The following is a 255,715-nucleotide window of genomic DNA, read 5'->3' as shown; positions in this document are numbered from 1 at the left end:
ACCTTCTTGGTCTAAACTTTACATTAGCAATATCACAGACATTGATAATGCTAAATTTACAGTCTATGCAGATGACATGTGCTTATTTTTTGGGGGGAGATTCAGGTACAAACTTAGTAAAAAGAGCTAATCAGGCACTAAATACTGTAAATTATCGGGTTAGTTAAGGCCACTTAAAAAGTTGTAATAAGACTATGGTGGTAATGTTTCAATTATAAAACAACACTTCTGAGATTGTGTAAGTGAAGCTAAATGATGTTGAAATAGAGCTAGTACCAGCGGGAACACAGTGCATGAGTGACCACATAGAGCATATAATTCCTGAGCTCAATGACTGCTATTTTTGGCAATATTTCTTGGATTGTCCTGCATCTATGAGCAAGCTTTTCTTTCCAATACACATTTGTTGCCAGTTATAAATAGTGAATTGCTCTTGGGGTACAAGATACCAATAAAAATATTTACAAGCTTGTGTATTGCAAAAATGCACAGTTCCTGTAATATGTAAAGTATTTTCACACTAGTGATCTTTCTACAATACTATCAAGTTAGCTCCACATATACTCACAATTTTGGACAGAAGTACAAACTTAAAAGATGGGCTAGTTTATAATAATAATGACATGCAAGAAACACTTCCAGACTGCAGGCTCACAACATATGATACTATATGTTGCAGCTACCAAAAATTGCAAGTAAAAAGTGTCAAATGAATGCTATTCTTTGTGTCGCCTACATTACTACTTTTTCATCTCAAATATATTTCAAGTTAAGTCAAGTTTATTGAAACAGTTCTGTTGAGTTACATAGCATATTACAGCAGGAGGTCCCAGAGTTTTGGAGAAAGTGATGAGAAACCTTTTATGATTTTATGAATGTAGTAATTACAAAATGCAAAGGTATATGGATGTGTGAACAGTAATGCGTTAAGTTGATTAACAATAACAATAAAATCGGTACATAACTTAATGGTAATATTCACTATTGAAAAAAAAAGACATGAATGTATACAAAAGCAAATGAAAAAACAGGTATAATAAATAGCACAGTGAACGATCTGTACAATGTGACAAGTGTAACCCGTTTCATTATCAAGGATATCGGTTATACAAAAGTAAATCGTGAATCTGAATTGAGATGTTTTGTTCGGGAAATAAATATTGAAGAAATGTTGAAAGAGTATATTGTTGAGGAATTAATAAATTCCTGAACAAGACATTTCTTGACATGTGCAGTGAACGTATGAAAGCTGTGTGATGATTTTAATTCTAAAGGCAATGAATTCCAAATGGCTATGCTAGAAAATAGGGTTCTGAACTTGCTGTAGTTCATCCTTACGGCAGGCAAGGGAAGATTACTGCTGTGGGAAAAGTCGGTAATATTGCTATTAGTTAAGTGTTAATGATCAATACATGCAATGAAAATGTCATACGTTATGAGCCTATAGGCGACTCTGGACAGTCTATGATGGAATAATTGAAGTGGAAGTATCTTAAGTTTAGGAAACAACGAGCTACAGGACAAAGTAAATGGGCTAAAGGTCATTAGTCTAATTTCTTGTTTCTGAAGTTGCTGCAAATGTCCAATGTGCGCGAAATACATGTTGGCCCAAGTTGATGCACAATAAATAATGGCTATGAATATAGGCTAAGTACAAAGAACATATGATGTGAGATGGAAAATAAGTTTGTGTCTTAATGATAATGCGTGAATTCCAGATGCAATCTTTTTTGACGAGTGATCGGGCACAATCCATGAAGTTTCAGGTCGGTATCTAAGATGACACCTACTGCACTTCATTGGAAACTTTTATGACGTAATAGCCGATATGAAGGAAGGTGGGACGTCAAGTGAAATTCTTGGGGAACACCACAAAGAGCGTTTCAGTGGCGTTAATTTGCAGTTGATTATTTTGGCACCATAAAGCCATGTTATTTAAATCGGTGCGAAGGTTAGACTGGAATATAGAAACTGATTTTGTTGATGTAAAAATGGTCGTGTCGTGTCATCATAAAGTATACACCTGGTCTTAGTAAGAATAGTAGGGAGGTCATTAATAAATATAAAAAGTAATAGTGGGCCTAAAGTTGATCACCATGGGACAGCTGCATTAATTAATTTGGGTGATGAGAGATGGCAGTTAACTTGTACCATTTGAGACCAGTTACTCAGGTAGCATTCTAATAATGTTTAGTGGAGTACCAGACATGCCAAATGATTAGAGTTTAGCAAGTAGTACACGATGGTTTACAGTGTAAAAGGCCGTCGTCAAATCGATAAATGCAGATCCCACAACTAGATCTCGGTCAACAGCTTGTTTAATTTTCTCGGTGAACGTAAGAAGCGCCAGCTGAGTTGAATATCCTTGGCGAAATCCATATTGCTGGGGAGACGAAAGGCTGAACTTTTTCGAATAGCACATTAATCTAATGTGGAATAGTTTTTCAGTCACTTTACCAAAGAAAGGTAGGATACAGATCAGCCTATAGCTCCCTACAGAAGTCTGATTGCCCTTCTTGAAAATAGGAACTATTCTACCAGCTTTAAGGCAGCTGGGAACCACCTACGGAAAACAATTTGTACTGAATAGTTTACAAAAAAACTGGAAAAGAATTTAAAGTGCCCTGTAACTTTGTTGTTCTCCTTTTCCTATTGACCAATACTGCCAGTAAATTGTTATCCTGCCATGTATGTTGTCAGGATTTTGTCGTGGGGGGTGTAAACTCATGTTGCACGTGGCTGGGGGAGTGGGCAAGTGCTGGTGGTGGCTTGGAGGGGGCAAGTGCCCCTTTTGCAACCCCCTGCCATCACCCATGCATCCTGCCTCCAATGCGTGAGGTACTGGGTTCGATCACCGGTGCAGACATGCAACCGTTGGTTTTTTTGTAATGGAGACAGAGGTAGCCCGGCGTGGCACTGGGGTTTATGGGTAGTATTTTTTGAGAAGGTGGCCTCTCCTTTCTGCTCTTTATTTGCGCCGTGCTTCCTTGTGTGTTGCAGAAATAGGCGTCTCTCCTCTCCTCGAATGACTACTACTACTGGTGGTGGTAGTGGTTGTGGAAGAGAATAGACGCTGCGCATTGCCTGATATGCGAACGGCTGAACTGTATGAAGATGTGGAGAGTCTCGTGTGGTTGTCTAGGAGGACACATGGGCGCGTTGCTGTGTCTCTTAGTACGAGCTTCGCTGAAGCATGTCGTCATTGACGTGGCATGCATTCAGCGTCATTGTTGACTTGACTGAGGGATTTAAGCATTTATCTTATAACAGCTGATGCCATGGAGATGCTAATGATTGATTGAATAAATACAATGATAATTTGTTTCCTATATCCGCCATGGTGGTCTAGTGGGTAAGGTGCTCGAATACTGACCCAAAGGTCGTGGGATCAAATCCTGGCTGTGGCAGCACATTTCGATGGAGGCTAAATGCTAAACACCCGAGTACATAGATCAAGGTGCATGTTAACGAACGCCAGGTGGTCAAAATTTCTGGAGCCCTCCACTACGTAAGGCGTCCCTCATAATCACATCATGGTTTTGGGACGTAAAACACCAGTAATTCTGCTATGCGGTGAAACACATTTGCTGTGCTGTGAAGCACATCAAGATCAGGAAGGGTGACCGTGTATTTGAAATTTTGGTTGAAGCGCACCGAAAAACACAGACTAGAAGAAGCAGACAGGGCAGCACTTGCACTTCCGTGGGAACACAGCACTTCCATGTGAACTGTTTCAACCCTTGAAGGACACGGTAAAAAAAATTGACTTTTTTTCTGACAGCTACCTTCGATCTCTCAATTGCGCGGTCCGTAACTGTTATACCATTCAACACCTTCGTCCCCTACCCTTTCTCTTCACATGACACGACGCACGCTGCAACAATACTGTGCAGGAGTGCGGGAAAAAACGTTGACATCTTATTAAAACGCTAGCCCATTGTACCCGTATGCTCACAATATCGTTAATAAATGTAGATTATTGCTGCTGGGGCCAAAAGCACCAGGGCTGCGCGGAGCACGCAGCACAATTACAGCGAAAGCTGAAAGAGCGGCCTTGATAAAGCCCGTTTAAACTCTCTTGGGGAAACTAATACAAGTACACGTGCAAGGTATCCACTATGCCATTATTCGTCTTTCTGCGGACAAGCGAGGTACCCGCTACAGATCTGTAAGGCATCGTGGGCACTTTGTTGATCCTGCGTGTGGCTGATGACGATGAAAAATTATGATTGAGCACTTTATAGTGGGTGGGAAGCTGTAGAAACCACACACTCGTCGCGCAGTTATCATTGTGTGATGCCTGGTTGTTATTTCACTCTTCTGCCACGCTATATTATGCATGTTAATGCGATTCCTTGCCTGACGACACCTGCGTAGGGTCTTTTTGCGAAGGCGTTTCAAGCACCAGTGTGGCTCTGTGATAGAATACTCGACTGCCACGCAGAGGGCCTGGGTTCAAATCCCATCTGATCCTGGATGTATTTATTTATTTCATTTTTTCTTATTTCGCGCGATATTGGTTATGGACACCGGTGGCGGACAACTACCCCACTGCTATTGTGATCTGTAGCAGCTTTCACTGTAAAAGTTCCGCGAAAACGGTAAAAGCGTTTGAGAAACAAAAAATTCGGCAGATCCCACGCGTTGTGGGAATCGGTTTCATCTGAAGCAGTCAGCGAGTACTTCTATGCTGTATTTTATGGCTTTGAGCCAAGTGTTACGAGGTGGATCGACGTGTTTTTGTAAGTGCAGTAGCCTGTGTGCACATCGTGGGCTTACCAGGCACGTTGACAACACTGCTGTTTAAAGGGTAAGTCATGGTGCAACTAAACGTCAACCCTCATGTTAGAGTACATACGTCAGTATTATCGAAACTAACTGCACTTTATGGTGCAACCATGTGAATATCATACATAACTTTAGTTAATGTATTCCTCCGGGGTCAAGCAATGCTTCAATGTAGCTTGCTGAGCCATAGGAATACAAATGTAATGTTTATTAGACTGCTATAAAAGCGGATCCAACACTGGAACGACAGATGTTAATCTGATATGACACCTGTATCGTAGGAGTACATATGTAGTGTTTACTGCTTTCTTGTAAAATTAGCCAGCACCACAACCACAATCGACATTGCACAAACATTACGCCTGCATAGGCTGTTTTTGCAAACCAGTCTATATATAGACCTGGTGTGGCTCTGTGGTAGTACAGCTGGTTGCGACGCAGAATGCTTGGGTTCTATTCCTGCTGGGATCCTAATTTTCATTCTTTCCATTCGTCAGGTCAATGCTGCCGATGTTGGTTTTTCTTCACGCTCTCGCATATAAATTACCAATGTCTGTTCTCGTCATTCCTGTGTAGATAAAACTGTCAATCACCTGTGATGCATACCCGTACACCGTGGGCCGTGGTAAACGGGTATGTGCCACATGTGTCTGGACGAAAGGGTTTGGTGACGTGCGTGACAGGATTTTCACATTATTGATGTCATGACCCGGCAGTCATAGTCATCAAATCCTCTTACCCTCCCATGCCAATTTTGGCCTACACCAAGTTAAGGAGGCGATCATGAGAGCACCCAGACATAGGCGGCTCGATAGATAGATAGATAGATAGATAGATAGATAGATAGATAGATAGATAGATAGATAGATAGATAGATAGATAGATAGATAGATAGATGGATAGATGGATGGATGGATAGATAGATAGATAGATAGATAGATAGATAGATAGATAGATAGATAGATAGATAGACAGACAGACAGACAGACAGACAGACAGACAGACAGACAGACAGACAGACTCAAAGTGCCAAAGGTTCGCTAAGAAATACTTCGCATTTAAAACCAAGAACTTGCAGCGTTGCTGGCATCGCCATCGCCAATGTTCGTGCTCAAAAGAGAGAAGAAGAGTACACAAGACAAGCGACGCTTGCCGTGAGTGATGCCAACCCTACGGATTTGTCCCTAGATCTAGAGTTTTTAGATGTGAAGCATCTTATAGCGGAGTTCAATCCGGTGGTGGTGGTGTATGGCGTGACCACCCTTACTGTGCATGCGCAAACCTTCTCCATTCCCCCTCCACATCACCTCTCCCCTTCCCTTTCCCCCTCGCCTTTCCCATCCCCTCTCCTTTCCCCCTCACCACTCCACCTCTGAAACGCGGGCTCTACATGCCGAAACACTGCTTCGCATCGCCTCATGGTCCCCTTTAGCGGGAGATGGTGTGATTTTTTTATTTCAGAGATTTGGCGTCTCTTTTTTGAATCTAGGGATTTTTGTAAGTCTGGAGATGTCACATTACGCGGCCATGGAAGAAGTAACCTCGAGCGATTGCTGCTCCGTGAAACAAAGAGCAATTTTGTCTTATTGTAGTGCACAGGAAAACTTGTCACGTTCAAGCTCGCCGTGTGCCCTCACCGTGCAAGGTTGCTACATGTCAAATAACTTCTGAGCCAGGAAACTTCGACAGAAAGGGGGCGGAAAACGGCGCGGCGGATAGAGTGTTCGTGTGTTTTCAGTAAGTCTTTTCGTAGCGCCGTTTGGCCAAATGGAGAGCGAATTAGTACACGGCACGGTACACAGAATGGCAATCAGTCAGTAAAGAAAGTCCGGCCCCTGAATTTCTACTGCAGATCACGTAACGCTGATTGTTAATGTGAAAAATAAGAAATTTACCGTCACCTCGCAAGCTGCAATCATAGGCCCTACAGACTTGCAATCGACCTAGACGATTAACCATATCTATGCCCTACGACCACACGCACAGGAGCCGACTGAACTAATTGAACTAATGCCGCCTGGTCTATGCCTCCAATGAACGGGCAACTTCTATGTTAACTTGACAAATCGGTCTGTCCCTTTAGTAACTGGCACCATCTGCAAGCCCTTCATGTGAAATACTCCACAGAAAATGTAGAAAAAGAGCCGTCAGTGGCTGCTAATATGCAGCTTTTTACTTGCCCGAGTCCAAATTTTCGGAGGTCAATCTGGGGATAAAACGTTGACCTAGGTTGGCATCACTGAGCGGTTTGGGCGGGAGAATAAAAGGAGGGGAAACGAAGGATGCGACGAAGGGAGGATAAGACGAGCGCTGTCGTGTTGTCCTCCTTCTACTCGTCCTTTGTTTTCTTTTACTCTGAACCGCTTTAAACATTAAGAACGTCTCGTGAAGAAGACTTCTTCCATGATGCAACGGTCGCGCATTTTCACCCGTTGCCAGTTTGCTTGAGTGCGTTTTCATTTGTTAGTTTTACCATTCACAGGAACTATGCGTCGCTGAAATGTTTGAAGTTCTCAAGAAATGGTGAGCGATTGTCGATCACATTTGTCTGCCTGCTTAGGTGAGTGCATCTTCAAAAGCTGGGCAAGCAAAGTTCTGCCTAGTTACAGCCTGGTGGCGCGTAAGTCTGTTGTCGGACATGGGGTTAATTTGCTTTTAGACAATAATTACGTTTGTGTCAGCGGCCCGTCGCCGTTGGCCCTGACTTTGGCGGTAGTGGGAATGGTGGGAAAACTTTCGTGGTGCTGGCAAAGTCCATAGTTAAAGACAGCGCGATGTAGACACGGACAAGAAAGTACACAGGACTGTGGCGTAAATCCAGAAAAATCACAAGGGGAACGCATATCTTGTCATGGCGGCCTTTTTGTTAAATTAAAATCATGCTTTGAAATCAAATTAAAAAAGGAGTACAGTTTCCCAGCACGCGTAATTGCATTATTCTACTGAGTCTTCTCTGCAAGCAATGGAGTGGCAGTTGCCATTCTCTCACACAGCTGAAGGGTATTGAACGCAAGCACACACTACAAGATAAACAGGCAATAAAAAAAAAAGTTGAATACGCTATACTTAACTGTCCAGCAATTAAAATATATGATGTTTGAAAGATGAGCCTTAAGGGGGGGGGACACTTGCAAGAGATGCCCCCCCCCCCCAGCATGATCATAAGGGGGTCAGGACCTCCTTGAACAACTTGTCGAACATGGTAGTGCCTTCTACAGACTGATCATCTGCAACAGTTTGCAGCACAATGCAGTTAAATGAGCGATCACTGAGGAAAGGTGTACAAATGTGCACGTCGCATTTCCAGTCAGTTGAAGCAACGTGCGGTGCATGACACATGTATAGTTGGATGTGTGCAAATTGTACACATCGTTGCTGAAGGGTATAAAATATATTTGCTTCGATTGCTCAGGTTTAGTGTACATGGACGTTTTAGCTAACAATTCCACTGTGGTAAATGAACAATCTTTCATGTATTTGACGTGTATTTTGACTGTACCAAGCTGCTTCAAAATTCAATCCTTCATCTCCAAAGCTGCTGCACAGTTGCAATTTTGGTGCAGCTGCTTCAAAACATTTTGGGCTGGTTCCATCACTGCTAATGGGCAGAACTGATTGTGCCGGTTTACTTGAGAGGCACCATCAGTGTTTGGCCTCAGAGGAGACATGTGAAAGAGACAAGAGTGGCTGAAATTTGAGGAGAAAGGTCAGAAGAAAAAATAATGCAGATCTTATGGCCAGATATCTCTGTAAAGCAAAGATTTTTTGAAGCAGCCAATAAATGTAAAGCTGTCCTTTTATGCTCGCTTTTTTGCTGCAGAGCAATTACATGCATTCCAGGCAAAACACCAAGGTGATTGTGCACACACTGCATCATCTAAGTCACGGAGAAAGAAGTATTTGAGGAGGCGAAACTGCTTGGCTGCAGCGCGCAAGGGCGGCGCAGTAGCGTTACGCAGCAAATGCGGTTTTCGCCACAGCACGACAGATGACGCTTCTGGCGTGTTGCCATCGTTTACATGCTCTTCTGTGGATGCAACGTATAAAAATCGTGATACCGCCTCGTACACTGTAAAATTTCTCAGATTTCTGTCTGTGACGTCAATCGATAGATGTGACAGATATTGTAGCTGCAATCAATAATAGATACTTCCCGAATTATAGGCCAACGAGCTCCTAGTTATGGCCCCTGAGCGGACGTCTGCCGCATGCATGGGCCCCTCGCTTTCCTTGCTCGCATGTTGTGCGCACGCTTGCGTAGATGGCCTTGGAAAGGAAATTTCCAAATTCGCGCGGGCAAGCTGTCGCGCATTTTTTCGCGATTAGCAGGCTTTCTGTCTCTTTAGCGCGTGCAGTGGCTTCTGCGTTGTGCCGGCGCCACTGACTTCTCGAACTTTGCGCTCGATTTTTACGCCGCAACAAAGGCACGTAGAAAGAAGTGTTGCTCCTTTAGGATGGGGCGGAAATGTGTCTGCAACAGTGGGTATGCATCGTGCATGGAGTGCGTACGCAACCTTTGAAGTTCCTAGCGACCTGGTGAGGTTGGAAGCATGGGCTCGTACCATACCAAGGAAAGCTCGAGAGTTCACGCCTGATGACTACGTTTGCGAGAAGCACTTCTCGAAGAGTAAGTCTTATCATTCGTTGAATAAACTCACAGGGTCTCTTATGCATTAGACTAAGATGACTCGAAGGCGAAAGCCAATGTTCTTCTTCTTTTTCTTCAGTTGATGTGTCTATCCTGCCCCACCCCTGTGCAAAACCATTCTGCACCTCTTGAGGTTTCGCACCGCCTCAAGGATCGGAGGCATTGCAAGCTTTCTGCACCTCACTAGTTTTTTCACTGCCTCCGTGATCGGACCACCGATCACGGAGGCAATGCAAAGTGACGATGTCATGTGATGATGTCACGTCATCATGACGTCGCAAATTTTGTCAATCTGCAACGCAGTGGCGCACCGACGGGGGCGGGGGGTTCGGGGGTTGTAACCCCCCCCTGAGGCCGACCAACCCCCCTCCCCCCCCATAACTGCCCCGCTGTCCTTCACACCGGGAGTCCAAAGTTAATAATTAATATCCAGAGGTGCCCTGAGGTCGACTTTTCCTAACTGGCTCTAGAAATGTGTTGTATTCACTCATCTACTCCTAAATTGAAAGAACACAAACCGCATGCTCTATGGCTCTGCGTTCCTAAATTTCCAGGGAAGCAGCTTTCCAATAATAATATCTGGGGTTTGACGTCCCAAAACCACGATATGATTATGATGGACGCCGTAGTGGAGGGCTCCGGAAATTTCGACCACCTGGAGTTCTTTAACGTGCACCTAAATCTAAGTACACGGGCATCAAACATATTTTCGCCTCCATCGAAAATGCAGCCGCCGCGGCCGGGATTCTATCCCGTACCTTCGGGTCAGCAGTCGAGCGCCATAACCACTAGACCACCGTGGCGGGGTGCAGCTTTCCAAGAAAAAAGATGCTTTCACGGGTTGTCAGCTCTGGCCCCTTTTTTATTTTCTTGCCCCTTTGATTACTACAGTAGAGCATGCCACGGCAAATATAAGAATGGAATACATCGAGGGACGAGCTATCATTTCACTCAAGCCGCAAGCAGAAATCTTTCTCAGATACGTCTAAACGACTGTTTTTCGATCGTCAAGAGGTCCTACGTCATAATTTTTCTCTCTCATATAAATTTCATCGAATGAGAATTCAATTCGCCCTTGAAACATAACACTCTCGGCCGTGTTTGGATGTCCTCGTAGCCTGAAAATAAAACTCTGCAAAAACACCTACCTAAGTCAATATCTACAGTTTTCTTCGTTCCCCCCAAAAATGCGGACGATATTAGTCTTAGACATTAATGCGAAGAGCCGGAACATACTGCGCAGCGCACAACGTGAAAAAACAAAATAAAAACATATGATATATTCAAGAAACCCACCAAGAACGGCTACGGAAAGTCTTTTATTCAGAAAGCAGTTCACTTCCAAAAACACGACGCAAGCTGATAAATCCAGTAACACCCCCCCCCCCCCCCTTTCCAATCAACACCACCACAGAAATGCATCAGTCTCTACTATCCGAGTAGTGATCGAAACCACATCGCTCCCAACGACCGGCCGCCGAAAGAGAAAATTCAAGACGCCAGCTGAACTGAGAACCTGAAAGAAAGACGGGAACGACGTCCCCAATTTTGCAAGATATCGCAACCCCATAGCCGATGATTCCGAGGACGCAGACCGCCGAATCAATTTTCCTGAAACTACAGTTTTCGCAGTTGAAACCAACTACCGGAAATGAATCCTGACATAAAACCCGAAACAATGTGAACCGTGCTCATTGCAACCTTCCCCTTGTGTACAGCACACAAAAAAAAAAGAGAGAGAGAGAGAGACATCTGCGTGCCCAACACCAGTCTAGAGGGTGTCGGCGTACTGCCACTTCGACGCGTCCGTCTAAAAAGCTCCCCACCCCCTTCACTGTTCAACTCATGCCTTCTAGTCAATGGAACACAAGCCCTTGGACTCCTCTGTTCTGTTGCCGACAAGCGCCGCCTGAAGCACCCTGTCATACTCCCCTAACAAAAGAAGCCCTCTTCATGTGTTTCCCTTCCTCAAACTCCGAAGAGGGAACCGTATGGTTTCTGAAACGTCGGGGCAATGCTCACTCAAATTTTAAAGATTAGAAGTCGTCGGCGGCATCTGATCCATCCGCCATGCTTTGACGCACGTGTTTTCTATTTTCTTTGGAGCTGGTGGTGAATGGTACCGTCTGTCGCTTAATGGCTGCAGCGGAGTGGTTGCGCATTTTTTTTTTCTGAACCTCGTTGACAGCGGACGAACGAGACGTGTTAGTGCGGCGAGAAGAAAGGCCACCTCGCAAGCGGCTCGTTCATCGAAGCGACCGCGAACCCACGGAGGCTGCGTAGCACGAGCACACGACGCCAGCCATTGTCGCAGCATCGCACGCACACAGTGACTCCAAGCACGCCATGCGGAGTCCATACGTTGCAAGGATGGGAAGAGCAAGAAGCCATGGCAGAAGGAGTAAATGTTTTTAACGACGTCTGGTAAGAAAAAAAGAACCTTGGGAAAGTGCGGAAGGTCTGTTGGGGCGGCACGTTTTCTTTTCTTTTTCTCAGTAAACGTCTCTCACCCATTCTTTTTACCACTTCTTTTTTGCTGTACATCGGACGGAAACTACAAAGTTTGATGTGCACACATACGTGGCGTGCACGTTCATTTTGCTTGCTAGAACTTGTTGTTGTTGCTGTTCGTGGTTCTGGAAGGAAGGGAAAAAGGGGAGCACGGTGCTCCGTGTTTGTTTGCTGCGTGCCGTGTTTGCTGCGTGAATCTGCGTCGACAATGACCTACCTCGCCGGAAGCCCTCTCTCGAAGCGCCAGTCGAACACGATACTCACCTACTACCCAAAAAGGATTTCGTGTTCATATTCAAGTGACGCAGCAACGACACCGGAATGCCCGATTACGTCTATTGAGGAACCGGTGACTCAGCAGATATATCGTCTCCTGCGTCCATTGACCAGTCAATTTTTACTAAGGATGTTTCAGCCGCCGAACCTGTATGCGCCCGAGTGACCTGGGAATTTACGCTGGAAAGTCAGTAAGTGTGGCTATAATGCAGTTTATCCGTGAGCATTGTACTGTACGTGTGTTGCATTGAACTGTACATGCTGTTTATAATCAATACTATGTAGTTTATAAGTAATATTTATGGTGCGCCTTGGAATTTATAGTTTGGCGAGACTCCAACAAAGCATAGGAAATTATCAGCTGCAGAGTTTTTTAAGAGTTAAAGGTGCCATGCAATCGGGCTTGTTCGTATGGCATTTTCTTTTACAGTGGTAGTGCAAATACACGGGACACAAGGAACGCACACGAAAACACACACACGGCGCTGGGTGTCTTCATGTGCCTTTCTTGCGTCCCGTTTGTATGCGCTACCATCAGGGCTTAAAGTCAGGGGGGGCCCGGCCCCCCCCTCCATTTTTTAAGTAGCCCACCCCCCCCCTGGCAGTCGGACGGTGGCACTGCGGCACCTTGAATTTCTTGGCAGTAGTGCTTTGTGCGGGGAAATTATACTCTGCAATTTTCCGAATAATGATTTAATCGCGAATGTTTGGTTGACGGGGTGCCACCAAAACAGAATAAAACAGGTATCGTCGTACTGCTGAATGCAATTCACTGAGACACTGAACACCACAGGCAACGCCTCCTGAAACCACGGGTCACCACCCTGTTCGACAGAGCGTCTTGACACAGCATACTGTTTCACGAGGCACCTGTGTGTGAAGCTACCTGCTCGTGAATCAGTAATGGTTCACCTTGCTCTGTTTAGTTTGCCACTCAATTTTCATTCCTTTAGTTGTGCATCACAAGTCTGTAACTGCAAAGACACATGTATTTTGCCTATTTTATTAGGCAAGTGGAAGTGAAAATAAAATATAGCATTGTCGTGCCTGAGGTTCTGAATCCAGTCAGTCAACTAATGTTGCTTATTTTGAGCTCACATATCTTTAAGCCTTTACATCCCGAGTTATTTTTGAAAAATTGTTCCCAAAATTATTTCATTTAATGCTTGATTGGATTGACACGTTAAATAAATGCCCGAAATACATTCGGAATACTATTTGTATTTCTATAGCATTCATGAGCATTTGTTCAGTTCTAGAGACAGTTGGCTTCACTGCACTGTGATCATCGCGAACATCTCGCTTAGCGCTCAATCTATAGCATATATATATATATATATATATATATATATATATATATATATATATATATATATATATATATATATATACAGTGAAATCTCGTTGATACGATTCTGCATAATACGTTTTTCAGCCTAATACGTTTTTGTTTTTATTCCCGGCCAACATCCCTTGGAAAAAAATGCATTTTTTAAATACGATCACACTTTTGCCCAAAATTGGATAATACGACCGCGAAAGTGGATCTTGACCGATATATCTAGAAATCCTGCGTTTATTCTTCGGTATGCCAGCTCCCACCGCGTTCCAACAACCCACGATATGCGCGTAGCAGAGCCGCTGAGGCCACAACAGCATCGCTTTCGCGGCGACAAGAGCGCTACTAGGCTATCTTTTCTTGGAGAGTATATATATATATATAATGTATGTGTGTATTGCCACTTTATGAGGCCCCCCCCCCCCTCCAATGAAGGGAGACTAAGGCCTGGCTACCATAGTAATAAAATTTTAACATCATTGCGCGGCCGCCAGCCAGGCAACATGTCGGTTCAATTTGTAGTTTATTTTCTACGTGCACTGCTCCACTGAACGGTTATTTAGCCTCTTCAAGTTATTTCAAGACCTTTCTGTAAAACGCTGAATAATAATCATCATAATTCATGTTATTATTATTATTATTATTATTGTCCACCACAGATTGGTCACTGGTAACTGACAAACCCAATGTTGATGATCAAGTCGATCAGTTTACGGAACTTATCTTGACCAGCATGTGCAAGTTCATTCCCCAGTATACACCTAATCATCGTAAATATCCCTCCTGGTTCTCATCAGAACTTATAAGTGCACTGAAACATAAAGATCGTGCACACAGGAAGTATAAACGTTCTCCATCAACTCATTTGAAGGAAGAATTCTGTCGTTTTCGTACTCTTTGTAAACGCCTTTATAAACGGGATCACAGTCTATATATTTCATTTTTAGAAAAAAGCACGTCTGACAGGCCGGCTGAGTTTTGGAAGTATGTGCGCAAACGGTCGAGCAAAAGTGACGAGTCCTTCAGGATACTGGACCCAAATGGAGTAGAAGTTCAAGCCGTTGCTGACTGTTTTGCCATGCATTTTTCATCTGTTTATAAGTCTCCAGCCTCTGTAGCTAGTAACGGTCGACAGGTTAAGGCAGTTGGCACAGCTGATGCTGTGTCACTAGATGAAGATTCCATTTCAGAATGCATTAAGCGTTTGAAACCATCCTTTTCAGCTGGCCCAGATGGCATCCCCTCTGCCATACTAAAAGCCTATGGCAGTATACTTGTACCTGTATTGACTACCATATTTAATAAGTGTCTGCATGCTTCAACTTTTCCTAGCATGTGGAAAACTGCTCGTTTTCCCAGTGTTTAAATCTGGCTGTAAAAGTGACATCTCGAACTACCGCCCTATTTCCCTTCTTTGTGCCGCATCCAAAATCTTTGAGCTTGCTCTTCACAAAATATTGTCTTTTGATGTAAAAAATTCATTGATTGTGAATCAGCATGGGTTTCTCGCTGGCCGCTCAACTGTCACTAATCTTGCCAGTTTCATGATGCAAGTCTCCACGCCTATTTCGCAGAGAGGACAGGTTGACGCTATTTACTGTGACCTTAGCAAAGCTTTTGATGTTGTCAGCCATTCGCTGCTTGTGGATAAACTTGCGCACTTTGATGTTGATTCTTCAATTGTAAATCTCCTCCATAGCTATCTTCTTGATAGATCATGTTATGTTGCCGTTAATGGCCAAACGTCCTCTTTGTATAAAGCTACAAGTGGGGTTCCTCAAGGGTCGGTACTGGGCCCACTCCTCTTTTTAATTTATGTTAATGATGTTTCTTCGGTCATTCGGAATTCTTCTTTCCTTTTGTATGCCGATGACATAAAGATATTTAAGGAAATTCATTCAGTTATCGATTGTCGCTTGCTGCAATCTGATTTGTGTTCTTTTTCTGAATGGTGCAGGAGCAATAACCTCTCCCTAAATATTTCAAAAACCAAGGTAATGAGTTTCACTCGAAAAACATCTAGTGTGCCATTTTTATATTCTGTCAATTCTGTGTCGTTGTGTAAGGTATGTGAGATCAATGATCTAGGTGTTCTTTTTGATAGCACCTTACACTTTTCTGCTCACGCTAAGCGTGTTGCTTTGCGGGGTCTTCGCACCCTAGGCTGTGTTTGCAGAATGTCCAGAGAATTCCGTTCTCCTGTGCCCTTCCGAACATTGTACACCGTGCTGTGTCTTCCTCAACTTGAGTATGCATCTGTGATCTGGAATGGCATTCCTAATTCCAGCAGCAACGCCATTGAGCGAGTCCAGAGAAAATTCCTAAGCATTTACAACCATCGTTTCGCTAGAAATGACTCTGGATCTCGTTCTAACGCTGCTGGATTATTATCATTGCCATCACTTTGCTGCCGACGAAGTCGCGCTGATCTGTTATTTCTTTACAAGCTTGTGCATGGTATCATATCCTGCCCTGTACTGCTCAACTGTCTTAATTTCCGAATTCCACGTAAGCTGACCAGAGAGAATAGACCTTTTCATGTAACCGCCTGCCTCTGTAAGCATTCGACCATTGGCAGGATACGTCTTTACAATGCTTACTTTTTGGAGCTCGATGTTTTTCACAGCTCCCAGTCGTTGCTCTGCTCCGAGCTTTGCACTGTACTTACATAGCCTCGTACACTGTTGACATTTTTTTTTCTGCCTGCGCATAGTTGTATATGTGTAATTTCGTAACGTTTTTTATCCCTGATATTTTATTATGAATGTTTGCCTTTGTTTTTGTTTTTTTTCCGTGCGCCAGTACAAAGACCTCACGGTTGTTCCTGGGCACATTAAATAAACGTTTGATTGATTGATTGATTATTATTATTATATTATTATTATTATTATTATTATTTGGTATTTTATTTGTTGTCGCATTACTACAGCTGAAGCAAGGAAATGGCATATTATGCAATGTGCTTGCCCCCCCCCCACGCACTCCTGTAATCTTGTCAGAAGTTCAACCCCCCTCTGAGAGAAATCCTGGGTGCGCTAATGCTGCAACGTCATGATAACGTCATTTGGTGATGTCATTGGAGTACGATGATTTCTTGCATCACTCATGTTGACGCCGTCGAAGCAGGACGTCGACGCCGATAGTCAATTTTTGCGTTTGATGAGGCATCTAAGGCTTTCGCCTTAAAAATTGTACCTAACCTATCTATCCCGTTCACGTTACCAAAAAATATAGATGTCGCGTTCTACAAGATATCCTACTCGGGAAATTTTCCTGTATGTGACGCCATTTTTCCTGTTAATTTACCAAAAAAATATGCAGCTGGCGGGAACGCACAAGAAACCATACCTGCCAAGTCTCCCGGATTACCCGGGAGACTCCCGGATTTTGAACGTTTCTCCCGGTTGTACGGGTCATAGGAAAATCTCCCGGAAATGGCTGTTGTTTGATGTCGTGACGCGGTGGGACGTTTCGCGTACAGATGCGCTACACGCAATTTAAAAATTGATCCTAGATGTGTTATAGGTTATATCAGCCGTTTATATTTCATAGATGATGCGTTTGTGTACACACAGATCTATCCCACAAGCTATCTCGCCTTCAAAATTTTGTGTCACTACTGCTTTAAGTGGAGAGCCCAGCACTTAAAAGGGTAGCCGTTACCGATGTCTGTCGAGATGGCGCGTTCGCCAGCGCTCACGACCGTCCCCGTCTCAACGGCGCCCCTTATGGTCCCTTGCCCGACGAAATAACTGGTAAACAAGCGACGACAGGCCTTGCACGCGGAGCGATGTATTCGCACGTGCCTACAGTGTTCTACTGTACATGTGCCCTTCGCGCGGCGGTGACGGCCGGGTACGTTTCATCTCTGCTTCAACCGCGTTCGTCCCTAGCGCTAGGGCGCTTTTACTCGCACGTGAAACAGGCGATGCGTAAGCGATGTTAACGGTTTGGACTCTGTACAGATCAGCGGCGACCGCAAAATCCCGCTGACAGTGTCCATATAAAAGCTATCGCAGTACCCCCCCCCCCTTCACCGTTGAGTAGATCTCCCGGAATCCGTTTCTCCAAACTTGGCAGGTATGAGAAACACACCCACTTGGGTGTAAAGCACGAACGGTGAATCAGCGCCGAATGGCCTTGAACTGGTGAACTTCGTCGGAGAGTGCGACGCGCGTTTTTCCCTCCGCTAGCAGACTCTGACGACAGAGGGCGCGTCAGTGCTGTGCCCAATTCCGTGACTTTATTAGGACGACCGAGTGAGTGCAGTTTCACCTCCTAAAGAATTCTTGCTCTGTGCTCTAAGCTTTTATTTTACAGCGAAAGCCGTTATGAGTTCACAACAACAGCCATTTTTGGTGCCGCAGCTGCCCGCCGCCGCCAGTGTTTGTAACTGCTATTGCGCAAAATGAGACAAAAAATCCACGATCGGATGGGATTTGAATCCAGGCCCTCTGTGTGACAGTTGAGTATTTTACCACAGAGCCACACTGGTGCTTGAAACTCCTTTGCAAAAAGACAGTATACAGGCGTCATGTCGGGCAAGGAATCGCATTATGTGTAATATAGCGTGGTATAAAGAGTAAAATAACAACCAGGTGTCACAGAAAATGTGAACTGTGCAACGAGTGTGTGGTTTAAAGCTTTGCACCCACTACAAAGTGCTCAGCCATAATTCTTCATTGTCATTAGCCACAGCATCAACAAAGTGCACATAATGCCTTACAGAGGTATAGCGAGTACCTCGCTTCTCCACAGAATGATGAATAATTGCATAATAAGTGCTTATGTACTTCACAAAAATTGATTTATGGTGTAGTGGATACTTTGTAGGTGCAGTTGTATTAGTTTAACCAAGAGAGTTTAGAACGGGTTCTAGAAAGGCCGCTCTTCCAGCTTTCCCTGTGGCTGTGCTGCATGTACCGTGCAGGCCTGGTGTTTTTTGTCAGATAGGCTGATTCTTGAAATAGAAACCAACTGAGTATGCTGTCTAAGTACCGGAACAGCATAGAAAGCTTTGCATTAAAAGAGAGATGGTGTAGGGAAGATGTCTTTGTTGTAGTGATAACATTTAGGCTGCATTTGTTATTTTATTTTCTAATTTCATAGAGAACACAGCAAATGGCAGGTTACTGGCATATCTAAAGCGGTGGTATAGACCGAGCTAACATTAACATAAACTGGACCTCCAAGAATTGTGTGCACCATCTTAAAGCGGTGGTATAGACCAAGCTAATATTAACATAAACTGGACCTCCAAGAATTGTGTGCACCATCTTGGATGTTTTGGATGTGGTGATGTGTAACTGGTGCGCGGTGCTGACAACCAGCCAAACCGGCTGCATGGCACACCTGCCGGCACTTGAGTGCCTCATGACCGTGAAGCATCACCTGTTCGTATCTGTAGCGCAGTGTACGTTCATATCAAAACGACGACTGTACTTTAGCATATTGCTGGTAATGAGCCTTTGCCTGGACCACAGAAAAATTTGTATGAGCCTGGACTATATCACCGAGATTCTGCTGTACTTGTGGTTGTGTCTAAATGAATGGTAGTTAGGCTCCCTTATGGAAATCAGCCTGTCAGTGTCAACTTTCGAACGATAGATGTGGTGAAAAAATTTTGAGTGAAGTCTGCATCATCGACAGTTGATTTTCTCCTATTGCAGTTACACTTTCGTGCGAGACTGAAGTTGCTTTCATAATATTCAGACAAAAATGGTAATTCTTCATGCTTTCAAGTTTTTCTGTATCACGCATGGTAAGGGTGTCCCAAACAACAACACATGCATAGTCGAGGACAGAACGCCATGTTTCATGAAGCGATTGTTTATCAACCGGTTAAAGTTCTATGCGTTATTGCAAAGGAACCATAATGTCTGCCCTACCTTATCTGTTATGTAGTGTACATGTCGCTGCCAGTATGAGTTAGATGTAAAGTTAGATTCCTAAATAATTGTAAAGCATCTTCTAGGGCTAGTTAATTGTTTGGAAACTAACAATGCACCACATTGTGTTAAAGGTTCCAAAGGTAGAACATAGCAAGTTATGGGTGTCAAAATTTCTAAATCATCATTTGTCTGGCATCATTTTGAGGTTGACAAGGACAACTTGGTCAACGTGACTGCCTGGAGAAGAAAAATAAATAAATTTTTGATATGTATGATTGGGGAAAATGGTTTTGCCGTAATAATAAACACACACAGTAGGTATGCAGGCATACTTTATTCGGTTAAATTCTTTGGCATGCTTATAATTGTGTAGGTGCGGTGCAATCAAGCTGAATCTGCGACTGACCACGTATGGATGAATTTGACAAGATGCAATGACTGTTCACTTTTATGCTTGCAGCATTTTCTACAGTGCAGAAGGTGACGAAAAGAAGCGAAGGTCACACGATGGGCGCTGTACTTTCATCTACCATTTATTTTTATGTGACCAATTGGTACTTTCCATGCACTCTTCATCAAACAGACAAATCATTGCAAAATCCTGGCATATACTGGTGTCTATGTTCCTCGGAATGTCTTATAAGATTTGCTCCTTGTTGTCATGCCATGTAACCAACAGCTGACGCACTTTGTAAAATAACCCGTCTTTGTGAAAAATGCTTTAAACATTTCCTTGCTTAACAAAATATTGTGTGAAACATGCATGGACTTGCGCTTCTCACATTGTTCAGCCAAGTCGCTGGCATATCCTTTATAAACACGATCATTGTGTTGTTGTTTTTTATTAGTCAAGAATTTGCATGTTGAAGGCAAAATATTTTGCAAGCCTTAAGTTCATTTACACACTTGTCTTTTTCACTATTCGAACATTGCAAACTAGGTGAATTTCTGGGATCAAAATACTATTGCCCCAGTTTTTATCATGCAACAGTGACATTTTCTGCTTATATTTATTTTGTGGGTGAAGGAGCACTGACACAAATATTAGAAATTTTCATATTGTTGCTCAAAAGAAAAACACTGGTGTCGACAATTCTAAAAGAGGTATCATGATGCTTCCCAACACACTGAATATATTTTTAATACCACTGCATAAAAAAGAAAAGTCACTTGGTTTCGATATCCAGGGCCTGTTCTCACTGTGATATCAACACAACCTGATGGAGGTTCAAGTGATGTGCAACTTGTGACGTACCAGCAGCAGCTCTCTTGTCTGGTTTCAGTTGCACATTGTGCACATAAACAATGATGAATGAATTGTAGTCCAGTGACTCTGACAGTGATTTCAGCTGCATGCAAAACGTGGCATTCACAAACCCAGCGAACTGTGTTGAGTCGTCATGATAATGTCTATTATGGTGGCGCTGGCTTGTGGATGCTGAGCAACAAGGACTTTAAAAATCGAACTAAAATATTTCATTTATGGAGTGTACATGGACTGCCTGGAGTGTGTAAGAAGCATTAACACTGCATGCCAAGGAAAAGAAAAATGCCCTTTTTGTGATGCCTTAATATTGTGCCTTCTAAAGCCAAGATTACTGGCAGGTTGCAAAGTGCTTTACTTGTTTCTATGAACTGGTTTTATTTTCAGCACCAAGAAGGTGGCCCCGCTGCGCTAGCTTAGCAGCTGAAGTGCTGTACTGCTAAGCACAAGACAAGGGTCCAATTTCCAATCACAATGGCTGCATATCAGTGCAGATAAGATGCAAAAACACCTGTTTGTTAGATTTAAGTACACATAAAAGAGCTGCAAGTAGTCATAATTACAAGGGTCCTGCAACACCTTTCTAAGTAATCACTGAATGACCTCACTGTAGGAGTTTATTTCCTCATAAATCTGTTGTTGCAAAATATTTCCAAATTTGTGCAATATAAATGGAGTTACGAGGATTTGGGTTGCAGATTTCCGAGTGCTTTCGTCCTTGACCCTACCAAAAGCACTGAAAGCTGCACCAGGGAGGGATGACATAGGGATGAGAAGCTATGTCGGTACATGTCATGGCCTTGAGCATTTTCTCAATATTTTTTTAACGTGTTCGCACACTTCTGGTTCATATGAATGTGGCACCGGCATGTGGTACGTACGAAGAATGTGTGGTGGCACCCCTCGTTTGGCTGCGGTGCTTACACAAGATGCACTACTGAAAAGCTAGCGCACGGCGCCATTGTCTTGACTGATGGAAAGAAGCTAAATCCATATAGCACATTTTGAAGCAGTTTCAATTGGCTAAACGCCAAGCGATGTCCATAAGCGTGCGTAGGGTTCCCCATCAGGGGGGGCAGAGGTTCATCGCAGCGCCCCTCCACCCTACTAAGTCAATGTACGGGGCAGATTTTGTGCCCCACCCCCTCTTAGGTGACTAGAAGGGTCAATGTACGGGGCAGATTTCGCGCCCCCCTCTTAGGTGATTAGGGGGGCGGCCGCCCCCCCTGCCCCCCCTGTGCGCACACCTGTGGCGATGTCTGCAAGTGTGTCTTGCTCACCAGGTGCATAGGAGAGAGCGCAAGGGTGCACTGGTGAACATATAGGTGGTTTTAGAAATGACGATGTGCATCGGCAAGTACTATCGTAGCGAGCTCAGTACAAGACAAGTGACCAACTCGGGCATAGTGTTTGAAATAGCATGGGTGTAGTACTGCCTCATGAAAACACAGGAGAAAACAAAATGTTAGGTTGATGACCATCAATTGAAAAAGGGTGTATGAAGATGAGATATCATTTTATTGTTTATGAAGATAGAAAAACATGTATTAGTCAGTTGTTGAGTTCAAAACAAAGAAATGTATTACTGAGGATGTTTCGCGATTATGAAATCAGCCAATGCAGGTGTCAGTCCCACCCGTTGCATAGTGGGTCCAGTTCCCACAAGGACAGCAAGCGATTTTGCACTGTCTTGGACATGAAATTCTAAATTTCCTCCTGCATTCAGGAAGATATTTGACTCAGATATTCACAGTAGCCTTCATGACAGATTTGTAGCATTTCCTCGCTATGTTCAAAAAGTGTTGCAACGCTCCTTTAATTCAGTCTCCCACTGTAGCATGCCTGATAACAATATCATGGTTCTGGCATCTGGCACATAAACACTTAGAATTGAATTTTTTGTTCAATGTAATGGATGTGTTGCCAAGTCATGACACACATGCATGCTCTGCTCCTGTAATCCTTACAGGCAGAAGAAATATGCACAGCAAACTTGTTCATTGTCTGTTTATATGAACACCGATTAATTTTTTTCCCCATTACATATATGTGTCTTTTTCTGAATTAAAAATCAATTGGAAGTCGGCGCTAATCCGTGTCTCCTCCCTTTTGTGCATTCGTGTTTTTCCACGCTGTCAAAATTTTTCTTGTCGATAAACACCTTTTTATTTAGCTTTATTACTGCAAGATGTCAGGAAATGTTGCTATATTGTGGCATCTCTAATTGTGGCATCTCTAATGTCTATCACCCCTAGACCAACTTTATAATTCCAACAAAATTACCTTATGATTTTCGTCCTTTACAATAATGCCATCGTTGTCAGATTGCATTGGTACACACTAAAGGATCCGTATGTTACGATTGGAGGAAACAATGCACCAGTCAAAGATGCCAGTAGTTTAGGTGTCCTAATGTTGTCGAAGGTGCCATTACGATTTGTCAGTCAATAATTTCATTTGACTGTTTGTAAGGAGCCTTCAAGTCAGAAAATGAGTGTTGGTTTTCTTTTACAAGACCTGAATTGTGGGGGCTATATCAAGAGAGTTTGAACAGGGCATGTCTCGGGGTGGTAGGCAATGCTTTATTTAACAAGGGGTCTTTTCTTTGGTAAACAGGCTCTATCGACAAATGTCGGCAGCCTGGTAGATCCTATGTTCAGCGACTATTGGTGATGTTAAGTTTCCTTGTTGTAAATCTTTCTTTTTTCTCACTTTTGTCTTTCAGGAACTACAGGCAAAGGAAGAAACACTTCCTGTCGACTCGTGCCTTGTTAGAAAGTTTAGTGAATGTAAAATTGGCAGTTATTTCACTTGTAAATTTTCTTAGTGACGTCCGAATATGTAAAAATGAATTTTTTTTTGTACAGTTGAATACAGCATCTGTCAATGTGCCACTGTAATGAATGAAATTGTGTTAATGGTGATCTTTTAGTGTCCATCATGCCTCCTTAATTGGCCTTTCTTTTTTTTTTTAAGTTCAGTTTAGCGCTTCTAAAAAAGTTTGTGATTGAGAAAGTGCTCACAGATAAACTGCCAAAGGCCTTTGTGTTGTATCAAGTGGTGCCCTCACATTTTTTTTGTCATTGATACGTACTGGTGGACCCAGATACTCCGCAAAACAGGCTGCATAGTGCATAGTGATCTCTCCCATCCATTTTTTTCGTTCATTTGATCTTTAGGGTCTTGACCCATGCGCTTCTGATGCCATTAGGCATCATAGGAGATATTGTTGGTCAGCTGCCAGATCAGTAAGTTCACGTCATGTGATGCCATCTGGTGAAAAGAACGTTCCACGTTCCCTGCCATGGCCACGAGTGACACTGACTAACTCTCTTAGGGTTATTGATAAGTACAGAAATACGCAAGAAAATTGGCCGGGGAGACTGCTGCTGCCATAGCACAACTGGTTGAGCATTGCACGCACACATCAAGCAGAGTTTGTGGGTTCGATTTTCGTCTATGGCAAGTTTTTTTTTATCCGCCTTTGGAATTCCATATTTTTTCAATTACTGCTTTTAAAGTAAAACTGCTAACAACACTTTCTATGTTTTCTTTAGTTCCATTATTTGTTGGCTTAAAATTTCCCCTTCCTCCTGTTGCATGCTTTTGTTATAGTCTATTACAGCCTAAGAAAAAATCTCAGCTCTGCTAAGAGCCACCACTGTGCCTTCCACAGATAATTTGCATAAATGCTCCATCAAATAGGGTTCCCTACCACCCAGCTACCCTTCAAAGGCTACTGTAGATCTACCCATGCAATTTGCTGTCGGCAGTAGGAGACCAGGAACTCCTAGGATACTTGGATTGTTGCAGTGTTTTCCTGGCCTCCTGTAGGGCAAGCACATTAGATTTGAGCACATTAGACAGAGGCTACAGGAACCAGGCAACAGCGCACCTAAATGCTCTTCAGAGTTTCTTGCTTTTCAAAGTTAACAAAGCTTATGCCAGCTACTTAAACAACTGGTACGATTGGAAGGAGCTGTCAGGAGTGTTGGGGGAAAATAATGAAGGCAGCAGAAATAAGATATGGGCTCTTTACCAACAATGAACTCTGCTGTCTTTTGCGTGTGCTGTACGTTGAAGTTCTTGGACATTGTGTAATTATCTGGTTATTTCAGTAAATTTTGTTGCAGAGTATCAAATTATGGTCCTAGTTTTTTTATGTGACCTAATATGAATCTATAGATTGTGCTCACTCGTCAGTGAAAAATGGGGAATGTTCCCCGTATGTTTGAGCTTTCGTGCCCTCCTAACTGGCTGCCTCGTAGGCTTGCCATAACACAAAGTGCTTGTACTCAGCTGCAGCTTAATTCAAATAATTTTTTTCTTGGCAGTGGTTGTTTTGTCATTAAAATTCTAATCCCAGGAGTTTGTAAGAGTAATTACAAAATGGAACAACAGTCCCCTAAGCCTTCATTTCAAATTGAACCTGTAACTGGAAAAGTGTAAAGCTCATTTGCTAATTTCAACATGTGCAGTTAACATTGTGGCTAATGAGTAGTTTTGTTTAGTTTGTCAGTATGCTTATTTGATGACATTTGAAACTATCTTTGTAAAAAAACAAAGTGTAAATGGTAACGCAATAATATTTTCGCCCTTTTCTTTTTTCCTCAAAAAGTGATGTGGTCTCAGAATTTGGGGCAATAGTAGATTTTCTGGAAGAAAAAGCTGGTATGAAACATAAGGCTGGCATGAGGCTATAAAAAAACTTAAAAACAGGTTTTATGGTAAGAAATCATTGTAATTTTGCTTGTTGATGACTGCTGATACTGTTATGATTAAAGAAAGCAGCACCAAATATCAATGATATGATTAAGAGTGTAAAAGGCTTATGGTGACAATTGATTAAAAGGTGTTATGTCGGTGTTAAAGGTAGGAGTCCACCTCGGCAGACACTTGCATTGCAGCAAAATGCTCAAGGATAAGTATAGATCATGTAATTGAGTTTTGCAGTAATTTAGAATAATCCATATGCTTTTTTTTGTAGTTTTCTTATGTACGCTTGTATGTGGTACTTCTACATATGGTGGTTGTGCCTCCACCTTGTGCATTATATAAGCCACTTGCACCCCCCCCCCTCCTAAAAAAATGATTTCTTGAAAAACCAGCTCTACATATTGCATTGATATTGCTTTGATGTTCACTTTCATTGAACCACAATGTAACTCTTGAAATTCTCAGTTGTGAGATCAAATGAATGCTTAAAGGAGTACTGACACGATTTTGAAGTGCAGCAAAACGGACGTTTTTGTTTTCCATGGCATGTAGTGTTAACGCTCTCCCCACACCGCATCCGGGAAACACGTATAAATATTTAAGTTTGATTTTAAAGTTTTCATCTCCCAGCATCTGCAAGGCAGCTTCACCGCACGGAGAGCCCTATGACGTTTCAAGTCAGCTCACTTGGTTTGCGAAATCTGGGTTCTGCATGCAGCCTAAATCACAGAAATCGCTGTCGGATGCACTGGACGACAGTTCACTCATCATGAACCACGTTCAACTGACAGCAAAGGACAGCAGGTGCATATTTCGTGGGTTGCAGTCTGCCCGTGACGTCACGGGCAGACTTGACACGTCACTATGAAGCCGCCCTCTCAAAAGCGAAACCGAAACTGCTGGTTGAAAGAAGCGGTATTAAAAATATATGCAATGCATCCCCAGGCACCACGACACTCTTTTTAGGGTTCTCGACACCCGTGCTTTCATTTAGAGCAACAAGCCGAAAATTTTTAAAATTCATGTCAGTACTCCTTTAACAATAATGAGCCACACTCGCAAATGTTAAATGTGGTTGAATTAATGGAAGGATTTGTAATAGCTGACATCACATTAATGAAAATCGGCTAGTTTTATTGAAGTTCTCTTATATGCTGTCTCCAATGAAGCTTAATTTTGTTTTTGTTCGTGTATGTTGGGTTTTGGTTTAACTGTGGGGTGCTGTTTTCTTTCTGTTGCAGATGCCAATGGTGCATTTGTTACCAATTGTAAGGTTGCATTGTCGAATCCTGGTCATGGCAGCTGTATTGTTATGGGAGCGGAGTGCAAGAAATTTGATGTGCTTTGATTTAGATGTACGGCACTGGATGTGACGAAGCAGTAGTTTAGAGCCTGCTGCTCAATATGTTTCTCATGGACCATTATGAAATTTTAGGTTGTCTTTTCAAAGCTCATCAACTATTAATGTGATGATGTGGCAAGCTGGCATCATCAGCGCGTTATGGCCTGGCCTCCAAAGTGTGTAAATAATATGTGTTTGAATGTCTCTTCTTTTTAGCATTCATCAGTTCATTCTTAGTCTGTCATTTTACAGGGTGCTTACTTATTAGTTTTGAGAATAATTAGGGCAAGCTGTTGCTGTTTCAGTTAGTCAGCTTCGACTGTTTTTTTGGCAAAAAGGTTTTTTCAGTGTGTCTTCTTTTGTACGTGCTGTTTTTGTGCAGCGACATGTTCAGAATTGCTGAAACTTGCTGATTGCAACAACCCTTGGTAAATATGTTGGGGAGGCACTGTGTGCATCATCATAGGTCCATTTAACAATCGTTGAATTTCACCCAAATTTTAGTCACTGTTATTTTGTATATAAAAAGACTAAACTCATGATAACATAATCGGCAGTGAAATTAGCATTAACACGTCTTTGTGCATGGAAGGATTGAATCTTCTACTTCTGCAGTTGCTTGAATCACATTATGAATAGAGTTGTTTATTTTAACATCTTTTTGTGTGTGCACATTCGTTTGTTCAAGTTGACATTCTTTTTTTGCAAAGTTAGGTTTGATCGGTTAAAATGCCAAAAGAGGCACATATTTTTGTGATATCTTTGTAGTGCAAATGAACAAAAATTTTAATATTACAGGTGCTTTAGAGGCACAACCAACTTTAAAGTAATTTTTGGTGGTACTTGCACATTTTAATGGCTTATAAGGCAATGTCATTCTTTTCTCATTGTGCACAAGGTGATTAAAAAGCTAGCAGTACATGTGAACAATTCAGAACTTTGTGCTATTTTTTTTTGCCTGTTTGCAGATAAGCTTTTGTTCAGCAGTAGTGTCGGTTGTGTAACCTGCAATTCTGAGAAGTAGCTTGTTGCCAGGGTAACTGGTAGATTACTTTTGAAAATGGAGTATTTATTGTTGCATGATAGGTGCCACTCATGTGCATCGTTAGTGAAAATTTTGCATGGAATGTGTGCTATATTGTAACAATGAGGTAAGAAGGCTAGATATATTTACGGGTAGTATTTTAAAGTAGAGGCAATATGGCAGAACTATGCACGAGAACCTCCATTTCTTCATTGTCTTAACTACATCGCATCCTTATGGTGCCTGCCCGTCTCTAAACTGTCTCGTAAAAATATGTTCTCTCTGCTGCTGAACACAAGGTTGTGGTTTCAGCTCCCAGCAGTTTCAGCTGCATTTTGATGGAGATCAATTCTGAAAGCTCACATATGTGGTGGATGCACAGCTATAAAATGTACAGAGGGCTAAAGTGAATTTGGAGCTTCACAATGCTGTGTTTGTCACAGCTCCAGTATGCACCGAGACTGTGAACTCCATTATTTGTGTCTTTTGTGTTGCTTTGTAATGTCTTTTCTATTTGTGCTGTAATACTGACTTTTTGAATATGACTCTTTCTCAAGATCTTGAACCCTTGCATTATTGGTGCATTTCATGGCTGTATTTTGTGTATTATATTTTTTTTCTTATGTGACAATGTACTTATTTGTTAGCCTCATCAGCTTCAGTCTTGTTCAGCCTTGTTGTTAATGACCACTTGCATGTGCCTGTGGCATGGCACTATTGTTTATTTTTTCAACTTGCTACAGGAGGTGTAGAAATGTTGCATTAAGTTATGTTCATGTTTAAAAATGAGCAAGTCATCAGTCTTTAAACTGAGCAATCAATCTATATATATATGCAATCCTGTCACACATTTAGCAGTCACTGCCGCAGTCTGCCTACAGAGCGCAGTGTTTTGCTAGTTCTCTCTTGCCTATAGTTCACATTTTAGCGAGTGCTGCATTTGTTCTTTTCTCATGCCTAAAGCAGTAACATCAGTTAACTGAAATTTTGCAATTAAGGCATAGACATCCTGGCTTTTGTGTGCCCTCCTTTATCATTATTTCTATGCTGAAATCATTCTTATCAATGCTAAATGTCTTCTTTCACTGCCATATTAGCTTGTGGCAGTTTCAAATTTCCAACTTGTTGACAATTTGCTTCGACAGCTTTGGTACTGTTGGACTAGCAAACCTCACTTACCGAGCTATATTTATGGTTCCTGTTTCGTTAATGCAGTGAAGGCTGAAAGTGAGCATGACATTGATGATGGCATCGAGGAATGTGACCTGGTAGAAATACACCTTATGGAGCCCGATTGTCCCGACAGCTGCCCCGTGAATTGTATGTTCTAATTCATTCATTCATTCATTCATTCATTCATTCATTCAGTGCTAGTGTTTGTGAACAGGAAAGGACCTTGGTAATGGGGCACTTTGACAAAACCACATACAGTGGAACCTCGTTAATGCGTACCTGCCGGGAACGCCGCATAACTACGCACTAAACGGTAGTACGCATTAACCACCAAGTAAAAATTTTCATCTCCACGCATACGCAATCGCCGCCAGCAAAGCAATAAATACAGTGCCACAGCAAATATTGCCTAAAGTGCCCACTGCAAGGCCTTTTCTTTGTTTGTGCCAAACTGGAGAAAAGATTCTCGTACTCTCGCACGACCGTCCGATAGTGCCGATAGCGCGCGGTGGCGATGCCAAGGAGCATTTCGGAACTATTACAGGGTCCGGTATGCGCAATGACCAACGTAGCGACAGAACGGACAGTGTCGGCTTTCCGCGATATATGTGTGTGCGTCTCTACCGCGATCTGCTACTATATGAAAACTGCAGTGAAACGCGGTACGGCTAAAGTGTTCTAGAAAGGGGTAGTGGGCCGACTGGAGGCTGTGCACTGACGCACTTTATGTCTCACCTGGTAGATGGCGCCACCACCACCTGCAATGTAAGCGACGCGTTGCTGCCCTCAGCGCGAAGGCTAGTTTGCCAGCGCTTCAAGCACAAACTACTCTTGTGCAACCCCTGTACATAGCCATTTTCGTTGCTTTTTTTTTCTTTTGCGTGAGCATATTCTTGCTTTGGCCGTTGTTCTGGCGCATGAAGTATCGCTAAACATGAGCGCGTCATCAGCGGGCGCCGGATGCAATATATGCTGTAAACCGCCAGTTTTGTATTGCAGTAGCGAGCTCTCGCTTAAAAAAAAAAGATCTCGCAGTTTTATTGCGTTTAGATAATTAATTAATTTATGGGGTTTTACGTGCCAGAACCACTTTCTGATTATGAAGCACGCCGTAGTGGAGGACTGCGGAAATTTCGTCCACCTGGGGTTCTTTAACGTGCACTGACATCGATTGCCTTTAGATAAAAGAGACTAATATTTTCATGCTAGCGTTTGTACTCGGTAGTCTCTTTAGTGAGGTCATACTCTCACTAAATAAAACAATATTACTACAAACTTAAGCACCTTACGCTCTCTCAGTTGATATATTCTCCTGAAAAGTGCAAGAAAATGTGTGGGAGTGCACAGCAGGAAAGACCTATCCTAATCATGCCCAAGAAATAAAAGACCGAAAGTAAGGGTAGACCATGCAATCAGATTTTGCTTCTTGAAGACCCCTCACATGCTGGAAATTATATTTGTGTAAGAAATTGCATGCAAACACCGCTATCAGTTGAGTGCAAAATTCAGTTAGCAATTCTGCTGACACTATATAACATGCCTAAAAGGTTCATATGCACTCTTTTCTACAGAACTATTTGTCCGCACTCCTGTATTTAGAAAAATGAATTTGTAATGAAGGTGTGGAAAAATGTAGACAACAATCGTTCGCGGAAATAAGTGAAAAGTTTATTTGGTGGGGCAGCGCAATGACCTTATATACTCCACAAAAGCCATGCGTATCAATCACTTTCATTTTTTTTTTTCAAAGTGAAAACAGATGGAAAAAAGCTGAAATAGCTTGAAGAGGGCCTTGCCCCATTTTGTACATATCAGCGTGTGCGGCAAAAAGCATGTCTCCTAAAACAGCCCAATAGATGCTAGAAAAATACTCACAAAGAGACGCTAAATATTTTCAATAGCATACTTAGCATAGCATAAATTTAAAAAGTTCACAAAAGCACATGAATACTCAACACATATTGTTCACACAATAAGTGAAGACACTGAATCAGAAGAAATACTAAAAAAATGACAAATAATAGACACATTTCCATTCAAACACATGCATTTTTATACAGATCTACTGACGTTCTGGTAGATCATATTAATCGCACTGTTGATGGTACGCCAAGGACCAAAGCCAGCATTCACAATTGAAATAAGGGTTTATTGCTATAGTATGCATGGCGAGTGGCAATTAACATACTATCTTGCTTGTTTTTCAAATCTGGCATTTTCTTGTATTTGGGTCAGTGAAACAGAAAAAGAATATTCAGAGAAGATTCATACTTCAAGTTTAACCTACACTTGTAAAATCTAAATGCAGGAACAATAATAAAATTTAAAACATCTTCTAAGCAAGGAAAAAAAATTTAAGTGCAGCGGCTTATCTTGAAGTGCTTTGCTTTTTGGCGTTTGCCTGCTCTGTCTGTGTTTAGCCCCTTAATGCAAAAATGAAGTCGCGTAACAACATAGAATTGGATTATTTTTTGAGAGAGCATTGAGGCATGGCTTCGGCACCCAACCTCTTGCCAAAGCCTTGCTTTCACAATGATCAGCACATCTAAAATGCTGTCTGCATGGAGTTCTTCACATGAAAGCAGCCCGTGAAGAAGCCTTGCTACCAATCTACATTATTCACAACTACAGGAACTGAAAAATGAAACGTATTGACGAAGCAATGCTCGGCCGAAAACCTGCAGCGACGACGAAACACAGCAGCAGCCCTACAGCAGCGGGGCGAAGGCTCCCATTGCTGACGATGGTAGCGCCGCCACGCGGGCACTCAGGAAAACGAAAACTCGTTTACATTTTTTGCGCCGCGGCAACGTACCCTCTCCCCGGAGAGTGGGCTCACTACCCAATATTCTAGAACACTATAGTACGGCTGCGTGGAGCCAATCGTCTCCTGGCTAGTTGCGTGCAGCGCGTCGCCTACTCGGCTCGCGCCGTCACTGCCGGGCCGCTTGCTGTACCACACGCGCGCATTTGTCGTGGGAGTATTCTTCGTACCCACTTCGCTCCAGACCGTGCACAGATGCGGCGATGAGCACAGATGAGCTTGTTCGGTTAACGCGGCGATGACGAACTTCCTGCAAGCGATGCGCACTCCGCGACGCTCTAGCGGTCCTGGCAGCGGACGGAAGCGCGTTTGGGTGGTCGCCCAATAAAGGCGTGCAGTATGGTTACAACAGCGCTACGCTTGCTGTACCGCCCCGCCACGGTGTTCTAGTGGTTATGGCGCTCGACTGCTGACCCGAAGGTCGCGGGATCGAATCCCGGCCGCGGCGGCTGCATTTTCGATGGAGGCGAAAATGCCTGAGGCCCGTGTGCTTAGATTTAGGTGCACGTTAAAGAACCCCAGGTGGTCGAAATTTCCGGAGCCCTCCACTACGGCGTCTCTCATAATCATATCGTGGTTTTGGGACGTTAAACCCCAGATATTAATTAATGAACGCTTGCTGTACCGTACGCGTGCGTTTAGCGTGATAGCGTCTATGCAAAGAGGTTTCTCGTCGCCCACGACCAGCAACGCTAAACTCCGCAACAGCGAGCTGCTTTCGTTTCTACAAAGCGGCGCGCGCTTGAACACGGCCCTGCACAACGAGGCGGCAGCGATCGGCGGCCCAGCGCGTTCAGGTTGTCGCCTATTAAAAGCGTGCACTAGGCTTAAAGCAGTGCTGCGCCGCACGCGTGCCCGAGCAGATATCTGAAGATACTTATTGTGATAAGGTTGTCGGCGATAAGTCATGTTGGCGCGTTCGTCGGTGGCCGCCACCTCACCTTCGTTCTTTCCCGATGCTTACCCGCAAAGGCATCGACGCAATCGCGCGGAAGTCGGAATCGGTGATCGACCGATCTACGCACTTCTCGAAAAGACTAAGAACCTTTGGCGGCACATTGTGGCGTTGGGAAGTTCAGCGGCGCAGTAACATTTTATGACACAAAACGTTATCGCGGTACGCAGGGTACGCGCTAACCGAGAGGCGTAGAGTGAAGCACTACGGCTTAAGCGGTCAGCGAATGCATTAGGCTCTATGAGACTCGGTCGGGGATTCGTCGCAACTACGTTTTAACCGTTAGTACGCTTAAAACGGGTACGTATTAACGAGGTTCGACTGTATTAGACTAAACATAAAATTTAAACGAAACAAAAAGTCAGTTAAAGGTTGTACACAAAGAAAAGATGATATCTAAATGTGGACTGTTCTTTGGGGTAAAGGATGAAAGATGGCAGCTTAGGCAGCTTGCATCGAGAATGTAAAAAGCACAGGAATTGGGCACTCCTGCTCATAATGCAGAAGACACAAGATCCACAGTTAAGCTGTCATGTGAAACTAGACTGTGTACAATTTTGAATGACAGTAACACGCCAAAGTTTGCGCTATGGCATTTATTGGCCAGTTATGTTGCTTATGTTGTCTCGCTGGCATTTTTATTATTTGCGCCTTAAGTAGAGTACTGCATTGTCCTCCACATGTGGTTATGCCAGCAGCATCCGAGGGGATTTCTTTGGGTCAGCGCTAATTGCATAATTTTGCAATGTGCTTTTGTCAACTAAGTGCATCTGTAGCATCATTGCTTTGGTTGTAACGAAAGCTAGTTTCGTGCAGGGAGTGGTTTGCGCCAGGGGTGTAGCCAAGGGCTGGGGTGTTTGAACATTCCCCCCCCCCCCACACACACACACCACTTTTTTTTACGACACCCTACTTTCCATCCTTGTCACCTTAAACAGTTACAGATGGGAGGCCATGAAGTGTAAACAAAAAAATAGGAAAGATGGTATTGAATTAAAGTTAATGTTAAGTGAAATGTGATCGTGTAAGAATAATTATTGAAGCTGCAAGCATAGTGCGTGATCACCTGTCGTGTGAGTAAACCCTCAGTTGCCCCTTCAGATAAGGAGCTTGTTTTTTTGGAAAGCAGCACATGCAGTAGGCGTTAACTATTTTCTGCAAGGCAATGCAGGCTCTGGTAAGGTGTGGCAGTTATTTTTATTTTTTTATTTGTATTTCTATTTTCGTTGTGTTCTCTTATCGCATATTCTTATGGAACATTTATCTGTCGGTAATATATGTCATTGCTTTCCGAATAAACTTTCAGTTGGTAGTATGCGCTTGTCCTTGTATTCTGAAGTCCTTGTTTAACTTACAAGCTTTTATTTCAAGTAGCCAAGCCAAAACTTTTTTTGTCAATTCCCCTTTAAGACCTCCAACATTGGGACATGCAGTGTATTAATCTCAAAAACTAAGGCTCACATAGGTAATGGGCAACACATGGCATATTTAGTTGAGACTGTCAGTCAAAGCTCTAGCATCAAATGGTGCTCTGTTGCGTAATGCTTGAGATAAAGGGGCAGAAAAGGCTTCAGTTGGCAGGTGTGCACCCCCTCTCTCTGCATCATTCTCCCTGCTGGTCTGAGCACTCAGGCCCCTCAAGATTTGAAACCTTTGCAGGTTAATTCTTCACACAAAGCAGATCCTGCTGCCGACAGGCTTCGAATATCCCATTATCAAAATGCAACTTCTTGAGATGAGGCCTTGTAACATTTTGATCAAAGGGATTCTAATAAAGCAACTTTGTTGTGATGAGTACTTACTGTACTTGTGTAGGTGTACATGATTAGCCCCAGGAGCATTAGCCAGCACCCCTTTGTGCCTATGGCAGCCAATGTGGAACATCTCTATAAGAAGTGTTGCGCAGTGCGTGAGCTTAAAAGCCAGGCAAATGGCCTATAAATCTTTATGCTATTGCACCATATCGATGCTTGCAAAGTCAAAGATCTTGCTCAGGTGTGAGGACTATTTGATGGTTGCCCAATTTCAAATGCCCACAAGTGGTTTACTAACATGCTTGCTTTCTAAGGAGAAATGGCTAGAACTGCATTCAGCTAGCTTTCCTGAATTAAATGACGAGCCTGTACGTTTAATTATTTATTTATTTACGTATACTGCAGCCCTTCATAGGGCTATAGCAGGAATGGGGGAATACAATATATCATATGTACGAAACAAAAAAAAAAGTAAGAACATGGTTAAAGTGCACACTCACTGGCAATTGCAAATTCTTTCTTTTTCGAACAATGGGTCGTACCAGGCATAGCATTCCAGGTTTCAATGTTTCAACATACTTACGAATGAGGTGGTCTAGTTGAAAAAGCACAGGCAATTCTTGGATGGAAAGCTTTCAAAAGGTGGCCAAATTGAAAAAAAAGCTTATCAGTCTTGTTTTTGTTATAGAGCAATAACATAAAACACAGTGTTCTAGCGCAGCTTTTGGTTTCCTCGGTTAAAAGTTTATTGTTTAGATTTGTTTTAGTTTATTGTTTAAAGTTTAGATAAGTATTGGTAGCTGTATTTAGAGCCTGCACACTCAGCATTATAACTGCTGTGTGTGAACCAGCACATGTCTAATTTTTACAGTCAAGATGGAACCTAACCAAGAGCCTGGTGGTGCAAAGCGTACTGGCCCCATTGAGACGTCACATTCAGGTGGGATTTCTGATGAGGCAGTGGCTGCGGTCACGGAATGGCCAAGGAACAGTAAGTACTTCTTAGGGCTATCGCGTTACTTCTGTACCAACATATTTTGTCATTTGCAACTTGTACCACAGAGTCCTATACAGATATTAAGGCTCTGTTATACTCCGACGTCCGACGCAAGCGCCCGCGAGGACGTTGCGTTTCGTCACGCCGAGCTGGCGACGCTACGCCAGGCGCAAATCGGTCTCCGCTACAGTCGAGCCGGCTCCAACGCGCCAGTGCGATCGCATCTAGAGCAGCGCATGCGCAGTAAAGCGAAGAATGCGCTGCGCCACCTGTCGGGAACCGACGAAACAGCGCGCGAAGCAGGTTCCTGTACATGCAAGTCCAGCGCGTCCCGCGCGAAATGCAACAGGATCTATTCGGAGCCGGGCGACGCCCGAGCGCGCCAGCAGCCGTCGGCTGCGTCGGCGGTCAGCGGACGCCGGACTATAGAGGGCTGTTTTTTGCTGACGTAACGTCGCTGCGACGCGCGCACGCGCGCGTCGACGTTACGCTGGAGTATATCAGAGCCTTTACTGTAGCAAGTTATGGTGCTATGCAATGGTTGAGCAGCTGCAGGAGTGATGGATGGTGCAAGTACTTTTCAAGAATTTGTCGTGAAGTTCCGAAAACACTTCTTTTTCAAGGTACAGTGAAAGTGGAATCGCAACAACCTACTGGAAGATTGGAAAAAGCTAGCAGCAATGAAATCGACCATGCCGAGATGGGGACTTCCGAAGATGTGGTGTCAGCTGACCGAGGATGGTTCAGTGAGTATATTTCGGAACTACCGCATTAGTTCTGTGCTGGCATACTTTGTCGTTTGCTTCTTGTTCGAATATCGGCACGCACACTTTCTTCTTTTTGCACATGACATAGTTTCACTGACCAGCTGTCACATTTTTCATCTTTTGTTCAATGCAAGTGGCGCCGGAATGTTTCAGAACTTTCTGGAATGTTGTCAGTTCTTATCAGATTGCATGCACGATGTGAACAGTGGAGCACTGGCTGGAACGTGATTGTTCTAGCATGTACCAGGACTCGTGCATAATTAGTCCGAGACTTTGGACTTGCAGTTCCGATCCTTGACATTTGTCGACTGTGCTTGTCACTATCATTGCGTTGTGAGTGTTTCGTTTTGTTGGGCACTGGTTCACCAAATATGCAGCATAATTTTTGCCAGCATAATTTTTCCGGTTGTCACAGCCACGTGACAATAATATATTAGATGTAGGCCTGTGAAAATGTTGGGCCACTGTGGGATTCATGCACAGCATGAATTCCACAGATACCTCCATGCAGATGCCTGCATTCCACATATGCCTCCTGCCTCCATCCAGAAAGACAACTTGGCATTTCGTGTTCTGTCAATGACAGTGAACCAATTTTTGAAATTATTGTGGCAAGAGATTTTCAGGTGGCATCATACAAATTTAAGCCTAGTGTATAAGCACGGCCGCTGGATGAAAAAGCGCACGGTACGGCCTGCCGCGTCGGGCGGCTTTCTATGGGAGAGCGCGTGTTGGCCCTAGTTGCAGTTGCGGCCGCTGCGGCGCGACGGGGCGGGGAAGGAAAACGGGTGCCGGCGGCTCTGTTGGGGCAGCAGCCGCAGCAAATTAGTTGGTGGTGGTCACAACAGCGATCTCACTCAGCTGTTCTAAGCAGTTTTTTTCTATCTCATCTATCGCAGTCATGACATATCATGCATTCAGTTGAGTCCGTTCGCGTAATCTGGTTAAATAGCCACTTAAATTTCCGTGTACGTGCCGAGCTCCTGGCATTTTTTTTCAGGACCCACTTTTTGCTTTGCGTCTGAAAGAATATTCCACAATGCGCGTAGCAACATTATATGGCGCTGAATGTGTGAAAAAGTGGTTGTTATATTTATGTGCGTGTAATGAATGCTTCGTTTGTTATTTTAACATATTGATTTCCGTGACATTTCTTCAGCACCTTTGAGTTTTCTTAGCTGAAAATGCTTGACAGGTATTTATTTTAAACATCTGACAATACACGTTCATGGTCTTTATACACAGGAAGTGCACGTAAAAACATATGTTGAATCTTTTTCATGATGTCTGATACATGATACTGTGCCGAGAAGTAATTCAGCTTCGGATGCTTGATACTAGCGAATTCTACAAATATAGTGACGCATTCCTCGTAACTTTGTTGAAAAGGCTGTGGAAATATATATTCATTAGAAGTGGCTTGCAAATTTCTCGACAGTTCTTAGCAGGGCAATATGTAATCAAATTGATGTATATATAAGGCCGCGGCCGATGATGGAGACTGCCAGAAGACAATCACGTTGGTGTGCAACGAAGATTCGCCAGTGCATGTACAGCGGTTAACATCAAAGGACCAAAACGAAAGGTTTTATGGCCTGCACAGACTGGAAGTAGACAGGGAAGCCAAAATTTGGGCTCACAAGCTGGAGGCATAACAAAACAATAATTAAAAATAAGAAGAAAACAGAGACGAGTATAAAGAAGCGTTTATTCCCCCCCCCCCCCCCAATCCCCCACTTTTTTTTTTTTGTTTACCGTATAGCTGTCAAAAGCGACCCATTAACTTTGTCCCTGTGAGTCGCTCGCATTGTGTGTGTTGGCTGCCACGTATATTTGTTTGAAATGAAATCTTGTCGTCGCCCAACAGCCGCTTTTCTGCACTTTTTTGTCTCCGCATGTTTTGCTGAGGTAAGTTTGAGTCCGTGCCCCGTACCGCTAATGACCACAGACAACCCAACTCTTTGAATAAAAGGAATACACGTGCTTTTCATGGCAACCAACATCAGTACCACATGGCATTGCGGGGCAACGCACGCCACCGCAACGCGACCGCGTTCGGAAACAACCGGAACCGATGGCAAAGGTGCCGCGGGCTGAAAGGTGGGAACTAGAAAAAAAAACGAGAGATAAGAGAAGACGGGAAGGTGGTGTTTGCAACAAGCCGCCGTTTGCAGCTAGCAGGGATTAACCCTGAATTCATAATAAGTAAACTAACTCCTCACATTTTGTCCAGATTTTATGTTCACTGTTGAATTCGTTACACGATCATGAAAACGGCGTAACGAGAAGAGGCAGAAATACTGAAAACCGCAGGAATGCAAGCAGTTGTGTTCGTGTGTTTTTCAGCCTTTTCATCACTCTTTCCGTCTGACTGTTTTCATATTAATTAATCCGTAACAGCTCGCCCAATTGTCAGTATTGAAGATGTAGTCATTGAAATTTCAAAGTGATTCGAATCTCCTTCTATGAGATGGTCACACAATAATTATGATAAGCATTATTTCATGGCAGCTGCATGCGATGCCGTATCGAATGTGTACTATAAACATGTTTGGAAGAAGGAAGAAGTTTATCTTATTTTGTGTCAAATAAACAGTGGCCGCTGCAGTTTCTGAGATCACTTTTTCGAAATGAAATGTTTAAATCTGAAGCAGCATACTCAGAGCCAAAATAAGGAATTTCGATGCATTAGGAAAGGTGCAGCGCCTCCAGATTGGTTAGTTGTGGTCTTCTAGGACACCAGAAAAATATGCCCACGCGATTACTTCCGCAAAAAGCGATCAGTGCGCGAAGTTGCATCTTGGGCAAGGCAAGAACAAAAATTCCCAAGCGCTGCAAGTATTACAAGAAATATCGGTAATTAACTGATGTGTACACGCTAGATGGATTTTAGGAGAAGATTTCGGGCGTCACATGAAGACGCACGCGCTCAAGCATAACTGCCGCAAGCGCGCCACGCATGTGATCCCGCGGGCGTCCGCGAAACCCGTCCCCCCCTGGTGGCGCCGCGGCGGTGGTCCGGGAAACTAGGCCCGTCACGCCGGTTTCGGAGCACGCGGCAGGCCGTACCCGTGCGCTTTTTATCCAGCGGCCGTGGTATAAGCATAATTTTCAATTGTTTTTGGTAAAGGTCCTGTAAAATACCGACACTTACTTCCCAATATGGATTCATCGAGATAAGTCCACTAAAAAAATTCGACAGATCCCATGCATTGTGAAGACCAATTTCATGTGAAGTAGTGGGTAGGTAGGTAGGTAGATAGGAAGGAAGGAAGGAAGGAAGAGGAAGGAAGGAAGGAAGGAAGGAAGGAAGGAAGGAAGGAAGGAAGGAAACGGTCAAAGCACCTTTGGTTTTCTAAGTGTTATTCACATTTAATAATGTGAAAAAGTGTATTAATGTGGTCTTGGGGGGTTGCTGCATACTGAAATACAAGAACGGTGCTAGAATTGGACACAGAATAGAGGTGACAAGACGAGGCGCTTACTACTAACTATAAGTTTATTTCGCCATAGCGGAATAGCATACTTTAAAAAAAAAAAAAAAGATTTTGCGTAGTTCACACATGCAGTAACTCATCCATCAGCGTGGCTTGCATAGATGTACTAATTACATGCTAATTTTTTCTGGCTTATAAAGAAAGCACGCGAAATATGAAAAATAACATGTGATTACACTCGCACCCGCAAAAGGTGGGAGCGTAGTCTTGACTTGCTACCTCACAGTGACCCTGCTCGAGGGCGCTGTATCCTGATACGCGCTGCAGTCTAGTCACGTGTAATTTTTTAGATTTCGCGGGCTTTCTTTATTAGCCAAAATTAGTGCGTACGCAATTAGTACGTTGTTGAAAATAGCGCAGTTAGATGTCATTTGAACATGCCTACATATGCCTCATTGACATTTTAATGATTGGGTGAGTATTTGTCGAGTTAGAAACATAATTAGGACTAATTAACTAAACGTCATTAACGAAAAAATTGGTAGTGGCTACTACAGTATACTGGGACCAATATCCTCTAGGTGTGCTTCGCGTAACGATGTTCCTCTTCTTTTAAATCGTTCTGCGTGATATTTGGGACACCCTGTATACAGTCGAACCCCTCAATAACGAAATTGCCGGGAAAGCAATTTTTGTTCATTCCTGTGAGAGTTTTGTTGTCGCGAAAATAGAAAAATGTGCACACCACTTACTTCACACAACATGCTGTGCCGCGCTTTGAATCGGCTTAGCCATCCGCCACTCACCTTGAAGTGGTTCTGCTCGAGAATGCACACGAATTCAATAGCTTTCTGCTGCAGAAGGCTTCCAGACAAGGGTATCATGTTGGCTCTTTTTTTGGCACTCTTTTTAATAGGAGACAGCATCTTTCCGAAAGGTCAAACAACACTGCACGTCCACAAAGTGCGAGAAATCTCGGCGAGCGCACAGATAGACGGAGGGGTGTGGGGGGGCAGAAAGCTGTAAGGCAGTCTACAGAATGTCTGTCGCCATGATGTCACTTTCGGGGGTGTCGTCACTTGAGATGTCATGGCCGACGTAGTTGCCAACAGAGGCGTTAGCTAAAAACTGTTTTCAGCGGAAAAAAGAAGTATTGTTGCTATCATCATCATCCGACCAAATGTAAACAGCGATGGTTGCACCAATGCTTGTTGGCCGAAATGTATGTGCTCGACTTGTCGAATGAGCGGTGCTGCAATTTTTGATCTTCTGGCTTCCCAACTAGCTAACGGCTTGAAAAAAATTTTGCGGACCGCTACCTGAAAGTTTCGCTGTTGCGGGAGTGCCTTCAAAATCTCTTCATTGTAGAGAGGGGACAAATGCATTGAACTCTATAGGTGTTCGCCGAGGATGCCAGATTTCTTCATTGCCGCGAGAATTTCGTTATTGAGGGGTTCGACTGTATTCCACTACAGTGAAATGAACTCGCTGTTAGTCAATGCCTTGTCTTGTTGTTTCTATTCTAATATCCCGTCCTAGTGCTCTTTTCGAATTTAAAAAGTAATGTGTCAAGCATTTTGGAGTTAAGCTGCTGAAACGGACATAGCTTGTGGAGAAGCAAGCACACCATCGCTGACAAAAGGTTGTTTCTGCCTATTCCCATGTTGTCTTTTAATTGCATGATGTCACCAGATAACCCAAATCTAGTCTTGTGAATTGTTTGTGATGCATTTTTTGTCCAGCCGAGGAGACAGATGATTCTGACGCAAGCGGTGAAGACACAACCACCAGATGCAGCGAAGTACTGCCAGTTAAGCGTGGGTCCAAGCGCCGCAAGCAACCTGCCAGATTTTGCTGCAAACTATGCCCGTTTGTCACTAGACGGAAAGCGGGCATGGCGCTGCACCTTAAGAAGCACAAGCGGGGTGAGCAGCTTTTCTGTCATCACGCTTTGTTGACAGTGAAGGGAGGTGATCTTCAGAAAGCTTCCTAGATGACATTTTGGAGAAACACAAACTTTCATTTCATATTTTACGGTATTATATCTGGTAGTACTTTTTTTAATACCCCCTTTTAACAAGCTGTATTGCTCTGTACAAACAAGTGTCCACAAAAGAGAGAACTGTTTTCCTTTAGCGCTCTTCCAGACAATAAATTTATCTTCGACTATTATCATCAAGAATATAGTAAGAATTCGAGCCAGAATGGCACTGATAAAATGTCATAATAATTTGAAAATGCGTGAATTTATTCTACAAGTGGCCGAAAAAAATTGCCGTAATTATAAACTGGCATTTTCAGGGGCAACGTAAAATGCACTCTGCTGGCGACACATCAGCATTTATCAGTGAAGCCATGCATGATAATGTGCCTTGTCTTATCACACTTCCAGAAACATCACCTATCGGTGTGTCTGGTGCTAGTAATGCAGAACATTGTGAAATGTAGAATTCTTGAAAAAGGACATCCGTATACAGTAAAAGCTCGTTAAAACGTACCTGCCGGGAACGCGGTGTAACTATGCACTCAACGGTAGTATGCAATAACCACCAAGTACAAATTTGCATCTCCTGACATGCGCCATCGCCGTCAACAAAGAAATAAACACAGTGCCGCAGCAAATATACTGCCTAAAGTGCCCACCTCAAAGACTTTTCTTGCTTTCTGCCATAGTGCAGAAAAGATTCTGGCATTCTCGCGTGACCGTCTGATAGCGCGCAGTGGCGACACCAAGATGCATTTCAGCACTATTACTGGGTTCGGGATACGCAGCAACTAACATAGCGACAGAACGGACAGTATCAGCTTTCCTCAACCTCAATACATGTGTACGCGTCTGTACTGCGATCTGCTACTAAGCAAAAACTGACAAAATTTCATTGAAACACGCTACATGGTACAGCTGTGTGGAGTCAATTGTCTCCCGGCTAGTCACGTGCAGCGCGTCGCCGACTTGGCTCACGCCGTCACTGCCGTGCCACTTGCTGTACTGTACATGCTCATTTGCCGTGGGAGTGTTCTTCATACCCACTCCGCTCCAGACCGTGCATGGATGCGGCGAGTAGCTTGTTGGGTTAACGCGGCAAGTGATGAGCTTCCTGCAAACTATGCGTACCCTGCGATTCTTTGGCGCTCTGGAAGCGAACTTAGGCGCGTGTGGGTCGCTTCTTAATAAAAGCGTGCAGTATGGTTACAGCAGTGCTATGCTTGCTGTACCGTACGCGTGCGTTTAGCGTGATATATCAGTGAAATGAGGTTTCTCGGTGCCCGCGATCCTCAATACTCAACTCTGCAACAGCGAGCTGCTTCACTTCCAGCAAAGCGGTGCACGCTTGAACACGGTCCCTCACAACAAGGCGTCAGTGGTCGGTGGGCCCAGCGCGTCCAGGTTGTCGCCATTTAAAAGCGTGCAGTAGGCTTAAAGTAGCGCTATGCTACATTCGTGCCCGAGCATATAGCTGTAGATACTTATTGCGGTAAGGTTATCAGCAATAAGTCATAATGGCGTGTTCGTCGGTGGCCGTTCCCTCACCTTTGTTCTTTCCCGATGCTTACCCGCAAAGGCATCTCCGCTCTTCTTGAAAAGACGGAAAACCTTTTGTGGCACATTGCGGCATCGGCAAGTTCAGTGGCGCAGTAAACTTTTATGGCACAAAAAATTATAGTGGTATGCACTAACCTATAGGCATGAGATGAAGCACTGCGGCTTAAGCGGTCAGTGAATGCACTAGACTCTATGAGACTCGGTCTGGAATTTGTCACAACTACACTTTAACCGTTAGTTTGTTTAAAGCGGGTACGTATTAACAAGGTTTCACTGTATATGGCCCAGCTTTGTCAATCCTTCACTGTGTGAACAAGCACTCACCTATGGCCAAATGGTCTGTGATGGAAAGTTGTAATGGCACATTTACTTATGTAATTTTTTTCAGGCTTTCACCATTTCAAAGGCAGTGCAAGTCTTTCAGAGGGAATTCGTGCATGTGACCTGACTTGTTTGAAGCATGGCTTCCTTGAGAGGAACAGCGTGCGAGTTTCTTTTTGTAACTTCAACTGCTTTCATGCCAAGCAGCCATTTTATGCTTTTTTGTTATGAATGGCCGTTTATTTCCATATTACAAATCCTGTTACAAACACTTGTCAGCACCTGTAGCCAAAGATTAGTTGACATTCCGATAAAACGAAAGCAAGTTCTAACATTGCGAAAAGAAAAAAAAAGTATTTAGATTAACGTAAATGGAGGATGAATTCAGTCTACAGCGATGGACTGCAACAATGGATGCCATAATGGTAATAAACAGAGTTAAATGCATGATTGTCAAGCTCCTTTACCCCGTGTGACCAATGTGTTCCCTGTCTGCGCAATAAACATTGTTGATCATAAAACAGTAAGGCATGCAAACAGCGGCTGCAAGAGCAGAGACCAAGAGAAACGCATTTGCAGTTGTCTTGTCTTTCCCTGTTGTCCATGTTTCATTCTTTACCTTTCATGATAAATCTCAACCAACTAGCTCAACTTCCTGTTGTAAAGATTGCTGTAAGTCTCTGCTCTTCACTGAGCCTTCTCTCATTAGTGGGAATTTTGAAAATTTTGAATACGAATCAAATACGAATAAGGCAGAATACTGTCTCCAAATAAGGAATGAAATATTGAACATGTGTTAAAAGTTGCGAACTACTCTTTTAACCCTTTGCGGTCTGAAACATTTACCCACCTTTTGTCCGTTCTGGTCTGAAACTGAAAAAAGCAAAGCTCAAGTAAAAGAAGTTTGCTCTTTTGGAGTTGAGGCATAATGCAGTGAGAAAACACACACGTGAATTAACCACTAAAGAGCATGTTCAGCAGTGCCCGACCACGGACTGCTGCAGCCGTGTTGCGTTGTCGGGAGGCGCCTGACAATGGGCAACAAATGGTTCAAATAAATGAATGAAGCTGCATTTTACTAGGCTGTAGCACATAGAAGTTTTCTGGTGACACATTCATTACAAGTTCTCACTCTCCACTCACTGTAACAACATATCTATTAGCGGGAAAGACCTTCTCACTTGAAATTGAAGTGGTAGATAATGTAATGCTTGCACAAAGGTATTTCTTTTGTGAAACATTTAAATATTCTTCAGGTAACATTCTTTATGGTTATTTTATTGTATCTATTTAAAGAATGCAAAAGTACAGCATATATAAAAGAGCCACAGAACAAAGCTTGGTGGAGAAAAATAAACGCCCTTGTCGCAAGGGCGTGTGAAGATGGCAGTAGTAAGGAATGCCAAGCTAGTTGGTATGGTCGCATTGTCGAATAGTGCAAAACAGGGCCGTAGACTAGGCAAGCGATACAGGTGCTAACTTTCAAATGAAGCTTGTTTGCAGAATGGCAACATATATATACATACGTAGATCTGGTTATGTACAGTGGCTTCCTTTTTAGAACAAACAATCTACAGTCCTTTTGCCACTCTTACAAACCTGAAACCAGTAAACCTGATTCCCCATCTGACAAGAATAAAGAGTGGTGGCTTGTGCTCTTATCTCCCCTGCTTTTTATAAGAAATGCTTCGACAACTTCTCTAGCTGTTCGGTCACCCAGCTGAAATAAAATTGTAGCATCACCAAAGGATGAGCTACAAGAAGCGCTGCAATAGGGGCCAGTTGGTTATACACTGTCTTCGATATTAGCACCTTTGACATGAACAAAACATGTACACACACAACACGAAGTGCCAGCTAATAGCAATTTATTTCAGGCTGTTTCGTCATGCATATACATATATAGTAGGGTAGCATCGCAGTTACAAAAACAAGATAAAACAACATCCACTGTGCACATGCACATCTTAACGTTCGTGCTTGCAACATTACTGTAAAGTATTTTGATTGTTACTCTTTTGCATGAAATAAATGTTTTTTGATGATGGGTTTATTGACTGCGCTACCACATCCTCCTGCACGTGCGTGCATAATTTCATGTGCTTCAGTGATGATCCTCTCCATTCCGTTATGCACATTTGCTAAAATGTTTCTTTTCCTGAATTGCGGTGTACATTTGCCCTGCAAAACGTGTGAAGCAAGATTGCCAGGGTGAGTAATCGGCCAAAAATTATTTTGATGCTCTCTTAGTCAAGTTTTTACACATATTTCCACCTGCCCATATTTTTTCCCCATAGGTCAACGGAATCTTGTCAACTACTTCGTTATTGCATTCTACAAATCTTTGGATATGGTTTATGCCACGGTTCCTTTTACGTTTTTTCTGTTACAGCTATTCACTCGTCTGCACATTCCTATGAGCTTGTCCGCCGTCGAAAACACTACTTCAACATTTTTTGCATTGTTATCTTTTTTAGCTTGTGTGATACAGTATGGATGTATGGCAAAATCATAAGTCTGTCTGTGTCTTTGCCTGATTCATTATCATAATGAGTATATTTCTGCAGAAAAAAATATGGTGGATGCGCAGAAAGATGTGTGAACACTGACTAAAAGAGCATCAAAATAATTGTCAGCAGATTATCCACTCTAGTAATCTTGCTTCAGTGTTTTGCAGTGCAGATGTACACCGCAATTAGAGAGATCAAGTATTTTAGGAAACGTGCATGATGAAATGGAAAGAATCATTGCAGAAGCACATGAAATGATGCACGCACATGCAGTAAGATGTGTTAGCACACCATCAATAAACGTATCGTCAAAGGAAATTCATTGCACACAAAGGAGTAACAATCAAAGTACCAATGAGTAATGCCGCGAGAACCATGCAGCGTTTTTCTTTTATTAACATGATAGCGCTAAAGAGCTCGTTTCGCAGAAATTCTGGCGTCAGTCTCTGTGTCATTGCTTGTGAGTGAAAAATCAGCGTTCTCCGTGACTGAAACATAGAGAAAGGTGCGAATAAAATAAATAATAAAAATCTAAGTTGCAAGTGAGAATGAAACCCAGGCCTTCTGCATGGCAAGCAGGTGTTCCACCACAGAGCCACACCTTCGCTTGAAACAGCTTCCAAAAAAAAACACTATGTGAATGTCTTGTAGTGGGGGGAATAGTGATGCAGAACTATCGATGGTACTGTCGATACTATCGATAGTTCAGTAGCTATTGAACTATCAATGATAAGTTTGATAGTACTACCCATAGTATAAAATCATCTGTGAGAACTCATTGCAGCGTAAACTTAGTTCCCCAAGCATGTGGTAGCAGGAGGAGCAGGCTGAAGGGCACGAAAGTTGATATGCTTGCACTCCTTCAGCAGAATTCTTGGCTGACACATGACAATTAAGTTGAATGGTTCAGGTGTACAAGAAACGAGATGGTTACATTTGACGGTACTGTACGGCTTGAAATTTATATTGCATTTGGCGATTTCAAAATAAAAATATCAAGAACTGGATTTGTTAATTGTAAGGTGTAAGTGGTTACTGTTGAATATGAATTTATTGATGTACATATTCCTGCATTTGCACTGTTGAAGTAATTTTTATTTTGCCAAAGAATTGCTCATAAATTAAGTAAACTGAGTATTGCTGATAGTAGGCTATCATAAACGCTTTTTGGCAATATCGTCTGCCAGCAACAGCATAATTATTCACGGAACTGTTGATACTATTGAAGAATCGCGCCAGGCATCAAAATGTGAATTGTGCAATGAGTGGGGGTTTTAAAGGCCCACACATTACAAAATACTCAGACATATTTAATCGTCATCAGTAAAAGCATCAACAAATTGTGCAGCTGTGTAAGTTCGCGTGTTGCCTTACGGATGCGTAGTGGGCCCTTTGCGATTCACAAATAGAAGAGTTATGGCATAGTGGGCACTTGCAGTAGGGTGATTCCACGTAAGATCGAACAAACGACGGCTGGTCGACCTCTCAAATTTATTTCAAAATTTTATATATTATTGCCTGATGAGGGGAAAGAAGAGATCCGCAATTTGTTTTGCCGCCAAAAATTTTTTCGAACCACAGGAAATCAATAATGACGAAGAGGTGGAGTGGAGCGCTCATCCGCTCTGCTGTTTCGGCCAACTTTCGTTATGAATTCCACAAAATATATTAAAGTTAGGTAGCTGAAATTTATTTACCTAAATATATGCATGTTTTTGCTTCTGCTCAGGTATTTTTAGTTTTTATGTGTAGTGTAGATGTTTTTATAAAAAACCTCAAAAATGGCCCAATCGGCAAAATTTTCTTTACTTTGAAGGTCTTTATCTCAAAAAAGCCTTGTAGCAGAGCGACAAAAATTCTGCATTACGTTCTTCGCATGCGTATCTACCAAACTGCCAAATCTTGTATTTATACAGTCGAACCCGTTTATAACGAACTCGAAAGTGTCGCGAAAAGTGGTCGTTATATCAGTAGTTCGTTGTATATGGACTCGCCCTTAAAAACGTGCACTTTGCGGCCAAGCCGTTTTTTTTTTTTTTTTTTTGCTTTGTGCACTTTTATTAAAGTGCTAACAACCCCTTCGGTGACAAGCTAAGCTTTTTCGCGTCGTGAAGCGACGCCCGCTGCGTGCTCACGAGTGAATTAACCGCCTTTGCAATGAGTTGACACAGTTCCACCGAAGCTCGGTACCGCGACGTGGAGCCGATCGTTCCTGGCTAGTTGCGTGCAGCGCGTTTGTACGTTCTTCGTGCTTGCTTCACTCCGGATCGTGCACGGATGCGGCGACTAGCCTCTTCGTTCAACGCGGCGAAAACAAGCATTTTCCAAGCAACGCGCACTACGTCTCCGCGATGCTTTCGCGGCCCTGCACGACGATGCACGGCGCACTTCATTTGTCACCCAGTCAAACACGCAGTATACGCTCGCTGTCAGTGCATCGACGTTTCTCGGTGCCCGCGCCGCTCAACAACAGCGAGCTACTTTCATTTCTACAAAGCGACGCGCACTTTAAAGCGGTCTCGCACGACGCGGAGGCGGCAAACTTGCGAACGGCAGCATGGCTAAGCATGGCGCGCTCGTACCGCCGTCGATCCGCAGTGTACGGTGTACGCCACACGCGCAGCCGAGCAGATATCTAAAGATGTCTGTGATAAGGTTGTCGGCTATAAGGCATAACGGCACGTTCATCGACGGCCGCCACTCGCCTTCGCTCTTTTCTGATGCTTATCCGCGAAGGCATCGCCGCTATCGCGCGGAAGTCGTAATCACCGATCGACCGGTCTCTGCCGTTACCGAAAAGACGGACGACTTTTTGCGGCACATTGTGGCGTCGGCGAGTTTAGGGACGCAGTGAACCTTTTTGCGATGGAAAGTTATCGCGGTTATCACTTCTTGCATTTATGCCTTCTTGCGTTCCAAGGCATTGTTTGGTTCATCGCAAACGGTCGCAGCTGCAGAGAATGGCGTCAGGAAAGGTTACCGTGCGAAAGCTGACCGCAAGGCTTCATGCTGCCTCCTTTTTTTTTTTTTTTCTCACTGCCATTCTGCCACTGAAGAAAAAGGCTGGAAAGTGAGCGACCTCGCTCGTAGCGTCCGAAATCTGCGTGCGGTGCTCGCCGATCAGGGATATCTTAGTCGCGAGTAAACTGGAGCGGCGCACGCGCGAGCGCGCGCCCCTCTCTCGCAATTTAGAAGGCCTGTTTTTAACTTTTTTCGCTTCGTATGCGCCATATTTTGACCGCGACCGCGTCTCAAGTGTTCGTTGTAAAAGTAGGAGGCTTTGAAAAATGTTCGCTATATCTGGACGCAGCTTCAAGGGTTAGCATAGGAAAATCGTAAGTGCACCCAAATATGGTCGTTATAGCCGATAGATCGTTATATGTGGGATCGTTATAAGTGGGTTCGACTGTATAACTTTTCAGTAAAGAGATATGATGGGGCTAAGTTCAAGAAAACACCGAACAATGAAAACTTCTGACGACAATTAAAAAAAAACCCCATTTTTTAAATTTCTTAAACTTTGTCCACTTATTCTCCTCCACATCAGCTTTCACAATAATTAAAAACATGTTGCATAATGTCGTTGCACTAATAGTTACGGCCCCTCCAAAGAGACCCTTAGGCAAGGATGGGCCAATCCGACTTCTTGCCCAGCAAGTGTATAAAATGCAGGCAGGATTGAATTTCTTTTTATTAAAAGGTCAGCAGGTACCTAAAAAGGTGTCGCCGGCACTGAAGACGTTAATTTTGAAATTATTTGGTCACTGCAGCGGCCACGAGCGCGGAGCTACCGAGTAGGCGTGCACCCGAGATGCTCGTTGTAAGAGACGGAGCAGTGAGAGCACGTTCTCGCGTCCTCAGACCAATTGAGTTCGAAACAGCAACACCTCTCGGGTGACTTGAACGCACGTGCACTGGAGCTTCGCTATTCTATCCGCCCTCTGTTCGCATCTCAGCTAGGCGCTGATAACACGGCGGAGATTGAAGCAAGATGAAAACTCTATAAGGGAGCTATGAGCGCTCGCTTCACGCACGCTGCTGCCACAGAAACTGCGCTGCGCCAGTTGCGATCAGTGGAAAGCATGAACGTGGCGCTCCTGTGGCAAAGCAAAATATGGATTGTCAAAGGAAAGAAAAGCAAAACTATCGGTGACCGGATGCGCTTGCCTATATCAGATGTCGGCAGCAGACGGCCTGAACTGGCCGCGTGTTCGGTGCGCTGTTCACACTTCATTCGGCACGGATAGTTCTTGTGCTTTGCTCTTACTCTGCTCCTCCTGTGCGTCTCATGGCGATAAAGTATAGCTCTGAATGAGTCTGTTGTGGAGACTACCTTTCGAAGCACAACAAGCTTAAAGGAGTAGTGACACGAATTTAAAAAATTTTCGGATTGTTGCTCTAAATAAAAATACTGGTGTCGAGAAACGTAAAACGACTATTGTGGTGCCTGGGAATGCATCCTATATATTTTAATTAGCGCCACCTTAAAAAGACTTTCGGTTTCGATATCTAGGGGGTGGCTTCTCAGTATCGTTTCATAGCAGTGTGACGTCACGGAGATACAGAAATTCGCGACGTACTAGCGGGAAATCCGTCATCTGCGCGTGGTGCAATAGACAACGATGAGTGAACTGTCGTCCAGTGACCCTGACAGTGATTTCTACGATTTAGGCTGCATGCAAGACGCAGAACTCACGAACTCGGAGGAACTGTCTTGACTTGTCGGGATAATGTCCTTGCAGTGTGGCTGGCTTGCAAATGCTCAGCGACGAAAACTTCAAAGTCAAATCAAAATATTTTATACGTGTTCTCCGACTCTAGTGTGTGGACAGCGTGGACACTGCATACCAACGAAGCAAAAAATGTCCCTTTTGCGATGTCTCAAAATCGTGTCAGTACGATCCTTTAATTATTGCAAAGAAGCCAAAATTTCGCAGAGTTACCGATCTAGACATAAATGCTTTGAAGGAACGTTTAACGCCCGAAAGATCAGTGACTGTCAGTGAGACGGACTACTTGTGCTACGCGTGCTTTTGCTACCACTGCAATGAAAGATCTTCACGGAACGCACTGTATAACGATGACATTCTTGTGCCCCCTGAAAAAGAAATCGTCGCAATTAACCAGATCACTGCGACTACCGGTGCACGTGCGTTCAAGTCACCCGAGAGGTGTTGCTGTTTCGAACTCAATCGGTCTGAGGACGCGAGAACGTGCTCTCACTGCTCCATCTCTTACAACGAGCATCTCGGGTGCACGCCTACTCGGTAGCCCCGCGCTCGTGGCCGCTGCAGTGACCAAATATTTTCAAAATTAACGTCTTCAGTGCCGGCGACACCTTTTTAGGTACCTGCTGACCTTTTAATAAAAAGAAATTCAGTCCTGCCTGCATTTTATACACTTGCTGGGCAAGAAGTCGGAATTGCCCATCCTTGCCTAAGGGTCTTATTGGAGGGGCCGTAACTATTAGTGCAACGACATTATGCCACATGTTTTTAATGATTGTGAAAGATGATGTGGAGGAGAATAAGTGGACAAAGTTTAAGAAATTTAAAAAATGGGTTTTTTTTTTAATTGTCGTCAGAAGTTTCCATTGTTCGGTGTTTTCTTGAACTTAGCCCAATCATATCTCTTTACTGAAAAGTTATATAAATACAAGATTTGGCAGTTTGGTAGATACGCATGCGAAGAACGTAATGCAGAATTTTTGTCGCTATGCTACAAGGCTTTTTTGAGATAAAGACCTTCAAAGTAAAGAAAATTTTGCCGATTGGGCCATTTTTGAGGTTTTTTATAAAAACATCTACACTACACATAAAAACTAAAAATACCTGAGCAGAAGCAAAAACATGCATACATTTAGGTAAATAAATTTCAGCTACCTAACTTTAATATATTTTGTGGAATTCATAACGAAAGTTGGCCGAAACAGCAGAGCGGATGAGCGCTCCACTCCACCTCTTCGTCATTATTGATTTCCTGTGGTTCGACAAAATTTTTGGTGGCAAAACAAATTGCGGATCTCTTCTTTCCACTCATCAGGCAATAATATATAAAATTTTGAAATAAATTTGAGAGGTCGACCAGCTATCGTTTGTTCGATCTTACGTGGAATCACCCAGTAGGCATTTTATGATAGTATGAAATGGCCAATGTTACCCTACAGACGTTCATTTTTTTGGCATGGTTGAGGCGTGCACTGAGAACAGGAGCCAGGCTAGTGTAGAGAATGCGATGCGCACGGGGCCCGATAACGCTAGCGCGTTCTACTTTTGAAGGCGAGGCTCAAGCGTCCTTCAAGTTTTTATCTTGCTTCTTTACCTAAATTTTATTTAACCCATTTGAATAACACCTTAGTTGAATTAATAGATAGTTCAGTTTTAAAAAAAAATCTCAGTTGGGTGTATTCGTATTTGTTGTGCTCTCTCGAGCCGTCTGTTGACAGCGCCTAGAAGATTGCACACATGCTCACGTTTTGAAGACGTGTGGATTGTGGAAAGGATAGCTGCAACCCTTACACAGATTTTTCTTTTTCGAATATGTTCTACGGACTAATGCAGTGATTCCACTCCTGCGCCAAAGTGTGCCAAATTGGATTTAATGCGCCATCCTGATAATATCGACAGAAATTGTGCCAAACAATGCCAGAGTCTTCGGTTTGGGGGCGTCTGTTACTGGCAGTCGCACCGGCGGCACGTCAAAACATGTGCAGCTTGATCTTGGGGCAGCCAAAGTCACAACCAAGAATTATTCTGCTGCATAAAAAGCACATTCGCATGCGTCCCGAGTAAGCCACAATGCCATGCACAGTTCCGACGCAGCTTCTGTTGTGCAAGTCAGCTTGACGGCGAAACACGCTCTCTGCGGAGGCTTGTGACACCTACTCCAATTGGTAGCGAGAAAGTGTGGCGGCGATTCATCGGCGGACGTTATGTGTTCCAAAAACGCTGCTGGTAGCTTGTTTGAAGTGTCGTACGGCACGTAATTAAAGCAGTGCTCAGTAATAACTACACACGTGCCGCTAAAATGTCTCCTTTCTGTTTATGTACATCGCGGAATGAAATCTGGGAACACCAGTATGTAATAGATGTATGCATAATGTCAATTTTTCTTACACCATAAATATATGGAATAATAACGAATTTCCATTGCTTCGTGTCCATGGAAGAGCATATGAACGGTGGGAACACATTGACACTTCTCGTAAAATATAATTCATCCATGGATCTTTATCCAGAAGAGCGTTTTCATAATTCCGTCCGCCACCACATCCGGGCTTGTAATCGCTCTTGCGGTAAATACTCCCTAAAAGACCCTGCCCTTTCGAGCTCGTGAGTCTAGGGTCCCAATTTGAATTTCTTGCTTGCTTTAAAAAAAAATGTCGTCTCATTAATAAAAGCATGCCTCTTGGTCTGAGCAGCCGCAATTCGGTTTTAATATGTGCCCTGGTGTCGGAAGGCCCACTGTGAAGCAGCTACGCCATGTTACTCGTCTGCCCCTCGCTTTCCAAGGTCCACAGCGGACGGTTAAAAAAAATCACAGAGCAATGAATGTGATACCAACAAATTGTATTGTTATACGAAGTAAGGATAGTAGCTACATCTTTTAGATCCGATTTCTCGTAACTCAACAAAACGCTGGTTTAAGGGAAATTGGCCGCTCCAGGGACCGAAGCGGTTTTCGTGCTGTCAGTTCTCTAAACACGAAGTAAGGCCCGTATTCTGAAACGCTCCTTACCTCAGACCATTTCCTTACCTTACGTGAGGAGCCCTTCATGCCTCCTTATCTTAAGGAGCTCCTTGAGGGAGCCAGCGTATTCTAAAAGGTTCCTTCAACCTTCCTTTCCCAAGGCCCGCCTCAGTAAGGTAAGGCGCGTGTTTCACAAGTCTGGGATCGAGAGTACGTGTGAAATACGGACTAAACGTCCGTTTTAAAGCAAGAATAAGGAATATTTTGTAGGCATAACGATGAATAATAACGTGCAAAGCTGCTTTACGTATGAACTACTGACTAAACGTCCGTTTTCAAGCAATGAAGGAATGTCTTTTGTGCATAACAATGAATAATAACGTGTACACTGATTTTTCGTGATGTGGGTGCACAACCTTTTCCGTTTACTTAACTTTCGCCTGTTGCAGCAGACAAAAACAGGATGGTCAAGCAACCTTGGAGCTCATTGCGTTCATTGATGCATTTCAACGACATGTTATGTGCGAGCGAGTAATAAAGATTATTTAAAGAATTGAAGACGTGGGTGAGATTGATTTTCATAACCGAGTAGTGTTAAACTTGTGAAATCTCCTCACTTTAGTGCAAATTTGACTCGAATGTACTTATGTCCAAGTAAATTATCATGTTTACATTCAAAACAAGGGCACGTCTATCAGGTCGTGCATCGCGCCTTCGTGGATTGAACTGTTTTTTCTTTATTTTGTTTTTTGCTAAACGAGGACATCTTACAGCAGTAGTTCCTAGGAACCCAAGTCCTGAAAGTATTCAGATATTTGTGCACGATTTCTTAGTAGTCTTACAGTGTGGTGCTTCGGAGTTGCATTCTGAGTTGTCACAAATGGTTGGAATATTTGAATAATGTATATCGCCCGTTGTCATAACACGTGACGACACGACACGACAGAATCCCTTCTAGGATTCTGTCGGGCTCCTTGATCTAAAGCCCGATTTCACCCGTGATCATGTTTGCTGGACGTATGAACCAGGCTCATACAAGCTCTACTCCGCACAGTAAGCTTGTCAAAAGGGTTATTGTTCGGGCTTGCTTCTACAACGCATTAAAATAGTCATGCTGTCACAGAGTAGGCGCCAGCTTTCAGGCACAGGTCACTCGCCTGTATCACGACGGATTGCTAATCTCAGTGGCTGAGGTAATTCGCAGAAAAGGAAAGAAGGGTTTCCTGGGCATACATTGTAGTGCATGCGGCTGAACCACTGAACCCCTGTGTTCGCTAAGACCAATGTGATTTTCTCTTAGCTGGACGACTGCACCTGCCCCATTGTGAAAACAGCCCGCATGTCATGTGAAAAATGCCATTGTTAGCCCAATCCAAAGAACTGTCATTCCTGGAAGACAGCAGCACGAACGGTGGGCGATGAGGGGGGCCTACCGTTTCGCATTCCTTGAGTCTGTTCTTTTTTTTCTCTATTCTTGTAAAATGCCTTGTCCTCTTCGCGCTGCGCAATCTTAACGAAAAATGTTGACAGCCGTTCGGCTGCACGCTCGAAAACACGCCTGGCGAGCAATTTTCCAACAACGACGACGATACAATTATAGCAAGCATGCGCAGAAGTGCAAGGCATCGATCGAAAATAAGAAATCAGACACACTGTCGCTGACAAAGTACTGCAGAGAAGCGCCCTTTCAGTGCAAGTAGCAAGGTAAGGAGGCCTTAAGGTAGCCCTAGAGCTACCTTAACTTGAGGGAGCACCAAGGAGGGCCTCAGTGAGGGAACCTTAGTAAGGAGCGTTCCAGAATACGTGATAAGGCGTTCTCAAGCAGTTAAGGCCCCCTCACTGAGGTAAGGAGCGTTTCAGAATACGGGCCTAAGCGTTGAGATAGCGCGTGCGACTGCGCCAGGGGTGGATCCAGGTGCCTACTTTGGGGTAGGGTGGAGGGGTCCTTCCTCCAATCGAGGGGAGGGGAGGGGGGGCGCAGGAGCACAAAGACTGACGTCACCGCCTCAGCAGCGCATTTTAGGCAGTCACGCATATTTACAACAGCCCAGGGGGGATTATGGGGGTGCCTAAAATGACTTCGTTGGAATGTGCATAGGGAAGCAGAAAAGGGCAGAATGATGAGAAGAGAGGTAGAAAGTGGGGACAAGGTTTTCCTTCCTTCCCCCTTTTGGGCAGTGGTAGCCGAGGCTACCTGACAAAGGAGGCGGGCTACGGGCACTGAAGAGAGGAGAAGGGGCTGACACAGGCTTTGGGAGGGGGGGGAGTGTGTCCCCCCCTCACTCTGGAACCGCTACTGGACTGTGCCCTGCGAGAGTCGCAGCCCCCCTCCCCTGGCGTCCCTTCATGCTCCTTATGAAAGACGGGCGGGACGTTTCCTAGCTCTCTCTTTAATGAGCAATTGGTGGCAGGCCTCGCACACGGGATGATGTTATCGCATCTACCCTCCGTGCGACAAAGATGGCCGGCTCGTTTTGCTTCAGCCGCATTCGTCGCCAGCGCTCGCGAGCTTTTAGTCACAGGTAGAACATACAATGTGCGAGGTGATGTTATCAATTTGAACCTTATACGGAAAATGAGGGCTACGGCAGAAACCCGCAGAGAGTGTCCATATAATTGCTAATGCAATAAAAAGAAGAAAAAAGTTGAGCTGTTCCACTCTGTGAGGTGGATGATCAGCGAAACTGCATAGCGCGCGGCACAGAGGTGACATGGTGGACGCCAGTTTGGTATGTAAGGCCAGGTTGTTAACGGCCAGGCTGCTAACGTTAGATATGCAATATTAATGCGAATGCCTCAGATGCCTCATCAAACACGAAAATTGACTGTCGGCATCGGCAGCGGCAACACGAGGGATGCAAAAAAATCATCACGTGATGACGTCACCATGGCGTCATATATCGCCAGAACTTGTGACGTCATCATGATGTCGTACACCGTGCCGTCACGTGATGACTCACGTCACATGCTTCTCCAGTGTGAGCCGAACAGTTCGGCTCACGGCAAGCATAAATAATGATGCCAAAAAGCAGTACTGAATGTACTCTTCACTGACCCGCTCAGGCATGAAAGGAGCGTTATTTGTTTTCATCCTCACAACAAATAACACTCACATCCTCACAAGGCAATGTGAACACAAGGTGTTCTTCAACTGCTGAACAATGTAATGTAATGCCTAATGTAACTGCATGGTCTCTTCAGATTGTTTACATTTTCCTGCCTTTATGTATGCAGTTAGTGAAGCGATTTCTGGTATTGCACGTTATCATGTATGTCTTTCAGCTGGATCTTTGTCGCAAGCTCCACCAAGCCAGCCACCCGAGGCTGAGGACAACATCACTGAAAATGAAAGGTCAAGCAAAGACTCTTGCACCGCTTCATCTGAGGCAGCTGCCCCACGCAAGACCCGAGAAAAGAGCAACAGCGGAAGTGAAAGAGACGCAAATTTGGAGGTTTTGAGAGAATCTGAATCGTCGACTTGCCAGAACAGAGAAGGGGCCAAGTCGGTCGAGTCTTCACAGTGCAACCGCACGACAGCGGAACCTCCTGCCATGAAAGAGCCGCTGATGCTTCGGTGCCACGCGTGCTCATTTGTAACAAAGTATCAAGCATCGCTATTTGTGCACATCAAGTCTCATGCAGGTAAGGCACTTTTTAGCTTTCTCGTTAGGTTCAGTTTGTTGTTTGAGCTCTAAGGTATGTAACAAGCATTGGTTACAGGTCACACACTAGTGGAGAGTGCAGCCTTTTCCATGGTGCTAGACAGTCTGTTCATTGTAGTCAACTAGCACACGGTGTCGGTCCACATGAATCTACTTTGTTTCCTTAAGGAAATTGAGCGTAATCGTAATTAAATTGAAGGGGGTGTTCAAATTACATTATTATATTTTCTATTTTGTTATGTTCATTACTGCCCTTTCCTGCATTGTAGGCCCAATGGGACGCACTACTTTAAAATCCTTTGTAGTGAAGTGGGCAATGTACTTTTGATCTGTCCTGTGTAAGCAATATTTTCGCTGCAGAACTATGCTGCAAATTTATGCAATCTTTCATAAAAGGAAGTGTTTTGCGCAAATTGATTGATATCACTTTTGATAGTGGAGCTGTTAAAGCTTTTCGTTGCACTGGGTAGTGCGAACAAAAATGAACCGGCATGCGCTCGCTTTGTCCATCTTCTGCTTCGCTCCCACAAGATGTGCGCCGTTTTTCCTGCCGTGGAATGCAATATCATGGGCGAGTATGCTATGTGACTAAAAACCACGTAACATCATTAACAACTAGTCACGTGACTAAAAATGTGTATCATCTAACAACTAGTCATGTGACTCAAAACACGTATCATGTAATATCTAGTCACGTGACTAAATCATGCAACTACATAATAACTAGTCACGTGACTAAAGATCACGTAAAATTATGTTACTACTGACGTGACTAAAAAAGCTTGCATCCAGTAACGTGACTAAAATCATGTAACATCGCGTAACTAGTCACGTGACTAAAATAACGTACTGGCTAGTCACGTGACATGTTCCCGCCAAAAACACATAACAGCTAGTCACGTGACATGTTGCCGCAGTAAACCACGTAACAACTAGTCACGTGGCTCAAAATCACTTAACTTCACGTAAAAGCTAGTCACGTGCCAAAAACAAGTAACAGCTAGTCATGTAACTAAAATCACGTAACATTTAGTCACGTGACTACAATCACGTAACATCTAGTCATTCCACTAAAATGACCTAACCTCACGTAACAACTACTCACGTGACTAAAGTCGCGCAACATCACGTGACAGAACACGTAACATCACGTGAGAGCTAGTCACTTGACATGTTGCCACCATGAACCACGTAACAACTAGTCACGTGGCTCAAAATCACGCAACTTCACGTAACATCTAGTCACATAACTAAAATCACCTATTCCCACGTAACTAAGAACACTTAACATCACGTAAAAGCTAGTCACTAATACTGCATTCTTCACAAAATGCTGAGCAAGCCTAAACACAAAAATAACGAAATTCACGTGCAAGTAAGCAGCATGGCAAATAAATGGATCGAAATTTCATTGAACTGATGTTTTCTTAACTCGTGATAACAAGCTGCAACACAGCTGTTTCAGTTCAGTGAACTTTCATTTTAACAAACATTTTCCTGAAGTCTCTTGATATTTAAGTGAAGTTTCACCGTCTTTGCATACCGAGTAATCCTTAATAAGTATTTAATATAGTTGGGCATTAGCCACACTCAATTGGGCTGATGACGAAATGAATGGTGCATATAGACATCAGCAAACGGAAGGTCTTTATTTGCAACAAATTAATTTTAATGCGAGGCTGCAGGTTTTCTGGTTTGGCTTTCTGTGTGGAATGACGTTTTGATACCTGTCGCTCGCAGAAGGTGCTGTGCTTGCCCTTGTTGCCAATGCTTCACCTCAGCACACGTCTCGTTTATCGCGGTAAAGCCAGCAATGACATATTTCGTGAGAAGAGCTTCATTGACGGCTGCTCTCCAACTGTTCGTCTTCTCTGTTTGTTTACATTAGAACAGCATTTCCTGTTCCCGCAGTAATGAGAATATGCACGAAATAGCCACACACTTACTGGTATATTGCTTCAAGTGACCTGAAACACCCTTTTTCTGTGGTGTAACGCTGCTCCAAGACACATTTTTTCTGCTCCAAAACTGCTCTAAAAAGTGTTTCTTCTGCTACAAAAATTGCTGTAAATATTAAACAGTCTGGAGCAGCAAACTGTGTTTGGCAGTTCTGGTTTCTGTGACATGTCAACATCCTTGTGTGCATCGTCAAGCCAGGATGTGTTGAGCTCAAAAGAAATCCCGAAATAATTAGAAATACATGTGCCCATCTGTAGCTTAATTGAAAGCTTCATGTCTCAAGACAGTTTCTTGAGATGTTAGGGCTGTGTCACTGACAAAATATAACATTTTTTTTTTCATTCATATTTTGTGGAACATGCATGTCAGACCAGGAAGTCTCCTGCATTGCTGAAGGAGTGGAGTAGTTCTCTGTGCTGTTTGTATTATTGATACAGCTGTTTTGCAGTGAAGCTTATTATCGGAAATTTATCATTCTGAGAAGCAAATATAATCCCTGCTGCAGATGCCATCCCTGTTTTGAGACATGTACCTTGCTTACTTTTCTAACTGACACTGCTGTTTAGATTAAGGCCCTGTTAGGCAGCATCTGCACAAACAGTCGTGTTTGGAACAATTTATCTGAGCATCATTAGAGTGTTGTGCTGCATTTGCAGGAGCAAAGTACAGCGCAGCATTCTAATAGAGAAATGTGGACATTACACTTTTGTACAAAATTTTCAAGGGAACGTTACATTCGTTCAAGTAACCAATAATTTGATATACCCTGGTTCGGTATATACAAGTTCAACTGTTCATTGGCAGGGCAATGTTACTTCATTAAATTTTTTGCATACATGGATTACATCTGGGATTTCAATGGAAATGTCCAGGGATGGTACAGCTGTGCCAAAGTGCTACATTCCCGACTTGCGCCAAGTTGCGCCTAAACCACAATATTTCCTGATGTTGCACCACGCTGCTCCAAAATGCAGAAACAGACAACCACCAGTTCGTTTTCTGTGGTGTAAACAACTACGATTCTGCTTCGTCCGCAATATCAATGTGATGTTCTGTATGAAACTGGAACTAGGAAAAGTAAACCTAACATCGGACTAAGATGCGGTGGCTTTTATAGCGCTATATAGCCCTGCATTATCGGCTTGCCAGGTAGCTGCCGGCTCCATGCAGATATGCCGCACCAACGAGGCCAGGAACATTGTGAATTGGCCCGGACGAGTTATTGTTATGTCTACGCGAGGAGCGCTGACTCCCTAAAGACTGCGTCCCTGACGGTGTTTGCTTCATCGTGCAATGTGACTTCCGTGCTCGCAAAATTTGCCTCATATTTGGACACTTGTTCAAGTAGCCTCGATTCCACTCTTAACTTTTAATTTTTTTCAACTTGCAACTTTACCATTTAAATTACTCTAACGGGGATCATTTGCCCTAGCTGTCATACAATAGTCAGGGGTGGAACAGCTGCGCCATTTAGCGCCAGACATATTTCCCTGCGCCATCCTGCGCTGAACCACTCGATACACCAAACTCGTTTATCAGTGCCGTACTGTGCCGCGGCACCAGAATTTAGCTGTGAGGTGCGACAGCTGTCAAGCCCCGTGCGCGAAAACGTGACTGAAACATCGTGTTTTTGGTTTCCATTTCATCAAGGCTGTGATCGGCTATGGAGGTTGGCTCAACAGGTGCTACGCGCCACGAAATAAAAAGAGGAAAAGGATGGAGGTTTCACAAGTGTTGAGACCAAGCTCTTGTTTTTTTTTGTGTGTGTTTTTAAGCTCATTACACCAAAGTGTCGCATGAAAAACTAAACTTTAATTGATAGAAATGGTCTTTTGTGTCCAGTATTGCATAGCACCAAAATAACAAAACGCCAAATTATTTTGCTGTTCTGGAAAAGTTTATAACCTAGAAGAAGACTTCCAGGATACAAGCATATTTCCCCAGACATTGTATTACCTAGCACGACTGTGTCTATTGGGAGGTGACCGTACAAACGGAATGAAAAGGACAACACCAATGTGTGTACATAGCTAAATGAGGATATTGCACAATTTAGCTTAGTGTTTGCCAAATGCAGCATTGGACAAATGCTGCTTCACAATTGCTGTGAAACGGTGCTACATCTGCTCTGAATGGTCTTTCTGACTGCTCAAAACTTGCTCTAAAAGGTCTTCCTGGCTGCTCCAAGCCTGCTCCAAAACGTCTCTCTGGATGCTCCATGCCTGCCGCAGAAGGCAGTTTTGCATGCACCTAACACTGCTCCCAAACCCATATACCCAGTTTCACCACAGAATAGTTCCTTAACAGTACTTTGGTTCTGTGATATTTCATAAACAAAAGGTTGATTTACTTTTGACCAGCTTCTCCAAAACACAGTACTCCTGCTCCAAAACGCTATTTTTTCTGCTCCAAAAGCTGTCTGAGCTGTCCCACCCCTGAATGTCATTTACAATGCAACACTTTCTTAGTCTACAACAGAAGTAAGCCATCTGTCTTACTAAGTTCAACTTTTAAAGTGTTCATGAATTTCTTCCATGAGAGGTGTTGGTTGCCTTGAAGCAGTCTATAGTGATGAGTTGTAACATCATAGTTTGCCAATGATTCCTGGGTGTGAGGTGTCTGAGGCAGGCCAATGTATAGCTTTTGAGCATTTGCATAGCGAACTGTATATTTGTCCTGCCAACATTTGAACTGTTGCGGGATAAATGGAGTTGCACTACCGTCAAAACTACAAATAATGTCCCCTATGGCTTCCTTGGACTAACCAAGTAACACAGAATGTTGTGTCAATGTTGCCTAAATGTCGCTGATCTCGTGCAACGTTAAACAGCGAAATTCAACGTTGCATCTATGTTACCATGGTGTATGATCGTCATGAGTGGACGTTGCACGTATATTGCTTATAGTAAGTTGCATGAATGTCGTGCATACATCACAACAATAAATAGCTTGAGTTGCACCGTTAGACATGGACATCCTATGAATGTTTCAAGTAACACTGACACATCATAATACGTAATCTGCAACATCCAATAACATTATTGGGAACCTTTTGGCCTTTTGTATATGCTTATATTTAGATAAAGTTTGACATTTCGGCTTGTTAGTATGGTTCTGTAAAAGATTCAAGGAGTGCAAACATGTGGACAAGAGTTAGACCGAGTCAAGCGCTGTGTCTCTGTGTTGTTCGCACTTCATTCTTTATTTGGATCACTCATGGCCGAAGATTATATATACATGATGCTTTTATGAATGAATTTACATTCAACTTTTTGGCAGTTAATGTGGTTGATATCTGTAACTAAATGTGTGTAACACCGTAGATTCACACACATGAAAAAGGGTAGTACCGCTGCATTCAGCATTTCATGACCTCGTCGGCTTCATTTCATAATGAGTAAAACTGAGAAATCATTGGTGTAAAAGCTCAAAATAGTGATGTGCATGGATGAAAAATAAAATCAATATTTATGCATGGCCAATTTTAAGTTATGTATGTAATTTCAACTGTAGATGTATACAGTTAAAACTCGATCTAACGAAGCCCAATTTTACGAAGTTCTTGATCTAATAAAGAATTTTCAATTCTCCTGCATAAAATACCCATTGGGATCTGTGCTATTGTCAACCCAAATTAACGAACAAACTTTGCCACCAAACCCGGTTTAACAAAGTTTTTCCTGAAAGAGGGGAGTAAAAAAATTAATGATTTCCTTCCAGTTTCGACAGAAACGGGTTTTTCGTGTGTGCACTCGAATGCTGTTGCTTTAAAACTTCCAGGCACCCTACTCTCGGCCCTAGCTTTAGTGTGATGAGGCTGCATGCTGCGCCCATGCATAGAAAAATGAACTCTGCAGTTGGTAGTGCTCTTATGGTGCTACGGGTGGTGGTGGGTGCTTACGTTGTTTCCTGGTTTATGCGAGAAATTGCACTGTTCGTCTCCTTGCAATTTTCTTGCTCGGCCTGCTCGCACAATCACTGCATTAGTACTCCGCATCTTCGCATATGGGTAGCCGATCATAACTTCACGTGACCATCCACCTGGCACGCATCACCCGGACATAGGTGGCACCTTGTCTGGGCGACATGGGACGCTCCATGTCCGGGCCGCCCTCACGGATTTCCACAGGCGCAATCATGGATTGGTGGCAAAAAAAGGATGTGGTAACTGTTGGGTTTCGCTACGTTACAATTTTACATTTCTGAGAGCTGAAAAATTTCTTTCACAATTTTACGAACTTCCCGATTTACTAAGTAAATTGAGCATGGTCATCACTTCATTAAATCGAGTTTCAACTGTATACAGGGTGCACACAGGTCCTTGAAATCCTTGAAAACCCTTGAAATTGAAAATTTCATTTTCAAGGCCTTGAAAGTCTTGGAATTTCGTTCCGGTCCTTGAAAACCCTTGAATATTGAGGATTTTCTCAGGGTCGGATTGCGCGACTTGCGATTTACGGCAGTTGAGCGTGGTGCCAGGCAAACTTCATTGCTTATCGCGTTCCGCGACACCGCGATTGCGAAGTCGAAGTCAGACACGGTCAAACTGCCTGTATTAGATTGGCGAGATCGAGGCATGCATGCACCCGCAGCGCCATTTTTTTTATCTGGCTTGGTTTGGTTTCAGTTGGCCAGAAGCCATAAGCTGATGGCCACAGTGAGGCATGGCACGCGTGCTTGTGACAGCGACCTGTCTCTTGCTTCTAAGAAGAAGAAACTCTCCAAGGACAGCATGTTTTCGCTGCACGACCAGGGGTCACCAGGCACGAGCCTGTCAAGTTAAGCTAACGTGCTCATCTTGCCATGGAAGGCATGCAGCAACCATGTGCGATCCATCGTAGCAAGCTACGGGTCGATGCAGATGCACCAGGAAGCTGTACAGCAGTATTCGTTTCCCCCGAAACAACAGTGTCAAATTCCACAGAGTTATCGTGCAGTGGGCAGCGAGTAAACAACAAGAATAACGAAGTATATCTGCAGATCTTTCGTGCTTTGATCATCCACAGTAACTAGCACCGCTGTGTCAGAGGTATTCTAGATGGTGGAAGTCAGAGGTCCTTCATCAAAGAAGAAGTAGCCATGAAGATGAATCTCAAGGTCATAGGGGAGACAAGGATATCGTTCAACACGTTCGGCAGCGCATCTCCTTCTCGAACTGAACATAGGAAAATAGTTGAAGTACCTTTACGCATTCAACAAGGCACCGGGCTTTACTGTATACAAGCTATTGTTGTTCTGGCAATATGCCACGACATCGCTGCGCCATCAGCTGACAGCCATTTCGTACAACAGCTGCGTTTGGAAAAGAAATTCCTGGCTGACGACCGTATGATCGTGCAAGTCGATGAAGAGCCAGAACTTAATGTTCTGATCGGATCTGACTATCTGTGGAACATTCTGACTGGTGAAGTCATTCGCAGTATGGAAGTTCAAGGGCTCACAGCCGTCAACACTTGCTTCGGATGGACGCTGCAAGGACCGGTTCGTCAGAGAAGCTTTCTCGATCACAGCACTAACTTGATGGTTTATGTTATGCGAGTGGACATCAGCGAAGTTGAAGATTAAAGGACTTCTCAAGTTTTACGATCTTTCTGGGAACTGGAAACAATGGATTTGAGGACGTTTATGAATCATCTACAAGAAAGTCCCTGGATCACTTCAGAAAGACCACCCGAAAGTCCAATGGCCGATACGCTGTTGCTTTGCCGTAGAAAGAGGAATGCAAGCACGTCATTGGTGATAATCACGACATTGCCATCAACCGTCTACACAGGCTGGTGAACAGACTATCGCGACAAGAAGGCTTGCTTGACCGCTACGATACAGTCATTCGACAGTATATGTTGCATGGTCACGCAGAAGTTGCACTCAAGGATGTTCGTGATCACCATCCGGTTTACTACATGCCACACCGGGAGGTCATCAGCAAAGAGTCACTGACCACCAAACTCCGGGTTGTGTTTGATGCATCATCCCATGCCCCAGGACTATTATCACTCAACGACTGTCTGGGAAAGGGAGCTAATCTAAATCCAGAGCTTCTGTGTGTGCTACTTCGTTTTCGATGGTTCTTAATCGCCCTGAACTCGGACATCGAAAAAGCATTCCTGCAGATTGAGATACAAGAGCCAGACAGAGACGCCTTTCGATTTCTTTGGTTCGCTAAGACACCCAACGAGAAGAACGCTAACGTTGTCGAATGGCGCATGACGCGCGTGCCTTTTGGGTCAACATCAAGCCCATTTCTTCTGATGGCTACTATCCATAACCACCTAGCTGGTCCTGAAGGCGAGAAGCTGGCGGCGAATCTGAAGAAGTCATTTTATGTTGATGACTTGCTCATTGGAGCAGATACGTTCAAAGAAGCCCTTGAAGTTTACGGAAGAACGAAGTTAATCATGAATGACGCTGGGATGAATCTTCGAAAATGGAGAACCAATGACGACACACTGCAAGAAGTGTTTCTGGCGAAAGAAAAGCCGATAGATGGAGGCATTAATACGGCTGTATTGGGCAATAAGGCTGTATTGGGTATGCAGTGTAATACAAACTGCGACAGTTTTGAATTTACTCTCAAGTCAGTAAAGAAATACTTAACGTCAACAAAGGCAAATACAAGGCGGCATCTACTAAAAACGGCATCCAGGATCTATGACCCTCTTGGAGTACTCTCACCCTTCACAGTAACAGCCAAGCTTCTTTTTCAGCAATTGTGGGTTCGAAACGTTGCGTGGGGCGAAGAGTTGCCCAAGGAAATCGGCACACCATGGAATAAATGATGCACGGACGTCCTGCAGCTTGGCTCGATTAGAATTCCGCGCTGCATAAGAAGCAGCTTCCAAGGAGTCACGGATACGGCGGAACTTCACATTTTTGTGGATGCTAGTTTGAAAGCATACGGCGCATGTGCTTATCTGAAGGCAACCAACCTGCAAGGCGAGTCTACTACTACGCTCACAGCAGCGAAGGGTAGAGTTGCACCGATGAAGTCGCTCACATTGCCGAAGTCGGAGTTGATGGGCGCAGTTATCGGAGCAAGACTACTGAAGTACATCCGATCCGCGTGGGATTTCCGGAAGTTTCCTTGCACCATGTGAACCGACTCCACTATTGTGCTCAGCTGGATCCGAGGAAGGGGGGACAAACTGAACCAGTTCGCCAAAAACAGGGTGAAAGAAATTTCAAGTGTAACGGTCACAGAAGAATGGCGTTACTGTCCGGGACAAGAGAATCCCGCAGACCTGATTACACGTGGCATGTCTGCAGTCTCTTTTGGAAAGCTTCGTCTGGTGGAGCAGTCCAGAATGGCTACCGCGAACGAGTTCGGAATGGCCTACAGAACCCATCATGATCTCACAGGAAAATGTGGACCTAGAACCTGAGCCTGTAGTGTTTAAGGTACTGATTCAGGCGAAAAGTAAAGATGACACATTCATCGATCTAACAAGATTCAGTGACTTACAGAAGTCACTACACGTCACTGCGCTGGTATTTCGCTTTGTTGAAAAGTGCCGACATGAGCAAAAAACCACTCAAGGCAAAATATCCGCAGCAGAAATGAAGAACGCTGAAGAATTATGCATTCTTCAAGTGCAGAAAGAGGTGTTCAAAGAAGACATTTGCCAGTTGTTGCGCGAAAAAGCCGCTAACAAGAATTCTGCGCTGAGAGATCTACATCCCTTCTTTGGTCCCAAAGGAGAACTTCGCCTTGGTGGAAGACAGCAAGAGTTTGACGGTACTTACCAAGAAAAGCATCCTGTCATTCTGCCACGTAAACATGAGTTCACGAGATTAATTGTGACAGAGGCGCACTGCCGTGTTTTACATGGTAATGGGTCAAGCACAATGATGTAAGTGTGACAACGATTTTGGGTGATACAAGCTAGCAAGAGGCCGAAAAAGTCATCAACGCCTGTTTTTTGCGCAAAAGATACTGTGGAAAACTTACTGATGTCAGGTATGCACCTATACCCGTACACAGAATCAGAATGTCTTGACCGTTTGAAGTCGTGGGCATAGATTTTGCAGGCCGCTTTATGTCAAGCAAAGGGAGCTGAAGTCTGGCACCGCGAAGACTTTCGTATTGCTTTTCACTTGTGCGAGTATCAGAGCGGTACACCTTGAACTGACAAGTGGCCTGTCATCAGCGGCTTTCCTCCTTGCGTTTCGCAGATTTCTATCACACAGACAAATTCCTCTTACTATTTTCTCTGACAACGCCCTGGCATTGAAGAGAGCATCGAGAGACTTGCAAAACATTTGGAGCGTCATGAATGGATCCCCCTTTTCCACTTTCATTGCTTCCTATCGCATCGAATGGAAGTTTATTGTACCTAGTGCACCATGGTGCTCGGGAGGATGGTGGGAGAGATTGATATGGTCAGTGAAGACGGCGCTTCGCAAGACACTCGGAAAACAAACGCTCGATAGCGAACAGCTGACAACACTACTGACGGAAGTAGAGGCCGTAATTAATTCGAGGCCACTGACTTACACGTATACGGACGCAAGAGAACCTGCTCCGATTTGTCCAGCCAATTTTTTAGTCGGAGAATCTCTATTGGCTGAACTGGTGGACAGCGGCGAGGAATACCAGAGGCGAATATTGCAGACAAACCAGGAAGACCTAATTAAAAAACTACGACATAGGAACAAGCTCCTCAAGCGCCTGTGGCTTCGATTAAAGAAAGAATTTTTATTGAGCTTCGTTCCCTTCATCACTACCCAACAGCGACAGATAAGGGCTTAAAGGTCGACGATATGGTGATCGTTGAGGAACCCAATGCCTCACGATGTGTTTGGCCACTCGGAAGAATAACAGGTATATCCTGGGATGTGACGAACTGGTGCGAGCATGCCGAGTTCAGACTAAAGGCGGGAAGATTACCAGGCCTGTGCAAAAACTGTACCCACTAGAAATACCATCAGTTTCGGCGGGCCGAGAGAATGTAGGAAAAGAAGTGGTTTAATAAAGGATGGGGGCTCGTAGAGAAAAGGAAAAGACGATGAGGTTCGAATGGGCCGTCTGTGTCTGTGTCAGTCTCTCACGTTTTCAATAGGGACTTTTAGCTTGTACGTATACTTCTTTAGGTTACCGTGTTACCAGATACTGGAAGGAATCTGCACATGCGTGGGCCTTTACGGTAGTGTACGGAACAAGTAGTTTTTATGAGTAGTTTATGGAACGTAAACTACTCGCCGGATAGGCTTTACGTTTACTGCCATATCTCGCAAATCCACCTTCGTTCGTGGCAACTCGCAATATCTGCTTTGTGGAGACTCCAGCCGCCGAGTCAAAATAAGCCGAAGTGCGAGCGCCAGTTGCAATCACCTTGTTTCAGCTGGATTACCACAGCTAGAGCGGCCTAGAATACCGAAGTCGTAAACGGGAGAGGCCTAAAGCTCCTGACAGGCTGGTTAGGTGGTGCCATCTAGCGGGGCCAAGATGAACCAGGCAAGCACAAAATTGTCATTGCAGAAACATTGTGCGTTCTACTTCCAGTGTAAATGCCTTGCAGTGGCATGATTATGAATGAGTTGCCTTTTTAGTCACTTTTCCCTCAAAAACACTAGGCGAAAACAAACGTGTCCATGACTGGTTGCACGAAGCGTCACAAGATGTCGACACCGTCGTCTGGTAACCCGGTATTCCTACACCCCTTTGCATATGCCAGGATACTGCACATGCTAAAAACCTCTCTGATGATTTTGCCGCAGCGGTAATTCAATGTTATCTGAATTAAGTACAGTTCAAATGCAGTTATCATCACCATTTAGTGGTTTGCACAAACGTAAAGGTATACGCTTGCATACAGACGGATCCACTGTTAAAGGGAACACTTGCGGGCAGGGCATGTTTGGATTTCGCTCTCTTGCAAAAACATAGTGGCTTAGATTTGCATGACTACTGGTGGTTGACAGTTCTGCCTATTCTTGACAGACTAGTGCAGTGCATGAGCAATGTTTCCCTGTCCGCTTGCTGTTAGAGGGCCTGCAAAATGAAAGGTGCTCATTGGAGTGTTCCCTTTAACAGTGGACCGTACTGTACGTACGTAAACGTTTACGTATGGGGAGCTGAAACTTTTCTAAAACATATGTTCCGGTAACACGGTAACGTTAAAAAGTATACATATAAATGTCCCTAATAGCAGCGGTGACGTCTTGCGCCAGGTATGCGGGGAGCCACACCGGTCTCGCGCGCACAGGAACCTGTTTCACGGATTCCCGACAAGCAACACAACAGGTTCTTGCTTTACTGTGCATGAACATCTCCCGCTGCGATGGTCTTGCTGCATCAGAACCAATTTGACTCTGGGGGAGTCCGACATGGGCCTGGTGCGGCATTGTCGACTTGACTTGCGTGTGCATGCTGTCCACGTTGGAGTATAACGGGGCTTTTACTGATAAGCCAGTAATGTTGACATGGAGGTTACACCGCTTGTGCGCTTTAGTGTTGGCGCATGCATGGGACTAATGTGAAAAGGTTATGTATCTGCAATTTTTTCCTGACGGAATTGGTGCGCCACTTCAGTTACTGGATCATTAAGAAAAGCTTGCTGAATTATCTCAGAAAAGAAATTAACTTTAGAGTAGACTGATGCGATATGTACACACCATTTTAGTTGCAGCATTAAAAAAATGCCCTGTGTACTGGTCTCCCCAGGGCGTTTCTGTACTGAACAAGTTCTGCTAGAGTGAGCAAATCTTCATGTAGGGCATGAAATGATGCTGTAGCCTTGAAAACTTATTGTGAAGCCTTGGTACATCTGAATGGCATACAAACGCAAGCCTGCTTGTTTGGAGAGTGCTACTGCCAAGCAAAAGAAAAAAGCCTTTCAATTAATGCATGCATTGTATCGGTGCACAATTTGCCATGCAAGATCGCAATATACTCAAAGCTTTAAAACATTGACATATTTGTAACTGAGGCTTTGAAATTGATTTCTTATACCTTAAAGGACTAATTTGGAAGCATAAAAAACAAAATACAATAGCTCCAAAAGAGAAATGCTGCTCCATGCTGTTCCAAAGTGTAATATTTGTTAGTAACTGCTCCGAACCTGCTCCGAAGGGACGTTGGGAAACTCAAAACAATGAACTTGAGCCGTGTGACTATCCGGCGAGCCTAAACAAAACGAAAAACAAGCTGTATACTATCATCCTAATATGCTAGTATGCAGCTTGCATACTAGCTGCTTACTAGCATATTGACAATGCCACAAGTACTGGCACTATATATATATGACTAACAGACTACTTTGGTGAAATGTATGTGAGATTGGTTCGACATCATACTGATTACTAACTTCTGCTGTGACGATTTTGATGTGTGACGGATTACATTTACCACTTTATCAGCTTTGACATCATTTGTGCCGCAAGAACTGGCATTTTAAGTGTATAGCTCATTTAGCTGTTTTTTTTAAATTTTCAGTGCTGGCTATTTTGGTGAAATATGAAAATAACAATTTTTTGATCTCATACCGATTATAAACTGCTGCTTTGGCAATAGTTACATGCGGCTGCTTTTATAATATGTGCACAGCTTTATCACTTTTATGTTATTTCTGTCACAAGTACTGGCATTTTAAATATATGTAGCTCATCTTATACTTAGTGTTCAGTGACCATCTAACTGCTTAATTACTTGCTTCTGGCAACTTGCAGTGATTATTCTATGTGCAATATGTTTAATAATAAATATTAATGTTGATGAGATGTTTAAATGATGTTTTAAACTCCAGGAGTCGTTTGGAATATTTTGCCATATGCTCCGAAAAGACTAATAGCTGCTCCAAACTAGCATTTTTTCTGCTCCAGAATCTGCTCCAAAAAGAAAAGTGTCGCTTCCATCACTGTGAATGTATTGCCTCAATTTTGCATGTAAATGAAAGCTTTATCAGTAAAAGGGGATAATAAAAAGCTACAAAAACTGCAGCTTGACAAAGCCCAGACCCCTGTAAAACAAAAGAGATTAGAAAGTTATTGAGTGAAGGATACTTGCGAAAGAAAAGTCGCAGATTTGTCGTGAGGGCAAAGCAATGAATGCGATAGCAACAAACCGGAATGATGTATGAAGCAAGGCTAGCACCTCCTTTAGCCTATTGTAACTGAAACAAATGCTGATGTAATGAAATGTGGCCGCTGCAGTGAGCGAAATGACCTTTATGCTATCGATGGCTTCAACGCAAAGTTCGCCATGAGAATACAACATATGGGAAATGTGCAGCACCTACAGGTGGCGCAACAGTCCACTGCACCAATGCGCCGCCAGTGCCATGAGTGGCCACTTGCGGCCAGTTCAGTTTCTACTGGCGTGCTACGAATGGTTGTCTCCCCGTCTGCTACGCCTGCTTTGCATGCAAGTGCGTGTGCGTGAAGGAGACATATTTGATAAAACGGGCAGGCTTTCAGAAAGTTGGCAGTGCGGGATTCTTTTATGGCCTCAAACGAAGAGAAAGGATATAAATTATATGGAATCAATCATGTTTTCGATGTGACAGAAAGCACGGACGTGCGACAGAGTGTTTTGAAAGGGCGATTCGTGCGTCCGACCAGCGTAAACCTCGAAGCATAGGCCGTCGCCAATGATGTTTTTATGCATTCATTCTTGTCATTTTTCCTGCTTATTGTTGAGTAAACGATGACATTTGTGTCTGACATGTGATGGGCACAAGTAAAACGTACGATCGCCGAATTGCACGTGTTGCATTTAGTAATGCGTGGCAGTTCCATGAAGCTTTCTGTGCTGTAGTTCAGCTCTGTTTGTGACGTTGCTCGGGCTGCATGAGTCCTTGAGTAACTTTATCACGTGCCAGCTTTGCATGTGATATCTTATCTGTCACGTAGTGCAATACTGTGGCGTGGCACGGCTTTGCTTGCACACATAATGCTGGTAAGGGCAACAGCAGTAAAAGGGGAATAAATTTTGAAAAATTCTCGCGGTCCGCGACGTATTTTACCAGGCATGCGGGGTCTTTTTCTTGCTGCGTCTGTTTACAAACTGCACAATCTGCCAACTGTGCCGCTAGACGAACTGCGCTACGGTGGAAAAACAGCAGCAGCATACAAGGAAGACTTGCTGAATCTCTCGATGGCGTTCCGCCAACAAAACGTAGACTGCAGAGTCGAGATCACTTTGCCGGCTGCTGCTCAGTTTCGTCAGCACTGTAAAAATATCAGTTAACTTGCGTGGGGCGTAAATTCACAGCGAACTAGCTACTGCATGTAATCCAGTGTTCCAGCCGGTTTCTGAACCATGGTCACGGCAGCAAAGTGAAAGACTCTGCTCCAGGTCCGTAGTTCTTATAGTTATTGGTACAGTTTACGACACAGCAATTCATACGCGACATTACGAAACATCGCTGGCAACCTGACACAGCTGCGCTCATGGGCTGGCTGCTGCACAGAGCACGCCAGTCGCTTTCGTTCACTCCCGCACCGCGGCGCCACCGGCTCAGTGCAGGTTTCCTATACAAAGGTGTGAGCCGTCTGCTGATTCCCTCTAAAGATACAATGCATGCAACCATGGGTAACCACACCCGATCGGTCAAAGTACATATTTTCTGCCGGACCCATGCAACCCTCCCTCCGGCTCCTATCTCCATGTGCCTTTTGTGTGATGGAGACGGCCGGCTCATTTCTTCTCTGCTTGAGCTGCATTGGTTGGCAACGCTCTCATGCTTTCACACGCATAGAGAACATACGATGTGTAGGGCGACGTTATTGATTTAGATTTTATACGAAACGTGATGGCAATGGCAAAAATATGCCTTAAAGGGATACTGAACAAAAATTTGAAAAAGCTACGAAAACACTTGCATTCGACTCGGACGACACGACTGTTCCTATAAACAGCGTTTATTTCACGTAATTTCGAGCAGTTGGCCGTATTTTTAGTGGATTGTGAGAGCGCGGCAGCTGCACGCCAGTGCGCTTGTTGACGGCCGTGACGTCGAATGCTCCAGCAAGAGGGGGGCAACCAGGGCAACCGGCACGCTCTCTCCTGCCCTGCCACTTCTCTTTCTCCACCTCTCCTCTCAAGAACACCTTCCTGACCGTGAGAACACGTTTTGAGAGAGACGCACGGCAGCGGGTGGCGGCTTGCGATGTCGATTGGTAAGCGATTTTGCAGCGAGCATGGTTGGTGAGTCAGTATCCGCCGAGTTTTGCGTCACTTCCTTTCTAGTTCGCGGCGCGGCCGCTAGACGCGCCAATTTGCGAAAAATGCATTAAGTTCATTATTTTCTGCTAGTCTCTGACTGAAATGAAGGTTATTTCAACTAGTTTCAGCACCGAATCTTTCAATTGGGCCATTTATCTCGGCGGCGAAAATTTTGTTCAGTATCCCTTTAAGTATCCATAGAATTGATATCGCAATAAAAACATGTACAGAAAGTAGGATCACTGTCCGACTTGGAATAAATCAATAAATACATTTAGACATGCTAAGCAACAGCGAGGCCCGCCCTTGTTGGAAACTTCTAAGCAGTCGTTTACCATAATGAAGCACCTGATTGGAACACTTGCTGATCGAAATGCGACAGTGCAGCTGTTCTACATGATCTAAGCCTGTTCCTCTGTGGGGGCTGATATCATCAAGAAAGCATTTTCTTTTTCCCATAGCTTTCTGTAAGTAGTCATTAGACAAAAATTACGCAATCATAAAAAAGCACGTTAGTCCGCTTGTGCCAAAGCCATCTCTCACAGCACACACGGGAGACACCAGGCCCATAGAACACACCGTGCTGTCTGCAAATAAACCTAAGCCACAAATTGCACAATCGTGAAAGGGCACACTAATCTGCACAAATGGTCGCTCACAGCATATACAGGAGGTACCAACGTAAAGGTACCAATCCACGCACAAAGCAATGCACAAACTATGCCCAACAACCACTACCCGTTTGTCCGAGGTCTGAGCAGTCTGGATTCACCTAAATAAAAATTCATATATTATTCTAAGAGCTGATACGGTTTGGACATAATATAGATACAATGAACTTACCGGAATGTAACAAGCCAAGTGATACATACACATAGCCTTCAGAATTACGAATTTCGGTGTTTTTGAATCTCTAAGGCTATATTTCACATCACACATATAAGGCCACAGCGGTTGCACCACAGGTTGTTTTAATCACGTGACAATTTGCATGCCAAATGTTCCAGAATGTGAAACTTTAGAATACGGATAAGAAACCGAGCGGCTCTACGTTTGTCAGTTTAGTGTTCTGCAGAGCCCTCATTTGTACGCGTGTACACCTTGGCAAGGCTTTTGGCGGTAGCATTTTCTAGCTGGTCACCTTCCATGCTTCTTCATCAGCAGGTAAGTGATGCTGAATTGAGTTGATTTGTATTGATTCATACTTATTACTGCACCAATTACGAAGATTGTTTTTCTGTTTCTTGCGTGTGGCCTCCGCAATTTGTGTTGTAGTAATTACGATGTAAGTAGCATTTAAGCCATACTATGCAGCCAACAGATAATGAAACCAAAGTCATAGGTCATATATTATTTCGTTTATTTCGTCTGCCTTCATTCTTTCCATTTACTAACCTGTAATTTCTACTTCACATGTACAAACATCACCTATGATTTTCTTGAATTTATTATCAGTTGGCTTAAATTTTATGTGATTGTGTCTGGACCTATTGAACGATTGCCCGTAGCTGCTTGTTCCTGAACAATTAATACAGTGCAGACCACTTATAACGTAACCGCATATAGTGCAGGACCGGTTATAATGCGGTCTTTTTCGACTCCCGTTTACCCTCCCATAGAACCGCATGTATACGCATACCGCTTATTGTGCAGTCCCCCAAGATGAAATACCGTTTATAATGCGGTTGCGGGAAAATATTTCCGACAAACGCGGTAGCGAGTGCGGTTCTCAAAGGAGGTACGCCGCTGGGGAGGGAGCGACGAGGTCGTTACAAAGGGCGAGGGCACGCACAGTGAACGAACGAGGGGCGGAGGGAGGAAAAAGACCGCGGCAGCGCTGTGCGGGCTCGCCGAGTGGGGAAGGATGGCGGTTGCCTCGTTGACGGAGTAGCCTTTGCACCGGCGGCGGCAACGCTCCGCGGCCGCTTGCCGGCAGTGCGTTCCGCGTGCAACGTACGATCGCGTCCTCATCAAGCGCGCTTTAAAGCAAGTTTCCTGTCGGGAAAAGCGTCGTCGTTATCACACTTGCTACAGATATCGCGTTTGCTACCTCGTCCGCAAATTGAAAAGTTTTGCGGCTTCATGACGCGGGCTTTCGCCTTTTCTGCCAGTGCGCGGACTTAAACCTTGGCGGTCTTTTGTCGCCGTTGATCTCCCGGCCGCGAACACTAACTTCGTATCACGCGCGCTGTTCTTGGGTTAGTGCTTGAGTGCCATCTTTTCGACCTCCGATCTTCTTGTCTCGGACAAACTTCCCGCGACTACATGCTGAACCGCAGGCTAGGCCTAATCAGCGTTGGTTGCTTTTCGGTAGCGGTCGCGGGCGATAAAAGTTGCGGTTTGGTGCGGAATCAACGAAACTTTTTGCGATGGCTGCACTTGAAGGGAAGGGGATCATATCGTTAATGAAAACGAGGGCATGGTTGGCACATGCAGCTCTCGAATGGTGGTTCCGGATTCGATTGCAATGTCTTGGACATCGCGTGCGCGCCCGTGAAATCGAACGATCGGTACCGCTCAGCACGTGAAATTTCGGTCGCGATTCGACATGGTTTCGGTGTAATGCGCATACCTCGAGGTAGTCGGCGAATTTCCGCGATGGCACTTTGTTTTGTTTGCTTTTTTTCCCCGTGTTCATTTCGTTGGCAATGCGGGTCTTTGGCGGTTAATTTTTGAACATTCGGAGATTTAAGTGGTTGCAAGCGCCCCAAATCGCATATGTCGATTATCGGACACGCGAGGCTACATGCTCAACACGTTTTGCGCAAGTGCAGACTTTGAAAAAGGTTGTTTTGGTTATAGTGCGGTACCGCTTATAGTGCGGATATTCGCGACTCCGGCGACTTACGTTATAAGCGGTCTATACTTATTGTGGTTTGACCATGTGTGTTTCTAGGCCAACAGTTTAGCTTTTCCCTCCTCATTGCTATTGCTGTTAAGTACTTTCTAAAGTGTTTGGTTCAAGTAATCAGCATTACAAATGTCATGCAAGCTTCCATCTGTTGTTCAATAGCATGAACCAGCTGTAATTTTTTCTTTAGCCTGTGGGGAAAATGAATAAGGTTTTATCGGGACAAAATATCACGGCCAGATCAGACTGGCCAGTGTGCTAACACTAAAAAGAGCATCGCCAATCACTTGGTAAACATTACTACTCACACCTGGCCATCCACTACAAAAGCTGTTGTGGACCTTTCCTTTGTGATACTGGATAAATATTTTTTGGTCATTACAACAAGCAAACAAGCAAAATAACGGAGGCCTTCCATATTAAGAAATGTGCATATACGTGTGTAAAGGGGGCAACTGTACTATTAGCTGACAAAAAAAAAAAATTCACCTTCTTGAGTGCCAAGCGACCTTGTTTGTTCATAATTTTATTCTGAACACTCGTGCTTGCAGACTTCAGTTAGCCTTGTGTGAATACAGGGTGTTTCATGTAACTAGAACAAACAATTAAAAATATGTGGTTAACCGCAACTGAACGAAACCAAGGAAATATGGTCTGTGGTCATGTGGCGCTCATTAGGATATTTTTATATTGTGCTTAATTAGTTAATGAACTAAAATCAGTTCTGCATAACTTTTGATATTCGCTTTGTTGTTAAGTGCATTTCGTTACGTTGTAGAGGGCATTCCAAAATGACCGATCCAGTTTTTTATGGCAGCGTACATGCTGCATGGTGATTCTTTTCGGGGGTTTAAAGAAAGCTTGCGAAATATGAAATAAAAGCACGCAACTGCGCCCATGTTCTACCGTACTGCAGCGCTTTCAATCATGTTTAGAGCGAAACAAACGGGCAGTTACCATCAATTTATCGCTTATCAGGTACGACGGTGCTTCCTTGGCATGTGCGGCCACCAAAAATGCTGACACATTGGGAAGCTGATGCCTAGAGCTGCGACTGCTCATTTCGCCACAGTCCATGTGCCGGTTGTCTCACTCGAAGCATGTTTGAGAGCGCTGCAGTATGGTAGCGTACGAGCACAGTTTAGAGATATACGTTCGGTGAAAATTGAGGAATTTTCAGTAAAAATAAAAACTCAACAATAATCAATTCCAGAAAAAATAAATGTTGATCCTTAGTTATGACTGAAGTGTTTTTGCAAATTTCATGGTGAAGTACCAAGAAACTTGCAAATAATTGTTTTCTTTTGGTGTAGTAGGTGAAATTTGTACTTTTCTTCAGATACGTATGCAGGGGCCGGAAAGAAAGAACGTGAAGCAGTATTAGACTCTGATAATGACACCAATGTGGCTAACGAAGAGAGTGGACAGCAAGAAACACCTGGGAGCTATGCTGCCAGTGCCATCTGTTCTGGTCAGTGCTACATTTTGCAGCAAAGTAAAACAGAAATTGTGTTTCCCTCTTTTTCCTTTGTTTTCTGAATGCTTTATGTCATACTGCTATGGGACGTAGGCACATTGAAATGGTCATATGTTTCCATTTTCGTTAGAGCTGTGCGAATAGAAAAATTTTGGGGTATGAAGCGAATTCGAATAATAAAGCTTGTGTGTGAATCGAATAGAATATTTTTCTAATATTTCTCGAATGTTTTTTGTATACTTTCAAGCGAAATTACAGAAAAAAGTTGCAGAAAATCCCTGAGCATATCCTTATGAAACGGGAACATGAAAGCGTTTTCTTTCTGTAGGTTGGTGTTATGGACAAGTGCTGCAAAGTGGTGTACCTGAGTTGTGTTATAAAGAGATAATGCAGAGGCCGAATTGTGTTTATTCACACGATTTGGTGAAACCAAAGTGGTACGACAACACTTTGCATGTCCTCTCATATTTCCTCATTGAGCCGATTCCTCTCATTTCCTCAAACGATGCTCCTATTTTTGCTGTGCATAGCTCTCTCTCTCTCTCTCTCTATATATATATATATATATATATATGTATATATATAGGGGGTAGGGCGCACTTACGAAGATTGCACTTATTTGCTGGTTTGTCTTATGCGTTGCATGGTGTATACACACCGGGCTTAGACCTTTCTCTTGAACTATATATACATATAGTGGCTCTCTTTAAAATTGACTTTCTCCTCATAGATCTTCTTCTTAAAGGGACACTAAAGGCAAATAACAATTTATGTCAGAGTGAAAGGTCAATGTGTGAGAACGTCTAAAATGTCAATAGTATCAACAGCAGTGCTCTACAAATTGAGAAATTAAGGTAAATGTAGGACACAATGTACACCTCGAGTGGGACATTTTGGAAATGATCCCGTTGATGTCAAAGAGTCCGGAGTACAATGAACCACTAATAATCAAACTGTAGTCTGATACAACTTAAGAAGTCAGGAGAGGCCCCGCCCATACGACTGAAGCCCGGCAGCTGATCGCCTCTGCGACTAAAGAAATAGTCCTGCTCATGCACGAGGCAATGTTCTCCGAAGGCGGAGCCACCGGCCGTATCGCTCATGACATCAGTCCCGAGTGCATGCCCACTGGTGCAGGCTTGTGTTCATCTGCCTTTGAGGAGGAAATACTGCTGACTTCTACAGTTGTATCCGACTATAGTCACGATAGAAATAGAACCTTCCGTGCATCACAAGGTGTAATAAAATGCTGCTTGTTTGTTTCTGTTTGATTCATGGAAAAGAGAACCTCTTGGCGTTGACATGGGGAACGGTGCGAGGGGCTCAAGAGTTCCATTTTCGCCGAGCTGTGCGTCTTATTGGTAGTTTCAGTATCGCATACTTCTGCGTGTGCTTGACTCTCGCTATTTTCGCACTGTTGAAACTCTACTACTGCTGCTGGCCAAGCTAAGCTCTGTTAAAATGAGTGGCCTGTGGCTGCGTCTTGGCAAAGTTGATGGCCGCTGTTGTGCAAGAAAGCGTAGCGTCGGCGGCTGGGCCGTAAAGGCGGGCAATGTTGGGCACGGCAACTGCTACATTCAGGCGGGTTATTTGAAGTGCGCTAACACCGTGCGGACCACTCAAACTTGATTTTCTTTCAAAATAATAATTTCCATGGCGCGAAACAAGCACTACAAGGTTTCTGGAATGCTATTTCAACAATCAACGTCGACCTAATATTTGCCTTTAGTGTCCCTTTAACAGGGCGGAATACAAAATTCAGCGCATCGGTGCTGAATGAAGTGGATTTCAACAATGACGTGATCAGCTGGTGGTGTAGGCCAGGTGTAAAGGACTTTGGTGCAATACCTTGGTGCAAATTCACCATGCACAAGGACTTACTGGTTTCCGCAGAATTCATTGGCTTTATTCAGCATGTTATGCGCTGAAAACGATTGTGGTGACATCGAAAGGTTTGCATATATTTTTTTGTTACTTTTCCAAAAGCAAACTTTGTGAAGCTGCTCCAAATTTTGAATTTTGTGCTCCAAAACGGAGTTTTTTTTCCCCGTTACCTGCTCCAAATTTGGATTTTCCTGCTCCAAAAATTGCTCCAAATTCTACTTTGGCTGTTGCACCCCTGTAAAAATCACAGTATTGACCAGTCTTCTGACGATGTCGACAATAAGCCTACAACATCGGCGTCAGACTTGCTGCAGCTATGTGTTGCAATGTATGTGCAGGCAGTGTTGCAGGCTGCTGCAACACTGCCTCCACAGAAGCTAAAGGCCAACTGATGTGGCAGACAAGGGCGCACTCCCTTCGAGTCGTGAGTTCCTCTTCTACTGCACCTCTCCTACTCCACGGTTGTGAGTGCTTTCTGCAGCAGTCATTGGCGCTGGCGTTGTTTCCTGTGGATGAAGTCACATGTCCTTTTCACACAGCTTTTGCGGACGCCAGACGATAGCGTGCTTTGTCAACCCGGCCAAGTAACGCTTTCACGTTAAAATGTAGTACAAAAAATGACCATAAACAAAACAAATCCTTTTGCACGGTAACCCATATACCTGGCGGCAGCACGTTGTCCGCCGCGTGAAAACAAAACTTTGCTGATAGCTGTTGCATAGTGACGCGGGTGATGTAATGTGCAGTATATGCATGAGCCTAGATAACTTGATATTTCACTGTTTCTAGGGTGATACTAACGAAGCAACGTGTGGGAGCTGGCTAGTTTTAAGGGGAGACGTGGCACTTTAAAGCATTTTTAAAAATTCTTGATCGATTTTGATGGAACTTGCAGAGTTTCAGAATGTTTGTGTGCTGATTTCAAATATGCAATTGGTTTTTTCCTATGATAAGTAGTTTCCAGGATATCACAAACACCCACTTCTTTGTTTAAGGCCTAATTAGCTATTTAACCACATCCTGCACACCAATGTACAATCCACAGAATACATTGAGAATGTTTGTAGTGTGTCGTAAAGTATAAATTATTTCTTTAGGACATTTCCAAGCAGAGTTGTGGGCTGTTGCACCCAGTCTAAAAAACGCTTCAACTAATACTCAAAACAAAACCTTGATTTAGAACATTTTCGTAAGAAAGTACTACAACAAAATTTGCCTTATGACACATTGCATCTATTTATCTTAGAAGCAAAAAAAATCTTAATGATAACCCAGACAGAACAAAAGATATTGCTCCTCCATTACAGGAAGAGCATGTAAAATTGTTTGCCATCTGCCCTCAATTTAAAGGGCAGGATGCACGGTTTTGGTTTTTTAAAGTAAAATGTGGATAGAAGACGACGGTATGCAGCAATGAAAATTTGCAACTAGGTGCACAATGATGCCAGGAACGTGAAGAGATGGCCAGCGAAAACTAGATTTTTTGGTTGATTTTCATTCCCTAAGTGCCACGTCAATAACGAATTTGTCAATATAACGATTCAATACTAACGAATTTTATATCGCAGGCTGCTTTTGAGACGCCAAGACATCATTCGGAAAACGCATTTCGCAAAATGAGTTGATCGAGTATGAAACTGAAACCATTTTTACGGCACTAGCTGCAACAGTCCGTCAGTGGCAGATCCAGTGACATCGCCATCACATAAGGCGACGGAATGCATTTTGCAGCTACTCCGTGCTGGCTCATTTCTTGTTCGACCACGGTCCGCCTGCGTCAAGTTTGTTCCCAGCGAAATGGGAATGGCGACGCGGGTGCCTTTCATTATGAACGCTCATATATCAAAGGAAATTAAGTTATTTCGCACGCCAAGGACAGCTACATCACGACTATTTGGCGTGCCCAAAACCTGTGTCCATGAGTGGTGCAAGCTAAGGAATGAGGTCCTCAGCTGTGCGTCGACAAGGAAAAGTTTCTACAGGCCGAAAATGGGAAAAAATAACTGTATCTCGATGACAAGCTTACAGATGTTCTGAAACAACTCCGTGTAGATCAAGCTCATCAAGGTAATGGCCCTTGAAGCGGCGCACGATAAAGGCATATCCAGAAGTGATTTTAACCCTTTCGCTGCTGAAAGCAAAGAAGAAAAATGGGCCAAAATTACCAAACAATTTTTTTCGCTCAATTTCTAGAGCTGCTTTTTCAGAATAAAACTACCATTTCTTCAATTCAGTGGGCTTCCTTTATTTCACTAATCGCGTAAAACAAGGTAACTTGAAAGGGGCTTCACCGCATGGCAATGCAATGAAAAATGGCAACAAAATGAAAGCCGAGACACAAATGGCCCAGCATCGACAAGTGTGGTGATTTAGCATCAAGAAACACAAGTATGATGAGTATAGTCTTCGTTAGGTCCGTGTGGAACCAGTTTTTGTTGATAATGAGTATTGTCATCATCAGTCGTTTTGTTACAAAATCTCATGACTACCTACTATACTCCTCAATGTTAATGACAGGGTTAAATGCCCCAAAATTGGATTATGCAAGGAAAGGAACTGCCAGCAGAATAAATTTCACTTTCCATGAGGGTGCATTGTGCTTACCTTTTTTTTTTTCATGTGATCGTCGTGGGAGCATGCTATAGTTTGAAAATATCATTTAAAAACACTGTGATTTGATTTTTAGCGAATGAAACCATTATATTAAATGCAGAGCATTTCTTAGCAAACCTTTGGCACTTCGGACGTTTCTATCTATCTGTCCGTCTGTCTGTCCGTCCGTCCGTCCGTCTGTCCATGTCTAAGTGCTCTCGTATGTCATCAAACCCTTTCCTCCAGACACGTGTGGCACATACCCGTTTACAATGGCATGGAGTGGCAGAAGTGGTTTCATATGTCACTGGAGGCTATCTAAACATAATGCTTAATGTAATGGGGCAGCATTGATTGGTTTAATGCATTAACTCACAGCGAGAGCAAACATTCGTTGTCTTTGTCAAGCAGCTGCATGCATTGTCCATGCAAGCAGATGCTATGGAAATGTAACAATACTATTCCGAGCTTTTGAGAGAATTTAGGCACTTGTGCAAACATGTTATATCACATTGAGCAAGTTTATTAATACATTCTCCCATAAGCTGCACAACATTTCACCTAGAACCTCTCAGGATTGAAGCTGCTCCCATTGAGACAAGAAACTATTATTTGAGCGTGTGGCTGCCAGTTCTAAAAGATGATGACATGCATCAGAACATGTGAAGATACAGAAGCCATGCAGTTTCCGGTATGCGCATGGGCTACGCTATCTTTACCTGATCAAGTGAAATTCTTTGAGCACTCTGAGCAGAAGCAACAGATGCTGTGCATACCATGTCACTAGTAAGGCAGAGCAATAATGCATATGTTTACTGTGAATTGCAGCTGTCCTCAACCTAGAGAAGCCCATGCCGCAGAAAAGGAGACGTGTGTATGTCAGCTCGGACAGTGAGAGTGACTGTCCAGCAAACGACAGTCACGAAGAGGGTAGTCCAGAATCTGACAGAGATGGAGCACTGCCATTTGTGAGCTGCCCACCTCCGAGTTTAGGGGCCCCTCCTTCACAAGCAGCATTGCAACAAAACCAAGGTGGACTACAAGGCATGCATGAATGCCTACATAAACCTGTACTTTGTTTTTTAATTTAGTTTCTGCTTTCACAAATGGCAGTCACTGTCTGTACACAACTCTTTAAATGCATGTCACTTATTTATGTGTAAGTTGTAAAAGATGGCCTGCCAATTGTGACAATTACCAAAATGGAAAATACGTTTTCTACACCTCCTTTGTCTTTGACCTGATTGGGTAAAATTCTTCAAAGCAGTCTGAGCAGAAGTAACAGATGCTATGTGTACATCACCAATAGTAAGGCAGAGCAGTAATGCTTATGTTTACTGTGAATTGCAGCTGTCCCCAAAATAACTCAGCAGGAGGACCCAGAAAGCTCCATGCCACAGAAATGGCGCCGTGTGTTTGTCAGCTCGGACAGTGAGAGTGACTGTCCAGCAAACGACAGTCACGAAGAGGGTAGTCCAGAATCTGACAGAGATGGAGCACTGCCATTTGTGAGCTGCCCACCTCCGAGTTTAGGGGCCCCTCCTTCACAAGCAGCATTGCAACAAAACCAAGGTGGACTACAAGGCATGCATGAATGCCTACATAAACCTGTACTTTGTTTTTTAATTTAGTTTCTGCTTTCACAAATGGCAGTCACTGTCTGTACACAACTCTTTAAATGCATGTCACTTATTTATGTGTAAGTTGTAAAAGATGGCCTGCCAATTGTGACAATTACCAAAATGGAAAATACGTTTTCTACACCTCCTTTGTCTTTGACCTGATTGGGTAAAATTCTTCAAAGCAGTCTGAGCAGAAGTAACAGATGCTATGTGTACATCACCAATAGTAAGGCAGAGCAGTAATGCTTATGTTTACTGTGAATTGCAGCTGTCCCCAAAATAACTCAGCAGGAGGACCCAGAAAGCTCCATGCCACAGAAATGGCGCCGTGTGTTTGTCAGCTCGGACAGTGAGAGTGACTGTCCAGCAAACGACAGTCACGAACAGGGTAGTCCAGAATCTGATAGAGATGGAGCACCGCCATTTGTGAGCTGCCCACCTCTGAGCTCAGTGGCCCCTCCACCACAAGTAGCAGTGGACCAAAACCGAGGTGGACTACAAGGTATGCGTGAATGGCTACACTTAGCCTTGATTTTTAATTAAGCTTCTGCCTTGACAAATGACTTCCAGTCTCTGTACACAACAATTAAATGCAGTTCAGTCTTTTATGTGTAAAACCCCTCTCATACAGCACACGTAATGCCATTTACAGCAAACGTGATTAGCTGTTAATCCCATTTCTTTGCAATAGCAATTATATAGACACTCTTGGCAGGTTTTAGCCATCGCTGTCATAATCCGCATAAAGTCTAAATCGATAACATTGCCCCATGTTCTATGCATGGGTAAAAGCATGCGAGTGCTGGGAACAAATGTGGCTAAAGCAGAGAGGAAATAAGCCTGCCATGTTCGTCTCACGAAGGGCGTGTGTGATAACATCTCCCTGCGTGTGAGGCCTACCATCGATGGCTCCTCAAGCAGAGAAGAAATGCCTTGTGCGATGAAAGACAGGCATAGGAGCATGAATGTGCCGAGGATCGAGGGGGGGGGGCTGAGTCTCTCAAGCAGCAACTGCGTACTTTGATCAAATGGGCACGGTTGTGAGCGCTGTCTTGACGGATGTCAGTGGACGGCTCGTGTATCCTTGTACCTGCTGTACTCTCGCCGCTTACTTCACGTGGATGGGTTGACAAATGGCATGAAAACTGCTTCGCTCCCTGTAGCGGCCGAAAGAGTTCGCTGCTAGCCTTACTTCGTATAACATTCCAATTTGTTGCTATTGCAATCATTGCTTTGCACTTGTGGTGAAACTGATTTTTTTTCGTAGCTGTTACATGGACGAAGCGAATGACATTCACAGCTAATGGCATTCGCCCATTGAATGCATTTTCTGAACTCATGTACATGCGACACATGTAATCTCGATGACAGGGGCTTGGCAAAAAATTACGAAATTGGGGACTTCGAAGAAAATGTAATAAAAGTTAAGGTTCTTATCAATTGCTATTAACTTGTCGACGTACAGCGTGATACTTGAAGTAATTTGTGCAACTATATTCTTTTACCCAGTATTGGGCTAGACGCCAATGCCCCCTGTCTGCTACCTTTAGAAATGTTCCTCTGTTCTTCCATTTCAATTCCTCCACCGTTGTTTTGGTGAAGTGGTGCCATGGTAGCAAGGTAAAAATTTCGCACACGATATCTGTTCAACAGCCGTGGATGCAAACTGTGCATTTTCGTCAGCAGAGAATAATAAGAAGCAAGAAGCGCACTGGACTGACAACAAAGAGGCCTATACACCAGATCACGCCTGTCTCGTACCCAGGCTGCTGGCGAACCGAGCGGATACTCTCGCACCCAGATGCCGGGCTGGCTAGACTGCCAAGGCGCGCGCGGGTTGCACCAAGTAAACAGGGCAAGCTGCAGTTCTAAGGCTTTAAAGTGCAAAAAAGTACCCGTTCACGCCGCTTCAGCGTATAAGAGCTCGTCTGGGCACTACTGCGTCGTCTTTGGATGCCAAAATAAGCAGCGCAACAGGAGGATATATTACTTAGCGTTGTCTGCGACGATCCCGACGCTCCACGGGAATAGTGCCAGTGTGGTGTTGTGAGCTTTGCTGCGAGTGGATAACTGTGATTCAAGCAGAAAAAATAGGAGCCGAGTGAAAATGCGCGAGTAAGTACACTAACTGCGTGTATTCTGCAGTGTGATGCCCACCTATTTCATTTTACGAACCTAATTTGCGTGACACGCAGCTGGGCTAAAGGCAAGCGCGAGCTTTGTGTGGGGGTGCACTTCATACCTTTAAGCGTTTCTTTGACGAAAATGTAGTGCAAGGTAGTGCTTTCAAGCACAAGCAATCAGCATGATTTGCGACTTTCAACGCAGTATTCAGCTTTAGTGTTTTTGATGGCATCCACGCCTTCAGGTTTGTCTTCGAAAGTTAATAAATGGTAGGGTGTTCCTCAACAGCTGGCCAGAATTTCGGGCTTTTATTTCAGTGTTTGATGTCCCCAAATTTATTTAGACACAATATATGTATTTGGATACATACCTTGACACGTAAGTAAACAGTACTCGCGCCAGTGTCCTTTACGTCACAGGCGTAGCGCTAGCTCAAGCAGCTAAATTTTTAGCGTATTTACACAGCACACACTTAATAAAAGGCAGCAGGATTCCGCCCATTTCAGTATCGGCTTAACTAAGAGTAGCACAGTTTCGCTTGTAAAGCATCATTGTTACAAGATTAAAATCGCGCAGATAGCTTCCAAAAGGGATCGATCAACGATACTGCAGGTGATGCTCTCTGACAGCATGCTTTTGTGAGCAAGACGCATTATTGTAAGAGCGCTCGTGAAACAAAAGTTAAGTTCCGTGAAAGTACCCATAAAGCGTACTCTAATTGTTACGCGATGCATGTTGAAATGATGAGCTTTCACAAAACTTTGTTGTGCACAACTTGTAATACGGGACAGCAAAATGTTTCACTCTTTCGCGAGCTGCACTGCAATTACGATTCAAGCGTACTACAGCGAGGATGTTTTTTTTACAAATGTAACAGCATAAGTACCTGACGAGTTTGCTTCCGCAGCCTGCTCAGCGCGCACTGTATACATTGTGGACTTGCGTGAGAAAGGTGTTCTTGATGTTCCAATAAAAGCAGCGAAAATGTCCAGGGTAGAAAAGACGCGAAACACTCTCTCTGACGGGCTGAGTTTCGGGAGTTTCGCGTTTGCTCTATGTAGCGTCTGCTGGCATGGCAGCTCGCTTATGTTTTGTCGCGTGTTCGATGATGGCGCGACGCAAATATGGTGCTGCGTATGGAATTTGCTGTGTTCTGGTCTATAGACTGCTTTCACGAAGAGGAGGAGCGTAGCTTCAAACCAGTGCATTTTCTTCACTCTCTCTCGCCCTAACGCGTATCGGGCCATCCGGCCACTGCCGCTGGTGTGTGGGGATTCTCTCGTTTTGCAATGCGTGGCACGTAAGAGGTCAATGTGTTTCGATTCTTCGATGCGCTAAAGCAGTTGTGCTGCCGAAAATCGAAATGTCGGACGAGAACAGGTCGACACGTTATCACTGTGTGGTCTTTGGCTGCGACAACAGCTATCGGAAGCGTAAAAGACTGGCAGCCGAGGCATGCGAAGTGCACCATGCTATTAAATGACTTCGCTTCTCTTAGGTCGCACGCGTTCTCCAGCAAATAGCATATTATATGTGGTGTGATGGTCATTTCTTCAAGTCATCATACCAGCTTGTGATTATGTTTCAGCGCTGGTACACTTTATCATCTGCACCAAAGAGAACCAATGTCAAAGCTGACGATTAATACACAAAATGTTTGGTCAAGAGTTGTTCTCTCATAACATCAGCATCTCTGACTTCTGTGCTACATCACATGATTTACAGTGCCTGCAGCTAGAAAATGTTCCATCTTAGTGCGTAAAATTTCGAGATTATCGGATTCGCACTTTCCAATCGACATGACAGAAAGGCCTGCATGACATGTATGCTTTGGCACAGGTACGCGCCTCCAACGTTTCATTGAGAGGGCGTTCTTTCTCGACTTGTCAATTTTGTGACGATAACTGGGGTAGCGTTACGAAAACCACACTTTTTTTTTTCGCGCGGCAACCTGGGTGTCGTGAATAATTGACCCACGTTCGTTAAAGCCAGGTTGTTACCTGAACACGGGCACTCGTCGTAATGCTTCTCAAATACTCGCCAAAAAACAAACTGACAATGATGTTACCAACAACGGGCGCCCTTTTGGCGTGTTGCTAGTGGCGGCTGCTCGCGCCGAAGCGAATTTACGCCATGCCGTGCTTCCAGATGTGCAGCAGGCTTATTTTCCTTTTATCATCGTGTTGTTTCTACGCCGAATTTTGATCTCACCCGTTGTACATCTGTTTCCTATCCTGTTTGCGCTCCCTTCGTTCCATGAACTTTGTATTGCAACGCGCCAATCGGAACCAAATGGTCTGTTAGGGATTAGAGTTACGTTGAACTTGAATAATCACGGCAAAGAAACCTGAAAGTCACCTTAAACACGCACACCTAGCGCGCAGCCAGACAATGGCCTGCGTGTTCGCTCGTCTGCATTTACGTTTCACCGATTACTTCGAGAGTTGTTCTAAAAGTTAATGCTCTTTTATAGTGTATATTCCAAGAACACCACAAGGCCAGCTATAACAGAACATACAAAGCAATTGCCAATTTGCATGTGGTGCTTAAGAACTGCATTGGCATTGTACTCATCGTCAAGTGCGCCATGTGCCAGGGGTATAAGTTGTAAATGATGGCCTGCCAATCGAGACTGTTACTAGAACAGAAAATACTTTTTCTACACTTCGTTTGTCTTTGACCTGATCTGGTAAAATTCTACAAGCACTCTGAGCAGAAGCAACAGATGCTGTGCATACCATGTCACTAGTGAGGCAGAACATTAATGCACGTGCTTACTGTGAATTGCAGCTGTCCCAACCCAGAACAGTCCGTGCCACAGGAAAGGAGCTGTGTGTTTGTCAGCTCAGACAGTGAGAGTGACTGTCCAGGCAATGACAGTCGCAAACGGTGTAGTCAAGAATCTGACAAAGAAGCAGCACTGCCAATTATGAGCTGCCCACCTCCGAGTTTAGTGGCTCCTGCACCACTTGCAGCGTTTAAACAAAACCAAAGTGGACTCCAATGTATGCATCAATGCCTACACATAGCTGTACCTTAGTTTTTAATTAAGTTTCTGCTTTCATAAATGGCTGTCAGTGTCTGTGCACAACTCGTTAAATAGACGTCAGTTATTTATATGTACTAAGTTGTAAAAGATGGCCTGCCAATAATGGCAATTACCAGAATGGAAAATACATTTTCTAGACTTCTTTTGTGTTTGACCTGATGAGGTAAAATTCTTCAAGCACTCTGAGCAGATGTAACATATGCTATGCGTACATCGTCAATGGTAACGTAGAGAATTAATGCATATATTTTCTCTGATTTACAGCTGTCCCCAACTTAACTCAGCAGGAGGAACCAGAAAACTCCATGCCATGGAAAAGGAGCCATGTGATTCAAAGCTCAGAAAGTGAGAGTGACTGTCCAGCAAACGACAGTCACAAACAGGGTAGTCCAGAATCTGAGAGAGATGGAGCACTGCCATTTGTGAGCTGCCCACCTCTGAGCTCAGTGGCCCCTCCACCACAAGTAGCATTGGAACAAAACCAAGGTGGATTACAAGGTATGCATAAATGCCTACACGTTGCTGTACCTTAGGTTTTAATTTTCTGCTTTCACAAGGCAGTCAGTGTCTGTAGGCAACTCATTAATGCGCTTAAGTTATTTATATTGTCACGAGGTCGTGACGTCGACAAAGGCAGCTAGCAGTCGGCGTGTCCAAAATGAAACTCTTTATTTGACCGAACTTGTGGCCGGGAAACTGAAAGTCAAACTACAGCAATACACTATGTACACTGATAGCGCCGAACAGAGTGTCGGTCGTCGATAAAACTGATCTGCAGCAAGGTGCATCGGCATTTATACATGCAGCATCGAACATTCGAGCCTTATCGCTGGTGGCCGCATTAGATCCAGAACAATCTCAGTTCGCATTTTCGTGCTCAAGCCTATCAGTTCGCATTTCGCGCTCAAGACGTTAGGGCGCGGCTTGCACAAGGCAGCGGCTACGTGTGCAATGGACTAGTTGCATAAAAATAACAAAAGAAGTGCACGTGGCAATATGTAAGTTGTGAAAAAAATAGCCTGCCATTTGTGACAGTTACCGGAACGGAAAATAGTTTTACATTAGTTTTTACTAAAAAATACTCTGTTGAGGTAGACAGAGAGTTAGATGGAGTGACGAAATGAAGAGGTTCACAGGAATAAAATGGAATTGGCTAATAATAATATCTGGGGTTTCACGTGCCAAAACCACAATATGATTATGAAGCACGCCATAGTGTAGGGCTCCGGAAATTTTGACCACCCCGTGTTCTTTAATGTGCACTGACAGCGCACAGTACACGGGCCTCTAGCATTTTGCCGCCATCAAAATGCGACCGCCGCGGCAAGGATCGAACCCGCGACCTTGGGTCAGCAACCGAGCACCGTAGCCGTTACACCACCGTGGCGGACATGGGATCAGCTTGCACAGGATAGGGCGAACTGGAGATCACTGGGAGAGGCCTTTGTTCTGCAGTGGACTAAAACAGGCTTAGAATGATGACTGTGGTGCCATATGTGGAGTTTAAAGTAAAATACAGGAAAAATCTTTATATGAGAATACATTCTAATACATGGCGTCCCAGCTGTCATGCACTAGCAATTGTGAAAAACAAACCTTAAGGCGATGAAGCGCAAGCGATGAAACACAAAGGACAAGTGCTGACAAATAGCTCTTGTCCTGTGTGTTTTAGAGCACAGCTCTTAGATGCCCGTACCTTTGCTAAGTGGCGGCGCAGTCGCCGTCATGAAGAAGTAACCGATAGACACGGAAAAATGAAATGAGAAAAAAAATATCCAGAATTGAATAGGATTTGAACCCGGGCCCTCTGTGTGGCAGTCGAGTGTTCTACCACAGAGCCACGTGGGTGCTTGAAACTCATTTGCAAAAAGACCCTATACAGGCATCATGTTGGCCAAGGAATTGCGTTAAAGGGACACTAAAGGCAAATATTAAGTCTACGTTGATTGTTGAAATAGCGGTCCAGAATACTCGTAGATCTACTTTTGTGCCAAGGAAGTGCTTATTTTGAAATAAAGTCATGTTTCAGTGGTCCGCATTGTGTTAGTGCACTTCGAATCACCTGCTTGTAAGCGGTCTTTCTCATGTCACTGTTGCCGTGCCCAGGAATATTTATTCCGTGCCGGGAATATTTATTCCCGTTATCGATCTTAAATCGATAAAGGGAATAAATATTACACTATTCTTCAACAGGATTCAAAAGACATGTGCTTGGTCTAAATATTGTTCACATAGAACAATTAGTTTTTTTTTAACTATTGGTGCCTTGAAGCTGGGACACCCTAGTATATTAAATAACATAGTATGTGCTCTTAGGCTCAGCAGCTCTTGTGCATAAATATATGCTTAGCAGTCTACAAAAGGCTACAAGAAAAATTTTTGTTTTTCTTCTCATTTGCAGCACTGCTGAGTGGTGCCCTCGCTAAGCTTGTGTACTTGGAAGAAAAATTTGATGCTCAAGCTAAAGCGCTTGAAAGGATTGAGACTTCCTTGATGGCTAACAGCGATGAAGAGACACTGTCCATAAAGGAAGAAATGTGCGCACTTCTTCCTTTATCAACAGATGTTGCAGTGTCTTCTTTGGACGATCTGCTTACAAACGAGGACAACAGAAAAGTCTTGGCAAGTGTTCTTTCTTTATTTTTGAAATAATATGCTATGAAAAAGTTGAACACTCCATGATAGCTTTTCTTAACTGCACTTTTCTTTTTTTTTTTTTTGTAGTCCTGTGGAATAGTAAAACCTCATTGTAACATATTTTAGATCCATCACTTGGGACTCATCGGGGGCTCATGTCTCAAAGACACAGTGAAGAACATCATGAAAAGGTGCATGGCTTACACTCTTGCAGAGAAATACTGCTTTACAGGTCGCAAAGGGAAGAAGGCCTTCAGAGAACTGAGGCTTCTCTCTGTCATCATTGGTATGTATAAACATTGTACAGCACTTGCAAAGTTAGGTAGTAAGCCATATAACTATAGCTATGCTGCGCATTTTGTTTTATGTGGGCACGAAAAAAAATAACATTTGTTGGTGTATGAGATTGCATGAATAAACTGGATATGTTGGAAATCACAAGTATATTTTATCTAAATGATTGCTATCTAATAATGATTAGATACATTAGACTTTTTAAGAGTTGCAGAATTGAAATGTGGTAATTATAAACACGAAAGCTCTAGAATATAGCTGTGTTTATGGTGTCAATTGTGTTCTACAGAATACGTCAGCCAGCTTAAAGCTGCCTACAGCTGTGAAATGCCAGGCTGTCCAAAAAGCAGGATTTTTGAACAAATATTTTTCTAAATATGTACTGCTGATTTCAGGATTTCAGATGAATAATATTCATTACTGCTTAACTTGAATTCTCTAAATTCAGAAATAATAAAGGCTACATAGTGTTATAGCTAAAATCTCTTTCATTTAATAATTTAGTAGTCTTGTGCTTTCTGTTGCATGCATCTTAATTTAAAGGGGTCATGAACCACTTTTGCCAAGTAATGATCTAATGGCCTCAGTATCGGAGTGTACTGCCTCCCGAATCGATTGCCGCAAAAATTTCTCGAATCCATCAAGAATCAGCGGAGTTACGGGGGTTTGGCGCACGCTCCCAGCGCTTTCTCTCTTTTCTCGTGCCGACGAGCGCACTGGAAGCTAGACAGGGAGGGATGGCATGGGGGAAAGAAGTTACGCCAGCGCGCGTCATGAAACGCGATCGCTCTCCCGCTGTGATTCGCTTGCGCGAGTGCGGCTACCGTGTACTGAGGAGTGCGGCGCCGGCAAGTGGCGGCACCCCGCGGCAAGAAGCGCATCTGATCCGAACGCCGCTCTCGATTTACATCGGCTATCGGCCAATAGCATGCTATGTCTCTTGCGACGTACAGCGGACAGACGCCCCGCCCACCGACGAGAGTGAGAACCGGCCTCTGTTTGAAAAGAGGGTGCCTGGGGAAACGGCAACTTCGCGCTCCGCTTGTGGCCATTACACGGCGCGCACGACTGTAATATTTGGCAGAGCAGTTCATAGCCGTGTCAGCTTTCCGCAGGATGTGTTTTTTCAATCAGCCCAAGGGGTGCTTCATGACACCTTTAAGCAAAACCTAAAACATTTACAGGTGGTATATGTATGCTTGGTCAGGACCCTGTATAGTTATTTGTTTCAAGCCTGCAAATGTGATAATAAGGTCCACAGTAATGGAAACTTGGCTTAGCAAGGACAAGGAGCATGTGTATTGACACACTGAGAGCAGAGAGTCTACTGCGATTTAGATACTGTCACGTGGTCGTGACTTTGAAGAAGGCAGCAATCAGCGTGTTCAAGACGAAAACTCTTCATTTGGGCGAACCTGTGCCCAGAAAATGAAAGGGACAAAGTACAAGCAATTCAAGCTGTACACTGATAGCGGCAAGCAAACCATCAGTCGTTGAGTAATCTGATCTGTAGTTAGGCGTGTCTTCATTTATACATGCTGCATCGAACATTACAGTCTTATCGGTTCTGGTCGCGCTAGTTCTAGAATAAACACAATTGTGCGCGTTTTTGCGCTCAAGCCTAACGGAAGATTCTGAAATAATCCGGAAGGTTTCCAGACATTTGAGTGCGGTTTGCGCAAGACAGTGATCATACGTGTAATGGACCAGTTACATAAAAATAGCAAAAGAAGCCCATCTGGCGTGCCCCCCCTCTGAAAAAGCATCGTCCCGATGCTCGTGACAAAACATGGAAGGGTGAAAAAAAGTGTATAAACAAATAAAGTACAATAATAAAGTGGAAATTACAGTCCTCAAGTTCGCTAACGAGCATGAAACAGCTTAAGACGCACCACATGGATGACTTCAGGTCGCGCGCGGCGTCGCTGAGAGTTTGTAATGCCATCCGTTATGACCTCGTAGCCTAGAGCGCCGAGATGTCGAAGCACCTTGTATGGCCCGAAGTATCGGCGTCCAGACCCAAACACAGTTGCCGGGATGGTATTCGTATTCCATGTGACGTCGTCAGAGATTGTAGTGATGGCTGTCATCATTTTGCTGGTTCTTGATGCGCAGACAGGCGAGCTGTCTGGCTCTTCAGCGCGCTGAAGGTAGATGGTGACGTTCGGTAGCACGGCATTGAGCGTTGTTGCCGGGTTCTTTCCACAAGACCAATTGTATGGCGTCATCTGCGTTGTTTCTTGCACGACCGTGTTGCATGTGAAGGTCACGTACGAAAGGATGTCATCCCATGTCTTGGACGTCGACGTACATGGCCAGCATGTCGGCGATGGTCTTATTTAGACGCTTGGTGAGGCCATTAGTCCATGAGGCCATTAGTCTGTGGGTGGTAGGCGGTTGTGCGGCGGTGACTTGTCTCGCTGTATCTCAGAATCGCCTGAGTTAGGTCAGCAATAAAGGCTGTACCTCTGTCAGTGATGAGAACCTCTGGGGTGCCATGATGAATGACCTCTCAACGAAGAACTTGGCTACCTCGGTGGCACTGCCTTTAAACAGGGCCCTTGTTTTGGCGTAGCAGGTGAGGTAGTCGGTAGCTATGACAATTCATTTATTTCAACAAGTTGGCACTGGGAACAGCACAGTAGGTCCACCCCGATTTGCTGGAATGGTCAGCCAGGTGGTTCGATTGGCTGAAGAAAGCTTGCTGGTCTTGTCAGCGGTGCCTTGCGTTGCTGACAGTCTCGGCATGATGTTGGCTGCAAGGTGCGGCCAGTAGTACTACTTTTGCTGTATTCTTGTGAGTGTGCGGGAAACATGGAGGTGTGCGGCTGTCAGGGGTGCTATTTTGTAAGCGTTCTGTCACAAAACGGAGGCGGAGCATTCTGTGAGCTACATGGGATTGATCTAGGCTCGATTCAAATTCAATATGCATTGTTTAACGGTCCAAGACGTGAAAATAGACTGGAAAAGCCATAGAACGGTCACGTGACAGCCACAGAACGGCTGGAGACCTCGTTCCATCGACCTCCTCTCCCTGTTCTGTCGACAAAAATGGATACAAAACAGTCTCTGGACGACTTGGATTGGATCGAAATGTATGTGCGTGGGTTGGGGAGAGGAGGAGCGGCTTCACGCGCTGACTGGTATTCAGCCATCTCCCTTTTGCCACAGTTTGCGAAAATGGCGTCTCCGTTCTCGTTCATGCCATTTCGTGTCGCTTGCGTGGCTGCTGCAATCACACAGAAATGGAGCCCCGAGGTAGAAGGTGCGTTTGAGGTGATGACTGAAGAGGAGTTCTGGCGGCACTTTCGTCTGAATGACGGTTTGAATGCTCGCGCTGTTGAAATATTACTACAAGTGGACAAATACCAGAAACATTACTTGGAACAGCGTGGTAGCCAGCGCCACTATCGATCGTCTCTCGAAACTGTGACACCACTTAGTGCTAAAGCCCCTTGATGTAGAAAGTAGCGACACTCTCCTCAGCGCTCGCGTTTTCCTCCTCAATTCTTCTCCGATTTCTCCCCTCCCCTGGCCGCCGCGCTGCGCACGGCACGCTGAACCCTCCACTGGCTCGCTGCAGCCGCATCAGAATCACTGCACGCGCTTGTTTCATCAGCCCCTTGAAGCATTAAATGAGAACCTGTCTCTTAAGTAATAGTCATGACGAAAATGGGCTTCCGATAGAACAAAGTGACAAATATATTTTTAAGACGCTTCGATAAAATACAAATAAGCGCTTCGAAAAAAAAAAAATGAGTATACTAACTGGCAGCTGAGCGGTTTACCTCTCCGTCGCCTCCTCGGCTTTCCGTAACGCGGAGGTGTATTAAGCGCATATAATGTAACCAGCATAAAGTATAGGCTAGAATATTTTCATAATTGTGGTCTAGATGAGCTCAAAGAAGGCAGCTGAGAAGGAATGTGGTGGTTTACTTAAATTGTGGGCCTGAAGCCTTTTTGTGTCAGTGCCACTGTCACACACGCACACGATACAGGTAAGCAGGCACACACACACGCTCATACACATGCGATACAGACACGCACGCACATAGATACACACGATCATATGCATGCGATACAGGCATGCACACACATACACACGCAATATAGGTGCGCACATACATACACACACGCACATACACACGTGATACTGACACACGTGCGTGCACATGCGAACAGACACGCACGCACTTACATACACATGCGCATACACACGCGATGCAGACACGCAAGCACGCACATACATACATATACACGCGCATACAGAAGTGATACAGACGTGCATGCACATACATGCGGACGCGATACAGACATGCATGCACATACATACATACACACGTGATGCAGACACGCAAGCACATATACACACACGTGCGATACGGACACGCAGGCACATACATACACACGTGATACAGACGCACACGCACATACACAGCGATACAAACATGCACGCACATACATGCACAAGCGCATGCACATGTGATACATGCACACATGCACATACATCCACACGTGATACAGGCACACATGCACATACATACACGCGCGCGAATACACACAAATGCACACACGTGCAGGCGCACACATACGTTCGTACACGCACAAACACACGCACGTGCACTCACACGTTAACACGTGTGTACACGCACATACAAACGCAGGCACACACGCACACATACAAGCACGCATAAACCTGCACACCCCTACACACACGCCTGGAAGGTTGACGCCTGTAGGGTTCATGGCGTGCGTGAGCAACTGAAAGCGTGCGAAGTTTGCTTGCGCTCGCTTCTCGTGACGTCAGGGTCACCTGACTGGGAGGTATCGCGCGTCGCAGCCATTCAGCGTTGCAGATGCACCGGCTCCGCAAAAGAGAGGGTGAAGAAAGAGGAGGTTGATGGCGCGGCGAGGACGAGGCGGCGTGGATAAAGGAGCGCCGCTACTTTCCAACATCAAGGGGCTTTACTTAGCGCTATATCAAGATGCTAACACAAATAAATTGCTAAAGTAATCACGTTCTTCAGTTTAAAGCTTTGAAAAAAATGTCAGACAATATTAATGTTCAGCTATAACGATTTCATATTTTTTCGTGCGCTGAAAACATTTTCAAATTCCTTAGCTAGCTATTGGCTGCTTGCTTCCTCTTGTTCTTTCGTTCGGTCCCGCCTCTGTTCTGTGACAGAACGCTTACAAAATAGCACCCCAGGTTGTCGTGTAGGGCCTGGAGGACTTCTGGTCCCAATGCTGAAGGTACCACAAGAAGGTAGTTGGCTCGAAGTGGCGAGAAATTCTTCTTTATGTGAACGCCGTTTCGCAAAAAGAAAGAAACGACGGCAGTCCTCGCTTGAATGCCTTCGGAACCACGGCTGTCCTGCCGTCAACGTATTCCACAAGGCCCCCGAGTTCCGGGACGGCTCGCGGTCATTCAGCGAAGTCGTCGGCATTCATGGTTCCCAAGAAGCAGTCATCATCCTCGTCGTCCTTTGGTAGTGGGTCGACGGGGGCGTGAGACAAGCAGTTGGCATCAAGAGTGCTTTTGTCCAGACTTGTAAACGACGGTAATGTAGATTTCTCGAAGTCTGAGACTCCATGTTACAAGACGACCTGAAGGGCCCTTCAAGTTAGCTGGCCAACACAAGGCGTGGTAGTCGCTCACAACTTTGAAGGGTCTGCTGTAGTGATGCAGAACTATCGGTAAATTGACTATCGATAGTATCGATAGTTTCTTTGAAACTATCGATAGTGTAAACAAACTATCGATAGTACTACTATCGATAAACTATCGATAGTCGAATCGATAGTACCATCGGTAATATTACTAGCGATATTACTACCACGCGTGTTACTTGCTTTGTTTTGATGTATTTGGGTTTCACCCACAGACTGTTAGCGTTTGACGCAGACTACACCGCATTGTTTGAGAAGCTGCGCGATTGTTTGACATTTTAAGATTACGCGCCGGACGCGAATATTCAAGTTTATTCGAGAGGCTACGCGAGCACCAGCGATAACGCTGGAAGGTTTGATGACTGATGTATAAAAGACGAAGCCTTCCACCGATTATCAGATTACTCGACGGCCGGCGACTGTTCTCGCCGCAATCAGTGCGCAGCGTGTATCGCTTGTATTCCGAGTTTTGATTTCCTGGGCAGAAGTTCGACCAAATAGAGAGCTTCGTATTTCCCAGTCTTGCTGCAGCATTCTTCGCCGTCACAACCACGTGACAAACTATCCATAGTGGTGCGAATAACAATGTTGTTGCTGGCTGGCCAAATTGCCAAAATATTCGCGATAGCCTACTATCAGCTTCGCTTAATTTATGAGCAAATTTTTGGCGAGAGAAATTATTTGAGCAGTGAAAATGGCGGCATATGTCCATCAATAAGTTAATATTTAAAAGCAACCAGTTACATCTTACAATGAACAAACTTAGTTCTTGATAATTTTTTTATTTTGAAGACATCAAATGCAATATAAACCTGAAGCCGCACAGTTCCACCCCATGTAACGGTTCCTTTCCGCTACAGCTGAAGAGTCTGACTTTATGACCATGTGCCAGCGAAGCACTCTGGTGAAGAACACAAGAATGTCAACTTTCTTGCCCTTAAACCTGCTCCTCCGGCTCCACTATGTACCACGCATGCGGGAAACCAAATTTATTCTGCAATGAGTTCGCGCTGTTGATTTTAAACTATCGATAGTGCTTACTATCGATAGCACTATCGATAGTATCTTTTACCATCGATAGTTCGATAGTGACTCAGCTATCGATAGTATCGATAGTACCATCGATAGTTCTGCATCACTAGTCTGCTGTAGAAGTAGGGGCGGAACTTTGACATACCCAGATGATGGCAAGGCACTCCTTTTCTGTTGTGGAATAGTTGGATTCTGCCTTGGATAGCGACCGGCTAGCATAACTGATAACGTCAGTCCTCTGCACAAGGATGGCGCCTAGTCCTACGCTGTTGTGTCGGTGTGAATTTCTGTATCGGCGTATTCGTCGAAATGCGCAAGTATCAGAGGCGTCTCCAGGCGTCATTTGAGTTCTTGTGAAACGGCGTTCTGATAAAGAACTTCTCACTGCTTTGGTTGAAGAAAGCCTGCTGGTCTTGTCGGCAGTGTCTTGCGTCGCTGACAGTCTCGGCATGTCCTTACGTAGCGAGCGACATCGACGGCAAGGCGCAAGATGAGTAAAAACATGTCTCGCTGAGTGGGGTGAGAAAGGCACTTCAGCGTTGGTGTTGTTGCCTTGGTACAAAGGGAGAGTTACGTTGAAATATAACGACCCTGAAAACGGAAGGACCGGCCGACTAAAAAGTTGGGGAAATTTCCTCTTGCATTGCCAAGAGAATGCACTTGATATTGATTTGCACTTGGCTTGAAGGAGCGAGAAAAGGGAGCGACTGATGGTTGCTACAAGTATGGCTTAAGCAGAGTAGCAGAAAGAAAACCCAAGTTCCAACTGAATGGCTGATCTCTTGAGCATCCAGCATTTAATTATTGCAAGTAAACAAATGCCAGACCTCTCATTAGTGCGAACTATTGATATGTGTTCTACTGAGGGCTATCAGTGTCAAATAAATTATATGCAGACTGCGCCGCACGTGGCTTGGTGTAGAACTCCCATATTGTGTGAGACGAGTAGATTCAGTTTGACTTGTAGAAGGGAAAATTTATGTCTCAAAGAGCTTGGCAACAGATTTTATAGGTTCAGCTATTTGAGTGGTGCAGAAGCTTCCTGATCAATGGACATTAGTGGAAGATAATGCTGTACTAGATAGCTTGCCTGCAGTGAAACTAGAGCAAAACGTTTTATAGAGCTAACGTTGCATGTCTCGATTTTATTTCCGCTACTAAGCCCATTAAATGAGCCCTGCAAGACTTTTTCAGCATGGTAAGAAAACGCTGCCGATCGGTAGTCGAGGCCCCCGAGAACACACAAGCCAAACATTACAGCGCAGCACGCGGCCTGGGATTTACAATAAATTCGCAAAGTCAACTAAAGAGCGCTTCCTCTTCTCTCGACAAAAAAATTATGCTTACGGCGTCACAGGCAGGTTCCACGCCATTGGCTGATTTGAACGTGGCGCGCTAAGTAGTTACTGCGGCCGCTGCAAAAGGCCGCCACTCGCCCGCAGGCTCGCGATTGCGCTGAAAGTACGCCAGGCATTCGAAGAAAAAAAAAAAGAAAATGTGCTCAAGGTCTGGAGGCGTGTGTGACGTACCTTCTTCCCCCGTGCCATCCCCCCCCTGCTTAGCTTCCAGCGCATTCGTTGGGGCGAGAGAAGAGAGAAAGCAGTTACAGCGTGCAACAAATCTTTGTAACTCCACTCGTACTGGACGGTTCTAAAAATTTTTTGCGGCATTCGATTCGTGAGGCAATAAGCTCCTCTAGTGAAGCCATTCCATAGCTACTTGAAAAAGTGTTGCAGGGCCCCTTTAATGGGCCAGTAAACAACCCCGCGGTCCAAAATGTGTGATGAAGCAATAACTGTGCACTTGTACGATGTGAACATGCTGCCGCAAGAATTTTGCAAACAAGTGCTGTAATAAGAAAGTTACAGGGCATAAAACAACCCGCTTTGGCTGGTTTCGGTTTCTCGCTCAGCGTTCCCACCCTCCTCAGCACTGAAGAGGGATAGGCATAGCCCGTTGTCGTTTCTACGCCAACTTCGGCAACATGATACGATGTCAGTGATTACCTCGTCGACACGCAGCCAACGACCGTGCGAGGCTTCCTCCACGTGTCGCTTGAGTCAGAGCAGCGCTAGGGTCACCCAGCGGTGCGGTGAAGAAGTGCGGTAAATGCGCGGCCAAAACCGCATAACCACAGGACCAAGGTGCCATTTCATGGTGCAGAGCACCAATCGACATAGTCGGTGGCCATGTAAAGTTGCCCATGGGAAAGTTTACGTCACTGCACATACGAGGGGGATTGGACAGGCGCTGGAGAGGGGCGCGGGAATGTTTTTTCGAAATGGAGCGTCTGTGCGGCACGTAGCACTGTGACATTCCTAAAATGTGATCGTCACGGCTTTCTGCACGAATTGGTGAGCTTGTTTGGCAGATCTCAAAAAAAAAAAAGTGGGAGCCTGTTTACTGGCCCTTCAACAGTGAGCATTACCAATGAGATTGTCGAATGTCTAAGTACTGTACTCGGAAAGGAATAGCATGTCTTAATTTCCATGGGCATTCTTTTCATCCAGGCGACTGCACACTAGAATGCGGATCACCAGTCAACGTGTGCTTTGTGTGGGCTTGGGTGGGAGGAAGTGCCACTTAGGTTGTTCCAAGCTAAGCCAAAGAGACTATAATTTCTTTGGACCGCTGAAATAGTTTATGTGAGGGCACAACTTGCTAATGTAACACTGCTAATATAAAGCAGGCTGTCCTTGCGTGACTGCAGTGGAAGGAGAAATGTAATTAATTTTTCTATGCTGCTAACATCTGTGCACTTCAAAAAACTAAGATAAGCATGTCACTGTAGCGGGGGATTACGTCAAGATGTGAAATCATTTACGTGTGTCTAAGCATGCACTGTGTGCACTAAAGTAAAATAAAAAAATCACAGCATATCCACGGAGTGAATGATGATGAGTGGGCGAAGCTGCGGAGGTTCATCAGTAAACCGTGAATCTTCCGTGAATTCTGTCCAGTACATCATCACCGACGTGAGATCGGGCGCGTTTATACTAAAGGTTCGATGAGTTATGATGACTTGCAGCGCACTTTAATTTTACATGTACGCTGTGAATTTTCATTGTTTAGAAAACCATTGCTTAGAAAACATCTGGCGTCTTTCGTTAAGCAGCTGGCGTCTTTTCGTTTTGCTTTAGAAACATCTGGCGTTCTTTCGTTTTGCTTTTACAAAACATCTGGTGTCTTTTGTTGGTTTATTTCATCAATCAACGGCGTTCTGAACAAAATTTTTATTGTTTAATCACGCACAGGAGAAATCTCACCAGGCACTACCGTGGAGGTAAAGAATGGCTGCTAATGGGAATGAGAGACAGAAGAAGTCGGCTTTTAGCTAACGCTGCGAATTTTTTATTGTTCAACAACGCACAGGAAAAATCTCCCACCGGGACCACCTTGCAGGTCAAAGCGTAAGACTGGTTACATACTACGCTACGAGGGACGAACGGGTGCCGCTATAAGGAGCTTCGCCCCTAAAAATCCAGGTCTGACTGGAGCATGCAAGGGCTTTCAGCAAAAGCCACATTGTGTAAACAATTTATTTACATGCAGGAATTTGGTTTTCTACGAAATAACTGGAGGACAGGCACTGATAATGAATTTGCAGCTTTCAAATCAGCTAACAGGAATGTGCAATACACCTTGTAGGGATATTATGTTTTCCTGTTTATCATCGAAGGCCAGTTCAGCATCATGACACAAGCAGAGCAGACGCTCTCCCAGCCCTTTGTGAGCATGCATACATTTTATATTTTTTACTCATTAACATATGCCATTAAAATCTATTTCAGCGGCTCTTCAGAAGTCGTACCCTAGGGCTACGGAAAGTGAGGTGCACCATCTCATAGCAGACCATTTACGGTACGCCCCAGCATGCTGCAAGAGACGGTACGTTGTGCTAAAAGAAGGTAGCTGTGGAGTACTTTCGTGCTTTAAAGCTATGTATACAATGATCAACCGTATGAAATTCTACAAACACGATAAGAGAACCTACAAACATTATGGCAGGACAGTAATGCTGCCACATAAACTTGTGGACTCCCAAGGGGGCCAGAAAATGATTCAAATAAATTTAAGTCTAAACAAAGAAGCGCTGCTTTGACTACATGTTCGATGAAATGTACTCACAGTGCACAGTACACTATTTCTGACCAAAAATTCGGTAGGGGTTACACTCCTGTAATAAGAAAGCAAAAGTGCGGTGGCACACATGTAAGACATATGAGCCGCAATGAACAAGTACAGGGTCTGTCAAAAGTTGCCCAGGCCACTATCCCATGTATTCCTATAGCAGCGTGGTCTAGGAACTATTGAAGGGCCCTGTATTTATGTTTTGCATTAAATTGACTTTTTGTATGCCTCATGTGAGCTTATTTGCCTTTGTGTCTTCTTTTTAAAGGTGTGCAGGCTTTAGCAAGTATCTACCATGCATCTGTAAGGCAACATGAGCATCTGCATAGTTACAAACTTTGTTGATACTGTGGCTGACCGTGATGATTGTGATGAATTATTCTGAACCCTTTGTAATGGCTGGGAAGCTTTAATCCACTCACTGGTTATGCAATTCACATAGTGCGATGCCTGGCGAGATTCCATGCTTCTGCCCAATATTACGTCTGTCAACATTACTCCTCCCCCAACATGACGCCTGTATAGGGTCTATTTCCAAGGCAATTTCAAGCACTGTCACGGCTCAGTGGTAGAACACTTGACTGCCTCGCAAAGTGCCTTTATTCAATTTCAGCTCAAACTCTGATTTTTATCCGATTTTTATTAAGTCGTAGGATTTTGTACCGCGCACCCTGTTTTCAAGGCCAGCGTCTGATAGGCACTTAAGGCTTTTGCCTTAATAATTTGGACTGTGATTGAGAATACTACTTAATTTAAAGTCTAAACAAGCAGATATGCAGAATATTATGAGCCATTCACCTTGATGAAGAGGAGGCAGAGGAAAAGTTGTTCCTAGTTCGCCGTTGCCCTTTTAGCCTTCCTTCACCATCGTAGTGTAAATATTGTAAAGAAACATGTCATCTGACATCTTCCCGTAATATCTTTGCTGGAAGTGTGGGGTGCATCTCAAGCACATCACAGAACTTCAGCTGCGGTCACCTTATGGGCCATTCGTTCATGTCGACTGACCGGCCTGCGGGTTCAGCCTCGGCTTCCTCTTCTCAACCTAGCCAGGTTGTCGTGATCATCTCCATTATCCTGGTACTTTCTGTGGAACTTATGGCGTGGATGTTGAAGATTGGCTGGCCGAGTACAAGCGGGCCAGCAAGAGCAACCTGTGGGACTGTGCGCTTATGCTGTCTAACATCATTTACTACCTCAGGGGAACGGCCCGTGTGTGGTTCCATGCACCCCAGGAGGAAATGACCAGTTGGGACACCTGCAAATGGAAAATGAAAGACCTTTTCAGGAAGCAAATCGATGCCAGTAAACAGCCTAGAAGGAACTTTTGTGCCGTGCACAAACCTTTACGGAACCATACATTATGCACTTCCAGGATGTACTACCTTTGTTCCAGAAGGTCGACAACCAGATGCCTGCAGCTGACAGTCTGCAACATTCTCAAGGGCATCGCCGATGATGCCTTTAATTTACTTGTGTACAAAGGCTGTTCCAATGTTGATGACATAAGAAAGTGCCAATGCTTCGAAGAAGCAAAGAACTGTCCAGTCACGCAACAGTTTGTGCGGCTTCCTAACACCACTGCCACGTCATCGTGTGAGGTCGGCCTGCCCAGTACCAAAAACTTCCTGTGCCTTGTGCAGCATGAGATCGAAGCAGCATCTCCATCTGCTCTACAAGCGCATTACGAAGAGCCCCATTCAACAGTATCGCTAACTCAAGCTGTCGTGGATACCAGCCACGGTTGTCTAGTGGTTGTGGTGCTCGACTGCTCACCTTGCAGGTCGTGAAATCGAATCCCTGCTGTCGCGGCCGCGTTTTCGATAAAGGCGAAAATGCTCGAGGCCCGTGTACTTAGATTTAGGTGCACGTTAAAGAACCCATGTGGTCCAAGTTTCTGTAGCCCTCCACAGGCGTCTCTTATAATTATATTGTGGTTTTGAGACGTTAATCCCCAACAATTACTATTACAAGCTGTCGTGGGTGAAGAATTCAGACATAGGCATTCAGCCAATCTGTGCCCTAAGTCGTCCTGTGGTCAGCCTTGTTCAATCATACTGCCCACAACCTACCTATCCTAGATACCGTGATCCGAACTAGTGGCGCGCATGTGATGACAGGCCAATATGTTCAAACTGCAATGGGGTAGGCCATATTTCCTGCCATTGTCATTGTGCCATTATGCACAATGCCACTGTGCACAATGCCATTGTGCACAATGCCATTCCTGCCATTGTGCTATTGTCAGGCATCATCGTCTCATCCCACGTACCATGCAGAAGATAGTCGATTGTCACCTTTTCACGCCTGCAGAATCGTTTGATCGCAGAGAAAGAGTGCCTGTCTCGGGTTTGGGTCATAGTGAAATTTCATTTATATCTGTAGGGTAGGCCTTTCAGTGTTTTCAGTGGTTATCTTCTCCTGAAGGATTGTACTGGTCGGCTTGTTCGTTGGGCATTGCAACTTCAAGAGCACTGATATGCAGCAGTCTACGAGTCTGACCTCTTGCATCGGGATGCCAACTTCCTTTCCCGATACCCCATAGTAGATCGACCAGAGCCTGTGCTGAGTGATACTATTTCATGTGTGCTTGCCATATCTGAACTCAACATTGTCGAGCAATGCTGTGACCCAACCCTGCGCAACATCATTGACTGCCTCAAGTCACCGACTCCCGATTACTCCCTTCATCTCTCTGTGCTGCGCGATGGCACCTATCTTAGTCGCAGTTTGCTGCCTGATGGTCCTGACCTCTTGCTTGTGATTCCGGCACACTTGTGTTTGATTGTGTAGCCCAGTGTCAAGGTGAGCCAAGAGCGGAACACCTTGGGAGTTTCCAGCACCTACGATCCTGTAATACATGGGTTTTACTAGCCAGGAATGTACCGGTTGGTGCGTCCTTACGTGACCTCACGGGACCTTCTTAAGCACTGGAAGAAGCCAACACTCCTGTAGAATGGAACGTTGGGCTAGTTGGAATGCTTGCATGTCTCGGGTTTGGGTCATAGTTGCCTATGAGCGCAGCACTCGTCCTGTGCACTCTGTGTTCCTTTTGTCTTCGTCTTTAGCGCTGCGTCAATCATGCCAACACTCCCACCTGCTGGCTGTCTCAAGTCACTTGACTTTCCACAAGAGCCGTTTATTGAGTCCACCTTAACTTACTTGGCCCGTTTTCTACGTCTGCGTCAGAAGATGGATGGATTGCCGTTGCCACAGACTATACGACGCAATTTGCAACTACTCATGCACTTCCGTTTAGCTGTGTGACCGACGTTGCATACTTCTTGCTCCACAACGTCATCATTCAACATGAAGCACGGTGGCAGCTCTTAACCAACTGTGGCAGACATTTTATTTTCAAGGTCGTCAATGACATTCTGAAGTCTTGCCCAACCCAACGCAAACTAACCTCAGCATACCATCCACAGACGAATGGCTTGAAAGAACGGCTGAACCGAATCATTACTGACATGCTGGAAATGTACAGGGGGGTTGGAAAAAAACGCAAACAACGCGGCGCACTGCTTTTATCGTGCTCTGACCTTGGTGGCAATGAAAAGATGCTAGACGGTTCTTGATTGTATCATAGATGACTCTAGTGGCTTTTTATCACCATGCAGGTTACAACCGCTTGAAAATAAGTGAAAAACAGCAGAGAACGTAGATGCTGCATGTTCATGTTTCTTTCCATCTACACTACCACCAAGATTGAGATACTGCATTGCCTTTTTTGACGTTTGCATAACACGTCATGGCACAAGACACCTGGTTATTTGCATCTTTCTGTTATTTGGCTGAAATCAAACGTTGCCTATGGACACGTCGATGCCTGCTTCTGTGTGCCCACTTACTGAGTATGCTTAATAGGCTGTTGCCTGTGCCAACCACACGTCATGTTGCGTACTTTCGAGTTGCAAGTGGACCAAAAATCTCATTATGATAGCCATCACAGAAACACCCACTTTCTTCCTGGATCTCTTCTCCTTCTTTGGTCACCAGCATGCCATGTTGGGTTTTCCAAAAAGCTGCTGTTCCCTTACATCAGCCCATATTTGTATGCCGCCATTTTTCCGACATGACCTATGAAATCGGACTATTGTCCTCATCTAAACTGACTCAACCCTGCCTGAAGCACTATCACTTTTTTCTAAATTGACTCAACCCTGCACGGACATTATTTACAAGCGCTGATCATTGTCTGCACTGAACTTGTTTGGGCGCATTGAGTTGGTGCTTTCTGAACCTAAGAGTTGTGTTTTGAGCCACTCACTTTGCTGTTGAGGAAGAATTAGACAAGTTGTTTTTGGTTCGCCATTTTTGTTGTGGCCTCTTCATCGTTCTAGTGTAAATATCGTAAATCAAGCTATCTTCCGACATCTTCTCATAGCCGTTTTGAATGTGGCAGGAATAATTTGTCTGTTTATTCAACAAGCAGCCAGAAAAATTGGTCAAGATGTTGTTGCATGCATGCGCTCGCGAGTGGACTGTCGAGCCTGTGCTTTAAGTACTGTCATGCTGTACATCCCTAAAGAGAGAGAGTGAATGTAAGACTACTGCATGTACCAAATATTAATTTATCATAACTTTCATTTCATTTCTCGCAGCAGAGGTCAACTGGACTTCAGTGGCCATAGAATCACGTGTCATTCTTCTGATGCGTTCTTTGCCTTAGTTGCCACTGTTTTTGTCGGAAATATCCATCGAAGTTGTAACTCCTTATAGGTACTTGCATTATGGCTGCTGCTGTGAAAGCTTCATAGCAACACTAAAAAAAAGTTCCCGAAGGACATGCCACAAGTTAAGCCAAAAAACAAACGATGCAAATTTTCATGCCAAGTGCATACAGTCTTTAGAATTTAGCTCAACTCAGCATGACTTGTGCTGTGGTTCGGGTGATGTCAGGTATGACTTGACTTGATTTTTAGGTACGACTTGACTAGGTTTCACTGTTTTCAGTTCCGCTCTAAAGAGCCATTGCCGCAGTGAAACATAAGTATGTTTCAAGTCTGTCACTTGCTAGCCACCAAGTTAGTGCTTTAGTTCAGCAGTACTCTGAACATATTGCATGTCGTAGTACTCTTGGCAGTTATCAAAGTGTAGTATTGCAATGTTTTTGCCCTGTTGCAGCTCTCGTGTCTTGTCACGCGTGGCTATGGAAGTTGAGGTGCCACCTCACCCCAGTGACTATTAAAGGTGAATGTTCGTTTTCCTCATGTGTAAACTTCAGAACACTTCAAGCGCCAAATATATTCAGCAGAGTTGTAACATTAACCGCATCAGTGTTTGTGAGCTGCTTTCATTCCATTTTGATTGATTCTCGCATGGCCGCAGATGAGTATCAAATACTGGCTATGTACATTGATTTTAGTACATGCAAGTCACGTTTAACTCTGTTGTCTCAGTTCTTATTTAATAAATATACTGTCACATGTAGCAGAGTGGACTAATTAAATTAATCAGCTAAATTTTCGACAACTTCTGTGTTTAAACTTGTCATTTATTTCGTCTATCACAAAAAATTAGTAGTGGAATACTGTGTAGTACATTTCTACTATGCGAGTTCTGAAGCCTACAGTAATGTTCTTCTTGTAAGTGAAACTTCGGCTTGCTTCAACCATAAGTATTTCACTCCTCACAAGTGATAAATACATAGGTTTGGCTCTGCATATTATTTAAAGATGAATTTTGCGCTTTCTGCGGCTGCATTAGTGCTCAAATATTGCAGAAAGTTCCCAGATTATCATTATGACCTTCTGAATTAGCACTTGGCGTTGTTACATGGCCAGTTTTTCAAGAGCACACTGGAAATTGGCCTGCGTCGGTGCTTTGCAAAACCCCGAACCAGTTCTCGAATCCAATTTCGAAGGCGATATTTTACCTCCATGCAGATTATCAAATTTTTGAAAGAAATGGCAAAATTTGCATAAGATTTGCATATCATGTTTTGAATCCTTCAATATTATACTAGATACAGTTAACTGCAGGCCCGTAGCCAGGGGGGGGGGGTGCCCTAGGCCCTTCCCCCCCCTCGAAATGTTCTTGAGGGGGGTGTTTTACTGAAAATAATGAAAATAGGCATTTTTCTCAAATAGTCGAGGCCTTCAGCAAGTGGGCCCCCCCGAAAATAATTCCTGGCTATGGGCCTGGTTAATTGTTTTATTTGTAAAGAAAAAGGCTGCACAGCAGTCAGTGCACGGAGTTTGAGTGCTATGCCTATTATCCATTATCTTGTCGTCAAAAGAAACAGTTTCTCAGCACGTTCACGTAATGTCAGCAGTATGATTTTGTGACGTCATGAAAAAAAGTTCATATTATGGATTTTCATAAATAAATGTCAGTTGGAAGTAAGCGCTTGTGTTGTCGTCACCTCCCTTTGTCCTTGTTTGCGCGCGCTTAAGTGATCGGTGATGGAAAACCAACTAGCCCAAAAATCAGTGCTCCTTGCTATGCCTACTTTGGCGTTTTTGTGGCGGTAAGGTATAGCCTTCGAGATAACAGACTCGTTGGCCACCCTTCTTGTGCTGCTGCCACAAGCTGAAGACTGCAAAATCCTTTTAAAATGCTTTTCAAAGAATTAACAGTATGCACACTAGCGTGTCCCAACCGATCATTCCAAACGGTAGGCAAGAAATTTGGAAAAAATGTGCTATTCCACACGACACTTTCATATTCCAATGGATAATATTTTGCTGGCTGAACTAAACTGCACCATCAGGGGAAAGCAGGACACTGCTTGTTTGGAAAAAGGTCCATTGCCGATTCCTAACAATATTGACGGCGTAGCTTTCTTGGATGCACCCTCACCTGACGAACTCATTCACTCGACTTGAGCGACATTGGCAGTGTTCGAGTAAAGGTCAGGAACTTCAATACACTACTTAATTTGCACTTGTCAACTTCATCGGGTACATGAGCAGCGCTACCGGTATAGCTGTCGTGTTGCAGGTTGGTGCCTGTTCATTTTTATAGACTAAGGGCTCCCTATGTCTGCTGGTCGCATGCCCACAGGTGTTAGCAAGACATGCGAATGCTTGTGCCCACAGGGGTTAGCGAGACATGTGATTGCTTCTATGACTTTTATGCCATTATGTTTCAGTGATATTGATGCTAACCCCGGTCATAATACTCATTTTGAATCTTTTCCAGATATCGTTTCCCTCTCTGATGACCCCCACAAAGAAATAAAGAGGCTGTTCAACTTGATCAAGGATGTGCATACCCGTTCTTTTCATGTATCAAGTTTGAAGCTCAAATATTAAAATGCTTTAAGATTGGGCAGAAAAGCATATATGCTAAAATTAGTTGCATAGACAAAAGAATAGAAGTGCTTGAATGAAGAACAAACACACTAGACAAATGCAAGGAGTTCACAATAATCTGGAAACCACTTCAAGAGTCTAGCACTACGTATGAAGTGTTGCACCTGAACTAAATAACAAGACCAATTACGTCACGGTAATTTGATCAGTTTTGGTCCAATGACCAAGAAAGCTTGGCAACAAACTGAACAAAAGATACCTGCAAGTTGTAACTTGGTTTCTGAAGGCTTCTTTTTCAATCTAATCAAGTGGGCCATCAAATGCGTCTCTGCGCCAAATAAATGTCAGTCAATAGTTCAGTTGCTGTAAAGCTAAAAGAAGTTTCTTCTATGTGGAACCCGTTTTAAACGAAAGAGCATGACTAAGCGAAGGGTTTTTGCCTGCCACGTGCATGTTGTCGGGAGAAGATTTTTTATTTTCGTAAAAGCCAGGCTTTTGATACTTTTAAGCTCCATCAGGATAAGCTGTACCCAAATGGAAAGTGGTATCTTTTTAATGTTGGTATGCTGCCTCCGTTTGTGAAATTGTGGTGTGGGACGATAAAACAACAGTGGCAATCATGCATCGTGTGCAAGATGGGCATCATCATAGGGAACAAGATGAGTAACGGCTGTCTGCCATCATCATGTCCTCCTGTATGTATTTAACACAAAGCATTTTTCCCAGTCTTTTTTCCTCTCGCACATGAAAAAGAAAAAAAACAAGCTGCCTTCAAAACTGATAAGAGCTGTTTTGTGAAATTTACAAAGATTGTATAACCAGGATTTTTCTGCCTTTTCTGTCTGTTTTTAATAACACAGCAGCTGACATTGCAAGAAGCATTTTTTATGTTGCAATATTGTGTTTTGCTCATATTAATTACTGTGTTTTTACCATATTTTTGTACTAGTCCCCTCTCTAGTGTATCTGGCTATGTCATGTAATGTATATGACAAATAAATAAAAAAATGGGTGATGTTTATGAATAAATGTCTTATTTTTTTTCTTGTGTTTGCAGTCAGGCATTTGAGCATGTTTTCTGCTGCCTGAGCTGTGGCACCACTTGTACTCATGGTTGCCTTAATCCAGCCTGCAATTCTCCTGCACATAAATGTTCTACCCACATGTTCACTTATTATAGTTATTGTTTACATCGAGCGAAACTACATATTTTTTTTTTCACTCTTATCGAAGTGCAGCATTCACTTGACATACATTGCAAGCTTTACTACATGAAAACGGTGTGACACTGAGTCTCACACATATGCTCGTGTTGGTTGGTTGGTCAAACTTTATTAATAGTCCTGAAAAACGCGACAAGCGTGTAGTGGGCTCCTGCCGCATTGGGACGGGGAGGCTAAGCCTGACCACCGCATCGTGTGCTCCCGGACAGTCCAAAGCTGATCCCTGTTGGGGCTTTTGATGGCGTAGCACCACTTGGCTTAGTAGTCATGGGATATTTTTATAGCATGACTGTTCTAACAGCATGTGTGTGTTTGATCAATAGATGTACCTGAAACATCATGTTTTAGTTTGTCGAAGATTTTTAATTATGCAGTTTTCCTCCACCATATCCCTTTCCATTCCGATTTTTTTGTAGGGCAAAAGAAAATTTGTTAATGTTCTTTTCTAGTTGAGAGGCCATTGAAAACCATGTAAAAATAAAAAAAAGATGGTAAGGGCAATGGTTTTCACGGAAGAAGCACGTCCAGTATACTGGACACTAGGATTTATTTGTTGCACTTATGGGTACACACATACCGCTTTCTTTCTTGAAAGAATGTTGCTTTTAGTCCTGTCAGAAGTTTAATTGCCTTAGAAAACACAACAGCGGTTTGCTTTGACCCGAGAAAAAGTTTATCATAGATAACTGTCGCACACGGCGTTTAGCACCATGGACAGACAGACAAACAACTTTATTGTGGTCCTGAGAGGCGAGGCAGCGGGCCAACAAGTAGGTCCCCGCCCAGCCGTTGGCTAGTCCCACGTCGGAATAGAGAGGCCATGCCTCTCCGCTCGTTCACGGGCCCTCTGTACTGCCTGAAGCTGGACGTCTTGTCTGGGGTCTGTGATTGGCGTCGTCCAGTCTTCTCTTTTAAAATCCTGTAACGCAGGGCACTGCCAGAGCATGTGCCTCAAAGAGAAAAATTCACCACAATCTGGGCAAAGTGGAGCAATATCCGGATGAAGCATGCTCAGAAAGCCCCTAGAGGGGGTAAGACTCCGTCTGGAGCATGCGCAGCGTGCTTGCTTGCGATCTGTGGAGCTTATAACGGGGAAAGGGAAAAGTCTGTCGCTCTCCTTTGTAATGAGATGTTATATTTCGTGAAAAGTAACGAGACGATCACTGTGGACGAGCTCTCCCAAACTCATCCGCGAGACCACCCCATCGCGGCTTGTGAAACCTCGCGCACGGTCGTGGGCTATCTCGTTTGTGTTCATGTGACCCGGCAGTACGTCTGGTCCCATGTGAGCGGGAAACCAGACTATGTGATAATTAATGTCTGAGGGGGGTTTGCTGTGGAGTATTCTGGCTGCCTCTGTGGCTATCAATCCCTATGCGAACGCCCTAACGGCCGCTCGGGAGTCTGTGTGCATGTTGGCTCGTTTCGTGTCCAGTAATTTCGTGTTGCTGCCGAGAGTTCTCCCCTGTCATTTACGACTGCCACGGAAAACTTGTTGCCGCTGGCGTGGTGCGCCGCGTCAATAAATGTCTCCTTTCTGGAGAGGCTCTATGAAAGCCCTAGCCCTCGCCAACCTACGACCTTTATTGTGTTGGGGATAGATGTTTCTTGGAAGAGGGTCAACAATAAAGGAATTCCTTGCTTGATAATCAAGTTGCGTAGTTTCTCCCTGATTGAAGAAGGACGGAGGCCTGCGCCGCATCGAGCAGTTGTCTTCCTGTTTTGAAACTCGATAAACGATTTATTTGTGTCGACCTTTTTGTGCTTCAATTAATTCCGAAGTGCTGTTGTGCACTCCTGACTTCATGAGCTTTTCTGTGCTAGTCGTGATTGGGACGCCGAGCACCTTCTTAATACTTTTGTGCACGAGTGTGTCCAATTTATCCCTCTCCGTGTTGGTATGGCTCATATAAAGCGTGGTGAGCCTTAAGGAGGATATCCTCGCCTATGCCGCCCTTGTTGTACACCCGCATAATTAATCTCAGAATGTTCTCCGTTTTTGTGGTGAGGTGGGCTATAGTCTTTGCGTTGCGTCCCTTAGAGTAATAAAAGCCCCAGAATTTTCATAGAATCGACTCTAGGAATTGTGCGACCATCCTTGGTGCAAACGCCCATGCGCGCCTGATCGAGTGGGGCAAGTCCCCTAGCACCTCGTCTAGCCTGTCTGTACAGCAGGAGCTCCAACTTTTCCGGCGAAAGCGCCAGACCCGTACCTTCCAGGAAAGACTCTGTAACGTCCAGAGCCTCCTGCAGAGCTTGTTCGACCGCCGCCTCCGGTCCTCCGGGACACCAGATTGTAATGTCGTGAGCATATAAAGCGTGACTGACATTAGGAATTGTTGAAAGGCCTTCCGACAGCTTGCGCATGGCTATGTTGAAGAGAAGGGGGGAGATAACTGCCCTTTGGGGAGCACCCCTTCGTCCGAGTTTGAAAGGCTCCGAGGCTGATTGTCCCAATTTTGTTGCCGCCGTCCGGCTCTCGAGAAAAGATTCAACGAAGGAGAAGAATTTAACTCCCAGGTTCAAAGCCGGTATCTCCTTAAGAATATAGTCGTGTTTGACAGTATTGAAGGCTTTAGAGAGGTTGTTATGATCGGACTTCACGGCTTGGCGCCGCTGGATCGTCAGAATGGTATGGCAGCATCAGCCCTGCTTTCTTCGACCTCAACGTTCCCCGAAACGCGCCAGATGCGGCGACAACACTGCACTTGTGTGCTGAACCAACGTCACGAAGCGGCGGCGGCGGTTGCTCGCCACCGAGCAGTGAAGGCTTGCGTAGTAACGTCTGCTGTGCGCTTGTCTGTGCCTTTTAATTCGTCAGTGTTCCTGTTTGGCGCTTAGGAATTCCCTCCTCAGGAGTAAAGAAACTGCGTGTAAATATTTACGGTCAAATAAGCCTCACAAATTCTGACATATTTTTTCTTTTGTGAATAAGTAAAAGACGTGTGTTTGGTCTGAGGAATATCAAGTATTTAACAGAGTTTTGCTGAGCTTATGCCCTGTATTTCACCTCGGTAGTAAAGAGGAATAGATATATCAAATGTGCAGGAACTTCGCATATTTTGTTCATCGGTTCTTAATTATACATCCGGCAGGTAGCACAAATTTGGGACTGATTGATACATCGACCCCAAAAGAGTCCGAACACGTAGTCACACCTCGAAAAAAATTATCTTCGCGTAATGCATTCAGGGAAGTTCGAATGAAAAAAAAAAAAGATTCATAAGAACAAGCTACCCTTCGACCTTAAGTAAAACTTCAAGGTTGACTGTTCGTGCGAAAAGACGTAGGCTCCATACACTTGCCTTCTCGAGTTGCGCTTGCCAGTGATAGGGAAACTTATGGGCAGGTAATAAATGAAACAGGAAATCACACCAAGTCGCAAGCGTGCTTTATAAGCGAGAACGGGAGACTGATGGCATTTTGTCTGAACAACTTTATTTACAGCGGAGCCAAAGGCACTTCGAGAGCTGTTTCTAGCTGAGCGTTTCCAGCTTTCCCTTCTTTGATTTCGATTCAGCTTCTAAAACCATTTCTTGCGGCTAAAGACTTGTATGAGAGGATTCGTGCTGCACTGCAACACTTGCTTCAGAACCAGCTGTCAAGCATGTCCATCGTCGCAGGTATAAAAATCTGACGACTCGTCGTTGGTTAGGAGCTCCACGGTGAGGTCTGTAACCACTTGGTGCTGGTTCGAGAACTTTAAAGCACTCCTTGTTGTGACGATTGCTCCAGGACTGCGTAATTATATGCGACACCATTTACGACAAACAGCGCTAAAAGCAGGAGACTTCCTCGGTCCATTGCTCTGACGAGGTCGGTGCTTCTCTGCAACACACACTGAAATTTCTTTATTTACTGTCATTGCTTCTCTACATTTCTCACTCGAGTTTCTTCAAGGCGGCGTAGACAGCATACCCTGCCATATACACCAATACCGGGATAATGTCATTCATCCCTGACAGCGTTTCCTCGGTGACAACTACGTTGCGGCCAGGCCGTGAATACTTTGCTTCCCTCTGAAGGTCATGCCATTCCTCATCCTCGTCACTGGCGTTTCTAGAAGTGGGAACCGTCGTACTTCTAATCACGCTCGGAAGTATACGTAGAATATTCTGCAGGAAAACTCACCCTGGGGTTCTGTGAAGGAGTGCAGTTGTCACACGAAATCGCGCGCAGCCATTTTCAGCGCAGCTCCGCGTCTAGGAAAATCGAAAAACGCACACCTTGCACTTCAAGTCATAATTGCTACTGCACTGAAGGACACAGCACTTGTTCGTTATGACGAATTCAATGCCCCACACACGCTGCAGCACGCACGACGTTCTCACAATTTCGACAAAACGGCACACTGCACTGACAGGACCGACGTACCACGTGTGGCAAGAAACAAACTGACGTGCCGGTGTGCAGCCACACTACTTGCCCTCCGTCATTAAATATAGCGCGCTTTTGAGTAGAAAGTTATCTCGCTAGGTGCTGATATTGCATTCAAAGATAACTGTCATAGGGTTATTGCAGGTTTCTTCCGCCGATTGTATTTCTTTATTCAGAAAAATGGTGCGACATTCTTAATGACGACCAGTGACACGCGTTTCGTGTTGTATCCATCCGCGTTTGAGCGGGCCCCCGGGAACGGGGGAAACCGGATTCCCGCTGCCATAGCCGCCTCCACTTGGTGACGTCAGCACTTCGAATGCGGAGAGCGCTTCGGCCTTAGAGGGTGTTGGCTGAACCCGTCAAGGCTGGCAGTTCCCTCTTCAATCGCCTTGGACACGCTTTGCTGACTTTGACGCTTTTATGGCCTGAAGATGAGCGATTTACAGTCCAGGCTGCACGGAGGAGGCAGTCGCTTGTGCATTGCTATGTTCAGGCTTCTGCGAGATGCACCGAACAATTAGCTGTGTGCTGCAGTAATCCGTTCACTGTGTGTATGGTCCTTTGTGGCATAGTGACCCGACTAGGAGCTGGCCATCCGCTGCGCCGACGGCGCTTTCGAAGCAAGGAACGACTGCACCTGACAGCACACCTGACAACGTAGCCCGTTTCCGGGAATGTGTACCGCCGAGATCCCTTCTTGGTGTGCATAGTGTCTTTTGTGTCTTGTTCGCCTCCCGGGACCGTCCGTCGTCCAAGTGCACCGCTTCTCTCTTTCCCAGAGTGCGAAGGAGGCGGTGCTTACTTAGTGGGCGGAGATGAAGACAACGTGTTCGATTGGACTGTCTTGGACTTGATTGTTTCCTCCAGCAGGGAATCCTGGGAAGGCCCAGGCTTTATAACGCGAGCGTCGGCGCGCTCCGAGAGGCTGCGACAAGCCACATCGAGGCTACGTCGACGCAACGCAGCGTCGCTAGACGACGCTACGACACGCTACCAAAACGACTTGTAAAATAAACGTTACTGTTATCAACTCCGGCTCCTGAACTCGACTTCTCCCTGAGGCCAGGCTGCTCTCCGGTCCTATGGGCAGACCCCCGATCACATCAAGGTCCAGTGCGAGGACCCATTTTACATCTTTGCTTGGAGAGACAAATATCTGTGTTTTGAGCATGACATCTTACGTAGAAAGTGAGGGCCTGAAACCTACCATATTATATGGGAATAAGTCATTCCTCTCGATGTAGCGCGATATCCTGTTGTGCACTGCATGTTCCGCTACTTTGCTTTGGCAAGAAATAAGAGAGATCGGGTGAACGTCATCCAAGCTGGGTGATTTACCTGGCTTTGGGATTAGGACCGCTGTGGCCCTTTTCCAACTTCCCAACTCCATAGCCTAAACGGAAGGTCTGCCCCAGGTCCTGACGGAGTTAGAAATCGGGTATTAAGAAATTTGGATGATAAAGCCATTCAGGCCTTGTGAAGGAGATAAACAGGGTATGGGAGGAGGGCGTCGTGCCGGAGAGTTAGCACCATGGAGAAAAGCTTAAGAGGGAGCGTGCCTGGCGTTCATAAACCAACCTTCTCCAACGCTGCTTGCTCCTCGTGCTCCATGCTCTTGGTAGAATTCCCACGATGCTCCTGTTTCATTTTTTTGTGGCTGGGCTTAACACTGCCACCCGACGTTCTCTCGTAGTTTTAAAGACGATAGTCTTTCTTGGGGAATTTAGACGCAGAAATTTTGGTCTGTCTGTCACCCGACTCAGCCACCCGGCCAATGTTTAACCACTTTCTGAACGCCCTGCCATCTTGCACTGGTATCGCCTTTCATACTTCTGAACATTGTCGATCAAAAGGCAAATGTTACGCATACCTGAGGCAGGGGCGGATCCAGCCACTCATTTTAGGGGGGGCGGTCGCTTGAAGAAAACTGGAGAGGAGGAGGGGGGCTCACTTTTGTTTTTAGTGTTACGATTATTAAAAGAACCCCATCACAGCATAAATACTGTTACCTTGTACTTAAAATGGTTCCACTCATTTGTCCTAATCAGTTTTCTAATTTAATAAATTGGAAGAATTACAAATTACGGGCTACCACACGTCAGATATATGCCCATTTTGCTGCGCTAAGCCTTTGTTAGAAATCGGGTTGCGTGGCCGGTGCGAACACGGGTCCGTGTCTTGCCGGGCAGTCATCAGGATAAGTTGATGGAAGTAGGAAAACTCCAGCACCGGATTAAATTAGCAGATTGAGGTCCACCCCATTTTCCCTCTCTCCACGCTGTCACCACACCAGGATTCCACCAATCCTGGAACCTTCGTAGGGTCATAATATGATGAGCACACACCTGCACTTCAAAATTCAATGTCCCGTTGACCGCGCAAGACTTCAGAGGTTGAGGACCGCCATCTCCATGATCCTTCCGGGGATTAGGAGGCTCGTTGACCTTGCGTTGTCAGCACTTGTACTCGGATTATTCGTTTGGACAAAAGTCATCCGTATGGCGCTGAACAGACGGCAGAGACGACACGGCAGGTGCACGGTGCGCTATTAGAGACTTTTATCAAGTTGCAGAAACACGGTACACAAATAGGGTACGGGATTACGGTAGCGCTCCTTCTCGCTCGTCCGCTCCCAGTTCCAGTAAAGCACTAGTGCGTCTCCCGAACGATAGGTGGATCGCTAAGAATGCATGGGCTGACAGGCAATAATGAGGCGTGACACCACACAGTAAATTTCGACAAAAGCTTTTGTGGTGTTGGGGTGCCTTTACCACAATTAGCAGCGGCGAAAGCACAACGAGCGAGAAAGGAAGAGCGGTACCGCAATACCGTTGTTGTTCTCCCTCAATCCACTCCAGGTCGTTTTCAGTCGCTGAGAAGCGAGGTCAAACCTTTCAAGGCACGAGTGGCGGCCCTTAGAAGCCTTCTTGATAAAGAAACAAGGAGAGAAATGCGTGCGTGAACCGTCACTGGCTTTAACCGATAAAGAAATAGCGTTTCTGACAGCCGGACCAGGGGAGGCACGCGAGTGTAGGGAGGTGGTTTCGGAGCTGCGCATGTGCCGTTTGCAAATGAAACTATTTATTTTAGAGAGTGCTTCAAAATAAATAAAGCACTGCTCCACTTGCTCATCTCCACGCGTACGTCGCATCGTTTTAACAAGTAAAACGAAGACAGCAACGCAGCAGCATCACAGACGACGAAAATTAGCAAGTGCCACAGTGCTTACGCATATTTACGTAAGCCTTGCAAGTGACTTTCTGCACAATACCTTAAAAAATAGCTGCGCACATTGTAACCGAAAGAATAAATCGCAATGTGCGTATTAACATTATATCGGGCTGAGCATGAGCAAGAGATGCTGAATATATGAGCGTGCGACATATCGCTTGTACTTTAGAAAATTTATCTCAGTCAGTGTGTCATTGCTTCAGTACCTTTGAAACTTCCGAACACAAAATCGTGGGCAGCGTTTATTTCATGCAAAAGAAAACAATTCATGTTCATATTCCTTCACATATCTTGGAAAACATACCTTGAAGTTTTTTAACACGTGGAAAAAATATACTGAAGAAAAAAGTACTTAATTCAATCATAGTGTTATAGCGGATTCTGTAGGATATTCGTACATTCCTCGTAACTGCATTAGAAAGGCTGCAGAAAGATACACTGTAGTCAGTTTGCGGATTTCCTGGCTGCTCTGAACAGGTTAATAACAACAAATTGCAGGATATACTTGGCTGAATACTGGCGTGACTGGTATCTCCAATACTGCAGCTAGCAATGATATGCACGTTTCAAGTCTTCTTGAACTCAGAAACAAAAGAATCAACGGGGGACGATATCAAACCGAAAGTTCTAAATGCAAGCTATATATTTGTGCGTGACCTACGCTTACCTTGTGTCGCCGGGACGGGTCAAGTGGCAACCACAGTACCAGTCTCCAGATTCATACGACTCGGGCAGCAACGCGCGCGTCTAGACACTCGCAGGACGGTGGGTCAGTCACCAGCCGCCTGTGCCTTGTCAATGCGCACCGCTGTTTCCCGCCAAATTTGAGAGTGGAAATTCTTGTCGTAAACAAAGGCGATGCAGCCACTTTCCTTTCACTCCTACGCTGTAAGAAGCGCAGTGCAACGTCAAACCTACAGCATTAAGAATGCCATCCGAAAAACCTGCAGCTGCCTTGGACAGGCACGTAGGCACGTAGGAAACTCGTGCAGCCTCCTATATTCGCGGGCAACTTTTTGTTTCTTTTTGCCATGGAAAGACTTTCTTTCGAACAATTACGCCTTGACACCCCCCTGCCCCCCCCCCCCCCCCCCGAAAAAAATCCTGGCTACCTGCCTGACCGTGGAAGCTTTCCCATGCTTTTCGCCGAAAGAACAAAGAGAGAAAGGAGTGAAAGGTGAGACCACGCGTGAGACTATAACGTTTTAGCAAGATGCGGCAGTTCTAGTAACTTCGGCAGCCTAATACCTGCAGGTGCATCGTTTCAAGAACCCCTTACCTTTGAGTTCTTAGAGGGACAACTTCGTGCCAAGCGACAAGCTGCACTGGGAATGCCGGAAAAAAACGGTGACGGGAAGAACACTGTTTCATCCCGTCGACGGGAACAATCCAAAGGTTCCTACAGGCTTTGTTTCGTTGTGATAAGCATCTCTGGTTCAGATATGTCAGCGATGTGTGCAATCCAGCGTCTTGCCTTACGCCGCGAGGACACTTTGTTAGAGGAGTACTGACACAAAATTTTGAAGGCGAGACAACTTGTGGGATAGATTTGGGTGGACACACACGCATCACCTACGAAATATCGATGGATAATATCGCCTAGAACATATTTAAAATCGATTTTAAAGTGCGTGTAGCGCCACTGCACGCGAAGCTCGCCTTTGGTTTTCGTGTAACCAATCAACCACCACCTGCGCAACGAGTTTGTGCTGGCTGTCACGATTCTTGCGAGCTCTCTCTCCTAGCAGACTTTTTGAACGGAAAGGGGGGGCACACTTGCACGGGAGTGCAAATGCTGATGTCCTTGCCTCGGCAGTGCATTTTTGGGGGGTCACGCATACTTACAAAAGCCTTCGTTGAAAAGAGTGGACGACACGGTGCGCATGTGCACGCGGTTTTGTGTACTCACGTAGTCAACTATGTTTTGGGAAGTTGAAATTGCTCCAGCCACAGTTTGAAGAGAGCCCAACGTTTCGGGATCGATTCGGTCCCTTTCTCAGGGGGTGACTGCGTTGGTCTTGGAAGCATGGTCGCGTCTTGTTCTCTCACCACGGCTCCGGCTTTCCCTTTCCCTCACGTTTCGGAGGCCGTGAACGTATACTGGGGGCATTGTTCCTAGCGAGCGGTTCACATTTGCTGGTGTGTGCTGAATGTGCGGAGACTCGAGCAAGAGCCTCCTTCGCAGATTCCTTTCTGTTTCTAGAACAGAAACGCCGTGAAAGTCGATTTTATGGTCGTGCTTCTCACAGTGCTCTGCAAGAGCGCTGCGCTGCGCTTCCATCTTCCTGACGTCGTTCTTGTGTTGGCGTATTCTCTCCGGGCAACACTTGATGTAGCTGGCTGGACACTCAGAACACGACACCTTGTAGAATACGCCTTGGTGATGGTCGGTCTTTCGGCCTCGGTAGCAAGCGGTAGAGCGTCGATTCCGGTTTGTGAATTACTGTGACCCCCGCTTTTCCGAATACCCTGGAGAGCTGTTCACTGATGCCCAGCACATATGGAATGACGACGCGCTGGGCCGGCTTCTTCGATTCCATTGTAGCCGGTGGGGTGGCCAGGGAGGGAGGGTGGTCGCATAGTGTGTCTCTCGCTGTCTCTTTGCGGTACCGCGGCTGCCCTCTCGATACAAAATAACTATTTACATGATAACTATTCTGTGTTCACTCCGCGCTCTCTGAAACCGAAACTGCGGCTGGGCGCTATAAAACCATCTACAAATAATTAACCGTCGCGCGCTCCAGGAAACGAGCATTCCATCCGTAATAAGTGAGTCGTATAAAAAACAAGATCCAAACTTTTTGTGTCAATGCTCCTTTAAGCTGCCACCCCCTTTTGCTGAGGAAGCAAGGGGGTTGAGGAGATGAAATTCTTGGATAAAGAAGGAGAGAAACAGGATACTAACCGTCTCTAGTCGAGAAGAACATCTCAACCCTCCTGTCCAGGGGAGGCGGATTAAAATAGCAGAACAGAGGCTCCTCCTCGTTGGAAAACATGAAAAGGGGGTGAAAGAAGTTCGAGTAAAGACGAGGGCACCATCTAGGGTGCCCAGAACACAAACTGCCAGGCTGGGGCAACTCTTTAGAAAAACCGGCGGGTGTCCGGCGGCACTGGGAATCGAACCCGGTAGCTTCCGCATTGGAAACGGACGCTCTAGCCATTCGGCTTCCTCTGCGGTTTGGGCAGTGGTAGCCGGGGCAACCTGACAAAGGAGGTGGACGCAGGCACTAGAGGGAAGGGGGGGGGGGGGCGTGTCACACAGTCTTTGGGGGGGGGCGATCGCCCCTACCGCCCCCCCTCTGGATCCGCCACTGACCTGAGGCGCAACATCAATACGTAAGTATTAGGTGGTGTGTTCCTTTACTAGAAAATACATAGATACGCAATTCTAAAGACCATAGTGTTTCTTGCGCTGCGCTGAAAATGCTAGTGTTTTTTGGGCTGCGCTGCAAATGCGACGCTAGGAGCCAGATGCTGCGATTCAACATAGAGGAAGATGACTCATGCAGCGCGGCCGTCAGAAGACTATCGTCTTTCGACGACATTTGCAGCGAAGCACGCAGATACGCGGCCAATTTTTTTCCCCTCCATGTTTAGCACGATGCGTGCCACTTGCATCCTAGTGTCCAGTGTACTGCACATAAGTACATTCTCGCACATAGACTGCCTTTTCACAGAATTGCGGCAAGAGGACATAAGTTAACTCGCATGATATAAATTATTTGAATTGCGCGAAGATAGCTCCTAAAAAATTTTGCATACTTGAGCACACCGAGCGCGCGAGTTTCCTCGTGAACGACGTCGCTAATCTGAGTCGCCCTCATAAGAAAACGCGGCTGAGGGAGGAATTACATTAAAATAGCACGAAAGTAAAACGTACCCTTATAGAAGTAACTGAATGTTTACTGTACACTGATATAAGAGTTTGCCCAATGTATATTAATGTCTGGCAGCTATAGCACCGTTTAACGTGGATGCACCCACTTTGATGCTTGGTGGTACACGTCGATACCGACGGCTAACGTCCACGTTCAATGATTAAACAAACCCTTGTGGTAGCTGTAATAGTTAACGGTGAAACCGTAATCAGAGACCGAGTTGTGATAGCCAGAAGAGCGTCGCATATTGAACGCAGAACTTGGTCGCCATCCTGCGGCATGTTAAAATATGTGATTGAACACCACGGCCGCACTACAGGGAAACGCAAAGCGCGTCGTGCCGCCCCGGTAGCCCGGCCGCAATTTTTCTCGGGGTGAGCACGTAGGCGGGGAACGCGGTGTTACAGCCAGGTGAGGCAGGCGCGCGTCGCAGAGCTATTTTTGGTTTGATTAGCGTGATGCTGTGAGCGAGGCCGACGCTTTTACGACGCTTGGGTTAAGGTCGCCACCTCGCGGTGTGTTAAGGCGTTGACAAAATTGCACTTCTATTGAAAACGCGCCGAATGGGACTAAACGTGTGACGCGTTGCATGTACTAATCGCGGAGGCTACATGTAATGGTGAATTACTTTACTTTGCCGCTCCCAGAGGGCAACACCACCCCTCCGACCGGGAGAGTGGTAGATATAAAAGGTGCGTTTGTAAAGCCGCTAGAGTCTGTGCCCATGGCGGAGTGGATAATGCGCCCGGCATCTGTTGCGTACCGAGCGGTCGTGGGTTCGATGCCCGTTGACGGAACTTTTTTGCTTTGCCATCTGATCGTGTATATTTCCGTGACGGAAATACGTCACTGAAGTCTTGGTGGGCCCCCGGCATAAACACTTTCATGTTAAAAAAAGATAAATCTCTCCTCTTAGAGAAGCTGCAAAAATTATTTCGATTGCAATTTCAGCTTTGCTTGCTTTTTCTGTACCGCTTTTTTTTTCTTATGGATGGTGGATGGTGTGTTCAGTACGCTGGTCACGGGGTCGGAAAGGGATATGACAGCTTTTTTTTCTTGGCCAAGGGCTGCACAGCCGTTTCCATAATAGGTCAGGATGCCTAGTAACAATAACATACATGCAGTAGCAGTAACGTTGCCTCAACATTACCTGTGCACATTTCCTCAAGGGCTATTCTGCACACACCGACGTTAATGTCACGTTGCTGCAACATTGCATAAATATTGCTGCAATGTCTGAAGCGTCATCCTGAACGTTGCCGCAACGTCATCCAACATTGCCTGGTGATCACAAAAAATACATTAGCAGCATTTAACCAACGTGTTCAACTGACATTCTGGGACATGTAGGCAATCTTCCAGGAACGTTTTGTGTTACATGGGTCCATGTAAGTTGGCATCATTAGGTTTTGTCTGACAAAGAAATAATCCCTTGATTCATCTTTCTATACTTACATTGCTTTCATCATGCTCAAAATTAGATCTTTTTTAACCCTTTTGCTTCTGCTCGTAGAGCCCGGTTTCCCTCCCATGTTGTGCGCCGCGTTTTTCGAGCCTGCTGCATTCCATAAAATCCACATTAAGTTGTGCTGCATGCATCGCCCATCTGAAAGATTAGGCTTTTATTTTGAACTCAGCACGACTGCATTAGTGCACTCAAAAGTACCTATGAGTGTGAGAAACCTTGAAGTTCGAGAGGACATGATGAACAGCTCGCTCCGGATGAGTTAGTGGCGCCATCTTCATCACCGCTGTCACTGTTTGTGATTTCACAGCCTTTAACGTCCCGCGAAAATCCGTTTCGTCAATATGTTTTCAATATATAGTTCCATGTGGTCAGTATGTACTTTCAGCATCACTGTCAGAAACATTCTGAAGAATTTTCTTCTCCGACAGCCATAGGTCGGCAAAAAATGTGGAGCTCACTCAGACTCACTCACGAAACATATCTTACCCTCAGGGCTCACTCGGACTCAGACTCACCAAACTTTTCCTCATCCGGACTCACTCGGACTCAGATTCACTATAATTTTTCTCAACCGGACTCACTCGGACTCAGACTCACCAAAATTTTATTCACTCGAACTCACTCAGAATCAGACTCACGGCTCGATCTGAGTCTGAGTGAGTCTGAGTGAGTCGACTCATGAGTCCGTTAGCATTTAATTATCTTTTTTCTACCATAATGTCAATGCTCTTTAACGCCAATATCTCGCATAATTGGTGCGCTACATAGCACCTTTTGATCTCGTACCTTCAAATACGAGTTATCTTAGTTTGCAGTTCAATAAGGACCTTTTTATTGAAAGTCATGACTCACACGAAATATTTTTATCAGTAACTTCCCGTGAAAAAGTTTGCGGGGGGAGGTCAAGGCACCTCCCCCCTCTCCCTCCTCAACTCACGCATCTGATCAATAAATATTGAGCTGACGTATGAACGGTAGCGCGTTGAAGTATGCGGGAGTATACCGGGAGTATAAACGTGAGCTGACATAGCGCTGATAGTAATGCTAAAGTTGAGTAGATTGGACCATAGGTCGGCAAAAAATGTGGAGCTCACTCAGACTCACTCATGCAATATATTTTGCCCTTAGGGCTCACTCGGACTCAGACTCACCAAAATTTTCCTCAACCGGAATCACTCGGACTCAGACTCACCAAAATTTTTCCCAACCGAACTCACTCGGACTCACGCTCACAAAAACTTTACTCACCCGGACTCACTCAGACTCAGACTCACGTCTCGATATGAGTCTGAGTGAGCCTGAGTGAGTCGACTCATGAGTGAGTTTGCCGACCTATGCCGACAGCCCTATATTTCTCCGCGTCAGTTTACAATGAGAGAAACGCGTCTGTGCTTAACTTGTTTTTTACCGCAAGTTACTCTCGGGACTATGGGACAGGTTTGAAACAGGAGAAAGTGCCTCAGAGCAGGCTGGCCGACGTTTCGATAGGTGGGCCTCTTTGTCAAAGGCGCCTTGTCACCCCTGGCGTGTTCGTTTTAAAGAGGGATGACAAGGCGCCTTTGACAAAGATAGGCCCACCTATCGAAACGTCGGCCAGCCTGCTCTGAGGCACTTTCTCCTGTTTCAAACCTATCCCGTGTATCCATCTGTCGGCTCCCATTTTGATCTCAGGACTATGGACATATATATTTTTATCTGGTGTGAACAACACCAAACAATGAGCCAATTGCTTGCATTGTGCTGTCAATTATCATCAGTTTACAAAAACAAGCACTTTCGAGGTGGCTGACACAGCACTGGCGGCTACTGATGCTTTCGCCTCTCGCATGATGGCCAGCACAGCGTTGGCAGTGGAAACGAATGGGCTAAATTGAAATGTACTGATGGCAACTTGTGGTTATTGCGTTTTAGAAGATACTTTATGGTGTGGATGACCCTGCTGGCTCCAAAACATCTGGGCCCGAGTCGAACAGTGCCACACCATAAAAAAATTCAGTATGGCTGCTTGCGCGCAGCAGCCTCTCCGCGGCATAAGCTCGATTAATTCATTGTAGACTGCTTTAGTGTGGGCACTGGCATTTTCGTCACCCGTATTTTTCTTTTTCTTCGCATTCAATTTGGTCTCGCTGTCATGAGACCGATACACACCATCGTAGCATCAGTGTTTTATACTATTGATGTTCATCGTGGAAAAATTATGTTTTTCAAACTATAGTAGAAAAAATTCTGCTCGGTATTCTGCTATGCATCCTTCAAAAACTTTCTTGCGGGTCCTTAGAAGGTCCTTGAGTGTGCTCTTGAATTTTTGCTTTTAAAACTTGCACGAACCCCGTGTAGTCTCTCTTCGCAAATAAAGAAACAGCACACCACACTATGCACTCTTTGTTTGTCGGTCGTGTGGTAATACATGTCTTTAGAGAAACATGTTTATTGAGGCTATTGCCGTAAGATTTGGGGAAACAACGAGGTGCGCACCGTAATGCGAGAGCACTGGGAGGGGCTTGCGGGGAAAAGGATAGCAAAGTGGTGTGGTGGCATCATCTTGAGGTGTTCCTGTAACACTACGCAAAAATGCTTTTCGCATTAATACTGATTTTTATAGCGTTGTGCAAGACATTTAAGCCTTTGTTTTGACCTGCGGATGAATTTTTAAGCAGTCTCATCAGCAAGATTGTGCAATCAACTGTACGGAAGGTCCATTCTCAATGTACAAGTATATATGTGACCTCACAAGAGTTGTAACACGAGAGACCCATAGGTCGGCAAGCTCACTCATGAGTCGACTCACTCAAACTCAGATTGAGCCATGAGTCTGAGTGAGTCAGGCTAAGTGATATTTTCGTGTGTCTGAGTCCGAGTGAGTCCGGATGACGAAAATTTTGGTGAGTCTGAGTCCGAGTGAGCCCTAAGGGCAAAATATATTTCGTGAGTAAGTCTGAGCTCCGCATTTTTTTTGCTGACGTATGGTCCTATCTGCTCAACCTCAGCATTACGATCAGCCTTATGTCTACTGAAGTTTATACTCACGTCTCCTCATATGTACTTCAAAGGACTATAGCGTTCATGCGCCATTCCAGTATTTATTGATCGGAGGCGTGATTTACGGAACGAGGGAGAGGAGGGGTTGATATTCCTCCGGCAAAATCTTTCACTAGGCGTTTTCGATAAAAATATCTCGTGTGAGTCATCTCTTTCAATAAAAGTGCCCTCACTGAATTGTAACCATTGATCACTCGTGTTTGAAGGTGCGAGATCAAAACGCGCCAAGTAGAGCACCAATTATGTGAGATATTGATTTTACAGAGAATTCACACTATGTTCGAAATAGTTAATTATATGTTAATGGACTCATGAGTCGACCCACTCAGACTCAGATCGAGCCGTGAGTCTGAGTCCGAGTGAGTCCGGTTGAGAAATATTTCAGTGAGTCCGGATGAGGAAAATTTCGGCGACTCTGAGTCCGAGTGAGCCCTAAGGGCAAAATATATTTCATGAGTTAGTCTGAGTGAGTTTCAGATGTTTTGCCGAGCTACGTGAGACACACTATCAGTTGCACATAAACTGCACTCGGCCTAATCACATGCTTTGTGTTTTAACACGAAAGTGTTTTATGCCGGGGTCCACCACGGCTCCACTGACGCATTTCCGTCACGGATATGACGTTGTAAAATATAAAGACTAACATATGGCAAAGAAAAAACTATAAGACCGGGAGTCGAACTTACGACCTCTCGATCGCCAGCGCGCAGCGCGAAACGACTCCGCCACAGACAGCATTTTCTCTGCTATGCTAACGGTGAGCTATTTATGTACACCATTTGCGGGTGGCGGTACTCAGAGATCGGCGGTACAGCGTGTTTTTGTTATCACTAGCGAGATGGCGCAAGGGCTCGAAGAGCGCGCTTTAAAAGTTGTCCCCCACGCGGATTAGCGCGCGCCTCGACAGGGCGTGGTCGCTCGTGCGGGCGCTTATCTCGTGACCTCGGTGGTTTGTACATCTTGCGCTCTGCCTGCAAGTTTCCGTTGCGAGCACGAAGGTCAGCTCGCTCACTGCAGCGGCCGCTTTTGCGAAAGGAGCGCGCTGCTCACACAGAAATAGGTTACAACTGTGGCAGTTCGCGCTCATCCTGTGTTCGTTCCGCGCGTCCTTTATGCTTGAGCAGCGCATTGCAAGTTTCGAGCGGCTTGCCGTTCTTCGCGTAACATTACAATTTGATGCTGTAGCATTCATTCCTTCGCGCTGGGGGCGAAAGAATGCACAAAAAACGCTGAACTACGTCTGTGAAGACAAGTTTCACTTTCGTGTTATACCGATTCCTATGACAGAGGGATCAAGCATTTTTTTGTAGTAGTCTTGCTGTAGCGTTACTTGCGTGCTAATGGGCCGTAAAAATTTTGCTGAGGCCACTGCGGTGGACACAATATTTATGATTTGGTTTAATTCACAGCGTTAGTACATTATAGTACAACAGAATGTACTTTTGTGGTGATCATAGCAGGAAAGAAGCTCCATATCTGCAACTTGACTATCCCCGCCACCCTTTTGGTAGAAAGGCAGCAACAAGCGGCACATAAACAGTGCGTTGACTCACAGTTGTAAATCACAATTCAAACAATGCACAAAAAACACTCGGGAAGTAATATTTACTTCGGAAAAGAAAGTATTCACAGACGCCATGTTTAAAATTACCCTTTTCACATTACTTAAACTTCCATCTCTTAGTTTGAATTTATTACATTGGGTACATAGTTTGTGCGTGGCCACAGAGTGTGCCATGAACAGAGCACAGTTCTGCTTGTAATGACAAGCAATGACAAGTTTTCCGCTACTTGTATGCTATTTCGAAAGGTAGAACGTCAGTAAAGCACCTGCATATCTTATAAGGGGAACGTATTTTTGGGGCACTTTTCGTGCTATGCCCCTGCAATTACAAATTTTAGGTATACGTACGTACAACCATGGAGGTATTTATTATACATCGTGTTTTTACCTGCATAATATTTTCAATGCGCATTCTCAGTGGCTGCAAGTTCATCTGTGGTATAAGCACATCTATAGTTTGTCTAAAAATTGTAGTTTGAGTAAAGGGATAAAATAGTTTAAAACATGGAAATATACACAAAAATATAAATATTTAAGAAAAATGTCTGAAAATACTGGTAGCTCAGTTTAAGTATAGATGTTTTGAGGAGCATTTTGTCTTGTTCGTATTATTACCTTAAGTGAATGTTAGTGCTAGTATGGAAATGAAAGAAGCTCTTACAAAAAAATTGGTCGCGTATCTGCGTGCTTCGCTGCAAATGTCGTTTAAAGACGATAGAAGAGGCGCTGCGTGAGACATGGACGCCATCTGGCAATACGTCGGGAAACATGAGTGCTGTGTGGCGGGCTGGTAGCCCCGGCACAGCAGTAGGCGAAGACCGGCGGTGACCAATGCGACCGGTGGGGACGCCAACCAGCCCGAACACGCGGTTTGGCGCGATGCGCTGAAGCAGAAGAAACGTCCGCACTCAACGAGTACTCTCCACACACTTTTATTTACATGTCGCCTGCGTAAAACAGGAATGCCAGAGCGGCGCCCCATGGCATTTGTACAGGAACCGAAACCGACCCACAACAATGAGCTCGTGCAGAGGGCACGGAGGAAGGCAAGTTTCAGCGCAGCTTAAGAAAGTTGGGTCTTTGGAATTAGGTATGTAGGCATTTTCTATTAAAGGAACACACCCCCTAATACTTACCTAGTGAAGTTGCGCCTCAGATATGCGTGATATTTACTTTTTGGTCGACCACGTTCACAAGTATGAACAGCCGTACCAGTTCAAGATGGCTGGCCCTTGGGCAAGTGGTTCAACTTTGGCCGAGTGGCTGAATCGAGTGACGTGCCGACAAACAGAAAGACACAGACCAAAATTTCTTCGTTTAAGTATCCCAAGAAAGACTATCGTCTTTAATACATGTTGTACGGAAAGTATCAAGAGACAATTTTTGTTGTGCAACGCTTAGCCATAAAAGTGAATGTTGTGCAGATCTCTAGGCGAAAAGTTCTGACCGATACTCAAGTAAAACGATAGCCAGCATGAATTACTTATCCAACGCCGTGCAGGCACTATGATCCACAAACTGAGATCCAAGGCTAGCATGCGTTTAATCTAAGTAATTTAATAACAGCGAAGCTGTTTAAGCTTGCCGTAATTCGTCGCTCGGAAACAGAAATGATCATCATCATAAACCGGCACGCGCTCTACATCCTCTAGAAGAACTTGTTTTTGGGCGAGTTGGTGCATTAGTTCTACATCTTCTACAAACTATCTCCTCTTCTTCATCTTCATCCACTGCTGCTTCGCTCCTAGAACACGTGCGCCGATTTCTCCGGCGTGGTCTGTAATAACCCTGGTGGGTGAGAGAAAGAGAGAGAGATAAATTCTTGGCGAACAAAAGTTCTTTAGAGGCGGGATTGGAACCCGCATATCATCGATCCGACGGCGAGCGTCCCAGCCACTTGGCTATCCAGGCATGCTAGCAGAGCAAAGCATAGCCTTGTATAGTATAGTGTACCAAGGAGGTGGGAAAGGGAAGTGAGCGTGAGGAGGAAAGATGTGATGGTGAGGAGAGGGGGAGAGAGTAAAGCATAGCGTAGAAGCAATGAGAAAAAGAGAAATAGAGAGAGAAATGCAGAAAGAGAAAGAGAATCAAAGAGAAAGAAATAGAGTGAGAAAGAAGGAGGAAGCAAGCGAGAAATAGAGAGAGAGAAAGAAATGGGCGAAAGAGGAAGAAAGATGGAAAGAGAGAAATAAATAGAAATGAACAGAGTAAGAAAGACAGAAAAACAGAGGAGATGAAAGAAATAGAGGAAAAACAAAAGAGAACATTTTCAAAACTTAGCAAAACAGCAAAAGCCAGGACTACGTAGGTGCTCATGAGCTCTGCTGTATGTTTAGGATTGCGCCTCCAGTGCAAGCTACGCAAATTTTTTTGCTGTAGAAAATCGACATCGGCCCGTTTGGCTACTAACTACGGAGTTGGTTCAATGAATTTCTTGCACTTTTCCTGCAGAAGCTTCGGGCAAAGCTCGGATTCAATCTTGCTACAGTTCTGTAGTGCCTTCTGAGACTTGCCTTACAAAAAAAAATTGATGGGGAAAGTTGGCAGTTTGGAATAGATAGCTTAATTTGTAGAACGTATCTTTACAACGACACCAAAGGGGAAATGGCTCTGTTTGTATTAGTAAATTAGTCGTGCACAGCACCGTAATCGCTACCCAGGTCATGAGAGAGCCAGAAAATGTGACAGTTATGCTAGCAGTGCTGCCACATTGAAGTTCTCGCAGTGATTTGCCGTCACGTCATATATTTTGATTGTGTCTGCATGGGCACAGCGTTGTTTGTCGGTTAAAATTAATGACTTTGTTTTTAATGGAAGCCATACTTAACATGGAAAGCTCCCAAACGTATTATTCAGCTAATATAGCAAAAGATATTAAAAAACGTTAACATTCGTGAGGCCACATTGATATTCAGATGCGGTGGTTTGTGCGCGAAACTGGAAAATCAAGCTCCCACTACCATTTTCTTTTCTAATACCGAAACTGTGATTGCGACATTAATAATAGCAATCTCGAATTTATTTACCAGTATAACCTAGTGTAGTGTATTTCTCTAATGCCTTCTTAAATGCCCCTCTCTGTTTTCACTTTGCGTACTAGTTCATGCGAAAAAGTTCACAGGCGCTTATGTCTGGTATTAGTTTTGCACGGAAGCTGAGGTGTTAATGCCTTCCCAAGCTTTGTAGCTGTTCAGGAACAACGACGCCAGGGGAACGGGTATATGACCCAACTCCTGTTCTTGCTTGCAGTGTTGATAATTTTTTAGCGAAGAATTTATTGCCAGTATGAAATAACACGAGAGACACACACAATGTGGCTTGGAAAATTCAACAGTTCAGGAATTTCGAATACTGCACAAATGCATTCATATCACCCGTACATTGGTGAATGCCGTACCCAGTTTCTCTTTCACTTTAATTTCAAGGGTATTTAGAAAAAAAGATTTGAATTTTTCATTGAACAGGACATCCTTGGCGGTTATTGCAAAGATTGTGGCGTACCTGTGATTTATGTTCCAGGAACAAATTTACGAAGTTGTATGTTGTATCAAAGCATGTCCTGTTTGCGTCAATTGCTGGTGAACTTCTCTAGATTTGCTTAGGAATGTGCCCAAATATCATTGCAGTACTTGAAGCTTTAAAAAAATACTTGAGATGAAATAGTGTTGCATGTGTTTACACTATGTTCAGACCTTGTTTTCCTTGTTTTGCAGCCAAGAAGGAGCCGAAAAGCAAGAGCCCTATAACTTCGCACGCCAGGGAGCACACGGGTGAAAAACCTTTCAAGTGTACCGAGTGCCAACGTGCATTTGTGGACAAGGGCAACCTTGTTGCGCACAAGCGAACATGCTGTGGTAAAACGCCATACAAGTGCAGTTTTTGTCCATGCGAATTCAATCAGAAGTCCCTCCTAAGGCGCCATGTGCTTCGTAGCCATGGTCATAAGGAAAACGGTCACTCGTGATTTCTGAATTTCGCAGCTATTCCTGGTTTCTTTATTGCTGCAGTTTTATTGTTTTGTACTGTGCCAGCCTTGCATGTTTAATGTTGACTACACATGTCATTGAGCGTACTTTCCAATGTGGTTCTTACTGTTTCCAAAACTATTGGTTTACTCTGAAATGTATGAAACTTCATTTTGCCATGACACCAGTTTCCATCGTTCCACTGAATTGTTATGGGGTGAGCCATAAAGAACATTTAATATTAAATTAACAATATTAAATGCGTAACAATATTAAATGCGAAGCTATCTATCTATCTATCTATCTATCTATCTATCTATCTATCCGCATACGTCTGGATGCTCTCATGATCGCCTCCTTAACTTGGTATAGACCAAAATTGGCATGGGAGGGTAAGAGGATTTGACGAATATGGCTGTCGGTTCATGCCATGAATAACGTGAAAATCCTGTAGCGTACGCCGTCAAACCCTTTCCTCCAGACACGTGTGGCACATACCCGTTTACCACAGGCTGTAGTCTACGGGTATGCGCCACAGGTGATTGACAGTTTAAATCTACCTAGGTACGGCGAGAACAGACATTGATAATTTAAATGAGAGAGCGTTAAGAAAAACAGACATCGGCAGTATTGACCGGAGGAATGGAAATAATAAATATTAGGATCCCAGCAGGAATCGAACCCAAGCATTCTGCGTGGCAATGAGGTATTCTACCACGGAGCCACGGATGAATACATTAACGAAAGTTACGTATGATATTCACATGATTGCACCATAAAGTGCACTTAGTTTCGTAATACTTACGTATGTACTCTAACGTGAGGGCTGACGTTACGTCGCACCATGAGTTACCCTTTAAATGCCAGTGTTGTCGACGTGCCTGATAAGCCCACGATGTGTACAGATCTACTATACTTACAAAAACACGTCGATCCACCTCGTAACGTTTTGCTCAAAGTCATAAAATGCAGCATAGAAGTACTTGCTAACTGCTTCGCATGAAACCGATTTCCACAACGCGTGTTATCTGCCGAATTTTTTTTAACAATTAAATCTGCGTAATTGTAGCTCTAAAGCAAGTGATTTTCAAACCCATTTCCAAAGGTTGAAGGACTAGCAGTGTTGTTTCCCATTGCTGAGTTTGACAAGCCAGCCCAGCAATTGCATGCATTTGCGAGTCTGGAACCTTTCTCACCTTCCTCCATAGAAGTTTCGATAATGGCAGTATTGTGGTGCAAGCTGAAACCTGTGCACATCACTTGAAACCTGCCTAGCGGAAATGGTGCTGTGAAAATATTTTTACTGTTTTACATGAGTTTTCAAAAAAGAAAGGTTATTCGGCACGGTAACGATGATTACAAAAGAATATAAACTGTCTTAACCAGCCATGCAGTTCGAAGCGATGTGCCATAAAGTAAGCATTTCTTTACGAGCCTGAAGTTGCTTTGTTTGGCTGTGAGAATTCTGCTGTAATTGTCATGCTTACTTCATTCAGGGTGCTTCAAGCTGCCTTCTGCAATGACCTCTAATGAACGAATTCCTTAGTTGTTTATTTCGCATGTCGAACAGCCGTGACCTTTATTCAAAGTGCCTTTGTGCTTCTTTGTCTGCTGTCACTTTTCCACAATGTTTTGTTTTAACGCGTTCTTCATTATTGTCTCTTCCATTTGCTGCTTGTAATTGATCTTCCTGCACAGAAATGTTTGCGCAGGTGTCAAGATGTGCACACACTACTGTTGATACCATGCATTTCAGTTTACTCGTGCTGCAACGGGGTTTATTGGCGACAAGTAGCACTCGAGAAGGAGGCTTACGGACGCTGAAGGCGGGCAGCGAAAACCAACACAAGAGGCAAAGTCCAAGCGTCAACAGCTCGCGCTCGGCTCTTTCAGCTAAGGTAGTGGCCCACTGCGGCATATGATCTTCTTCCTCCTTACAATACCCCGGCGACAAAGACGACCTGGCGAGTCAAGGTGACGAGAGGAGGAGCGGGTCGTGATATCTTGAGGCGACTCTCGTGGACAGTCTCGCGGCCAAGGCGGCGCCTGTCTGTAGATGGGTTGACCGGCTCGATCACGTACGTCATGGGCGGGGGGGGGGGGGTTCAAACCCCCCCCCCCCCCCCGAAATTTTTCAGTTTTGCTTGCGTCTATATACACGCACACATACAAACACACGTACGATTATATATAAAGTATGGTTGAACCCCCCCGAAAAAAATTTCTGGCTACGCCCCTGACGTACGTTACACGAGGTCGACGTTGCACGACGCGATAAGGACTGTGATATTTGGGGGCAAACTTGGATGACAGGCCAGGGGAGTGAAAGGGCAGTCGGAGCCAGACCACCGAGCCTACGGCGAAAGTCTCCCAACTTGCTGGTCGCGGCCATGGCGTTCTTTTTCGAGGGCTTGTTTGTCCGAGGTGAATGAGCTGGCCAACTGACGACACTCTTCAGCGTGCTGTACAATTTCAGAAACAGGGCTGAATTTGGAGGCGTCCGGGTGATACGGCAAAAGTGTCAAGGTGGTGCATGGTTCACGGCCATATAAAAGAAAGGCGAGAAGCGTGTGATTGACTGCGTCGCGGTATTGTATGCACAAGTCACAAATGGCAGAACGACGTCCCAGTTCGATTGGTCACAATTGATATACAGCGCGAGCATGTCTCCCAGCGTTCGGTTGAAGCTCTCAGTTAGACCATCTGCGGATGGTAGGCTGTAGACGTGCGGCGAACCGTGCGGCAAGCGCGAAGGTGTTCTTGAAGAACTTCGGATAAAAATACACGCCCTATATCGCTGAGTAGTTCGCGTGGTGCGCCGTGACGCAAGACGAAACGACGTAAGACGAAATTGGCTACGTCACGAGCGCTAGCAGAAGGTAGCAGAGCTGTTTCAGCATATCTTGTGAGATGGTCGACGGCGACAATTACCCATCGATGGCCAGCCGCAATGTACGGAAGGGGTCCATACAGATCAATGCCAACACGGTCGAAAGGGCGTGCAGGACATGGTAGAGGCTGAAGTAATCCGGGCGAATGGCCAAATGTCTTCCGTTGTTGGCATAATGGACAGGATCGAATGTATTTTTGGTCGAAGGTGTACTGTCGGCCGCAAAAGTTTGCGGGATGTGCAGCGCGTGGCCGAGCGACGGAAAACTGCATTGCTGCGTCACCTACCGTGATGCGGGTGTTGAGGCTATCGGCCGCAGCCTCCGAGATTAGATCCGCCAACGGCACGTTGCCTAAACGCGCCGTCGCTAATCGCCGAGGCCGATAGCCTCAACACCCGCCGCATCACGGTAGGTGACGCAGCAATGCAGTTTTCCGTCGCTCCGCCACGCGCTGCAGATCCCGCAAACTTTTGCGGCCGACAGTACATACCGCGCCAGTAACGCTGGCGGAGCCGGTGATACGTTTTCGATCAACACGCCAGCGTGAGCATGTTGCGGGTCGGCATGAAAATACGCACATACGTTGGATCGCATGTGGCTTGGCATAACCAAGAGCCATTTACGACCATCCGGTTGGTAGTTTCTGCGGTATAATAGCGCGTCCCGTATCTCAAAATGTGTGGCTTGGCGGCGAAGGGCACGTGGTATGCAGACGCTGATGTGTCGGAAAGGATGTTAAGCAGAGAGGCAACCCATGGGTCTTTTCGCTGCTCAGATGACATGTTCGTGACAGAAATGGCAGCGATGGAAAAGTCAGCGTCTGAGTGCAGGTCTGGGTTGGATCTCACTGGTGATCGTGAGAGCGCGTCCGCGTCAAAATATTTTCTTCCTGAGCGGTAGATGACGCGAATGTCAAGTTCTTGTAGGCCAAGAGCCCAACGTCCAAGGCGGCCTGAAGGATCCTTTAGCAAAGCCAACCAACAGAGTGCGTGATGGTCTGTTGCGACGTCGAAACTCTGTCCGTACAAGTATGGACGAAACTTGTCTAATGCCCATAAGATTGCGAGGCACTCTTTCTCGGTGACTGAGTAGTTAACCTCCGCTTTTGTGAGTGCGCGGCTAGCATATGCGACGACGTACTCTGAAATGCCGGGCTTACGTTGCGCGAGTACCGCGCCAAGACCAACGCCACTAGCGTCCGTATGCACTTCAATCGGAGCAGTGGGGTCATAATGGCGCAGAATGGGTGGTGACGTAAGCAGGCGGCGCAGTGTGTGGAAGGCTTCGTCGCATGCTGGGGTCCAATTAGAAAGATTAGCAGGGCCAGCCAGTTGTTGCGTAAGTGGTGCTATTATAGATGCAAAGTTACGGACGAAACGACGAAAATATGAGCACAAGCCGATGAAGCTCCGAAGTTCTTTGAGTGAAGTCGGCTTCGGAAACTCAGCTACTGCGCGAAGTTTGTCCGGGTCCGGAAGAATTCCATGGCCAAGTATAGTGAGTTGGCGAGCCCCGAAGCGGCACTTCTTCAGATTAAGCTGAAGGTTTTAAGGCACTGCAGAAGGGTGCGCAAACGGTGGACGTGTGTAGGGAAATCTGGCGAAAAGACAACATCGTCAAGGTAGCATAAGCATATCTGCCATTTTAGGCCGCGTAAAATGGTGTCCATCATCCGTTCAAACGTTGCAGGCGCATTGCACAGACCAAATGACATTACCGTGAATTCGTATAGGTCGTCTGGTGTAACGAACGCTATCTTGGGTCGGTCACACTCTGCCATCGGGACCTGCCAGTAACCCGATCGTATGTCAAGTGAAGAAAAGAATTCGGCAGCTTGTAAGCAATCGATGGCGTCGTCGATGCGGGGAAGAGGGTAGAAGTCTTTCCGCGTAACTTTGTTCGGTCGTCGGTAGTCCACACAAAATCTAATCGAACCGTCCTTCTTTCTGACTAGCACGACAGGGGAAGACCAGGGGCTAGCAGAAGGCGTGATGACACCGCGCTGAAGCATGTCATTGACTTGTTCCGCAATTATACTACGTTCCTTCGGTGATACCCCGTAGGGGCGTTGACGCAAAGGAGGGTGGGTTCCAGTGTGGATTGTGTGAGCAACTGTGTTCGTTTGACTCAGCGCCTTCTGCGGAAGGTCGAATCGAACGAATCTCGAAATTCATGCAGAAGGGCGATAAGCTGTTCCCGTTGATCCGGAGGAAGCTGGCTGTCGATGGAGTGGTTGAATATATTCGATAAGATGTCATCCGGCGTAAGACGAGGTGTGACAGCGTTCAAGTGAAGGTTTTGGCCAGTTTCGTGGGATTGAATGGACACTATAGCATTGTCGTCTGCAGGGTGAGCGTGGCCAAGCGTCTCGTGAATATGCAAGGTCAGAGGGCATAAGCTGGGGTTGCAAACGACAATTCCAGTCGCATCTTGATGAGGCAGCAGAACGGCATATGGCAGAGACATACCGTGGCGGCGACTGAAAACGTCAGATGGCGTGAACACGATGGTGGAGCCCGAAAATTCAGTGCGAGAAACAAAGACAATGACTGCACTAAGAGGAGGAACGTCGGTGTCGGTGGCAACAAGGCAGCGCTTGTTTGTGTACGTGTCTCTCAGTCCTCAGTCTGGGTCGCGCTGCCCTCAGCAAACTATGGCAACAAGAAGCTTGCCAACGCGAGGTCGTTCGGTGTCAGTGGACGGAGCATCGGAAAACACCGAAAGTTACATCTGAGCGCGAGCGTAGTCAATGACGGTGCGGTGGCGCGACAAGAAATCCCATCCGAGTATCACGTCATCAGAACACGTGGCCAACACGAGGAACTTTATGTCATACAAAACATCCTGAATGATGACTCTCGCCGTACATGCGCCAACCGGTCGAATTTGTTGCGCGCTCGCTGTACTCACCGAAAACTCGGAAGGCGGCGTCGTTACTTTTCGTCGGCAAAGTTTTCGGCTCATCACAGATATGGTAGCACCGGTGTCAACAAGCGCGAGAGTTCGTAAACCTTCGACAAACAATTCCATAACATTGGCGGGGGACAGGCGAGGACTTGTACAGCGTGACGACGACGCAGCTCGTGCTTCTGGAGCTGCGGCAGTCAGTGTTCTTCTCCAAGGGACGCAGGGGTGACAGAGAACGGCGCCGTGGTGAGGGTGAGCGACGGGGAGCGAATGGTCGGTACTCGGAAGCAGGTTGGCGGTCTCGTTCGGCTGGTAGCGGGTCACGTTGAGGGGGCAGTTCTCGTTGCGCGTCGTACGGGGCCCGGAAAGAGTAGTCGGAGTATCTCGATGCAGCCGGGGTCGCGGTGAAGCGCCGACGGCAGAAGCGCGCGACATGGCCTGGGTATCCGCATGCATAGCAGATTGGGCGATTGTCAAGCGTGGGCCAGGGGTTGCCGTTGTAGCACTGCTATAAGAATAATAATATCTGGGGTTTAACGTCCCAAAACCACGATATGATTATGAGAGACGCCGTAGTGGAGGGCTCCGGAAATTTCGACCACCTGGGATTCTTTAACGTGCACCGAAATTAAGTACACGGGCCTCAAACATTTTCGCCTCCATCGAAAATGCAGCCGCCGCGGCCGGGATTTGATCCCGCGACCTTCGGGTCAGCAGTCGAGCGTCATAACAACTAGACCACCGTGGCGGGGCTTGTAGCACTGCTGTGTACCAGGAAGTGGCGTCGTTGGTGCTCGCACAGGTCGGGGAGTCGACACAGGTAGAGGTCGCGGTGGAGTAGCAGCAACAGCTGCATAACTCAGTGGGGCGGCGACAGGTGTTGGTTGAGAGGCCGACGGCAGTGCCTTGGAGACTTGCTCCTGTATCACCTGTCTGATGGCAGGCGCGAGCTGCTGAGTAGCGGGTTCTGCTGTCGGTAAATACGACAGGCATGAGAGTTGTCGTGCGGCTTCTTCACGAACATACCGTTTGATTTCCGACAACAGCGGAACAACAACAACAGCTCGCCACCGATGGTCAACGCCGCGAGCGATTCGTCTGTTGCAGCTGCTCGCCGCGCCAAGACCCGTTGTTTCCGCAGTTCGTCGAAACTCTGGCACAGAGTGGCGACTTCAGACACTGTCCTTGAGTCCTTGGCCGGCAACATCTGTAAGGCGTCGTCGTCTATCCCCTTCAAGATGTGTTTAATCTTGTCTCCTTCACTCATCGAAGGGTTAAGGCGCTTGCACAAGTCCAGTACGTCTTCAGTGTAACTTGTGAAGCCTTCTCCCTGCAGCTGTGCACGGCCCCGTAGGCGCTGTTCAGCACGGAGCTTCCGCACCTCGGTGCGACCGAACACATCGGCAATACGTTGCTTAAAAGCACTCCAAGTGGCGAATTCCGACTGGTGGTTGCGAAACCAGAGGCTTGCGACCTCTTTCGAGTAGAAAGACACATATTGAAGTTTCGACGGATCGTCCCACTTGTTGCTAGCGCCCGCCTTTTCAAATGTCGACAGCCAATCTTCGACGTCTTGTTCATCGGTGCCGTCGAAGAAGGGTGGATCGCGCAGGCGTAGCGCAGTCGCCACGATGATTGCGCTACGCCTACGTCGAGGCGGAAATGCTTGAGGCCCGTGTACTTAGATTTAGGTGCACGTTAAAGAACCCCAGGAGGTCGAAATTCCGGAGTCCTCCACTACGGCGTCTTTCATAATCATATCGTGGTTTTGGGATGTTAAACCCCACCAATTAATTAACTGACAATGCGAGAGCCTGGTGGCCGCCATGACGGGACCAACATCGACAAAATTATGCCACTGCATTCCGCTGTCGGCGACAGTTGCCGACCTCGTACACCTTTGCTTCGCCTTACGATTTCGAGCTCTGCATATAGATCGCAACGTCCTATACAGAGTGCGCATGCGTTTGCTCCTTCGGTCATAGCGTTAACCGAAAGTTATGACCGGTTGCGTCCTCAAGGCGCTGTTAAATGCACCGCACGCGTGCTGTGAAGCGTGCGCCCCGAGCGTAAGCGCTTCCTAAAGTGGCGACTAGTCGCCGTTAAGCCTTCGACAAATTATTGCTCCTAACACTACTAAAATCTAGCTGACGCTTGGTGACTTCCATGCGATTTGAGCACGCCTGCGGAGTAGGACACGTCCGGCGCCCAGAAAGGGAGGTCAGAAAGGGAGATCAGCATGTACTCGCGCATGTGCAATTCTGTATGTATATATACGTGTGTGTTTCATCGAAATAAAATTCAGTTGTAAGTCAGCATTTGTATTCGTGTGTCTCTTCTTCGTCGGTGTCAGAGCGTGCTGTAAGCTATAAAGGTAAGAAAAGACTGTAATGCGGGTATTGGCATTATTGATATAAGATACATGCTGGCGGGACACTCACCAACCCTGAAGAAAAATGGCTTTACTGGAAGAAAATGTTAAGGAGCTCATCGCCTCAAGGACATGTCGCTGAAGTGCTGGCCTGACTGTGTCATTGTTTTCACACACACACACACACACACACACACACACACACACACACACACACACACACACACACACACACACACACACACACACACACACTCCGGTGTCTTTAAGCAGCATTCTCAACACATTTAGAGGCTAAAAAACTGTCCTTTGTCCAGCTACAACCGCGATGTACACGTGAGGTACGCTGTAGTGGGATCTCCGAGTTAATTTGACCACCTCGTATTCATTAGCGTGAACTTAAATCCACTTACACGAACTTTGTTGCATTTCGCCCCCACCGAAATGCTGCTGCCGTGGTCGGGAATTGAACCAGCGTGCAAGAGCTTTACCTCAAGAGACAAGAAGAGGGCAGAGTAGGTCAGGGAATAAAGGAGACCTTAGTCGAAATCAAGAAGAAATGGGCATGGGCAGGACATGTAGCGTGTAGGCAAGACAACCACTGGTCATTAAGTGTAGCTGGATTCCGAGAGAAGGCATGTGCACGAGGGGGAGGCAGAAAGTTAAGGGGTACTCAGACGGGGGAGAAATGCTCGGGGGAGACGGGGATTGCGGATCACGTGACCGCGACGTCACGGATTAGCGAGTGGGCGTGATCCCCCCGCGCCTCCTCGGGGGAGACGGGGACCTTTTCCCCGAAAGGACAAACAATCCCCCGGCGGTGGGGAATATAGTGAAATTTCGGGCTCTTGTTTGGCCACATTGTTGCACTTGCTCCTGCAGAGAGCGGCAGAGGGTGTCCAGCCTGCAGCTGCATGGTCGTCTGCAGCTCGTCAAACGGGTGGTGCAAGCCACCAGAGTAGTCTAGTAACACTGGTCTCCCCCTCCGTTCGCCTCGTCCGTGTGAGTGGGGGGCATTTGTGGAGACTTCTCCTCGCGAGCTGACGTCACTAGGCTCCGCCTTTATCCCCCGAGCATTTCTCCCCCGTCTAATACCCCTTTGAGGGGTATTCACACGAGGGAGAAATCGGCGGGGGACACGGGGGGATTGCGGATCACGTCGTCACGGATTAGTGAGTAGGCGCGACCTCCCCACTACTCGGAGGAGGATACGGGGAACTTTTCCCCGACAGGACAAACGATCCCCCGGCGGTGGGGGATATGGAGGAATTTCGGGCTCTTGTTTGGCCACATTGTTGCACTTGCTCCTGCAGAGAGCGGCTGTCGGTGTCCAGTCTGCAGCTGCATGGTCGTCAGCGGCTCGTCAAACGGGTGGTGCAAGCCACCAGAGTAGTCTAGTAACACTGGTCTCCCCCTCCGTTTGCCTCGTCCGTGTGAGTGGGGGGCATTTGTGGAGACTTCTGCTTGCGAGTTGACGTCACTAGGCTCCGCCTTTACCCCCCGAGCATTTCTCCCCCGTCTGAATACCCCTTAGAGGGGTATTCAGACGGGGGAGAAATGCTCGGGGGGTAAAGGCGGACTTGTCCCCCGAGGATTTGTCCCCCGTCTGAATACCCCTTAGAGGGGTATTCAGACGGGGGACAAATCCTCGGGGGACAAGTACCCCTTAGAGGAGTATTCAGACGGGGGACAAATCCTCGGGGGATAAAGGCGGAGCCCAGTGACGTCAGCTCGCGAGGAGAAGTCTCCACAAATGCCCCCCACTCACACGGACGAGGCAGACGGAGGGGGAGACCAGTGTTACTAGACTACTCTGGTGGCTTGCACCACCCGTTTGACGAGCTGCAGACGACCATCCAGCTGCAGACCGGACACCCACTGCCGCTCTCTGCAGGAGCAAGTGCAACAATGTGGCCAAACAAGAGCCCGAAATTCCGCCACATCCCCCACCACAGGGGGATCGTTTGTCTTTTCGGGGAAAACGTCCCCGTCTCCTCCGAGGAGGCGCGGGGGGGGGTCACGCCCACTCGCTAAACCGTGACGTCGCGGTCACGTGATCCGCAATCCCCCCGTCTCCCCCGAGCATTTCTCCCCCGTCTGAATACCCCTTTAAGTGTGCAGACGAGATTAATAGAGAGTTTTAGTGCCGGGGACCCCAAGCAGTGGCGGATCCAGAGGGGGGGCGGTAGGGGCGATCGCCCCCCCCCCGCCTGCCTGCAGTGCCTGTCTCTCCTCATCCCTACCCTCCCCCCCCCCCCCCCGGTCAGATGAAGGAACCGCCCCCCCCAAAGTTGGCACCTGGATCCGCCCCTGACCCCAAGCCACCTGCGTACGCACGCTCTTGCGTTCCTTTGTACACCCAGCCGCATCCACGGAGAATACAAAAAAAGCGCAAGGGCTTACGTACGCAGGTGGCTTGGGGTCCCCGGCACTAAAGCTCTCTAATAAGTTTGCGGGGTTAACGTGGCCGCAGCAAGCACAGGACCGGGTTGATTGGCGAAAAAGGGGAGAGGCCATTGCCCTGTAGTGGGCGCCGTCTGGCTGATTATGATGATGTTCGAGCTTAGCGGCGCAAAACTTTAGCCGCTAAGGTACCTCATCGGCTTACTTAGACGTCGTCACATTTTTCGTAAAATTGACTGAAGTGTGAGCTGTTCTACATGGAAGCTGAGCCTACGCCTCTCGTAAAACTGAAACTTCTCAAAGGGAAATTCTTCAGCAAGTGGAACTCGACAGAAAGAACAACAAATGTAAAGTGCGGCGCATTCCAACAAAGAGTGTAGTTGTAAATGAACGGTGCATGCCGCATGAAAATTCGGTTCAGAATGCACCAGCTCGCTCTTCGTCGTTTATGGCTGTTTGCAGCGATCTCACGTGATTGCTTATCGCTGCATGCTTCGCCCAATGCGATGTCCCTAACTCTGGCTCTTGTTTTTGACAAGTGTCGCTCTCGTGAAGTTCCCCAGTTGAGCTTAGCCAGCTTGGTATTTACACGTACTCCTAGCCCTGTTTTTCGCTCACGTTTATGGACCCGCAGCTGTGGTGACTCTACTTATCAAACTTAGCAGCGAGCCATTTGTCACAGCCATGCATATCCTCTGAGGAAAAAAAAAAGAGTATGCGTTACTCTTCTGCGCCAGTCCCGACTTGCCACGTTTATGATTCTATATAAAGTGACACGTGAACTCTCGTTTTGGCGGAGAGTCAGTGCGCTGTAGGAGCGTACTTTGACTCTCTTGGGAAGAGTGCGAGGACTTAGGTAAGGGATCATGTGGCCACTCTTGAGGGAGCAAGTTGGCACTTGCAAGTAACCTCGATAAATGAGTGAAATGGCGCAAACCGGAGTGTCAAGTGGCTCTGTACCTATTTTCAGTGAGTCAAGTGACTCGTGCTGTAGCGTCGCGCGACTACTGTCGGAAATCGTGAAGTATTTAATTTAGTCAAGTCCAATCACACTTGCCGTTGTTCCAAGTGACTGTAAAAGAAGAGAGTTCAAGTTTAGCATTTTAGAAACTCATCAAAATAACTCGTAGCTTTTGCTGCAGTGCAAAATAGGCAGGTCTACGACGTGGAGTGTGTGATACGCTGTAAGAGAGACAGAGGTTGCAGATATCGGCATCATGTTTCCATATTTATTTGATGTGGATAATGGTTACAGTGAAGAAGTATTGATGTCTGCAGGCATCAGACTCGTGGCTTGCTATGTTGATTTTCCTGTTCACTGTGAGCAGCCATGAATAATGGTATCTGAAAAACAATTTAATGTTGTGATCAGATGACGGAATTGTAATACGAGTTTGCAAAACACTCCACAGTAAGGAATCTGCCTGGACAGACTAAAAGGCTCGCAACAAAACAACAATTACAAACATACATGACAAGGCATAGTGTATTTGCATTAGCAGGTTAAATACAACTTGCAAATATTAGTGTTTGCAACATGTAACTAGGTAACAAACTTGCAGCACGACCATGGCTGGCGACCCATTGGCCTTATCACTAGAGGCCGGATTTTTAGGCATTAAAAAGCGCGTTTTAGGCGCCAAAAATAGGCAGGCAAAACAATGTTTTAGGCCTCCAATATCGTAAATATAGGCACAATAAATTCTTACATAAATGCAAATAATTTCAAAGGAAGACGTGCGCCACGTATATTTACGACAGGAAAACAAGAAATGTTATTGTCTAAGGTGGCACACAGGCACTAACAGTTGAACGTAGCCGTGCAATTGTCCTTTGTCACGCACGCTATGCAGAACACGGTCTCTCCACTTATTCAGTAGCATGGTGAGTCAAGTGTCCACTGACGAATCAACACACACCTCTGTGCCTTTTTCTTCGGCATGACTGAGAAGGGTAGAGCAGGAGCAGACATCCAGATCGCTAAAAGAGCACAAGGAGGAGAGTCTTCCTACTGGCCAGGTTGAATCGCGTAGAACCAGTTTCTACCCTGGCGGTGAACACCTTAACCGAGTATTTATGCCGAAAACGATGCAAAAATGTGGATTTTTTCTTTGCCGATTTGATTCTACGTGTCTTGAAACAAGTAAAAAGCTATTTAAAGGCGCTTTATTCGGAAGATTGCAAGCAAAATATTCTTTTTGAGAATATGCAGAGGATTGGCTTCTCTGCTCTACACCATAAAAAGTGCCCTAACCTCTCCCGTCTTCGGTGCATAAAACGTGTCTGAAATTAAAAAAAAAAAGCAGATAATGCGCAGGGACAAGGGAGGCCATGAAAGAAAGCTTTGGGCGCGTCGGTGGGGGTTTGTTTACACTTATCGTCGTTTACTGCCGATACGTTGGGACGCGGTCTTCGTCAGAATCTGATTATTTAGAAAAACTATGCTGCTCTGTGCAGTCGCTGCTTAACTCGCAGGAGAACTGAAATTATTCATTCCAAAAATCTCGGCGAACAATCCCTTTCTTTCTTTTTCTTTTTTTTAAGCTGCTGCCCCCAAACACGGCCAGAGGGGGACGCCATTTTCTAAATCCTTTAACCAGAACCCAGTCCTCTTTCGACCAAAATGCATGCTTTGATCGCGTTTTAAAAATTTCTTAACTGCACCATCTGTTCAAACCGAACATAACTCAGCAGAATTAACCAGGATAGCTTAATTTCGCTGCCCGCAAACGCTTATTTCAGTGTGGACGAGCCCAGCTCGTCTTCGGTTGGAGCGGCACAAACTTTGTGAACAAGCTCAGCTCGTCTTCGGTAGGGAAAGGGTTAATAAGTAAATTACGAACTAAACAAAAGCCGCGTCCACATTGCATTTTTCTTTCTTCTTTTGCTCTTCACTCTGCCCTGATGGCTGTCCGCAGTTTCGCATTCGCCAACCCCTCGCGCCATGTCAGCGCGGCGGCGTATGCTCGCCGGTGCGTCCCTCTCACTGCTGCTAGTGGTTGCTTCCGGGAGTTGGCTGAACTAGAGGACTAGGTTGAACCTCATAAAGACTGGGTTGAACCCCATAATGTTTCACGGTAACGTGAATAACGGGCTCAAGGTGCGCCGGGAAGCGAAACTTGAGTTAAATAGTGCTCATATACACCAATTTCACAAGGAGGCTGCCATTTTAAAGCACTCCACCGCCGCAGCGCCGTCTAGCGTCTGCGATGTTTCGCCGCCGTTCCAATGTGTGGGGTCCCGCGGCGGTGTATGCAGCGTATACGCTCAGTTCACAAGGTATTCAGCTGTTCTTCGCAGTACACGGGCAAAACAGAGCAACGCTTCCCGAGTGTAAAGGCACTGGTAAATAATCGCTAAGCTGTCAGCTTCAGAATGGCTGAAACAGCAAGCAGCGGCGGCCCACAAGACGTTCCCGCAGCAGCGCCGACGATGAGTATAATGCCAGTGCAGTTCTTAAGCAGCACGTGTAAATTGGGAATTGCTTTGTATGTTTTGTTATAGCTGGCCGGGTGGGGTTCTTGAAATAATCACTATAAAAGAGCGTTAACATTTAGGACAACTCTCGAAGTAATCGGAGAAACGTAAATGGAGACGAGCGAACACGTAGGCCATTGTCCGGCTGCGCGCTAGGTGCGCGCATTAGTGTTTAAGATGACTCCCAGGTTTCCGTGCCGTGATTATTCAAGTTCAACGTAACTCTAATCCCTAACAGACCATTTGGTTCCGCTTGGCATGTTGCAATACAATGTTCATGGAACGACAGGAGCACAAACACCGGTGCCTGCGTTGATTCGTGTCGCCGTCGTAGCTTGTGGCCTCTGATCGTTGCACAGGATAAGAAACAGATGTACGACGGGTGAAGTGGAGGGAAGAGGGGAAGTGGAGAGGGAAGGGGGAGAGGTGAAGTGGAGAGGATTTGCGCATGCGCAGTAAGGGTGGTCACGCCGTACAACACCACCACCGGATTGAACTCCGCTATAAGATGCTTCACATCTAAAAGCCCTCCTTAGCCTCTAAATCATGCTCATATATCAAAATGGTGCGTAGGAGTGTAAGGAACAAAATAGGCATTTGCCTAAAATCCGGTCTCTACTTAGCTCAAGGGCTCTCCCACATGCTATGACCACGCTGCAGTCGGAACACAATGCAAAACCTTTACTGATGCACTAAGATTTACGAACACTTTAAAAAGCCCCCAGGGGTTAGAAGTTAATAATCTACTGCGACCCTCATTATCAAATTGGGCTTTTGGCATGTAAATCTCCAGGATGGACTGTTCTTCCTAGTCTCTTCAGGCCAACAGAGAATTTCTATAATCACTGAACATTGTTTCTCAAAATTTCCTTCAAAACACTGTCATTCATATACATACTAAACAGTATATATTTAGCTTCATTAACCAATCATGTTGTAGTCATACTATGTCAGAACAAAAGAGAAAAATTCCATGCACAGGACAGATAAAATTTATCATAATCTGCGCAATGGTGACGCTGATGGGCCCTTGGGACGATGTTTCTGGCTAGTACTTTTTCCTGAGATGGGTTTGTTTGCTCGACGTACCTGGAAAGAAACGGAGACAGAATAAATTGACATGACATAAATTTGACTCTAATGTACTTTAGCTTCAGATATCCAACGCCATAGACACGTGAACTGGACTACATTCCTCAATGCAGTGTGTAAGGCTGCAAATAATATGATAATGATGATGGCTTGTCAGCTTATTTCATTAATTGCTCATTGAACGCCCGAGGACAATACATAAGGGGGGCGAACAGTTTTTATATTTACGTTATTACACTGTCCCACACCGCTACAGGTACGCAAGATCAAGACAGTAAAGAAAGTTTATTAGGCATCAAGAGTATGGCATGCGAAATTTGCGAGAAAAAAAGCTATTGATTTCAGAAGGTTGAAGGATATGAATTTCGCTTTCTGAAACAGAAAAGGACACAAACCCAACATAGAGAAGCCAAGAAAATCACCCCTATGCCTTCTTGGCCTTCACATAAAGATTGCATTAGCGAAATGGTTGTGTCCAACTAATGGCGTATTCGGTTTGTCGCTCCGGTACTCTGGCTCGGAGTCGGCAGATGCGAAGGCAGCCCGCAATCGGAGCGCGAGAGGTAGCGTGCCAACCGAATGGATCGACGAGCAGCGCGCCTGTAGTGCCACCGTGCAACCAGCGCGGGAATGCCACCGGGTAAACATCGACAAATGTGGTCGACCATCCGAGTTGGCGTCATCGTCCGACCTGCTGGTTTAAGGGCGAGACAGACGGTACTATTTTGCCTCCGATCCGGCGTGGGGCGTCGGAATTCCGGCATGCAGCGTATGGCGATTCAGCACACACGGGGCGAACGAGCAATGAGCTGGCTCCGCCCACATACGGCGCCTCGGCATGCACACGCGGAGGACTTTGTATCCTTGTAATGAAGCACAAAACAAACAACTTTGCACAGCCACGCTTCGTTCTATTAAAAATAATCATTAAAACTACGCCTTCGCGAACGACAAGCAAATCGTACCAGCTCGCCGTCACTCACGACTCCTAGAGGTAGGCCTAGCGTGGCGGACGCCTACGCCGTTCACGATCACACGCGAGCTCGGCATAGAGCGCTTATTTTTGCCAACACGATTAAGATTTGTACTCGCATGTAATGCGTTATCATACGCTATTAAGTTTCTGCGCGTCATCAATGTGAAGACATTCCTCTGCGAGCTGCTGTGACATCATTTACGTTTCCTCTGCCTTCTGTAGCCGCCTCCGTTTCGACATGGTGCAGGTATGGCTTGGTACACGTGAAATCACCACACAAACGCTCAAAAACGCCACGAACACAATACAAAACACGTGTACGAAGTATTACGCGTCCGATGCTTTTTCCGTGCGCGCTCGCGCTGTTACCCTGTCACTTAGCCGATAAACGCGGCGTCTAGTGTCACGTGACCCCCCTCTCGGCCAGATCGCACCACACTCTCACTTCGAAGTCAGAGCGGTCGAGTGCGCTCCAAGTCGGAGGCTGATGTTCCGAAAGATTCAACCGAAGGTAGTTCGAGCGCTCGGATTCTACCAACCGAACACGGGACCACTTTTCAGAGCGCTCAAAATCGCCCATCCGAATACGCCATAACACAATCGGTGCCTCAATCCATCCCCTCTTCATGCGAAGCACAAAAGGAAACTTTGTGAAACTCAGGGCTTGGCACATCATGTGTGATAAGATAGCTAGCCAGCTATGACAGGGTCAGCGTCAGCAGTTATAGCGCCGCGGTGGCGCTAGTGATGCGGTCGTTAAAAGCCGCTGCTTTCTGATAATAAATGGTTATTTTTGTTGTTGCCTGTGAAAAAGAACCACGCCCACTTCTTTGCATCTCGTCGCGACGCAAACATGGTGTCAGAAGTGGCGCCCGCCAACAGGGCCGGATTAAATGTGCGGAGGGCCCGGTTCAAAAAAATAAGGGGGGCCCCTCCCCCCTCGCCCCGCCCCCTTTCTTTCCCACTTTGTCATCTGGTCATGCTTGAGACTTGACGCTTTTTAGATTTAGCTGCAAAGAACACAAGCCATATTTATTCTAAGCCTCTCCGGAGTGTGTAATATCACCTGGGCGTTTTCTTTCTTGCGGAGCACGTGGAGAGATTGTCATCGTAATAATTAACTATATCAGGAGACGAAGACACATCGACAGCATTAAGATTTGTCTGGTTCCTTGGATCATACTGAAAGAAGACTAAACTCTGCGAGAAGTTAAGACGAAAAGAAGGAATGCAGTGCAGTCCAAGCGCCGTGTGTATTTCTTCCATTCGTCTTAACCTATAGCGTTGTTTACCCTTATTTCAAGAGAGGACATCTTCCCTCGAAAATCAGGGAGCGACTTTGTGAAAAATAGCTTCCTCTATCTGCTTCAGCTTCACTGATTCGGTAGCGCACGCTTTGGTTGCCTGCGTGCGAGCACTGCCGAAGTTGACAGGTGGGCCTTTTTCAGAAACTGTTCGCACGTACTTACAGTAAATACGCTACCAATCGTCTAGCTACTTTTGATTTCATACAACAACACACATTTAAGCTCTTCTAAGGCAGCATTTCGATATAGTGCTATTATGCATATTGTATATGCCTACTGATCACAACAAGTAATACAGATGGTTCAAAATTAAAATATCTTCAATATGGGAAGGGGGTGGGCCAAATCTTTCGGAAAAGGTGGCGCCTATAAAAAATGAGATCCGTGTAGAACTTTCACAAAAACGTTTTTAATAAGACTCGAAAAACGACCACACATATTTTCATTTATGCACAAATCGGTCGCTTTTAAACATGTAATAGGGTTACATTTTTGCAGGCAATATTCACTTTCATAGGGCTATATGAGAAGGAAACACATTCATTGCACACATCTTTTCTGCATTTAAACTGCGGAATATCTTGATATTTTTACGAAATATTTCTTCTTAAACACAGTGTACAAAATTGGTGAACTATTTCGCAGAAATGCAACCTTGAAATGGGGCGTGTATACCTATTAACATGTTCTCTGTTTTCATTATTCTTTTAAGTAGAGAAAGAAGGTATGTACGTTTCTACAAGCCTTTTCGTGTCTTTTGCTGAGACAGTTTGTTGATCAGCTCTTCAACATTTACCCTCCTAAGAACCTCTGTCTCTACGCTCAGCAGTGACAAATCACTGAGGCGGCTGTCGGTCATCGTTGATCGAAGCCTGTTTTTGATCAATTTCAGTTTGCTGAATGATCGTTCACCAGTGCAATTTGTGACCATTAAGCAAAAAAAAAAATTCTAAGAGCCACATGGACATCAGGGAAAGAACCTTCAAGCTTTTCACGAATTAGAAGTTCAAAAGTGTTAAAAGAAGTTCAAAAGTGATGGTCAGTTGAAGACCCCCACCACAACGCTCAAGCAATTGCGGTGAGGGTCTGCTGGTGGCCAGATAGTGGATATATGTTGTAGATATTTCCTGCGCACAACCTTTACCAAGTGATGGTCTCTTAAGTTTCCCTATATAACCACCAAGCAGGAATTAAGACAGAACGGCAATGCCAGAAGCGAAGAATCGAACCATTACTCCTTCGGAGTCCTGGCATAATCAGGAAGTTCCGTACCATACAAATATTTCATGGTACGTTGTTTACACTATAATGAAAGCATACTGTCACGTGGTCGTGACGTCGACGAAGACAGCAGTCGGTGTTTGCAGGATGAAACTGTTTATTTGGCCGAACTCGTGGCCGGAAAATGAGAACTAAAACTACAGCAATACACGCTGTACAATGATAGCGGCGAACAGGGCGTCGTCCGTCGATCAACTGACAAGCAGTCAAGCGCGTCGGCTTTTATACAGGCGCTATCGAACTTTCCAGCGATATCGCTGGTGGCGGCGTAATCTCTAGACAAAGCTGGAACATTCGCGTGCGGGGCGCAATCTTAACAAACCGATCTACTACAATCGCGACGCTTCTAGAACACTACTTCGCCGACAGCGTCGAGCGTTGATAACCGTCCCTGCCGGTCAAACCCGAATACATCAAAACAAGACAAGAAGTGGGCGTGGCATTGCCCCCCTCTGAAAAAGCATCGTCCCGATGCTTGTGAAAGAACATAGAAGAGAAAAAAAAAAACAAGTGCATACACAAATAAATCACAATAACAAAGGAAAAAAAATAGAGTCCCCAGGCTCGCTAACGTGCAAAATACGGCTTAAGGCGCACGACATGGACGACTTCAGGTCGCGCACGGCGCCGCTGAGAGTTCGTAATGCCGTCAGGGACAACCTCATAGTCGAGTGCGCCGAGGCGTCGAAGTACCCTGTACGGTCCGAAGTATCGTCGAAGAAGCTTCTCACTAAGTCCTCGTCGGCGTATTGGCGTCCATACCCACACACGGTCACCGGGTTGGTATTCCATGTGGCGTCGTCGAAGGTTGTAGCGGCGGCTGTCAGTCGTCTGCTGGTTCTTGATCCGTAGGCGGGCGAGCTGTCGTGCTTCTTCGGCGCGCTGTAGGTAGGTGGTCACGTCGATGTTTTCCTCGTCGGTCACGTTTGGTAGCATGGCGTCGAGCGTCGTTGCCGGGCTCCGTCCGTAGACCAACTTGTACGGCGTCATCTGCGTCGTTTCCTGTACGGCCGTGTTGTACGCGAAGGTCACGTACGGAAGGATGGCGTCCCACGTCTTGTGTTCGACGTCGACGTACATGGCCAGCATGTCGGCGATGGTCTTATTTAGACGCTCGGTGAGGCCGTTGGTCTGTGGGTGGTACGCGGTGGTGCGGCGGTGGCTTGTGTGACTGTATTCCAGGATCGCCTGAGTTAGGTCAGCCGTAAACGCCGTACCTCTGTCGGTGATGAGAACCTCCGGGGCGCCGTGTCGAAGGACGATGCTCTCAACGAAGAACTTGGCTACCTCAGCGGCACTGCCTTTGGGCAGGGCTTTCGTTTCGGCGTAGCGGGTGAGGTAGTCGGTAGCCACGACGATCCATTTATTTCCGGAAGTCGACGTTGGGAACGGCCCCAGGAGGTCCATCCCGATCTGCTGGAATGGTCGCCGAGGAGGCTCGATCGGCTGAAGGAATCCTGCTGGTCTTGTGGGCGGTGTCTTCCGTCGCTGACAGTCTCGGCACGTCCTTACGTAGCGAGTGACGTCGGCTGCAAGGCGCGGCCAGTAGTACTTTTCCTGTACTCGTGCGAGCGTTCGGGAAAGTCCGAGGTGTCCAGCCGTCGGGTCGTCGTGCAGGGCATGCAGAATTTCTGGTCGCAGTCCCGAAGGTACAACGATAAGGTAGCTGGCTCGGGCCGGAGAGAAGTTAGAGCAGCTACAGGGGCTAGTTGGTGTTGCATCTTGGAAATTCGCGCTTTTTTATCGTACGAGGACGGACTGAGTACACACACAAACACAGAGCGCAGACTAACAACTGTTTTATTTCAAGGCATTTTCCTCACATATATACCCAAGTGAAAGCATCACAAAAACCCGAAGCAAGATAAAATATTCAAATGGGCATGCGCATGACATATGAGTTAGTTTGTTCCTATGAAGTGGATTTCTTTTGAAGAAAGATTAATGGATAGTGCGCTGATACATTCGTCGGCATGTGCCTGTGTCATCATGTAAGATTCGGTTATAACTCGTTCCATTTTATCGTGTACCTGCGACAAGATTGTGGTTTTCTCGAAAAGCGGCTCACATTTACACTGCGAAACATGTGTTGCTAGATTTCCCGGATGCGTGATTAGTTGACAGTTATTTCGATGTTCTCTTAATCTTGTATTTAAACACCTTTCCGTCTGTCCGACGTATCTCCTACCGCATGTCAAAGGAATGTTGTAAACTACTTCCTTATTGCATTCCACAAACTTTCTAACGTGGTTTATACCGCAATTGTAACTCTGGCTTCTTCCCTTGCAGCCATTAACCCTTCGACACATTCCTATTAGTTTTTCCGGAGCCGAGAAAACCAGTTCGACATTCTGTGCATTTGCAATCTTTTTTAGCTTGTGTGAGACTGTGTGTATGTATGGCAGAACTATTGGTCTTGCTTTTTCGGTAGCGGATCCCTCACTTTTACCATTCTTTTTTCCGTTAATTGTTTTTAACAGCTTTTCAGCCACCGACGCAATCACACAATCAGGAAATTCACTGCACTTCAGCCTTTCCACCTGTATGTTGACGCTCTGCGCTATTTTATGAGGACAGGATTTCTGCACACTTTGCTTTAGACTAGAAAATGCTACGCCCCTTTTGATTAACTTTGAATGCGCAGAACTGTATCTCATGATGGCCTTAGTTCCTTTTGTTAAGTACATCCAACATGTATGATCACAATTAAGAAAAATCTGAAGGTCTAGAAACTTTAAAGAAGACTCAATTGGCATTTCAAACGTGAATTCTAGCCCCGGAAACACTTCTGTGAACTTCTGCAAGATTTTTTCCACGTTAACTGAATCCGATCTTTTGTATGGTAGGCAAAGCAGGAAATCATCCACGTATCTAAAGCAAGCTTTCACGTGCATCTCATTAAAAAACGGCATTAAAAGTCGGTCTCCCTTTGCCATAAAAAGATTGCACAGCAAAGGAGCTAAGCATGAGCCGATACAGATTCCTTTTCGCTGCGCGTACACACCACCTTCGTATTCAACAAACAGTGATTGCAGATAGAGTTTTAGAAGTTCAATAAAACCGTGCGCACTGGTTCCACATTGTTTTTCGAAAGCTGTTTCACCAAACGACTCTATGCACTCTTCAACGGCTTGGATTGCTGCCGGTTGTGGTATATTGTAAAACATATCTTTAACATCAATAGAAAAACACATAATTGGCTCACTTTCCTTGATGAATGCGATCACTTCCTCGGATCCACGTAGCATGCATGGGTCTTCTATTGGCAGAACAGACAGATGCGTTTTTAGGTACATAGCCACACATCGTTGCCATGTTCCTTTGTCCTCGACGATCATTCGGAAGGGGCGGTTTTCTTTATGCATCTTAATGTTGAAAAACGGGTTTAAGGTGAGTTCACTACTTCCTTTTACTTTCGTTCGTAGCTTGTTGAGGCCAAGTCTTTCACACGTTTTTACAGCCAAATTTTTTATGGCAAAGGGCAAAGGTCTTTTTATGGCAAAGGGAGACCGACTTTTAATGCCGTTTTTTAATGAGATGCACGTGAAAGCTTGCTTTAGATACGTGGATGATTTCCTGCTTTGCCTACCATACAAAAGATCGGATTCAGTTAACGGAGAAAAAATCTTGCAGAAGTTCACAGAAGTGTTTCCGGGGCTAGAATTCACGTTTGAAATGCCAATTGAGTCTTCTTTAAAGTTTCTAGACCTTCAGATTTTTCTTAATTGTGATCATACATGTTGGATGTACTTAACAAAAGGAACTAAGGCCATCATGAGATACAGTTCTGCGCATTCAAAGTTAATCAAAAGGGGCGTAGCATTTTCTAGTCTAAAGCAAAGTGTGCAGAAATCCTGTCCTCATAAAATAGCGCAGAGCGTCAACATACAGGTGGAAAGGCTGAAGTGCAGTGAATTTCCTGATTGTGTGATTGCGTCGGTGGCTGAAAAGCTGTTAAAAACAATTAACGGAAAAAAGAATGGTAAAAGTGAGGGATCCGCTACCGAAAAAGCAAGACCAATAGTTCTGCCATACATACACACAGTCTCACACAAGCTAAAAAAGATTGCAAATGCACAGAATGTCGAACTGGTTTTCTCGGCTCCGGAAAAACTAATAGGAATGTGTCGAAGGGTTAATGGCTGCAAGGGAAGAAGCCAGAGTTACAATTGCGGTATAAACCACGTTAGAAAGTTTGTGGAATGCAATAAGGAAGTAGTTTACAACATTCCTTTGACATGCGGTAGGAGATACGTCGGACAGACGGAAAGGTGTTTAAATACAAGATTAAGAGAACATCGAAATAACTGTCAACTAATCACGCATCCGGGAAATCTAGCAACACATGTTTCGCAGTGTAAATGTGAGCCGCTTTTCGAGAAAACCACAATCTTGTCGCAGGTACACGATAAAATGGAACGAGTTATAACCGAATCTTACATGATGACACAGGCACATGCCGACGAATGTATCAGCGCACTATCCATTAATCTTTCTTCAAAAGAAATCCACTTCATAGGAACAAACTAACTCATATGTCATGCGCATGCCCATTTGAATATTTTATCTTGCTTCGGGTTTTTGTGATGCTTTCACTTGGGTATATATGTGAGGAAAATGCCTTGAAATAAAACAGTTGTTAGTCTGCGCTCTGTGTTTGTGTGTGTACTCAGTCCGTCCTCGTACGATAAAAAAGCGCGAATTTCCAAGGAGAGAAGTTCTTCTTTACGAGGACGTTGTTTTTCAAGAAAAATGATGCCAATCCTCGCCTGAATACTTTTGGGACAGCGATGGTCCTGCCCTCCAGGTAATCCACTAGACCCTTCAGTTCCGGGTCGGCTCGCTGTCGTTCGGCGAAGTCTTCGGCACTTATGGCTCCCAAGAAGCTGTCATCATCCTGGTCGTCGGGCGGTGGCGGGTCGACGGGGGCACGAGACAAGCAGTCGGCGTCGGAGTGTTTCCTTCCGGACTTGTACACGACAGTAATGTCAAATTCTTGAAGTCTTAAGCTCCACCGTGCGAGGCGACCTGAAGGGTCCTTCAAGTTAGCTAGCCAACACAAGGCGTGATGGTCGCTCACAACTTTGAAGGGCGGCCTGCCGTAGAGGTAGGGGCGAAACTTTGACGTAGCCCAGATGATGGCGAGGCACTCCTTTTCTGTTGTGGAATAGTTGACCTCTGCTTTAGACAGCGACCGGCTAGCATAACTGATAACCCTTTCCAGTCCGCCCGTCCGCTGCACAAGGACGGCGCCGAGTCCTATGCTGCTTGCATCGGTGTGAATCTCTGTATCGGCGTATTCGTCGAAATGCGCAAGTATCGGAGGCGTCTGCAGGCGTCGTTTCAGTTCATGAAATGCTTCAACTTGCGCTGTTTGCCACCTGAATTCGACGTCGGTCTTCGTGAGCTGCGTTAGTGGTTCGGCGATCCGTGAAAAGTCTTTGACAAAACGTCTGTAATAGGCGCACAAGCCGAGAAATCGGCGCACGGCCTTCTTGTCGGTGGGTAGCGGGAAAGCGGCGATGGCAGCTGTTTTTTGCGGGTCTGGGAGCACTCCAGTCTTGCTGATCACGTGACCCAAAAACAAGAGCTCCTCGCACGCGAAGCGGCACTTTTCTGGCTTCAGGGTGAGCCCGGAGTTCTTTATTGCTTGAAGTACGGATTGAAGTCGCTGGAGGTGTTCGTCGAAGTTCGAGGAATACACAACGACGTCGTCCAAGTAAACAAGGCAAGTCTGCCACTTCAAGCCAGCCAGCACGGTGTCCATGACGCGCTGGAACGTCGCAGGTGCCGAGCAAAGACCGAAAGGCATGACCTTGAACTCAAAGAGGCCGTCGGGTGTTATAAAAGCGGTCTTTTCTCGGTCTCTTTCGTCTACTTCGATCTGCCAATAGCCGGTCTTGAGGTCCATCGACGAAAAGTACGTCGCGTTGTGTAGTCGATCCAGGGTGTCGTCTATCCGTGGGAGGGGGTACACGTTCTTCTTCGTGATTTTGTTCAGGCGTCGATAATCAACGCAGAAGCGCAGTGTCCCGTCCTTCTTCTTCACTAACACCACGGGTGACGCCCACGGACTCTTTGAAGGCTGGATGATGTCGTCGCGTAGCATTTCGTCGACCTGTTTCTTCACGGCCTCGCGTTCTCGCGTCGAAACTCTGTACGGGCTCTGACGGAGTGGTCTGGCGCTTTCCTCTGTTATGATGCGATGTTTTGCCACGGGAGTCTGCCGAATTCTTGACGACGACGAAAAGCAGTCCTTGTATTGCAAGAGCAGGGTTTTGAGCTGTTCTTGTTTGTGCTTCTTAAGGCTGGGATTGATGTCGAAAGCTGGTTGCGGTGCTTTATTCGTCGGAGTAGGCTCGGGAGAATCGGTGAGGCCGAAAGCATTGCTGGCTTCTACGATTTCTTCGATGTAGGCGACCGTCGTGCCTTTGCTCACGTGCTTGTACTCGTTGCTGAAATTCGTGAGCATAACTGTTGCTTTCCCTGCCCGCAGCTCTGCTACTCCTCTTGCGACGCAAATCTTGCGGTTAATCAAGTGGTGCTGGTCGCCTTCAACAACGCCTTCCAGGTCTGCTGATTTTTGAGTGCCGACGGAAATGATGACGCTGGAGCGAGGGGGAATGGTGACCTGGTCTTCCAGCACATTCAAGGCGTGCTTTCTTGGCGGAGTGTGCGGCAGTAGTGCCTTTTCCCTGGGCAGTGTTATTGACTTAGACCTCAGGTCGATGATTGCACCATGAAGGCCTAAGAAGTCCATACCAAGGATGACATCTCTCGAGCAACGCGGCAGGATTACGAAGTTCGCGGGATAAATCCGGTTGTTAATGGTGAGTCTCGCTGTGCAGATTCCCTCCGGGGTTACGAGGTGACCTCCAGCTGTCCGGATTTCGGGGCCTTCCCAGGCTGTCCTAACTTTCTTCAGCTTCGTGGCGAACGGTCCACTGATGACAGAATAGTCGGCTCCGGTGTCGACGAGGGCTGTGACGCTGTGGCCGTCGATAAGAACGTCGAGGTCGCTAGTTCGTCGTCTTGCGGTGGAGTTAGGTCGGGGCGTCGGGTCACGGCTACGTCGGTTTTTTCCCCTGCTTCCACGTTGCGTCGTCAGGTCTTCTTCGGTCCGCGAGGTTTCGTCGTCAGGGGTTCGCGTCGTGTCCTGAAGCCTTCGTCGTGGCGGCGGCGTCGGCGGCGGAGGGTCTTCGGTATTTCGTCGTACAGCAACCGCACCTCCATCGGTTGCTGCCCTTAGTTTTCCGGATGCGGGCTAGGTGACCGGCCCCGGGTTGGGCCAGTGTATGGTCGGCGTTGGGGAGAGGCGTAGCGGCCTGGCGACGGTGATCGGGAAGGTCCTCGGGGGGTCCACTGCGCTCCTGCCAGGTAGTCGGCAATGTCACGTGGTCGTTCCCCCTGCTGTGGACGCGGCGCGTCCCTCGGCGTGTATCGCTGACCGGCTGGCGGGCGGTATGACGTCGGTGGTGGCGGCGGTGGTGGCTGGCGGCGGAACTGCTGGGGCGGTGCGGCGTCTTGACGTGGGCGAGGAGGGGGGGCGCTGCGTCGGGCTGCAGCAGCATAGCTCATTGCTTGCAGCTGCGGCGGTGCCGGTTGAGGAACGCCCAGTGATTGTTGGATTTCCTCGCGTATAACGTCCGCAATCGACGTCACTTCGGGCTGTGCAAAAGGTGCGAGCTTTCGCAGCTCCTCTCGCACGATGGCTCGGATCGTTTCGCGCAAGTCGTTGGAGCCGAGGGCATGAACTGCTGCGCTGTCTTGGAATGCGCGGCGATTGTACTGCCGAGTGCGCATCTCGAGCGTCTTCTCGATTGTTGTTGCCTCCGCGAGGAATTCTTGGATGGTCTTGGCTGGGTTTCTGATTAGTCCCGCGAACAGCTCCTGCTTGATTCCTCGCATGAGGAAGCGAACTTTCTTCTCCTCGGGCATCTCAGGGTTTGCGTGGCGGAACAGTCTCGTCATTTCTTCTGAAAAGAGCGCCACGTTTTCGTTTGGCAGCCGCACGCGGGTTTCGAGCAGAGCCTCGGCCCTCTCCTTGCGGACAACGCTGGTGAATGTTGCCAGGAACCTGCTGCGAAAAACGTCCCATGTTGTCAGGGTTCGCTCTTGGTTCTCGAACCATGTTCTAGCTGCAACCTCCAAGGCGAAGTAGACATGCTGTAGCTTGTCTTCACTGGTCCAGGCATTGAAAAGGGCGACTCGGTCGTAGGCTTCTAGCCAGCTTTCCGGGTCTTCGAACGACGATCCGCGGAAGGTTGGCGGCTCCTTGGGCTGGCGAAAAAGGATTGGCGCAGGCTGCACGTGGTCGGTCATTGTCGCTGTGGTCGATGTTGAGATCTGCGGCTGCCTGGGGTTTTCGGGAAGGAGCCCGTGCTCTGGCTGCAGTCCCTTCTGCCTGCGGCTTGTTCGACGATCCGGGATTTCCTTGCCGTCGTCCTCGTCGCGGCTTGGGCTTGGGTCAGCGCTCCGCGGTGGCGTCCGGATCATGAAGCAGCACCTCCACCAGATGTCACGTGGTCGTGACGTCGACGAAGACAGCAGTCGGTGTTTGCAGGATGAAACTGTTTATTTGGCCGAACTTGTGGCCGGAAAATGAGAACTAAAACTACAGCAATACACGCTGTACAATGATAGCGGCGAACAGGGCGTCGTCCGTCGATCAACTGACAAGCAGTCAAGCGCGTCGGCTTTTATACAGGCGCTATCGAACTTTCCAGCGATATCGCTGGTGGCGGCATAATCTCTAGACAAAGCTGGAACATTCGCGTGCGGGGCGCAATCTTAACAAACCGATCTACTACAATCGCGACGCTTCTAGAACACTACTTCGCCGACAGCGTCGAGCGTTGATAACCGTCCCTGCCGGTCAAACCCAAATACATCAAAACAAGACAAGAAGTGGGCGTGGCAATACTATAGCATACCTATGCGTCAGCTTCATACCGGTTATTTTCATTCAGCGCATTAAACGATATTTCAAACAGGAACCACTCTCTATGCGCCTTCGCATTGCGTGTTGGACCGTAGCTGCTAAAATCCTCGTCAGCCTGCTCTATGTGTCCATCCGCTGGATCAGCTCCTTCCCTCGACACGATGCATGGTCTTGGGCGAGTAAAAGGTTTTTACCACAGACTGCAGAACTGTGAGCTGACTTCAAGATTATGCACGTTATGCAACGAACAACCTCTTAGAAGCATGTATATTGATTATTGAAATAGACCATCTGTTTCTATTAGGGGAATCCAGGAGGAGGGTTAAACTTTTTCGAACAAAACAACGAAGTCGGCCATTTTTTCTGGCCCTTGGGGGGCCCCCTAAAACCGGAGGGCCCGGTTCATTTGAACCCTTTGAACCCTGGATAATCCGCCCCTGCCCGCCAATCATAGGCACCATGGCTATCGGACGTCAGACTAGCCCGGAAACGAGGACGCCGGGGGCCCGCTAATCAGTGCCAGGTGACGTACAAGCCACCAGGTACCTTACAAGGAAGTACCAAACGAGATGGTTTTGTTTCAAATTGCTCCACCCGAGCCCTTCAGTTTCGCAACACCGAACGACTGGCCTCCCTGGAAACAGCGACTTCTTTGCTTCCGAGCGGCATCTGGACTATATGCGAAGCCAGAAAAAAGTCAAGTAGATGCATTGGTGTATCTAATGGGTCCTCAGGCCGAGGACATGTTCAAAACGTTCAAACTTGAACCCGAAGACAAGGAGAAGTTTGAGGCCGTACTGAAGGAATTCTATGCCTACTTTGCACCTCGACGGAGCATCATATATGAAATGGTCAAGTTTAACACCCGAACACAACAAGACGGCGAATCCGTCGAGGATTTTGTTACCGCACTGCACGCGCTTGCTTCTACGTGCGTCTACGGGCAGCTGCGTGAAGATTTAATTCGATATCGTCTCGTGGTGGGTATCCAAGACCACAAGATCTCGAGAGCGCTGGAACTCGATCTAGACCTAAAACTACAGAAAGCATTGTTGGTGGCACGCAGCACGAGACCATCAACCAGCAGCAGGCAGAGCTTCACCGCGTGCGAGAACAGGACGTCCACCACGTACAGTCCCAGATGAGTGCGCGACAAGCGTGCCTTCGCCTGAAAGTGGAAGTTCCGAAACCATGTGGCTGGTGCGGAAGAAACAGGCACAGTCGAGCGTCTTGTCCAGCAAAAGATGCAGTCTGCGGGAAGTGCGAAAAAAGAGGACACTTCGAGGCGGTTTGCCGATCAAACAGAGCTGTCAAGGCCTCCAAACCCATCTTCTTGGGAAACCAGCAATAGAAAGGCTCGGAGCACTGCCACAAGTCAATGTAATGAAGAAACTGGAGCCCGAATCTGACTTTCCCAAAGTGTTCCGGGGACTGGGGACCTTCAAAGAAGAGTATGACCTCAAGTTGAACCCGGAAGGAAAGCCTTTCGCGCTGTCGTCGCCACGTAGAGTCCCCCTGCCTTTGTTCGAAAAAATTGGGGAGGGGTGAAGCATGAAGGGAACTGTGTTTCAGCTCCACTGACGTGAAACCTGTGGAGCGGCGAAGCATGCATGCAGTGTGCGCCGGTGTTTCCCACAGCAAGATCACTGCTAATGGGCAATGAGATACAGAAGAAAGATTAGGCACAGAGACCCGCAGTCCGCTTTTAGTTAACGTGCACGCTGTGAATATTTATTGTTCAACTACGCGCAAGAGAAATCTCCCAGCGGCACTACATTGCAGGTCGAGATCCAGTGCCTATATATACGGGGTGGCCGGTGAACGGTTGTTCAGTGCGAGCAGTCGGTTTCTTCAAGAAACTCGCTAGCAGATGCTGCCTGCGTCGGCGTTGTCTCTCGCGGGCGAGGGCGCGTTCTCGTTCCTCGCGAGTTGATAGTTAAGTGTTCATCGCAGAAAGAGCGTTACCAAGGGCGTCCGCAGAACTTATTTCAGGGGGGTGCAAAGTGGGGGGGGGGGAGATCCAGCACTGACAGCTTTCACTGCCGTGACATCACCTGCAAGATTAATCAGCAGTGTGCAACGTGCGGAATTGGTTGGAAATAGAGAAGGCCGGGACCTGAATGTGCTAATCAAGCTGTGTAGCTCATTGCTACCGCATCGAAAAATATTATCCGAAATTCCAGGGAGGGGCAGCTGCCCTCCGGACGCCCATGAGCGTTACCATAGTCAACGCGCCGTTCGCCCTCAATCGCCACACGGCGAGCGCTGAGGTGGTGGCGCCCTCTCTTGTGCTCAAGCAAATGGGCAGGACACAACGATGCATGCAAGCAAATGGGTCACGACGATGCACGCAGCGACAGCTGACGATGCACCGCCGACAAGCCGAGACCCTAAGGTGATTCGCCCTTAAAACAAGGCAAGAGCTCGAGGGGATGCAAGCACTATAGGCGTTGTTGTGACCCGGCGTTTACCTCCGTACCACCGCTACAACCAGTTGTTGCGTCGGACCCGGACTCCGTTTCGTAGCGTGACTGAGTCTCCGGGTTGAGGAACTGATTTTCGCAAGTTGGGAAAACGAAAACAAACAAGTTTACTGGCACTTTTTGGACACTCATTCGCATAGTAAAAAGGTAAGAGTTCAGTGACGAGCGAACTAGATTAGTCATTAACCCAGGGCCCAGAGCGTCTGGTCTCACACAGCATCGTCGTTATAACCCTTCAGGCTGGCTCCTCCTTCTTGGGTGTAGCCAGTCACACACACGACACCACCCACCATGATACCAGCCAATAAGACACTGTTGCCCAGGGGTCGTTTGCTCCACTCGTTGATGCAGCAAAGTACCTTCGGTCAGTGACACTCTTGTGGGGTCAGGCCGGAAGGAGGGGAGATCGGGCGAGTTCTTCTGCCTCTCCCTAGAATGGCAGGAAAGGGTTTACGGTGACTTATAATTGCTCTTGTCAAAACATACGAGACAGGTCGGCACTGCAGCATCCCAAACCATGTGAAAATGGCCCATGGTACAGACGGCGCCAGCTTTGACGTCTCTCTGCTGCCCATCGGAGCTCGCACGATTCTCTTCTCGTTGCGGGGCGCCCGTTTCTGGGAAGCTAAAGAGGTCCTGAGCTGTGGGAACGCATCGCTCGTCCATTCTTATAGACAACGCGTCGCCAACGACGGTCAATCATAACAGCGTCATCTCTCCTGTCATCTCTCCCATAGTGCGCACGTATGGTTGTCGTTCCTAGACCCTCTGGTGCTGTTCAGATCTGTGTCGACTTCACGGAACTCAACAGATACGTTCAACGAGAATGGCATCGAATCCCGGCCGTCGAGTACACCATCGGAATGCTACGGGGAGCCATCATGTTCTCGAAACTTGACGCGAACTCAGGTTTCTGGCAGATACTACTGAGTGAAAGGAGCAAAGAATTCACAACATTTACACCGCCGTTCGGGCGACTTTATTTCAATCGATTTCCGTTAGGAATCTCGTCAGCCCCGAACATTTTCAGAGACGAATGGGACAGGTTTTTTCTGGACAGGAGGAAGCCTGCGGCCACATGGACGATGTGCTTACTTGGGGTGCCACGCAGGCGCAGCATGACGAGCTGCTTCGGGCAGTGATGGACTGCCTCTGCACAGCGGTCATTACTTTGAACAGAGATAAGTGCGAGTTTGGTGTCACCCAGATTTCATTTTTGGGACATACACTCGGAAATAATGCAGTGCGTCTCGATAAACAAAAGATTAACAAGATTGCAGTATTTGTAAATAAATAAAATAAATAAAAAAATTAGCGCGGTGACAGAAATGCCACGCTCGACGTCCAAGACAGTTAAGGCGCGCGACAGGCATGACAAATTATCTGTCCCGCTTTGTGCCATAATAATAATAATAATAATATCTGGGGTTTAACGTCCCAAAACCACGATATGATTATGAGAGACGCCGTAGTGGAGGGCTCCGGAAATTTCGACCACCTGGGGTTCTTTAACGTGCACCTAAATCTAAGTACACGGGCCTCAAACATTTTCGCCTCCATCCGCTTTGTGCCACGCATGGCGGAAGTTCTTCCGAATATTTATTTCATGATGAGCTCAAGAGAGGAATTTGAGTGGGGTCCCGCACAGGAAGCCGCCTTCACAAAGTGGAAGGCTCTTCTTTCATTCGACCCTGTCTTGGGAATCTACGATTCAAATAGGGAAACAGTGGTGACAGCAGACGCCTCATCATACAGGAGTTGTCCTGGGGCAAAGGCAGAAAGACGGTCAGTTCAAAGTGATTTCTTATGCTTCCAGAACCCTTACAGCCACCGAGCGGTGATACGCCCACCTTGAAAAAGAAGGACTCGCCCTTTTGTGGGCTAGTGAAAAGTTCCGCGAGTATATCGTGGGAAAGCGCTTTAGCCTAGAGACGGATCACAAACCACTCGTATCTTTGTTTGGGTCAAAGGGAATTGACGAACTAACACCGAGACTACAGAGAATGCGCATGCGTCTGATGCGCTACACGTATTATATTGTGTATGTTCCAGGCCGGGACCTGACGGTGGCGTACGCCCTTTCTCGGTCACAATAATTATATCTAAATCATCAATCAGTTACAGAGTACAGTGTACTGTACATTGATCATACATGTAAGATAAGGAGCAGGGTTAGCAAAAAGGCAATTTAATCCCTGACAATGTGCCGTAACCCGTCCCAGTCAATAAAGTGCACAAGGATCAGTGATGTATACATGTTAAAAAATTAGAAACGAACAAGCAGCCACAGTTACACAATTTTTGATAACAGTACATAAAACATCGTTAGAAGAACATTAACATTTCGAGGCCTGTTTTCAAGACTCAGTTGATAACAATAGCGTATTATAACATTTTTTTTTGATAGAGACAAAGCAAGGAATATGTGCAAATATCCAGACTTGTTGAATACAAAACCATGCTATTACTATTCACTAAATGAAAATGTGACAGATGCACGTGAATTTTAACAACTTGAGAGATGCCACCTAGAAAAAAAATCACTTTTGAAGCATTAGTAGATACGTGCGTATTTTCTTTTTAAACGCAATTACTGAGCGGCTTTCTTGCACCATGCGTTTTAACGTCCCAAAACCACGATATGATTATAAGACACGCCGTAGTAGAGGGCTCCGGAAATTTCGATCACCTGGGGTTCTTTAACGTGCACGTAAATTTAAGCACACGGGCCTCAAACATTTTCGCCTCCATCGAAAATGCAGCCGCCGCGGCCGGGATTCGATCCCGCGACCTTCGAGTCAGCAGTCGAGCGCCATAACCACTAGACCACCGTGGCGGGGCCTTTATCGGTCACCTCTTCCACTAACGGAATCCACGGAACTGGAGGCCGAAATGCAAGGCTATATTCGACTGGTGGCCTCGTCAGTTCCAGTAACAGCGCCAAGTTTACAACTTATAACCCAGGAGCAAGAGCAAGATCCGGTATGTCCAGTGCTTATCAATCTATGTACAAAAGGCTGGCCAAGCCGTCGAAACATTGGGTTTGACCCGAAGCCATACTAGAATGAGAAGTAAAGCATTGCCCTGTTTGAAAACCTGTTTATGTGCAGCTCTCGGATAGTGATCCCATCGAGGGCAGCCAGACCCTGAAATAATTTACGAGAGACACTTCGGAATTGAGAAGTGTCGGGCACGTTCCAAGAGCCAGTTTGGTGGCCAAGTATCAACGCGGACATTGAAGGACTTGTTAAGAACTGCCACAGCTGCCTTAATAAGCAGAGCACGTACCGAAAGATGCCTCTGAAACAGACCAAGTTTCTAGAAAGGCAATGGCCGCGCATTGCGATGGATATATTCTTTTTTGGGGGGAATGTGGTCGCAGGTCGTCATTATTTTTCACGATGTCCAGCTCCTACCGCCGAAAAACTTGATTTCATCAGCAGTAATATTATATACCACTGCGAATACATTTTCGCGAGACACGGAATTCCGGAAGTAGTAGTTTCCGATAACGAGCAAGAGCCCTCGGCCCTCGGCACGAGGGCTCTTGCCGATAACGGCAAGAGCCCTCGGCCCTCAAGAGCCCTCGGCACTGAATTTTCAAAATTTGCAACAGAGTACAACTTTCAACACGTGACATCTAGCCCTCATTATCATCAGAGCAACGGAATGGCGGAGTCCGCCGTGAAAATTATCAAATGACCCTTAAAGAAGACTGCTTACACTCTTCTGGCCTGCAGAACAAGCCCATTAAAGAACGGATACAGCCCCAGCGAGCTGCTCATGTGGAGGAGACTGCGCACGGCCCTGCCCACGTCCAGCGAAAGCGTCGAGCCTCGAGTCTTGGCTACGCCCCTGCCGCCTACTGCAAATCACAAACACGAATACTATATTCTAGCTCTAAATTCCGCTAGAAAAGCGGAGTATATGTTGAACCGAAGTGCCCTGTAGTGTTAGCCACAATCATGTAAAACCAACAGGATATGACCTCAAGGAAAGCGTATGGCAACTTACTTGCCAAGTGTAGAATCCATAAGCTATATGAGAATGAAAGCATACGAAAGAGCCAGTTGCCTCAGGTAGCATCCGAAAACACATATTCACAGTATGCTTGCGATCCTCGTATTTATTTATTTATTTACAGATTACCTACATCGCCATATAGGCATTACGTAGGGGGGGAACAAAAACATAACCAGAACAAAGGAACGCTTGCAGAGATATATACACACATATAGAAATATCAATATAACATTATCAGGAGTAGCATGAGTTACTGCAGTTGTATGGAAATATGCATGGAAATATGGTGCCGTTGTAACCGAGTTACAACGACACCATATTTCCAATATTCTTTTTAAGGCGTAATACATGTGGAGCAGTTTTAGCCGGGACAAAGGCAGCCAACCGTATAACACAACGTCGTCGTGACGTATGTTGAAGATCCTTTCTAGAGCCGAACTGCAAGTCATGTCGAAATAAAGGAAGCAGCGAGCTGTGTGCTCAACTGTGTTACACAGCGTGGTACAGCCTATACACATGCCGTGTTGCAGCGAGCATCATCGTCATCAGGCCGACTGCGCCAACTTCAGGGCAAATGCCTCTCCCATGTTTCATGCAAAGGCGGTCTCATACAAGTGTTTTTAGGTTAAGGTGATATTTGTTGCGTGCGCGCATTGTGTAATATGCGAACTTTCGACTTTACCTTCTGATGACAGATTTCAACGCACCTGAATCCTTTGTACGGTCTGAGGTATCGCTTATTTAATAGAACTGTCCATTACGCAGTGTGGGGCAGCGGCAGCTGGTGTGTCTAGTCAGAGCCCTCTTACGCGGATCCAAGATCCTTCTGTCGGACGAGGCTACGTCACAGATGGACGGAGACACAGACCGTCTGATCCAGGCAGCTTTGAGAGAGGCCTTTGTGGATTGCACACTCCTAACCGTGGCGCACCGCATTCATACCGTCCTCGACTACGACAGCAGGGGCGTAGCCAGAAATTTTTTTCGGGGGGGGGGGGGGGGGGGGTTCAACCATACTTTATGTATGTTCGTGCGTGCGTTTGTATGTGTGCGTGCCTATATACGCAAGCAAAACTGAAAAATTTCGCGGGGGGGGGGGGTTGAACCCCCCCAACCCCCCCTTTGGCTACGCCCCTGTACGACAGGTAAGTCTCAGAAGCGTTTTTGGCATCAGCACACTGCCAAAGTGGGGTATCTCAAACCCCATATCACTTTTCGTATTCAGAGTGGCAGTGACATGCAGTACACAGGAGACAGCCGAACACTGTTTCCAGCTATATATTGTCAAGTCATGAAAATATGTGGCTTAACAGTTACAAAGTCAGACCTTGTACTCGAGAAGTACTGAGGAAGGCTTTTTGATTATAAATATGTGCTAAATGTCCCTGGTAAACGTCTGATCAGTTGCGGTGGGAGGAGTGTCGCGAGAGAGGCAGTCGGTATGACAGTGTTTCTGTTCGGAGCAGTACGGAAGTTTTATTGAGAGAAAATAAGAAAGGAAGTCTTCAAGCTTTCATGGGTTCCGCCCCCTACCCAGCGCGCCATTCGCTGTCGGCGCATGCCGAACTTGGTTCAGAAACACCAGCTGCACATACAGGTCACAGCTGGCCACTTGTGCCTCGCAACAAAAGAATGCTGGGTGCATGGCTTGATTAGGCGCATGAGCACGTCTGTTCCGATCCTTCAAACATCGCAGCGGCTTCCCGCTGAAAAATTTGTGAGGTAATGATCATTTTGCAATATTATAATAATTGTTGGGGTTTTACATCCCAAAACCACGATATAATTATAAGGGACACCGTAGTGGAAGGCTCCTGAAATTTTGACCATATGGTGTTTTTTAACATGCACCTAAACCTAAGTACACGGGCCTCTGGACATTTGTGAGGTGCTTCATATATTAGGCGTGTGCGACACTGTTAGGCCAGAATCATAATTCGTGTGTGTAACAAGTTCTAGAGGGTAGAGCATCCTGCTTAGTTGCAAAATGTCCGGGCTGGAGTGTCCACCGTAAAGTTGCCCTCGAATGCGACCTGTCCAGAACATACGACTGCGTTGTGGAGATGAGGCCTTGGTTTCTGCTGTCTTCCCTTTTCAGTTGCAAGGATTAGACGCTGCGGTCTCCTTCTTCGCTTGTCACTGCCATGTGCGGATAAGTCCTGAAGGGCATAAAGAAAAAGGAACCACACCAAGAAAAGAAAAAAAGATAAACGAATACCGACGGTGAATCCGCACATCCACAGATTCTACCACAATCTTAAGATCGCGAACAAATATGACGTAAAAGTGGTGTTTTCCGCCCCATGTAAGTTAGCACAGATTTGCACTTTGTTGACCAAGAAAAAGAAGAAATCATGCACAAAGAAGCATTCTTATCGTTACACCGTTTGAGTAATACACGTGGTATACAGGATAACACTCAGCTGCTGTAGAGATTACATAGACATTACATTGGCCAGGCGGGCCGATGCTTCAATATCAGGGCACATGAGCATTTTTTAATGTAACGTACAAATCAGGCGGACATCTTGCAGATCACTGCAACATGTGTATATGCACATCACATTTTGATCACGCTACCTTTATGAAGCATGCAAAAACAAGAACAGAAAGAGGAATAATAGAGATGGTTCACATTAGGAAACCCGGTGTTAACTGTGCAAGAACTCCAAGTGTGTATATAACTGACAAAGAAGTTCGGTTTTTGTTTGGTTAGCAATGATGCGTCTCAAGTAGTTGATAACATGCGCACATGTATAAAAGGTGGCTACGTGTTTCTAAACAAATGTAGTTGGAAGTCAGCGCCAGTCCATGTCGTTTATGTGTCTTTCCTTCGTCTTCGTTTCTTTGCGCTGCATATGCTTCGTATAGGGAACCCAAGCTCAAGTTTGCGGCGCGACGACAGCGCCGCGCCAGCCGCGCTGCGGCTCTGTCGGAAAACACTGAACCGTCGCGCGGCCGACTCATCCCCTTTCACGGTAGCGGTAGCGCACGTGCGCTCGCGTTCTTCTCTCGGTGCTGTGGGGCCGTCAGCTCGGCACGTTGAACCGAGAGGCTTGCTGTGCGAAGCTATATACGCATTTCCACGATGGCAGAAGCGACCCCGCGGAAGCGCAAGCGTGGTCCGAAGTATTGCGGTTTAGTGGCCAGCCACAACAGTGCAGACAAGGCACACGATTCACGTGTTAAACTGTATCGGTTCCCGGGCGTGTCGCACGAGAAATAAAGGCGGCAAGCGTGGATAGCTGACAGCGCTGTCTCGCCTTCTATTTTGGCTGTCTGAGTTCATCGCTTTCGTTCGTTCCGACTACCTGAATCGGTAAGTAACGGGGCGCATGCACGCAGCGACTACAGTAATGATTACTCGCTGTCTTCTCGAATTGTTAAAGTCCAGTTACGGTTGTAGGTGAAGCAACTTTGTGTTTTGACTCCCCGTGCTCATGAGACCTACCCGTCGTTGTTGAACGTTCACATTCGCGTAATACCGTTAGCGTTGCGCGGTTGGTTGAATTAAACTGAACTCCGCACATTGTCAGAAGTTCGGCGCCTGCATTTCACGCGTCGGGAAGGCTGCTTTATCACGCCGGAACGGACGTCTGTGCATTTTCAGCAAGCTTTGACATCGTTCTGCAGGTTTGCTTTGTTTTTGTCACTTTATTGGGGTGATATATATTTAAGCCGCTAAATATAACTGGCACTTCATACATGCTTTGCAATTGCAACCTTGAATTAACCACCTTCTGACTTTGTGCGATTTTCTAGCCGCGTTCACGCAACAGGTTTTATACGCCTCTCAAGTCGGTATCATAAAAAGAGACTGCAAGCATGACGCGAGAGCCGAAAAAACGAGGCGAGCAGTTCATCTTGCTTCACAGTGGTTGAAGCTCAGCTAGCTGCCTCGCGTCTTCATCGGCGGGTGATTCTCCAGCGGCACGGAGGACTTGACTCTAACCTTCTCAGGAAGCAGTGCCATGGCCGTATAATCTTTTTTTCGCACGCCGCAAACGTTTGTTCACGAAAGTACACGGCTGCTACTGTAAGCATGCCATATCAAAACAACAATCATATTCGTAGTCCACGCCGCAGAACATCGATAGCGTGTACGGCTTCATTTCGGAGTGCATGTGGACCATTATTCATCTTTAACGTGACAGAATGAGACTTACCTCGAGGTATACGTCCTACACGGTGTAATCGCGACTTGGGAAATGCATTTCGCTTTGAGTCGGGCGTGGTTGTCGTCGATCGTCTGCTCTTCACCGTTAACGTGATTGACGAGCTTTCCTCATTTTATCAAGTTCGCTTTGCGGAAGTGCCAGTCAAGCTTGAAGATCCTTTTGAAGCCGCACTGCACGCGGTACATTGTGAGACGCCGCAAGTGCACCGCGATAGCTCTGCACGTGCACGGAAGCGAGCGGCAACGCGGTGGCGAGAAGGGAAAGCGCTCGCTGATCACGCCCCAGTTTCTCTTTTTCTGCCAGAGATGGCGCTGCCTGTCAAGAGCAGCAGCGCCGCTAAGCGTTGCTTGGGAAGCCTATATATTGAGTTATTTTTCTGCTTTGTGTATTCGAAACTCATTACCATCCCATATCAAACACTGCTTCTTTTAATCGATATGATCGCTTCGGCGCCTCGGCGCCTTATTTGTCTGCGCACACACAATTAAGGCGCCGGCTACCGCGTTCACACCAAACGCGGAGCGTGCAAGCGGAGAGGTGGATCCGTGAAAGCGGACGCGGATTTCCCGCAAAAGCGGAAAACCTGCGGCCGCTTGCCCGGATCGCGCCCATCTCCGCGCGAAAAAGTTGGTGTATTCCGTGTGCGGTGTGGACGTGCCTTTAGCTCTTGGAGGGATTTGGGGATAAAAAATTTGGGCAGCTTGCACCGAGTCGCGCGAAGCTGCAGGACACAGCACAGCTGGTCGGCACTCGGCTGATTCTGGCTTTACTAGGCACACGTGCATTCACACCCCGATGCACGAAGTGTTCACGTGATCGCATTGGAAATCGCGAGTATTGCCTAGGTATCGATCGGGTTTGACTGGGTGTCTCTGTTTCTTTCAATTCCTTTCTTTCTCTATTTCTTTCTCGCTCTTTCTACCAAATTTCTATTTCTTCACTTTCTTTCTTTCTCTCTCTATTTCTCGCTTCCTCTATTTTTTTGCGCTTCCTCTCTCTCTCTTTATTCCTTTCTTTCTCTTTCTTTGTTTCTCACGTTCTCCCTTTCTTTCTCTTTTTGTCTTGATTTGTTTTTGTTTCTTTTTTTGTGTCTGTTTCTCTCTCTTTCTTTTCTGTCTATTCCTTCCTCTGTCTTCCTATCTTTTTGTCTTTCTTTTAATTTATTTCTTTCTCTCTCACTTTCTTTCTCTCTCTTTGTACTCATTGTCTCGCCCATCCAAGTTACTGCTTCCCATGCTGCACAAATCTGCGCAGCGGGAAATCGCGCTCCGGGCTCACATGTCCGGGAAGCGATGCAGAAGATGCCGAAGCGAGCGAGCACGCGCCGACATGATGGTGACTGTTTGTTGTCTACATAGCGAAACGGTCAAACGGCGGGCATAAAAACAGCTCTGCTGTAAAAAAACATGTTATACAAACTTCTCGCAGTCCCATCAGCACATATAAATGATGCGGCGCACATACAAGCACGGTTGTCAATGTGGTTTTCTGTGATTCCCAGAACGTTCCGTAACATTCAACACTATTTGAGCAGAAGCAAGGTGTGTGTGTCCGGGCTAGTTGGTATTCCATGGCGACGTGAACAGCGCGTGAAACACACAAGGACGAGTAACCGACGAGGACTAGCGAGACTATTTGTGCAATTAGGAAGAATTTGTATCGTCGCCTGCATAATGTTGACGTACTGTTGATACGGTATATTTCGCTGCAAGCGGACTTATTGATGCAATTTTCCGTACTTTAGGGCTATTGAGTAAAATCAAGTTCGGAAACCCATGAAAATCATGAACATTTTCAGAACTCTTTCTCTGCATCGTTCCCTGCAGGATACTCGTACTCAAGGACGGAAGAATTCAGGAGTTTGATTCCGTGCAAGCGCTGCTGTCAGACACGTCATCTGTCTTCCATAGCATGGCTGTTGAATGTGGTATTTGCAGCGCTCAACGAGAACCTGATCTCATCAGTACTCGTTTGTGACGAACTGGCTTTTTTCTTTAATTTTTAATAAAGTTCGCCTTCACAACGAGTCGCATTGCAACGTGAGCATCTTTATAACACATATATAATCCATCTCAAATGCTACTTAACAAATAAAATTCCTCAGCGATTGGCTCTCCGACGTGCTGCAGGTATTTTTTGTGTTATATTAACACTGTTATTGCTCGCCGTTGCTAGACTACCACGGGTGAGTACCGTTATTAAACTGTACTGCAAAATTATATGTTTACGTAACAATTGCTCTCATATAAATCACAGACGCAGTTCTGAAAACACTCGAACGCTTCAGTTTGGGTGCTCACATCACGGAGAGATATAGTTGTTTTAGGTGACCAAGTGGTCTGTATATCACTGATCGTTGATGTATTAAATGCGTTAAGTGAAGACATCATTAAAAAAAGAAGAAATATTATGAACCAGTCGTTCAGTGTGACACCACCTGCCCGTGATAGCTGCTGGAACAAACAACACACGCACTTAAACGTCATTTAGTACAGTTACTTTTGAAATACACTACCCTATATTTAACTAGCATGGGTAAGACAAATTAAAAATTAAACAGCAGAACCTGAACAGCATCACATCTGCAAAAGTCCATCTCTTCGCGCGCAGAGTGCGTTTTATCTTATTAAAATGAAACCACCTCAAGTTTCTATTTTTATACCTATCTGAGTTCGAAGCAATTTCGTAACTTGTGTTGCATGATATCTGGATTATTATAATTCTGAAACACATAAACCTTTAAGATGTGGGCATTTACAATATTGCTTACAGATCTGTTTAATGAGCCAATTAATCATGTGCATGTACAAATTCGTTTGTGTACGTAATTGCATTGGAGCGAGCTTAGTCTCTAAAGCTGCCGAAGCAGCAAATCGTTGACTTTGTTTTACCAGTTTCCAACACACAACGAACGGAACACATTCCGGTTTCTTCCGGAAGGCCACCACATATATGCGGTTTCCAGAATGAACGTAAAAGGTTCCGCACTTAACGTGAGTGACGTTTTTCTGCAACCCTACTACCTGTTATGTTGCGTTGTTGTTGGACCGCGATGAATACGGGACCAGCCCAGTCGAGAGCAGAAGTGGAACTGTTTATTCTCCAGATCAAGGTTACAGACGCGTGCCGTAGGTGGCGCTAGTTGTTGTCTTTTAGTCGGTTGGATGGAAAAAGCGCAGGTAGCAACATTGGATTTAATTTGTCACACAAGCAGGTCGGCACGATGGTTGAGCAGAAGCTTCCAGGTCTATTTTATGCTGATGATATTGTCTTATTTGCGGACAGTCAAGATGATATACAGCGACTGGCAGATATATGCGGAAGGGAATGTGAGGCTCTAGGACTAGGATTTAGTGCAACAAAATGTGGATTGATGGTATTCAATGATCACGAAGACCATGCGGTCTTTATACAGGGCCAAAAAATTCCGAGGGTAAGCGAGTACAAGTACCTCGGAGTATGGGTAAATGAGGGGGATAGATATATGGAGGTACAAGAGAAAGCATCGGTAGCAAAGGGAAAGAGGAATGCTGCAATTATGAAGCACAGAGCGTTATGGGGATACAATAGGTACGAGGTGCTTCGAGGGCTGTGGAAGGGTGTGATGGTCCCGGGGCTTACATTTGGGAACTCAGTAGTGTGCATGAAGTCAGAGGTACAATCAGGAATGGATGTAAATCAAAGGACGGTGGGCCGCCTCGCGTTGGGCGCTCACGGGAAGACGACAAATGAGGCTGTAAAGGGTGATATGGGATGGACAGGCTTTGAAGTGAGGGAAGCTCAGAGCAAAATGAGATTCGAAGAGAGGCTGAGGAAAATGAAGAACAGTAGATGGGCAGAAAAGGTTTTCAGGTATTTGTATAGAAAAAGCGTTGACACGTAGTGGAGAAAAAGAACTAGGAGGCTCACCAGTAAATATACGGCTAGCAGTGCGGGCGATATGGCAACAAGGAGCATTAAGCGGAAGGTCAGAGAGGCGGAGAGGACTTATTGGATGGCAGCGATGGAAAAGAAGCCGGCTCTGAGTAACTACCGAAAGGGAAAAAACGAAATAAGGAGGGAAAGGTTTTATGATAATTCAAGGGGAAGCGCTTTACTGTTTGAAGCAAGGTCGGGCTGCCTTAGAACGCGTAGTTATAAAGCGAGATTCGGTAACGAAGAAGAACAATGTACATGCTGCGGGGGAACTAAGGAAACGATGGAACATGTACTGATTGAATGTGGCGATATTCACCCAGGTATACGTGTGGGCACGAGTCTACATGAGGCCTTGGGTTTTAGGGACAACAATGGAAAGCTGCACACGTCCGCGATAGAAATAATTAAGAGACGGTTAGAGTATTGGTGGCAGAAAAGTAGAGATAAAGAACAATAATAAATAATGGGGGAAAATAAGGTCATTCTGCCTTAAGAGGCAGAGAGATGGACCGTGAATTTATATATTTTTGGTATAATGACATAGATTTAATCAATGTAGATAAGGTATTAGGCCAACATGAAACAAGGAAGCTTTTTTTTTTCTTCGAGCCTGGTGGCAGACATGTCACCGCCCCGTTTTAAAGGGGACGCTCATAGCATCCATCCATCCATAGTTGAAGGCGGCGCACAGATGGCGGCACTAGAGAAGAAGCTGGAATATTGCGCGCATATGTAACAAGCCTTTTTTTTTTTTTTTTCGAGAGCAGAAGTGGAACTGTTTATTCTCCAGATCAAGGTTACAGACGCGTGCCGTAGGTGGCGCTAGTTGTCTTTTTCCAGCTTCTTCTCTAGTGCTGCCATCTGTGCGCCGCCTTCAACTAAAAGACAACAACTAGCGCCACCTACGGCACGCGTCTGTAACCTTGATCTGGAGAATAAACAGTTCCACTTCTGCTCTCGACTGGGCTGGTCCCGTGTCCTTCGCGGCCCAACATCAACGCAACATAACACTACCCTACAAGCCGTACAACGGTACAACTCGCTACAGCTCGCTACAACTTGCACCGTCACGCGCGCCAACTGGCTGACGCGGCCAAGAAATCACCGCCGACTTATCGGCCTACCGCTGCAACGGAGGCAGCGAGTCGCGGCCGCAGCTGATTTCGTTCGCTCAAACCACGGTTGAACAGCAGCACGATCGTGGCGCGCGAATGCGCTAGTCACGTGGTCTTTTTTCTTTCGCGGGCTTTCTTTGCAGCTTGAAAAAAATGGTACACGTGAGACTTTATCGCAAATAATGTAATGGGGGTTTAATAATATCTGGGGTTTTACGTCCCAAAACCACGATATGATTATGAGAGACGCCGTAGTGGAGGGCTCCGGAAATTTCGACCATCTGGTGTTCTTTAACGTGCACCTAAATCTAAGTACACGGGCCTCTGCCATTTCGCCTCCACCGAAATGCGACCGCCGCGGCCGGGATCGAACCCGCGACCTTCGGTACAGCAGCCGAGCACCGTAACCGCTATACTGTAATGGGGGTTTCTGAAGACCTCTTGGACTTTGCAAATACAATTTCTTGCCTAAAGTCAATATTTAGCAATTTAGTTAAATAATCCTCTTTAAAAATTAATTAATTACAAAACAAAAATTGTCTGTAGTGCGCAAGGTGGTTGTCAGAAATATGCAGCTGATTTCACTCGCCTACCTCCAATACTGCATTTTTAACCCTTGGCTAAAGATAGCTGGGACAGCGGTACATATACCGGGTGTTTTTCTTAGACAATAAAGATTTTAGATGCGCAGCAACTTTTGCTCGAGGCTGTGTCCGGCGGCGGTGGTGGCATCCGAGCTCCACTGGGCATGCGCCTACTCTCTCTCCCACTCTCCTCCTTTACGCAGGTGTTCGGTCGCCTTCTCTCCTCTCCTCCCCCCCGCGCTGCAGCCGCGGCGCAGCCTCTCCTCCCACGTGATGTAGCCGCGCCGCAGCCAAATACAGCCTGTAACCCACTATCTCCTCTCCCTCCCCCATTTCATGTGTATATAAGCACGTGCGCTCGGTCGGCTGCGGTCATTCTCGCTTCGCTCCCATTCAGAGGAGTTGTAACGTCAACGTCGGCGCCACTCGTTCACTCGGCGCTAACGGAAAGCAACGCACAAACACAACGTAATAACACAAACACTCAATACAAACCTCACACACTAACGGAAACGCCGAGTAAACGTAACGGAAACTTGGTGTGCGCCCCAATGCTGCTTCGCATCCTCTCATGGTTCCCTTGAGTAGGAGACGGTGTAATTTTTTTATAAAGATCCTATGACAGTAAGGCTCCTGTCGTTTTCGCACACGAACTCCACGTCGAGGCGGAAATATCTTGACTCAGTTAAAATGACACTGTCGTGACTAATGAACAAAGAATCGTTAATTAACTTTTTGATTATTGACTTGACGGCAGCTGTTTATATTACAGTTGTAATGCATGCCTATTTATGGCATACCTATTTTTTAGAAATCGCAAAAGTTGCAAGTAGTTCGAGATATTCGTCATCGAAATTCAAGGGTGAAATCGAAATTGATCGTGCAAGGCACGCACGAAGCGCGACCGTTCTGCCACGTCGAACCGACACTACCTGTCACGAGGCAAGGGAGTGACGAAATGTGAATGAAGGCGCGCCGCGGCCCTACGTTTTCGTGAAAAGCTGCAAGTCATCTGACTTGTGCGCACGCATCGCCTGACTTTCGCGCGTAGTGTTTTGTGATCATCCGTTTCTTTCGAACTGTACACAAGAAAACCGCAATATTGACCTTTTCTTTGTCTGGGAAGCATAAAACTCGGAGGCAGCCACTGCGGCGCTTTTTCTTGCATACAGGCGAAATAGTTTTTCGCGCCTCTTTATTAAGAAAGATACAAGCACCACCCATCGCATGCAAACATTAATCTGCCTACTTGAGTATTTCACAATGCTTGCCGATTTTTCTTACTCGATTCTGCATCGGTGTGCCTTCATTCAAATTCCATCACTTCCCTGTCACGTGTCAATATCGTGTGTGTGTGGGGGGGGGGGGGGCATAGGTCGGCAAACTCACTCATGAGTCGCCTCACTCAGACTCAGATCGGTCCTTGAGTCAGAGTTTGAGTCCGGGTGAATAATATTTTGGCGAGTTTTGAGTCCGACTGAGTACGGTTGAGGAAAACTTTAGTGAGTCTGAGTGAGTCTTGTTAAGGAAAATATTGGCAAGTCTGAGTCCGAGTGAGCCCTAAGCGCAAAATATATTTCATGAGTGAGTCTGAGTGAACTTCACCTTTTGTTGCTGACCTATGGTTCTATCTACTCATCTTCAGCATTACTATCAGCCTTATATCGGCTTACCTTTACATTCAAGCCTCAAGCGCTTGTGCTGTCTACGTCTCTATCTTTTGTTCCGTGTTTTTGCGCTACCCAGTCGAAGTTATACTCAAGCCTGTTCACACAAATCTCAACACACTAGCGATCATTTGCCACCTCAATATTTATTGATCAGAGGCGAGAGTTAGGGGGGTGGGGGTTGCCATGACCTCCCCCTCAAGCTCTTTTATGGGAAGTTCTTGATGAAAATATCTCGTTTGAGTCGCGTATTAAATAAAAATATCCTTACTGGATTCAAACCACTGATAACTCGTATTTGAAGGTACAAGATCAAAAAGCGTATGGTAGAGCCCCGGTTATATGAGATATTGGCGTTAAAAAGCGTTGACACCATGATCGAAAAATCTTTTATGCTAACGGACTCATGAGTCGACTCACTCAGACTCAGGTCAAGCCGAGAGTCTGAGTGAGTCCGGATGAGTAATATGCTGGTGAGTTTGAGTCCCAGTGAGTGCGGCTGAGAAAACGTTTAGTGAGTCTCTGAGTCCGAATGAGTCCGGTTGAGGAAAATTATGGCGTGTCTGAGTGCGAGTGAGCCCTCAGAACAAAATATATTTCTTGAGTGAGTCTGAGTGAGCTCGAACTTTTCTGCCGACCTATGGTGTGTGGCAATTTCATTATGGCGGCTGAAATCATACACACTAGAAGCGCGTAACTGCAGAAAATATCCCAGAGATTATGAGGATGTTGTGTAATGAATATAAATACAAACAGGCATTCTTCCTCTCACAGCAACATCCTACTTTTTATTTATTTGCAATACTGCAATTCTTTTGAGGGCGTGTTATGTTGGGCAGAACTTCATACAGTCTCTACAATTCTATTGTAGGAATGCCTTCCAGTACTCTCATCCGATTCTTGGACACTATCCACACTGCTGCTACAAGGCGTAAGCACACTCTAGGAGGCAAGCGCAGCGAATGAGACCGCGTAGTGTACACTAAAGACAATTACATTTTTATGAGGATGACAGAGTAATGATCAGCAAAAGGTGGGCTAGCTCCAACAGGATACTACGTATCAACAAGAGTTTAGTGATGCAGTGGCTGAGTCCAGTCTTGCAGTTCTAGCACGAGCTCCGTGGTGTGCAGACTGCAGATGACATATCCTCAAACATCTGTCTAACTAGTGTGTATAAACTTCTACGACATCATATAGCCGGGCTTATGTGAGTCAGCATGTGCCTCTTTGCGTTGCTTCTGTCGGAGAAGCTGCGACTGCAGTAGGGGCACTGGAAAGGCTTTTCTCCTGTATGCACTCGAATGTGCCCTTGCAAGTTGGCTTTCCACTTGAATGTCTTGCGGCACATAGGGCACCGGAACTGCTTCCGGTTCGACGAGTGTGTGTTTTGGGGCAACGCCTGCTGCTGTTGAGGATGCAAAGGTCCGGATGCACGTACCCCAGTGACACCAGATCCGGTGTGTTCAGTGGACTGTTGGTCTGCCACAGACCATTCTGGCTGAGCAGGCAGGAAGGGGTGCTCTTCCTGTGATGGAATAGTTCCGTCAGGTTTTTCCGCGTCGTTGGTGACGAACCGCTCAAGAAGCACCAGTGGCACTTTTCCTTGACCGGTGCCATCACAAAAGACAACACTGCTGCTAACAACGGGAGCACTGCTGCAGTCCTTCTGGAGTGCCGTTCGTTGCGGGCCATCAGGATGGTATCCAGTAGTGGTTTCTATAGAGTCCTGCTCCTTTTCTAGCTTCAAGAATGGACAGTCACTTTGCTGACTCACTGGGAAGATAGCTGTGTGCATAGCATGAAAAGAACAGATAAAAAGGAACATGTGAAACACAATGGCCAATTACTCAGAGAAATGCAGTGGTACTCTTGCTCAAACTTTACTGCTTAGAGAAAGGCGAAGAGTTCGAACGACAAAAAACTAAAGTTAATTGTGAAATAACAATGGCTAAATAATGCAAAGCATCATGCATTATTGCCGCTTCGAACCAAACCAAACAAGACAAAAAAGGCGTTAAAATAAACATGGCATGCCAGATACAAGTTACACTTTTTAGTGATAATACATTGCCTCTCCTTCCGCACCAACTGAAAGCTTTAATTAATGCATTTTTTTCCTGTTTTCTTTGTGTGATAGCTCCACAGAAAGGCATCCTTATTATTCATGCTTACTTTTTAGATTCTTATACCATCTCTGACTGTACATTGTCATATCTATTGTTCTCTTTTTTATTAGGCTATACTACCTTGCATAAGTGGTGTTGTAAAATTTTTAAGGATACAGATTGCAAATATATATATATATATATATATATATATATATATATATATATATATATATATATATATATATATATATATATATATATATATATATATATATGCCGAACTTCACTGCTTGTACCTGAAGACTATTAAATGCATGTCACCGAATGAACTGACACGGCTAGTGAAGTCGCACTTTGGGTGGAAAAAGCTACGACACTGTGACAACAAAGTGGATGGGGTGCTCTATGCAAATTTACCTGTATAAAATAAAATAATGTATTATTTATGTACAGCCCAGCAATTAGAAAAGGCCACGACAATATACAACAATCTTATACATCATCAGGCACATTGCTTTTCATAAGACAGAGAGAAAATCATGCACCTGTAAGGCCCTGGGAGTGCCACGCGACTGAGTGTATTCTACGCTTCAATAGTCTGGCCAATATAGTCATTTCTAGCAATTAGGCAACAGATAGCAAGGAGGCAGTCCGCAGCACTTGAACGGTCAAAGGAGTGCACTTTTCAGAATTAAAAATGATAACCATTCCTACACAGGCGTCAACAAATGCTGCACTCCAGCCTCCTGAACTCTCCCCCACATCTTGCCAATTCCCATGTTAAAAAATTCGGCAGATCCCACGTACCGTGGGAGTCGATGTGATGCGAAGCATGCGGTGGGAAGGTGACTGTGGTGTCATTTTTTTTTACTGAGCGAAACGTTACAAAGTGACGCTAAAGATTTGTATAAATTTTATACGGACACATATATGTTGTAGAGCCGCATATGTGTTATATAACCAGTTGTTTAGAGTTGGGTAACGCTGCCAACGACAAAGTGGGTATTACCAACAACAGAAGCGGTAAGCTGATCTGTAGTGCTTATACTTGTCCCTTGTGATAGAGAACGCACGCACGTTTCACGAACCCGTGTGGAAGAAGTTCCTAGCAGTTCTTGAACAAGGTCATCATCCCCGTGATCAGTGAGCACCAGCAGCTGGTCATGACTTGTTATCGGATCACGTCGTGATCGCGGCGACGAGGGGTCATTGTGTAGTGAAGCATGAGGTATAGTACAACCGTTTGAAATCGTGGATGCCTCGGTCAATTCGTCGACAAATTGTCTGTAGATAGAGCCGGCGACATGTTGGAATCTGAAGTCACCCTTCGCGTTGGTGAGGTATGGGCCGTCGAGGCTGGTAGGCCTGGATAGTGCTACGTAGACCAACATCAGTGGATGGCGCTTGTCGTATTCATAGACTACCTGGGCGTATGTGGCCTACGTAGCCTAGTCTACAAAGCGGCTGTCAATCAATCTGACATCATCCTCGGTCAGCATGAGGTCATCGCCCAGCCTCGTAAGAAATTAAGAGGACACTGCGTCGTTCTGGCGGACTAAGTGCACTTTACGGTGCGATGATGTGATGATGATGATGTGAATATCATACGTAACTTTCGTTAATGTATTCCTCCGGAGTCGAGCAATGCATGAATATAGCTCGCTGAATCATAGGAATACAAATGGAATGTTTATTAGACTGCTATAAAAGCGGAGCTAACATTGGAACCACAGACGTTAATCTGATATGACGTCTATATCGTAGGAGTCTACGCATCGTATGAGTATCATGTATAGTGTTTATTGTTTTCTTGTAAAATTATAGCAAGCACCACAACCACAACTGACGTTGCACCGACATTACGCCTGCAGAGGCCGTTTTCCAAACCTTAATGTTTATAGACCTGGTGTGGCTCTGTGGTAGAATACCTGATTGCCACGCAGAATGCTTGGGTTCTATTCCTGCTGGGATCCTAATTTTCATTCTTTCCATTCGTCGGGTCAACGCTGCCGATGTCGGTTTTTCTTAACGCTCTCGCATTTAATGTCTGTTCTCGCCGTTCCTGGGTAGATATAAACTGTCAATCACCTGTGGCGCATACCCATGCACCGCTGCCCGTAGTTAACGGGTGTGTGCCACACGTGTCTGGAGGAAAGGGTTTGACGACGTACGCGACAGGATTTTCACTTTATTCATGTCATGACCCAACAGTCGTATTCGTTAAATCATGTTACCCTCCCATGCAAATTTTGGTCGGCACTAAGTTAAGGAGGCGATCATGAGAGCCCCCAGACGTAGGCGGCTCGATAGATAGATAGATAGATAGATACGTAGATAGAAACGCTTAAAGTGCCAGAGGTTCGCTAAGAAATGCTTCGCATTTAATAAGCACACAAGATTATTCTCTAGACGTTTCGAGGTTAAACTTGAAGGCATTTTCGATAGGCTAGGGAAATTTCCACAGCTCCTTGTCTGCACGTTAAAAAGAAGCGCGATGGGCGCATTATTACAAAAAATTCAACAAAGAAACTTCAGAGCGCAAGTTCCAGAAAACACGGCAACAGACCAAGCTCATTAGTGCACTGCGGTCCTAAACAGGGGGTGGTTAGGGGGGTCCAACCCCGCCCCTATTTTTTTACATTTTGTATGTGTATATATACGTACACATACAAACACACGTACGGGCATAAATTAAGAAGAATTGCATTTTCCTCCCGAAAAAGTTTTGGCTACGCCATGGTTCATTGTATCAGCTAGGAAAAGCGCACAATCGTAACATGAACTCTACTTCACAGTTTAAGTTAGGTCAACGCTTATTGAATGTACGGCACCAAAAGAAGCATTCGAGGAACTCTCCACTGCCATGCACAAATTAACGTAAGTATCCTTTAAAGTTATACTTTGAGACTTCTAAACAATATGTGAGGAATTACAAATCTAAAACAATAAACATTTAATTTTTTATGGGCGAGTGTTTTATTTGTTTCACAACCACACAATCACAATCCACACAAGGCCTCGCCCAATGCAATGGTGACCAAATAGAGTGCATCCTCAAAATAAGCACGAATATGCATACTTCACGTTAGACTGGTCTCACAAACTCCGCTATCTATGCAAGAAATACGAGATCAAAGAGCACGCACCCACTGCAAACACAGATAGACCCAAAAAGCACAGAGACTGCAGTCATGTATGTATGGTCAATACGAAGACAATTCAAAGACCAGTGACCAGCTGGAGGAGCAAATGTGCAACAAACATACCTGCCATGAAAACAATACATATACATTAAAAATCTGTAATCAGAGTATGCACAACACCTGAATGACCATGCATAATGAAATACTGAGTACTGCAAACATTATTTCAAGATTTTGGAGCATGGAGGCACCGTACCATTTTCAAAGTTCAGATCACATGCATGTCGAGCAAGATATATAGTGCGACATATTAGCAAGTATTTTCCCAAACGAACTGTAAAAACTTGCTCCTGCCTCAACAGTACAAGATTGCCAGCCAATTATTTACTCCCATGATCGCGATCACAAGCTAGCTTTCTCATTTCATCAGAATTATAAGATTGCAGATGTATACATACAAGGGAAGACACGAAATCAATTGGACCAGCTTCGGTCAGAGCTTCGGTGTGACAGTTCAGTGTTCTACCTGTAGTTAGATGCTTCACCACTTGATTGCTAAATTGATCTTTCCATAGAGTCACTGTGCACTTGTACCAACGTTCTTTTTTTTCATTGTTTTCACGCACCGTTGGACACACAGAATTTTATCAATTTGTGTCGAACAGCGAACCTGCTGAGATTACGCTTCCTTATGGGAAAAAGAACCACAGATCTAGCGATGCTTCAAATTGTCTTTATGGTGGAGGTGCCCAAGTTAACACAAGTTTCCGAGTAGTTTGTGCAGTTCCAAGGAGGAAAAATTAGCACTGAAGACATTTCTCTGCTTGCAAGTTCCTGCTTTTCCAAGCATAAGAGAGGGTTGGGTATTATACAAAAATATTAAAACATCGATCCTCAAGGCCTGGTGTTGAAACTCTCAAATTCGTATGTCAGCTTATTTTAAATGTGGTTTCTTTTCATCGTATTATATTTGCTTCTTATTTAATTATCTATAAATAGAAACAGTTTCTGAGAAAAACTTTTTTTGTGCGAGTTCGCAAAATAGGATATCGATGGCTTCTGTGTGATTTGTGAAACACATACCAACCCTCTTGTGTTATCTATCCACCCAAGAAAGAGTTGACAAACGTCAAAAAATATGTTTGAGAAAACTGTTATTCGTGTCAACTCTGAAGCCACAAGCATGTTTGCTAGGATAGAAAAAGAAATAGGCTAGGCTTTTGTACCACGCGGAAGATATTGATGTCATTTGGCAAAATTGAAGGAAGTGGCTTTTCACATATTTTTCTCAAAAATTAACTACATGTATCTCAAATTAGAACCAAATTTGAAATAAAGATACATTTACATTTCCCAAGAAGTTTTCAGCATCATCCTGAACAAAAAGAAACGTTTCCTTTGATGAACTCTACAGGATATTCGCGTGCTGCTGTTGAAAACTGTTTGACATATGTGTTCTGAAATATGATGTGCCATGACACTAATACAGTCAAACCCACTTATAACAGCATTCGAGTGCCACAAAAATCCATGCTTGATGATTAATGTAACCAGGTTTCATGAAGGAAAGCGAAGTAGAGAGACGGCAAAGCTGTGAGTGAGTGAGTGAGTGAGTGAGTGAGTACGAACTTTATTCAGGTCCTGAGGTGAAAGAAAGCGGTGCCGAAGGCCCCGCCAATCAATCCGGCGGCTCCACCCAGGTCGGGGCCGGTAGACAGAGTCCTTCGGCGACGGCCCGGGCCCTCTGGACAGCCTTGAGCTGAGCTATGAGCTCTGTGCTTTGAAGCGCTGAGTCCCATGAGGACTGGTCAGAAAAGTCTGTACCCGCGTTGGCAGGGCACAGCCACAGCATGTGCTCGAAATTGTTGTATTCGTTGCCACAGTGCGAGCATACAGCAGGAAAGTCACGATTGATCCTGCTTAGTGTCGTCGGTGTTATGTATGTTCGAGTCTGCAACTGTCTGTAAGTGATTGCTTGTGCTCTGTTGAGCTTTGTGTGAGGAGGAGGAAAAGTTCGACATCCTAACCTATGATGAGAGGTGAGTTCGTGGTATGACACGAGCGGGTCTTTGTTATCGAGGTTCCTGCAGGCTGCATTGAAGCGAGGGGGTGGACCGCAGGCGCGGAAAGTGAGCTCTCGCGCCAGTTGGTGTGCCCGCTCGTTTGGGTTGCAGGAAGGAGATCCGGAAATGTTTCCTATGTGAGCTGGGAACCATGTAATGTGTGAGGACGGGAAATTGTGTTGTGAGGCTACTATAATCGCGGGAAGGCCAGTGCTTTTTTCCACCACCTTCGTCTCTCTGGCTGTTGATTGTGTAAACTACTTTAACCGCTTAGCTCTGCTTCCTGTATGTTCCGATCGCCTGCAACAAGCCGCAGCTGTCAACATTAAAGAATGATGCTGCAACTGCAAAGAGAGGTCATGGGCAGCTAGTGACATACCTCCGCTGAGGCATCGCTCCGGTGGCTATTTAACTAATGCAAGAGATTCGAGAGTGGGTGGGGAGAGAAATTTGCCCCTCGAATTTTGAAAAAAATCTGTTTCAACGAAAAAGCGAAGCTGTGAATGCGATAGCAACATGTCGTAATGTTATACGAACTATGGCTAGCAGCTAACTTTTTGATCCGATCTCGCGTAACCCTAAAAACGCTGGTTTATTGGAATACGGCCGCTCCCGGGAGAGAAGCGGTTTTCGTGCAGTTTGTCGTATCAGTGGTCACAGCACGAAGCGGTGAGATCACAACGCGTAGAAGGGCATACAAGCCGTTTGCGGATGTCTGCCAAGATAGCGCGCACTCCAGCGCTCCCAACCGCGCCCTAATAGTGAGTGTTTACACTTGCTATTCGAGCCACGCAGTGCCCCCCTTCCCCGGCGTCCCTTCATGCTCCTTCGCCCAGCGATAAACGGGCGGGGCGTTTCCTTTCTAGTTGAGAAGCAATCGACGGCAGGCCTCGCACGCGGGCTGATGTGAGCACATGCGCCCCCCGTGCGACGGAGATGGCCAGCTTGTTTCACCTCTGCTGCAGCCGTATTCCTCGCCAGCTTTTACTCGCGGTCAGAACATACGACGCGCGGAGCGATGCTGTCGATTTGGACTTTATACGGAACATGACGGCAACCGTGAAAACCTGTCCACAGCGTCCATATAATTGCTATCGCAATAAAAAATATAGAAAACTGTGGATACGTGCTCGCCTTTTTTCTGAAGAGCTGCATTGTCTCCGCTGTAAAGAGTTCGTCCGTTGGAAGAATAAAATATTCCGGCGCCTTTTCCATTGGTTTCGTTCTCACCTTCACTACCCTTCTTACAGGCGATATCTCCTGGCCACTTATTTCTTTATAACGCACGCGTACAGCACTAAGTTGAGCCTATCAGGATTCCGCGCTTGTAGGCTACACCCTGTTATCTCTGCATGCGCAGTGGCAATCGCACAAAATGGAGCTAAACCAGTTGATCGCGCACGATGGTCATGCGAGACAAGGAAGAACCGGTGGGCGACTGCATGGAAAAGCAGGGTGGGGGACAATTCACAAGTGATACTTCTCGTATATGGACAAATCAAGAGCATGTACCCCAATGATGTCACGTGAATCATCGTTCTGACGTTACTAAGTGCGCCAAAAAGGCGAGAAACGCCGAGAGAATCGTGCGACCGTTCTTTAACAGCGAAGCTGGTCTAGCTCGGCGTAAAGTGTGTGATCGTGCCCGAAAACCATCATCATCACGAACGGGTATGTGCCACAGAATTTGGGCAAATCCCACTACGGCATGGCCTGTAGTAACCCTCATGTGTGAGAGGACGAGTACAGACAGAGTGAGAGGAAGAAGGAGAGGAACAAACAGAAAAACGAAAATATATAAAGAGAAAGAAATTCTTCACGAGGCCGGATTCGAACCCACGCACCCTCGATCCGAAGGAGAGCTTCCTAAACTCGGCTATTCAGGCGCGCTAGCAGGGAAAAGCATAGCCTTATATAGTATAGTGTAGCAAGGGGGTGGGAAAGGAAAGTTAGCATGAGGAGCGATGTGATGTTGAGGAGGAGGGTAGGAGGAGGGAAGAGAGAGTAAAGCGTAGCACAGAAAGAACGGAGAGAAATAGAGCGAAAGAAATGCAGAACGAAAAAGAGAGACAAAGAACATCTACGAATGAGAGAGAAAGTAGAGGAAAAAGATAGAAAGAGGAAGCAAGCATCGCGTCGTCTAACGACCAGATACCGCACCACCTGGCCAAGCCGCGCACGCGAAGTAGCTAAGCCAAGCCTAGCCACGGAGACATCGCGCACAACCTCCGGTCTATAGTGCATAGCCTGGCTGCGCCCGATTGTGTCGAGAGAGTCATGGGGCGTCCGAGGAAGGTGCGTACTCCAGAGGAAGCCGCGCATCTCGAAGCTAGACGTGTCGGTCGACGGGAAGTACGAGCTGCGACGGGCCCGCGCTTCGCTGTGTCAAGCTTTGCACGACTTAGTGCCTGCCCGCATTTTTTAGATGTGAAGCATCTTATAGCGGAGTTCAATCCGGTGATGGTGGTGTGCGGCGTGACCACCCTTACTGCGCATGCGCAAGCCCTCTCTACACACCTCCTCTCCCGTTCTCCACTCCCCCTCTGAAACGCGGGCTCTACATGCCGAAGCGCTGCTTCGCATCGCCTCAGGTCCCCTTTAGTGGGAGATGGTGTGATTTTTTTGTATATTCTGAGGCCACTTTGGGGCCCTTTAAAAAGACAGGGCGTGCAAACCCGGACACAAGAGTAAAGACCGCAAAAGCGCCGCTAACTGAAAAATCACACAGGGGTGGGAAAGAAGGTAGACGTAAATACTTATCTGTGCATTCCCACGCAAGAGGCGATACCTATCATTTAAGTGCACGTGGCAGTCTACGTGAGAAATAACTGTTCACTCTCTTGACTTTTCCCTTGCATCCGAGCTTGCACGTCGTGTCTTTTTTAACATGAATACTCAACTAGCTCAGTTATCTGTTGTTTTTTCCTTCATGGCTGAAGCGCATTCCGTCCCTCTCATTTGTGTCGAGAGTTGTGAATGCTTCGTGACGTCAAAATGACGTTGCAGAAGAAAACTGGAAACAGAGGGCGCGCTGCTCGCCGAGCTCCGACCAATCAGCGTCGGCTGAAATGGCCAGTCCATTATATAGACACATCGAGAATTGCGCCCCCGGTGGAGTAATTTATTTTATGTCCCGATTGCCCGTCCGGTTTAAAAGAAACGACTAACGGCGGCGCACCGCGCGGCGGCACACAGGTCTAGCTCGATGTACCCTAATACAGAAGACATGGCCACCATAACGGATGTGCCCTAATTCAGGTTGTCTCCTTGCATTCATAATGGAGGCGATACGCCAGAGGCCCGTGTACTGTGCGATGTCAGTGCACGTTAAGAACACCAGATAGTCGAAATATCCAGAGCCCTGCACTACGGCGTGCGTTTTACTCCGTAAAACCTGCTTTCAGACTGGAGTTCCTTTTCTGGCGCGCGAAGGTTTTTGTCGTTGCGCGTTAGCATTGGCGTCGCACCACTTTAAGCAACACACAAGGTTTCGATGGCAAGCCGCGGCGGCAGAATCGCAGTGATAGCTTGTCTAATCTCATATCACCACAGTACGTTAGACCTGCAATTGTTTTTGGTCTTACGCATGACGTACGGTTGCTGTGAAGAGGACTTCCTCGGCGCGGCGTCAAATCTTGGTCGCCGGATTTCAGGTTCAAGAAGATTGATTTTTGAAGTTGAAATGAGTGTTATTTTCCCTGCTACTGCATTAATCTAACATTTTTAGTGGCACTTTCAGCGTAAAAATTAATCCTTTCGAGAACATACTTATGCATAAAAAAGTCAGACTTCCATTTAACGGAGTAGATTGCCGATTTTACAAACGCGGCGCCTTTGTCGCTCCCATCCATGCTGGTGCACAAAAACACGAGGCGCAGCTTGCTGCATTTACGTGTCTCCTTTGTCTTCATGCATCTTGCACGGCAACATCTGGAAGAACAGCCCGATTATGTCGCCATTGTATACCGGTCATTCCATGCCAATTGTCCCAACCTTGGCGCTCGACCACCTGCGAATTGCTTGAAAAAAATTGAGGACTATCTATCTAAAGTTAGAAGTCTTCCACCAAGATATCTTTTGCGGAAAAAAATTTTCAGTAGCGTAATGCTCATCTGAAATTTCTTGAGAAGCTCGAAACTATGGCTCGGAAAATAATTTAATAAAAAAATCGTTCTTTCTGAATTAGGCCGGGACACGTTTTTTCTGCAGAACGATGATAGACTTTACACGTAAAAATTGTTTCGTCAATTTTGACGCTTCCGTACATTTTTTATATGGGCTTAGTTATGAGAGATATGGTCTATGTTGGGACTTTTTTTCTGGAAAGATTACATTTATTGAAATGGGAAACTTTGCGTTAGACGATGGTCAGGAAGTTGTACAATGCGCGAAAAATAGTTTTAGCCGCATATAGCGCGAAATAGTGCGTACAGCCGGCGACAAACATTCAAAAAAGTTAGTTTTCGCCAATGTTCAGTCGTAAATTGAAAATTTCATGGCACAGGCACCAAGAACCCACTCATTGACGGGCTCTTGTACCTCATCCTAGGCACCTTGTCAAATGTGTTTGCGCCCGGTGTCTAGCGAGCAGTTTTCTTTATTGTATGCTTCGATGCTGAGCGGATAACTGTCGACACTCAGTTGATAGCCTGGACTTTGTCACCAAGCCCCAACACTTTTTACTGTCTCTGTAGTTCTCAACTACACTGCACTTCGTTTCCAGATCTACAGCAGAGCACTTTCTTTTCAGCGGCAACATTGTGTATTGCCGATGATTAGCGGGAATCGGCCATGCTCAGGGGCGTAGGCAGAAATTTTTTTTCGGGGGGGGGGGGAGAGCACCTGCTTGTTCTGAATGGGGGCCGGGCAGGAAAGTGTGGTATAGTGTCACTTTGTGCTCTGTATCCCATGGGAGAAAAAAATTTCGGGGAGGGGGGGGGGGCACGGGCCCGGTGTGCCACCCCCCCCCCTGGCTACGCCACTGGCCATCCTTCATTTCGGCAGCAAATCAAACAAAGTGGAGAAACCCGTGGCCTGGAACGAATTCGATGCAAGCAACAAGGACGGGCATGGGCGACTAAATCCGCCGGCAGAACTGCGCAGAATGGGGGGCTACCACCGAGCAATCTGGAAGTAGTGCTGTCAACACAGTTGGGGTGGTCTATTCGTGTTTCAGAGGGTGGTGCGGCGTAGAGCTGTGGGCGCAGTCCATTACGTTTCGGGGTAAGGGTAATAGGCTTACGGGAGCGAGACATTAGAGACCATACAAACGTTGCTCAGGGATGCGGACGTGGAGAAAGCTGGAAAACAGGCCCTACTGTATGGGCGTGCAGTGGCCGTTGGTGCAGTAGCTCGAATTTCTTTTTTAATTTTCAAGGATTTCGCGTTTCATGACCTTTCAGCATGGACACTCTGCAGACAGACTACATCAATACCGACAATGCAGCATGGAGGCACTGTAGTATGCTGGCACTTTCATTAAAGGGACCGACAACTGATTTTTCTCGACGAATTTTTTTACGACTCGACAGAACGCTCACCCTTCGCAGTGTTTGTAGCTGCAGTAGTTAATCCCAAAAGCACGTGGTTTACAAGCAGTATTTTTCGATCTGAAACGCTCTAAATACGAATGCAGCTTTCCTCCAACAACACTGAGGATTGATAGCGATGCCGCCAGCCCTTCTCGCGATTTGTGAAAGCTATCGTTGTTCTGCTTTCGCAGGAGTTTCTGTAACTATGCTTAACCACCTTTATTTATAGCTTTTCAACTATTTTTGAAAATACCAAGCTGTTACAATGAGATGATGTGGCATTATACACCTTCCCTGTATTTGTACCGCGTTGTGTACGCATGCGTCCAAGGTTGCCTGCGCCTATGTCATGGGTTACTCTCTCGACGCACGAGCCAAGCCAAGTCATCGAAAACGTCACTACGCATATGCGAGGCCGCGCCGAGTAGCAGCGCGCGTCATTTCTGAGTCGAGGTGTAGGTAGCAAAACTATGTCGCTCCAAAATCTTAGCGACCTGGAAACTGCGTGCACGGTTGCATGAGCACGCTGAAAAGTTGCTCAAGACGCGCTGACGAGCATGGGATCATTACGTCACGCGAAGGCAGCGCCACTTTAATGCATACTACTGACGCAGGCCTATATGTACATTATTATGGAGCAATACCTTTTTAATATAAAGAAATGAACAATATTTCAATACTAACAAAAAAATCGTCGACCGCGTACGGCAATCAACGGTCACGTGGCCATCTTCATCGGATCATTCATGTTTTTGCCGCCACAGGTCATTTTTCGCAAATTTCAATTAAGAAATAAAAATATAAATCCATCTCTCACGAAAAAAAAACGGTTGGTTTGAGTCAATCCGACGGACAATCGTTACATCAGTAGAGTCAACTCATTTCTTATTCTGGGCAGTTGTCGGTCCCTTTAAAGAAATCATACAAAAGTTCAACCCAATATATTGTTAAAACCGGTACTGTTATGAGTGGGTTTGGCTGTGTACGAATTCACACAATCAGAATCGACGGATTGCTAAAACTGATTTCAACTGTTATAGGTGGGTGCGAATTTCGCACAATTAGCATCACGCACATTCCTTCAAGATATAATATTACCTCAATGACATTTGCTTTGCTGCTGTACTATTTCAAACAGCGAAAACGATGGATGACTAGAATCCTCATGAGCGCCGAAACACAACATCTAGGATCGCATGGCACCTTCTTATTTCTATCAATCAATGGACCCTCCACCGAACGATGTAAGCTGATGTAAGATGTTAGTCAGGTCTTAAAGGGACACTAAAGAGAAACAATGAATTGGTTTAGATTGATAAAGTGTGCTCGGAGAACACTTGTGTAGTTTATTTCACCACCATAGGTTTATTATTAGCGGAGAAAACCAAGTTCAAAGTTTCATTTTTAAATTTCGCGCCGAACTTTGTAATTCGTGACGTAAAACATTTCAAAGAGCATTTAACGTATTTTGGCGATACTGGCTCGACGAAATTTCCACAAACTCGTTTTATCAAGTCTCTGGCCCCCACAGAGGACAATGTACTTCGATTTAGCCGATTAGGAACTACGTAGGCCCAAGCAGGCGCCGTCAAAAATATGTGACGTCACGGTAAATGGTGCGGGAATTCCAAGGTGGCGTCGCCACCTGTATTTTCTTTTTGCGCGTTTTCTCGCTTATTAAGCGTCTTCTCGCAGCAAGCGTGGTGTTTTTTGGTATCGTGGAAGACCACTTTACTAATGCGAGAAAAATCGCTTTGCTCTTTAGTGTCCCTTTAAATAGACACCTAGATTTTTTTTTTTTTTTTTTTTGCAATTCTGTTGATGTGCACCAAACGTTAGAGTATTTCACATGAAGCGTTCCTTGTGCTGATCGCACACGTGATTGCAATCATGCAGAAATTGCCACGTTCACAACTGCATGGTGAGACAAATGTGGTGAAAAATCACATTGCGTACTCTTCCAACAAGAAGCGCCGATTCAACTATGACTGCACTGCTATGTAAATGGCACAACAGTACCAGATCCAAGGCTTCCCATATGCGAGAAGCTACAGAATCGATCCCCAGAGATATCTGTCACTGCTTCCTCAATATTGTGCACTCTCCTGCACGATGACCTAACTCATGCATACACTGCGAAATTAACAATTAATGCACATTACAAGACGGCTTCACTTTGTGAAGTTACCATAGCACTGATGAATTAAATATGGGCTCTCGCGTGAGTCTTGAAATGCGGCGACTGAAACAAGTAACGCAGTTTTTGACACGAACTCCGTGGCACACAGTTGTCGCGGCCATGTTGCCGTGACCTCTGTCTGGTTTTCTGTCAAGCTTGCACTCTTCTACCGTACGCTACAATATTCGCTGAGCACGGCTTCTGTGCGTAAGCACATGCCTCCTGGCGTTGCTTCTGTCGGAGAAGTCGCGAGGGCAGTAGGGACACTTGAAAGGCTTTTCTCCTGTATGCACTCGGATGTGTGCCATCAAGTTAGGCTTTCGGGTGAAGATCTTGCGGCAGGTGGGGCATCGGTACTGCTGCCGCCTCGGTGAATGGCTCAATGAATGCTGTTGTTGCGGATGCCAAGTTCCGGACGAACGCGCAATGACCCCAGACCTCCTGGTGCGTTCAGCTGGTTGTTGGTTGGTCACAGTCAGATCTTCCTGTCGCGAAAGAGTTATCTCCGGTGACATGGAATCGCTCGCAATTGACCATTCAGGAAGCAACGGCAGTCCTCTTTCCCTATCAGCGCTAATACTGTGAACAACATTGCTGCTTGCAGCAGAAGCGCCAACGCAGTCATTTTGGAATGCCGTTTGTCGCAGTCCATCACTGAAGTATCCGAGAGTGTCTTCTATCGTTGTTTGCTCATCCTCAAGATTCAAGAAGGGGAAATCACTCTGCCGGCCAGCTGGGAAGGCAGCTGCGTGTATACAACAGAAACAGGCGAAAAAGTAAGAACGTGTGGGGCAACAAAGTTAATTACTGCTGGAAAGCAGCGGTAATCTTCCTGATATGATTTTAGTAAAACATCAGTGTATGCAAAATAAGTGAACAGTGCAAACTACAAGGGAGTAAAGATTACCTGACTAAATTTTACTTTGTGTGGGGACGATGCCTGCCCTGTCACACGGGTGTTCGCCTAATTCGTTTTCCCTACATTTTCCATTTTGTTACCGCGACACAGGGTGAAGGGCAAAGCCGTCTGCCGCCTTTCCCTTCAGCCCACAAAGGTGCACAGACAGGTGTGCACCAGTAGATAGCACAGATCATGTTTACAGAGGTGGCGGTTCACACCCTCGGCTGCAGCGCGAAGTAAGCGAGACTGAGAAACCGAATGAGATAGGGACCTCCTCGAGACCGCACAGGGTGCCTGCACGATTTCTTTGTATTCCACTGAGCATCGCTTCGACCTGTGGTTCCTTGCAGAAACGGCGAGTTCATACCTTGTGTTGACCTCTTTCCGAATGCTAATCCGAGGAGCTGTGGAGATGTGTTTATGCATCATCACACTTATCTGAATCCCAAGCTGACATATATTGCTCAAACTGTCACAAGTAAGCACAACGATTGTAGTGAGAGAACATATATCTGCAAGGACAAGTTTTACTCAGCGCGACATTCCAGGGGTACCCTTTCTGCTAAGAGCGCACCCTTTCTATTCTTATGGTAGAAGCCTCTATGCTTTCGGTGCTACTCCAAGACTAGACGTTTGTACAGTGTTGAGGTACCACCAGAGACAAATAAACTCGTTTCCATTACCTCAAGTGTAATACTGTGTTGCCTTGCAGCAAATGACGGCTTTGAAAGCTTAATGAGAACTAACAGACAATAATGCCAAGGAAAGTATAGGGGATGTTTTTTAGTAATAAATGTAAGGTAACTGTGAAGAAAGAAAAGTGGACGAAAAGATAGCTTGCCGCGGGCAGGGACCGAACCTGCGCCCTTCGAATAACGCGTCCGATGCTCTACCAACTGAGCTACCGCGGCGGCCATCCCCCCGTCCACTTTATAGGGTGTATGTGTGCATTTAAACGTGGGAGCGTCAGTCAGCGCCGCCAGTAGCCATGACGGCGAGTGTGGCACACTCTTTTTCTGCCTTGTTGGCGTCACGTAGCACGTGAACTTATTACGAGCTGGCAGCTGACCAATAATCCCTCGTATACTACCTGAAAGCATCAAGTCTGCCAGAACGAGACCCTCGCTATGAATGAAGGAAAGAAGTGTTAATTTCAAGGGCTCGTTTTCTTTGTTATACACAATATTAATGAGAACTAACAGACAATAATGCCAAGGAAAGTATAGGGGATGTTTTTTAGTAATAAATGTAAGGTAATTGTGAAGAAAGAAAAGTGGACGAAAAGATAGCTTGCCGCGGGCAGGGACCGAACCTGCGACCTTCGAATAACGCGTCCGATGCTCTACCAACTGAGCTACCGCGGCGGCCATCCCCCCGTCCACTTTATAGGGTGTATGTGTGCATTTAAACGTGGGAGCGTCAGTCAGCGCCGCCAGTAGCCATGACGGCGAGTGTGGCACACTCTTTTTCTGCCTTGTTGGCGTCACGTAGCACGTGAACTTATTACGAGCTGGCAGCTGACCAATAATCCCTCGTATACTACCTGAAAGCATCAAGTCTGCCAGAACGAGACCCTCGCTATGAATGAAGGAAAGAAGTGTTAATTTCAAGGGCTCGTTTTCTCTGTTATACACAATATTAATGAGAACTAACAGACAATAATGCCAAGGAAAGTATAGGGGATGTTTTTTTAGTAATAAATGTAAGGTAATTGTGAAGAAAGAAAAGTGGACGAAAAGATAGCTTGCCGCGGGCAGGGACCGAACCTGCGACCTTCGAATAACGCGTCCGATGCTCTACCAACTGAGCTACCGCGGCGGCCATCCCCCCGTCCACTTTATAGGGTGTATGTGTGCATTTAAACGTGGGAGCGTCAGTCAGCGCCGCCAGTAGCCATGACGGCGAGTGTGGCACACTCTTTTTCTGCCTTGCTAGCGTCACGTAGCACGTGAACTTATTACTAGCTGACAGCTGACCAATAATCCCTCGTATACTACCTGAAAGCATCAAGTCTGCCAGAACGAGACCCTCGCTATGAATGAAGGAAAGAAGTGTTAATTTCAAGGGCTCGTTTTCTCTGTTATACACAATATTAATGAGAACTAACAGACAATAATGCCAAGGAAAGTATAGGGGATGTTTTTTTAGTAATAAATGTAAGGTAATTGTGAAGAAAGAAAAGTGGACGAAAAGATAGCTTGCCGCGGGCAGGGACCGAACCTGCGACCTTCGAATAACGCGTCCGATGCTCTACCAACTGAGCTACCGCGGCGGCCATCCCCCCGTCCACTTTATAGGGTGTATGTGTGCATTTAAACGTGGGAGCGTCAGTCAGCGCCGCCAGTAGCCATGACGGCGAGTGTGGCACACTCTTTTTCTGCCTTGCTAGCGTCACGTAGCACGTGAACTTATTACTAGCTGACAGCTGACCAATAATCCCTCGTATACTACCTGAAAGCATCAAGTCTGCCAGAACGAGACCCTCGCTATGAATGAAGGAAAGAAGTGTTAATTTCAAGGGCTCGTTTTCTTTGTTATACACAATATTAATGAGAACTAACAGACAATAATGCCAAGGAAAGTATAGGGGATGTTTTTTAGTAATAAATGTAAGGTAATTGTGAAGAAAGAAAAGTGGACGAAAAGATAGCTTGCCGCGGGCAGGGACCGAACCTGCGACCTTCGAATAACGCGTCCGATGCTCTACCAACTGAGCTACCGCGGCGGCCATCCCCCCGTCCACTTTATAGGGTGTATGTGTGCATTTAAACGTGGGAGCGTCAGTCAGCGCCGCCAGTAGCCATGACGGCGAGTGTGGCACACTCTTTTTCTGCCTTGTTGGCGTCACGTAGCACGTGAACTTATTACGAGCTGGCAGCTGACCAATAATCCCTCGTATACTACCTGAAAGCATCAAGTCTGCCAGAACGAGACCCTCGCTATGAATGAAGGAAAGAAGTGTTAATTTCAAGGGCTCGTTTTCTTTGTTATACACAATATTAATGAGAACTAACAGACAATAATGTCAAGGAAAGTATAGGGGATGTTTTTTAGTAATAAATGTAAGGTAATTGTGAAGAAAGAAAAGTGGACGAAAAGATAGCTTGCCGCGGGCAGGGACCGAACCTGCGACCTTCGAATAACGCGTCCGATGCTCTACCAACTGAGCTACCGCGGCGGCCATCCCCCCGTCCACTTTATAGGGTGTATGTGTGCATTTAAACGTGGGAGCGTCAGTCAGCGCCGCCAGTAGCCATGACGGCGAGTGTGGCACACTCCTTTTCTGCCTTGTTGGCGTCACATAGCACGTGAACTTATTACGAGCTGGCAGCTGACCAATAATCCCTCGTATACTACCTGAAAGCATCAAGTCTGCCATTTGAGTGGCAAGCTGTCAGCTGTCATCAGCTGTCATTTGAGTGGCATGCTGAGTGGCATGCTCAGCTTACATGAGGCGACCAGTGAGTCTTGAAGCTCGCCAAGCTCGAACCTACAGCGTAATAGACTCCTGTGAAAAAAAGCGCAGCTTTCACTAGTGGCGCAAGGCTGGAACCAACAGCGGAGGTAGAGTTCGACCTAGCTCTTCCCATGTTTTTGCTAGTGATGTCAAGCTTTTGCTAGAGATGCTAAGATCTTGCTAGTAGTACTAGGTATGGTTAGCCTTGGCTATCCTCTGGTTTCGGTTGGTTCCCAAACTAAGCACGTGTCACGTGGTTTTGGCGGGAACATGTCACGTGACTTGATGTGACGTGATGTGATTTTAGTCACGTGTCTAGCTGTTACGTGGTTCTTGGCGGGAACATGTCACGTGACCATCTGTAACATAATTTTAGTAACTAGCTGTCACGTGATTTCCGTCACCTGACTAGATGCTACGTGATTTTAGTCACGTGATTAGCAATGGCGTAGGCAGAAATTTATTTCGGCGGGGGCACTTCCTTGATCTGAAGTGAAGGCGGGGCAGGCAAGTCTGGTCGAGTATCATTTTCAGCTCTGTGTTCCATGGTATAAAAAAATTTGAGGAGGGACACGTGCCCGGCGTGCACCACGTGGCTACGCCACGAGTGACTAGCTGTTACGTGATTTTAGTCACATAGTTATATGTTACGTGGTTTGAGCGGGAACATGTCACGTGACTAGCTGTTACGTGGTTTTGACGGGAACATGCCAAGTGACTAGTTGTTACGTGATCTGTCACCTGACTACCTGTTACGTGATGTTACTTGATTTTAGTCACGTGACTAGACGTTACGTGATGTCACGTGATTTTAGTCACGTGACTAGCTATTATGTGGTTTTAGCAGGAACATGTCAGGTGACTAGCAATTATGTAATGTCACGTGATTTTTAGATCTTGAGTCACTTGACTAGTTACGTGGTTTATGGCGGGAACATGCCACGTGACTAGCTGTTACGGTGGTATTAGTCACATGACTAGCTGTTACATGATGCTACGTGATTTTAGTCACGTGAGTAGAAGTTACGTGGTTTATGGCGGGAACATGTCACGTTACTAGCTGTTACGCGATGTCCCGTGGTTTTAGTCACGTGACTAGATGTTACGTTATTTTGGTCACGTGACTAGATGTTACTTGATTTTTAGTCACGTGAGTAGTTACGTGATTTTAGTCCCTTGGCTAGCTGTTGCGTGACCTTACGTGATTTTTACTCACGTAACACACTCGCCCATCATAGTTATTGCGTTCCACGGCTGTACAAATCGGCGTACGTGTTGTGGAGGCGAAGCAGAAGATGAAGAGGACGAAGCGAGCGCGTGCCGGTTCATTTCTGTTCGAACTTAGCACTACCCGGCACCGCAAAAACCTTTAAAAGCTCTGCTGTTAACCCTTTACTGCCGGTTGTCGTGAATTCGCGACAAACTGAACGACGCCGACTAAGTAACACACGAAACGCGTTGATGCCTTCACCGGCGGCTGTCACATATTTCCGGCGAACGTAGCTTTCAGCACGAGACATCTAGCGCCACTGTAAGGCATTGCAAGCTGGAACCCAGCGTTGTGTATCTGTTGCCGGATAGCGCGAAGCACGTGCAACAGCTCTCACTTCGTTGTTTTCTGCCCGAGGGACGTAAGTTCCACCTCCTATAAAAATTTTTCGATGTGCACGCATACAAGAGGTTGCACACGACATGTCACGTTGTTTTGAAAGTACGCTATTTCCTGCGCGATCCTCGTTTCTGTGGTATGTCGCGAATTCGCGACGTCCGGCATTTGAGTCAGTCAGTGATGACTGCCGGTATGACAAGTTCATGATTGACTTCCGCTCATTTTATGGGAAAAAAAGGCTTCGCACGCGCTTGCCACCCGAAGATAAAAGTTACGACAGCTGTCTCAATGACAGCGAAGACGACGATGTCGATCCCGATCTTCATGCACAAGCACGAGTGTTACTATAAATTATCTTTTTCACATCTTCCTTTTATTTTATTTTTTCCCAAAGTCTACTGCCGCACGCTTCGTGGTCGATCCCCCGTAGTGGGTTGAGCTATTCCCCTAAGGAACGAACCAACCAACCAACTTCATCGAGCAGTGAGGATGAAGACGACGATGTGGTAGACCAGCCAAGCTAGTGCCTCTCTAAAACATGCAGTGCGCGGTGGAAAAAAAAAGACTGTGAAGAACAGCAGGAAATGGCACACTGGAAAACCGCTCATCCTCAATGTGACACTGTCCGAACTCCAACTGAATATTTCAAGGAATTTTTATGACAGCTTCACGGAACACATCGTTCAGCAGAGCAATCTGTTTGCGACGCAGAAAAAATCGAACAAAGGACTGGCTCTGTCTCGTGGTGAGCTAGATCTATTTCTCGGTGCCGTCGCCTTCATGTCATTCTGTCGGCTCCCAAGAAGTCGGCTATACTGGGCGGCGGAGTCTAGGGCACACACGGTGGCCGACACGATGTCACGTCATTGGTAGGAGGCAATAAAGTCAAACTTGCATTTAACAATGACGACGCCAAGTTACGTCGCCCTGAAGAGATCCGCTTCATTGATGCGGCGATGCCGTACTTGCGTTGCAGTAAACATATTGAGCTATTATTCGCTCAAAGGGGTCATGAACCACTTTTCCAAGTAATGATCTCATGACCTCAGTATCGGAGTTCACTGCCTCCCGAATCGATTGCCGCAAAAATTTCTCGAATCCATCAAGAATCAGCGCGGTTACGGGGGTTTGGCGCACGCTCTCAGCGCTTTCTCTCTTTTCTCGTGCCGACGAGCGCACTGGAAGCTAGACAGGGAGGGATGGCACGGGGGTAAGAAGTTACGTCAGCGCGCGTCATGAAACGCGATCGCTCTCCCGCTGTGATTCGGTGCACGAGTGCGGCTACCGCGTAAATTTAGCAGACTGAGGAGCGCGGCGCGGGCAAGTGGCGGCACCCCGTGGCAAGAAGCGCATCTCATCCGGCTATCGGCCAATAAGCATGCTATATCTCTTGCGACGTAAACTGGCAGATCCGCGACGTCAACGTGCAAACGCCCCGCCCACCGACGAGAGTGAGAACCGGCCTCTGTTTGAAAAGAGGGCGCCTGAGGAAACGGCAACTTCGCGCTCCGCTTGTGGCCTTTACGCGGCGCGCACGACTGTAATATTTTGCAGAGCAGTTCATAGCCGTGTCAGCTTTCCGCAGGATGTGTTTTTTCAGCAAGCCTAAGGGGTGCTTCATGACCCCTTTAAGTGCCGGTTGTCGCGAATTCGCGACATACCTAAAATATGCATTAAAGTTGCATTTTGGATAATACAACTGCTGATTTAAGTTAAGGTTGCTATTTAAAGCTGAAAAATTAAAAACAAATTTTTTCGTCGGCGCTTTCATAATTCCGGCATTAAAGGGTTAAAATGGGAATCGTCGCAATCTTGAAACAACAATGGCTAAATAACACAAACATCATGTATGGCCAAATGCATGTACAAACATCATGTGCGAAGTTTCATGTACCAAAAGCAGGACATATCATGAGGCACACTGCAGAGGGACTCTAGTCAATTTCGACAATACGGGATGTTTGAGCGTGCACCTACACTGCAATGCATGGATATCTTTGGATTTTGCCCTCGTTAAAATGCGACCATTGTGACCAGGAATCAGACATGGCAAGTTGCACTTAGCAGCTTAACACTTTGCCACTAAGCCAATACAGCGGATTTCACTGTCCCTTTCTTGAGAGGACGTAGGACAGAAGCGTAGCCAGGGGGGGGGGGGGTTGAACCCCCCCCCCGAAATTTTTCAGTTTTGCTTGCGTATATGTACTCGCACACATACAAACGCACGCACGAACATACGTAAAGTATGGTTGAACCCCTCCCGAAAAAAATTTCTGGCTACGTCCCTGACGTGGGAGTGGGCATACTGGTGCCAATTCATGGTGAAGGTGGAAGCGCACTATTGAGGCACACGAAAAAAACGATGAAATGGGACGAGGTGTCCTGTCTCATCCTTTTCCTGTGTGCATCAAATGCTTTCGCAATGCATTGTTTACTGTTCTGTGAAGATGTACCGCCTTGTCCCACTCCCTTGAAATACAAAATTAACACCTGTGGTTTTGCATGTGCTTATTGTTATAGAATTATCAAGGACTCTGAATTAATTTTAACCATCTGTAACTCCTTAACGTGAATCTGAACCTAAGTACATAGGTGTTTCAGCACTTTCAGTGCATTTAAACGTGGCCGCTGAGGCCGGGAATCGAAACCGTGTAATCAAGCTTAGCGCACAACAGTTTACCCACAAAGCTACCACAGAGGGTTCCACTTCGCCCTGCTATCAACCGTGCTGGAGACATCAGTGTGGTTCTTGCAATGTTTTAGCAACCTCTGACTTCTTGTGCAAGTGGTAAGCTAGTTTCTAGGTGTCAAAGCAGGCTACATGCTACAATAAAACTCAATACTATGTACCGTAACAACGAACAACGAGAAAACCTGGTTGGATATTCAGTGATGGAAGCGACATTTTGCTTTCTGGAGCAGACTTGCTTTGGAGCAGCCATAAATGTTCTTGGAGCAGAAAAAAATGCTAGTTTGGAGCAGCTTTTGGTGTTTTCGGAGCAGGTGGCAATACCTTCGGAATGACCTTTAGAGTTTAAAGTGTCACCTAAGCATTTTTAAATGTTGATATTTATAATGAAACATACCACACATACAGTAATCACTGCAAACTGCAAGAAAGAAATATTTAAGCAAATGAATGGTCACTAAACACTAAGTAAGATTACCTATGTATTTAAAATACGAGTACTTGTGACAGAAATGAGGTCAAAGCTGAGAAAGCGATAAATGTAATCAGTAACACGTCACAGTTATAATACCAACAATTAGTAATCAGTATGATATCGAACTAATCTCACACATTTCACCAAAATAGTCTGCTTGTCAGGTACTGTAAGTGTTGGGGTTTTACGTCCCAAAACCACGATATGATTATGAGAGACGCCGAAGTGGAGGGCTCTGGAAATTTCGACCACCTGAGTTTTAAACGCGCACCTAAATCTATGTACACGGGCCTCAAGAATTTCACCTTCATCGAAAATGCAGCCACCGCGGCCGGGATTCGATCCCGCGGCCTTCGGGGCACCATAGCTACTAGACCACAAAAATGGCGCTTGTCAGGTACAAATATACAGCAAAATCAGATATATATCGACAATGCCACTACTTATGGCATTGTCAATATGCTGGTATGCAGCTAGTATACAAGCTGCACTAGGATGATAGACACAATATTAATGAGAACAGACAATAACGCCAAGGAAAGTATAGGGGGTGTTATCTGCAGTATTTAGAATATAAATGTGAAGAAAGTAAAGTGGACGAAAAGATAATTTGCCGCTGGCAGGGACTAGGATGATAGTGTATACAGCTTGTTTTTGGTTTCGTTTAGGATTGCTGGATGATCACACGGTTAAAGTGCATTGTTTTCAGTTTCCCAGTGCCCTTTCGGAGCAGTTTCGCGGCAGTTATTAACAAAAATTACAGTTTGGAGCAGCGTATAGCAGCATTTCTCTTTTGGAGCAGTTTGGATCAATTGGAGCAGCACTTCCATCACTGCGCGGCATTAGCACTAGAGACTGTTCTTTTATTGCTACTCCTGGCACATTTTTGCCGTCGTCGTCATGTTCAGTATATGAAGTCCAAATCGATAACATTACTCGGCGTGTCGTCTTTCTATATGCGAGTGAAAGCGCAAGCGCACTGCCGACGAATGTGGCTCGATCAGGGACGAAACCAGCTGGCCGTCCCCGTAATGCGAAAGGCGCATGGAGGGATGCCGGTGGGGGGGGGGGGATGCTTGGCTCCAAAAGGAAATGCCTGCTTTGACCAGCCGGCTGCGGTCGCACGCGCCGTATCTTTACAGGGGATCCTCTGACGGGTCATACCTTTGTACGTGTTGAGTTCTCACTGCAAAGTTTGCGCAAAGCCATAGAGAGCCCGAAGGTCGCTTCACTCGCAGCAGCGGCCGCATTTCCTTACGCCAGTGTTCTGTTTGAATCCCGCCAGGCTAAAGGAGCAAGCTGCTAGCCTCCTTACTTCATATAACATTCCAATTTGTTGCTATTCACTGCTGCGCCCTTGCAGCGAAACTGACTATTTCTTTAACAACAGAGCTGTTTAAGCTTGACCTTTGGCCGTGCTGAATGTTAACAGAAAACTATCATCGCCATGAACGGCCTCTATTTCCGAAGTTCAAAGTGCAAAACGTTAAAGGGGTCATGAAGCACCCCTTGGGCTTGTTGAGAAAACACAACCTGCGGAAAGCTGACACGGCTATGAACTGCTCTGCAAAATATTACAGTCGTGCGCGCCCTGTAAAGGCCACAAGAGGAAGGCGAAGTTGCCGTTTCCTCAGGCACCCTCTTTTCAAACAGAGGCCGGTTCTCACTCTCGTCGGTGGGCGGGGCGTCTGCACGTTGACGTCGCGGAGACATAGCATGCTTATTGGCCGATAGCCGGATGAGATGCGCTTCTTGCCATGGGGTGCCACCACTTGCCCGCGCCGCACTCCTCAGTCTGCTAACTTTACACGGTAGCCGCACTCGCGCGTGCGAATCACAGCGGGAGAGCGATCACGTTTCATGACGTAACTTCTTATCCCCGTGCCATCCCTCCCTGTCTAGCTTCCAGTGCGCTTGTCGGCACGAGAAAAGAGAGAAAGCGCTGAGAGCGTGCGCCAAACCCCCGTAACTCCGCTGATTCTTGACGGATTCGAGAAATTTTTGCAGCAATCGATTCGGGAGGCAGTAAACTCCAATACTAATGTCATTAGATCATTACTTGGAAAAGTGGTTCATGACCCCTTTAACAAAGAACTCCGCGCGGCGAAGTGGAGAGGAGGAAGGAGGGGGAGAGGAGGGAGACAGAGAGAAAGAATAAATTAATAAACAAAACAAAATGAACTTTCTTGGCGAGGCAGGATTCGAACTCGAGTACCCACGATCCGAAGACGAGCATCATAACCACTAGGCTACGCACCCACGCTTGCAGAACATGCAACTATGGTAAGCATATGACTGCGTTGTTGTATGGGTTCTGTGGGGAACTTGCTATGTACGAGAGAATGAGAAAATGAGAGCGAGAGAGATAGAAAGAAAGAGTGACAGAAATAGAGATAGAAGTAGAGAGGGAAAGAAAAGAGCGAGAGAAAGATATATAAAGAAAGGAAGAGAGAGAGATCGAAAGCGAGGCGGCATTTGAACCCGGGTAGTCACGGTCCGAAGGAGAAAACTAAGAATTGGCACACACTAACAATTAGCTATTAAATGTTAGGTCTGGCTTTTCTAAAAAATTGCTTCTCCCTTGCTTACTTTGCAAAGGTTTGCCAAGCCCCCGGAGCTCTGATGGTCATTGGTGTTTGCGATAAGCAGAGCCACGCCTAATATTTTTCCTTTAACAGTGCTATGATGCGGGATAAACTGAACTAAATATTTACGTTGGAGGTACGGGCACAGTTTTCCATCGCGTTAAATCACCTTATACGCCAAAGCTTCATGGGAAATACTGAAATACCTCAAAGTACAAAGCAAGCAGCCGCACCGGCTTCAGGAAGCTCGCGCATGCGCAGATTGTGTGGTGAGATTGGTCTATTTTGGTTGCAGAGATTGGTCGGCCAATGATTACGGCTTCAGTGCAACAGCAGCAACTCCTGGAGACATGATGGCAACCATTGACAAATACAGTACAACATATAACCGCAATCTTCCCACAATTAACATTTCCAACTACCTCATCGGCAGTGCGTGTAGCGCAGCACCATTGTAAACAAACTGGAAGATTTTAATAGGTGACAACACCATATGCCACACCGTCGACTGCTTCCGCCTTTTCATGGAGGACCTCTCCAAGTGCAAAATCCTTTCGTAAATGAAAACAGAATCACTGTTGCCACATTGTCCATGGAACGAGAAAACCTGCCTAGCAAACACACACATGTACGCAGCACAGCAAGCATCTTGGCACAGTATCGGTGAGGGCACAAGTGCGCAGTTACGTAGCGCGTCGTTAAGCTTCACTGCTTCTACAGTGGGACCTTTCCGGTCTGTTTTACCTTCTACTCATGCTCAGGTTGGCGGTCTTTCTGTACCTTCTTTTTTTTTTTTTCTTCTCGTTTGTAACTTTGCACCACATCTTTCAAGCTCAATAATCGCTCTGGAGTATATGTGCCATGTGGCAGCAGGCACCATATTTCAACGAAGTGGTGCCAATCATCGCTCGGAAGTAGATTGCTGTACCAATGAGCACACATACACAGGGCGAGAGTGCCATCCTTTCTGCCGCTCTGCTCCCTGTTTATACATAGTTTCAAAGTACTCTTGGGTATCACCACCATATGCTATCACACGGTCGGGTGAGAGAGCCAAAATCTTTTCTCTGCTTTACAAAAAAAAAAAAGAGTGAGCAGAGGAAATGAAAGGCGCAATATCTCCTTAGGAGTTGTTAAAGAAATGCGTGAGCGTAGAGTCGTACTGCAGGTTGCGGCCGTCCTCAGAATGCTATTTTTGGATGGCATTGGCGACTTCTAACATTCGTCAGCATGTTGAGCAGCCCTTTAAAAGGCGCATGGGGAAACATATGCTTGGCATAAAATTTTCGGAAAGGATCAATTTTTCTGATGTGTACGCGATCTCCATGTCGGCTTTATACGTTGTCCTGCACCGCACTCCCACCACCACCAAAGTCAATGAAGCCTTCATAGAAAGTGTTTTCTCTCTACAATTTTCTTGGAACGGGGCTACAACGCATTGATATCGTTCAAATATACTTTGAGTTTCTACAAGTGCAGGTGTGTAGCCCAGTGGTTAAGCCACTCGCCTTCGGATCGTGGCGGCCCGGGTTCAAATCCAGTCCCGCGAAGAAAATTTAATTCGTTTTATTCACTTCTTTCTTTACTCTCCAGTTGTTTTGGTCTACGTGCTCAGTCAGCGCAAGCAGCGATCCGCTGGAAACTAGCATATAACAACACTACTGTAAAAAAAAATGTAAAAGCCTTGCAGTGCGTACTTTAAGCTACATTTACTGTGGCATCACAGTTACTTTGGTTGGTAAGTGTGCCATGAGTCTGTCTTGTCCATACCACTTACTGGTTAGCACATAATTACGATGCATTCACAGAATGTATGCATTTTTAGTAAGGATTTAGTGCATTTTTCGGTTGATGTATTCCAAACTTTCCAGTCAAAGAACTGACAGCTGGGCAAGTTATGCATCCGGCATGAATGTTTAGACTGAAGAACTGGACTCTGTAGCCTCAATCATAAGACCATGATAAAATGAGAACAAGGTGGTCTAATGCTATAAACATAAAAATGCAATGATGTTGAGAGAGAGAGAGGACTGCAGGCCACCGGAAAGCATGTCAATTCTGCTTGGAGCACCACGGTGAAGGCCTAATAATGTTACAGTACTCTTGCCAAGTGCTTATAGGAGTACTTTTGCAAAATTCCGCATGACATTACAGCGTCTACACCACGTTCCTCAAATTGACAGAAATGCAGCCATTGAGGGATTGTAATGTGCCCAAAGCCAGACGTATAGAGTCTTGTCAAACCTTCACTGACAGTAATGTTCCTGGAATACTGCTTCTAGATCTTCCAGAGCAGAAGTTGTGAAGTGTTTTCAGAATGCCTGCCTCAGCAAGAAAAAGAAAGCCGGAAAAATACAGAACACCACATTTTAACATCCTACTGGATGACGCAGAGTGCGGCCATGAGAAGTAAACGAGGCAGTCCATGTACTTTCTTTTGTTTTTTTAATACCCCATGCTCGCATCAGCAAGTCCTTTTTCTGCATGTAAAGCAAGTTTTTTTCTGTTGCTGCTTGTTTTATGGGTTCTGCCTTAATAGCTTCGACATCGCTTCTCTATTCATTGCAAAACTTACCATTTTTTCTCATTGTAAACCACACCACTCTCTACAATACATCTGTGTTCGACAATATTCTGAATGAATAAATAAATAAATAAATAACCTTTTTTATAAAGAAAGCAAAACACAGCCATCAATTGTAGCAGTCGCAAACTATTCAAATTTCACCGTAATGTAGCTGGACATGGATGGTTTTACATGTTGGCATAGATTGGCACAAACTGTGCAGAAGCCGCACCACTAACACACATTACCATGCATAAATTGACACTGTCTATACACACACAAAAAAACAAGCGTTTTAGGAGTCCTGGTAAGAGACCCTTAATCAGATATGCCTTTTTAATCAAATACATAGCTGTGGTATAAAAGGAAAAAGATGCTTACCAGGAACTTGGCCAAATGGCTGTTGCATGATAAGGCTATCACTTTCACAATTGGATTCAATCGATGGCACTGGCTGTTTTGATAAAACTGGAATTGGTAGAAAAAAAAAGAAGGTTCAATGAATGAGCTGTTCATACCTTGTACGACACTGCCACAATGATATCCTCCCGCAAATGCAGCTATTAGCAAGAACAATGAACTCTTTTGGTTCTACAGTACCAAAACAAAGGGTAAAAAGGCTGAGCAAGACATTAAAAAATGAAAAAAGGAAGGACATAAGTGACAACCCTTTTTGTGTGCATTGGTGTGTCACCACGTCAGCCCTGCAACACTTTGACATGGTAAATGAAGTTGCTTAGTCATTAGACGATACTGTTTTTCATGAAAACCTTAGTGCAACATATCTGTGCACAAAGCAGCAAGTTTGATTTCAACGAAGGACAAGATGCTTTTTTCTTTGCCTAACTTAAGTCTCGCTCCTTCGCATATGCGTTTCTATACTTCTGTAAATGTGGTGGCTATGGGCCAAACTTACTTGGATGAAAGGAGCATACTGTTTTGTACTTAGCATGAAGTATGAGCGCTGTCCCTCAATGAAATCAAAATGTCAGACACCTCATCAACCATTAGTCAGCAATGCCAGGCGGCCATGGAGAATGATATCAGTGGGCCAGATAGAGCTTCTGAGACCAGGATGTGTATTGCAGAGCTAAAGGACATGCTTCCAGCATCATCCCTATCTACAAAAGCATTGGCTTAGCATTGGAAAGAGCGTGGCAGAAATCACTCTGCTGGACAAGAACAAAGTAAGGGGAATTTGTTTTTCTTTGATAGACACAACTTTAATGAAAACCAACAAAACAATGAAGCCAAGGAAAGTATAGGGGGCGTTATCTGTAGTAACTATGATATCAATGTGAAGAAATTAAAGCGGATAAAAGGACAACTCGCCGCCGGCAGAGACTGAACCTGCAACCTCGAGATAACGCGTCCAATGCTCTACCAACTGAGCTACAGTGGTAGTCATCCTCCCGTCCACTTTATCGAGCATAACTGCGCATTTAAACCTGGGACCGTTAAACATGGACATGGCACAAAGCTGAAAACGGAGTTTAAAGATGGCAAAGGAGAAGCATAAGGTGAACTACAGCAATTTGATGATAAACCAATCCAAAAGAAAGGCACACTCAAGAACACTTTGTGCACGTAACTGTCAGATGTTCTAGCATTGCCACATGTACCATAAACGATTCACACCTATCACAAATAATCTTGTAGGGCCCATTAAATTTTAAGACTATGGCAAAATACTCATGGAATCACTCAAAAATACTATATCATTTTCTAACTCCAAAAACATGTGTGGTCCAACATAAAAGAAAAAGCAGATACGGCACACATAAAATGGTTTGCTCTTCTACCCTACACTGACAATTCCAGGCACTGCGTACACATTCGTACATGCCTAGATGCAACATCAAAAGCAACAGCACTGATGAAAGCAAAATTACTTAACAAGTGCAGCATCTATGCATTTCTTGCAGATTCAAGGAACATGGCTAAACAATGTTTACAATGACTGAGATAAGCTTGTGCCTCAGGTAGTCAGAAGCAACTTAAATGACATGCCAAAAACACTGACACGTTTTCTCCCACATAAGTTGCAAGCACTTCCGGAATCTGATGATCTTAAAGTATCAGGGAAATGGGATGACCACACTCCGAAAGTAGATGCCCGACAGTTAAAACATACAAATGCAGCAGAGCTCTTGCTGACGCATCGTAATTAACAGTAAGGTTTCAAAGCCTGCGATCTTCCCAAGTCAACAGAACCCGGATTTGTAAATTTGGAGCATCCAATGTCTTTTGTTTATTTTAATTTAAACAAGTGGTGCACAGTCACAATAAAATGCATTTGCTTCCACTGCATAAAGAAGGATCTGCATCTCTGCCCAGCTGAACAGGTCCTGCAATGTGAGAAAACATTACAGTAATTAAACAACAGCAATGCTCTCGCAAACTTGAAGAAAGTACAGCCATTTTATATAAAATAATGGCAATGCAAATATCACAAATTATGGTTAAAAGCTTCATTCAGGAAAGTACAACTCATGCCAAGATGTGGTTTTTCACATAAATGCAGCTAAACGACATGCTATTTTAGGTAAGAAACCTGTTAGAAAAAGTAGATACATTTGTCACCGAACCACGGTGATACTATGACTCTAGGGCACTAGCCCACTGCAAGAGACTATTTCATGGGAGCACTCCCGTGCTGCTGTCTTTAGCTGGCAAATCTGTGACAACCAAATTTGTGATGTTACAGTTTACGAGTATGAATGGATGTGGTTTCAGGTTTCATTTCAATCTTACAATTACGTGTCACTGCCCACAGAACAGAGAAATTGTCAAATAGAAATTGTGTGATTGTGCCAAGATGTCTGTGCCATTGAATTGGCAATAATATCTGTAAGTATACTGACACAACAGCAGCACTACCTGTCAGCAACAAATGAAGCAGCAGTCACTCCGAAATTTTTTTTTATACATCATGCGCATTTTCGTGCAAGCCACATCTACTTAGGCGTACACATTTCAAATTCTTTTTTTTACTTTTTCTGTTTCTTTAGAATTAAGCTACTAAAAACATTCACAGAAAGTACATTCACAAAAGTACACTTTCACAGAAAGTACACAGAGACATCTGTTGGAGCTACGTGCAGTGGTGCTCATGTATTTTAAATTTCTAGTCTGTTGAGTTAAAGTTCTGAGAAAGCTGGTTCTATTATGCAATTCCCAGGCTGCCAGACACAAACAACATACTTTTTGGACACTCATCAGTTTGTTATTGGTGTCACAGAACGTAATTGCGGTCAAAACTCGACCTGCAACAGCCTGAAAGGACTCACTGTATTGCAAATAAATAAATAAATTAATTAAACTTGCATACTTGAAGAGTGAGGGGAAATAGCTCAACAGACAATGCCGCTAGAGATAATTTTGGGAAATTTCTTTGTCTGTTGTGCGCGAGCTGAAACTTTCCCAAAATGTATTCATACCAACTCGCCCAGCTTTCTGTACTTTTACTAATGTTTCAACATGTCCATCGACACAGTTACTGTCCTTGCAAAAACAAGTGTCTCTTTGTATCCAAAGTGCCTTGTATGGGTAGGATGGTTTAGTTAGTTTATGGGTTTTAATGTCCCAAAATGACTATGAGATGCGGCAGTGGAGGTTTCCGGATAATTTCGACTGCCTAAGTTTCCTTAAAGTGTACTTAAATCACACAGTATGCAGGCCTCTAGCATTTCGTCTCCATTGAAATTCGACCGCCACGACCGGGACTGAACCCGCGTCCTTGGAGTCGGCAGCAAAGCACCATAAGCACTGAGCCACTGTGGCGGCTGTCTTATTTGGATAGCCCTAGTGCGCGTCACCAGGAGATTATGAATGTGAACCAGTATATCAAGAAGTTTACGAGAAAACGTTTAATTGTAACCACCAATGTGAGACAGGCTTCGCATGCTACTACAAGAGAAACTGTCATGACAAGAGAGTAGAAAAAAAAGTGCACAAAACACACTAACAGACAAACTTGTCAGATGCTTTGGACTAAATTGTTGAGCCCCTTCAGCAGGGGGCAGTTCGTTCTGCATACGACTACAGACTATGTGAACCAGCCTTTTATTGCATGCAGACACGGCTGAACATTGATAAACAAGCATGAACATAACAATGTAAGCCTAAAGTGTTTCTCACTAACGTTAGAATTAGCACATATGTGCTTATAACAGGTAATGGATGTAACAATGTTATTGTGTTTGATGGAATGTGGTTGCAAGGTTCAGTTGAGTGCAAGAATGAAGACATTGGTTGTTATGGGCCATGTAGCAAAGACAACGTATGCATTGGTTAAATTTGGTTTAGTGGTGCAGGAGCACCTAGGATATGCAGCGCCAGCCACAAGTGATAAAATTTCGCAAAGAAATTCAGCATATGCCGCATTGCTGTTGCATTTTGCTTGCATGCAGATGTGGTATCTTTCACTTTTGCTTCTTCAAGGCTGCAGTTGCAGCCTCGAAGAAGACAAGGTCCCCTTGTCGAAACATTGGCTCCAGGGACACCCAGCGTTGACAAATTTTTTTTCTCTTAAAGCTTTTGCTGTTTCAAATGACAAGAGGTTCTAATGTGTTGGGTATCTCCAAAAATGCACCACATTTGCTTTGCAATTTTTTAGCGTGTATACAATGTGTGTATACAGAGGGGCTCATCCCCCATGGTTTTTTTTTTTCTACTTAAAAAGCCAGAAGCGAAGTGTAGACTGTTCTGCTGCTGAAAGTATGCAGGCAATGATGTTGCCATTCAATTCATCTATACGCAATAGATCAGTGGTCTCTCTTTCAAGTGTGGCTTTTTCAGTGAACAGAGCCAAGTTTACTAATTTAAGCTTCCGAAGGTAGTTCGCAGGGTATGATGAGAGGTGTAGATGTTAGGCTTGTTATGGCATGCATATGGTCACTATTATAACAATTACCTACCAATTACCATTTAAAATCTGTAAACACAGATGGATAGCAGATCGCTGAATCGAGGCATCTTATAGCTCCTGCGCTTCAGGAGCTGTATACAGAAGTGCCAGAATTTAAACAGCACAAGTTGTTAGCAAGTATAACATGTTGGAGTATCTGTCCTCAGGAGTCAGTTCTTTTGCTTCTCGATATAGCATTGTGAGAGTTAAAATCATCTGCTATGACAAAAGGTTCAGGCAGTTGGGTCTAAAATCAGTTGTAGATCTGTTGCATTAAACTGAATGTGGTGGAATGTGGCTCAAACAAATGATGGACAAAATGGTAATGTTATTGTGTGCTAAAATGATAATAGCAGCAGCCTCGGCATGTAACTATTAACAATCACTTCTCTAACTGGAATGCTCCTTTGTAAAACAACGTTCGTGCCTCCCAACAGCTTGGTGGTCCAAGTACAGTCGCGCTGAATGACAGTCAACCCTTTTAGGAAGTTTGTGTGCCTCTCACATAAATTTATTTCCTGCAGGCGTAATGTCACAGGTGAGAAGTTGTTCAGCATGGCTTTTGTGTCACCTAAGTAGAGTGCAAGTGCTCCATAATTACATATTATAATGAAAGCTATGTTGAAAATAAAAGGTAAGAAATGCAGTCAGAAGTGAATGGGTGAAAAAAAAAGTTAGAAGACATATCCCTGAAAAACTAATTGCATCGAAAGGAACAAAAACCTTCCAGGTCATCACTTTCTCTTTGACCATGGCTAATCAGAACTTATTCCTCTTGTACCCCTGAGAGAGTTTTCTTTTGGTGTCGACAACACCGGTGTTTTTGGCTTGACCTCCCTCGATCTCTCAGAGGTGCTGGAGGACCAAGAGTTTGGAACTGAGACGCGTATCTCAGGCCTTGGTGTTTGATTGATCTCATGGCCCTGCAAGACTGCTGTTTGTGGGCTCTTTTGGAGACTATGGGCCAGCACTGGCTGCCAGCATGAAGGGGGTAGGAGTCACTACATGACCACACTGTGTAGACCCAGTGGCCTCCAATGCCTTCGTGATGCTGCCCCCACCTACACCACATCAGCATAGCTTCATCTAGAAAGGTATGACAACTGTTTGCCAGCTTTGTGAAATCAGGCTTTTTCTTTTACTGTTAGAGCAATAATTTTTTTCCAGCAAGGGCAGGATTGGGAATAAGCTGGGTGAACTCCCTTATGTTAGACACAATGTGGTGAAAAAGTACAACTGTCGGATGGGTAGATATTAAGCAGCATTTCGTGCATGCTGATTTAAGCATGTACAAATCTTTGGCACTTGAAACATCGTCAGGGTGTTTGGAATACACTGTCTCATATTAACTTCCCCATACCCTGCCTCAGGAAAGGTGGGTATTACACTAGTTCCAAAAGTAAGTATAACATACTTTTTCAGGACTTATTGATCACTGCAGCACATCAAGAATTCTTTGTACCTTAATGACATTTTGTTCTTGGACGCCTTCGAGGAGTTCATCACTCAAACTTATGAAATCTTTAGATATTACAACCCTGCTTGTGCTTAGCGATCTATGGGCTGAAGTAATGACTATAGCATCACCGATGCTGGTTAGTTTGGAGAGCTTGGCACTTGATCTTTTTCTGTTAGTTCTAGAAGGAGGTCTCCACTTGAAATTTTTCAAGCCCTGCATGTTGTTCCAACTTTTCCCTGAAGGCACTTCACCAGGCATGGGGCCAGCTTTTTCTTCGTGGTATGCTTTCACTATGAACTTGGGAAAGATTGGTACATTGCTCCCCCAAAATAGCTGAGAATTTGCCGCAGTGCCGCCTCTTTTAACCTATATATGACCAGTGTCCTATATGTAGGACACTGGACATATAAGGGTTAAGAGGCTGATCAAAAACAAAGCATGCTTGTGAAGCCATAAGAGAATGTGTATGTTCAGCAACAGCACTGACCATCCACCATGGAGCCCAGCAAGAGGATGCAAGAGAACTTGTACACGAGCCTGCATAACACCAGTTGTCACCACTGTCCTAAATATGGTGTAGTAAGATATGACCGCCACACAAGGTTAACTCTAGCAACCAGGAAAACTGGAAATAAATGGAAGAGACAAGAAGACAGGAAAAGGCGACTGCGGGTTTCCCTTGGGTGGGTCAATCTGGTGGTAACGTCTACGTGACGTACGGGCCAAGGGGTTGTGTTGTCTCCACCAGGGGCCTTAAAGTTCCGAACAACTGGCATTGTCTTCAGCTCCGGAATCCTCTTTTCCCCCAGACATAGCCCAGCCACGCATGGCTACGCATGGGGGGCTGGGCCCCCCATGCGTAGTGACTCCCCCCCCCGTTAGCTCAGGTCCGTGGTGACGCAACTCACCAAACGCCTGCAGAAGCAGACGCCCCTGCGGGCCAACATTAAGAGCATCGATTACACTTCAACACTTTGTCTTTAGATAGGATTCTTATCAACACACCATAACAGATTCCCATACTGATGACAGTTCTTCAACACAGTAAATGACATACATGCTTCACTGCAATGCATTGTGTTTCACCACATAGCACAACTCTACTACAGCAAAAGCTACTATGGGAACTAGTATGCAACACCTTCGTAAATAACCACATAAGCTGCCAATACGAAAGTTGCATCAGCCACAGGACCTGCAGACATTGCCAGGATTGCTTTACTTTATTAGAAGGTGAAAAGAATCATTTATAACCAACTAAACCAATGCAAAGTTCTGCGGAAGTTGGGCTCAGGAAGAGTGCTGGTTTTTGTTCATCCATATGTGTCATGGCTGTAAAGAATAACAGCACGGGACGGTATAATTGGGATGAAAAGAGCGAAAACAATAGACAGGCACATGCAAGAAGGGACACAAAAAGGCGATGTTGCCATTCGAGCCAGAAACAAAGCAAAAGCGTATGCTTCTGGATTGAACGGATTCATTCATTTCAACTGCCCCTCCCCCCCTGCACTGTTACTCCATTTGTCTAAGATACGGCCTTGGGGAATACTTGAGGTTGGATGCACATCCAAGGATGTTAAGCATGAATAAAACAATCTCAAAAAGGAATGGCGCAGCTCTATGAAGCTCAAATATCTTTCTATTGAGAACAATGTGCATGGCGTATCAAAGGGTTACTGCTTTATTTCCAAAGTGAAAGTAACAAGAAGTAAGAGGAAATAAGGTGTATCAAATAAAGTATTACGTGCACATACACATTACTTCAGAGCGAAACAAGGATTTCTATAAAGATAAAAAGTTTCAACACAAATATAATGACACATAAAGTGAAATTTAGCACACTTGTACAACCAGACAAACCATATATGTAACTGCACAATGACCTCGTATGTGAACAAAATTTACAGCATTTCTATAATGATAAGAAGTGTGAACACAACTCATTAATAACAAAGAAAGCAGGAAATAGTGCACTTGCACAGCAATGCAAGCTATGAACACAACTGCACACCGACCACTAATAAGAGGGTCCAATCATAGCGACGATGTGCTGTACACAAATTCATTGCACACACAGAGGAATGTACTATATTTGTCACTCGACAAAAAATGAGCAAAGAACACATTTTGAGCTCACAATAACAGGCTGGGAGCGCAGTGTCATGTAGCTGTGCTGCAGGAAACAGCAGAAGGCCTTTTAAATTCAGTTTGTGCACCTCTGTAGTAAATACTGCTTTAATTTCAAGGTGGTTGCAAAAATCAGTGGTAAAAGATCACTAACAGCTTGACTGCCACTCAAACTTCGCACAGAGCTAGCGCATCGCAGCGTGCTCAGTTTCGTGTAACAGACATTTCACCATAGCAATGACAGTAGCACCACCGTTCAGCTGCAGTAAAAGCAACGCAGATGCACACACGTGCATTTTCTTTACCGTGAATGAAACTAGTGGGTAATACTGGCAAACATGGTAGCAAACTATAAACCCACTGCAGAATGGTACCCAAGTCAGAACTTGAGAGAGAATCAGTCGTTGTTTTAGCAGGCAAAATCATATACATGGTATGCGCAGCACACAACACCCAGAAAATCATGCACTTCTAAGGGGCCCGAAGCATTTCTAAGGGGCCCTGAAGCATCAGAAATGCTATATAAGCAGTAGAGTCTATCACAGAAATGTATTACTGAAAAAAAAATGTTTTAAACACTTTTGAAATACTAGAGCTAAATGGAGATACACGCTAAATGTTGTACATTATGAGGGCAGCTCTGCGTGGGTATCGGCCAGCTGACAGCAACTGACTTTCCCTGGTGGCTGCACACACTGTTTGAAAAGGGTGTGCTTCAACTCTGCGCTTCGCTGAGACCATTCCTAGTAGATTAATACAAGATTTAGCTGAGATATTCACAGCTACCTTATATCCACGAAAAGTGTTTCCTCATCATGCCTGAGAAATGGTCCAGGGCCCCTTTAAGTTAGTACGCTCTTTGTAAAGGTGATAGTTTAAATGCCCTACGACATGTACAGATAACTTAAAAGTGACAGTGTTCGCAAACGAATAAGTTACTTCAGTGGGGGAAAATCGTCAAACAGGGAATATATCACCCAACGATTCGAAAAGAGGATTGTACAATCGCTGACTCCAGTGATATTCCCTATTTTTGACGATCACTAGGATGGCTCGGCGGGCTAGTTGGTACTGCATCTTAGAAAAGTTACAGCGCACACTGACGGGGACAAAAGAAGGAAGCACAAGACAGAGCGCTGTGTCTTGCGCTTTCTTCTTTTGTCCCACTCTGTGCGCGCTGTAACGTTTCTATGACAATTACACACTGCCATCATCCCCTGAACTTCCGATAAGTTCAGCAATTTTCACAAATGTATTGTGCGAATGAGTCTTATCACACAAGGAAGTAGGAAGTGTAGAGAGCAAGAAAGATGCCATGGAGCAAGTGCAGCGATGTTACAGTCGTCAAAGCGCAAAGTGCTTTGTCCTGTGGTCCAGCAGGGCCCGGCAGCTGTCAAACCACTCGGAGCAAATTTTGCACTGGACCCTGCCGTGGTCGTGCTTCGTGAGGTGCGTGGTGAGCGCCCTCTTAGTCGCGAAGGAGAGCAAGCAAATGCTGCATCTGAACAGGCACTCGCACTTGTGGTGAAATCGCATGTGCAATTCGAGCAGCCGCACATTGGTGAACACCTCGGAGCAGCGGTCGCACTTGTGCGGACAGTACGATGGGTGGGTGTTGAGGTGCACATCAAGGAGCTCCTTCGAGGCGAACGTTTCCGGGCAGAGATGGCAGCTGTGGGAATGGGGGCTGGGCACCCGCACTGTTTCCACTCTACTGGGAGCCACCAGGACCACCATGGGAATCTGGCTGCTCTGTCCAGTAGTGGCTAAACATGGCACGGGAAGAGACGAAATATAGTTGCAAGTTTTAGTGGGTAGAGGGCAGTGTGACAAGATTAAACACAAGAGGGGGAACTTAAGGGCTCCTTTTTGTTAGCTTCTGTTAGTTAGTTATTCCTTTTAAATTTTAAATTGTTGGTTACATGTACGCCCCCGCTCGCGTGCTTTTACCTGCGGTAGAACATACGATGCACGGGGGGGTCTTATCAGTTTGGACTTCATACGGGAGGGACATGACGGCGACGGCAAAAACCTGTCGAGACTGTCCATATAATTGCTATCGCAATAAAACAACAGAAAACTTCCTCTCATTCCTGTGTAGTTGTACATGCAACAGCATCATCGGCATCACTCGGCTTTCCTTCGACTTTCAGCGTACACATCACCTGTGCTAGTAGTAATTCTCTTCCATGAAAGTGGCTGGAATGTGCGCATTGTGACTGCCAGGGCGGCACTGCAAACGCTATGAATATTCTAGAGCTGGTTCCCTACATATTGATATCTGTCTCTCAGGAGGAGTAGGAATGACTGGTAACTAGGCGTGGGTGAGTATTCCAGTGCTTCGAATATTCGGACAAATATTACAGTATTTGAATTCGCTTTGACACCAGTTCAAATTATTCAAAACTTCAATGTTTTCGAAATTAGCGAACAGACATATATTTGACGGAATGTAAACCCCATGTAAAAGTGGTTTCACTGCAACATGGGGATGCTACACCGTGAAACCACCTATGCAGGAAAAATCCGCACTGCCGCGAAGCCACATTTTAAGGTTAAATTAGTACATGTAACCAAGAATTTAAAATTTAAGGGGGGAAGTGGGTTTTTAAAAATCATGAAGATTCCCTTTACCAAATTTAATGAAACTGCACAGTCCTGTTTAGTTTTCTTTGCGGATTCCAAATATGCAATTATTCTTCAAAGATGTCCATTAGTTCTGAAGTTATTTAAAATTAATTAGCATTGTTTCTGGGAACAATTGAGCAAGAACTACTCATTGAAACCTTGCTTTAGGCACATAGCCGGATACTAGGAAAAATAAGCTTCACAGGGGTAGGAATACTTTTTTGATGTGCAAACTATTAATACAGCATATCAAAGCTTTCTGTTAAAGATATGGCTAGTTAGTTGTTTAATGCATGGACAATTAAAAAAACATTAAAACTGAAATGAAAAAATCTGCTGCTACCCCTGTGGGCAATACTCATGTAGCCTAGTAGTGCAACAAGAATTACAATTCTAGGTGCTTTGATTACTGAAAGACCACTCCCGAAAGGTTGCAAAGAGTCAAAAACTCGGGTTTTGAGAAAATGCAGAAAAGCAAATAATGCCGATTTTGAACCTCATGCAACACAAGATGTTAAAATTCTTTTGTTAGATGATTAGTAGCCACCAGGGATATAACCTGCATGAGTACTGCTGCAGCATACATCATTCAACAGGCTCATAGCATCAACAGCTCCATTTTCGTGCTTTCTTTTCATTTAGAATATAGCCTGTTTTTGTGGTGTAAATTGATGCTGTGGCCGAAATGTCAATCCAAGGTAAAAGAAACTTGGTCAGTACTTGCGGCAATGCCTGTATGTTACAAAAATGCTGTTTAAAAAAAACAGATTTTTTCATGATCTTGAAAAAACAGTGTCCCCCCTTAAAAGGAATAACTTGTCTCTTGACGTCTGCTGTTACCAATAATCCAGTTATCAAAAACTGAGCTTTCATTTTTTGTTGTTCCCTATATTTGAAAAATCTTAGGAGCCTTTCGAAGAAACAACTAGCGTTTGTGGTGTGTTGACTTCTCTCTTGTGTCAGTGTGTCCGGCTATGGAGGCCATGTTTTCACGAGAGCACTGTCGGAACGCTTGAGAGCTCAGATATACAGGTGCTTGTTAAATAGCTCCCGCTGGTCAAATCTAAAGGCCAGCTGCAACACGATTCTACAAAGTAAAGGATGTGCGTGACGAAACTGAAGTTACAGTGAAAAAAAAAAAAACAGGTTTCTTTACTTCAAACACATAAAATAAATCCTGCCTAACTGCACGATGCGCGGCCAGAATGCCGTCTGCATTCACAAAAGAATCTGCTTTTTGAATCATGTGAGACTGCAAGAAAAACCCCCGAGTAGTTACAGCAAATTGTACTAGCAGTTTGGTAAAAAGAAGCGCGAAAAACTGGACAAAAAAGCGAGATAGTCAGGACAGGCGCTACTAACAACTGTGAACATCTATTGGAAAACATTGTCGCAGCTAGACAATGTGCACATGAGTACAAAACCCTCGGTAACCAGCAGCGAAAAACATAGGTAGCCCACAATAAACCCTTATGACAACATAACCTATAATAATAGTAATAACTGTTGGGGTTTTACATCCCAAAGCCACGATATGTTTATGAGCAACGCCATAGTGCATGTCCACTTTTTTTCATTTAAAGGCCAACTCCGGCGTTTTTTTGGCCATGTCAAAGTAATGGTGCTTTTATATTCCTGAGACGCTCCTGTCACGAGTCCGATAGCAGAAACACTCGGCAAATTAGAGAATAATTTTAAATAAGCAAAAAAGCGCAACACCGAAACCGAAACCCAACCGAGCATACTGTCTTCGCGTGACGTATAAGTGGTTACAAAACCGGAAATCATGCAAGGCATGCCGGTCCCGCCAGCGCGTAGTATGAAAGTTGAGAAAGCGGCGAAGAGCAGACGCTCATTTGAAAGGTGACTCCGTCGGAAATCTTGTGTGTGACTGACCGTGTCACGTGCACAAGCTGAGCTGTCGAAAAATGACAGCTGCGATTCCGACGCATTTGGAGGCCAACTGTAATGGCCATTCCTCTTCGATGAAGTGGAACACACCTGTTTAGCTCTTTGCTTGCCTGGTTGCACATTCCACCGCCAGATGGCACCACCTGTCCAGGGAGCTCAAAATTGTCGGGCCGTGATCGGGTAAAATGCTATCGCTGAGAAGTTCACGGACTAACTAAAGCTTCTTAATATTGCTATGGGAAGAGTGCATAAGTTTGGCAATAGCGGCGTTCAACATCGCGTTGGTACGACCGAAGGAATTTAATATAAGCCAAGTATGAGCCACCTTTCGCACCATTAGGTTACGTCGGTTACGTTGTTTCGTACGATGCGAAGCTCACCGTATACCGATATAGGCCCGGTCACGGTGCACCCTGTATATGCTACGGGAAGTGTTTCCGTGGTGTTCACGCATGTGCATTCTTTAGCCGGTACGGTATTACCGTACTTTCCGTGCGGTAAACCGGCATTGCTAGCTAAAACACTCTAATATAGAGACGCAGGGTAATCGTTAGGTGCGAGTGTTTCGTGACTGCCTACGGGGAATCGTGTGCAGCCCACAACGCGACACCACTTGCCACCCATCGCGCGCATTACCACAAGGAACTGAAATTCACACGCCCAGCCAACGAAGCGCTCGCCAAACACTCGTGATTGTTGCCTTGCGGATAGCAGACGCTCTAAGGGCCCCTCGGTTCCGTCACTTCCGCTTAACAAAAAAGACGTCACGCACCCAGTGTTGCCAATAATTTTAGGAAGCGAGGTGGGGAGAGTCGGGGCAATCAATAAAATTCATTTGCAATGAATCTGCGTGTGTCTCGAGCTTGTAATTTGGCATATACAACGGGAACGTGAAAAGGAACGTACCCAGCGAATTTTATTGAGATCCATGGACCTCGAAAAATCGCCGGAGTTGGCCTTTAAGGGGTACTTACACGAATATTTTCAGTTGTCTTTTTTTGCGTCAAAGGAAAGGTCAAGCCCTCAAGAGCCTAGAAAAGGTAGTGCTAAGCATGAGTGCGCCCTGAAAAAGTAATTACAGTATGTTTTTAAAAGCTAGTTTCTGTTCCTACTGTACCCTGACGTCACAGCACGGTATGAGCTTCTCATGACGTGTTCGCACAATATATAGTGACGTTTCTACAGCCGCTCCGCACCATGGCTCCGTTGGTGACGCACAAGCGGCCATTTTGGAAGTTTTGATGACGCACAAGCGGCCATCTTGGAAGTTGTGGTACCTAACGTCATCACAACTAGCCAGACTGCTGCGTGAAATCACCAGAACTTGTACTGTAGCCTGACGTCAAGCTAGTGTCGATGTCAGTAGGTGCACCATGGAAAAATTGACTTTAATATCAAATTAAAATATCTTATCAGCATTTGCCGAGCTTCACACTTGCTCAGAGCAGTCTCCGCATACAGGAGATATGTATGGCAGAGTAAACTCGCCTTCTAAAAAAGGTATCACTACCCCTTTAATATCAACTAGAATAATAGTTGTTCATGTTTGTTGTCCGACCTATTCTACTGTCTTCCGTTCTCTTAATGTCACACCTACCATTTTCCATTCCACTGCACTCTGCATGGTCCTTAACATTTTCTTGAGTTTCTTTGTTATCCTACAGGTTTCAGCCCCACGTCGCTATTGCATATTGCATATTGCATCGCTAAAGCAAACGAAGTTACGCCTACACAAGAATGGTGCAAATTTTTATATGCCTTCTGTTAGCCACCTAGGATGTATGAACAATTGCAATTACAATGTTGTCATGTTGCATTATAGTATCGCTCTTTTTGTGTTTAATCTTACTTTCTTTTTCTTTTGTGGGTGGGTTAGGGCAGTTTTTCAGGAGATAACAGCACTGTCTGTACAATCTGTTGGATCGGTCGGAATTCCAGAGTCCCCTACACAAATCAGGGGAGTTGGCTGATGTGCATATGGGTACACCAGTGACATGGCAGTACATGGCAGTCAGAAACGCAGGAATGTACCAGTATGCTCGTGACTCTGTAGGAATCGAAATGTCATTTCCAGGGTAGTACTATCGACAACTGTACGGTGAACAATGTCAAACATGACATTGTCCAAGGCCTCTGTTCTAGTCAAACAGCTTCCTTGAGCATGCTCTTTACGACACAAGTAGAAAGAATACGGATACGGAATACGGAATGCAGTAAATACAGTACAACAAGGTACATAGGGTAGCAATACATCAAAGAACATCCACTGGAAAGATATGCAATGCAAGGACAAAGACAGCAAACAAAGGATCAATGGCATCAGGTCCATGGCTATGCAAGCTGTTGAATTAAAAGTGATGATAATAATGCACTTTAAGTTTCTGTTCCACTTTTACTACAGCAATAGCATGAATGAAATGACGCTTTCGCTGTTTGTTAGAGCAGGCTTAGAACATAATGTCACCGGGCATAACCTTTGCAATTATAGCTACTGGCACACCTGTTCGACAGCTCAAGCAAGGCGGTAGTTGGCGTGGCACTTGATTAATGCACTGATGGCGTCATTTCTATGGTTGCACACCATTCCATGTTGCCTTCATTTTTTTTTGTCTCTCATGAAATTGCATGAATATATATCTTACATTGCGCTTTTAAATGAAAATCAAAATGCTTCAGATCAATGTCATATACACAACCTTAAGAGTGAAAATGGAGCCTCACAATAGTGGTATTGGTATAGCCAAACAAACCTTCTCGGAGTGTTCTACGGTGCTTTTAAGATCAAAAAGACTGCTTCCAAGCAAAACACAAGTTTCTTTCTCGTTTTTCGTCAATTGCTGGAGAACTTAAGCATGCTGTTTTTCCAGAGCAAACTTTAGCCGCAAGCTAACAAAGGTCTCCGTCACCTAGTAGCAATTTCTCTCTTCTACCCTGCTCTTTGAATTGACGGTTCAAAGATCACTGAAACCAAATAATTTGTTTCCATGCTCACCATTAGGCTGCCCGGAGTGCAATGTCTCCATGCTAGTGCTGTCCTGACTTGAATCAGTCGATGGAGGCTCTTGTTTAACAATCATCATGGCTGCAGAAAAAAAGAAGACAGGTACTTTTACACTAGAAACCACTTCAACTTATTAAAAATGCACCTATTCTAACATAGGGCTGTTATGCCGTGAAACCACCCATCCAGGAAAAATCCACACTGCCGCAAAGCCACACTTCAGGTCAAATGTACATTTTACCTGCACCTCAATTAATTTTCTCAAATTCTTTTTTTTTATGTCTAAAAATTTAAGAGTGTGTTATGCAGGCTTACATGGGCTAAGTATAACAAATTTTAAAAAGTAACGTATTTTACCACTTATAACTTGCACCCTATCACTATTCAAATCCTGCTACTATTCAAAGTTGCTTAGAGTTTAATTCGAACGAAAAAAGTGACATTCACACAAGCCTAGTTCCAATTCTCAAAATTATTGTGCACATAAGTCGGGTCATGAGAAAATGATAATTTTTCTTTATAATATGTGATATATACTATTTAAACTATCCTAGTCAACCCACTGTTGTAGCCCTCACATGCATTACATCTGTGCTGACGTGTAAACCAGTTTAGATCACGTAAGGTAGTTCACTAGATATGAATTTCAGAACTAAGAGCCTCTTACGTTTATTTTTTTTAACAGTGATTATATCTTAACATCTCCACCCTTCAAGACGTTAAATATCAGTGAGCTTTAGCAGGTCCTCATCAGAAATAACACCATCAACAATGTAAATCGGTCAGTGCTCGGTTATAATTACAAATATGCTTCCGAATGATGTTGGGTTGCGTAGTTCTTTTTGTACTGTGTGCAGCCTCGGAGTTCGAGCAGCAGATTTCCTCTGGCCATATTGGAAGCCTTGTATCCACCCCCTAATATCTCTGTCAAGCTCTTTGCAACAAGTAATGGTGAGATTGTCCTTGCCCATTTTTCTGACTCTTCACTACAACTTATGTGAAACGCAGGGTAGTGCGCATGTGTCTTTCAAAAGAATTTCGTTGCTGCTTCGGTCCATAGCCCTTCTGGGTTGCAACAAATTGTAGGTTTGGGCTAGTTGGTCTATCTTGTGAATAACTTGAAGCGGGGCAAAAACAAAATGAGGACAAAGAAGGAACCCACAGTCCTGTTATGTGTGTTCCTTCTTTTTGTCCTTGTTTTGCAAATTCCAGCAGTACATCACTGCTATATCCGAATATGGCTAACCAAGAGTGGCCACCCACACAAAGTTAACTCTAGCTGCAAGAAAATTTGAAAGCAATGAGAGAAGAAGAGGAGGCAGGATCAAATGGAAACAAGAGATGAAAGTAAAAGAGTGAATAGGTGAATAGTAAAAAGCAACTGCCCATTTTCCCCAGCTGGATCCACCTGGGTTTGCAGTCTACGTGATGCCGAGGCCAAAGGGCTGTGTTTCCTCCACTAGGAGGACTGAAAGGGCCAAATGCCTGGCACCAGCTAAACCCCTAGCCGGACACTGCTGAACCATGTATGGCTATGCGTGGGCGGGGGCCGAAGACCCCCTGTTAGCTCGGGCATGTGGTGATGCTACTCACGCGGTGCCTGCTGAAGCAGATGCCACTGCGGTGCACATGACAGTTCCCACGGACTTCCAAATCATCACGAAGTACTACCACAAATATGACAAATGTGAGAAGTAGAAGAGAACTTTCAGGTGGTAAAGAAAACTAGGGCATCTATGTGCTTACTCTGACCACTGGGATCTCCGCCTTGAAGATTCGGTCCACTAGGAGCTCTAGCTGCACTTGTTGAGCTTTCTATGGGCCGGTGGTAGTCATGGTGTCCTACACAGTCAAGAAACGTTATCTTCCCTACCAAATATATACCGCATTTGATATACAGCATATAATTCACTGGAGTTCTGAGAAGCTATTCAATACTTGCATTCACGAACAAGAAATAGCACATGATATATGAGAAAGAGGTAGAGCTAAAACAGTCAGATAATAAACAAGAAGAGGCCTCTTAGTTTCAAGCTGCCTGTCACAAGTTAAGTGCACTTACAATAGATGTACAAGATGTGTATCAAGCGGAGAAAATGCATCAGAAAATGACCTAATCACTAATGAGCACGAAATCTGAACACACAAGCAAATAAATGCACAAAAGCCAGAAACTGAAGAAAAAGGAAAAAGAAAATGTACCCGTGTCCACGATTCATAACAATTCTTTTCTTTCAATTCTGGTCTTATCTTTCTACATCATTCTCAGGGGCCATTCTCAACAAAAATAGCACATTCTGACATGAGCTAGCATTTGATACAAGTAAAAAAAAAACAATGAAAACCGCCTTAAAAAGCGACAGGTAAAACATTACAACGTAATTTTACTGCGGAAGTTTAAGCACGACACAACACCAAAATTGGCATTTATCCAGTTTGTCACATTCTTCTCATGTAAATTTACACCATAAAATGATGTTCAATAACACTTAAAAGTTAAAACCAACCAGCCCATTAAACTTGAATAAAAACCTAGGTTGTTAGTATTATGCTGAACGGTGTCCGTCAGTGCCAGTGGCGTAAATCCAGAAAAATCCCGAGGGGGGACACACATTTTGCCATGGCGGCCATTTTGTTTTTTAATAACATAGGTTTTATTTTTATTTAAGCAAATATTGAAGTCATGCCTTGAAATAAAATAATGAAAGCGAGCATGGGCCTCGGCACCGCCAGGGAGCTTAATCTAACAGAAATGAGCAGCCACTAGTAGAAACGTACGTTGATAAAGTGAAGCTTCGAAGTTTAACTCATAAATGGGCTAGTATACTTCCAGTAAATATGTCATTCGGGTGAAACAATCAAGTGCAAATGCGAGCACACTAAGGTACAGCTTTTGTTTAACTTCAGCTCCATTCACCGCCGTGTAGTCTTTTAAAGGGGTCATGAACCACTTTTCCAAGTAATGATCTAATGGCCTCAGTATCGGAGTGTACTGCCTCCCGAATCGATTGCCGCAAAAATTTCTCGAATCCGTCAAGAATCAGCGGAGTTACGGGGGTTTGGCGCACACTCTCAGCGCTTTCTCTCTTTTCTCGTGCCGACGAGCGCACTGGAAGCTAGACAGGGAGGGATGGCATGGGGGAAAGAAGTTACGCCAGCGCGCGTCATGAAACGCGATCGCTCTCCGCTGTGATTCGCTTGCGCGAGTGCGGCTACCGTGTACTGAGGAGTGCGGCGCCGGCAAGTGGCGGCACTCCGCGGCAAGAAGCGCATCTGATCCGAACGCCGCTCTCGATTTACGTCGGCTATCGGCCAATAAGCATGCTATGTCTCTTGCTACGTACAGCGGACAGACGCCCCGCCCACCGACGAGAGTGAGAACCGGCCTCTGTTTGAAAAAGAGGGTGCCTGGGGAAACGGCAACTTCGCGCTCCGCTTGTGGCCATTACGCGGCGCGCACGACTGTAATATTTGGCAGAGCAGTTCATAGCCGTGTCAGCTTTCCGCAGGATGTGTTTTTTCAATCAGCCCAAGGGGTGCTTCATGACCCCTTTAAGAATAGCCTAGTGCTGTATTGAACTGTGCTGTATAGCGTATATATAGTGTGCTGTATTTATCTGTCAAGTAATTCAAGTTTGATGTTTGAAAGCTAAATCTCAAGGGGGTACACTTGCAAGGGGTGTCCCCCCCAGCCCGACCACAAGGGGGATCAGGAACCCCTTGACCCCCCCATGATTTACGCCACTGGTCAGTGCTTACACGTAATACGAATATCAGAACAAAAGCACAACAAGGGAACACAGGGCGAGTCTGTTGTAGCAGACTCAATAAAATGTCCTTTGTCCTCGCAGAGCGCCACACTCCAGAAATTACAGGCTAGCCCCACAAAGGTTATCATCACTGTGTGCCATCAGTCGCATGGTCCAGAAACACAAAAGGTGATGATCTTGCCAAACTCTTGGGGGACAGATGGTGGAGGTATCGATACCTTGGAGAGAAAGAAGAGATCTTATGACAGTGCCAGACAATCAATGTTCAAGAATAATGTGGCCACACAACCTCTTCTTACAAGAGAACCTGTTTCATGCTCCACACTTACATTCTTTATGGCATCTTCATAGAGATAAAAAAAAAACGTATACTCTAAAAAAATGAGGTGGGGTGTATTTGGGATGTAATTGAGGCCCCCACTAAAAAGGCCATATTTGGAGCATCTTTGAGGTGTATTTGGGGCGACATTAAGACATACAAATTAACACACAGCCAGCACACAGCATAACAACGAAAATCTCTGCACTAACAGATATGACTATCAATGAATAAAGAACCCTTACACCATGAAAGCAGTACGCTTGGGGCAGCTTGCGTGAGTTTCATTCTGGGATAATGCACAGTGAGCAAAAAGTAGAAATTAAGGTCATCAATAAGCCAAAAGTGCACTATTCAGTAGGTTTAGCACTGTTAGAAATCTTTATTTTTAATGATACAAACCCGCATAGAAAGTTGACCTGTGATCACACACAATGGTTGAAACTCTCTACTTTACTTTAAAATTAATGTCATTGCAATTATCTGCCTTCATCCAAATTGTGGTCACCCAGGTACTTTACAGCACCCTATACTTAACAGCAGGTAAGTTAATGCAAACCTAAAACACATGGTGTGAGCAACCCAAGGAATATCAGCATCCAATTACACAGACAAGAGACTCGGAACAAATTACTGTTTATTGCTAGCCAGGCACGTCATTATATTTTTAGTAGTAGAGCAGGCTACTCATATGGTAGCACAATGTGCACGTTTCATGAAATGTTTCATCGCGATGGTCCAACATTATTGTTAAAATTGAAAAGATCTTTTATTGGATAACTTAGCCTTTGTAGAGTAAGCCTCAAATGTCAGGAATGACAGCAAACATAAATAACTCAGTGACACGAAATAATCATTGGGATGGGGAAAGGTGCCTCAGACTGGTGTCAGTTTAGAAAGACAGATAATGCCTGCCTTTAACGAGGCGACCGAGTCATCATTGGCCGGGAAGAAGGTGGTACCAACAGCAAGCCTATCGCAAGAAAACTCCGTACACTTCCAAGTGAACGTGAATAAAAGTGTCATCTGCGCTCAACAGAATAGTTCATGCAAGTGCAGATTTAAAACAACAAAAAGTTGCAAATAAAGAACATTTCGCAGTGCCAAATAACTACCACAAACGCAAAAGAAAATGGCCAGATACATTCATATTTATCAAATGCTCACAAACACCGTACAGCTAAGGGCATGAGGTAAGACCTACTGCTTTCAATCAACACGAACTGAACAAAACCAGGGAATTTAGTGTATTTAAAGGACAATGACATTTCCACAACTCTAACTTCATGTAAACAGGCATAGCATAATCAAAATCAGCAAACACACCTTTAGTAAAATGAGTGCTCAAAGTGCCATGTTGTCCCAGTAATTTTAAGCAACCATGTAACAGCTGTGGAAAACATGGTTATTGTAAACTGTCAGAGGTGAAATAAAATATACATAGAGCGAAAAGTCACAAATTATGTGGTTTATTTTTCACCGGACAACATGTACAGACAGGCGTGTACGCATCAGTAAAACCTCTCGGAAAGATCTACACTTTCACAAGAAATGCAAGGCTATGAAAAAAATAAATGAACATGTGGATTTTGGACTGTGTTATGTGTGATGTGAGCTTCATGATCACAGGGCCCAGGGCTAAAATGATTTTAAAGCCACGCAACCCACCTTAAGTGTATGATAAAATCACATATAATAAAGAATGGCTATTTTCAAGCTCCTGTGTTAATTGAGTGATTCACACTCCTAACAAAACCACAACTGAGGCCTGTAACTTAACTTAATTTCATGATTGCTACTGCATATATTGCAATATTTTTGCATATAATAGACACTATAAAGTCTAGTCTAAGGCTGTACAATTATTTTACCTGGTGTTTAAGCAAGAAATAAATTTTCTGAGGAATACCAGAAACCTGAGAAAAACCTAAGTGACCCTAAAAGATTGTGATGAAGAATTCGTAAACAGGGTGTGTGCTGGAGCCGACGTTTTGACAAGGGGACTTTTGTTCAAGGCTGCAACTTTCATCACAGGCTTTCATCTTCACCCTGACTTCTGCCTAAAAGATTGTGCGTGACCCTGTAGAAACGTTCCTACGATATGCTTCGCATTAAAAATACTACGAGAAGGTAAGAATGGGTGAATAGCGAACTTGAGGTTCGAACCAAATAGTGATTTGGTTAAATAATATCAAATACTATATATATTACATATTATAAAGAAAAATTTGCATTTTTATCATTACCCAATTAACTTGTATTGTCAATACTTTTAAGAATTAGAACCAGGTTTGTGCAAATGTCACTTTTTTGGTTCAGAGCAAAGTGGAAGCAACTTTGAATACTAACAGGATTTGAATAGTAGTAGGGTGCAAGTTATAAGCGGTAAAATAGCCTACAGTTTAAAATTTTCTATATTTAGTGCATAAAAGTCCACACAACACGCTTTTAAACTTAAAAATAAAAATTAATCAGGGTTCTGGTAATATGTACATTTAACCTTGAAGTGTGGCTTTGGGGCGGTGCAGACTTTTCCTAGGTTGGTGGTTTCATGGCATAGCAGCAACATGCTGCAGTGAAACCCCCTTTTCAGGTGGGTTACATAGATAAAATATACGTCTATTCGTTCGTTTTGAATGCTTCGAAATTTTGAAATTTTAAATTCTTGTCATAACAAATTCAAACACTGTAAGCGAGTACTGTAAATTTCATTCCAATACTCAAAGCGCTCGAATATTCACCCATGCCTACAAGAAGGTGACGACCAAGAGAACACCCGCCACTCCAACCGCACGGTTATGAACAAATGGTTTTGCCAAAACACCTCCAGCTACTACCTTGCTTCTATTTGCTTTGCAAAGTGTATAATGCATTATTTCAAATTAGATTTTCCACAGTTACTTTGGTGTTCATGTGCATCTATTGTTACCATGGCTTTTCTTGTGCCCTTCAGCATTTAAGAAAGCACTGCTCTTCTTCAGCAAAAAGCAACCTTCCTCTGAATTTTGTTCTAAATTAAACAAAAGTGAAACAGGAACAAAATCTTCTTAACTGAGACATGACAAAGTTGCTATAAGTGCAATGAAGATGCTCAATTTTTTGGATGGCAACATTTCTGTCTATTTTTGGCCACTCAGACTTAGCAACGTTTTTCTGGCAAAGCATTCTAAAAACAAGCATGATTTCAGTGGCACGCCACTTTATGGTACGTAAAAAATCTGCAAAATGTGACAAGTCAACGATACTGATTCACACCAGACTCGGCCATCCCCACAAATACCATGACAGCAGCGCGAATAAATTTTCTGTAAAGACACTAAAACATGGAGGTACAAACTGTAGCCGCAAACCATAAGCACTTATGGTTTGTAGGTATGGTAAAGCTTGTGGTTCTGTGTTTTAGAGTCTCTGTAGAGAATTTGTACTAACTACTGTTGCGACCACTACTAGTACACTTCGTTACACGATCTGTTGGTGGCGCCATCTCCACCTCCTGCACTCGTGTGTGTCAATCAAGACTTGGTCTTCGTTCTCGTCCTGAACTGGTTGGTCTCATTTCTGGCTAACAGCTCAAGCCTCATTAAGCCTACCTGTTGTATATCATGTCCTGACATGTCAGAAGTGGTGACAGCTGAAATAACTGCCTAGATAACCTACTGTGCCTACAAGAGCAAAACTGAATCTGGCAAATTGGTTTTGCATTCTGCAATTACTGCTGCAAACAGGAATGTTTAGCAGAAATTTGCCGTTCATACAAAGTGAAAGTGAATCACAAGCTCGCACACGTGCATCTGCACACCCTTAGGTTGCTAGAAAATTGGAAGGAAGTACAGTGACATGACTGTCCACAACAGAATATTGGTTGGATGTGACCGCTCGAACAGGAAGCCGCCTTGCAAATAGTGAAAGAACTTACAGCCAAATGGTGTATGGCAAAGTACCACTCTACTTACTCAACCGCCATTACAGCTGAAAGAAGTCCTTTTGGTCCAGGCATAGTGCTGTCAAACACACAACCATAAGGAGAATGTAGATATGTGGGTTTGGCACCCAGATCTGCGACACCTAATGAGCAGAGTTGTAGTAAAATTGAGAAGGAAGTCCTGGTCGTAAAATTGGCCATGCAATGATTCAATGAGTTTGTGGAGAGCCATCATGTTTGAAGTGGAAAGAAACCATGAGCATCTTGTATCTCTGTTTTTAAAGGTGGAAATGAACACCCTTCATCCCGGGATTCAACAGCTCTTTAAAACATATGTACTGCAAGTTTTCTAAGCTTCCCGTTCCCATGAAGATGTTTGCCACTGTTGACGTACCATCACAGATACCATCAAAGAGATCAAGCCTAGTAGGCACATAGGAACTCTTCACAGCCAACGTAGTGTCTCGTAGTTCTGAGGTTCTACAGATACACGTAGAAAACCTTAGAAGAGCACAATGCTCCGACAGCAAGCACAACATCATTACGACGTATGTCCAATGATGGTGGCCTCAGAAAAACACAATACCAGTTCACCATGGCCTGCATGGCCCAGTAGCCAATAAAACCTCAATATGTCAAGGCCTTCTTGTTAAAGGGACCTGCATTATCATCCCTCCTCCACTGAAACTGTCTGCGTTGACACTCTTCTACAGCAGGCAAGATGTCAGTTGGTGTAAAGCTAAGGCCCTTGACTTGAGTGCACTTAGTGGCCAGGTATCACCACCAATATCACTGAACTAGACTCTAAGTGCGAATGGTGCACTTCACTGTGAGCAAGCACTGCGGCACCTCCCATCCCAACTCCACTATCTGGAACTCCAGAAGTCTCAAGTACGGACCTTTTCCATTGTAATGAACACAGCTTTTTAATCATTGTTAACTATACTCGTGATACTCAGAAGTGACTCTCCCACAAACCGCTGTGGACATGGTCGTAGGTGTCCTCAAGAGCTTCTTTGCTCACCATGGCATTCCTAAGCTGTTCAGGTCTGGCAACGGTCCACCCTGTTCGTCACATGAGATAGCTGGCTTTGCATAGTGATTTGATTTTAATCTCCTCATGTGAGTCATCAGATATCTGGCCACGCACGTTGGTGTCTCATAACGGACCGCAGTATGTGGCAGCTATCTTCCAGCAGTATGTGGCAGTGTGTGGCAGCTATCCTCCCGGAGTTTATGGCCGCAACCACATTCAGCACCTAACTTCGGCGGCATACCATCCACAGTCAAACAGCCTTGCCGAAAAAGCGGTCAGAACAATTAAGGATGGCCTTAGGAAAGTGAAGGGAGGCAGTGTGACAATGTGCCTAGCCAGATTCTTATGTTGGTATCACAGAACACCAGTTAAAGAAGGGAAGTCGCCCGCGGAAACGCTGCTGGGGTATCAGATAAGGACAAAGTTGGAGTCACGCATTCCCGATCCCGGCGATAACAATGACTGGAAGCATAGTATGTCTAGCATGCTATTCTCCACAGGCATATCATTACAGCTTTAGCAGTTTTCATCCAGGTCCAAGGTGTCTACCAGGCACTGTCAGGACAACACTGGCGACAGTGGCCAGCCCTAGCGAACAGAAATGCTGTCACGCCGATCAAATGAGGTTTCACACGCTTGCGTCACCAAAGGCTCTACCAGCCATGTCTACCCTCTGGAAATGTCTACCCTCTGGAAATGACCCTAGTGGCCAACAATGGTCCTAACGACGAGGACATTCAGCAGCATGTCAATCAACTGCTTCGACGATCGACCAGAGCAAGATGTGCCCCACAACACCTTTACTTGTAAAGGGGGAGGAGTGCTGCGTAGCAAGGCACGTCATCATGATAAGCAGACACGTGCCTATACTATGCTGCCTGGTGAGGTCAGAGGTAAAAGATTACTTAAATAATGAGCATTGAATAAGCACTGTCATTCTTCCTGCTTTCTGACCGCGAACGCATCATCGGCGAAGTTTATGTTGGTAGTTTCGAGTTTAATAATCAGCACATAAAACTTTATCACACTTCGGAAACACCGAGGTAAGCCTTCTTAGTACATCCCGTCTCGATCAATGGTCGCCTGCTTGCCTTGTTTCTTCCCATGTTCATACGAGGCAGCATGCGGCTTAGTAAAGCCCATGCTATTTTGAACTCTATGGACCTGAGTGGGTCACTTCCCTCACACTGAACACACTACCACAGTGCTTACAGATTCATATCGTCAGTTCCAAATCCACCGGCACACTGGCCAGTGCACGCTTTCTCTTTTACATGCCTTGCAAGCTAGATGCCTGGGCAGACATCGCTTGGTGCTTAGCTAATTGAAACTGCTTTAAAATGTGCTATCTGGGTTTCACTACTATCTGTGAGTCAACCTGACGCAATACAACACCGGCAAGCACCACGTACTCGCAAAGCCTGGCCATACTTTAGAACAACCGTAGCGTAGTAGTGCCAGAAGTACTTGTGTGCCGCATAGTAACAGCGGACACGACGGGGTGCCGCGGCGGTGGTCTCGCGATTACTCACGATCATACCGGTACTGCAGTTTTTTTTTGTTTTTTTTTGTGTGAAATTGGGTTGAGACAATAATCGGGAGATTTACGGCCGTGATCGTACAATCGGGAAGACAGGTCAGAAATCGGGAGTCTCCAGTGCAAATTAGGAGAGTTGGCAGGTATGCTGTTGGGAGGACTAACATAAGTTTGTGATCATTGTGCACACATTCCCTCATCTGTGAAGAAGTAAACCAAAGATTTGGTTGATTTGGTGATTAATTTCGGTCTGATCATAATGAGCCAGCTTGACTATTAGAAATTTGGTGATCAGCGTTGCAACATGACAATGTTTTTGGATTGCACAATGAATAATATCTCTGCAATTTGACTGTTCACATCCTGACCTCTTGTAGGCGTAATGTACTGAATATAATTAGTGCTGAATGGATGTAATTTTCTAGTGCCACCACTCACTGAAATGTGCAGCAGTTTCACTGCCAGATTTCTAGGTTTTCAACATTTTTCGTTGAATTATTTTGTGCCATAGTGGCTGCCATCATTATTAAACCTACCTTTCGTATATTACATCCTGACACATATCATGAATTTGCACCAAATAGCCCGATCGAACTGCCAGTTACTACACACCTCAGACTGGCAATGCAGGAGAACAAGAAATATATGCAAAGGCCATCGACCATCGGATTCAGCAACACCACTGAGTTCACTTTTCACGAGAATGAAGTTCTAATGAGTGTACTTTGACAATGCATATTATTTACTGAGGATTATTTCAACTTAAGTTACTTTCACAAAGGGCAAAGAAACTGGGCTGAAACAGTCCAAGGCCAAGGGCTGTCCATAAGGATGCCAGCAACCATGACGTCTTCAACAATCCAGCATGTTGAACACAGACATTTCAAATCCAATTCAACAAAATCTGCAAGGCTATATGCTGCACAGTTCACGCTGCCACCACGGTTATATAGTCAGGCGTACTTGTTTTCTTTTCATCACGACCACCTGTCACTGGCTAAATATCCAGGTGCTATTGCTCGGTGCAGGCCATACCAGAATGTATAGGAACCTTCACGATCATTTTCAAGTTATCTGATAAGATTGCGTGCACGATGAGAGTAGTTGAGTTTATTCTGGAACTAATGCAAGCGCCACCATTAACATTAGAATGTTTGATCCCGCATGTATAAAAGCCGATGAGTTTCACCAACGATAAGATTATATACAAGTACCGGCCATGCTTGCTACTGTCATTGGACTTTGAGTGTTACCTGCTAATACTTTGATTTTTGAGTATTCCTTCCTATAAGTAGCTCAGTCTTAAGAGTTTCACTGCTTGGGTCTTACCATCACAATCGCACGACAATATTTAAAGCTTTGCAAGGAGGTACGCTCATTTCATTGTAAGTCATGTACTTGTGTAGCCATGTTTTCTTCCACAAAGATCTTAAAACGAAGTCGTGACGCTGTAGCAAGAAAGTTAGCTGAGGCTTATTTTATAAAATTGTTCGGCAGTAGGTGTGTCAGCATACCATCAATCGTTTTGCACGACAGCGAATTTGTTTTTTTGCAGGATCGCTTTTGATGTTGGCCCTTTGAACATGTGCATGCTGTTACAGCATAGACCGCTTATAACGTAAGTCGCCGGAGTCTCGAATATCTGCACTATAAGCGGTACCGCACTATAACCAAAACAACATTTTTGAAAGGTTGCACGTGTGCAAAACATGACCAACAGGCAGGCGCGCGATTCCGACTATCGAGGCATGTAACTGGGACAAAAAGTTTGCTGCTGCTTACATTTGAAAATGTTGAACGGTTAGCGTCCGCGGACCTGCAGTGCCGACATAACGAATGCGGAAAAAATGCGCCGTCACGGGAAGTCGCCGCGGTAACACACTGCGCGTGCGCGATGTCGAAAACGGTGGCGACCACAAACCACCACTCGAGTATTTCACACGCACGCCCGCGTTTTCGTTAAAGATGTAAGTCACCCCTTCTAAATGCAACTGCAAAATGTTTCATTGACTCGGCACCAAACCGCAACTTCTGTAGCCCGCGGCTGCCGGCAGCTAGCGCTTGTTAGGCCTAGCGGTGCACTTTGCAACTTGGCATGCCGTCGCGAGAAGCTTATACCCTTGACAACACGGATATCGGGCGTAGAAGAGATCGCACTCGCGAGCTAAACCGAGGGCATCTCGCATGAAATGAAGTTTCAGTTCGCGGTCGGGAGAACAGCCGCGGCAACTATCCTGCAAAAAGTATTTCAAGCTTGTAAGTCCGCCTGTTGGTGGCAAAGGCGAAAGCTCAATCGCGTCTCAAAGCTTTGTTACTTGCGGGGGAATCGAGGTTGCACGCGCGATATCTGCGCTCTACGATGAAGCAACTATTTTCCCGACGGAGACAAACAGCGGTAACGCGCTCTTGATGCGGACGCGGGCGTAGTGGAGCGCGCGTGTTAAGCGGCCGAAGTGAAGGCGCAAAGGTTTCTCTGTCGGCCACGCAACCGCTCCCCTCCTCACACCACGCACCCGCGCCGGGCTGCTGCCCCCCGCCGCCGTCCCTTTTCTTCTTTCTCCCCCCGCTCCTTGTTCGTTCGTTCCGCGTCCCCTCCTCCTTCGTAACGCCGTCGCCGCTCTCTCCCCCGCCGGCTCCCCTCTGAGAACGTTCTGGCAGCCGCATTATAACCGGTCTTTCATCTCGGGGGACTGCACAATAAGCGGTATGCGTATACATGGAGTTCTATGGGAGGGTAAACGGGAGTCAGAAAAAACCGCATTATAGCTGGTACTGCACTGTAAGCGGTTACGTTATAAGTGGTCTATGCTGCACTTATATTGAGTTTTCTTTCGAAAATAAATCAGCTGGTAGTGTGTGCTTGTACTTGTTCCCTTGTGTAATTGTTCCCTTGTCTTCATCTTTGTCCCATATTGCACAACTTTCCTGTATTATAAACAGATATGCTCATGAAACTATTTAATACTTTCCACTGCACCTATTGTACAAAAGCTACAATCAACTGTGTACACCACTGCTTTGGTCACAGCTCGCAGCAAAGAACCTGCCGTGCAATGCCCCTCCAGCACAACACGTTAACGCCTGCACCTGCACATCCGCACGTGGTAGCTGAGGTAGTCCTTGCGCGCAAAGTCCTTCAGACAAGTTGGACATTTGAATGGACGCTCGCCTGTGTGCGTCCTGATGTGGTTCTCGAGCACGTGCTTGTAGGCAAACCTCTTTGGGCACAGGTGGCAATGGAATGGCTTCAACCCGGACGTGGCAACGTTCGGCTCCGGAACGGCCATTCCTACGCTGGACGTCCCCAGCGCAGGGCTGAAGGAAACCTCCGAGCTGATGCGATGTAGCTCACGCCCGAGGGTGCTGTCGATGTTAGTTGATGTGTCAGGGCTGTGGACCGATGCCCAGGCCATGTGGCTTTGTATGTAGGTGGTCGTGTGCCCAGACGATGGTCGGCTGAAGGTTACTTCCTCCAGGGACCGAAGGAATGGCGGCTCGCCACTGCCTGCAAGTAATGCATAAGAAATAATACAGGCCCATGTATAAACTGGACTTGGTGAGCTTCTCAGCACTATCTGAAATGGTCAGTAATGAAAGTGATCAAGGATATTAGAAAGCCGTTCTGGGTGCAGTAAATCTGCCCCTTTGGAAAAGGCATGGGGGCAGCAATTGTCCGTTAATAAAGCATCTTCATAAAGTACAAGACGCAAATACAGCCACACTAAGAAAGGGCATTTTTTGCTTCACTTTGCTGAACACTAGTAAGTCACACAATGGGTGTGCCATCAAAATGCAGCTGTAATTTATAGAAGTAACTGAGGAATTTAACTGAGCAACACTACTTTCATGTTGATAGGCTTACGAACATTTCATCATTGTTTTGAACAACTATCTAATGTTTAGGTTGAATTAGCAAAACGTTCACGACATACTTAACATACATGGTGGCAACACAGGCATTGTGGAGGACGGTGAGAAGCAACCAATTAGTGTTTAAAGAAACGTACGTTTTATGCTTTCTTTTCCAAGAAAAATAAAGCAACGCTTGTGGAATATTAAGAACACCATGTCACATTGAAGCCAGTGATCTTGGAAAGATTTGGAAAGTGAAAGCACAATCCCGAACAATCACATGAGGGCGAGTGGGCAGCTCATATTCCAAACCTTTTAAGATTGCACTTCGAGATAAGGACTGAAGACGAACACTGAAAGTTATTTATACATTGGGAAAAGCACATGGGTGTTTGTTTTGAGTGCAATAATCTGCATATCAGTCTGCAATAGCAATTATAGGGACACTCCATGCACATTCTTTCGATGACCATTGCTGTCAGTGTTGAAATAGAGTTTCATAATAATACACTAGAGGGAAAACTGGCGCTAGTGTCTATGGAAGATGCAACGCATGGCGCTTCAGCCAGCATGGGAATGATGGGTAGCACACGAATTTGTCTAAGCTTCGTTCTTTCCGCTCCGTTTGGCTCCGCGTCGCCTGCAGCCGCTTTGTCGCAAGACGAAGTTCAGCACACGTTCAGCAGTTCCACTTCACCATCTTGACATTTCTAGGCTCACCAATTCAAATCGGCTCACGAAGTGCACAACGATCCGTTTTGTTATCCGAAACGAAAGCCAAAACACAACAATAAAAAAAGCTGCAAGTGCGTTCGAGCTGCAAGCACGAAGATTAGGCAAATCCGTGAACTACCCATCATTCCCATGGTGGCTAAATGATCGCAACACCAGAGTTCCCTCTAGTAATTATTGTAGGAAACTCTATGAGTGTTGACACTGCTGTGAGGTTCCGTTTAATTAAAGTACAAAGGCAATGACATTAGGACATTAGGAAAACACCAGGACATTAATGAGGCAAGACTTTAGCTTCGAGGCTGACATCTTTTGCCTTTCCTAATTTTCAAAAATTCGGACATTGCTCTCTTTTCTGGTGCTGTTCTATGCCATTGTTGTCTGCATTGGATCTTAGAAAGGACATTCTATCATGTCATTGTTTATCAGCATCACCTGATCTTCACCTGTTGTCGTAGCTTCAGTCTCTTTATATGTTTAGAAAAAGGCTCTACTTCATTGTATGGACAACCACACTCAGAAAGGGAATCAAAGAACATGACTCCCACCACACAATGTGTGCCGCGGATTTCGGAGTGACCAGACAGCACAGCACAAAGATAGCAAAGTGTAAGAGACAACTTTTAATGGCACGCGTGCCTAGCCTTTGTCAGTAATGAAGGGGGTTACAGTATCTATTTGCTCACTGTGACCTCCGGAGTCTCCGCTTGGTAGAATCTGTACACTGAGAGCTCCAGCGCTTCTTGAGCTTTCTACTGGCAGATGGTAGTCGTGGTGTCCTACACAATCAAAAGCATTAACTTTCCTGGCAAATGTATGCAGTGTTTTATATACAGAAAACTTCTCAATATTTTAAATGAAGAGGTTTACGTTATCAACTTCATTTTTACGATATATCTTATGCTTGTTTTTAAACATGGTATAAAAATTACATAGAAAGCATCACACATCTTAACAATTTTTCATTAACACTCTAGCTGAACAGCTAAACTGGGCTAGAGCAACCAGATAAGCAAAACGAACCCTCTAAATTTACAGCTGCCTCTCATAACTAATGTGTAGTAGCAAAAGATGTACTACAAGATGTACAATAGCATCAGGACTTGACGTACTAAGTAAAAAGCAAACACTATGAGCATGAAAGCAAATAATAGCACAAACGGCAGAAACTGAAGAAGAAAAAGAAACAAGAAAATCTGTCCAGGGCAGCAATTTGTAACAATTTCTTTCTTTCAATTCTAATCGTGTTTTGCTGGAATTTGCTGAGGTGCCAATCTCAAGAAAAGCAGCACAATATGACATGCGCAAGGCCATGACCAAAAGGAAAAATAAATAAAGCTACCTCAAAAGTGGTAGACGTAGCATTATAGCCCAAAATTTTACAGAACAAACTTATGCAGGACAGGACAAGCGTCAGCACTTATCAAGTTTATGTGACCGTGTCTCATCAAAATGTTCACCATAAACTCCAGTTCTATAACAGGTGTAACAAATCAGCACAGCTTACTCACTCAATTGATGCGAAACCTAGCTCTTGAGTAACACATTTGATGCTATATGTCCGTTAATGCATACACACAATGTGAATACCAAAATAAAAGCACACAGGCAGGATGCCGTTCACAATGGCCTTTTTATTGAGTTAGATATGACAAACTCAATAAAAGGCCCATTGTGCCTGCCATACACATGAGCATAAAAATTAGTGAAAGGTTGTCTAAGCCCAGAAATTGCACAAATGACGATGGAGACACAGGCTCTCAGCTCGCCCAAATAAGGTTATCTTCACTGCGTGTTGTCACTCGCACTGTCCAGTAACACAAAGGCGACGATCTTGTTCAACTCTTGGGAGACAGGACAGATGGCGGATACCCTGGAGAGAAAGAATACACATCATGACAGGGCCAGACAACCAGTGTTCAAGGATATTGTGGCCACAGAACCTTGTCTCCCTAGGACACCTGTTTCATGCACCACAATACATGTTTGACGGTATCTTCGTTGATATAAAAAGAGAGCCTATGCGATTTATCAGCTCATGCAAGTTACTTTTTGGCAGGTGACTGGTTGTCCGTTAAAAGAGACCCCAAACCGAGAAAATGGGTGAGCAGTGTTAAGTGCCCTTTTAGAATGACAAACAAGCTATTATTAAAAAAGAATTGGCCAAGCAAGAAAAAATGCCTTGGGTCATTGCCCTTGAAATTCTCATACCAGCGCTCAATGGCACCTGCTTGGAAGTGGTCATTTTATTATTAGTAAAGATAATTGAAATAGTATTCTAAAAGAACCAAAGATTGAACTTAACAATTTTTTAAGAACCTTTTCCTTGGCCACAAGAAAATAGCTTGCCATTCATGATGTTATACTACATACCTGCCAACCAAGGGTCTTCGAAATTGCGAGAATCGCAAAATGAGCGTTGCGGGACGAAAAAAACATACACGTTATTATGTCTTGCTTATCACAGATTTGAAATCATATAAGACAGTGAGTGAGTTTTCACAGATTTGAAATCGTGTAAGAACCGATTTTATGGCGCACCCAAAATCTTTGACCAATAGTGAAGAACCAATGGCGAAAAATATGCAGTATTGAAAATAACTTATTCTCTTATGTTTTATGTATTCGAGCATAAGTGGTCATTATGCGATGGGTCATTTTTGAGGCATCTGTGGCATCGCGTTACAAGCAGATGCTGCGGGCATGACCCAGAAAATTTCGACCAATTATAAACAGCTAACGAGTAATACGGAAGCAAACAAAGCGGGGTAGTTTAGCCTTGTAATGGGCCACATGTTAACATGATTGAGTTCAAGAGCTCGTTTTACAGAAATTTCGGCGTCGGTGGTTGTGAGCAGAAAATCAGCGTTGTCTGTGAATGAAATTTCCAGATAGATGCAAATAAATAATAAAAAACTTTGCCTCAAGCGGGAATCGAATTCAGGCCTTCTGCGCGGCAAGCAGGTGCTCTACCACAGAGCCACGCCATTGCTTGGAACTGCTACTGAAAAAAAAACTATACGAATATCACATAATGCGAGGGGTCTCCTTAACGCATTTAATGTTGCAGGGCAAAAGCATAGAATCGCGCCAGGCGTCAAAACATGAATTTCACAACGAGTGAGGGGTTCAAAGGCCCACTCAGTAGAAAGCGCTCAGACATATTTAATCAACATCAGCAGCAAAAGCATCAACAAAGTGAGCAGCTTCGCGTGTTGCCTTACGGACGCGTCTTGGGAACTTTACTGATTCGCAAAAGGAAGAATTATGGCGTGGGCACTTCGCAACTGTACTTGGCGCAAGCATTAAAGGATAGTTTTAAACGGCCAATGTTACTCGGACAGATGTTTGTTTACTTGCTGCATGGTTGTGGTGTCCGCCGAGAACCGAAGCCAGGCTAGCACTTGAGAAGGCGATGCACACAGAGCCTAATTACACCATTGCGTTCTACTTTTGAAGTGAAGCTTGAGCGTCTTCCAACTTTTTTTGAAGAAAATTTCAGCTTACACAGTTTGCATAGGCGTATTTATTAGAGGAGGGGGGGGGTAAAGGAAAACTTTCCCTCTCTTCCCTCCTCTCCACTGTGAAAAGTAAGAAGGCAAAGAATGAGCTAGTATGTATATTCGTATAGTCATTCATATTCTTATACAACTAGCTAATTGTGGTTTTCCTACAACTAAATCGACTGAACTCGGTCTCCTTCTTCAGAGAGACTTAATATTAGAGAGCTCTTAGAGTAAACAATTGGCACACGGCATATTATTAATTCTTATCTTAAGCACTTTATTTGTCAACTACATGTTTTGTTTGAAAAGTGAAAATTTAAAGTATTTGAGGCGTAGCACATTTTTCATACTCATTGTATTTGCAACGCCGAACTCAGACTGTAAAGAGTGGAAATAGAATGCTCAACTGAAAAACAGATTCAGTGTGGCACGCCCCGAGAAAGCACTCTGGGACCTTTTTTCTTTGTAATTGTCATTGACGAGTCCTACGGGCCTGCTGCTATGACTTGTACAGCGCAAGATACAACTCGGACGGCAAAGAAGTACAACTGGACAGCGCTGACTCTCAAGTGAAGGTTCATTGCATACGATGTAAACTTGCTATACATACATACATATATATATATATATATCGCCAACTGAGTGAGAGAGGCTTGCCCTCCCACTCATGAACAAGTTGATACGCCACTGCATGCATACTTGAAACAGGAGAGGAGGAGCATCACTGCCACACCTGCATAATGCTCAATGCACATTTATCATTCACCTCAGCTTGGGAGTGCATAAAATTATGACTGCACAGGGTAAACACGGCCTGTTGTTTTGCAAGACGATGCTTTTCCTATGATTGCTTACTGTTTTAAGACACACTAGATTTGTGATCTTGCTGCAATTGCTCTCAAATCAACATGAACTGAACAACATGAGCAAATTGATCGCATCACAGAACAATGACATTTAGACGGCCTCAACTCCACACAAACAGGCATTACAGAATCAATAACAGCAAGCACACCTTTGGCAAGATGAGCGCTCAAGGTGCCATGTCATTTGATTGACTTTCAGCCAACATAAATAGCATAGCAAACACGCTTATGTCATTATAAAAGGTGTAATAAAACGTCACTGGAGCAAAAGTCAGAAATGGTGCTGTTTATTTTTCACCAGACAACACAAGCAGACAATCGTTTACATGTCAGTAAAACCTTACAGAAAAGATTAACCTTTTAAAGATATACAAGGCAACCCAACGTGTGGACCTTTGCACGACAATAAACTGCTCACCACTGTGAACACTGTTCTAATGATGTACAGCGGCCAGAAAAAAGATAAGAAAAACACCAGGCATAATAACAATCCGTTATAAATTCCATATCATGTACTCCACAATTTATAGTGATAATGCCAGGGAGAATGCATTATTACAGTATCGTCTTAATGAACTGATGCAGTGGACTAATCTTGAAATCGCACCTATGAAAATGCATTGGTCTAATGCCTGGATAGGTGCCTGACACCACAGCTGGAAGAGTTATCCAACAGCCCACATTTAACCTCAAGCCATTTGTACGTACACTGTTAACACCGCAATATTTAGGGCTGCGGCTTTAGCAGTGAACACGTCAATGTGAATGCACCCACAGAGGTGCAATGAGCATCTTGGGCCTGTTCACATCAGGTGTCATCCTCAACAGAACTAGACAAGGTCCAGATGGGGCTTCAAGTTAAGGTGGATATATCAACACAGAGCTAGTGTCGAACTTATTTCTGCCGCCGAGAACGTGTGAAGCTAAGCTCAAGATACAATTCCAACGGTCAACCCATTGCTGTTGCGATCACACTTAGCCATGCTTGAATAAGAACTGGCTATTATTGAAGAAATCTGCAGCATGAAGAACCAGAGTGAAAGGCTTAGCGTTAGAACTACCACGTATGAAGAACCCCCATCATTACAAAATTCACTTCAGAGTTTTGAAATTGCAATCACAGGGTATGTAGATTGGACCGGGTTATTTGAAGTGGAGTGCTACCAAACTTCACTTAGTATGAAGTACAAAAGTGGGAAATCAGTGGAGGTCTATTTGATGGAGGATGTACAGAGCCATACCGCTTTTCTTAAAAGCAATCTAGAGGGATAAAAATCATTGCAAATGCTACTTCAACAGCAGCTCATACATATATCATGACTACATCACGACTGTACCTTACATTCACAACCAACAGACAAGAGATCTGCTCACGGGTATTGACAGGATTGTCCTCTTGTCACTCGGACTAGCCGACGCACGCACTGTACCTGCTGTCTAACGTGTTTCAACATAAACACCAGCCTATTTTTATGTCCGGTCGTGGGATCGAATCCCGGCCGCGGCGGCTACATTTTCGATGGAGGCGAAAATGTTTGAGGCACGTGTACTTAGATTTAGGTGCACCTTAAAGAATGCCAGGTGGTCGAAATTTCAGGAGCCCTCCACTACGGCGTCTCTCATAAACATATTGTGGTTTTGGGACATTAAACCCCAGATATTACTGTTATTTTTATGCCCACTGCAGGAGAAAGGCCCGAGTTTCAGTTTATTAAACCACACAGTACATCACAAATGTGCATCTTTAGTTTCGCATGACAGCAAGAAAGCTGCATAAGGCAGCTTGATGAGCCCCATCACCCCTAAAAACAAAACAATAAGCACAGGTGGCAGAAAACAGTGGTACATAAAAATACATGTGTTTTTTTTTTTCACAACAAAGAAGGATTAAAAGATTTACATAACACAAAAACTAGATCATCTATAATTATTCAAATAAACATCGTTTTATGCCATGCAGTTTTTTTACAATGCACGTAAGTGATATAGAAGTACCCTTGTCTTGCATGAGGAGTGATGGCATGCACATAATTTGGAAATGTTCAAAAGCAGTCCTCACCTGCGCTTCCATTCCTTCCAAAGCCATTCTGTAACTCTTAATAGACCACTGGTTGTAAGTCCCACACTTTACATAGCCCACCCCGCTACCTTTTTCTTCTGCTAAATGTAGACTAGGTGTTATAAGCGACACTTGCTTGCCCTCGAATCCACGCTGCCGTTTTTTTGTTTTTTAATGCTAAGCCTAATATTTCTCGTTCCATCACTGACTAATTTTGGCTCTTAACTTCGTCTCAAGCTTCTCTTAACTTATTCTCTGAAAGAATTCATCTAAACTCACTTCAGCAAATTAATTCAGCAAACTTCTGACAGCAAGAAGACAGCGACACACGACTGTGTTTGCCAGAGAAAAACAGTGACTCCCAAACATGAAGGCCCAAAAAATATGCAGAAACATAAGTGTGTGGACATACCTGGTTCATTTAGAAGAAATTTTAAGAAACTCTCACGTTACACATGGCAAAACCAAGATATGACTACGAGGAACGTCATGGGGGAGGAGGGGTATTCCAGATTATATTTATACTACCTGGGGTATAAAATAATCCACTTAGGGTAGTACCCACTTGGGGTAATGAGCACCCTAATTTAAGTACACAGGAACTTTCTGCATTGTACACCTTTCAAAATGCAGCCACGGTGACCAGGAATCAAACCCACACCCTTGCGCCTTGCAGGGCAACACCACACCTGGCAAGTGATCACGACTTGTTTTGGAGGTACAGTAGAACCCCGCTGATACGTTTTTGAAGGGACCGTAGGAAATAAACGTAAGAGACAGGAAACGTAACAGCCGAAAAACAGGAAAAACGGCAAAATATTTAGTGGTACAGAATTTTATTTCAATTCTTACGAGCAGCACGAAAATTGGCGCGCTCAGCCGCGATCTAGTCGATGGATAGAAACGCGGAGCTTAGGACGGCCTTATCCACAGAAATGTAATCAACGTATGTGATTTTTTTAACACCAACAGCTGTAGGCATGAAAGAACTAAGCACACGCAATCACGACCGGCGCGGCGAGTCCGACCGCGAACCGCACGCACGACCATGCGAGCTCCAACCAGCTCGAACTCCTCCCGTTCTCCGACAAATAACGATGATGATGAGTCTACGCCAACGCGATGGCAGAAGTGAATGCCAATCTCGAAGGCCTTGCTTTCGCAAGCAATTACGTCATACACGCCATGTTTGTGCAATGCAAATCTCAGAGGCTATGCTTTTGTCAATAGTAAATGCCAATCTCGAAGGCCTTGCTTTCGCGAGCAGTTACGTCATAGACGCCATCTTTGCAATTTGAATCTCGAAGGCCATGCTTTTGTTTGCATCAATTGAAAGATTCTGTTGCTTGCGCCTCTCATGCGGCTAATATTACGGTCAAACGAGGCCAAGCTGCGTGAAAATGCGCCATGGCCGCTCTCTTTGGTAGTCACTCGGTCGGCTCCGGGCGCACTTCGCGACGTATCATACGGGAACGGTCCGACAGTTACGACGTAACAGCGGGGTTCCCAATACATTGTATCCTATGGGAGCTATGCCGGGACCGGCGGAAAACGACGTAACAGCCGGGAAAACGTAACAGCCGGGAACGTAACAGCGGGGTTCTACTGTACTTGATTCACATTGAGAGTTAAAAAACGTGAGCAAGCGATTTGCCTAGAGGAGCTAGCGTTCACTCAGTCAGCCACCATATAACATAAACTGAAAAAAAATACAGAACTGCACTTAAACATTTTGCTAAATAAGAACATGCTTTAGATTGTGGCTGCCATGTTTCAGCTGCATAACAGCGTGCGATGTTGAGCTAGTTGATACGCAGCTAAATATTGCAGGTGTAAGGTGCAAGGATTATCCTAAGTAAGAAAAAGGGAGGACAGAAGGAGCACCAACATCCGTGGGTGCTCTTTCTGTCCTCTCCTACTTTATTACGATAGCAATTATATGGACAGTCTCGGCTGGATTTTGCCGTCACTGTCGTCATGCACCGTATATGTATAAGTATGTATATATATAAAAGCCCCAAAGAAAAATAATTAAGAAAAATGTTTCCGAAGCGCGGAATCGAACCAGGGACCTCTTGCTCCGCAGCACGTGGCCCTAACCACTACGCCACACAACATAGATCTTTTAGGTACCTAACGGCGAGCGTTATATACACACCCTTTACCGCTGGCAGGACTCTAAGACGGCAGGCGCTTATAAGCGTTTCTTCATTACCAGCGAGATGGCGTGAGGAGCGCAACGGGCGCATTTAAAAGTCGTCGGCCAGCTCGCTCGCTTCTTCTAATATTTGCGCAGGGAGAACCTTTCCCTTCCGCTGTCTGCTTGCGCGGTGGTTGCTGCCGGGGGGGCAAATGTTTCTGCAGTGTAGCAGCGCGTCCACCACGGGCCGCTTTTCTTGCTATCGCATTCATTGCTTCACCATTGCGGCGAAACTGTGACTTTTTTTCTTTAGGTTAACCCTTGCACCCTAAATCTTTAATATTCAGCTGCATGTCAACCCCTTTGCGGATTGAAACCTTTTCACACCTTCTGTCCATTCTGGTCCGAAACCAAAAAACTCAAAGCTCAAGTAAAAGAAGTTTACTTACTCTTGTACAGATAGCGCATAATGTAGTGAGAAAACGCGCTCGTGAATCAACTGTGAAAGAACTTGTCTACCAGTGCCCGACCACGGACCGTTGCTGCCGTGTTGTGTTGTCGGGCAGGGGCTGACAACAGACCGCGAAGGGCTAATGTCACTGCCCTAACTCGTGGTTAAGGTTTCAAAAGAATATTAGGGAGCAGAATTATGATATCAACACAGACTTATTCTTGAGCGATAAAAAATGTGGCAGAAGTGCGCCACAAGTGAAGATTGAACCAAATCAATGCCACTGCAGCATCGACATGCAGCCTGCGTTTGTAAACATGCATCCTCCATCCTTAAGGGAAGCCTGTGAAATTGCCCACTTCCATAAAACCCACTTTTAAAACCAAACAAAAAATGCCTCGCATACCTGATAAAATAAATGTGCTTAAAAGCCAAACTACACTCTAGTGAGCATATTTCCATGCTTTTTGGAAACCTGTGCTCATTTTTTCCCCTCTCACTAATATTAGAGGGTGATTCCACGAGAAATCGAACATGCCTGTCCGGTCGATATTTTTGTTTTGCCTGTTTTTTTTTATGTTATGTGGGCACATTCAAAGTGCACGGAACTGAAAATTTTATTTCCAAGAAACGCTCCCAGCGCGCCAAAAAAATATTTGAAGGTGGCGGCGCGGGCCTCCTGTTTTTGCTCGCTGCAATGTTTTCTGATTTCACGGCCGAATTTAGCGCGAACTATAAATGATGTGTCGAAAACTTTTTTTTGCTGGTTTTAATATGCATTACTGTAAATTACATCCATGCTTTTTTTATGCCGTCCTCAAAAAGAAGAAAATGTGAAAAAATGGCAAACACGGCCGAAATCAAAAAAGGGTCCTAAGTTTGAGGCGCCTTGGCGCCTTTGCTATTACAAACAGAAACTTGAAAACAATGTCAAATATAGAAAAGAGCCATTGCAACATTTATACGGAAGATCATTTTCCTACAGGCAGCGCAAAAAAACAGAAAAAAAAGTGGAAGAAGCGAGTTTTTTCAAAAAAGTACATTTTCAAAATATAAAAAAAAAAAACTCCGGTCTCAATTTTGACGACAATTTTTTATCGAAGAGCGCTTATGTCAGTGAACACACGGTTTTAATATCATATGTCCTCATTTGCTTTGTTTACGAGATATAACTGGCCAAAATGAACCTTGCTGTGTGTGCTCACATCAGTGCGACTGAAGGTTGTTATCCGCTTGCATTGTGCGTAAATCTCAGTTTTAATTATTCTGCTGCAGCAAAACCTTGCTCTGGTGGCTTTTCGTCAAGATAAATGTGTTCTCTGATTTTATTTGGTTCTAGCGTGTGCTAAAGTGGGCTGCTGCTGCCCTCTCAAGGCCTAACGCGTACGCAGTTTGCAGCTTACAACCTCAACTTACCCCACCAGTATTCGCTAATCAGAAGCACACGAGACACCGCGAACACATGGTTTAGGTCACTTTGTCAAAGCTCTCCTTGCACACAGAACAAAGCATCTGTATGCAGCGAAGGCCAACTTAATCTGAGACTAAATGCCACAATCAGCAGGCGCACTGTTATGCAGTTGTTTTGTCACTGCCTGCTTGCTTCCCTTCCATTACGTGCATTGTACGCTCTAACCATCTTCCCCATTCGACGCACACTGTGCCTAAACAACATTTGTAAAAAGTTAGCTCAATCATTTCCGAGCCGTTTATTTCACTTCCCACTATCAAATGTTTTCGGCGTCGCAGATAACGTCTTCCAGTATCATCTCAACCTTCACCTCAGCGTTTCAACAGCCAGAAAACGTGCAGTGCGTCATGATAAAGCCATGAGTGGCCGAAGCTGCCCAACTGATGATGCTTTGTTGCCACTTTACTAAAGTGCTTTCCCACGTCGAGGACAGCAGAGGTCATTGGTGGCGCCAGACGGACATTACCCTTAGTTTTGACAATGAGTGTGGCCTACAAATTAATTATTACAGCCCAAAGCGCTTAGACACCCTTAGTCATAAAATGTTAAACCGTGAGCAGTTCTGGAAACGCATTCATGACAGCTGCGCAGATGTGGGATAATTTGTGCGGCGCCGTTCAGTATAAACATTTCGACTTGCTCTAGGCCTAGCTGTTCACTACAGGCAATGCGCGCGGCCCATGGCTACGTCCGATTATTCTGTGCCGATTATTTACACGTTCACAAAAAGAATATTGCCGAGAAAAACATTTTCGTTGCACAAATTTTTTTTCTTTGCTCTTTTTGTTCTTGCCTACCTCCAGAAGCTACTGTCATATAGGTTGAGGATCTTCGCGACACCTGCGAAGTCCGCTTGCATTGCTTTACGCTGCTCAAGGAAAACCTTTCTACATCTAACCGCGATGAGGTAGACCAAGCAGTTCTTCAGGAAGAAGAAGCGATTGATATCTTGAACAGGCGCGCCCATCTTTCCTCTGATGATTGTAGGCAAGGTTGTAGGCTGCAAACTGTTTACACGTTAGCCATTTAGAGGGCGGCAGCAGCCCACTTTTGCACACGCTAGAACCAAATAAAATCTGAGAACACATTTTTCTTGACGAAAAGCCACCAGAGCAAGGTTTTGCTGCAGCAGAATAATTAAAACCGACATTTACGCACAATGCAAGCTGATAACAACCATCAGTCGCACTGAAGTGAGCACACACAGCAAGGTTCATTTTGGCCAGTTATATCTCGTAAACAAAGCAAATGAGGACATATGATATTAAAACCGTGTGTTCACTGACATAAGCAGTCTTCTATAAAAAATTGTCGTCAAAATTGAGGCCGGAGTTTTTTAATTTTATTTTTTGAAAATGTACTTTTTTGAAAAAGCTCGCTTTAACTATTTTTTTCTTTTTTTTCCGCTGCCTGTAGGAAAATGATCTTCCGTGTAAATGTTGCAAAGGCTCTTTTCTATATTTGACATTGTTTTTAAGTTTCTGTTTGTAATAGCAAAGGCGCCTCAAACTTAGGACCCTTTTTTGAATTCGGCCGTGTTTGCCATTTTTTCACATTTTCTTCTTTTTGAGGACGGCATAAAAAAAGCATGGATGTAATTCACAGTAATGATTGTTAAAACCAGCAAAAAAAATTTTCGACACACCATTTATAGTTCACGCTAAATTCGGCCGTGAAATCCGGAAACATTGCAGCGAGCAAGAACAGGAGGTCTGCGCCGCCACCTTCAAATATTTTTTTGGCGCGCTGGGAGCGTTTCTTGGAAATAAAATTTTCAGTTCCGTGCACTTTGAATGTGCCCACATAACATATAAAAAACCCAGCCAAAACAAAAATATCGACCGGACATTCATGTTCGATCTCTCGTGGAATCACCCTAGAGAAGAGTGGACATGGTGGTCATCAGGCAGACTTCTTTGGATATCACACCTAAACACCTTTGCTTTTGGCAAAAGCAAAAACAAAGTGGCAATGACCACCACTAACAGGACAGTGGCACCATCTAGTGCCAAGATTATGGCCACAGAGTTTCCTACATTATAAACTTGAGAGAAATCCAGCATCACTGTATATAAGAGTTTACTAAAGGGGCCCTGCAGTGGTTTTTAAATTTCTGTCAGCGTTTAGGCTATAGCATCATCAAATCATTCGCACCATAAGTTAAGTGACGCACCTTGTATCACGGCAGCTGCAGGCAATTATGTGTTACCCTCCTCCTCAGCGCGGCCTTTCCTTCTTAACTCGTCGAACACGCAGCTGTCACTGACGACGGCAGCGCACTTAGCGGGTTGAGTTGCGCTATCCTCTTCGTAGACTCTGCCATCAACTCCAGCCGCATGTCGTCTGGCAGTGGGGACAGTGGAGACGAAGCGGATCACGGAGTGGTTGAGATCTGCTCCACCAGGTGACACAACACTACCAGCCATTCTTATTTTATCTCCAGTATGTTGACAATCTGCAAATACCTAAAAGTCTGCGGACAAACAAAACGTATCTGAGAACGATCGTTGATAAGCATAAACTTGAGCAATGTGGTTGTGGCTCTAGGTGTGAAGTTACAGCCGAAGACGCATGAATCCTGGCATTTATAGGATAGCGAGAGCAGCGCACAACGCTCTCTGCACTGACGAGATGAAGAGACTTCGCTCGCCAGTTGCCTTGCATGCCTTACTGCCTTACACTATGTCGCAGCTTTACAATTCCCCAATGGCTAGATTTGCAACAGACAATGCAGCTAGGGCAATTCATGGTGTGTGAGAAAAGAAACCTCGAGATAAACACTATCGCACAGCTCATGTCAATGTGAAGCATGATGTAACACAGGCAGACGACACTCACTGTCCACCGTAGGTTCAGTGACATGGACTGGACATATCCAATCAAATCGGTTGTCGGGGCTACGTATAGCGGAACAATGCCACGTAGAACGGAAGCGGGAAGTTGAAAACTTGTTCGTCTGTGCCACTGTGATCTGTAGTGATTTTCAACGTAACACAAAGAGCTTAAATCAGTCTGCAAATGGTCCTTAGAACTTGCTTACAGGTTCAATGCGTTTGTACAAAATCATGACAATTATTTCAGGGTCCCTTAATGAATGTAGTCTCTAAGAAAATGCCAGAATACGGCTGTTTCAGCTCCACTTGAACAAGGCTTGCTGTAAAGCATAGTCCTGTATGCTCAAAGAAATAATAATTACAAGACAACAAAGTAGACTCTCGATAATTCAAAACCTGATAATTTGAAATTTCGGTTAATTCAAACAAATCTTAAATTTTTGGTTGGCCTGCCATGTTTTCAATGTACTTTAAAGCCACTTAATTCAAACTGCACCATTGCACAAATTCGGTTAATTCAAACTTTTTGCTTCACCATGCCTTGAAATATTGCTGCCTTTGTTGCTTCTAGCTGAACATTCGCGTTTTTATGTCACTAAAAGTTGCAAATAAAGCCAACTGCCTGCCTAAACCTGCCTATAAAACGGACAAACTAGAAAGACCGTGTGCACCAACACTCACAAGCTGACTGGCAAAAAAAAAATAACGTAAAAAAAGTCACAGTTTCACCGCAAGGGCAAAGCAATGAATGCGATAGCAACAAATTGTAGTGTTATACGAAGTGAGGCTGGCAGCTAACTGTTCTGTATCCGATCTCGCGTAACTACAAAACATTGGTGTAAGAGAATACGGCCGCTCCAGGGAGAGATGCTCTCCACATAGTCACTTCGCGTTGAGAGCGCAGCATGTAGAAGGGTATATGAGCCGCCCGCTGTGACGGCTGTCGAGATAGCGCACGCGCCAGCGATCGCGGCCACGCCCTTAGATTCAAAGTTCAAAGTTGCTGCTCGTGTGACACCCCCCCCCCCTTGCGTCTTTTCATGCTCGTTAAAGACGGACGGGTCGTTTCCTGTCTGCTTCGAGGGCAGACCTCCTGAGCGGGGTTGGAAATGGGTCGGCTTGTTTGATCTCTGCTTCAGCCACGTTCGTTGCCCCCGCTCGCGCGCTTTTTACCCGCGGTGGAACATACGATGCGCGGGGGGATCTTATCAATTTGGACTTCATACGGGAAGGACATGACGGTGACAGCGACGGCAAAAATCCGTCGAGACTGTCCATATAATTGCTATCGCAAAAAAAAAAAAAACCGAGACAGTATGGCCTTGATCTATCGCGTACCAAGCACTTCTTAAAGTCACTTTCACCGCAGTGCACTGGTGTTACGCAGAAAAGCGTCCTAACTAATGGGAAGGCGCTGCAAGCTGTCACGGGACACAACGCATTTGCCCCTTGATCACAAATGAGTGCAAGCGTTGTATAATAACGAGTACCAGTATGATCACTGATGTCTAAAAACTTTACTGGCAATCATGCAGAGCTGTCTATCATGCTGCTGCGGCACCGAGAAACAATAACCATCACAACTCTACTTGGTATGTTGTCCCAAGTCATATTTATGAGAATTTCTGATAATTCAAACACAATTCTGAGGTCCCCATGAGTTTGAATTGTCGAGAGTCAACTGTATCCTTACAAAATTTTTAGATATGTACATGCACCGGCAATACATCTTTCAATAACCTTTATTCTCGACATAATGCAATAAGCGCCTGAGGTTAGAGAGTGGCCAGCATAGCTCACATTTGGTATAACTGTAAACTCCAGCACAAGCTCTAGTCTTAATGAAAGCTATTTACACACAGTAATGCAGTAAACAATTCAGATTAACATTACGGAAACAACAGGATTTTGTATGCCGTTTTATCAGAGATTCAACCACCTTGACAAAAAATGCATCTAGCTTAACGGGTCTTCAAAGTATCCCAGCTCTCCAGGAATAAGATGCTTCTCCGAAGACTTCATGTTGCAGCACTTCAAGTGATACAATAGCAATAGTGATACAATAGCAAACCCTGTTTTCTTTTTTTTCTCTGAAGTAATACTATGACAATAAATTTCAAACTGCGCACTGATAAAGGGTCATGCCCTACAATGGTGTTGACCCTAACAGATCAGCGCAAGTGCTGTTATAAATCATTTTGATAAAAGCTTTGGTGCTGTCATCAGCACAGCATGGTGGCACTTGCCTGGTGTGCTCACAGCTTTGAGAACGGCAGCAACGATGAAGGCCGCGAGTGCGACAGCAGCAACATTTAATCGCAGATGACATTAATGTTAAAGAGTAATTCAAAAACTTATTGTTTTAAAGGAGTCATGAGTTACACCCCAATAAGAATGCATGATTCATCAAATAGGGATTAAAAGGGCCCTGCAGCACTTTTTGAACATGGCCAGAAAATTCTGTCGATTGGCAGTTGAGGCTCCTGAGAACATGTCAGCCAAGCATAGCGCAGCACACAGAATGGAATTTACAATAAAATTTCAAAGTCCGCGAGAAATGGCTCGCTCTTCTCTCGATAAATGATGCCATATACCCAAAATCATCTGCGTCATATACCCAAAAGTACATAGACACGGCATTGCCCAACTCGAGCATCGTGAGCTGCATCGTTACAACGGCCTCTGTGGTGTGCCGTGATGTGCACACGCCACGCTCTACACCAGCGTGCTCATCATCACACTGAAAGTGAACAATGTGTTCAAGGAAAACAAGAAAGTGCTCAAGGTCATGACACGCTGACGTATGGACGTAGCTTCTTGCCAACCTGGTCATTACACCCCCACCCCCCTCTTGTGTAGTAGCTTTCAGTGTGCTCCCTGAGATACAAGGAGAGCACGCAACATACCCCTGTAGCTCCCCTTGTACTTGATGGATTCTAAAAACGTTTGTGGCAGTCAATTTGTGAGGCAAATAAAACTCCAATAGGGAGCTAATTCCATGCTTGCATTGAAAAGTGTTGCAGGGCCCCTTGAAGGATAGAAAATTGGGCAAGTTAGATTACGTTCACCATTAAGAAAGTGAAAGGACGTGGACAAAAGAAGAACAGACAGCATGAGTGCGCCTGTCATCTGCTCTCATCTTTGTCCCAATCCTTTTGTCTGTTTGACATGATCAGATGGCCTTTAACCCTAACTAATCAGTACTTTAACCACAATTTCCTTTATTTCAATAGCAATTGAATAAACACTTCCAGAGCATTTTTGTTGTCCCCATCGGCATCGTCATGACATTCCGCAAAATGTTCTGATAATGTCGTCCCGCACATTTATGTTC

The 255,715-nt window shown here is 45.2% G+C and overlaps 5 protein-coding genes and 1 long non-coding RNA gene across 6 annotated transcripts; 2 read left to right on the top strand and 4 right to left on the bottom strand.

Moving 5' to 3' along the window:
* Positions 1–28,885: 28,885 nt before the first annotated feature.
* On the top strand, positions 28,886–133,142 carry LOC119406793 (zinc finger protein 37 homolog). The gene is made up of 6 exons (XM_049419822.1): positions 28,886–29,119; positions 35,377–35,496; positions 36,126–36,248; positions 41,449–41,631; positions 57,053–57,412; positions 132,674–133,142. Exons 1-6 carry the CDS (start codon positions 29,083–29,085, stop codon positions 132,922–132,924), a joined length of 1,074 nt encoding a protein of 357 aa, XP_049275779.1. The 5' UTR covers positions 28,886–29,082; the 3' UTR covers positions 132,925–133,142.
* Positions 91,917–111,139, top strand: LOC119372538 (uncharacterized). The gene is made up of 4 exons (XR_005179562.2): positions 91,917–92,077; positions 102,579–102,675; positions 108,046–108,111; positions 110,065–111,139. It is a non-coding gene; the product is annotated as an uncharacterized LOC119372538 (long non-coding RNA).
* Positions 133,143–179,731: 46,589 nt separating the features above from the next.
* Positions 179,732–180,337, bottom strand: LOC125760321 (replication initiator 1-like). The gene has a single exon (XM_049420214.1). The coding sequence runs from the start codon at positions 180,335–180,337 to the stop codon at positions 179,732–179,734; it is 606 nt and encodes a 201-aa protein (XP_049276171.1).
* An 11,775-nt stretch (positions 180,338–192,112) lies between these two features.
* LOC119372537 (protein krueppel) lies at positions 192,113–209,223 on the bottom strand. The gene is made up of 2 exons (XM_037643018.2): positions 208,230–209,223; positions 192,113–194,311 (listed from the first exon to the last, which is right to left on the bottom strand). Exons 1-2 carry the CDS (start codon positions 208,255–208,257, stop codon positions 193,743–193,745), a joined length of 597 nt encoding a protein of 198 aa, XP_037498946.1. The 5' UTR covers positions 208,258–209,223; the 3' UTR covers positions 192,113–193,742.
* A 6,659-nt stretch (positions 209,224–215,882) lies between these two features.
* On the bottom strand, positions 215,883–227,031 carry LOC119372536 (zinc finger protein 665-like). The gene is made up of 3 exons (XM_037643016.2): positions 225,633–227,031; positions 223,878–223,967; positions 215,883–218,112 (listed from the first exon to the last, which is right to left on the bottom strand). Exons 1-3 carry the CDS (start codon positions 225,787–225,789, stop codon positions 217,691–217,693), a joined length of 669 nt encoding a protein of 222 aa, XP_037498944.1. The 5' UTR covers positions 225,790–227,031; the 3' UTR covers positions 215,883–217,690.
* Positions 227,032–237,421: 10,390 nt separating this feature from the next.
* LOC119406792 (adult enhancer factor 1-like) lies at positions 237,422–244,245 on the bottom strand. The gene is made up of 3 exons (XM_049420213.1): positions 244,202–244,245; positions 240,863–240,927; positions 237,422–237,975 (listed from the first exon to the last, which is right to left on the bottom strand). The coding sequence occupies exons 1-3, from the start codon at positions 244,243–244,245 to the stop codon at positions 237,545–237,547; spliced, it is 540 nt and encodes a 179-aa protein (XP_049276170.1). The 3' UTR covers positions 237,422–237,544.
* Positions 244,246–255,715: the final 11,470 nt, after the last annotated feature.

The sequence above is a fragment of the Rhipicephalus sanguineus genome, chromosome 10 (genome assembly GCF_013339695.2).
Source record: "Rhipicephalus sanguineus isolate Rsan-2018 chromosome 10, BIME_Rsan_1.4, whole genome shotgun sequence".
Taxonomy (NCBI): Eukaryota; Metazoa; Arthropoda; class Arachnida; order Ixodida; family Ixodidae; genus Rhipicephalus; species Rhipicephalus sanguineus.
The sequence above is the reverse complement of the archived record's forward strand: the minus strand, read 5'-3'. Positions and strand labels throughout refer to the sequence as shown.

Excerpts from the sequence above, each read along its gene's own strand:
- LOC119406793 (XM_049419822.1), top strand. The coding sequence starts at position 29,083 with ATGGAGCCCGATTGTCCCGACAGCTGCCCCGTGAATT. Across the intron at positions 29,120-35,376 it reads CGACAGCTGCCCCGTGAATT|TCAAGATGGAACCTAACCAA; the intron begins GTATGTTCTAAT and ends TAATTTTTACAG. Across the intron at positions 41,632-57,052 it reads CCTTAAGAAGCACAAGCGGG|CTGGATCTTTGTCGCAAGCT; the intron begins GTGAGCAGCTTT and ends TATGTCTTTCAG.
- LOC125760321 (XM_049420214.1), bottom strand. The coding sequence starts at position 180,337 with ATGCACACAGCTATCTTCCCAGTGAGTCAGCAAAGTGACTGTCCATTC.
- LOC119372537 (XM_037643018.2), bottom strand. The coding sequence starts at position 208,257 with ATGCAACAGCCATTTGGCCAAGTTCCTG. Across the intron at positions 194,312-208,229 it reads GCCATTTGGCCAAGTTCCTG|CTGCCTTCCCAGCTGGCCGG; the intron begins GTAAGCATCTTT and ends GTATACACGCAG.
- LOC119372536 (XM_037643016.2), bottom strand. The coding sequence starts at position 225,789 with ATGCTGTATATCAAATGCGGTATATATTTGGTAGGGAAGATAACGTTT. Across the intron at positions 223,968-225,632 it reads CGGAGATCCCAGTGGTCAGA|CCATGATGATTGTTAAACAA; the intron begins GTAAGCACATAG and ends TTTTTTCTGCAG. Across the intron at positions 218,113-223,877 it reads GCACTCCGGGCAGCCTAATG|CCACTACTGGACAGAGCAGC; the intron begins GTGAGCATGGAA and ends TGCCATGTTTAG.
- LOC119406792 (XM_049420213.1), bottom strand. The coding sequence starts at position 244,245 with ATGACACCTGATGTGAACAGGCCCAAGATGCTCATTGCACCTCT. Across the intron at positions 240,928-244,201 it reads AAGATGCTCATTGCACCTCT|GGTATCCGCCATCTGTCCTG; the intron begins GTGGGTGCATTC and ends CTTTCTCTCCAG. Across the intron at positions 237,976-240,862 it reads CGCCTTTGTGTTACTGGACA|GCAGTGGCGAGCCGCCATTC; the intron begins GTGCGAGTGACA and ends CATTACTTGCAG.